This window comes from Falco biarmicus, chromosome 8 (assembly GCF_023638135.1).
Source record: "Falco biarmicus isolate bFalBia1 chromosome 8, bFalBia1.pri, whole genome shotgun sequence".
NCBI classification, from domain to species: Eukaryota; Metazoa; Chordata; class Aves; order Falconiformes; family Falconidae; genus Falco; species Falco biarmicus.
The window spans coordinates 45,691,130-45,934,216 of NC_079295.1; the positions used below are offsets into that span (position 1 = coordinate 45,691,130).

Sequence of the window (243,087 nt, forward strand, 5' to 3'; positions counted from 1 at the left end):
TGGAGATGGAGGCCATCTGGATCTTGAGACAGTGTGTTTTACTGAGATGCCCACAATGTCCTTGTGGTGTGTTGTCCTTGGCTGGATGCCAGGTGCCTCCTCGAACTACTGTGTCATTCCTATCTACAGTCAAACACAGGGAGAAAACGAGCTGAAAAAACCCCACTTGTGGTCCAAGATAAGGAGTCAGCAGTAAAGTATCTGCCTGACACTGTGTGTGTCTGATGCCTTCATATGTTCTTAATGTTGCTGTCATTGATGGGAAGGGTAAGCAAAAGTAAATTTGAGCCTTGAGGTGACAAAGGAAACTATTTCATGTCCCAGAAGTGAATGTGGCAGTGGCACTGAGTAGGGCCTGTCCTTTTCAATATCAAAAGTCGCACATGTGGAATCCAAGGAAAGCAAAAGGTGTTATTTTCTACCTCCAGTCAGCAGGGGATGTTCAGCCACTTCCCAGGAAGCAGGCCCTCATTCGGAGTAGTGGTTGCTCTGTAAGAGGAATATCATAACTAACTAATGCCCCACCATCGTCCTCCTTTCTGTTAGCTTTTATATCTGAGCAAGCATCATATGGTATGGAATATGCCTTTGGTCACTTTGGGTCACGTGCCCTGGATATGTCCCCTCACAAGATCTTTCCCACCTGTAGCCTTCTGGTGAGAGTGTGGGGAAAGGTTGGAGAGACAGCTTTGGTGCTGTGCAAGCACTGCTCAGCAGTAGTCAAAACAGTGGTGTTTTACCACTGCCTTTCTATCTACCAACAGAAGCACAGCATTATAAGGGCTGCTGTGAGGCTCAGCCAGACCCAATAGAGTTGTCTGAGGTTCTGAAGATGCCACACCATAGTGTCCCTGGTGCTGCTGCCTGCCTGACATAGGCAAAGTGTTGGTAAGAGGCGATGAAATGCAGACTGCTGAATGTTGTCTGATGAACGTTTTCACTGCTGTCTTGGGAAGGGTGTTGTGGGAGGTTAGTGCTTCAACCTGCTGTCCTTGTGTGCTGTTTGGCATCTATAGTAGCTTCCACAGCCGTTGATGCTGCCAGGATGGTTCCGCGGTCATCCTCAGTCAGGATTTGTAAGGGCACATGATGAGGTGGATGTAACCTTTGTGGTCTTGACTTCCCCTGCTTGTGCAGTTGCACGTTGGCTTTGGTAGGAACGTGTGTGTGTGGTATGCCATTGCACGCACAGCTCATTCTGATGTGTGCATGTTCAGAGAAAAGCCTGCAGAGCAGCCCAGCTCTGGTTTTAGGTGGCACAAATTCCCCCACCCGGTTGACATGGTGAGATTGCTTGCGCTTCAGCCTCTGGTGTGGTTCTGTCCAAGAATAAGATCTGTGTGGAGTGGGATCAGAGGTGTCAGAGCTCTGATCGCAGAATCCTTAAGAACTCCATTTCTATATGAAATTGCTGAAAAGGCACAAAGCATCCAGGCAGATTCCGTCTGCTGTCCTTGTGTAATAGTGGTCATCTACAGGAGTTTCCACAGCCATTGATGTTGCCGTGTTGGTTCCTCGATCCTCCTCAGGCAGGATTTTAACAGGGAGGTAAGGAGGTGTGTGTGACCTTTGGGTGCTCAACTTTCCCTACTCGTCTGGTCTCAGGAGAGATGGTGTGTCCTCTTGCCAGTGTTGACTCATTCTGATACGTGCACATAGACACGAAACCCTGCACAGCAGCACAGCTCTGGTGTTGTGTCGTGGAAATTCTCCCACCCAACTGATATTTTGGGTGTGCTTGCGTTTCAGCCTTTGGTGTGGTTCTCTCAAGGAATAAAATCCCTGCAGAGTGGGATCTGAGGTGTCCCAGCTGTAATCACAGACACTCTAAAAACGTGCAGCTCTGTGGTGTTTCCATTGGAGATTGCTGAGAAGGCAGAAGGCTTCCGGGTGCAGTTCATGTGTCTGGGAAGAGTCTGCCAGGCACTGTGTGGCTTTGCATTCCTCCGTAGTTTCTTTCTGCCAGTTGTGAGGGAAGGTGAGGATGTGCAAAGGCCTGGGTTGTGCTCAGAGTGGGGTTTAGAGCTGGGGCATGTTGTTGGGTTAGAGCAGTATCTGGGTCTTGCCGTTGTGATCCTGCTAGTGGCACCGAGTAGGGCCTGGTCATGTGTTAAGGGTGAGGGTGACTTTGAGCGGGGAAGAGGGTTGCCTGGGGGGAATGGAGATGCTGGGTTGAACACGGCCTGTGTCATTGTGGGAGGACTGGAGAATGTCTGCTCAGCCCTGGAGATGACATTTGCCATGGCACGGGACAGAGTATATTCCAGTAGAAATCCTTGAGAAGACTCCCAGCACACTCTGCTACTTTCCCACAACCTTCTTGGGACCTCCAGAAGTTCCACATATGGTAAGGCACTGGTGATCTTTGTGGTATTACTGATTTTTAAGTCTCATGATAGACATGCCTTTAGTTCCTTTCTTTTGACATGGAATGTTACTGCTCAAAAGGAAAATTTTGCACATTTTGGTCACAGAGCCACCCTTCACCGAATATCTCTGTGTTATCTTTCTGCTCTGAGTCTTGCTAAGCAGGGGAAGAAGTTCTCTCTCTATTCAAGATGTTGGCAGTCCTTGGGTTTCAGTACGGTGAAATGGGTCCCTTTGGTTTCCTTCTCTGCTCTTACCAAAACCTCCCACCCTTTTGTGTTTTTCTTCTCTCTCATTGGCAGTGTGTTGGTAATGGTTGGTGAGATGCAGCCTGCTGAGTTCTGCAGCTGTCAGTCAGGTTGCAGATATTTCAGTGGCTGGCCATCAGTGTAAGATGTTGCTTTTCCCACTCTCTGGAGCCGAGGTTGACATTCACAAAATGTCCTTGGCTTTCACGTCTCCCTCTTGCTTCCGCTGTGATAGCAGTACATAATGGAGCACTGCGCACTGTTGAGTGGTTTCAAAGCTTTTAGAGAACTATAGTAGTTTCTTTCTTGACAGAAATCACTGTTAATTTTAAGGTAAAATGTCTCTCAGAGCCAACTGGCCTGTCCTGAAAATGTTTCTTTTCCAGAAGAAGCAACCACGAATTCTACAGGTGAGTTTCTTGTACCTAAAGAGGCTGTATTTGAGATACTGTACTTCTGTTCCCGTTCAGTCGTGGTACCTTCATGTTGGGTCAACCAAATGTGTCCTGGATCGTAATGCCTATAGGTTTGGACAGCAAAGCACCGCCACCTGCTTTTGTTCCTGCTTCTGCTGCTTGCAGGAACAGCATGAGCTGATGGCAGAAGGACAGATGGGGAGGACCCCAGTGCGTTTCCGGGAGTGGATGTGTTTAGCATAGATGGGATTTCATATCCAAACCTCTGTGGTCTTCCCTTCGTGGCGTTTGTTTGGCTGAGTGACGCATGGCTCACATTAATGATGGAGTTCATGGGTACCAAGGTTCTTGGAGTGTTGTTCTGGCAGTGCGTGCCTGCCTGCAAGAAGAGGCAAGGGCTTGACACGTGGTGAGCAGCTGGAAAAAAAAAAAGCTCTTCATCGGGGTGCAGGGAGAGTGCTTGGGAGCTGTGGTTGTGCCATGCTTTTTCAGCCTTCTTGGAGGATTGTTTGCTGGGCTGGATTTCCCGAAGGGAAGACTGCCCTGGATTTCCTGAACTCTTTGGAGCCTGTTTCATGGAGGTCTGAGGACCTGGGCCTTGGGCTTTTGTCTCTGATGGCGGTGGATTGTGTTCTGATGTGGCAGAGCTGTTCTTTGCCATGTGATGGCCTTGCTGTGTTGTTCGCTGGATCCTTGAGAGGACTGTATGAAAGGAAGAAGCAAGCATGTAAGAGGGAAAGAAGAGAAAGAATGGAAAGAAGGAAGAGATGGTATGGGAGATGACCAGCATCACCGCCGTTATCTCTGCATGCCGAATGGAGGTGAGGAGCTCGGCATCCTGGGTGCTCCAAGGCGCTGTGCAAGGCTTGATGAAAGGTGGTGAGGAAGAGGAATGGGAGCTCATGCCTGAGAGGGCATGTCCGTGCTGCATGGGGTGAGGGTGATGTAGTCATCTAGAAAAGATGTTTGTGAAGGAGCCAAGGAAGAGACAAAGAGAGGACAGGGACGAGAAGGTGGAAGAAGAGCAGGGCGGAAGGAAAAATGTAGAGAAAGTGAAGGAAACGAGAACGAAGCAAGCAACAGAGAGAAAGAAGATAAAGGATGATAAGATGAATGAGTTTATTAGCATGCCGATCGCTCTGGATTCCTATACACAGAAAGGCGGGGAGGGAGATAAAGGGAGAGATAACGAAAGGAGGAAAGAGTGGAAGAGAGAAAGAGAGGAATTAATGAAGGAAGACGACAAAGACGAGAATGATGAGGTAACCATAAAGCAGATGACCAGGGCGCGCCGATGTTATATTGTATGAGTATAGTAGAAGGAAGGTGAAAGAGAAGGAAGGAAACTATGGGAGTAAAAGGCAAGGAAGAAGGGAAGGGCTGATGAGAAGATGTCCAGGACGGGACGACATCACCTGTAGACGCTGAACGGCTTCGGTCCCTAACAGCCTCCGCCTTGGTTAGTGTCCCTCTCTCCGGCACCGGTGGCCGGTAATTAGCGCTGATGGTCCGCAATTAGCGCTGATGGCCCCGGCATTGAGGGTCTCCAGCGGCGGTGAGGGGACTGGCGATGTGCCACGTGGGGTAAAGGAGGGGGCATGGTGGAAAAAGAAGGGAAAGGGGCGTAAAGGAAAGGGCACGGAAGGCAAGAACGAAAAGGATAAGGGAGAGAAGGAGGAGGCGGAACAGGCGGAAGGAGAAAAGAGCAGAAAGAGAAGAAAGGAACGAGGCAAGAGAAGGGAAGAAAAGGAATTGTGGGAAGAAAGAAGGGGACCGTACGAAATGAAACGTCAGAAAGAGGAGGAAGAGGAGGAAGGCAGGCATGCAAGCCAAAGGCAGGCAGTGAGGAGACGGACAGCAAGAGGAAGAGGCGGGAGGAGCAGCCGAGCGAGCGAGCGGGGAGGTGGCCGGCGCGGGTCCGCGGTCGCTGTCGGGGAGCGTGCGAGGCGGCGGAGCAGCACACGGTGTCGCTGCAGGCTCAGGAACGGCGGCGGAGCGGCGCGGCGGCTCCGCCCCGGTGCGGCGGAGAGCCCGGCTGTGAGCGCGGGGGGGGCGGCGCGGCGCGGTGCGGTCAGCAGAGCCGGCGCGTCCGGGCGGCGGCGGGGAGCCGTGCGGGGCCCGTGCGGGAAGGGCGGCGGGCGCGATGGGCGTGTGGTGGGCGCCCGCGGTGCGGGTGCTGGTGCTGCAGGCGGCCTGGGCGCTGGGCGGCGGGCAGGTGCGCTACTCGGTGCCGGAGGAAGCCAAGGCCGGGACGGTGGTGGGCCGCCTGGCGCAGGACCTGGGCCTGGAGGCGGGCGAGGCGGAGGCGCGGCGGCTGCGGCTGGTGGCGCAGGGCCGGCGGGCGAGCGTGGAGGTGAGCGGGGCGAGCGGGGCGCTGGTGGTGAGCTCGCGGCTGGACCGGGAGGAGCTGTGCGGGAAGAGCGCGCCGTGCGCCCTGCGCCTGGAGGTGCTGGTGGAGCGGCCGCTGCGCGTCTTCCACGTGGAGCTGGAGGTCACCGACATCAACGACAACGCCCCGCTCTTCCCCGCCGCCCGCAAAAACCTCAGTTTATCGGAGAACTCCCCTCCTGGGTCCCGGTTCCCGCTGGAGGGCGCGTCGGATGCAGATACCGGAGCCAACGCGCAGCTCTCCTATGCGCTCAGCCCCAACGAGCACTTCGCCTTGGATTTGCAAAAATCGAATGATCGAAATGTAGTACCCGATCTTCTTTTAACGAAACCGCTGGACCGCGAGTCGGTGGCTGTGCACCGTCTGGTGCTGACGGCGAGTGACGGGGGCCGGCCGCCGCTGACGGGCACGGTGGAGCTGGTGATTTCGGTGCTGGACACCAACGACAACGCGCCCCAGTTCAACCAGTCGGTGTATAAAGCGCAGCTGCCGGAGAGCGCTACCGAGGGGACGCTGGTGGCGCGGGTGAACGCCACGGATCCGGACGAGGGAGTTAACAGTGAGGTGACATATACTGTTACCAGTTTCATTCCCCCGAGTGGAAGAGATGTGATTACCGTGAATCCGATTACAGGGGAGATCCGTCTAACGGGCGCCTTGGATTTTGAAGACGTCAGTGTATTTGATTTTCGTATTGAAGCCAGAGACAAAGGCTGGCCGCCGCTGTCGGGTCACTGCAGCGTGGAGCTGGAGGTGCTGGACGTGAACGACAACGCGCCGGAGGTGTGGGTGACGTCGCTGTCGGTGCCGGTGCCGGAGGACGCGGCGGTGGGGACGGTGGTGGCGCTGCTGAGCGTGTCGGACCGGGACTCGGGGGCGAACGGTCGCGTGCGGTGCGCGGTGTGGCCGGCGTCGCCGTTCGGGCTGGTGGCGACGTTCGCGGGCTCGTACTCGCTGGTGCTGCGGGAGGCGCTGGACCGCGAGCGGGTGGCGGAGTACGAGGTGGAGGTGCGGGCGGAGGACGGCGGGGCGCCGCCGCTGCGCGCCAGCCGCGGGGTGCGCGTGCCGGTGTCGGACGTGAACGACAACGCGCCGGCGTTCGCGCAGGCCGTGTACACGGTGCTGGCGCGGGAGAACAACGCGGCGGGCGCGGAGCTGGCGCGGCTGTGGGCGCGGGACCCGGACGAGGCGGGCAACGGGCGCGTGAGCTACTCGGTGGCGGAGGGCGGCGGCGGCGCGGTGTCGGGCGGGGTGTGGCGGTCGGCGTCGAGCTACGTGTCGGTGGACGCGGAGAGCGGTCGGCTGTGGGCGCTGCAGCCGCTGGACTACGAGGAGCTGCAGGTGCTGCAGTTCGAGGTGCGGGCGGTGGACGCGGGGGAGCCGCCGCTGTGCGGCAACGCGACGGTGCAGCTCTTCGTGGTGGACGAGAACGACAACGCGCCGGCGCTGCTGCCTCCTGCCGGCGGCGGGCCGGGCCCCGGGGCCGCGGGCGAGGCGGCGTCGGGGCCGGGCTCGGGGGCGCTGTGGGCGTGGGCGGCGTGGGGGGCGCCGGCGGGGCAGGTGGTGGCGAAGATCCGCGCGGTGGACGCGGACTCGGGCTACAACGCGTGGCTGCGCTACGAGCTGTGGGAGCCGCGGGGGAAGGGCCCGTTCCGCGTGGGGCTGTACAGCGGCGAGGTGAGCACGGCGCGGGCGCTGGAGGAGGCGGACGGCCCGCGGCAGCGGCTGGTCATCGTGGTGCGGGACCACGGGGAGCCGGCGCGCTCGGTCACGGCCACGCTGAGCGTGTCGCTGGTGGAGGGCGCCGAGGCGGCGCTGGCGGCCGCGGGCTCGTCGGGGCCGGGGCCGGGGCTGCGTGCGGCGGCGGGCGCGGAGGGCGACGCGGCGGCGGCGGCGGCGGCGTCGACGAACGTGTGGCTGGTGGTGGCCATCTGCGCGGTGTCGAGCCTGTTCCTGCTGGCCGTGGTGCTGTACGGGGCGTCGCGGTGGGCGCCGCGGGCGGCCGTGCTGTCGGGGCCCGGGCCGGCGACGCTGGTGTGCGCCAGCGAGGTGGGGAGCTGGTCGTACTCGCAGCGCCAGAGCCGGAGCCTGTGCGTGACGGACGGCGCGGGCAAGAGCGACCTGATGGTTTTCAGCCCCAACTTCCCGCCGCCGCCCGGCCCGGCGGCGAAGGAGACGCAGCCGGAGCCGCCCGCTCTGCTGGACACGGTCAGTGCCCCCCCCTTCCCCGCCCCTTCCCGCGACGCCCCTGCCCCTCTGTCGCCCTTGTTGCCCGCCCCCCTGGCCGGCGGTGGCGGTGGCCATGCTCAGCCCCCGATGCCCGAGGGTGGTGGTCGCTGAGCAGGTGCTGGAGGCTCCTGACGGGACCGTTGCACCTGCCTTTGTGTCCTTGCCGGAGCCCCTTGACTCTTGGGGTACGGGAGGAATGAAGATCTGGCCGCACCCTGCAGCAGTTCTTGTCCACAGCTGAGGTTTGCTCATCAGCGTTTGGGTTTTTCTGTCAGAGGCTGGAATGAACGCCATTGCTGTTTAGAGCTGTTGCGACATGGCCTTTGGGAAGAGTATTGCTCCCAGGGCTGCCCCATTTCCATCTGAGCTGGCTGAGGCATTCCCGAGCATGAAGAGTCCGCAGTAGAGCATCTGCCCCATATTGTGTGTGTGATGCCTTTCTGTGTTCTTTATGTTGCTGTCATTGATGGGAAGGGTAAGCCAAAGTAGGTTTGAGACCTGAGGTGGGAAAGGAAATCATGTCACGTCCCAGAAGTGAATGTGGGACTGGCCTCAGTAGGGCCTGGACCATGTCGTGATGTGAAAGGTGACTTTAAGCTGTGGGAAGACTTGCCTGCAGGAACTAGAAATCCTTGGGAAGATCATAGGCCATGTCCTAAGATGGTAAGTATGGGAGATGATGCGTTTGTCTTGAGCATCTATGTGCCAGAGGAGAGGAATGTGGGGTGCCTAGAGGAAAGCATTAAGCGGGATGGCCATAAAGGATTCTTTTAAAGATGACTGTTTCCCAAGCTCCAAGGGCCTGGAGTTGGAGGCCATCTGGATCTTGAGACAGTGTGTGTTACTGAGATGCCCTCAATGTCCTTGTGGTGTGTTGTCCTTGGCTGGATGCCAGGTGCCTCCCCCCAGCCTGAGCTGCTGTATCATTTGTATCATTCCACTCTTTAGCCAAACACGGGGAAAAAGTAAGCTGAAAAAACCCCGCTTGTGATCCAAGATAAGGAGTCAGCGGTAAAGTATCTGCCTGACACTGGGAGTGTGATGATGTCATATGATCTTAATGTTACTGTCATTGATGGGAAGGGTAAGTAAAAGTAGGTTTGAGCCTTGAGGTGGGAAAGGAAACGGTGTCATGTCCCAGAAGTGAATGTGGCAGTGGCACTGAGTAGGGCCTGTCTCTGTCCGTGTCAGAAGTTGCACTCGTGGAATCTAAGGAAAGCAAAAGGAGTTATTCTCCTATCTCCAGTCAGCAGGTGATGTTCAGCCATTCCCAGGAAGCAGGCCCTCCAGTAGGGGTAGTGTTTGCTCTGTAAGACAATTGTTGTAAGGAACGAATGCCCCACCATCGTCCTCCTTTCTGTTAGCTTTTATATCTGAGCAAACATCATATGGTATGGAATATGCCTTTGGTCACTTCTGGTCAGCTGCCCTGGCTTTGTCCCCTCCTGAGATCTTGCTGACCTCTGGTGGTGATGGTTCCCCAGGCACTATTTAGTCCTTATTACTATTGTTGGCTACTGATCATGCTGGTAACAGCTGTGGTTTCTTGTGGAAAACTCTGTCCTCCTCCTCTTTGTTTCGCCTTTGCAAGAGAGGTGATGCCAGGTGTCATCTCCCAGGTATGTGGTTTCCATCTGTGAGGCTGAAGTATTACAAAACATGAAAGCTCAGTGGCCGAGTGTGCCTTGCACTGTGTGTATGATATCATTGCTATGGTTTTTATGGTGCTTCCATTGGTGGGAACGGTTGTGGATATGTGTTCCTGGCTGGAGAAGTGGCGTGGCATACACATCAACCTCCTCAACCAAATTCTCCTATGCAGTAGATACGATTTGCTTTATTGGTGAGCTCCTCAACAATGTGCGTTGGTCTCTCTCAGCATGAAATCAATGTCCTTTGCTATTAGAGCTGTCCCAACATGACCTCAACAAAGACTGTTGCTCTCAGGTGTGTAACATTTCCATCTGAAATTGCCAAAGCATTGCCAGTCCTGAAGGGCCTGCTGCAGAGAGTTTGCTGGACACAGTGTATGTGATACCATTTGTATGCCTTTTATGGTGCTGTCATTGATGGGAAGGGGAAGCAAAAGTTGGACTGAACCTTGGGGTGGGAAAGAAACAGTGGCATGTCACAGAGGTGCATGTGGCAGTGACACTGAGAAGGGCCTGGCTTTCTTATGAAACACTCTGTCCTCCTCCTCTTTCATTCTGCGTTGCAAGAGACATGATGCAGGGTGACAGCTGGGCCTTCCAGGTTTTCTCTCCCGGTGGTGTAATTTCTTGATTTTGTTTGGCTCTCCAGGGTAATTTTAAAAGTCAGAAAGGAAATAGGGACTTTTGCTATGGTTTTCTTCCAAGTATGTTGTTACTGTAGTTTGTGGTGCAAAGTGTTCAGGCAGAGGCGTGTGACCCAAGACAGGTGTTAGAAACGGGCATTTTCTCTTCCTGCTGCCCCTTTCTGCCAGGTTGTGGACTGCATTGCTGGCTGGTGAAATGTCGTGTCATACTGTGGCCCGTTTTGATGTTCTTTCAACGTTTGATCAGCAGTGGCAACCTTAAAGAACCCATGTAAAACCTTGTTTTCAACCAAAAAAACAAACATCCCCAGACTGTCCTACCCCCTTCGAGAACATCCATCACAGTGCTGTGCTTGTTCAGCATTTTGGTTGCTCTCTTACTGCATGAAGTCAATACCCACTGCCATTAGAGCTGTCCCGATATCATGGGTTTATGAAAGGCAGGTCCCGCTTGACTGACCTGATCTCCTTCTCTGACAACATGTCCTGCCTAGTGGGTGAGGCAAAGGCTGTGGGTGTTGTCTACCTGGGCTTTAGTAAAGCCTTTGATCTTGTTTCCCACAGCATTCTCCTGGAGAAACTGGCTGCTCGTGGCTTGGGTGGGTGTACTCTTTGCTGGGTAAAAGGCTGGCTGTCTGGCCAAGCCCAAAGAGGGGTGTTGAATGGATTTAAAACGAGTTTGGGGCTGGTCACAAGTGGTGTTCCCCAGGGTTCAGTACTGGGAGGGGGGCAGTTCTGTTTAACCTCTTTATCAGTGGTCTGTGTGACGGGATCAGGTTAAGTTTGCAGATGACAGCAAGCTGGGCAAAAGTGTGTATCTGGTTGAGGGTAGGAAGGCTCTGCAGAGGGATCCAGACAGGTTGGGCCAGTGGGCTGAGGCCCATTGTATGGGGTTCAACAAGGCTCAGTGCCAAGTCCTGCACTTGGGTCACAACAACCCTCGCAACACTGCAGGCTGTGGGAAGAGTGGCTGCAAAGCATCCCAGAGGAAAAGAACCTGGGAGCGTTGTTTGACGGCCGGCTGTATATGAACTGGCAGTGTGCCCAGGTGGCCCAGAAGGGCCCTAGCATCCTGGCTTGTATCAGAAATAGTGTGGCCATCAGGACAAGGGAAATGATTGCGCCCCTGTACTCGGCACTGATGAGGCTGCAGCTTGAATAACAGTGTTCAGTTTTGGGCCCCTCACTGTGAGAATGACATTGAGGTGCCAGAGTGAGTCCGAAGAAGAGCAATGAAGCTGGGGAAGGGTCAAGCCCAAGTCTTATGAGGAGCGGCTGAGGGAACTGGCATTGTTTGGTTTGGAGAAAAGGTGGCTTGGGAGACCTCTACAACTACCTGAGAGGAGGTTGTAGCAAGCTGAGTGTGGGTCTCTTTTTCTCAAGCAGCAAGTGATAGGATGAGAGTAAATGGCCTTAAGTAGTGCCAGAGGAGGTTTAGATTGCATATTAGGAAACAATTCTTCTCCTAAGAGTTGGTCAAGCATTGGAACAGGCTGCCCAGGGGAGTGGTTGTGTCACTGTCCCTGGAAGTATCTAAAAGATGTGGTGCTTAGAGACATGGTTTAGTGCTGGACTTGGCAGTGTTAGGTTAATGATTTGACTCGGTGGTGTCTAGGGTCTTTTGCAACACAAATGATTCTATGATCATCTTTGGAAATAGTATTGCTTGGCGGTGTGTAAGATTTCCATCTGAGACTGCTAAAGCATTGTGAAACACGAAGGGCAAGCTGCAGAGAGTCTGCTGGACACGGTGTATATGACACCGTCTGTATGCTTTTCCATGGTACTCTCACTTACAAAAAGGGTCTGCAAAGCTGGGCTGAAAGGAAACTGGCATGTTTGTGGCCATGACTGTGGCAGTGGTGCTGAGTGGGGCCTGGGCGTCTCCTGATGCGAAGGGTGATCTTGAGCAGTGGGAAGACTTGCCTGAGGGAACTGGAAGTTTGATGTTCTCCATGCTGTTCCTGACAGGTGAGAAGTCATCTGCCATATGCAGCTTTGGTCACTTGCTTTTAATGGGGAACGGTGTTGGTCAAGCAGAAGCTTTTTCAAATTTGATCAGATTTGGCCAGCCTTCTCTGAATCTCTCTTTGGTTACCTCTTGTGGGAGAAGAGAATGGAGAATGTCTGATCATTCCTGACGGGAGATGAGAGAGACGTATGAGAGGAGGATAGAGAATGTCTGAAGAGAGCTGTATGTGAGGAGGATGGAGAATGTCTGATCTGACAGGAGGTAAGAGAGCAACTGGGTCTTACAAAGGAAAGTAAGAAAGATAAACACGGCTATCTAGTCAAAAGGTGTTTAATGATTATGGCTTTTGTTGACTGCTGGTGATGCTGGTAGCAACTGTGGTTTGTTTTGGAAAACTTTGCCCTTTTCCTCTTTGTCTCTCCTTTGCAGGAGAGGTGATGCCAGTTGGTATCTCCCAGGTGTGTGATGCATCTGAGATGGGTGAAGCATTGCCAGACATGAAGGGTCACTTATAGAGAGTCGCCTGAACCCTGGGTATATGATACCATGTGTATGGGTTTTATGGTGCTTTCATTGATACGAATGGTTGTGGATGTGCATTCCTGGCTGATGAAGTGGAATGACATACACTGGCTTGTTAATTATGTTCTTTACATTTTTACATCAGCAGCCACATGTATACAGAAGCCCTGGAAACCTTCTTTTCAACAAGACCCCACAGCCAGCAGAGAAAGAAACAGAACCTCTAATAACAAACACCCAAACCGGAATTCTCCTATGGAAGCAATATGATCCGTTACAGGGGAGTGCTTGTCAGCGTGTGGTTGGTTGTATCAGTGTTATGAAATCTTACCGTTGCCATTTAGAGTGGTTCCAACATCACCTTTGGTAGGGCAGAGACTGCTGGACTTGGTGTCTCTGATAATATCTGTATGAGGTTTTTATGGTGCTCCCATTGCTGGGAAGGGTCTACAATATTAGGTATGAGCCCTGGAGTGGTAAAAAGAAACAGTGGCATGTTGCAGAGCGGAGTGTGGCAGTGGTCCAGTGTAGGGCCTGGTCATCCCTTGCTGTGAAGGCTGACCTTGAGAAATGGGAAGACATGTCTGAGGGAATTGGAAATCCTTGGGAATACCATGGGCCATGTCTTGCAGTGGTCCCCTAGTCACTATTTACTGCCCTATTAGCATTGCTGACTGCTGATCATGCTGGTGTCATGTGTGGTTTCTTATCAAAAACTCTGTCCTCTTCTTTGATTCTCTTCTGCAAGAGCTGTGATGCAAGATGACAACTGGGACGTCAGTGTTGTCTCTTTTGGTTGGCCCACCCACATCACTGTGAAAATAGGGAAGGTATTGGGGACTTTTACGATGTTCTTTATCCAAGTATGTTGTTACTCTGCCTGGTAGGATGAGGTGTTTAGGAAGAGGAATGTGATGAAGGAAGGTGTTTCCTTTTTCTTTTCCTGCCCTTCTGAACTGGATTGTGGGCTTGTGTTCTTGGCCAGGCAGGTAGTGTGACCATACACAGGCCTGCTTTGATCTTACTTTAATGTTTCCACCAGCAGCCATATCCTTACAAAACCCCTGGAAATCCTCTTTTTTTTAGAGAAAAACAAAAAACAAGCCAATCCATACTCAACACAAATTTTTCCAGTGCAGTAGATCTCATTGGTGACACTGATGTGTTCATCAGCATTTGGGTTGCTCTTTCACAGCACAAAATCAATGCCCTTGGCCTTTAGAGTTCTTCATAGATCACCTCTATAACTAGTATTGCTCCCAGGTACGTAATGCCTCTGCCTGTGATTGGTGAAGCCACAGGAGCGTGTGGCATGTGGTGGAGGTGAATGTGGCAGTGGCGCTGAGTAGGGCCTGGCCATGTCCTGATGTGTAGGGTAATCTTGAGCAGTGGGAAGACTTGCCTGAATTGGAAATCCTTGGGAAGACCATGGGCTATGTTGTAAGAGAGAGTGGGATGTGAAGTGCTTGTCTTGAGAACACGTGCCCCAGAGTGGGGAATGGAGGATGCCTAGAGGGTTAGAAAGTGAGCAGAGTGTTCTGGCCTGGGATCCTTTCCCAGGCTGTAAAGGTCTGAAGCGGGAGGCCTTCCTGATCATGAGGTAGTGTGTGGTATTGAAGTGTCCACAGGATCCTTTGAGTTGATAAGTATCTCCCAGCAGACAGTCCCTTGTGCTGCTGCCCGCCTGAGGTAGGCAATGTGTTGTTAAAGAGGGGGTGACATGCAGGCAGCTGAACACTTTCTGCTGAGCTTCTTGATTGCAGTTTTGGGGAATGAATTTTGAGAGGGTAACTCTTCAATCTGCTGTCATTGTGTAATGGTGGGCATCTACAGGACCTTCCACAGGCTTTGATGTTGCTGTAATGGTTCCTTTGTCCTCCTCGTGCAGGATTTGTAAAGGGCATGTGAGGATGTGGGTGTAATCTTTGTGCTCTCGACTTTGCCTACGTGTGCACTCACACACCTGACCTCGGTAGAGATCGTGTGTCCTGTTGTCACGCACGGCTCATTCTGATGTCTGGGACATGCACGCTAAACCCTGCAGAGCAGCCCAGCTCTGGTTTTCTATAGTACAAACTCTCCCCCAAGTTCACATTGTGAGTGCACTTGCACTACAGCGTTGTGTGTTGTTCTTTCAAAGAATGAAGTCCATGCAGACTGGGATGAGAGCTGTCACAACTCTAATGACAGAATCCGTAAGACTCAGTTATGTCCTGCTCTGTGCTGCCTCCATGTGAGATTGCTGAAAAGGCACTGAGCATTCAGGACGAAGCTTACGCAGCTGGGAAGAGTCTGCCAGCAGTGAGGGGCTTTGCATCACTTGGTTCTTTGTGGCAGTCGTGAGGGAAGGTGAGGATGTGCTAAGGCCTGCGTCATGCATATAGGAGGGTGTGTTGTATTGTGGCAGTGATTCTGTGAGTGGCACCAGGTAGGGGCTGGGCATGCATCAGTATGAGGGTGACCTTAGACAGGGAAGAGTTTTGCTTGAGGGAAATGGAGTCGCTGGGAGGACCATAAACTGTGCCATTGGGGAAAGTATTGAGAATGTTTGCTTAGGTGAAGAACCCATTTCCCAGGGCATGAGACAGAAGATGACAGTAGAAAACATCAATAAGATGCTTTGCAGTCAGTGCTAATTGCCTGGGATCCTCTCAGGGCCTCCAGATGTTCTGCATATCCTTGTGCCCTGTTGTTCTCCTCTTGTGTTTCAATACAACATAGAATGGGATTCTTTGGTTCTCTTCTCTGCTGTTATCAGGAACTTTCACCCTTTTGTTTTTCTGTCTCTCACATTGGCAGCGTATTGGTAACAGTGGAGATGAAATGCTGAATTCTAGCAGCTGTCAGATGGTGGCAGATACTTGGGTAATTTTCCATCAGTGCCGAGAATGGCTTTTTCAATCCCCTGAGCTGAGCTTGACGCTGGGAGAATGTCTGTAGCTTTCTGGTGTCCCTCCTACTTCCCCTGTGATCACAGTGCATAAGGGAGCACTGTGCACTGCCCAGTGATTTCAAGGCTTTTGCAGAATGTGGCTCGTTATGTCCCATCCACCTTCCAGAGAAATCTCTCATGATGTTAAGCCAAAGTGCCCCTTAGAACCAGTTCCTCTCCCCTAAACATGTTTCTTTTATGAAGAAGCAACCAGTGATGCTACAGGTAAGTCACTCGTGAGTTTGAGAGACAGCTGTACTTCTGTTCCTGTATAGGCATGGTATCTTCATGTTGGATGGACTGAATGTTGGATGGATTGGGAGCTGGACTCGGTGATTGCTTTGATTGGAGCAGCAAAGCAGCACTGCCTGCTGTCATTCCTTTCTTGCTGGTTCTGGGCACAGTGTGAGCAAGTGACAGAGAGTACAGATGGAGGAGCGACCTTAAAGCGTTTCTCGGAGTGGATGTGTTTGGCATCGAGGGGATGTTCTAATGAAAATGCCATGGTTCTAACTTTGTGGCTTTTGACAGGTGGGTCGTGCTAATGAGCGAGAGGTATTCCATGGGGACTAATGCCCCTGGGTGCCGAGGTTCTTGCTGTGTTGTGCTGGCAGAGCATGCCAGCCTGAAAGGAGAAGCAAGAGCTTGACTTTCAGCGTGGATGTGGAAAATGAGGCCAGAAGAACAGCTCTTCATCAAGGTGTATGAAGAATGCTTGGGAGCCGTGTTTGCCCCATGCTTTTTCAGCTTTCTTGGAGAATTAGTATACTGGGCTCTGATGGGTTTGAGTTGCCGAGAGAGAGTGTCCCCCGGGTTGTTTGGGCTCACTGGAGCCTTTCTGCAGAGATGTCGAAGTACCTGAGCGTTGAGCTTGTGCTTCAGATGGTGGTGGATTTTCTTCCATGAGAGGACAGGGGCTGTGGAGTGCGGCCTTCTTCCAGAACGGGAGGTGCAGGGGCAGTCTGTCTTCAGGAGACTGGAGGAAAGCAGGAAGGTTGTTCTGGTCTGGAGAGGTGGAAGTCGTCAGGGAAGAGGAGTGAGAGCTCATGCCAAAGGTCAAGTCCGTGCTCGATGTGGAGGGTGGTGTAATCATACAGGAAACTTGTTGGTTAAGGAGGCAAAGCAGAGTCAAAGAGAGAAGGAGAAGAGAAGGGAGGGAGGGTCAGGACAACAAAAAGAAGACAAACAGAAAAGAGTGGAAGGAAGGAAGGAACGGTGACAAGCAAGAAGAGCAAGCAATAGCCAAGCATGCAAAGGAAAGAAGAGGGGGAGTAAGGAGGAAAGGGTTAGTGAGTTTATTAAAATGTCACCAGGGCTATTGCTGTGCCCAGAAATGCGTTGAGCAGAGAACGGAGGAAAGGAAGAAGGAGTGAGAAGTGGAAACCAGAAAGAAATAAAGGAAGATGCTAGGAAGAAATGGAGCAAGGCAGTAATTGAGGAAGGAAGATGACAAGGAGGAGAAAGAAAGAGAACCGATAAAGTAGATGACTAGCACACACCGACCTTCCCTGTAGACTCCGACGGAGTTAGTCCCTAACAGCCTCCGCCTTGGTTAGTGTCCCTCTCTCCGGCACCGGTGGCCGGTAATTAGCGCTGATGGTCCGCAATTAGCGCGGACGGCCCCGGCATTGAGGGCCACCGCCGCGGCGGTGAGGGGACTGGCGATGTGCCAGCGTGGGGTAAAGGAGGGGGCATGGTGGAAAAAGAAGGGAAAGGGGCGTAAAGGAAAGGGCACGGAAGGCAAGAACGAAACGGATAAGGGAGAGAAGGAGGAAGCGGAAGAGGCGGAAGGAGAAAAGAGCAGAAAGAGAAGAAAGGAACGAGGCAAGAGAAGGGAAGAAAAGGAATTGTGGGAAGAAAGAAGGGGACCGTACGAAATGAAACGTCAGAAAGAGGAGGAAGAGGAGGAAGGCAGGCATGCAAGCCAAAGGCAGGCAGTGAGGAGACGGACAGCAAGAGGAAGAGGCGGGGGGAGCAGCCGAGCGAGCGGGGAGGTGGCCGGCGCGGGTCCGCGGTCGCTGTCGGGGAGCGTGCGAGGCGGCGGAGCAGCACACGGTGTCGCTGCAGGCTCAGGAACGGCGGCGGAGCGGCGCGTCGGCTCCGCCCCGGTGCGGCGGAGAGCCCGGCTGTGAGCGCGGGGGGGGCGGCGCGGCGCGGTGCGGTCAGCAGAGCGGGCGCGTCCGGGCGGCGGCGGGGAGCCGTGCGGGGCCCGTGCGGGAAGGGCGGCGGGTGCGATGGGCGTGTGGTGGGCGCCCGCGGTGCGGGTGCTGGTGCTGCAGGCGGCCTGGGCGCTGGGCGGCGGGCAGGTGCGCTACTCGGTGCCGGAGGAAGCCAAGGCCGGGACGGTGGTGGGCCGCCTGGCGCAGGACCTGGGCCTGGAGGCGGGCGAGGCGGAGGCGCGGCGGCTGCGGCTGGTGGCGCAGGGCCGGCGGGCGAGCGTGGAGGTGAGCGGGGCGAGCGGGGCGCTGGTGGTGAGCTCGCGGCTGGACCGGGAGGAGCTGTGCGGGAAGAGCGCGCCGTGCGCCCTGCGCCTGGAGGTGCTGGTGGAGCGGCCGCTGCGCGTCTTCCACGTGGAGCTGGAGGTCACCGACATCAACGACAACGCCCCGCTCTTCCCCGCCGCCCGCAAAAACCTCAGCATCGCGGAATTCACCACGCTGCCGGGGTCCCGGTTCCCGCTGGAGGGCGCGTCGGATGCAGATATCGGAGCCAACGCGCAGCTCTCCTATGCGCTCAGCCCCAACGAGCATTTCGCCCTGGATTTGCAAAAACCGAATGATCGAAATGTAGTACCCGATCTTCTTTTAACGAAACCGCTGGACCGCGAGTCGGTGGCTGTGCACCGTCTGGTGCTGACGGCGAGTGACGGGGGCCGGCCGCCCCTGACGGGCACGGTGGAGCTGGTGATTTCGGTGCTGGACGCCAACGACAACGCGCCCCAGTTCAACCAGTCGGTGTATAAAGCGCAGCTGCCGGAGAGCGCTGCCAAGGGGACGCTGGTGGCGTGGGTGAACGCCACGGATCCGGACGAGGGAGTTAACAGTGAAGTGACATATACTGCGACCAATTTCATTCCCCCGAGTGGAAGAGATGTGATTACCGTGAATCCGATAACAGGGGAGATCCGTCTAACGGGCGCCCTGGACTTTGAAGACGTCAGTGTATTTAATTTTCGTATTGAAGCCAGAGACAAAGGCTCCCCCCCGCTGTCGGGTCACTGCAAGGTGGTGGTGGAGGTGCTGGACATAAACGACAACGCGCCGGAGGTGTGGGTGACGTCGCTGTCGGTGCCGGTGCCGGAGGACGCGGCGGTGGGGACGGTGGTGGCGCTGCTGAGCGTGTCGGACCGGGACTCGGGGGCGAACGGTCGCGTGCGGTGCGCGGTGTGGCCGGCGTCGCCGTTCGGGCTGGTGGCGACGTTCGCGGGCTCGTACTCGCTGGTGCTGCGGGAGGCGCTGGACCGCGAGCGGGTGGCGGAGTACGAGGTGGAGGTGCGGGCGGAGGACGGCGGGGCGCCGCCGCTGCGCGCCAGCCGCGGGGTGCGCGTGCCGGTGTCGGACGTGAACGACAACGCGCCGGCGTTCGCGCAGGCCGTGTACACGGTGCTGGCGCGGGAGAACAACGCGGCGGGCGCGGAGCTGGCGCGGCTGTGGGCGCGGGACCCGGACGAGGCGGGCAACGGGCGCGTGAGCTACTCGGTGGCGGAGGGCGGCGGCGGCGCGGTGTCGGGCGGGGTGTGGCGGTCGGCGTCGAGCTACGTGTCGGTGGACGCGGAGAGCGGTCGGCTGTGGGCGCTGCAGCCGCTGGACTACGAGGAGCTGCAGGTGCTGCAGTTCGAGGTGCGGGCGGTGGACGCGGGGGAGCCGCCGCTGTGCGGCAACGCGACGGTGCAGCTCTTCGTGGTGGACGAGAACGACAACGCGCCGGCGCTGCTGCCTCCTGCCGGCGGCGGGCCGGGCCCCGGGGCCGCGGGCGAGGCGGCGTCGGGGCCGGGCTCGGGGGCGCTGTGGGCGTGGGCGGCGTGGGGGGCGCCGGCGGGGCAGGTGGTGGCGAAGATCCGCGCGGTGGACGCGGACTCGGGCTACAACGCGTGGCTGCGCTACGAGCTGTGGGAGCCGCGGGGGAAGGGCCCGTTCCGCGTGGGGCTGTACAGCGGCGAGGTGAGCACGGCGCGGGCGCTGGAGGAGGCGGACGGCCCGCGGCAGCGGCTGGTCATCGTGGTGCGGGACCACGGGGAGCCGGCGCGCTCGGTCACGGCCACGCTGAGCGTGTCGCTGGTGGAGGGCGCCGAGGCGGCGCTGGCGGCCGCGGGCTCGTCGGGGCCGGGGCCGGGGCTGCGTGCGGCGGCGGGCGCGGAGGGCGGCGCGGCGGCGGCGGCGGCGGCGTCGACGAACGTGTGGCTGGTGGTGGCCATCTGCGCGGTGTCGAGCCTGTTCCTGCTGGCCGTGGTGCTGTACGGGGCGTCGCGGTGGGCGCCGCGGGCGGCCGTGCTGTCGGGGCCCGGGCCGGCGACGCTGGTGTGCGCCAGCGAGGTGGGGAGCTGGTCGTACTCGCAGCGCCAGAGCCGGAGCCTGTGCGTGACGGACGGCGCGGGCAAGAGCGACCTGATGGTTTTCAGCCCCAACTTCCCGCCGCCGCCCGGCCCGGCGGCGAAGGAGACGCAGCCGGAGCCGCCCGCTCTGCTGGACACGGTCAGTGCCCCCCCCTTCCCCGCCCCTTCCCGCGACGCCCCTGCCCCTCTGTCGCCCTTGTCGCCCGCCCCCCTGGCCGGCGGTGGCGGTGGCCGTGCTCAGCCCCCGATGCCCGAGGGTGGTGGTCGCTGGGCAGGTGCTGGAGGCTCCTGACGGGACCGTTGCACCTGCCTTTGTGTCCTTGCCGGAGCCCCTTGACTCTTGGGGTACGGGAGGAATGAAGATCTGGCCGCACCCTGCAGCAGTTCTTGTCCACAGCTGAGGTTTGCCCATCAGCGTTTGGGTTTTTCTGTCAGAGGCTGGAATGAACGCCATTGCTGTTTAGAGCTGTTGCGACATGACCTTTAGGAAGAGTATTGCTCCCAGGGCTGCCCCATTTCCATCTGAGCTGGCTGAGGCATTGCCGAGCATGAAGAGTCCGCAGTAGAGCATCTGCCCCTTATTGTGTGTGTGATGCCTTTCTGTGTCCTTCATGGTGCTGTCATTGATGGGAAGGGTAAGCCAAAGTAGGTTTGAGCCCTGAGGTTGGAAATGAAACTGTGTCATGTCCCAGAGATGAATGTGGTAGTGGCATGAGTAGGGCCTGGACCATGTCCTGCCATGAAAGATGACCTTGTGCAGTGGGAAGACTTGCCTGCAGGAACTAGTAATCCTTGGGAAGACTGTAGGCTATGTTATAAGATGATAAGTATGGGAGATGATGTGTTTGTCTTGATAATGCATTTCCCAGAGTGGGGAATGTAGGATGCCTAGAGGAAAGCACGGGGCAGGATGGCCATAAAGGATTCTTTTAAAGATGATTGTTTCCCAGGCTCCAAGGGCCTGGAGATGGAGGCCATCTGGATCTTGAGACAGTGTGTGTTACTGAGATGCCCACAATATCCTTGTGGTGTGTTGTCCTTGGCTGGATGCCAGGTGCCTCCTCGAACTACTGTGTCATTCCTATCTACAGTCAAACACAGGGAGAAAACGAGCTGAAAAAACCCCACTTGTGGTCCAAGATAAGGAGTCATCAGTAAAGTATCTGCCTGACCCTGTGTGTGTGTGATGCCTTCATATGTTCTTAATGTTGCTGTCATTGATGGGAAGGGTAAGCAAAAGTAGGTTTGAGCCTTGAAGTGAAAAAGGAAACTCTTTCATGTCCCAGAAGTGAATGTGGCAGTGGCACTGAGTAGGGCCTGTCCTTTTCAATATCAAAAGTCGCACATGTGGAATCCAAGGAAAGCAAAAGGTGTTATTTTCTACCTCCAGTCAGCAGGGGATGTTCAGCCACTTCCCAGGAAGCAGGCCCTCATTCGGAGTAGTGGTTGCTCTGTAAGAGAAATATCATAAATAAGTAATGCCCCACCATCATCCTCCTTTCTGTTAGCTTTTATATCTGAGCAAGCATCATATGGTATGGAATATGCCATTGGTCACTTTGGGTCATGTGCCCTGGATATGTCCCCTCACAAGATCTTGCCCACCTGTAGCCTTCTGGTGAGAGTGTGGGGAAAGGTTGGAGAGACAGCTTTGGTGCTGTGCAAGCACTGCTCAGCAGTAGTCAAAACAGTGGTGTTTTACCACTGCCTTTCTATCTACCAACAGAAGCACAGCATTATAAGGGCTGCTGTGAGGCTCAGCCAGACCCAATAGAGTTGTCTGAGGTTCTGAAGATGCCACACCATAGTGTCCCTGGTGCTGCTGCCTGCCTGACATAGGCAAAGTGTTGGTAAGAGGCGATGAAATGCAGACTGCTGAATGTTGTCTGATGAACATTTTCACTGCTGTCTTGGGAAGGGTGTTGTGGGAGGTTAGTGCTTCAACCTGCTGTCCTTGTGTGCTGTTTTTCATCTATAAGTAGATTCCGCACCGCTGATGCTGCCATGGTGGTTCCGTGGTCATCCTCAGTTAGGATTTGTAAGGGCACGTGATGAGGTGGATGTAACCTTTGTGGTCTTGACTTCCCCTGCTTGTGCAGTTGCACATTGGCTTTGGTAGGAACGTGTGTGAGTGGAGTGCCATTGCACGCACGGCTCATTCTGGTGTGTGCATGTTCAGAGAAAAGCCTGCAGAGCAGCCCAGCTCTGGGTTTAGGTGGCACAAATTCCCCCACCCGGTTGACATGGTGAGATTGCTTGCGCTTCAGCATCTGGTGTTGTTCTGTCCAAGAATAAGATCTGTGCGGAGTGGGATCAGAGGTGTCAGAGTTCTAATCACAGAATCCTTAAGAACTCCATTTCTATATGAAATTGCTGAAAAAGCACAAAGCATCCAGGCAGATTCCGTCTGCTGTCCTTATGTAATAGTGGTCATCTACAGGAGTTTCCACAGCCATTGATGTTGCCGTGTTGGTTCCTCGATCCTCCTCAGGCAGGATTTTAACAGGGAGGTAAGGAGGTGTGTGTGGCTTTGGGTGCTCAACTTTCCCTGCTCGTCTGGTCTCAGCAGAGATGGTGTGTCCTCTTGCCAGTGTTGACTCATTCTGATACGTGCACGTAGACATGAAACCCTGTACAGCAGCACAGCAGCACAGCTCTGGTGTTGTGTCGTGGAAATTCTCCCACCCAACTGATATTTTGGGTGTGCTTGCGTTTCAGCCTTTGGTGTGGTTCTCTCAAGGAATAGAATCCCTGCAGAGTGGGATCTGAGGTGTCCCAGCTGTAATCACAGACACTCTAAAAACGTGCAGCTCTGTGGTGTTTCCATTGGAGATTGCTGAGAAGGCAGAAGGCTTCTGGGTGCAGTTCATGTGTCTGGGAAGAGTCTGCCAGGCACTGTGTGGCTTTGCATTCCTCCATAGTTTCTTTCTGCCAGTTGTGAGGGAAGGTGAGGATGTGCAAACGCCTGGGTTGTGCTCAGAGTGGGGTTTAGAGCTGGGGCGTGGTGTTGGGTTAGAGCAGTATCTGGGTCTTGTAGTTGTGATCCTGCTAGTGGCACCGAGCAGGGCCTGGTCATGTGTTAAGGGTGAGGGTGACTTTGAGCGGGGAGGAGGTTTGCCTGGGGGGAATGGAGATGCTGGGTTGAACACGGCCTGTGTCATTGTGGAAGGACTGGAGAATGTCTGCTCAGCCCTGGAGATGACATTTGCCATGGCACAGGACAGAGTATATTCCAGTAGAAATCCTTGAGAAGACTCCCAGCACACACTGCTACTTTCCCACAACCTTCTCAGGACCTCCAGAAGTTCCACATATGGTAAGGCACTGGTGATCTTTGTGGTATTACTGATTGTTAAGTCACATGATAGACATGCCTTTAGTTCCTTTCTTTTGACATGGAATGTTACTGCTCAAAAGGAAAATTTTGCACATTTTGGTCACGGAGCCACCCTTCACCGAATGTGTCTGTGTTATCTTTCTGCTCTGAGTCTTGCTAGGCAGGAGAAGAAGTTCTCTCTCTATTCAAGATGTGTGCAGTCCTTGGGTTTCAGTACAGTGAAATGGGTCCCTTTGGTTTCCTTCTCTGCTCTTACCAAAACCTCCCACCCTTTTGTGTTTTTCTTCTCTCTCATTGGCAGTGTGTTGGTAATGGTTGGTGAGATGCAGCCTGCTGAGTTCTGCAGCTGTCAGGTTGCAGATATTTGGGTGGTTGGCCATCAGTGTAAGATGTTTCTTTTCCCACTCTCTGGAGCGAGGGTTGACATTCACAGAATGTCCTTGGCTTTCACGTCTCCCTCTTGCTTCCGCTGTGATAGCAGTACATAATGGAGCACTGCGCACTGTTGAGCGGTTTCAAAGCTTTTAGAGAACCATAGTAGTTTCTTTCTTGACAGAAATCACTGTTAATTGTAAGGTAAAATGTCTCTCGGAGCCAAATGGCCTGTCCTGAAAATGTTTCTTTTCCAGAAGAAGCAACCACGAATTCTACAGGTGAGTTTCTTGTACCTAAAGAGGCTGTGTTTGAGATACTTTTGTTCCCGTTCAGCTGTGGTACCTTCATGTTGGGTCAACCAAATGTGTCCTGGATCGTAATGCCTATAAGTTTGGACAGCAAAGCACCGCCACCTGCTTTTGTTCCTGCTACTGCTGCTTGCAGGAACAGCATGAGCCCATGGCAGAAGGACAGATGGGGAGGACCCCAGTGCGTTTCTGGGAGTGGATGTGTTTAGCATAGATGGGATTTCATATCCAAACCTCTGTGGTCTTCCCTTCGTGGCGTTTGTTTGGCTGAGTGACGCATGGCTCACATTAATGATGGAGTTCATGGGTACCAAGGTTCTTGGAGTGTTGTTCTGGCAGTGCGTGCCTGCCTGCAAGAAGAGGCAAGGGCTTGACACATGGTGAGCAGCTGGAAAAAAAAAAACCAGCTCTTCATCGAGGTGCAGGGAGAGTGCTTGGGAGCTGGGGTTGCGCCATGCTTTTTCAGCCGTCTTGGAGGATTGTTTGCTGGGCTGGATTTCCCGAAGGGAAGACTGCCCTGGATTTCCTGAACTCTTTGGAGCCAGTTTCATGGAGGTCTGAGTACCTGGGCCTTGGGCCTTTGTCTCTGATGGCGGTGGATTGTGTTCTGATGTGGCAGAGCTGTTTTTGCCATGTGATGGCCTTGCTGTGTTGTTTGCTGGTTCCTTGAGAGGACTTGGGGCTGCAGAGTGTGTCCTCCTTCCTGAAGGTGAGAGATGGTGAAGGGGAAGCCCCCCTGTCTTGCGTAGACTGGAGGAAAGCAGGAATGACGTTCCCCACCCGGATGGCTGGCGAGCAGAAGGGAAGAGTCATGAGAGCTCTTGTGAAAAAGTATGTTCGTCCTTGATATCGAGCGTGGTGTAGGCATGTAGAAAACATTTTATTAAAGGCAAAAATGAAAAGAAGAAACAAATATGGAAGCAGCAATGTGGAAGCAAGGGTAGGGCAGGTCAGGTAAAAAAAAAGAAACAGGAGGGGATGGAAAAGCAGACGAAAAAGAAAAAAGATGAAGAGAGAGGAAGTGAGAAAGGAGGGAGAGAAAGGACTGTATGCAAGGAAGAAGCAAGCATGTAAAGAGAGAAAGAATGGAAAGAAGGAAGAGATGGTATGGGAGATGACCAGCATCACCGCCGTTATCTCTGCATGCCGAATGGAGGTGAGGAGCTCGGCATCCTGGGTGCTCCAAGGCGCTGTGCAAGGCTTGATGAAAGGTGGAGGAAGAGGAATGGGAGCTCATGCCTTAGGGCATGTCCGTGCTGCATGGGGTGAAGGTGATGTAGTCATCTAGAAAAGATACTGGTAAAGGAGCCAAGGAAGAGACAAAGAGAGGACAGGGACGAGAAGGAGGAAGAGCAGGAAGGAAGGAAAAATGTAGAGAAAGTGAAGGAAACCAGAACGAAGCAAGCAACAGAGAGAAAGAAGATAAAGGATGATAAGATGGATGAGTTTATTAGCATGCCCGATCGCTCTGGATTGCTGGACACAGAAAGGCGGGGAGGGAGATAAAGGGAGAGCTAACGAAAGGAGGAAAGAGAGGAAGAGAAGAAGTAAGGAAGGAAGGAAGAAAGATGACAAAGACGAGAATGACGAAGAAACCATTTAAGCAGATGACCAGGGCGCGCCGATGTTACCTTGCAGGAGTATCGCAGAAGGAAGGTGAAAGAGGAGGAAGGAGACTATGGGAGTAAAAAGCAAGGAAGAAGGGAAGGGCTGATGAGAAGATGTCCAGCACGGGACGACATCACCTGTAGACGCTGAACGGCTTCGGTCCCTAACAGCCTCCGCCTTGGTTAGTGTCCCTCTCTCCGGCACCGGTGGCCGGTAATTAGCGCTGATGGTCCGCAATTAGCGCTGATGGCCCCGGCATTGAGGGCCACCGCCGCGGCGGTGAGGGGACTGGCGATGTGCCAGCGTGGGGTAAAGGAGGGGGCATGGTGGAAAAAGAAGGGAAAGGGGCGTAAAGGAAAGGGCACGGAAGGCAAGAACGAAACGGATAAGGGAGAGAAGGAGGAGGCGGAACAGGCGGAAAGAGAAAAGAGCAGAAAGAGAAGAAAGGAACGAGGCAAGAGAAGGGAAGAAAAGGAATTGTGGGAAGAAAGAAGGGGACCGTACGAAATGAAACGTCAGAAAGAGGAGGAAGAGGAGGAAGGCAGGCATGCAAGCCAAAGGCAGGCAGTGAGGAGACGGACAGCAAGAGGAAGAGGCGGGAGGAGCAGCCGAGCGAGCGAGCGGGGAGGTGGCCGGCGCGGGTCCGCGGTCGCTGTCGGGGAGCGTGCGAGGCGGCGGAGCAGCACACGGTGTCGCTGCAGGCTCAGGAACGGCGGCGGAGCGGCGCGGCGGCTCCGCCCCGGTGCGGCGGAGAGCCCGGCTGTGAGCGCGGGGGGGGCGGCGCGGCGCGGTGCGGTCAGCAGAGCCGGCGCGTCCGGGCGGCGGCGGGGAGCCGTGCGGGGCCCGTGCGGGAAGGGCGGCGGGCGCGATGGGCGTGTGGTGGGCGCCCGCGGTGCGGGTGCTGGTGCTGCAGGCGGCCTGGGCGCTGGGCGGCGGGCAGGTGCGCTACTCGGTGCCGGAGGAAGCCAAGGCCGGGACGGTGGTGGGCCGCCTGGCGCAGGACCTGGGCCTGGAGGCGGGCGAGGCGGAGGCGCGGCGGCTGCGGCTGGTGGCGCAGGGCCGGCGGGCGAGCGTGGAGGTGAGCGGGGCGAGCGGGGCGCTGGTGGTGAGCTCGCGGCTGGACCGGGAGGAGCTGTGCGGGAAGAGCGCGCCGTGCGCCCTGCGCCTGGAGGTGCTGGTGGAGCGGCCGCTGCGCGTCTTCCACGTGGAGCTGGAGGTCACCGACATCAACGACAACGCCCCGCTCTTCCCCGCCGCCCGCAAAAACCTCAGCATCGCGGAATTCACCACGCTGCCGGGGTCCCGGTTCCCGCTGGAGGGCGCGTCGGATGCAGATATCGGAGCCAACGCGCAGCTCTCCTATGCGCTCAGCCCCAACGAGCATTTCGCCCTGGATTTGCAAAAAGCCGATGGGGACGGTGAGTCCCTGTTCCTGGTTCTTGCGAAACCGCTGGACCGCGAGTCGGTGGCTGTGCACCGTCTGGTGCTGACCGCGAGTGACGGGGGCCGGCCGCCGCTGACGGGCACGGTGGAGCTGGTGATCTCGGTGCTGGACGCCAACGACAACGCGCCCCAGTTCAACCAGTCGGTGTATAAAGTGCAGCTGCCGGAAAACACTGAAAGCGGAACTTCAGTGATCAAGCTGTACGCCGTCGATTTGGACGAGGGTACGAACAGGAACGTCTGGTATTATCTCCAGAATCTGTTCCCTCAAGATGGAAGAGAGGTTTTCGGGATCGACAGAAACAGCGGAGAGATCCATGTTAGAGGTGACTTAGACTTTGAGGATGTTGGTCTGTATCGCCTGCAAGTGGATGCGACAGATCAGGGCAACCCTCCGCTGTCGGGTCACTGCAAGGTGGTGGTGGAGGTGCTGGACGTGAACGACAACGCGCCGGAGGTGTGGGTGACGTCGCTGTCGGTGCCGGTGCCGGAGGACGCGGCGGTGGGGACGGTGGTGGCGCTGCTGAGCGTGTCGGACCGGGACTCGGGGGCGAACGGTCGCGTGCGGTGCGCGGTGTGGCCGGCGTCGCCGTTCGGGCTGGTGGCGACGTTCGCGGGCTCGTACTCGCTGGTGCTGCGGGAGGCGCTGGACCGCGAGCGGGTGGCGGAGTACGAGGTGGAGGTGCGGGCGGAGGACGGCGGGGCGCCGCCGCTGCGCGCCAGCCGCGGGGTGCGCGTGCCGGTGTCGGACGTGAACGACAACGCGCCGGCGTTCGCGCAGGCCGTGTACACGGTGCTGGCGCGGGAGAACAACGCGGCGGGCGCGGAGCTGGCGCGGCTGTGGGCGCGGGACCCGGACGAGGCGGGCAACGGGCGCGTGAGCTACTCGGTGGCGGAGGGCGGCGGCGGCGCGGTGTCGGGCGGGGTGTGGCGGTCGGCGTCGAGCTACGTGTCGGTGGACGCGGAGAGCGGTCGGCTGTGGGCGCTGCAGCCGCTGGACTACGAGGAGCTGCAGGTGCTGCAGTTCGAGGTGCGGGCGGTGGACGCGGGGGAGCCGCCGCTGTGCGGCAACGCGACGGTGCAGCTCTTCGTGGTGGACGAGAACGACAACGCGCCGGCGCTGCTGCCTCCTGCCGGCGGCGGGCCGGGCCCCGGGGCCGCGGGCGAGGCGGCGTCGGGGCCGGGCTCGGGGGCGCTGTGGGCGTGGGCGGCGTGGGGGGCGCCGGCGGGGCAGGTGGTGGCGAAGATCCGCGCGGTGGACGCGGACTCGGGCTACAACGCGTGGCTGCGCTACGAGCTGTGGGAGCCGCGGGGGAAGGGCCCGTTCCGCGTGGGGCTGTACAGCGGCGAGGTGAGCACGGCGCGGGCGCTGGAGGAGGCGGACGGCCCGCGGCAGCGGCTGGTCATCGTGGTGCGGGACCACGGGGAGCCGGCGCGCTCGGTCACGGCCACGCTGAGCGTGTCGCTGGTGGAGGGCGCCGAGGCGGCGCTGGCGGCCGCGGGCTCGTCGGGGCCGGGGCCGGGGCTGCGTGCGGCGGCGGGCGCGGAGGGCGACGCGGCGGCGGCGGCGGCGGCGTCGACGAACGTGTGGCTGGTGGTGGCCATCTGCGCGGTGTCGAGCCTGTTCCTGCTGGCCGTGGTGCTGTACGGGGCGTCGCGGTGGGCGCCGCGGGCGGCCGTGCTGTCGGGGCCCGGGCCGGCGACGCTGGTGTGCGCCAGCGAGGTGGGGAGCTGGTCGTACTCGCAGCGCCAGAGCCGGAGCCTGTGCGTGACGGACGGCGCGGGCAAGAGCGACCTGATGGTTTTCAGCCCCAACTTCCCGCCGCCGCCCGGCCCCGCGGCGAAGGAGACGCAGCCGGAGCCGCCCGCTCTGCTGGACACGGTCAGTGCCCCCCCCTTCCCCGCCCCTTCCGCGACGCCCCTGCCCCTCTGTCGCCCTTGTCGCCCGCCCCCCTGGCCGGCGGTGGCGGTGGCCGGGCTGAGCCCCCGGTGCCTTAGCGCAATCGGTACTAGGCGGTCTTTACTCTGTAACTTCGGACTGCAGTTTCACTGCTGTTTTCTTAGTTCTGTAATTTTTACACTACTACAGGTTTTTTTATGCCTCTTTTTGCTTTTCCTGAGGATCAGAACTGCTTGGATTCGTTCTGCACCCCTTTTCTATAGTGTCACGTCCTCAGTGCTAGTAGCTTCACATGAACATTTACTCTTTTATATGTGTCTGTGGTGTGACAGGGTAGGTTGCTCTTTTCGTTAGCACCTCGTATCTTTTTGTAGAGAAGCCTTACTTGAATAAGGAGATGAGAACAAAAGTTGTGGTTTAAAGGATGTGTGGAACTCTCCAGTCCAAACTCATCCTCACAAGTGGACATCTTGCTATTGGGTGGGTTTTCTTGCTGTGTTATCCCATCTAGTTTTTCATGTCTTTATTCCCTGTCATACTTCATAGTACTTCATAATACATTCTTCTGCTTTGAAGCTCTCTGTTGAATTCCCTTATAGTTTTATATTTTTTAACATGAAAAAATGCTCATCAAACAGAAGCTGTCCTAAATCTTTGTTTATCCTGCTGGCCACCTCTGAAACTCTTCCTTGTGTCCTGTCTTCTCACTGTCTTGAGAAGGGGAGGACCTACAATAAATATTCAACGTGTTGGTGAACCTTCTGTTTCCACTAAGCTCGATGAAATGAAGTTTTTTTCTGTGGTTTCACAGTCTTACCCTTTTGATTGGCACAAGAATGGAGCTGATACATTGATGTCACTGTCTTCCCTCTGCCAAATGCATCATTTCAGAGTCAGTCATTGTCTCTGTTGAAGCTGCATTTTTTCCTTCACTTGCTCAGTTTTGCAGTGTGCTGTATGGAAAGTCTTTTGCCATTTTCCCACCTAGTTCTTCGAGGTCATCAACTCTTTCTGCATTTAGTCCCACAGACCTCTATTTGAACTCTGCTAGGTAGGGTAATGTCTCCTGTAGCCTTTGTTACATCACTCTCCATTACTTTTTTTGTGATGTTTTAATGAGTTATTAAATGGTGTGGCTCCTGGCAAAGATCTCTGACCGACTGCAGTGTTGACCTTATGATGTTGCTGATATTATCAGGTTTAGTTTTCGTGCCATCTGTGTAGTTAATCACAACTCTAAGTGCCTCTTTCACCCTTTTTTCATTTTGTATCGACTGTCTTCAGTTTTGTGCGTTTTCCTATCTTGCACGAAGGACAGTTGTAGTGAATTCTTTGCTTTTGCCTGCTGTGAAGTGCTGGTTTCCATTCTTTCCTTAATCAGAAGTCTGTCCTTCTTTTTTATATTCCTTTGAAAGGGAGATCCTGCAAGGTCTCACAGTTGGTACTCCATGTTCTTCTCTCTTCACCTGGTGTGGTATATATTTTTTTTTTGTTTGTGAAGTTGTACAGAATTACTATGGACATGGAAAAGATAGTAGAAGCATTTCATGTTGCCTCGTTCTGAGTATGATGTAAATGTAGTTTCTAACACAAAGTACTTAACAGCAGAAGAGCATGAACCAAGGTAGGTGTGAAAATCGTGCAGCCATAGTGCTATATTAGGCAAGATGTGTTGCTAGAGGACTTCTTTTTAGTGGGCGAATATATTTGTAGAGGCACCTCACCTACAATTCCTGACTCTGCTACTTCTATGTACCTTGCAGTGGTAGGCTTTGCATTTCTTTCTTTTTCTCCACACCCCTCCCCCGCCCCTTCCTGAGAGTGCTTTTTAAAATAAACTGTTACTTTGTGTCTCATGTTGTATATGCTTTATGATGCTCATGTGACTATGAACTGGGATGACACCTGAAACTCCTGAGTCCCCTGTGGATAGCGTGGCTTAGCTTGCCTTTCTCAGGAGATATATCAGTAACTGTGAGCAAGTGTCATGCAACCAAATAGTGTTGACTATTTGATTTCAGACTTTTTTGGACCTTGCGATCACTGTGGTTCACCATCTTACAGTCACTTAAGATGAGGTTTACCTCGAGAGAATGCTGTGAGGTTTCAGGTGCAATTTCTGTTTCCATCTTCATAGAATTTGAAAGAGAAATGCTGGCAATACAGGAGGGAACTGAGAGGCTGGACAAAAACTATTTGTTTTTCCAGCCCTGCTTCCCTGACATGGTGAATAGTGATCCTTGAGCTTGGCCCTGACAACGGAGACCTGGAAATAAATCAAGACAACTGTTAAAATAGCATCATGTGTGATTAAAGATGACCTGTCAACAGACCTACCTAGATTTTTTTAGCATTTGGTATCTTAATTTTGTTTTGACATCCTGTTGCCTCATTGATGCTTCTGTGGTAGAACCAGCAACTCACTACTGTGTGAAATCATCTGGTTTGTGTTGCTGCCTGGCCTGCATGACAGGGTAACAGCAAGTGCCTGTAGTTGTGTAGAGAAGGGTCCCTGATCTGTTTATGTCAGTGGATGGAGGTGGAGCCTGGGAACATGTAAGACTGTACCTTGCCAGAGCAGTGGCGCAACACTTTTGTTTTGGCTTCAGTTATATCATGGGTGGATGACTGTACTGTACCCTGCAGTGACTCATCTCCATCAGTAGTGGGAACATTGTTTTGCTGTCCTGTGAGTGCCTACCTGCCCCAAAAGGTAAGAAAGAACATGTCATTCATTGTGCAGGTATGAATGAGGAATAAAACATACTAGAAATACTTTACCAAGACACAAAAAGACTACTAGAGTGTGCAGGTTCCCTGAGCTATTTCACCCTTCAGAGAGGATTTGTGCCATGTGAATTATGTTTAGACTGACACGTAGAGTTAGGGAGTCACTGATGAATTGAAAATCTTTGGAATTTGTATGCATTGATGGTTTCTCAGGTTGGACCTGTACTTCAAAAGGCAAAACCATTCTGGCCTCGCTCTATTATTTACTTTATCAAACCCAAGGAGAATGTGTGTGATTGCTCAGCAACATCACTGTGACAAAGTAATGAAAAAGTAGGAAATTTAGCAAATTGCTGCACTAGGCACAAGAAATTCCGTGTGAATCTATGTCTTCTGGAGACCCGAGTACTTTCCATGGATGGAAGATCAAATGATCTCTAGCGAATCTCAAGATCATCTCTAGTGAAAGCATCTGAACTCTCTTTGCAAAGAAAGAAATAAATTAAGAAACTGAGTTATTGCCTTCTCATCAACGTGTAAGGAAGAGGAAGTCAGAAGATCGGAAGTGGGGCAGGCTTTTTTTGGTGAAGACCTTGCCCAGGTGTGATTCCTGGATTAATGTAGGTATTTGGAAACGTTTTGGGAAATACATATTTACTAAAGTGCCTTTATGAGAGAGAAGGAAGAAGAGAAAAGTGAAGCGAAAGGAGAGAGAAGAGAGAGAAAAGCAAAGCAGAAGGGAGAGGAAAGAAAAGAAGGAGAGAGAGATAAGAGATATAAAAGCGAAATGAGAAGGGAAAGGAGAGAAGAGAGAAAAGGAAGAGGACACAGAAGACAGATAAGCAAAGCGAGATGGGAGAAAAGGGTGAAAAACGAAGCGAGGCACAGACAGGAGAGAAAAGAGAGAAGAGAGAGGAAAAAAACGGCGAGAGAAGAGAAGGGCCTACCACCGTTTCCGACGAAGGGGACTATTTTGAAGGGGAATGGCGGAGCCTGTCATTCGAGCGGGCGGAGCCACGGCCCGGCTTTCCAGCCGCGGAGCGCCGCTGCGGGCCGCGCTCGGACACCAGATGTCGCTGTTGGCTGCGAGTCGGCGGGAGGGCGGCAGCTCCGCCCCGAGCTGCTGTGACAGCTGCCGTTAGCGGGAGGCACGGTGCGGCAGGCTGCCCGGCCCGGTGCGGCGGCGGAGCGGCTGCAGCGCCCCGCGCCTGCCGGGGAGGCCTTAAGGCGTGCAGCCGGGCGGCGGCGGGCAGCAGCGGGGCTCGTGCGGGAAGGGCGGCGGGCGCGATGGGCGTGTGGTGGGCGCCCGCGGTGCGGGTGCTGGTGCTGCAGGCGGCCTGGGCGCTGGGCGGCGGGCAGGTGCGCTACTCGGTGCCGGAGGAAGCCAAGGCCGGGACGGTGGTGGGCCGCCTGGCGCAGGACCTGGGCCTGGAGGCGGGCGAGGCGGAGGCGCGGCGGCTGCGGCTGGTGGCGCAGGGCCGGCGGGCGAGCGTGGAGGTGAGCGGGGCGAGCGGGGCGCTGGTGGTGAGCTCGCGGCTGGACCGGGAGGAGCTGTGCGGGAAGAGCGCGCCGTGCGCCCTGCGCCTGGAGGTGCTGGTGGAGCGGCCGCTGCGCGTCTTCCACGTGGAGCTGGAGGTCACCGACATCAACGACAACGCCCCGCTCTTCCCTGTCAACGAAGAAGCCCTTAACATCGCGGAATCTTCGGTGCCGGGGTCCCGGTTCCCGCTGGAGGGCGCGTCGGATGCAGATATCGGAGCCAACGCGCAGCTCTCCTATGCGCTCAGCCCCACCGAGCACTTCTCTCTTGAACATCAGGGGAATAAGGACCAGAGCGCGTCTCTGGCTCTTGTTTTAACGAAACCGCTGGACCGCGAGTCGGTGGCTGTGCACCGTCTGGTGCTGACGGCGAGTGATGGGGGCCGGCCGCCGCTGACGGGCACGGTGGAGCTGGTGATTTCGGTGCTGGACGTGAACGACAACACGCCCCAGTTCAACCAGTCGGTATATAAAGTGGAAGTCTTAGAGGGTTCAGAACCTGGTTCTGTGTTACTCACACTCAGTGCCACGGATTTGGACGAAGGGTTCAATAGTAATATTATGTATTTATTTGGTAGGCACGTCACGACAAAAGTTAAAGAAATGCTCACTATCGACGAAAACAGAGGAGAAATCAGACTTCGAGGAAAATTAGACTACGAAGAAATGGATAGTTACGAGATAACGGTAGAAGCGAGAGACAAAGGCTCCCCCCCGCTGTCGGGTCACTGCAAGGTGGTGGTGGAGGTGCTGGACGTGAACGACAACGCGCCGGAGGTGTGGGTGACGTCGCTGTCGGTGCCGGTGCCGGAGGACGCGGCGGTGGGGACGGTGGTGGCGCTGCTGAGCGTGTCGGACCGGGACTCGGGGGCGAACGGTCGCGTGCGGTGCGCGGTGTGGCCGGCGTCGCCGTTCGGGCTGGTGGCGACGTTCGCGGGCTCGTACTCGCTGGTGCTGCGGGAGGCGCTGGACCGCGAGCGGGTGGCGGAGTACGAGGTGGAGGTGCGGGCGGAGGACGGCGGGGCGCCGCCGCTGCGCGCCAGCCGCGGGGTGCGCGTGCCGGTGTCGGACGTGAACGACAACGCGCCGGCGTTCGCGCAGGCCGTGTACACGGTGCTGGCGCGGGAGAACAACGCGGCGGGCGCGGAGCTGGCGCGGCTGTGGGCGCGGGACCCGGACGAGGCGGGCAACGGGCGCGTGAGCTACTCGGTGGCGGAGGGCGGCGGCGGCGCGGTGTCGGGCGGGGTGTGGCGGTCGGCGTCGAGCTACGTGTCGGTGGACGCGGAGAGCGGTCGGCTGTGGGCGCTGCAGCCGCTGGACTACGAGGAGCTGCAGGTGCTGCAGTTCGAGGTGCGGGCGGTGGACGCGGGGGAGCCGCCGCTGTGCGGCAACGCGACGGTGCAGCTCTTCGTGGTGGACGAGAACGACAACGCGCCGGCGCTGCTGCCTCCTGCCGGCGGCGGGCCAGGCCCCGGGGCCGCGGGCGAGGCGGCGTCGGGGCCGGGCTCGGGGGCGCTGTGGGCGTGGGCGGCGTGGGGGGCGCCGGCGGGGCAGGTGGTGGCGAAGATCCGCGCGGTGGACGCGGACTCGGGCTACAACGCGTGGCTGCGCTACGAGCTGTGGGAGCCGCGGGGGAAGGGCCCGTTCCGCGTGGGGCTGTACAGCGGCGAGGTGAGCACGGCGCGGGCGCTGGAGGAGGCGGACGGCCCGCGGCAGCGGCTGGTCATCGTGGTGCGGGACCACGGGGAGCCGGCGCGCTCGGTCACGGCCACGCTGAGCGTGTCGCTGGTGGAGGGCGCCGAGGCGGCGCTGGCGGCCGCGGGCTCGTCGGGGCCGGGGCCGGGGCTGCGTGCGGCCGCGGGCGCGGAGGGCGACGCGGCGGCGGCGGCGGCGGCGTCGACGAACGTGTGGCTGGTGGTGGCCATCTGCGCGGTGTCGAGCCTGTTCCTGCTGGCCGTGGTGCTGTACGGGGCGTCGCGGTGGGCGCCGCGGGCGGCCGTGCTGTCGGGGCCCGGGCCGGCGACGCTGGTGTGCGCCAGCGAGGTGGGGAGCTGGTCGTACTCGCAGCGCCAGAGCCGGAGCCTGTGCGTGACGGACGGCGCGGGCAAGAGCGACCTGATGGTTTTCAGCCCCAACTTCCCGCCGCCGCCCGGCCCCGCATCAGAAAGCGGTTGTGCCGGGAAGGAGCCGTCTGTCTCCCTATTTGCTTCTGGCATGGTAAGTGCATTCGGAAGTGTTTCCCCCCTCTCTCTTTGGTAGTTGTGTTTTCCTGATTCTTGTCACGGATCATCTATTTATTAATGCGCCTTTTTTTAATAATGTGGTTATGATTGTACAAGGAAGCCTTAGTCTTTTACCTCTGTTTGATCTAGCCATGTTAGACTCGTGTGTGCGCCCTAGGAATTTAATTGTTTGAATACCTGGATGCCTCACAAAATTTTCATATCTCCTTTTCTTTGTTCTTGCGTAGGACGTTATGGTTAAACTTATTCTTAGCGTTGTAAGATACTACCCTTGCACACACTTAGCCTCAAGTGGCATTAGTAGGTGTTGACGGATCTTTTATTTCCCTTTTTTTAGTGTCACAAAACTCGTGAAAACAGCCGGGGTGTATCCAGGAGTTTTGTAGCTCCCTCAGGATGACTGTAATTAGGGTACTACGTATCTCTGAAACGAGGTGTGGTTAAGTTTGTTTTGTTGACTACCGTGTTCATGTGCGCAAAATCTTGCTCGGGTTTTATTGATTGAGTAGCTCGCCTATTGGTGGGTGTCGCCAGTTATCAGAAACTGAAAGACGTGATGTGACAGTATGGGGTGTGGTGAGGAGAAACGTTAGCGGAGGTCAGGAATACTGTTCTGCCTCTGGAAGTCCGGTGAAAGTGTGGGGGAAAGTGGAGTGAGATACAGGATGCTTCATGGAAAAGTTTATAACTGTTTGAGGGAGGATCCCTCCTCGATGTCATTGTGCTTCTCTGTGACCCGGTCCCTCTCTCTTCGTAGTGTTGTCGCGTCCGTTCTACCCCATCCACCCCAGAAACGTGTTGTGGAAAGTCGGTGAGAGTCGAGAGAGGGAGGAAGAGGGTTTAAGGGAAAAATAGAAGGCAGAGCTTCTATATGAAGTATTGAATAGTCTAAATATGGTACGTTTAAAACTTTTGGTTCTCCCAACAGTAGAGTAGAAGGAGCAGGGAAACAGAAGTTCAGCTGGAAAGAGGATTTCGATACTGGTTTCCACACTGATTTCCCTATGTGGGGAGTGGTTGCTTACTTGCCCCGCTGTTTTAACAGCGTTATCGAAGGAACTGATCCTGTCCATGCACTGATGGCTTTGAGTCGACTTTCTTTTCACCGAGATCAGCTCCAGAGCACTCTTTGAGATGAGCTGTTAGGGTCACGTTTAGAGTTCCTTGTTTGATGTTAGAAACTGGATACAACTTTACAGGGAAAAGCGAAGATCTCTTATATCTGGTTTAATTTTCATTATAGCCTAAACCCGAAAACTGTAGGGATGCAGGAGTAGTAAGAACAAGCAGTACTTCTGTATTTTTTCTTTCTCATGCTATGTGTTCAATTCACCAAGGGCACCCTTTTGGATAACTACCATAGCTTTATGGCAAAGTGATATCTATAATGCAGTATATTTATTTTGATAACGTACGTTTTATTGGGTTTTGTACTAATAGAAGCGTTTTAAACGAAGGAAGAGGATTAAAAAAATAAAATCGCAGATCGTTGGCTCCGATTGACAAGAACGGTTCTTACAGGTGTACTGAAAACCATTAAAGAAAGTTGAAAACTCCGTGTGTGTTTTGAAACAATCCTAGTTGTGGTTTATCTCCCGCTGATCCACAGAACTAGGTGAGTCAGGGCTTGCAGCCGGGCGCGCTGCGGGGCGGCTCCGGGAGCGGCAGGGGCGGTGGAGCAGCGCCCGCAGCGCCGCGGTGGCCGGGAGCTGTTTTGCAGCCTCAGAACCGGGGATTTTACAGGCAGGGAAATGCCCGGCGTGGCAGCAGGAGCTGCGGGAGACGCCGTGTTCAGCTCGGAGCTGCTCTGCCGCACGAGCGGGACTGGTCCTCTGTACCTGCTGGTGTCCTGCCTCCGCATCTTGTCATGCCCGATGATCTCTGACCGGGGCTAAATAGACCAATCAATGCCCCCGCGTTCAAACGATGCGTTCGTGCCTGCGATATACTGAATAGCACGTTGTGAATCCGTATGTCTGTGGCTTGATGTGGGCAATGACGATTTTCTCGGGATTGGCTGAAATCTAGAAATCCTCTGTGGATGATATCGTTCTTCCGGGCTCCTTTTAGTCACCTCCGCTCTCGCTGTCCCCACATAGCAGCTGCGAGCTCTCGTGGCTTATTGAAGGGCATCTTGACAACACTGCCTGCTCTGTCAGCAGGCACAGCCTGCCTCTGCGGGGAGCGGCGGGGAGAGTGCGGGAACAGCGGATCAGCCTGGCCCCGCGGGCGACAGCAGAGCTGCTCTGCCCGCTCCTCTCGCTGGGGGAGACGTGGGGCTGAGGGTGAGCCCGCGGAGGGGGATCTCCCGGGGGGGCTCCACATGGGATAGCGCGGGCTGGCTGCCACGCCGGGTCCCCAGCGGGAAGAGCCCGGTGTTTCGGGTCACTGGGGGTGCCACCGTCCTTGCGCTCATTCCTGCCCGGAGGAGTCCATGTGCGAAAGGCGATCGCAAGGTCCCTGCACCTCCGTCGGCTGCTCCGTGCTGGCGATTTGGGCTCGTTCCGAGGAGGAGCTCTGGTCTTCCTCATTCCACTGTCCGGCTCCCGTCAGTGTACGAGCTTTCCACGGGCTCCCTGCAGCCGGAGATGAGGGCTGAGGCTGCCCATCGCTCCGGGGACAGCTGCCGCCGTGGAGAGCTCATCGGCTCCCCTCGGAGGAGAAACCGCAGGGCTGTCGCTCAGTCTGCTCCCCCGCAGGGATTCAGTCCCTTCTGCCGTCCCCCGCTGAAGCGCCGTGTCCTAACCGAGCACCAGTGGGCGTCCCCTCATGGTTGGTGGGCGCCCGTGGGGCTTTCCCAGCCTTCGTACGGGGCGGGACGTGTCCGCCGACCTCCGCGGCAGGCACCGCTCCGCGTCTGCGCTTGGCCTCGCCCGCGGGAGCGGCGCCTTAGAGTCATCGCTGACGTAGATGATGCTGTTCAAACACGAGCGGTCCTTCGTGTGGTGCAGCTGTGTGCTTCACAGCTCCGAAATAACGCCGTTTACTATTCACCTTTATTTTTTTGCCTTTGCTGGCTTAACAGTTTCTTCTGGCCACTACCAATGCTGCGACCACGACTGCATGGCTGGACTAATGCCGTCTTATTGCCAGATGATTGACTGAAAATATAAGACGGGGTGGCAGAAAGAGTACCTAAGGGATGCTCGGGGTTCTGAGGAGGTATAAATGCAGCACCGCAACGGCCTGTAGGGCAGAGGGATGTGGAGGAAGCTCTTTGTGAGCACATTGTGGAGAGAGGCATGCTGGAGAGGGGTTGTGTAACGGTGAGTGAGACCACAGAGGTCTTGGACCATGCCCTCTGGATTGCGAAAAGATGAATTCCTCAGCAACTCGGATCAAAACGGCTTTAAGAATGGGTGAAGCCAAGGGAAGGAACAGTCTGGTAAAGTGAAAGCAAATATGAGATCAAAGAGGTGGGGTTTTAAACAGCGGTTACCTTGTCTGCTGTGATACCAAGGGACGTGTCTGCATTAAAGGCATTTAATGTGACTGATGTGCAAATAACATAATTAGAGTAAGTGACTTCAGGTGGAGAGGAGACCTTTGAGATTGGAGACCCTGAAAAGAGGAGTTGGGTGGAGCACCAACCAAGCAAGACTGAAAGTGGAGAAACTGCATTGCAAGGTACCCTTGAGACTCCCAGGGGAGATGGATGTGGGAGGCAGAGCATGAACAGGTAGAGAGGAACAGGCCTGGGACTCTGCTGAGCAGAGCAGTGGCTTCACACAAAGGGCAAGACTGGATTCTTCCCCCGTGGCACAATGGTGTTACTGCCTTCACAGCAGGAGTGGCTGTGGTGTGACTGACCCTGGATATTTAATATTACTAAGCACTGGATTTTGGCTGTGCCCAGAGCTGTCTACCTGAGCAGTGTGTGGATCAGGCACTCATGCAGTGCAGTAGGAGGTGGGTGTTGAGATGATGCCAGCAACACACATGTTCTTGTGGGTGAAGCTGACTGCAGAGTGTGGAAAAGGACAATAGGACAAGGAATGCTAAAATACTGAAGCAGTGTTGTGGAAGGTTTAAAAGTGTTGATAAAAAGGAAGAGAATTGAAGGTAAGTTCCTTTAGAGCCATGTAAATAAACATTAGGCAATAGTAGAGAATTAAAGAGATGTAGCAGAAAGCTGAAGAAGTTATTTTGATGGTAAATGGGTAGTAAATGAGAGAATTAAAGACAACATCAGTGTAGGCTGCCAGATATTTCTGAAAATTGTTCACTAACGATTTTCTGCTAGCAGTGCTGGTATTTCAGGCACCTGTAGGCATATCCACAGATTGTTATTCTAATACTAAGATTTAAAGAAAATCTGCCTTTGGGTTGGTTTACCTGTTCAGAAGGAGGATCTTAGGCCCAAAATTCTTGAGTTTCTTCAATGCAAACCCAGTCCCAGATGGGTGAGTAGAATCTGTGTGTGCACCTGGGACACAACACCTAGCTGGCTGAACTTTCCCAGACAGATGGATTTATGTTTGCTGTAGGCCAACACTCGGGGAAATTTATCAGTCTTTGCTGTGACTTTAATAGGTGTCACTGCATTGTTCAGTGTGTTTAAAATGACTGTGCATCACTACAGAACAGTGTAAAACTAGGAACTTAATCATGTATTGTAGATGACATCATATCTTGGCAGGAGTCCAGGGCAAATTTGGAGTAGGGGGAGTCTGGATGACAATTTTATGCTGACTCAGGGGGAACTGGGGATTTCTGCAGTTAACAAGAAAGAAAAACAGCATACTATAAATACTTGTATTGCATACTGTGTGCAACGGTACAAATTTACGTAGTGTGTGAATTAAGGTAGGTGCACACCCCCTCTACAGTTCCTGCATTCAGCCCCCTGCCCCCTGCCCCCTGCCCCGCCCCCCCCCCCCCCCCATGGGTGTGGTAACGTCAATGCAGTAGAAATGAAATGCAACATTCAGGTACTGCCAGGGGCGCTTGGAGTTTAAAAAAATCATAATATCCATTGATATTGGTGCTAGGGCTGACCAAGGCTTGCTCTGGTGTGGGCAGGATACAAACCTCACTGGGAGCTTTTGCTGAGTTGTGAGGATAAAGACTGATGTATCAATTTTACAGGTAGGGAAATGTAAAACTTTTGGATGTGCTCCTGATTTTCTCCAATTTTAAAAGCCCTGATACTATGTATAATTGAAATGTTCTTTTTCACTTGCCTGGAAACTCTCAGCAGCATAAAGAAACACAATGAGCTCAAGAAGGGTTAAGATCTGTCCTTGTCACACATTTGTAGCCTATTGCTTTTGACTGATCAGGATCTCATGATAATAAACTCTCACAGAAGGAAACTGGAAACAGAGGAGACCGGAGGGGTTGTCAGGGCTTGAGGCCCATCTGTGTAAATTGCTGCCGAAGGTCATTTCAGGAAGGTTTTCCAGCAGGACATTTTGAAATGCTTTCTGCTCTCTCCCACCTGCTTAGAGGGTAGTTGCTAACTGTACCCTCAGTGCAGAAAGTCGGGGAAGCTGAGAGCTTTGATTTTGAATTTTGTTTTCTTTTTTTCACTTGTAATCTGCTGTCTCTGTGGTATCAGCTCATCTCTCCCCACAGTTCCTGGACATGTCCTAAATGCAAGACCTCTCTGGCACCTATATTTACTTCTCTATAAGGTAATTTGGCTAATGCAGCCTCTCACTTTCTCCCGCCCACCCGAGCCATCCCCATCCTGCTTTGGTGGGCTGGATGGGAGCTCATCTGTGGCTGCGGGTGAACTGATTGGGAGCTGTCAGAGGAGAGATCCTGCTCTCCAATAATTCGTGTTAATTTACCTTGTCCAGAAGGGGAAGCAGGAAAGAGACTGTTTCTTTTCCTTCCCTGCCCCCCCCCCCCGCCAACTTCTCGCTTCCTTTTTTTTTTTTCTTTCTGCCTCCTTTAATTGTGCTCTTAAAACCCCTCTGGGGAAACGTTATGCCCAGCCGGAGCATGCCTGGACTGTGCTGACCCATGTTTAGCCGATGCCTGTCACTTCTCATACGTGTTTCTCTTCCGCCGCGGTACACTGACAGCGTGCGGCAGCGCATCCTCTCCTGCAAGGAGTGGAGGGAGGGAGGGGGCTCAGCTCTGCATCTCCCCTTCGCGGGAGCGCATCCATGCTGCCAATTCGGCCACCCGGGGTCCCACCTCATCTCCGTCGGCGCGTTAAAAAAAAAAAATAAAAAAAAAAGCTGGCGGGAGCAGCCGCTGGCCGGCGGGGCGGCAGCGGCAGGGGGAGCGCAGCCCCTCCCCGGCGGCGTAGATGGCGGCCTCTGGGTGGCGCCGGGCAGCGCCAGGGCCAGCGCCGGGCAGCGCCAGCGCCGGGCACAGACCGGCCGCCTCTCCCCGCACTGCGCCGGCGGAACCGCCGGGCCGCCTCCCGCGCCGGCAGCGAACTTGTCACCTTGCCGCCGGCGCGCACCGGTGCTGCCCGTTCGCGTCGCGCTGGGAACTTCGGGTGTTTGCTGAAATTCTGGATTATGTTCCTGCTGAGCCGGTCTGCAGGGAGTTGAGCCAGGGGAGGAAGAATGCGGGTCTATTTAGTGGTCTTCTGCCTTATCTGCTGCACCGCGAACGGGAAAGTAGTGTATTCCATCGCCGAAGAAACAGAGCGTGGAGCGTCTGTTGGGAACATAGAGAAGGATTTAGGAATAAACGCAGCTACACTTTCAGCTCGGAAATTTCGCATGATCACCGGTTCAAGTAAGCAATATTTTAATATAAATGCAAGCACGGGGGCTTTGTCTGTTAGTGAGCGCATAGACAGAGAGCAGCTTTGTGAATTAAAGTCTGTCTGTCTTCTGAATTATGAACTCGTGTTAGAAAACCCTCTAGAGCTTTATAGGATGGAATTTAAAGTCTTGGACATAAATGACAACTCCCCCACCTTTCCCTTAAGTGAATATCATATAAATGTGCCTGAGTTCCTGTCACCGGGGGCACGGTTTACACTCCCCAGCGCCCAAGATCTTGACGAAGGGACGAACAGTGTCCAGAACTATACTCTGAGCCCTGATGAATATTTCCATTTGGAAATGCAGACACGTGGGGATGGGAGTAAATATCCTGAATTGGTGCTGAAGAAAGCCTTAGACAGGGAGCAGCAAGCTACTCACAGACTTGTCCTTACAGCCAAGGATGGTGGGGATCCTCTAAAGTCCAGTGATGTCCCAGTCATTGTGACTGTGCTGGATACCAATGACAATGCACCAAAATTTGAGCACTCTGTCTACAGGGCGAGTATTTTGGAAAACTCCCCCAGTGGCACTTTGGTAGTGCAAGTGCATGCCACGGACTTGGATGAAGGTCCAAATGGAGAGATCAGGTATTCACTTAGCAATGCTACTTCTGCTGATCTCCGGCAAATGTTCTTAATTCACCCGCACACTGGGGAGGTGACAGTCAATGGTGTTTTAGCTGTTCAGAGATCATTCCTTGAGATGCTTATTGAGGCAAGGGATAACGGGGCATTTGGCTTGTCCAGCACAGCTAAGTTGCTGGTGGAAATCACTGATGTGAACAATCATGGCCCAGAGATAACAATTACATCCCTTTCCAGTCCTGTTCCTGAGGATGCTGTGCCTGGCACAGTGATAGCTCTGCTGAGTATTTTGGATAAGGACCCTGGGGAGAATGGGAAAGTAACCTGCCAGATCCCTGATAACCTTCCCTTCCAGTTAAAGCCTTCCCTTGAAAATTACTACAGCCTGATCACCAGCGGGCTTCTGGACCGAGAGCTGATCAGTGGGTACAACATCACCATTACAGCCACAGACTTGGGCTCTCCACCCATCACCACTCAGAAGACCATTTGGGTACAGATTTCTGACGTGAATGATAACCCCCCTGTCTTCAGCGCTGACACATTTGATGTGTTCATGGAGGAGAACAATCCACTTGGTGCTTTCCTCTACCAGGTCTCAGCATCTGACCGTGATATGGGGGAGAATGGCCGCGTCTCCTACATGCTCAGGAATGCCACAGTTGCAGGCAGTGCCCTGGCCAGCTTTTTGTCTGTGAGCTTGGCCAATGGGAGCATCTATGCAAAACATGCCTTTGACTTTGAGCAGCTTAGGAGCTTCTGCTTTCAAGTGGAAGCCAAAGACAATGGGTCACCAGCTCTGAGTGCTGCCATAACTGTAAATGTTTACATCTTGGACCAGAATGACAATGCCCCAGCTATCCTGTACCCCATCAGCCAGAACGGCTCAGTAGCTGTGGAAGTTGTGCCCCGCCTGGCTGATGAGGACTACCTGGTAACCAAAGTGGTGGCAGATGATGAGGACAATGCGCAGAATGCCTGGCTTTCCTATCACCTTGCCCACTCCTCTGACTCCACTCTGTTCCACTTGGCACCGCACTCTGGTGAGCTACGCACCATGCGCTCCATGCGCTCCACTGACTTCCTCAAACACAAGGTGGTTGTGGTGGTGCGGGACCATGGGGATCCACCACTTTCCTCTACTGTGACAGTGGGCATCCTGCTGGCTGACACCCTGCCCCAGGCACTGCCAGACTTTGATGACAGCGGGGAGCCACCACCACTGCTCAACACTACAAACATCTACTTGATTGTTTCCCTTGGTTGTGTCTCTTGCATCTTTGCAGCGTTCCTCCTCTTTCTTGCCATTGTGCGGCTGTGCCATTGCCGGACTTGCTGCTGCAGCAGCTGCTGCTGCCCAGCTGATGAGTATGAAAAGTATTGCTATAGCGTGCACATGCTTCCTAGCTCCCACCTCCCACCGGACATGCTGGAGGTCACTGGCATGGGTAAACTGACTCATACCTACTTGTACAGGGCATCTGTAGGTCTTGGGCCTAGTAACAGCAGCATCCCAAATGGTGATGCTGGGAACGTTCCCAGTGGCTCAAGGTTACAAGTGCCAGGACCCTGCATCCAAGTGCAGCGGGTCCAAAGTGATCGGTTGAGTGCTGTCCTTGTGGTAAGTACATCTTCCTTTCACTTTTTTCCTCCCAGGCACATAGCCTTGTGTCTACACTGGGTTGCTGTCAGTGCAGAAGAGGGTACTTGCAGGAGAGCAGGCATCATTTCATGGCACCTGAAGGAAATTGCAGGTTCTTTTATATCTTTTTGAGTGAAATATAGTCATGGGATGACAAAATACTTTTTTCTCCATGAATATTTATGACCTTCAGACATAACTGAAGGTAAAGAAGATGTAAGTGAAAACTATCTTGCAAGCCATGCCATTGTCTTCAGATGGTGAAGTAGGGGCATGATGAGAGTCCATTTAAGTGTCTAATCCATGGGTGATTCTAATGTACACTGAATGGAGACTGTGATTTATTTTTTAAAATATCTTTTTATCCCCACCACCGCCTCATTACTGAGATCATTTCACTGAGTGGTGAGTAGTTTGCTGAGCTGAGATACAGGTTTACAGTGCCCAGGGTAAGCCTGTAGTGGAATAGCAGGAATTCAATATCCAGCACCTCTTTCAGAAATGTGATTTGTAGTGCTCATCTCTCTTTCCAGGCAATCCACAGGTCTTGTGAATATAAAATATTTCTCTTCTGAGCCTCCAACCAAGCTGGTTTCTTATCAGTAGTGAGATGGGTGACTTTGCAGGAGAGAATACCTTTTTTTGATCACAGTGCAGGGCTACAAGTGGGATACGTCTGCAGGTCTGATTTACCGGGTGTTGCTGTGTCACTTGTCCAAGATTCAGTTTTCTTATATGCAGAATAACACTGGTTGTATTTTAATATGTGCTGTGAGTCATCTTTATATTTTTATGAAGTTTTGAGATGTTTTGCCTGCAAACTGTCAAATTTCCTTAGTGTACATAACAGTAACTAACGACTGTTGGCTCTGTCCAGGCCAGTAGTCTGTAGGAAGAGCTACCTCGAATGCTTCTAAAGAAAATATGAGAGCCCATCTTAGACAGACATGGTGTAATCTGCTTCCTGCAGTTGTTTTTATCCTAATTTAAAATTGTTAGAGGTTGTCCTAAGTCTGTAACCATTATATTTATTTTCATTTTTGAAATCATTATTGTACCTTTAAATACATGTAAATGGCCAGCCTCTTTTTGAACCTTGATGTAAGGGTAGCTTCAGCAACTTCTTTGGATAATAAAATACATATTCAGCTATATAGCACTTCCTTTTATAACTGGAATTTCCAAGTAGTGATTTTTAGTAAGTTTTCCCTTGTTCTAGAAAAGATCCCTAATTTGCTCTTGACTATGCATTTAGTTTATCATGCCTTCTCTGATTTATCTGTTGGCAATGTGAAATGGGTTTGTGGGTTGTTCCCAGCCCCACCCCCACCCAGCCCCCACCCCCGCTTTGGTAAACACAAAGCTTCCATAACAACGGTGATTTAAAAAAAACCCTGGCACAACTAATTTCTGTGTTCCTGTTGAGCAATATCTTGAAACTCAGATTACCAACATATTAATGGACTGAATAATAATGAAAATGCACAAGTATCCCTAATCTCTGTAGTGAGAGCAACTAAAATGTATCTTGTTACATCTCACTGTATATCAGTCATTCAGGTGATTTTTTAAACTTGAAATATGAGACACCTTCTTAGGAGCTTTTGATAGTGGGCAAAATAAATCCAAGATGTCATCTTTGGCAATTTTATTTCTTTAGCTCCCAACATGCAGAGATGGGTAACCATAGATGTGACCTATGTGGAAAGTCCAAAGGCTATGCATTAATTAGGCTGAGTAGGGGAGCAGAGGCAGAGACTGTGAAAACTTGTCTACCCTTATAAAATGATGCCAGTTGTTATTAATCTAGTGCTGATGATTCCAGTGGCTAGTGTACTGGAGAATCAGCTACATATGTATCACACATACATGCATATATATACAATTTACATATTTCTTGCAAAATTTGTAAGTTACTAAAGTGGCATTCTTATTCAAATAATCAGGAGTGGGCAGAAGCTGCAGTTTCTGTACTTTCATGTATACATGCTTTAGATTCACCAAGATTTAAAATAAAGTATAATTATGTTAAAGAGATGCTTGGAAGATAGTTTCTAGTCATCTGAGCTGGGAAAGAGATCTGTCACTCATTCTTGAAAACTACTGCTTAAATCCAAATCCCTATGAACTTAGTGATTGTTACGCAGAAAGATCACAGTCACTATTAGTGAAGAATATTTTCATTCATTTTATATTAAAATGAGCGCATTATATTTTTTCAGTGTTTGCCAATAGAATTTTCAGTGAAACATAAAATTTAAGTTTGGGTGTTGACTAAATTTTGTCTTTGAGTGCTTTTTGACTGACACATTTGGAGTTAAAAATATAAACATGAGTGACCCTTTGAACTTTAGAGGAGGGATCATTGTATTGCTCCCTAAGAATATAAATGTAATGAAAAGAAAGCATCAAATATTTAAAAGGCACTGTGAGCAACTCCATAGTTATAATTCAAGGGACTGGATATTACTCCAAAATTACAATTTTAGCAGAACTTAAATATCCCTGATTTTTATTTACCTTTTTTAATTGAGGGGGAGATTGCAGGTTTTGGTACGTGAAAGACAGAAAAAGTCTACATGTATCAGAAGTTAATTGATATTCCAGAAATCAAATGTATTTTCAAAAAGGACATTCATTTCTTTGTTCTTGATTGTTTTTTGCTACTGAATTAAATGATAGGCTTGAATGATTTTTACATATGCAGATTAATGAGACAGTTTTGTGCTTTTACATCTTCTATTTAGGTTAGAGCTAAAAATAGAACTATGTATGGCCATAATAGGGATACAGTAAACTGTAATTGTATCTCTTTCAGTATTTTTCTGTCTTTCTGCAATGTAGCATAAGTGACAAGCATGTTACACAGCTATGCTACTGTGCTGATTAGAGACAAAGGTACTACTGGGGTTATTAAAGTAAGCAGCAGTACATTGAGTATTTCTGGGATTTGGATGTGGCCATGCATTGCTGCAGTTCTTTCATTTGCTTGTGTTGTCCATTGTGCTATGCAAAAGATCTGTAAGTTATTTCTACATTCAGAGTATAATGACCTCTCTGTGACTTGACATTCAATATTTAGGTTATATCCAAAAATAGACATGAACCTAGATATGGAGAACGTTTTTGCTGAACTGTAGTAAGAGTGGAATAATTTTACACAACATGGCATGCTTTTCCACTGACAAAAATGGATGCACTTACACTGAGACAGTGGCATGCAATTTAGGCTGAACTGCCTCAGGCTAAGCATCAGTAGCTTACTCGCAGAAGTAAAGACCAGCCATGTGAGTAAGCCCTCCCTGCATCTTGTTCTGATGGGGTCATGCCCCACCACATAGTCAAATATAAGGGTGAAACACCTTCCCGATTTCTTCTGTGTGTGCTGATAACAATGTGCCCAGAACCAGCAGTCTTATGCCCACATTGTAAGAATTCAGTTGTGTAGGCAGATTTCTTGGCTACAGAAGTTACTCCTGAGGTCAGGCCAAGAAACTCCTAGAAAGAGAGATGATAAAAAAAAAAAAAATTGCAAGGGAGACTGCTGTAGCTTTGCCTCTTTCTGGCCACTCCAAATAGAAAGATACAGCTCCAATGCATCCCAACAAATCTTAAAAAAAAAAACCCAACCCAACCTCAACAAAAGAACACTGTCCAGGAAAGGCTACAAATGCCTGACTGAAACTTTGCTTGTCTGATCTGCCCTGGGGTATTATTTTTAGAGGTAGTGGAAGGGACAGTGACAGAAGGAGTAGCTTGAGACAAAGGGTTTGAGGGTATGTGGAAAGTAATGTGACTGGTTTTGGAGATGCATAAGGCAAAGGCAATGATGGCCAGAGAAGGATGAGACGGGGTGGTGATCTGGGCTGAGGGAAAGTAGATGTGCATAGTAATTCTTGTATGAAAACATATGAATCAAGTCCAGTCCTTTCCTCTATCAGCCACCATTTAATCTTAAATCTTCAAATTCAAAGATTTAAATTTAAATTGTAAAAATACTAATTTAAATTGTAAAATTCATAAGGTTGTGCTGATTATTTCTATTGGAAATTTATTCCTCTAAGTCTTTGAAACCCCCTTCTGACATTCTGTCAACAGTTATTTGCTATGAATTTGTAGACATTTGTTCTTGTGCCAGCAATGTCCTTTTAGTCAAGTAGTTCTTTTCCCTCTTTGGGGCTTACTTTCTTCATAGTTTAGAGGGCAATCACATATTTTCTTAGCCTTTGTTTGATTCAGCTAAACAAGTCAGTCTCTTTCAGTCTTTTTTTTCTACGGTCACCTCTGCACTTGTCTGATCACGCTACTGTCCCTTCTTTACATCTGTTCTTCCTTTGTGGATATATATTTCTTGCAAATATGTGACCAAAATTATGTATAGTATTTCAAAGGGCCTTCTATACAGTGATAGGAATACTTTGTGATCCAGGAGATAGGGAATACATCACCTGATAATTCTTGGCATGGCAGTTGCCTTCTCCATCGTTGTAATATCTTGAATGATCAGTCACAGAAGTATTATTGCAGCACTTCTTTGGGGTAGAGGTGGATTTGGAAAGGTTCGTTCCCAGGATGGTGGTTTTTCTGCCTAACTTCATTCATCTAAATGCTTGATGTTTGAACCTCATATGTTAAAAAATCATAGCCACCTGCTGAGAGCAAGTCATCTTGTTCATCTTAGACATAATAGTCTACAAACAGTGCTGAGACTAGGTGCACAACTTTTAAATAACTGAAACTAGTTATTAGTAGTACCTTATGGGAGTCTGCACTTTGGGTTATTAGATGTTGGCCATTTCTGTGACAGGCATCAAGTTGTTCCTGCAGTGAATGATGCCATGTGCTTGTTTTCTGCGACTGTTATTAAATAGCCCAACTTATTGTGCCATTGTTAAACTTTTTGATGTAGAGCTGTACTGAATGTTTTACTGAAATCGGAATAGATTAGATGAATTTCAGTTTATGTTTTCATTGAAGAGAATTGAAAACCAGTCTAGCAAATAGTTGTCTTTGATGAATCTGAGAATTTTCTTCCTTTTCAGTGTACCTTCATTTCTCATCTATTCCTTCCACCAAATTTTTATCCAAACAGGCGGAGTAGTGGGTTTGTGGTCACATTGGCTGCATTTTACCATTCTAAATTACTGGCACTGCAGTTGCTTTTCTCCAATCTGATTATTCTACTCCAAGCTTGACAGGTTTATCTTAAAACAACACCACCAACCAACCAACAAAAACAACAACAAAAAAACCAACCCAAACCAAACCCTCCTCAATCTGCTTTTATTTGTTGGTTCTTTTAAAAATCTGTGATGGAAATCAGGTAGTGGGGATTTGAGGATGTGAACTCCCAACATTTTAATATCTGCCTTGGTGATAGCAGTTTCTGTTCCCTCAGAGTTATTTGTCACATAGTCAACATCACACTCAAGATACAGAAAATAGAGGAAAATAACGGATTCGCTGTCATGAGATGGGATGGTGTCTCAAGAGGCTGATTGCTCCACATGTGCCATATTTTCATACTATTGGCTTGTGAAACCTCGGTACCCTGTTGGAGAGAGGCTGCTGGATGTTTAATGTAGCCCAATGTAACTGTACTCATGCTATGTATTTTTTGGATTACAGTTACCTTGTTTTAATGTAAGGAAAGGAATTCTGTGAAGAGTGCAGCTTGCTGAGGACTGTTTAAAATCATGATTCATCAAAAGAGTAGCAACAAAATCCAACACCAGAACTGAAAAGGGAGGCAAGTAGATACATGGGGAATTAAGATAACTCAATTGAGATTTGTAAGGCAAAGAAAAGGGCAGTGCAACAGCTCAAAGATTTGGTTCTACTGGAGACATTTGAAGAATAAAAGCAAATTTGACAAATATAGCAAGTAGAAATTAATTATCAGAGAAAGAAGGTGCATTAAGAAATAAAGAAGAGGTCTGTAGTCTCTAGTCTTTGAGTACTCTCTCTAAGGAAAATGAGCACATTTTGATCTTTGGATTCTTTCTTCTCCAAAGGAATGATTTTTATATTTTGATCTATTAGTTCTTCCATCTCCCCCTGGGCTTGTCCCAGCCTGATTGGTCTTGACACCTCATTTAGTGGCTCTTAATTTCTTTCCTATGCTGCAAAAGCTGTCTTCCCAAAGTCAAACATCTTTGTACAATTGGTCTGCAAAATTTATGATGTTCTTTCATGAAACCTGAGGCTGTTGGTTCCAAAATTTCTGTGCTGTTTTTCCTTAACCTTTCCCAATTCCTTTGTAGTGGGCAGAAGCCAAGCAATGAAGTTTTATGTCTGAATGGGCTCTTCATCTTTTGAACTACATAGCTCTTTCCTATGTGTCTTGGGAATCTATTTTAGACAGCTTTTAGGTTTTTCTTTCTAGCCAGTAGTTATGAGGAGATTGGTGCAATATCTTTATGGTTACAGCACTTCTTATTGCATGCTATTAAATTCACAGGGTTGTGATCAGACATTTCAATGTAAGTCTGATTTCAGTCTAACTTTGTGACACTCTGTGAATCCCCGTACAAGAGAGATACAGAGCTACTGGAGACAGTCCAGCACAGGGCTGGTAAGATAACGAAGGGACTGGAGCTTGTCTCATATGAGGAGAGACTGAGAGAGCTGGGACTGTTTTGCCCAGAGAAAAGAAGGCTCAGTGTGGCGGGAAGGAAATCTCATTAATGTATGTAAATAACTGAAAGGAAGGTATAAAGAAGACAAAGCCAGGCTTTTTTCAGTGGTGCCCAGTGAGAGGAAAAAAGGAGATTCTAAGTAAGTGTAAGGAAACTGCTGGGGTTTTTTCTTACTGAAAGTATGCTGAACACTGGCACAGATTACCTAAGGGGTTGTGGAGTCTCCATCTTTGGAGGTATTCAAAAGCTGTCTGGACATGGTCTTGGACAACCTGCTTTAGTTGGGCCTGCTTAAATGGTGGGATTGGACAAAATGATCTCCAGAGGTCCCTTCCAGCCTTGACCAGTCTGTAATTCTGTGTTGTCCTTAATGGAGGAGTGTGCTGAGTGTGCCCTACCTTACTGAGCTCTGTGATGATGATGGAGTGCAGCTTGCAAATTATATCCTCTAGTAGATTTCCATGGGATAAATTAGTCACAGGCAGTTCCTGGGGGAGAGGGTGGTGCTGGGTTAAAAATGTGAGATAGATGTTGCTAAAGTAAATGCTTGAGGATTTCAGAGAGACATTGCAGAGATTTATATTTTTTTAAAAATATATTTAACAAGTTTAAGCTGTTGGTTTATCGTAATTGAGATGGTAATAACTAAATTAAGCCATTTAAAAGTTGCAGGATTTAGAAAACTATTCGATTTAACGTGTGTGCTTACAACATGGACCAGGTGTGCTGGTCTATAAAAAGCAATGTTCCTGGACATTTATTGCCCAGTCAAAATTAGTGCAGTGGAGATTGGGAGAAGTGGGGAGAACAGGTTAATGTAGTAAAGGTTTAGGCACCTAGGTATTCTGTGAGAGGATGACGTATCCATAGGATCTGTGGTGCCATGGAATTTCTGTGTGAAACATCACACTCCATAGATTTCAATGAGTCAATTTTTGTTTGTATTTACTTTGGAGAATCTTTTTTTTTTTTTTTTTGACAGAAAAGGGAAAAAGCCCCAACAAAACAACCCCAAACCTTCAATTACATATTTGCTTAGGAAGCCCTTTTCTGTGGATTTCATTTTCACTTGTCTTAAGATACCAAGGGCTCAAAACACCTGTTTAGTTGTAAAAGAACTGCAGAATTTGAGTTTTGTTAGTTGAAAATGCAGAATTTAGGAATATTGATAAATGCCAGTGGAAGCGCTACTCAGAGTAACTGCTGAGTTGAATGTTCAGTGACTAAATCTTGTGAAAGGGCATGGGTGCAAAGAGCACAAGAATGCTAAAGGTGCTGAAACAGGACTATGATCCCTGCAACAATGCAAGCTGAGGCATTTGGGATTTTTGTCTTGTGGTTTGGTGGTTGGTTGGTTTTTTTTAGGTTTTCAGGTTTGTAGGCAGAAGCTCATTTGCTTGCATTACCCATTCTCCCTTACCTGTCACACCTCCAGTCCCCAAAAAAGGAAGAAGAAAGTCTAGCCAAATTTATTCGAGTCATCTTAATTCCACTCTGTCAGCCTGCTATTTATCTCCAATAGGTTTACCTCATGAGAAAAATTTGGAATACTTCAGGAATCATTAAAATGTGATGCTGTAAATGTATTTCCTTCTGTTGTCTTGGTTTTCTTCTTTGTAGAATCCTAGTCTCATGGAGCATGGCCTGTATAAATTCTATTGTCTATATATGTTTCTTCAAGTGAATTCTTATTTGGAGTTGTGGGTATTTTTAGGGGTTTTTTTGTGGGGAAGGGTTGTTGAATGTGTGTTTTTATTAGGGAGGGGAGGTGTGCTGGTTTTTGGTTGGGCAATTATGAATACCCTAAAGATAATCAAACTCTAAAGCTGTTTTCAATATAATATCGGTGATTTCTTTCTTCCAGGCAGGTGAGTTATAACTGCCACCTTGTCTCACCTTTTTTTAGCCATTGAAGTAAAAACACCCTGGCAAATGAATTGTCTAATCTGAGTTGCCAGCTGGAATACCTTCAAAGGATTTTGGTTTGTTGGTTTAGGAATGATATTTGCACTTTCATCTTTGTTTTAATCTTATTATATATTTGTCTAGGGATTAGAATTAGAGAGTTCCTGTCTTCTCTATTACAACATCGTGCTCCTCTTACAATGCATTCAATCTATTTCATGCATCTCACCTTATTCAAAAAAATACAAGAAAAATTAACCCAAGCTAACACAGAACATGGAAAGATGCCATTTTGATCCTGGTCAGAACATAGGTGTAAAATAGAAATCTGTACTGAAGAATATTATCATTTCGTAGCTCTTAATGTGGCCCTTTACTATTGCAATGTTATGTTTCATGAAAAAGCTTTTCTTCGCTCAAGCTGCTCAAACATGACCCAGATGTTTTTGGATAAAATCTGAATTGAACCATTGAGGCCTGGAGCTATAGGTCATCATTGTATAAATTAGTAGTTCATCACCAGGTGGTTCTCTTTTTGTTTGCATTTTTTTGCATTAATTGTTTGCGTTATCACCTAGGATATGGGGCCAGTGTTCTTTAATGCAGGTAATTTAGCTTCTTAGAAAACATAATTTAGCTTCTAAGAAAACAGCCAATATTTAAGTTAACTTGGTTGGAAAAAACAAACAAAAAGCAACTGCCCCCCCCCCCCCCTTCCCTGCAAAAATCCACCACGAAAAAATCAAAAACCACCCCCCCAAAAAAATTGTGTGTGGAATTAACAGTAGTTTTCCACTACCTTAACGGGCATTGCACTGCTGGAAAGAGAGGAAATGGTTACAAGAGAAATTCTTGCTGGACATGAGGAGTGTCCTGAGAGTGTTGCAACCCAGGGACAGCACCCAGAGAGGTGTTGGGATCTCCATTCTTGGAAATATTCAAAGCTTGACTGGACAAAGGGCCTGAGGAACCCAGTTCTTATCTGAGATTATGCTATTGTAAGACTCACGGAGAAGTTTAACTTTTAACATTGGATCTAGTATTCAAGATTAGACAGATTGAAGATTTTCAGGACTACCATTGATGCCGTTCTGTCATTAGAGAAGGGAGATGATAATTTGTTTAATGAGACAGCACTTACTTCTGGCATCGGAGGACTCTGGGGAGTCCTGGATTCATCTCATGGTAGTCCAAAACATTGAAAAAGTCATAGATATCTCTAACTGTCCCTTTTCCCTCCTGATTCTGTAGAACAGAAGTAGCTGAAGAATGGAGTGACAATAGCTATGGCTTTGTTGTGGATTGTTTGTTTGTTTGTTTCCTGAAAACATTGCCATGGTTTTTTTCTCATTTGTAACAACAACAAAAAAATGGCTCTAAAGAAATCATAGTCTTGGCGTGTTTTTCATGTGTGCTCTGGAAAATCTCCATCACTTGTGGCCACTTAAAACACATTAAAAATCCTAAATGAATGTATAATACATTATCTCACAATATATTTCATCTCCCTGTACCAAGGGCTTCCAGCCATCTCGACGAATGTAGCAATATTATCCTTCTGGTGCCATGATGCTGTACAATTAGACTGTTCCAAGCATATATTTGGCTGCTGTTAATGCTCAAGCCTGGTTTGCTTCCAGTAAAGACTTTTATATATAAAAGTGTTCTGCCTGAAAGACACTTTTTAGTTACTATTATAAGTAGTGTTGAGTCACTTAATATCGTGCATTTTAAATTTAATATTAATTCTTCCAAAAAATTTTCACAGAGAGAAACTGGACAGTTGTAACTACTGTATATAGCAGCATCTTGTGTTCAAACTGAATTTGCTTCTAGTAGCAAACCTATATTGTTTACATGGGGGATGTTTTGCTTAAACGAAAGGATAGGTTGATGTGCCATCTGAAGAGAAGTGTGTCCCCTCAGTGACAGCTAGAAGGAAATTCAGCAGCATGAGCAATTTTCAAATTATTTTTTGCTAAATGAATGCAATCACGAATGATTGTCTTGGAGCTATGGGCTTCTATATTTCCAGGTCTGTCCATTATTGAATGAATGAAAACCTTTCAATGTTTCAGGCTGTGTTCATACCACTGTTTACTAGGTCTGATGCTATTCATTATAAAACCCCCTCTAGTCTCTCAGGGTGATGATAGGTGTGAACTGGGGATTGCCTGTTAGACAACTTCAACTGAACAGTTTTGTCATTCCTCAGATGGAGGGTAGTAAAAAATATTCTTTTTGCCTATAATGAAAATGTGTCTGATCTTTCCTTTAAAAGTCTTGCTGAAGTATATTTTGGAAAAAGGGCTTGATATTTTTATGAAGTAGTTTTTTGTGCCATGTTTGTTAGCCATTAAGATCTGCTAAGGCTGGCTGAATTACAAGCTTCTGAGAAATTCTTGCTTGCTGTACTTGATGGACACTTGTAAGAGCTGGAAAGCTCAGTTCCCTTTGAGTCCTGTCAGCATAGAGCCCTAGACCTGGCAGGACCTTCCTATGATTGCAGTTGTATGATTGTGGCCCAGACCAAAGCTGGGGCTGGGTTGGAGCTGAGAACAGGAAGACTGGGAGCAAAAAAACCCCATGACCCAACAATGCCCAGTTCAGGACTAGGGTGCAAGGAAGTGGAAGGTCCATATTTTCAGTTCAGAAGGTGTAGAATTGGATTGCGCAGGAGATGACAGAGTGATCCCATGAACAGAGCACTGAACTGGGTTGTGGGAGACAGACAGGATCTGGTCTTGGTTCTGCTGCACAGTCTTGACATGTCCTTCTACCACTGTCAGTCATTTTCCCTGTTGTAAACTTATGTCAGTCGTGCTGACTCCTTCCTTTGTGAAGTACTTTGAGATGTTCCAAAGTGAAGTACCAAACAGAAGCTAAGTGTTGGTGGATATTACATGTTTCAGGGAAGTCTGCTAAGAACTGGCAGGAGGAAGAGAGAAAGCTGGGAGATGACTTGGAGATGCTAACAAAGAAACTGCTGAAGGGAGGAAAGAACAATGTGGAACAGGAGGCAGAAAAAAAAAGAAAGAAAGAAGACACATGAGTATCCAAATCCAATAGCTAGTTATGTTAAAAGTTTCATTAAATCCAGAGTAGTATGTATACGTGGAGAGCTGTTATATTGTCTTCTTATGGAGTGGAAGAGGCTTTATGAAGATTTCATTGCCTGACTGCAGTAGTCAGTAGTAGTGGTGTGTAGAACTTTACAAAAAGAGCCATTTATGTGGACACTAGTGAACAACTTTATCAAGTGCTACATGGGAAACTATTAGAGAAGCTAGAGATGATGATGATGAACAGAGAAATAAACTGACTTTAAATTCCAGAGACTTATACTAGAGAGGAAATTGTCCAGAGGGATTTTTTTTCTAAAGTAGATCCTTATGAAAGTTCACAAGAGAAAAAGTAAAAAGTATGGTTTATCCAATACAGAAGTATAGAAGATGCTGTTTCTAGAGAGGAATGCTGGCACACAGGAAAGGAGTACACAGTCTGGAGGATTCAAGTGAAATGTGGAAGGAGAGCGCCTCGAAGGTATCTGGCCCAAGGACCCATAAACAAGAACCTACAGAGACAAACCTGACAGACAAATGATAAGGGAGGTACTGATAAGAACAAATCTGGTCAATCACTCTAATCGATAAGAATATGTGGAGTGTTTCCAGCAGGATTATGTGACTAAGGACCTTGCTATATTGGGATGATAAGGAAAGGGTGGGAGGCAAACACACGGAGATATAAAGCATGACCATTAAGCATAACAAAACCAGTAACAGAATCAAACCTCGTCAGTCCCATTAACTGATGTGCTATCAAGAAACTGCAGGCAAACTGGGACTTTGCAGCTGATAAGGGTGTAAACCTGAGGTAGGAAAAGCATCATACAAAGTGGTACCTGGTGTCTCAGGAGAAAGTGTCAAAAGGCCCAACCTCTCCCTCTAGTTACATTCCTATTGCATGTAGAAGAGAGTTGAGCTCATATGGAAAAAAAGAGTCCTCGATCTTAGGACTGTCCTGTTCTCCACCTTTGCAGAGTTTGGCATTAATTTCTAAGATTTGTTTCCTGTATTTTTTTCTAATGGGTTACTTTTATAAGGTATAAAAATATATTAAAAATATGTATTTGGGTCATGCCATGCTTGAGGTTTAGATCAATTGCTAACCAAAAACCTAATCCTTAGGAATATACAAATGGAGGACAGTAGTGTAACTAATACTTAATTAGATTAACTGAATACTTACTACACTGTTGTCCTCTGTGTCTTCCAATGACTGGATATGTGTTTTGGCTTGACAAGGACAATTATTTTTTAAATCTATCTTAGGAGGAAAAATTGGTTCAAAGAGGCTTGTAAGTATTGAGGGTCAGTTACCACACGGTGGGTATTCATCAGTAGAAAATGTGACCTTACTTCTTTAACAAGTAGGCCATATGAAGCTTCATGTGGGGGACTAGTTTCACAATATCACTAAAAACACAGTAAAGGAGTGTAAGAAACTAAGAGTAGAGAATTGAACACGTCAGAAGTATCAAAGATGAGAAGAAATAAACAGAGCCTGAATAAGTCATTGCGTGATGCAACAGTATTGTAATTAAACAGAAGTATCACAATGGAAGATAATAGATAAAATGTTTGATACCTCAGGAATCTAATAGCTTCTTTGTTTTAGTATTTTTTACCTGGATTGCAGATGCTTTGTTTCAGAGAGATTCTAGCAAGACTGCAAAGTGTAAAGGCTTTTGTATTACAGCAGTATAAACCCCAGAAAATAACTTAGCAGTACTAACATTTGGCAGAGTTCCTATTGTGGGTGATTTTATGTGCCAGAATTCTTGAACGAAGGACTAAAAAAGAACTAAAAGTTTTTGGTGAAAATACAATATCAAGATTGCTCCTGGTGTACATACAGCAGGAAGATAACTATGGTGTTCATGGTTGCAGGACCAAGTATCCAAAGGATAGGAAGACTGACTGGGTTGTGCCTTTCTGTCCTTCCAAACCTCTTTTTGACTCTGTGCTTTCATTTTGTCCTCCCCAGTGCTTGTCCTTCTTTCTTCACCTTCTTCTGAAATCTAGTTCCTACTTGCAGAAATGTTTTCAGACTGTTCTCTGATTTAAAATATATAACCCCCTGAGAGAGGGACCTGACCCAGTCTCCTGTTCCTACTGCGTTCTTTCCAGGACATAGAAACAGGCTACATTTTCTGATTTCATGAACCTTGACTTTGTTGGCTAAAGACTTTCCCTGTTTCTACAGGAATGCATCCCCTGACCACTGTGGTAATGGTTTGGGAGGATATGCCTGCCTTCACAGTGGACTGGACTTGAAGGCCTCTAAACTTTGTGCCCTCAGCCACTGTTCAGCATGGTAAAGAAACAGAGGAGGAACACTGGTGCTGCTGCTGGATATTATTTAAGTTTTTTCCTAACCATGTGGCCAGCAGTAGTTTTTATTCCAAATGCTTAATCCTGAAATCTGTCTCCAAACAGGACAGTTGAAAAAGAATATTAAATGAGAAGAATCACACTGAGATTTTGCTGGTCTATCTGGTTGTGGAGGACAATGTTTTGATTAGTACAAGGAGAGGGATTTATTTCAGTGGGTACATTTGATATCATCATCACTGCTTATCAGTCAGTCTCACATGTCCTGCTGTGGTTTCTCTGTTCAAGGATGGAAGAAATACACTGAGCTCAGCTGAGTTGTTAAAAGCTCCAAGTCCGGTGTCATTTGAAGTATATCAGGCCTGACAGGTGTACCCCTGTAAGGTTGGCAGATATGACCTGTGGGAGATCTGTGCCCTTCTGAAAGAGCAGCTGAGGACCAGCAGTATACCCTGCCCTCTGCATCACGGAGCCATTGCCAGCTACTGCAGCAGCAGGCACACACAATGTGGGTTTCCCTCAGTACTGAAGAATGAGTTTGCCATGTGTACGATCCATACAAAATACATAAAGTAAATCTGCATTAATACTATAGTACTAATGCTAAACACTGGATATAGTCTAGCTTTTAAAAGAATATTGTATTAGGTCAGTGACTCTGACCTATTTAATAAGAACTTTTTGCTCAAGGAAAGAAATATTAAACTCTTACTAAATTCAAACCATAGATATTTTGTGTTGCTGAGGTTTTAAGAATTCTGAAGAGAAGTTTGAAAGCAGATTTGCTTAATGTATACTTTAAAAAAGCCAAACTGATCTCTCCCTTCAGCATTCAAAACAAAATAAATTATGCATATGTATATGTTCCTTTTTCCTTGAAAATATCCAAGTATCATTTACAGTAGTGCTTTAAACCTTGCAGTGGCCGTTTGAGCCCAGATAATGCTGACATCTTAGCAACCAATGAAGATACTTGCCAAAAATCATGAAGCCCTTGATGTAACGTGAACAGAACCCAGTTCTGACTTCCTGATTTTATGACATGATCAACTGCTTCTGTCACCATCTTGCTTTTGTCTTGTCCCGTTTTTGAAAGCCCCAACTTAGCTCCAGGGAATTCTCGTCCCCTTCTTGTTACTGCATGAGAGCCATTTCTCCTTGGTCCTTTCTCTGGGCTTCTGGTCATAATCTGCCTCACCACATACATTGCATCTCCCATTTTCTTTGCTTCCCCTTTCAAGTACTGTCAGATGCTCTTATGTGCTGTAATTCAGAGATGAACTTGTTGCACTGGTGAATCTGAATAGAGCTATGTCAGATGGGCATACAGGCGCTGAACCAGACAGCTGTCATCAGTGGCTTTCTGTCATCTTCTTAATAACTTACCACTGTTTCCCCCAGATGTGTGCCTGTCAGCCTGCACGACACAGGGCTTTTTTCATGCTGTGCTGCCTAATCCTTTTTTAATACTGTGGGCATCGTTACAGTTCATATATTTATGAAGGTCTGTTCACTACTGCCTCATTCTCTGCTGTTGTCTCCATCCAGGTAGTGAGCTGAGAGATGCTGCTGACTTCTCTCCTCCTCACAGCCCCTTCAGCTGCCTGGAGTCAGTCCTGTTCTCCAGCAGCAATAGCAGCAGTGAGTGCTAGAGGCTGTGAGGAACTGTGAAGAAGAATGGAGGAGCTGGTGCTGATGTCTGTATGTAGGTGGGGAAGTGAACCTGGAACAGAAAGTTAATACAGCTCTGCCCTCAACTCTTTCTTAGTGTGTCTCTGAGTTGTAAAAGTTATTGTTGCTTTTTCTTCTCTGGGCTGGGCCCTTCACATAGTGTTGTCTGGTTTTGTTTTCTTTTGGTTCCTCACAGCATCTTCTGGCTATTGCTACGTCTCATCATTTCTGACTGAACCCTTACCCTGTCAGGATCTGAACTTGTGTACAAATACGAGTCTTGCACAGAAGAATCTGGGATCGTTGTGTAGGGAATTAGTATAGCAGAACGGAATGCAAGATCTTGTGGAAAAAAGTTATTCTGCCAAATCTCTAGTTTCCATTCCTGTTCTCACAGATTTTGCTCACTCACCCATGTACTCACATGCAGCACCTCATGTGCCTGATGGTCACTGGTGACCAGGATCACTTGTGTGCAGTGCAGAAGACAAGGGTCACTGGCTCACAGATTCTCATTCATTGGTGATAATAGACTGATCTAAGACTTGCCATGGTTTCCTTTTAGAATTGGTTGCTGTTCGGGGCCTTTTTTGTCATTATTTTGTCTCATTCCTCTTAGTCTTAGGTAAAATTCTTTAATTTCACAGTTCTCTTGTATTCCTTGGCTGAGCATTTTAAGGCTCCAGTTCACTTCTCCATCTTCTTGACACCTTATTTTAAGCCATTTTGTTGCTCTTCATTAAGTTCGATTAAATCCCCATATAGGGTGCTCTGTAGCAATTAATGCATACTTTTTCTGTTAATCCTTATTTTGTATTTCTTTGTGTGTTTCACATGTGCACACACTCTTATTTATACTTCCTTCATACTAGTTTTAAAGATATACTTCTTTGCAAATCTCTACATGTGAAAGGAAAGGTAACAAATGGGCACAGGTGAAATACCATGGATTACAGAAAGGAAGAATTCTAATTAGTTACGGGTAATGAACTCCAACTATTGATAAAGTATTTAACAAGCAGTGAGAGAACAAAATCATTGCTAGTTGTTTTGTTTCATGGAATTACTGGCAGACAATCTTTTGGCATGCTATCAGGTACTACTTGTAAGTGCACAGTTAGAATCCAAGTCTCTGTGCTGTTCTGATAACCTTTTTAAAGGGAAAATATGACTGAGATTGTGTAAGTACAGTAAAGGGCATTAAATGGCTGAAACGTAGATTACAAGTCAACAGAGAAAAAAGAGCAAGTTTTACATGTCTCTTTAGGAGAGAGTTGGGGGTCAAGGAGGATGCAGGATCCCACTGTGTGCCAGGACCCTGAAGAGAAACACAAATGTAAAACAAAATCATTGCCAGAGAGTCTTAAGTCAGGGTCAAATGCTGTTTCTGGTTCTGCTGAGTAAGAAAATCAATGGGACTTGCCCTGAGGTCAGATAATGTCAGCAGAATCTGCAGAATCAACATTTTGCCCGTCATATATGTGGTTATAGGTTAAAAATAGTCCAAGCACAGCACAGTGTGGGCAGATGGAATTTATTTTTTTTTGTAGTAGGGTTTGAGGTAAAAATCTTCTAAGAGCAGAAATGCTTTCTGAGAATTAGCAGACAAACTGAAATATTTTCCTGCCCTATTTTCCCTGCTCAGCCATTCCTGTGCAGATATATGAAATACAGAAAGCTGTGGAGCAGCATACTGGTCTCATAAAAAATCCTCACAGACTCATTATGGGTTTTGGGGCCTGTGCTCTAATACATTCCTGCCCCCTTTATAGCTCTCAGCTGCTATTTAAAACAGTTGAAGGGTTTTCATTTTCTGCCCGTATACTTGAGATCATGGCACCTGTATCAGAACTGTAGGCAAAGACCTGCAGCTGAAAGTGCAACGCATGGGCGGTGGGACTAGAGGTTGTTTGGTGTTTGGCTGTGTTGCTGCATAAAGTCTTTCCCATTTGTGCTAAAAGCTGGGTAGGTTCTGGGATGGAGACTTTCCTCAATCATTTGTTCTTGGTGTGAAGTTTCTTCCCACCATATAGAGAACTGCAAGTCTAAATAGTGACTAATCCTGAGAATGCTGTGAAAGGCTGGAACCAGATGTGCAGAGATTCACTCCACACCATATCTGGCTCTTCTGTCACGGCAGGTATGCTGAATATAACTTGTACCCAACCTGGCTTTGTTATGGTGAACAAAGGAATATTGGAATGCATTCCTGTACAGGAAATAAACACAAAACACTTAAGTTGCATTTAAGATGTCACACAGGACTGAAGTTGCATGTAGGTTTTCTTTGCTGAGAAAATGCACTTGGTATTAGCCACTCAGTGTGATAGGTTAATGCATGCTTCACCTGGTGGTGTGTATTTTTTGAAAATACCAGGAAGCAGAGTGACAGCAGGTGTGAGACAGGTGAGTCTGGGGTTTTTTTTCTTTCTTTTCTTTTATTTTTTTTCTTTAGTCAGCAGAAGGTCTGCAACATTTTAGTTAACTTGAAGATGTGTCAAGGATGGATTAGGCAGACTTGTAAAAGAAAGTTGCAGTGAAAGAATCTTTCAATAACAAAAGCACGAGTTAACCATTTAGTACAAGTGGTAATCCTGTTAGTATTGTAGCAGGGCAACTCTGCTGAGAAAAGATCTTCACAATGTCTTTTTGTGCAGTTTAGTGGCTCTGAATTGGACATGATCGCCCAGGTACAGGGCTCAATAAATTAAACATTGAAATTAAAGCTTAAGATAGGCTTTTGTGTCTTTAATTCATAATTTTCTAACTTGATGTGCTTTCATGAATTAAAAGAGTTCATGGAGATGCTATTAGGAAATGCAACAAACCTGGGATAGTCTTTAGGTGAACAGCAGAGCAAGAAAGAACAGTGCCAATGAAGGAGGAGAAAGCACAACCTTCCAAAAAGCAAAATCTGATATAGCACAAGATGTACAGGTTATAGTTAGGGCATTGACAGTCAATACTTCTAACACTCTCAAAGGCAAACATAGGTCATCATTAAAACAGTGTGATAACGAAGCTATGTGATCGCCAGCTCCTTTTCAGATCCAGACTAGGTGGTTTCAGGTTTAGGTGGTTAACTTCTAAGAGACACTTGGCAGGAAACAGGGAGCAGAAATTAAGTTAATAGATATAACTCAGTATATGCTTTCAAGAGAGTGAATGCACAGTACTTGGGTACTTGTATAGCTTTTATAATGCAGACGTGACCTCTTTTGCCTATTAAAGAGAGGCACTGACAGGCTCTAAGGAAAATGCTGTCAGTCTTTCTCAGCAGTGAAGAAGGTGACTGGTCCTCATATTAGTCCTTGCATGTACTTTGATTCTTGTTGTCTATTTTTATACCTAGGTATCTATTTCCATTGGTTCTGTGCCACTGTTTGGTGCTTAGCTTCCTACTTTATCTGAGTTGTGTAGACAAAAACGAAGGGAAAAGGAGACACCAGCATCCCTTATCAGCACCGTTTTGGGACACAGTAAATTTCTTGTATTCCAGAAGGACAAATGCAAAAGTCCTAGGACATTGAGGGGAAAGAAATATGGAAGATCAACATAAAGAGAGAAAGTGAGTGGATGACCCCAGGCAAGAGTGAAAAAGGTAGGAGGACTGACTGAAAATGGAGTAGAAAATAACTGAATGGACTAGAGGTGGAAGATGGAAAGGAAAGAAGAGAATATTCAGTAGAAGGAGGCAAGATAGAGAAATGTATAGAGAGCAAAATGAAAAAAGGGGAGGATAGTATAAATAAAAGATGGAAAGTTGAAGTTAAGCTGTGGCTAGTAATAGGAAAGAAAACCCCAACACGTATGGAATGAATATTTAAAAAAGAGAATATAAAAAGGAAAAGAAGAAAGGATGGATTTAAGAATCAGACTGTGAGCAAGTTGACAACACTGTCAGATTTAGAGCTGCCAGTCCAACTTGGATATCCATGTAGGAGAGCTCAGGAGCCATTAGTAGAGACTTGAACAGACAGGACCACGCAAGTTAGTAGAAGATGTTGTTTAACAGGATAAGCAAAGCAGTCTTTGCAGTAACCTTGTGCCAGAATGTACCTATTCCTCAGAAATATGACTTAATGGCAGATACCTGCATGACATTGGACAAGTTAGAAAATCTTCCAGAAGAAATGGTTTCAAGAGAAACAGGTGGAAAATAGACCCTTCAGATTTGAGATCTTCACATAGGAAGTGTAAAGTTAACAGAATACTAATATGCCTGAGATACATAAATACTAATATGAGACTAATATGTATGAAAAGCTTCATCTGCAGGTATGAATGAGGGTCCCCAAAAAACAGATCAAGGACCGTCTGACTAATAATTAAATTTTGTGGATAGGGTAGGAAAAAAGATGACATAAGTAAAACTAAATTACAACCATAGAACTCGACATTTATGTATGAAACAAAAGATTAAAAACATAGCAAAGAATAAAGGGTGCTATTGCACATGTAATGATACTGGTTATGCATTATCTATGACACTGTCATCGGGTTCTGATACAATGAGCCTGAAGTGGGAGGACTCAATGCTGCAAAGATAGTTTATCATCACTAACAAACCCAGATATGTGTGTATAAGAAGCAACAAAAGTTATAAAAGGCTGGAATTAGTTCTACTGTGAATTATATCATCCCAAGGTGTTTTAGTATAAAGTTAATAAAACTTCTTGAAGCACAAACAGGTTTCTACCATCTGTTCTTCCTTTCCAGTGAGTACCTCAGTATAGAATGCAGGATCGTGCTTCTTGTCTTGCTGTTCTCTTTGACCTAGCATGGCATAAGTTTTTGCCATGTTTCCATATGGAGGTGGAGGCCATCCTGTGGCATCTGATGAAGGCCCTTTCTAGGGAGGTGAGGAAAGAAGTTTGAACTTCTTAAAGCAGAAAATGAAACTGAGTCTTCAGTTTCTGTGCAACTGCTCTGACACATTCACAGTTTCAAGAGGGGGGCAGCTACCTTGTAACTTCATCCCAGTCCTCAAACTCGGGTGTGCAACACATGAATATAAGCATGGGGTAAGGCAGTAGGCCAGAGGTAGGGAAACAAATTCAGTTATAATTGTCTGGAAGAGATTTGTGTGACTAGAATGTGTCTCTCAACTAGTTCATTGAGCTGAAATTTAGTGGTAATTGCTTGAGCTGAAGAATCACAGCCCACATAGAAGGATGGCAAAGACTGCAGCTCTGAAGAGAGGCAATGGTGGTAAAGGAAAGCACAGCAACCAAAACCTTCAAGAAAGCTTTTGGCACTAGAAATAGCACTTACAGGCTTTGTGGTGAGTTTAGAAAGATGAAAGTTATTTTCTCAATATCCAAGTTGTTAATGTCCTTCCATTTAGAAAGGCACAGTATGTGACATTATGGTCAATAAATTACTGAAAGGATTTTTAAGTCATCATAAAAATATAGCCAAAGACAAACAGAATGAGTCAGAGACATATCCATCCCTAACTTGTAGGCTGGTAGTGAGAAGTAATTGAATGTACACTGGTGACCAGAAGAATAAGAAATGTATTTTCTATGTATCTTTGTTATATGTGGTTTATTTGAATTCAGATTTATAACACAGACCCTTCTCCATACCCCAACTCACCACCATTTTTTTCTTAACATACTATTTTCTAGAATAAGTAGTAGTATACTGCAAAGAAATTGTGACCTAAATACAAACAGGATTTTTTCTGGATGTTTAGCAGCTTTGGTTCCCATAACAGCAATGTTTTAAAGAGTCTGCCTTCAGAAGTTTGTGGTACAAAAAAAAAAAATAATTAAAAAATTCTTACCAGTTTAATTCATACCAATGTGAAAAACTGATTTAGGGAAAGATATGAAAGAATAGAGCCAATCAAACTGAGCAATTTGGTACCAGGCCTGTTTCAAACACTGGAGGAGGCAAGTTGCATATGAAAAGATGACTTGTCAACAAATAATTCAAATGTGGAAGGTGACTCGAACATAGGAGCAAAGCAGCTGTGTATAGAAACAGTAGGTTTTACATTATGCAGTTGGGCATTTTGCAGTATTTTTAGGAAGGAGGAGAATCCCATGTCCCCAGAAAATCCCACACAGAGAATGCAAACCATATACTGGAAGAGATCTGGTTCAGTTGCAGGGCCTTATTTAAGAGGTTGCTTGTTGGCTCTGTTCTGACTGCGAAACCTACTCCCATATTTTGGGATCTCTGAGCTCACATTGCTAAACTGAGACTGATGGAGGCTTGTCAGGCAGGGAGCTGCTGTAGAGTACGGATCCCTTTAACTTGTGCCTTTACATTGCCTTATCATCTCTAGGTAGCATCTTCTTGAGATAGTACTTGAGACATGGGAAATCACCAGAAACAACCTTGTACATATTCTCCTTCAGAGAAGAGCAGAGAGGGGGCATGACTGAAGTAAGCAGAGTTTGGAAGAATGCAGGAATCCCAAGAGACTGAAGTGAAAGATGGGTTGGACTGAAGAAGTGGTGTGAGCATCCCCTGAAATTATCATGATGGTTTTTCTGTAGATCTCATGAGTACCTGTGGGCTAGAAGATGGTGCTACAGTCCACCATCTCACTGGCAAAAACTGTATATAAGAAACTTCACAAATCTGAATCATTCCCTTACAGTTTGCGGGTATTGTTTTCCAATGTGGTTGATGTAACCTGGCCTGTGACTGATGGATGCTCCTTTCCTCTGGACTTGATTTCATTCTAAGTAAGGCAGACAAATTGTAGGCACACATGTAAGCAGGCACCACATCTAAGCAGGCACATAGAGGACTCTAGGTTTTTCTAGAGAATGACACTGCTTACCTGCTTGGGTTCTCTAGATTTGTCTCCATATTCTTTTGCACACTTTTATCAGTAGGCAGAAATTGTGTGTGCATTTATATAGTATGCCAGCAATCTTATTGTTGCTAAAAACCAACATGCTGACAAGACTACCTGCAAAATCTAGGACCTGGTCCTTGGAGCTGGTGACTTCTCACCAGTTCAGGAAGGAGCTACATCATGACACTGCGTCGTTGGATATTATGTTTAAGGGATGGGAGTTACTGTGGGTGAAATTATTTACAAAGAAGTGAAATGTCTTCTCAGATATTGAAATAGCTTAGAGTTCTTCAGTTAACATGTTGTATTTTCACATTCCTGTTTTCTAATATGTCTTTCTCTCTCCTTTTGTTTTGTGACACTCAAAAATAGCCAGAGGAAGGACTCTGCATAGTGTTATGCAATGAAGCAAATTGAACACAGATTTATTGCTGCTCAGGCAAACTTAGTGATTTTAGTTACAATGTTATATAAAAGCATTCCTTGTACAGGTGGTATTTGAAATGGATGAGCTTTTCAAGGCCCTAAATACCTACACAACTCTATCTGTGTATAATTGTATCGCTACCAAGAGAAATATCAGTACAGGAATATTTCTGTGACACTGTGTTACACTGCTACTAATTCAGGCATACCTATAGGTCAGACTGTTTCAAGGAGGGCTTACATAGGAATGTGAGGACTTTTCATACTAAAATAGTTGTATTACTACAACCTCTGGTATAGGTATGTATCGGTGTATTACTATTTTGATATATACTCAATTTTCTTCTGCAGGACTTGATAAAATCAGTGTATTCTTTGCTACACCCATACATTTATGCTCATGTTAAAGGACTCATACCATTTAATTTAACCAAGCTAATTAAAGTGGTGACAAATAAAATTTTTGTATGTCAGCAAAGCCCAATAGGCCTGTATATGTATAGATACTGCACACAGAGAGTATCCAGTCACGTCAGGGGTTACCAGATTTATCAGCAAATGGATATTTGGACCTGGTATGTTTTATCAACTGTTTTTGCTGCAGGGACAGATTCTTATTCTCTTGCTCACATGCACTAATCTGAACCCACTGGGTACATATTTATTTGGTGAGCCTTGAAGGTGTTTCAAAATCTGATGCTTACATGAAATTTCAAGAAACTACTGGAAAACAAACTCTGGGGAAAAGAGAACTAGAGTGCCCCTAAGCCTCAATTCAATTGAAACTAAAATTATGTTTTTCTATGTTTCAATTTTTTCCTTTCACTTAGAAAAATCAATATTACTACAGACCAGATCCTGAAATGTTTTCTCAATGGAAGTTTTTCCTGAATTGAAAATTGAGGCCTGCAGAACTGACTCAGCATTACCATTAAAGCTGATGGAAATAACTAAAATTATTGTGGCCATCAATGAATGTTTGTACAGTTTTAAAGGGACTTGGGGAACATTTAATCAGTTTCAGTATATCACTTATAAACTGCATAGCCAGAAAAACTGTATAAAGCTAACATTTTGAGAAAGGCTATTACATTTGTACAGTGGTACTGTAAATAAGCCAAGTTACAGTATTAGTCTGTAAAATGAAAATCAGAGTACCTATTTTATTGGTGCTATAAAACTTACAAAAATGCAAGGAGCCAGGAGTTATGATTCTGAAATTAGGAAAATTTTCTAAGAACCTGAGGCTTAGAAACATGTTTGATGGGAATGTAAATATTATGGAGTATGTTCTAGAATGGCTTGGTTAAGTGTGTGTATGATATCTCTGTTCAGTTTTACATTCTGTGGTGTTTTGCAAAACTTCTGATATACACAGTCTTAGCTGTCCACAGAGAGACAGGACGTGAGGAAAGATGGACCTAGGTAGCATGTAAATGCTGAAGTGGGCCAGGATTTGAGTGTTCATCAGCCCTTCCTTGCTGGGGGACCTGCTGGAATGCACTGGAGCAGAGCCTGAATGTCTATAACATATAACATGTAACACTCTTAACAGTAACTCACTGGGGTCTAGGAACAGTGTGAAAGATCCCTCGCTGGTATTAAAAGCCCCTGTATGTGGTTGGTGTGTTTCATTCACACACTGTGAATAAAATTAACTTGTGGCTAGAAAGGCATTGCCTACCGAGAGGATTCTTCTTCTTAGCACCCACCGCCTCTTAGAATGGGCATTTTCTGTTCCCAGGAGAGTTTCTACAAACGTGTTCCTTAAGGCAGGGCCTTAGATGTTGCCAGTGTTGCTGTGGCTTTTGGTCTTTTATTGGTGTGCTGTATGTTTGTTAGAGGACTTTCTGGCTGTACACATGGGAGGTATGAGGCAGAAATGATCCATGGACTGTGGATGAAACCACTGTTTGGTTGTCTGGAACACTGAGGGTGTGACCCTTCAGGCTTTTGCTTTACCTGATGACTGCAAGTTGTTTTGGCACACGGTCACATAATCCATGTATATTACTGCTGCTGTAGCTTTTTTATAGCTTTTAGCAGGGTGTAGGTTGGGGTTTTTTTTTGTTTTGGTTTGTTTTGGCTTTTATTTTTGTGAGACTGTCAAGGCATTTTGTTCTAAATCTGTGAATATTGTGATCTTAAAGGTGGGTGGCTAGCCAAAAATTTGAAGCTGATTTTTTTTTTTTTTAAAGTGTTTGGCTCCTGTTTAGACAACTGGATGAAATGGGCAATTTTCCAGATGTTCTAGGCACTTGGCATCTCTATCTGCCCTTCTTGGTCTGCACACAGACCTACATTTATCATACTTGGAAAGATAAACAGGGTTGGGGTTTTTTTATTCAAATACACAGCAGTATTTGCAGACACTGGGGTACTGGTCACATTAGAATAGATGTGAGGGCAAATATTTGGGCCACAAAAGTGAGCTGAGAAGTAAATGAACTCATCAGCCAAAACACGTGTCAGGTAATCCTGCTCTTAATATTGTCTCTTCTGATAATGGTGGCCACTGATAAAAGCTGGTAGATGGGCAATTGTTCTTAGCAGTGCTAAGGGTCAGAGTTAGGGCAATTGCTCTCTGGGGTTTGTGCATCAGGTATTATAGTAAAAACTTTCAGGATTTAGAGCGTATGGTTGTGCTCTCAAAAGTCATCCCACATGGTGAGGGGTGCCCAGGTCCACAAAAGGCAACAAAAGAGGTTTTAGCTGAATGTTGAGGTCGCCCTCTCCCTTGATAGACCAGCCCGATCCAGAGAGGATCCACTGGACATTCCAGAAGACTTTGTGGCATAAGCAAGGAAAAAAACAACAGGGAGAGAAATACTAGCAGGGAAGCAGTTTCTGCACTGGGTAGTAGATGTAACAGTTGCCTGCCTGGAGGACTATGTCCTGTGGTTTGTCTCATTGAATATGTCAGCTTAGTAATTTAGATGTTGTATGAATGAATGCTTAAGTCTGTCTTTGCTGAAGTTTGTGGCATTGGGGTACAACTCATAGCAGCTGCAACACTCTCACCCCCACTGCTGAGCTAGTTTAATTTCACAGCCCTGTCTTTTGTCAGTCCTCCATCACAAGGGTAGAGGAGGGAAAAACTGTAACTGGAGAACTGATTGCGTTCCATCTTCTCTCCAGCTCACTTGATCCTCTTGAGCCTGTGTATTGCATTGGATGAGAAACTGGAGCCCACCTTAAATGCTCATAACTCGTGGGTGTGACTTGCAGAATTCTGCCAGCCCAGCGGGAGGAGGGTGGAAGCGGGGCTGGGGGGCTCCGCGGAGGCTGGGCAAGGGACAGTGCTGCAGCAAGGATGAATCTCCGAGGGAGCAGGGGGGCAGGTCTCCAAGAAAGAGGTCGTCAAACACACTGCAGCAACACACAGACGGCACCAGACCTGGCTGGAGGCCCGTTTTTTTCCGGAGCCCTGCGCTGATTTAACCCTCCCAAGCGGATGTACTTCAGCACTGCAGCAGCAGGTCCGGGAGTGCGGGCTGTTTGCGGCCCTCCCCTCCCCGCGCCCACCCCCACCCCACCCCCTTTCCTCCCCGCGCCCCGAAGCTTCAGCAGTGAAGCTGGGGCGGCGGCGAGGGGCGGCGGCAGGGAGCTCACCCCGGCCGGCTCGGCGCACGGAGCCCGCGGCCGGCGGCAGCGGGGGTCCGGCCCGCGCAGGGGCCGCAGCACGTGGGTGAGGCCGGGGCGGGGGGCGGCTCCGCGGCCGCCGGGGCGCCGTTCCCGGCCCAGGTGCTGAGCCGGAGCCGGCCGCGGCTTAACGTCCTCCCCCGCCTCCTCCCGCGCGGCAGCTGGAGCAGCAGAAAGCCGATCCGGCGAGCCCCGGTCCCTCCTCCCTCCTTCTCCGCCTCCTCCTCGGAGCAGCCGGCGAGCATGGACCGGGCGGCGGCGGCGCTGGAGGCGGCGGGCGGCTGCTGCTCGCCGCTTGCATGAGGCGGCCGGGCGGCGGGGAGTGAGGCCGGGCCAGGGCCGGGCGAGGCGGCTCCGGGCTCCGGCAGCTCCCCCCCTGCCCCGGTCATGGCGGCGGCCGCCCGGCGGAGCCGCGGCGGGGCGGCGGTGCTGGGCCTGCCGCTGGGGCTGCTGCCGCTGGGGCTGCTGCCGCTGCTGGGGCTGCTGCCGCTGCTGGGGCTGTGCGCCGGGCGGGCGGCGGGCGGGCCGCTCCGCTACTCCGTGCCGGAGGAGCTGCCGCTCGGTGCGTTCGTGGGCAGCGTGGCGAGCGACCTGGGCGTGGATCCGCGGCGACTGGCGGCGCGGGGAGCGCGGCTGACCTCGGGCAGCGGCCGGCAGTACCTGGAGCTGGAGCTGGGCCGCGGCGCGCTGCTGGTGCGGGAGCGCATGGACCGCGAAGCGCTCTGCGAGCTGAGCCCCGCCTGCTTCCTCAGCCTGGAGCTGGTCATCGAGCAGCCCATTGAGGTGCACAACGTGGAGGTGGAGGTGCTGGACATCAATGACAACGCGCCGTGCTTCCCCCGCCAGGATTACCGGCTGGAGATCAGTGAGTCTGCCGTGCCCGGGGCCCGCTTCCACATCGAGAGCGCCCAGGACCCTGATGTGGGCACCAACTCTGTGCAGAGCTACCAGCTCAGCCCCAGCCGCCACTTTGCCCTGGACCTTAAAGGCTTCCAGAGTGGCAGCAAGCTCCTGGAGCTGGTGCTGCAGCAGCCGCTGGACCGGGAGCAGAGTGCCCTGCAGCAGCTGGTGCTCACTGCTGTGGATGGTGGGGACCCCCCCAAGTCCGGTACGGCCCAGATCTCTGTGCGAGTTGTGGATACCAATGACAACCCACCTGCCTTTGACCGTTCCACCTACACCGTGAGCCTTCTGGAGAACGCCCCACCTGGCACCCTAGTGGTCAAGCTCAATGCCTCAGACCCTGATGAGGGCTCCAACGGGGATGTGATCTACTCCTTTGGCAGCTACACCCCACGGAAGGTGAGGCAGCTCTTTAGTGTGGACCCACACTCAGGGGAGGTGCGTGTTAATGGTACCTTGGACTATGAAGAGGCATCCTCCTATGAGATCTATGTGCAAGCCACTGATCAGGGCCCTGTCTCTATGGCTGGGCACTGCAAGGTGCTGGTCAACATTGTGGATGCTAATGATAATGTTCCTGAGGTGGTCCTGACCTCCCTGTACAGCCCAGTGCCAGAGGATGCAAAAGCAGGAACTGTGGTGGCCCTGATGAGCGTCACTGACCAGGACTCAGGGCTGAACAAGCAAGTGAGTCTGCGTATTCCCCCTGGCCTCCCCTTCACGCTCAACTCTTTCAAGAACTCCTACACCTTGATCACCCAGGGCAAACTGGACCATGAGAAAGCAGCAGCGTACAACATCACAGTTACAGCTACCGACTCTGGAAGCCCCCCTCTCTCCTCCCAGAAGGTGATCCATGTCGAGATCTCTGACATCAATGATAATCCTCCACACTTTGAGGAACCTGTGTACTCGGTTTACATCCCTGAGAACAACCCCCTTGGAGCCTTGCTGTGCACTATCAAAGCTACCGACCCAGATGTCGCCGAAAATGCCCATGTGTCTTACTCTTTAATAGATGGGAAGATTGAAGGGCTACCTGTCGCCTCCTATGTCTCTATTAAATCCGATAGCGGCAACATGTATGCTGTCAGGTCCTTTGACTATGAGACATTAAGGGAGTTCCAGGTGATTGTCCAGGCACAGGATGCCGGGATCCCACCACTGAGCAGCACTGTCACTGTCCACATCTATGTGATGGACGAGAATGACCATGCTCCACAGATACTGTATCCTACCTCAACCAACACTTCAACAGCCCTGGAGATGATCCCACGCTCGGCATATGCTGGATATTTGGTCACCAAAATTATAGCCATTGATGGGGACTCAGGACAAAATGCCTGGTTGTTCTTCTACTTGGTGCAGACCTCAGATCCAGGTTTGTTCAGGGTGGAGCTACATACTGGGGAGATTAGGACTACTCGCAGACTGGGGGAGGACACCATGCCTACTTTCAACCTGACGGTGGAGGTGAGAGACAATGGAGAGCCACCGATGTCCTCATCAGTAGCCATCACTGTTGCTGTGGTGGACAGAGTTTCAAAAATCATCCCTGATACAAGAAGGCACTTTAGAAGTCCGAGCAATTACTCAGAGATCACTCTTTATCTCATTATCGCGTTGAGCGCTATCTCCTTCGTTTTCCTTTTCACGATCATTGGGCTTACTGTTATCAAGTGCTACAGATACAGTCTGTATGGGGACTCCTGCTGTGCAGGGTTCTGTGGGGTCAGAGAACGGTGCCCTGCTGAATTATACAAGCAGGCCAACAACAACATCGATGCTAGGTTGCCCCACGGTTTAAAAGTACAACCACATTTCATTGAAGTGAGGGGCAATGGGTCTCTCACTAAGACCTACTGCTATAAGGCATGCCTAACTGCAGGATCAGGAAGTGACACTTTTATGTTTTACAATACCTGTGGCCCAACAGGAACTACTGGCCCCTCTGCAGTGGTGACTGAGAGGCATCTGACAGGACAGAGTGGGCAGAGTGCACAAAACCTGATCATACTAAAAAATGACTCCATTACTCCTAACGAGGTGAGGCTACGTTGATAAATGGTCAGCACAGTGCTCTGAGTGAATCTGTACTTAAGCAGAGGTTCAAAGATTAAGCATATTCCCTTTTGGGCTCACTGACATACAGCTATGAAACATGGTTCTAATGAATCTAATCTGTGCGATGCGTTTTGTTTCTAGGTAAATATTTGGACTTTCAGGGTCTGCTTGGTAAGTTCAGTACATGCATTTGTTGTTTGGATTCACATCATTTTTGCAGTGTATGCTGTATAGAGTATTGTTTTTTCCCCTTTTCTCTTACAGATCTAAAATTGCCTCCTGCCACAGAGTGCTAGGGAATGACACATGTGGTCTTAAATTTTTAATGCTAAAACTAGTATTGCAGGAAAAAGTAATTTAAAAAAAAGTGATTATCCTGGAAATCGATAGCTAACTTTATGGCAGTTATAGATGTTTGCTACTTCATTGACTTTATACCTAGGCAAAGCTGTTGAATGTAGATCATTGCAATAATATGCTTTGCTTACTAATGTGGGCATGTTTTAGTTGTCTGAAAACTGCATTACCTCCTTTGATAATGTTTGTTCAACCCAATTCTGCATTTCATGCTTCCTGGACAGTGAAAATCCAGTGACGTCTTTGTAGAGAATTACAGCAAGTTACCATCATTATGTTACAATGTGATAACTTCTAACCTGCTGGGTTGCTACTGCAAATTGTTTAATACCTATGGTTTGATCAGCAGTGTATTAACCTTTTCAATATTTCCCACAGTGAAGAATTAATGGTTGCTTTATGGTAGCACACAGGCACTCTGCAGTTAGTGTGTGGTTTACACGCTCTGTAATTTCCTTTCTGCATATGTTGAAGCTAAACCCAGAAGCACACACAGGAGAGACTAATTCTCATTTACAAAAGGAAAATTTTGCCATTACTGTGTGTTGCTTGTATCCTATAGTTGTGACAGGCATAAGATCAGTTCATGCATTAATGTGTGCTATGCCTCAAGACATGGGAAAGCTGGAGGAGTAACTGTGGTGGGATAGAAAGGAGCCTGACTTGTGTGTTCTTGCCACAGAAATATAATTTATTTCCTTACACTTATTCACATATAAAGATGTTGGCATCTTTTGCAACTGTTGTTTTGTTGCACAAAGATGCACAAATCTTAAGGGCTAGCAAATCTTCCATTAAAATGCTTCTAGAGAGTAATTATCATCCGTTCAAAATTAAGCCATTTAAAATTAATGCAGTGAGGTTTTTGTAAGTCACAGTGGCAGGGTATGGGGGAAGTATTTTTTCTCTTTCTGCACAGTTTTTGTACGTTAAAATCTTTCTGAGTATAATAAAATGCCTGGAGTCTCTGATACAGGAGGGAACATGAGACATACTCTATAAGCATGTATGCTGAAGAATCAGAGTGAAATAAACACTTCACATCTGATTTTTGGGGGAGGGGGAAGAGAAGCAATAGCTGAAAATGGCTTTGCTTTGGAAGCAAGGACAGTAGTAAATTAGTGTAACAGACAGATTCCCATCACGTTTTGGGAATCAATCCATTGAATGCAATGAATTAGCAATTTTTGAACACCAGTGTATATTGGGCAGTGGCAGCAAAGCCAGCCCGAACTTGGGATATAAAAGTAAAGAGATGTATAGAACAGACTAATGAATGCCTGTCTGTGAGCAGCTATGATCCAAAAGAGGAATCAATTATTCAAATAGCTCTGTATGATTTAAACAGAAGTGAAATTCTGACAAGTTCTACTCATCACAAGTTCTTTTCTTGGGTCTCTGCTTCTTAAACTGTCCGTGGTAGTACATACTATGAAGATGTATCGATGCCAGGTATACATGAGAAAGTGGGTGAATGTAATGGCATTCACTAATTACTAGTTCCTAGCTAATTACATACTATAAAACCATGTCTTTCCCTTGTTTCAAGCTCAGCATATGCACTGGAGACGCCATCCATTGCTTAGCAACACTGAATTCTACTTTATAAGGGTAATGATCTTTGTATTCTTAGATCTTCAGAGAGCTCTTCCTCTTTTTAGTTAAAGGGAACTTCTAATCAGTCTTTAAAAGCCCATGCCTTCACCTGTGAAGCATAACAACAGGCATCGTTGTCCTTGCATTGGTTTACATAATCAATCTCTGATGTATATGTTACTTTTGGATCATATGAACTTTTTTTTTCAGTTTTTGGAAATTGATCTTCTAATAGCTGTTAAGTGGTAAGGACGGGGCCAGATGAATGGGCTTTCTATGCGTGCATATCGTACATAGGGTTTCACAAATGCTAATATTTTGCAAATACTTTTACAGTGAGAGGAAAAATATTTCAAAATTATTTGGGATAAATATCCCTAATTCTTGATGCAATAAGGTCCTTTTCATATTTCCGTGTAAGGTCAAAGATGTTAATTACTTTACACTAAGTGGTGACTGATTTCCTTGGGCAATTAGAACGATGCAATGGAAGGGAAAGCTCTGTGTATTAAGGTTAGGTAGGGAATTCTTTGTCTCTGTTGAAGTGCTGATACCTGTGTGACTGTTCTGACTTGTACTGCTAGTGTTCTGAGGGTGTCTCCAAGACAGCCTGTGCTTCTGCATTCACCTTGTTTGCCTATATGGTCCTTTATAGCAGGGGTCCTCAAACTACGACCCACGGTATTTACAGACACGCACACGCACACGCACACACACAGACAGACACGCACACGCACACGCACAGATGCACAGACAGACAGACGCACAGACAGACACACAGACACACAGACAGACACACACACCCACACCCACACACCCACACCCACCCACACCCACCCACACACCCACACACACCCCCACACCCACACACCCACACCCACACCCACACACTCTCGCGCCCCACCGGGGGTTGGGGGGGAAACCAAGCAGCCGCAGATGACTGCCTGCCACTTCATCCGCACGCCAGCCCCCTGGTTGAAAAGTTTGAGGACCCCTGCTTTATAGGTTCTTAAGAATATTTCAAACCAAGTGTGTTTTGTAAAAGAAGAAAGGTACCAATGCTTACAGCTGCACTGAAAACCTCAGAAACAGTTATTGCTGGCAGGAGCCTGGTAATAAGGATCCAAATGCGGGGTTAATGGGTATTGTTGTCTCATCGGCCAGGTGAGTGCTGCAGGGTGACCAGGCAGGCAGCACAGGCAGAATATAGGGACACCAAAATACTGTGGCTTCATTGCTGGTGCTGTGTGAGGTTACGGGCAGCCTGGATTCCTGCCTTCCGAAAAGAGGGTGCCCACAGCTGTGAAGGGGGTGTGTGGAGATGTGATTTAGTTACTGAGCACTGCTGTAGCGATGATCCATCATTTTCAGGAAAGGTTTCAGTGCTTTAGTCTGGAGTCCCCTTCCTTATAGGCCTGTGAAGATGCTGAGTAATGTCTGGGTTGTGTTTGGTCCTTTTCATCTCTGCCGTCTTGTTCTTACATTCTGTGTGGATAAGTTCATTCATTATGTCTTGCATCTCATGACAACTTTTTCCCTTCAATGCAGGGAATAACAATCAAACCAACATATGTTTTAACAGCAGATTTCTGCTCTAGAAGGCAGCCTGGCACATTCCTAATGATGAGTGGACAGTCTGGATACTTGAGAGAACTAGCTGAAAACTGTTCTTGTTGTGCATTGCCTTGTACCCCTTTTTGTGTGGTGACACATGGCTGACAAAATATGATGTTTCATGTGATGTTCAGAAAAAAATCTGAATGGTACTCTATGGACACTTTTCAGAAAGTGAAACAAAAGCTGCATATTAGTGATGGTAAAATGCAGGGTTTCACTGCAGTTTTATGGCTGTTTGCTTTGCTTCTGGCTCTTTCTCTGCATTTTGCACTTCAAAACCAGCTTGCTAACACACAGAAAAAAACCCAAACACTTGAGTTGAACACATCTTGATACTGCTTTAAAATGAAAGCATGTTTTGAAGTGTCTAAATCTAGTAAACCCGCAGCATTGTCTGGAGCGGTCTTTCCAAGAGATTTCTCAGGGCTTTAAAGGTATTAATATCTTACAATCTCATTTCAAGAACTTAAGCCTTTAAGAATTTCTCCATCCCACTGACATTTTAAAGGTTAACTATAAATGTTTGTTCTTTTGTTTAGTGGCAGTATCTGAACCTGTTCTGTTAAGCAGGGTCAGTGCTCTGTGCTTCCGTGCAGTCAGACTCTTGGTTCGATGCTTACTGCTGTGCCAGCAGAAATTTGCATTCAATATTAAGCAGAAGTGTTTTCCTTCTCTTGGAATTAATTAAATATACTTTACAGAAGCACTTGCCCGTTCCCTTCACCTTAGTTTTCTTAGAGTGAGGAATGCAAATGAACACTCCAGGAAGAAAATCTTTGGGCTTCTGAATTACACTCTTTTCCAGTTTCCATTCTGATTTCTTGTATGATAAACACATGTTCAGTCTATAAATAGTTTGTTCTCCACATAGAATTAATTCTAAACATTTACAGAAGAAAACCAGGAATAGAACCCTCTGTTTCACCACATCTGTCAGCATTGTCTCACTGGAAAATAAGCAGAGCTGTATGCGGTCAGGGGTTCTAAAATGCCTTTTATTATTGCTTCAAAGCGGATGTATTTGATAGTATACCTTGTCATTCTGTCGTGCGTTTGTATGGAAATAGGAATGGAGTGGGAAGTTTTTAGCAGTCTCATCACCTGGTAACTCTTTGTAAATGTTTGATTCGCACTTCTCTGCCTCAGGCAGGCCCTGTTCTAACAGTCACTGAAGTGAATGGTAGCCTTTGCACTGATTTTCATGAATACAGGATTAGGACAACATTAAAAATATTTGGAAATTCCTTCTATCCCAGGGAAACTTCCTGTGTTGAAGTATTAGCTAAAACAAAGGTAACTTAGCAAAATGTTCATAACAATGTATTTTCAACTGAATTTATTTTCCATGAACAGTGAAATTATTCTTAAATTAACCCATGCTGTGCAATTTAAAAACAACTGTGTGGAATTTTGCATGAGCTTTTTTGCTGCTAAGATGATTCCATTGTATATTATACATTCACTTTGCTTATCAGACTTTCCAATAGGGTTGGATGTTTTATGACTGGGAACATTAATGCTTGTGGTTATGTGATTGGTAGAATGCAACTCTGGTGCCTGGAAGAACCGGCAGGAGCAAACTGTTGCCATGAGGTGTTTACCTGATGCAATGACAACCACTTCTGTAGGCACCTGGATAGGTTTTGACTCATCGCACAACTATGATGATGTGCACTGTTACTAAATAAGAAAAAGCAGGTGATGGGAGAAACAGGGAATAGTTGGTTACTTCTGTGCCGTATTGTGTGACTTTTCTCACCTCCACTGATTGAGTGGTAAGGAGATACATGGCCTCCAAAAATCTCTGAGGGAAATGTGAGGCTAAGATTATGTTAAAGTTAGTAGAATGAGCTGGCCTGTGAGAAACGGGGTCTTGTAATATTGGGAGCTGGGGAGATAAAAGGAACAATATTATCTTTGTCAGCATTGTGTGATGTAGTGAGAGTAGGGGGATGTACAACCAGGAAGCAAATGGACCTCTTCAGAGTCTGTATTCCTCTTTGTGATTCCTCTCTGTACTCGTGCTTCCTGGCAGCTGTACCTTGTCCTGGTGGTGGTGATTTATGACACAGCTACACTTCTCACAGCAAAGTCTGTGATGGGGCTTTGCAGAGGAGCCCACTGAGAGCTGCTGTGCAGAATTCTGTCCCCTGGGACTGTGCTGAAGACACATCTCTCTTTGACGTGGGCCGTATTGTGTCATGGCACAGTGACTGCATGCTGTGTGACAGCACCTGTCAATGTGGCAGGTTTCAGTGGGTGGTCTGGTAAAGGTGGACTGTTGGTAACCAGAGATGTAAGCCAACCCAAGCATGCAGACACTGAGTGCCTGGTGGCTCTATAAGCAATGCTGCTGCATCTGATCTGGGGAAAGATGTTACTGAACAGGTTTCCTTCTGTTATGCGGTCACTTCTATTATTGGTCAAGCTTTTTTGCTTTTCTTGCTCCTCATTTCCCAATCTCATTTAAAGATATATTGAAACAACTTTTCTCTGGTGACCAGAGGATCTTAAGAATTTCAGTCTCTAGCAGGACAAAAGGAGAAGCCAGCCATGCTTACAGAATTGGAATTTCACCAATTTTGCCAGTTACAGGACATTGTCCTGTGATAACACAAGTGTGGGGCAAATGTGCTTCTCAGCTTTGCTGAGGTCTAAAAATTCCCAGTCAAGCAGTGTCCACATGGTAGAACTGGGTGAGAATAGGTCTGGACAAAGTCAAGCTGCTGCCCAACTGCCTGTTCTTCCTGTGAAGACATCAGAAAGTAGAGAAGTCCCAGACGCTGACTTTTTCACAGTTAAAAACTGAGCCCCTGAAAAAACCAGTCCCTGAAAGGTCTGAAGATCAACTGTGGCAGTAGATCTTTCCACCTCCAGAGTATATTTTCCCAATCTTGTCATCTTCCTTTTTCTGCTTCTGCAGGAGCAGCACTACAGCACTGCCTAAAGAGCAGTAGCAAACAGAGAACTGTTTGGGAGTAGCCATAAGATGCCACAGCTTCTGAGTAGTAACCTTTGAAAATACCACAATCTCCTAGTTGCAGCTGTTTGTTATATTGATGTGGTGAATGTTGGTCTGTGCATGTGAAGTGAATAAATGATGAATTTCTAACTGATAAGTTTCTGCTGCCATCATCACCCAGTTATGATCTGGTGCCTGAAAGTTCCCACTGCAACAGAACATAGATTTTTGTTTCTCAGCTGAGAGCTTTCCAGCTCTCGTCTAGAAAACAAAAATCTATATACTGCGAGTGGCTGTTTTCCCCTTTTCTCACTCCTACCCAACTTGTGTCAGACTTTTCCAGCTCTTTGATATAATTTCACTTCCTCTGTATTTTCCTGGGACTGCAGTAAGATTCCTCCTCCTCACACTGCCTATAAGCCTGTACAAATTGGGAACATGCACTTCTCCCATTGCAAAAAAGAGCAAAGAGGCTTTTCCCCCACCTTCAGTCCAGTAGTTCCCCTGCTATAAGAAAATCTCCAGCAGAGTAAAAGCCAAAACTTGGGGTGTTGGCACCCTTCATACATCAAGAAAGGCAAACTCGGAAGTGGGTCTCATCAGTGTGTATTACTTTCTACCTGCTTTCACTGACTGTTACTACATGGTTGACCTTAGAGTTGCTTTGACATCCCTGGGACTGGGGCCAAAATGGAATGAATCAGAAAATACTGGAACCATGTATAATGGGCCCCTTTTCACGCTGCATTCTGCTAAACTCAGCAGAACCTGAGCATGCCAGAGAACTAGGGGCTAAATGGGGAGGAAATTGCTAGCATAGATGTTTAATATGTGGTTGCAAATAGCAGCTTCTCCGCCCTTTTGTGTAACTCAGACCATAAAGACTACTAGGATGCACATCATCCAAGAGCATCTCACTCTTGAGTGATGCTGGACCCAGAATGGTGATAGAGAGCTAGTGTAAGTTGTAATTGTTCCTTTTTTTTTTTTTAATATAACGTATTGATCCAGGGAAAAGCATACCCCAACCTCAAGAGGAAAGACAGTTGGATTTAAATAATTCAGAGCATTCAACACTTTCTTTTTCTCTTCAAAACAATGGGGCCAAATTAATTTCTGATCTGCCTCCAATAGCTTGAAAAGAATTAAACCATTACTGTCATGTATTATTTGTATGCTTGGCACTGTACAAGACACACTAGGAATTAGTATAGTCCATTATGCTTCTGGACGCAAGTTATGTCTTTGAATTCCAGTGCTTGCAGTTAAGCACTGGCTGTGATACCACCTACAGAATGTCGTGAGAATAGTGAGAAGTAACCTTGATATGTGCTTAGGGCCTGATTTTAAAGAACCTGAACTTGCATTCGTTGGCTGTAGGTGAAAATCACTGTGATTGTCCCCTGACAATGCAAAATAGATTTTCTGGAGCAATTTTTGAGCAACAGAGAATTTCTTAATTATCTCCTTATTTAGCATGCCATTCTGCAGCACATCAGCATATATTGAGGTTTGTTGGTCAAAGGGTATTGCTAGCTGTTTTCCTATTCCACCTCTGATGCCCTCTCAGGAATATAGAGAACATAGCAGTTTGTATGAAAGAACATGTCTGCCTTTGGTAAAAGACTTGCTGCAGCCTGCAAATCTGCTTCAGTCTAGCTCAGTCCTCTACAGTTTGCTGAATGCCAGCAGAAACCTCACAGCAGACAGGCTACCCCACATGCCCCTTCCCCTTCGCAGGGGTCTGTATTTGACACGTCCTCAGGCAGATCCTCTTCCATGCAGGAGCTCGAGTCTCTCCTGGCCTTAACAGGTAAACAAACAGTATGTTTTATGGATTTATGATGCGGGTTTTTTCCTGTGCCCATAATGCTGGTGGATGTATGAAATAACTGTCCTTAGGTTTCCAGCATCAAATGTCGTTCCACAGAGGTCACCTCTAGCCAAAGGCCATACAAACGACTTTATTACAGACACTCTCTGTGTGTCCATTTGAAAATTTCTTTAGATTTGCAGAAAGATTTGGCGGTTCTGAATGCTCACAAAAATTGAGTAGCTCCATATAGACCCTTCTGACAAAATTAGCCAGATGTATATGCTTTTCAGCACGTTTAACATACATTAACATTACCCTGGGCTTTTGTTTCTACAGCCAAAACACCCCAATCCTGACTGGCGCTACTCTGCATCCCTAAGGGCAGGAATGCAAAGGTATGTATGTTGTTTCCCCACATGAAGGGGAATTCTGTCTTTGTCCTCTGTGAAAAGGACAAAGTTGTCTGGCTCCTCTGAAGACTGATGATATCTGTACCCTGAGATGGAAAGCACCTGAGTTCTGTTGCTGTCACTGCCTATCTCCTAGTGTTACAGATTCAGTCCAACTGCATCTTAATGCTATTACCGTACTACTGTACATCTGTGGGGGTTTTGTGTTTACCTACTGCCTTTGTATACATTGATTGTCAAGGCATAATTCCTACAATTGTTGAATTATTTAACTGTGATTACACACTTTTTGTTTGCTTTAAAGCTCCCTGTAATCATCAATGCTGATAGGTTTCAATAGACTGTCTGCAGCATTGATGTGTTTTCCATCTTGTTGTCTCTCATTACCATAAAAATATGCTGCTCCTGTAGTAGGTCTATTAACTACATGGTGCAATCAAGATGATTAATACAGTTTAAAGGATATTTTGAAGATATGAGATGGATTTTCAAAGAAGGAAAAATGAGGCTCTGTCCAAATCTCTATATACATCTTTGAAAGTCCTCTGCCTAAAATCGCAAGCAGTCTCTGCTATAATTTGCTATCAGTACACATGGAAAAAGAGATTTATACTAAATTTGTTTTTGTAGAGCCTAAACAAAACTACTTTTTTTTCTCTTCCTTCCTGAGCAGGTTAGAAATCTGGTTTTATTTTCAGGTATAATCTGATGTAAATCATAAGGCTACCTTACAGGTTTAGATGGAATTACAAGGCTGCAGTAGTTCCTAGTGGCACTACAAAAGTGCAGGATGGTATGGTTTTCCCACAGTTGTTGGTGCAAGGGAACTGTAGTCATCGTCATCGTCTTATCCATTATCCATAAGGCTAAGGAGTCTTCATTAGATTGAAGACCAAAACTCAGATTCACACTGTCTGTCCCTGAGACTGTGCTCCATGTGTGTGAAGGCAGTGTGCTGCTCCAGCTGGCTTTGGGCTGCTGTATAAAAACGAACTTAAACTTCAAGGCACCAGAAGGACAGAAAGAAAGAGCATGCTTGTTTCTGTGGCCTGTTAGGCAAACTGGTTTCTTTCTTTTATTTTCCTGCTGTTTTGTTGGTTATTTTGTAATCCCTGACTGCTTACTGCAAAATGGATAAACAGTCTGGGAGCAAAATCCTGAAGCAGGAATTCTCCTGCCTACCTGAGCTTCTTAAGTACTGGTCTACAGAGTCAGGCACACTCTTGTGTATTCCCAACTGGATCCTGTGGATCCACATTCCTTTTTATGCAGAGTTCAAGATGTTGCCTCAAGTTACTTGAACAATGAATGAGAAGTCAGAGCTCATTTAAAGCAATTAATCTCACAAGCAGGGGAGCTACTGAAGCCTTTGTGGGAAGTTGCATGTGTTCCTCTATTCTCTCGCATCAGGAGCCCCTATCCTTACTTGAAATCTTAGATTCTGAGCCTGTGTGACTTGCCCAGCTGATGATTTTCATCATAAAACTTGTAGAAATTTGGTATCCATAGGACCCTTGACATCTGCTACATTTGGTTGAACCTGCCCATTAAGTTTAACTGGGAGTGTAGAAGGGAGCTGAGTAGCAGGTGAACAGAGACAGGGACACAGCCACAGAATCCTGTTTCTGTAAGGAACTGCACACAAATATGTGCCTAGCTTTGCATTAAAAGTGGCAGATTTTTTTCTTTTCCTTCCACGTAAGGTGCTGGCTAATATCCAAATTGATGCTTTCAAGGCCAAGTGTGATGTGACACTGTAAAATCTGCTGTGTTAGTTTCTGCAGTTGAGAAAATGTATTTCTCTTTCTGAATTGTTCACGAGAAGTGTACTGTAACCCGGGAAGGTGGGAACTGTTAAAGTAGCATGACAGAAGCTCAGAACGAACTCCACCAACTTTTTCTCATTTGCTTTAATGCTAATACATCGTAACAGCAAAGGTGTGTAACTTCCTTGTTAGTGCCTTCCAATTAGTGAAAGGAAAATGTCCTGCACATGTGTTTGGTTTATCCATTATGCCACAACTGTGTTTTAGTAAATAAAGCTATTATTTTTTGCAAGTTAAGACAGCTAGTTATCCAATGCTCCAGCAGAAATTTGTGAGTATCATGCAATACTACAGTAATAGTTGCACAGCGACAAACAGGTGTGACCTTTGACGAGTAGCAAGAAAGGGAAATGTTATAAAGCCCAGGGCAGAGGGGAACTGTATAATCTAACTATGATATATACTTACTCAGTGCTGTGCATATGGAAGAGGCAGGAGTCCTACGTGGAGGACCAGGAGGGCCTGATCAGCAGTGGCCAACAGTCTCCAGTGCTACTCCAGGTAAGAGTGTGAAAATCCAGAATATATGTGAGGACCTAATGTTACCTGAAGTAGATCTCCTAATGCTTCCATCTTAGTTTTTCTTCTGTTTTGGGTCTCTGAGTGAAGTTCTTGTAAATTAATCTGTGGTATCTAAACAGAGTGGAATAATAAAGTATAAAATACATCTTTTTCTTTACTCAATTTCAGATGAGCACTGGAGATAAGGGTCCTTGGTCCCAGCTTTCACCATGCTTTTGGAGTTTATTGCTTTGCGTAATGAAATAATGGAATGGCTTCAGTTCTGATGCGTGTATTCAGATTCAAAATGCTTGAGTCCAGAGCTGATTTGCCCTGCATTTCAAAAGAACAGTATAACTAGGGTAGGAGCTTATCAGTTCTCCCTTTGTTATTTTTACAAACCCAGTAAGTCTCCTTGAATGTCTCTGCTCATTTGCTGTGGTGAAATCAGACCTATTTCTTTTTGCTAGTTATTTTTGTTCACTAGTACGCGATGATGGAAACTGAACATTTTGGAATGTAGCTTCATTTAGTCAGTCACTGACTGATGACTTCACATCAGTCAATAAGAATTGGCCAAAGGTTCTCAATGAGTTAATTAAAAAAAATAAAAATCACCTGTACCTTTTGCAGTGCAGGCAATAAAATGTTCTCACTTTTTATGTTGGAGCAGGAATAATTTAGAGATGCAGTGCAGCAGCCTTCAGTCACATCCAAACTAAACTGTCAACTTAGTGGATGCCCTGTGTAGGGTTGTGAGCCCTGCATGACAGCTCTGTGAACATTCTGAGTCCTCCAGAAATTCAAATGAGGAGTGATGCTCATATCACAGAGGCAGGGCAAAGGCTAAGAAGTGGGGTCTTCGAGGAGCAAAGATGTGAGAGCTGCTTTATTTAATACTTTTTTGGTGAAAAACTTTCCCTTGTCTTAAATGGGAATTTTACCTGAACATAGGGGCTGAGGAGCAACTTTAGGATTTGCAGTCACAGTTACAACATATCCATGAATTAGTGATGTTTAGCAAAACCTGCACTGGTGTTCCAGAAGGGGGGGTTTTTTGTTTGTTTGCAGAAACAGATTTGGAAATTAATATAATATATAATAGGTCCCTAGGCTATAATTACCTGGGGTTTGTGTGCTCTTTTCTGTTGAAAGCTTTGCAGGAAATCTTTACAGCCTGTGCATGTAATGAAGGGTGTGTAACTGTTGAGCTTACATTTGAAAATATCACCACAAGTACACTCTAACCTTTGCAAGGGATCCCCTCAGGCTTTCAGCTGCACTAATCATCCTTGACTGAACATTTAGTATATCACCTTATAGCAAGTTCAGTGTGGATGCAAATCTGCACCCAGATGTTTACTTACTGGTTGGTAATGTAGATTTCTAAGTACCTGAATGTAAATGTAAAGTTAGGATGGTCCTGTCTTCTGAGGATGTCCATTAGCATTTGTGTCCCAGAGCCCTGTTCTGCTAGCTGGACTCCTCCCTGCTATTCTTGTTGGGTCTTATCATTTTAATACTCGCTTTGGGAACATGAACATCCCTTTGTTTGAGAAGCAGCAGTAACCCTTGACTGTTACTGCTCTTTCCCTCTATGACCATGCAACGAGGTACTTGTACAATGAATGCATCCCTGTCACGCATGTCACTCTGTGTGTTGATGGCTATGTAGGGTAGAGAAAACGGTAGGGCATAGTGAGAGGAGCTGGCAGGGGGCCCTGTGGAGCTGGGCAGCTGGAGAGTCCAAGTACCAAGGCTTTATACTCTGGCCCTTGGACTGAGCATTGTAGATCACTTGTTTCTCTGTGGTTTTTGCTTCTAGGTAATGTATTCAAACAGGTTGTAAGAAATACCTTCAGCAACAGGAAATTTTTCTGCCATACAGAAAAATGTGACTAATTAAAATTGTATTATGGAATATCCACACTAGTTATAGCTACCTTTAAATTCAATCTTTGTGAATCAGGTTCCATGTAAATGAATATTTTTTCCTGCATAACAAAGACTAATTTGTTTTGTCTTTGTCCACTCCCAAGGGATTAGTGACTCTGATGTAACATTAATTAGACCTTTTTTTAGTGAGTTTCAGGTATTCTTCGCTCTTTGTAAGCAAAAGCTACAGATATCCCTGGTCCTTAATAGCAAACAAGCAATTCATAGAGAAATATCAAGGATTAATGATTGTGTTAATTTTCATAGCTTAAGAACATCACCATGCATCACATTTTCAGCAATTTACTACCATTATTTTAGAATCCTGTCTGCAGTTTCCCACAAATATCTATTTCAATGCTTATTTCTTTTTCTGGCTAAAGTTCAATACCTGTAATTTTTCATCAGGTTAACATGCACAACTGATGCTTTTCAGAAGAGATTCAACTCATTATGGTCAATTGCAGTCGATTGAATCAACAAATGCATTTGCCTCTAACATAACATTTGCATATGAATGGTATGCACGTGGGTCCGGATAAACTTCTAGATAAGCTATTTGTTCTCTCTGTTATCATCAGCAGACTGTGGCGGCTGCAGGTCTATGCTTCTGATTACTGGAAAACACTTCCAAGCCTGCTCTGTGCATACATTCCCCATACAGTTGTTTTAGTCAATTGATTAATCTCAATCAGTTTGTCACTAAACCATTCATTTAATTTAACAATCCACAAAAGCCACCGGTAAGATGCCTCACAAAGACAGATTCAGAGTGTTAATCAATGAGAGCATTCAAAGATGATGTCATAGGGACACTTTAGGAAGGATGAACAAGTCAAGTGTTAAGTCAGTAAATCCTTAATTCCTAATGCATAGCTGTACTTGAACACCAAATGATGCTTCAGCAAATACGTATTGCCCAAGCAAAACCTGGTCCTCATTTGTCTGACAGCACTCCTATTGACTGTACTGCATATTTCACCTATGCAGGGGACAGTGAATCTCGGCTCTGGCATTTTTTAATTGTCTTTGCATTTTCTTATGCACCAGTCCAATAATTTGTAGGTTTGTAGTCAGGATACTTCCAGCTGAGGTGGGATGAGAAGGCTCAAACTCCCTCTGGGTGGAGGACAGCATTGTGTTTAGCTCTTGGGGGCATCTCATTTGTCCTCCATATGCTATATAGTGAGTCCAGTAAATGCAGACAAATTTCTGGTTTCTGCTCTATGTCCAATTATATCAGGCTTTCTATAGGTGATCACTAATCTGAGTGAACTTTTTTGGATGCCTAGCTTTGAATAAATGGAGCTTGATTTGCAGAAATGGTGGGAGCTCGTAATAGAAACTAAGATAAAGAGAAGCTTTGCTCTAAACATAACAACACCTAAGATTTCTGAATAAATTAGATCTATGCATAATTCAGAGCTTAGAATTAGTGGGCATTAGACAAATCTATGTGTATTTCTCTGTGCTCCTGGTTCCATTCTACAAAATGGAATGAATAATGCAAGTGCTTCACAAAAACAGTCTAAAGATGCTTTCATAGCTTGTGTAAGACTCGGGAGAATGATGAGGTTTTGTGATGAATTACAGAATTTAAAATCCTGTATTAAATGTAGGCTTTATATGTGTACAGTAAATAAGGCACTGGGCCACACAACAAATATACAGAGGGGGGAAAAAAATACTTCCATTCAGACAGCTCTGTAAACAAAAGAGAAAAGGACCTGATGAAAAAATCTGCATCTGAAATTTGTAAGCCCATAGGTGAAGACTGTGGGTGAAATACTGGCATCTCTGAAGCCCATGGCCTTCTGCCTTCAAGAAGCTAGGATTTCAGTGTCTAGCCTTACAAATATGCACAAGGGACTGAATTAAGGTTGCACAGGCAAATGCCATCCTAAAATACGCTAATTTTACACTTCTGATTTTGCGGTGGTAAAATTCTTCTAAGTATATCTGTCTTTTGGGTTTGGGTTTTTTTTGCATTTTCACGGGTAATTATCTGGGGAAGAGAGGTGGTAGCTGTGTTTTTTTAAAGCACTCATGAAAAAGGCAATTATATTGTGTGAGAATGTACTGACCTCAACATGGGCAGTCGTCCATGCTTGACATTATTGGTGCATGTCTTTATCTCTTGAACTAGCCAAATAAACAGCAGTAGTAATATTGGCTGCTGTTCCTTTAGGGCTATAAGCAGGAGAGACAGGTTAGCTGTGGGTTTCATAGCTACTTAAAAAATCAGGGGAATATTTTAACCAAGAAACCCCAGAGATCAACTCTAGGTCTGAAGAGAACTGTATGTGCTATATATATATGTATGTATGTACGTATTATTTTTCATATATAGATAGGTTTGTATATACATAAAACCTTTATACAAAGATGCATAGCTCCTTGTGTCCTGTCACCCCAGTTCTGACCCTTACAATTTTTGTCCTCTGAAGATCATTTCTCACAGCTTTCCTCTCTTTATTCAGTTATTCGTGCTGTTTATTGCCTCCCACCTAACTCTGCGACCTTTTTACATATGCCCTGTGGGCTAGGAGTATGCCATGCCCATATACTCTCAGATTGTCCTGGATTTATGCTGGGAACTGCAGTTGTTCTGGAATAGATTTACATTGCTCTCAGAGGATGGTTCCTGCTGTGGTCAGCTGGAATGCCAAAGGGGTCCATTGATGGGGCATGGGCTGTAGAATAAGTGATGAATACTGAAAATTAAATGAGAAGCAACTATAAATGTGGCAAATAAACCAAGTTATCTGAAAGGTAAAGTCAGTCTTCCCAGTAGGTTTTGTGCTGCTGGTTTGGGATATAGTGTTGTGAGTGGAATGACTGTGGGAAACCTGTGAAGAAAGGAAAGGGGATGCTTGTGTGGATTTTAATAAAAATGTCTAAGAATCCTTGATAGGAGAAGAAATTATTATTATTATTATTGTTGTTATTACTGTTATTGTTATCGTCATTATCTAGTGTAAGTCCTGGTGTATACTTTGTTTCACAAACTTGTATGTCAAACAAGTAAATCCTACTTGAATAAGAACAGTCTGTCAGAAAGAGATACTTTCTTCCAGTGGAGCAGTGTGAGAAGGGCCCAGATGAGAGATAGGACATTAGTGTAAGCAGGAGAGAGCTGAGCAGAGAAATCTAAGAAGATGAGGGGGGACACCAGTAAAAATCTTGGAACAGGAGGGTGAGCACAGAGGATTTGGTAGAGGGAAACAATTGGAAAAGGGTGCTAGAAGGTCTACAGGAGGCAGATAGCATTGGGAATGGCACAGTGTAGGCTCTTAAATGACTACTGAGCATAGGTCACTGGAAAGAAGATTGGCACACTGAGACTGGGCAATAGACTGTGATGAAGGGGGACAGAAAGCCACACTGCAGTTAGTTGTTCTTTTCATGGAATAATCATTTGATCTATATGTGTCTTTGAGTCCATTTAACATCAGCACAGAAGGAATGAATGATTTTTTTTCCCCCAGGTTGGCTCTTTCACTGTTGCAACAGACACTGTTCTTGAAATTCAGCAGGCATAACACTCCAGTAAAATCTCAGAGAGGGTCACAGTACTGTCACAAGGCTCTTGGCCTCTGAAGTATTTTTCTACAAGTTCAGTTTAAAGAGAAAGAACCTAAGAAAATAACTCTGAGGGTTATGAGACCTGAGGTATAATGTATTTCATACAATGTAGCTTTACATTGTGGCTGTAAAGGGAGAACATTTTCTTCCTAAATGTCAGTGAGTTTCTACTCGCTTTCTTCAAATGACCTTTCTCATCTACAGAAAATCAGTCTAATTAAGACTCCTAAAGCAGTCATTGCAAAGAATGTGCAGGCGCTGGAAGGGCTGCTTCTTTGAGACTCTTAAAGGTTAATTTACAAATAACAGCAGAGAACACTGGTCTGGCTTAGCTTTAGCTGTTCATTGATTAAAGCTATAAAAGATAATTAATTAGCAACCCAGAATACAAAACTGGGATCTTGGTTTGTTGTAGAATGCTGCAGCTGTCTAAAATAGAAGGAGCTAGAAAATGCAGCTGTGCACATGTATATCCTCTCTTTATATTTTAATTAATAACCCATTTTCTATGGAATTTCATAACTCCAACTTTCAAAAACAGAATACTCTAAGTGGTCTAAGAAGCACAGTGATAATATGTGTAATATTTTAAAGGAGAAAATAGGGAAAATACAGAACAGTCAAGTTATTCATGCTTCTCACAAAAGCTAGTCTTTAAATCAGTGATTTAATAAATCCCCAACATGAAGGTCATAAGCAGGTTAACTAGTTCCTACACCTATGTGGTAAAGTATCATAGAGATTTGGTTCACAGCCTCTTGTAATCATGGAAAAAATCATCCCCATAAAGCACACTAAAATAATGATTTAAAGCTGCAGTGTCTCTACCAGCTCGTAGAGTCTGGAGCAGGAAATTCTGCCTGCTTTCTCATGCAGATGCAGAGCAATGTCACCATACAGAAATAGAAATAATCTGCAAGCAGCATGTAAGGCTAAATCCCTTTCTTTTATCTCACATTTTGACCTTGGTCATTGAATTTTCAATTCCATCTGGTTGTCAAAACTTTCAATGTGACGCATAGTCCTCAGTTTTGCCCCTATTCCCAGTGTTCTGTATTCCTAGGATACTCCTTATATACTTCCTGCTGTTTGCCTTTCCACTTCTGTTTCCTCCATTTTCACCCCTTTCCTGTTACCAATCCGATTTGCCAAGTATGCACCTCGCTTCCCTATTTCTTTTCGAAGCTTGTTTATTGCTTTCATCTAATGACTCAGGTCTCTTCCTGCTCATCTGTCCACTATGTCTCCCCTCCGCATAATTGTTCCAGGAATGCTCAAAGGTAGATCACCGGCTTGGCCACACGTCACCGTTTCAATATTTCACACGGGACTAAGAATTTTCTGTGATAAATGCTTTTCATTTCTGACAGCCTGGTGGAAACTGGAGAGAACTGAGAATTTCAGATGCTGCTTGGGCAGGAGAAAAGCATTTTGAAATCAGAAAGATTTTTCAAAAAACATGTCAAAACAAGAAATAAATTTTAGGCAGATGCAGTTTGACATACTGATTACTATTTTTTGGAAGCTGTTGACTGTCCTGACCAGGATCTTGTCAGCCTTACCGCATGCAAACTATAGCTGAGCCAGCAGTTTGGGCCTTCAGTATTTGCAGCCAGGACTAGGTAAATGAATAGGTTAGTTTTAGATTTCTGTTCAGCTGAGCAGGCAAAGAGAGGAGAGGAAGATACATTATATTATACAGGAATTGCAGTCATGACTTGGCTAATGTTAAATTTACTTTCTGTTATTTTATTATTTTCCTCTTAGCTGCAAAAAACCCCATGACTGACCTGAAAGAGCATTTGTGATCTTTATCACGGGGTCCATTATTTTTCAGTGGAGTGTACCAAGTAAATTAGATGATGTGGATGAGAGATTTAATAGTGTGTGATACCTTTGTCCTTGAAGACTTAGTGTAAGGGGGAAAAAAAAGACTCATCAGAATTTGAAAAAGGCTAGTGCTGGAAACTTCAAAGTTGTGTGGTCTGTTTGTCTTGATATATTTGAATGAGGCAGTTTCCCGCCCCATTCCCCCCCATTTTGATTATGCAAGAGAATGGTCTTGGAAGAGTTTATGTCTTCTTATACTGTGGAGAATAATTCTTGATTCCACCAGCTGCAAAGATTTGTGAGGAGGATCAACCTTTCTCATTAGCTCCAGGCAACACATTTGTGCATCTTGTCATTTAGTCACACCCCTGTGCATGTGCAGGCCTTCCATTTAGATTAGGGCCACATTTGTCCCTGACTGGAGCCAGTTGTTGAATTTGCTGAAGTGGAGGTGACCATGTCCAGCTTCTGACCTCTGCATGGAGTGACTGTTCCAATGCAGATTTCTTGAAGGTTCTTTTAAGACTGATAGCTCCAGCTGAGATACTAATAACAAAATTTCTAAAACCAGGAAAAAGTAAAGTAATGGGGGTGAAAGGCTAGTGGTTTTCTGTAACTGAATAATAAGAAGCAGGTCTTCCCAAACTGTGGACAAAAGCTGCTGCAGCTCGAGCCTTTGTCATTTTAAGGAATGATAAAGTAAGAGATATTACACAAGCAGCTTAGTTGGCTAGCTGGCTATGATTTCTATATTTAGGTGCTAGGAGAAAGTTTAATGACAATAACTCCTTATCTGCTTAACTCATCCTTTCCTATAATAATCTCTTTGTTCCTCAAAATGGAAGTTACAGCTGCACCTAAAAAAAGTTTCTCATTTGATAGCTGTTACTAAATCTACTTTTTGTTTTAAGAACAAAGTAACTTCTCTTGACAAGTACTTGATTCTGATTGTGGTTAATTTTGTTACATCTGTAACAGCCAATCATTTAACTCTTTTGAATCAAAGTCCAAAAACTCCAGCTAGTTTATCAGGTTTCCCACCCTGATTAACCTACCATCTCCGTAAGAGCAAAAAGTGGGGGAACATGACACAATGCTTCTTACAAAAAAATAGATCTGCCCAGTGATGTGATTAGTTCCTAGACATATGGTAGGAAATATTTTGTAAAAAAAAAAATCAGATTATCAAGCCTAAGCAACTTTTTGCTTGGCCATTGCTCTAGGCATGTTCTTCTTTGTGATCTTGGTAGTCCAGTGAGTTTGTCTTGCATGCCTGCTGGTGGTATTCTGTAGCTCTGCAGAAGACATGGATTTTGATTCCCATCGTTATTAATTTTCTCAGAGGTTTTAATAAATATATAGGAAAATCACTCATTTGCAGCTATACTACCTTGGGTTGTGGTCTTGTCAGAACTTGGCAGAATTTATAAGCTAAACAAGTGTTTATCTGGTCAGTACTTCAGGGAACTGATGGTAATCAAACTAATTCCACATAAGGTTACAGCTGCTTGATTTTCTCCCTGTTGTGCCTCCCTTTTGTGTGTGTGGTTTGGGTTTGCTTTTTTCTCTTTCTCTACTGCTGTGGTCTTAATTTTATTAATTTTAGACTTTTTGAAAAGAAAATACACTCATGTTAATATTGAAACAGCCTATGATATTCATGATTCTAAAGGATTTTCAACCCTGTTATCTCTTGCAATATACAATTCACTATCTGATAGAAAACAGCTGGATAAAATAAGGAAGGTTCTAAGCAATTCTAAGAAATCTTGATTTGAAATGTATTTATATTGCAAGCAGTAGAAGGAGACAAAGAGGTTGAGGGAGCGCAGACCACTCTGTGATATTACATCTTCCCCTAATGGATGTCTGCCTGTATGCAGCACTTTGCTGTGCACAGGGTCATGAATGTATTTTTCATGTATTTATTTTTGTAACCAGGCATTGCTTCAGCATCTGTCACCAGTGTTGCAGTGTGGCAGTGCCTCTCAGCTCAGACGGTGCTACACAAAACCTGTACAAATAGCAAAAGACAAGTTTTGCCTTAAGGAACTTAATGACTTATATGAGCAGGGCAGACGAAGTCTGGGAGCGCAAGGCAAAGATCATTAGCTTGTTTTAAAAAGGGAGAAAAAAGGTGCAGAAAAATTAAAATTATTCTTATCACTGAGTGCTCTGTGGTGGTGGTGAGGGTCATCTCTCCCTGCAGCTGGAGTGAGCAGAGAACAGGAGCTGGGAACCTGCTTTGGGCCACCCTTCTCTGCTCTTCTGCAGCCGGCTGGGTCAGGGCTTCCTGAGCACTCCGTGATCATTGTTTCAGCCTTCATGTCTCACTGCGGTGCTTACAGACCCTTTACCTGCTATGCCAGACCTTTAGCAGCTCACAAGCCCTGCTTTTAAAGAGGCAGGTAGGGGCTGCTTTACATTCCTTTTGGCCATTATGTTTCTCTCTCTCACACCTCTCTGATCTATTTGCTGTATTCTTGCTTCGGTGGGACTGCCAGGGAACTGGGCTGCACAAAGCAGAGACAACAGTACTCCAATACTGTGTATATTTTTCCAGCACACATTCTGAGTATTTATGTAACATTGACCTAGAGATACTGAATTTACTTTGAGAGCTAAACTCTGAACGCATTCGGTCATTACTTGTGTGCACTCACAGGGTGTAATGAGAGATGTAAAACAGTAATAGCAGCATGCAAAGGCATCCCCTTCATCATGGGGATTTAATTCACAGAAAATCAAGGCTCTGGCTGTAGAGGGAATGAATCTGGATGCAGCTTCTCTGCTCTTGTCATGTATAATTAGTGTCACCCATACTTAAAAGCATCCTCTCTTAGCATGCACACACAGCTAGCAAAATAAATGAGTTGATTAGGAAGAAAAAAAAATACCACAAACCCTTTGTGGTCTTGTGGAAATTGTTGCTATGTGTTTATGCTGAGAAAAATAGTGTGCTGCTTCTGCTTGCACAGGTAGGCAGGTTTAGAGAAGGCAGGGGAGACTTGGTGCAGCCTGCAGGACCTTGTGCAGAGCCTGCATGCCCCAGCTCTCAGCATGCAGTGCTGGCATCAGACACCAACAGGCAAACAGAGCAAAACAGTTAACATCAGCAGTTCATCCCATCCCACAAGAAACACCATCAAGGAGACTGGAGCTAGAACAGAATTCATTGGTATTGGTTTGAATGTGATGAAATTAAATTGCTTATATTTTGATTGAGTTGGTTACTAGGAGCAGAGCAAGTGCTTCATTTGCTGTCGTTAGTGGCCCAGTTCTGTTTTGTGCTGACATCCCATGGCTTGTTTTTTGACTGTTAGGAAAAAGAACTGTTGAAAAAACAAGTAATTTTTTGGCTGGCAAGTAAATCCTGTGCTGATGGATTCACAGGCTCTATAGGGGCTTGTGTGCTATCCTGTTGCATATGTGGGGTGGGATTTGAGGGGCTGCAAAGGGAGTTCAATCTCCACATAAAGGTCAGACCTCAGGCATATAATACTGAAGCACACACAAGACAGCCTGCTGCCCCAGCTGGGAGTGGCACTGATTAAATACCTAATTGTGCAGCTAATCTCCTTAGGCTCACTTAGACAATCAGTGGCAAGAGAGGTCCTCTGCCCTTCCTGCTCTGGATTTGTCCCTGTGGTTACTAGAGCTGGCTGAGGTATTTTGCCTTAGGTTATACCTACTTGGGTCACACCTCCTTGGCCTAGTGCCTCATCCTATGGATAGTTTATTCTAGCTAGGTTATTAAAACCTTGGAAAAGAAATACCTAGTTATTTCCAAGAGGCAAGCTCTGATCTTTGAGTAATTTCAGCAGATTTTCAAATTCAGATTTTTAATACACTGGAAAGCACTTGGAAACCAAGAAACCATCAACTGAACTTAAAAACAAACAGGGAAGTCCTGAACCGTCTTTAGTTCTCTTGATTCAATTTTCTGATATTTTTGTTGGACATAATCACTTGAATATAGCAGCTGGGCTTAAAGGGAGAACAGAATGTTGTAAGAGAATAAAATCTGAGGGGTTTTGAAACAAAAGCAATGAGTGAAAAATGGCAAAACCCAGTATTAAAAATATAATAATAATAATGAAAAATGCAGAATGAACAATTCCTTCCCCCATGTTTCCATCAAACTCTGCCTGCAGGCCTTACAACATTGCTTTTAAGACACAAAATCCAAACTGGATTTTTAGTACCAAGGAACATTACAAGTTAAACACATCTCAGGATCTGCAGTTGCAAGTTACATTCTCCTCCCTCCTGCTCTCAGTTTTTCACTATCATGTGCTATATTAGTTTTCCATGATCCTGCACGCTCCCAGGAGCAAGAGGCTGTCATTTTGGGGGTAAATCAACTTGCTTGCCTATAGTGGTGTTTAAGTGGTCATAATTAATAGCTACAGTAACTGAATACTTTGTCTTCCTTGTTCACTGTAACATTTTGAACTGCTCCTGTTGTCATCTCAGTATAAGCAGACAGACTGTAATGGTAAGCAGTGTCTTTTCCAAACGCCCGGAGTCAAATGTGTTCAGTCACATATAGAGGATAAGCTGACCCACAGACATAACCTGCAACTGCGGCATGCATAGACTATCAGCAGGAGTGTGCTAGCACCACATTACTCATTAGCTTTCCAAGGTATTTGTTCCCTCTAGTTACCATGTATAATGTCATCTCTTTGTGGCAAAAACTACCTGTTCTGGGTAGATTATTATTGTGCTGCAAATTTATGCTAAGTGGGTAGCAGAGTATCCCACATGTGTAGCTGGAAACAGAAGAATTAAAATAAATGAATAACATTAGTGTCAGATTATCTACCGCAGTTATTCCCAGGCTTTACTCCAGTTGGAGAAATAAAGCATCATGATGAACATCACCTTTTGCTTTTCATTGAGCTTATTTCCTGTGGGGCAAGAAAGGTTACAGAGTTTCACAAAGACCACACATGCTATGGCCCACTCTGGATCCCTGTCTTTACCACTCTGAGGAGTGCAGGTGCAGTTATATAGTGAACTATTTTCAACAGTGAAGTTTGGAGACAGAACAAAGTACAATTCTGGTGTTCCACACTGTAAAGCAGTATATTCATCTCAGTGTACAGGCTTTCAAACTGCAGCTAAACCTATCTAGAAGACCCATTATTAGGAAAGAGAACTACTTACTTCTGGGCTGACAGGCAAAATAGTTTGGTGATCCTAACCCAGTTCCCCACTGGCAATTTCCCACATCGGAGCAAACACTACCACAACTGAAACTAATTGGCAGCTCCAGCAGGGAGGCCAGTGGGTTGTGCAGACTAAATCCATGCAGGTCAGCTTCTCATCTTTTCTGAGGCATGTTGGCTAGACAGCATGATGGGAAGCTCAGAGCATTTCTGCCAGCTTTGTAGCTGTTCTCAGTGGAAAGTATAACCCCAGACATGACTACTGATGCTATAAGTGTTTATTTCTTGATGGATTTTTATGAATCTTTGAGTTGTATGACAAATATAATTTTTAAAGTGTAATCCTCATCAGGGTTTGCAATTAACCTCATTCTTGCCTGGTATTTATCTTTTTACCATTCCCAGATGGCAAGTGTTTGTAATAGACATTGTAGAAGCTGCATCTGGGTCCTTCATATCTTTGCTGTGAGGTCAGCCCTGGTTGGAGATCTTTGGTGGTAACTTTAATCTGCAGATTCTCCTTTCCATTTGTTCATTCCCCCTGATTAATTTGAAATAAATACTAGTTTAAGAGCTTTTCCCATTTCCTTCATGTGGAGTAAAAAATCATCAGAAGATGAAATGTAGGTCAAAGTAAAATGTAGGTGTTTCTTCCTGCTTTGTACTTGTCTTCCAGGCAGCCTTTGAGAGCACTCCACTTGTGCATTAAAGGACAGAAAGAGGCAGTTAAAAACTCTAAAGTGTCTCTTTGAGAAGGTCTGCAAGAACCCTATATTAACTAGCGGTCAGTACAAAACCACAGAGTTGCTGGGAAACCTAACTAAAAATCCAAACCCCAGATCCCTACTTTGTAAAGCACAGTAATATCATGAACTTGACAGACTTTTGCTGCTATGCCTCTTTTTTTGGTGGTGGTGGTTTTTTTGTTTTGGTGATGGTTAAGCAAGGTTGTGGAGGATGAAAGAAGAGAGGCTGCACAAAGCAGTCTGGAGGAAGCACTAGGAAGCTGATCTCTTCCTGATGTCTGGAGTACTACCTGTGTTACAGGCTTACTGCAAGTAATTTTGATTTTAAAAAAGAGTTACTTTTCAGCTTTAAGGCAATGGGACATTTCCCTGCTGTTCCCTAGGTTGTATTCCAAGAAACATGGGGGCAGCTGGCAGGGGAGATAGTGAGGCTTGTAGCAGGGAAGAGCTTGCCTGCATTTCAGGGAGCCTGTGTGGACTAAATAGATGGATGGGCTTTGTGTTGTTCCATGTCAACTCATACCAGTCTAAATCTGGCATTTTGGGGTTTGCTTTTTCTTCTAGTTCTTGCCATACTTTCCAGTCCTCTCTCAAATCAGCATTGTTTCATCTCTGACTATGGAACTAGCTGGTTCAGGGAGCTGATCTGCCTAAAAAGGCTTTCATAGACTTAATTTTCAACTCAGTTAGCTGCTAATGAAAACTAATGCTGGCACAAAAAGGGGCAGGGATACAACAGACTAAATGCTGGAACTGCATCTTCAGAACAAGGGCTGTTGTGCTTGTAGAGAATCAACCTTGTGAGAACATAGTGGCAGAAAGAGGCAACAAATGATCTTGTTGTAGAGTTGATTGTAACAGATAATGAAGAGAAAAGGAAGATAAGGACTTTCATTAACTGAGCAAGAACACAAACAATGAGAGATACTATGTCCAAGAATAATGAAGCATTTGATAAGAGGGTTGAGAACTATAGTAATCCCCTGACAGAATTAATTCTTCTAAATATGTTATTATTGAAGTAGAATATTGAATAGATATCTGCATGAAGAACATAGAACTCCAACACTGGAGATAGTGATTTCTGAAATTAGAGATGAGGGTTACAGCTACACTATAGCAACAGTTTAGGCTACACTCAGCATGAGTGACTCCTCCATATTGCAGTGAACTTGCAAAAATACTGAACAGTTCTCCCATTTGTGCTGCCTTGTTTGCTTATGCAGAGCCTCAGGTGTAGGTAACTATCGCATCAGTCAGTGAATCTGGCTTTGGGGCCACTCAAAAAAAACCCCAACCCAACCAACCAGATACAACATCAGAGAAATGCTGAGGTCTTTAGGAGACAAATCACCATTTGATTGCTCTGAACACAAGACAAATGTACCAGGTCAACATGTAAGAAACAGAATCAGGAAGAAAACCAGGATGGGGTTTTGTTTTAACTTTAGTGACCTGTGGTGTAAATGATCGCATCCCAATTGGTCATACAAACTTTTAGGCTCAAGCAAATTCTGGTGGAGAGAAATGACATGTTACATTTAGTTTGTCACTTTCTAGAGCAGGTAACTGAAACAGGTCAGCTGAATTATGTTCATCAAGTTCCTTTTTCACTATTATTTGAGTAGCCTATCATGACTACTGGAAATGCTGGCATCTGTTCTGTAGATACAGGCCAAAATACATGACTTCTGTGTTCTTAGATAAGACTATAACCTTTGCCCTGTGCTGGGAAAGACAGGCAATGACACTGTGTATGGAAAAAAATTGTTCTAAGTCTGGATACTGTATCCATCCAGCCTAAGAAAAACTAGGTACAAGAATCCACCTGGTAATGTGGAAATTTACGATGAAGAGGAGACCTATGGTATTATTGTAGCAGACCGACATTCTCCGTAGATAGCTAGTCAGAAAGACCTGCCAGGCATTCAGCTGCCATATGTGCAGCCAGTCTATTTGATCAATGACCAATTCCATTTCAGGTGGACTGTGCTGCCAGCTGCAATATAATCAGCAATACTGATAAGCAGCAGTATTGTATTAGAGAAGGTGACCAAATGCTTGTGTTGCATTAACAGAACTATTTGATGGCTAGTGGGCAATTGCAGGCTGTTGAGAAGAAACCCACTAACCATGAGACACTGTTGCTTGGAGTTCATCATAGCAGGCTGAGTAAGACTTGCATGTGGTTGCAGTGTTGCATAAGCATATGTATTCATAAGGGAGAACTGAAAACTCATTGTAAGTTCTTCCTGTCCTTCCCACACCCTCTAAGGATGTTTCTAAGAGCAAGCTGAAGTCAAAACAGAATCCACTGTGACATTCATGAAACTACTTGAAATGTAGATGTAGTATCTTCTATCAGATGTGGATGTACTGCAGCTATCAGATGTAGTAATACCTCTGTAGCAAGAACAGTCTGTGAAAAAAAGAAATTATTATAGCCACTAAAATTAGAAAAGCAGATCCACAGCCAAATAATTATTTACAAACTTGCAGGTAAAGTGAGAATCAGCATTAACAACTTATTGGAAAAAAATCAGCTATTTCTACCATTTGAGGACAAACTGATCTGCCCAAGGTGTTCTTTTCTGATTGTGGTGCAAGGACTGCGTTCTACCAGACAAAATGAGAGGACTGGTCAGAGTGGCTGACTGCCTTTGTCTCAGCTTCTGGTACACATTTCTGAGACTAAATGCTTAAGGGCATTAGGGGTTGAAAGATCTTTAGAATTGATATATGCAGACAATAAAGGAACTCCAAGACAAAGGAATGGCACCCATTTAAAGAAATTGCACTGAATTACCATTTTCACAAAAAAGAAATAAAGCCTAGAGAAAAATCCCCAAATCATACCCTAGATATGCCTCTAGAAATGAATGTAGGAAGGATATAGCCAACTATCTCCCTTTCATTGCAGACTCAGCTTTACAGTGTATCTAGGTGCTCCAAGACAGGAAGATTTGGCCAGGCAGACAAGCTGAAGATGAAAAAGGCAGAAGAAATCCTATACTGAATAATGCTAACATCTGAAAACTCCAGTAGTCCTCAGGAAACTGAGCCTCTGAGTAGACAAGCCCAGACCACAGGATAGAAGGATGTAACCCTTTATAGTGTCACCAACTGCCTTTCCAAATTCTGTACTTCCCTATCAGTATCCAGGAAGCCCTTCAGATTGTTGACTTGCAATAATGCAACATGACCAGATACTTGAAAGAGTAAAAACCCCATTGATGATTCAGAGTTCCTGCATGTAACCACTCTACTTCCTATGCTATTAACCCTTTTAGCTGTAGGTTTTCTGATCATTTGTCAGTATAGAGGAAATCCTTGTGTATTGATCCTTCACTTCTAGTGAATTCTTCATCTACATAGCCATGATTTTTTTTCTGTAATCCACATGTGTAGTATCTTACTCTAGTTTCCTCTTTCTTTCCTCTGTCCTGTTGAAGTGCCAGTGCTATTTACATGCACTTGTATCTCACTTTTAGGTAATCAACATTATTTTAATGATCTGAGCTATTCTTTTACCATCTATACCACTTCCTTGAAAGAGGGGGCAGAAGATCTGACAGGGGAACAGAAATCATGGTATTTAGATTTTGTTCTCTTTGAACCACAGCTTGTGCTGCTTGTCCTCCCCAAGCAAGAGCTGCCTTGTTGCCACTGGGGATTCCTTTCCAAGGACAGGAGCTTTCATTCCCCCTGGAGAGATGAATAGCTATGCTCACGGCTAGGAGTCTCAGCCCTGCATTGGCGCACTCTTCCTCATGGCGTCTTTGAACCATTGTGGTTCATGCACTGCATAGACTTACCACTGCATCTCATGCTCTAGGAGCAGTCCTAGACCAAAATGAGCGAGACCTGGACTTGTGAAATTCTGTGAAATTTCATTGGTTTCTGTTTGCACTGAAATTAACAGGTTATCTGGTTGTGGGAGAGCCCCAGGTTTTCCTCTGAATCCTGGAAATGAGTGAAAATCTTACATGCATATTTAGCCTGTGCCTTCTATGGGAAGTGAGGCTCTGTACTGCTCAAGCAAGTGGCTGTTCTCTTGCGTGGGCTGATCAGTTGTCTCCGTACCTCTACCTGCTCCCGTTGAAGAGCTAAAATGCTGGGGCTGTGGTGAGGAGATTCCTAACTAGAGACTTCTAATTATCTGTATATTTTTAATTTTTTTTTTAGCTCATTTATGATCTAAATTTTATTTCATATGAGCTCAGTTTTAATTGATACTTTCCCTTAAAGATTCACAGTGCCTGGAAGGCCAAACTATTTTAACCCAAACATTTCAACAGTCTTTAATACTGCTGCCTGGCATTTGGATAATATACTGATGGATTCTGGAAAAAGTGGACAAGATTGCATGTACTCATTGCACATCTACTTTTCAGGTACAGGCTGGGAATTGGAGAAAATAGTAATTAAATATTTACTGTTTCAGCTTCACAGCAATAACCTTTCCTTTGAGCAGTACAGAATGTTATACTGTAGAAGTTACTTGAAAGCTAATTATTACCAGTCCCACGTACAGAGCACAGCAATCAAACATCCAAAGATCACTGATTTTAAAAAATTTAACTTCTTGGGTTTTCTACATCATCAGTTATCATTCTTTTTTCTTTTCTTTTCACACACACACAGATCAGCTTTTCCTAAAGCCACAGGGATTATAGATTTGATTTTGTGTAATTCTGAGATTATACAGTGCTGGAGCAGCAGCATTTGAGCCTTCAAAAAGTCTAGCAGCCATCATGTAGCATGCATAAAATGAGAGGATTGTCCATTTTGCACTTTAAAATAATTACTGGTAAAAAGTGGAGCTGCATTAATGCCATGGTATTAATTTTTATGAATATACAAATACACTTTTCCACAAAGTTTTGGCACACTAGTCAAGACAATGTTCAACGTATAGTGTTGATGAGCTATAATTTTTAAATATCCTTGTTTCTGACTTTTGGATGCACAATTGCTCCCTTCCTATGTTGGGTTAGCAGTTAAGATAAGTGCAGATGCTGAAAGCATTACTCTTGGAACTGGTGAATAGAAATAGATATAGATATAGATAGATACAGCATAGAAAGGTAGAGCAGAGCTTGCTTTCTGCTCTGCCAGATACTGAGGTTTTGGCCTTTTGGGCTGTATACAAAGTCTTCTGCTTTCACAAGGTAACTGAAGAGACAAGAGAGGACTGTTTGTGTTTTGAATGGCCTTTATTCACTCTGAAGAGTGGCAAGTGTTACAGGGTCTTTTCATACAGAGCATGTGGTCTGAGACGGTGCAATGCTGATGGTAAATATGAAAAATATACAACATGGATTAAGGTAAGGGAAATATTTGGTTGTTGAGATAATTTTGTTATTGGTGAAAAAGGGCAAATTGTTGCACCTGGCAGTGAGGTCTCCCATTTACTGCAGAGGAGAGGTGCTGAGCAAAGATTTCTACCTCCTTTGCAGACCTGCTTGTGTTTCATTTTTGACCTGGAAGAATAAAAGCTAGTAGCTGCTGGCTGTTTCTTATTTATCATTCTTTTATTTCTTTGCTGAGGTTGGCAGTTAGGGAAAAAGGTGTTGTAACTGTTATTTGTGGTGTGGAGACTTGTCCCTCCCACCACTTGACAGAGACCCATCGCTTCATACACATAGGCTGGGAGGTGCAAGTTGCAGCACATACTGGAATCTGGGGGTGAAAGCTTCCAAATCATAGTATTCACTCAAGGTTCTGAGTACATCCTAGCAAACATTCAGCTGGGTTTTCAGAATACCTTGGGTACGCCTTTATGCTGAGACAACAGTTTGAATGTATAAACAGAATTTCCGGATGAGAATGTCACTGCCTAATTGGGAGAAACATATTCAGGTCAAGTGCCAGATACAGTTATGCAGGATAACAGTGTTTGGTCCACACAGCCTTTAGGGAAGCAGTGTAATATTGGAGCACTGAAAAAGAATCCAGAAACCAATGCACAGCTTTGAAGGAAGCCATCAGAAGATATTTTTCTGCCTTGCAGACCATCATTATTGATTACTCAGCTCTGTGATTCTCAGACACGAGCTCTTCATTGGCTGGAATTAGATTTATGAAGGCAGTTGCTTTCTCTGCGGCATGCAGGGCATGTTCTGTTTGTTGCAGATGCCTGGGTAAGGCAAAGCACCTGTTATTAAATGCATGCTGCTGTAGAGAACAGGATGGGTAAGCAGACCATGGCATTGCATTGGGTCAGTCCTATACTGCCAAACCCAAAACCTCAAAACTTAAGCCTCAAGTGGAGGTTGTTTTAAAAATTATGATTATTATTTTTAACAAAGAATGGGTTCCTTTCATTTGCTTTCTAGTGCATTAGCAGCCAAAGCAACTTCTTTTTTTCCCCGTGTGCAACCTGAGATTCTCACAAAATCACAGAACTACTGATACTAAAGTAAAGTGACAAATATTCTGGCAATTGCCAGGATGAATGGGCACGATATGATCCCACAGTGCAAAGATGAGAGACACAAAAATCCCACATGGGTAGAAAAAGCTACATGAGAAAATTCAGACTGTAGTTTATGCTCTTTCATTATTTAGTTGTGATTAAAATACAATAGCCCCAGGGGAACAAACTTGATTCCATTCGGTGTGTGTTAGACTGTGGCAGTGCCACCTGCTCAGCATTTTTCTTTCCTAATGCAGCTTTTGTACTGAGCCCAAAGCAGAATTACCTGAAGAAACAGCAGAAAAACTGAAGAAAGGCTTGTGATAGTTGAAGATTAGGAGGAAGGAAATGAGTGATTCACTCTGGTTTCTGAAGACAAGCACTAAATAAAAGCTGCAGGGAGAAGGAGGAAAGATATTTGGGAGGAGTATGAACTGATCCCTAAGTTATTTACAGAAGGGAAAAATAGTGGGTTTTGCCTTAAGAAAGCTCTGCAGGTTTGAGTGCAGTTGCAGACATAGTTGTCCAAACAGATGACTTTGGGTCCTAGTGTAGCCTTGGGTCAATGAGTTTATCTCAGCTTCTTCCGTAGGGGGAAAGTTATCCCACCTGGCTCTCTATAACTATCCAAAAGGAGGTTGTAGGGAGGTGCCTGTCAGTATTTTCTCCCAAGAAATGAGAGATAGGACAAGAGGAAATGGCCTCAAATTGCCCCAGGGGAGGTTTAGGTTGGATATTAGGAAAAAATTCTTCACCAAAAGGATGGTTAAGCATTGCAATGGGCTGTCCAGGGAAGTGGTTGTGTCTCCATCCCTGGTGGTATTTAAAAGATGTGTAGATGTGACACTTAGGAATGTAGTTTAGTGGTGGACTGGGCAGTTAACAGTTAGACTTGATGATCTTAAAGGTCTTTTCCAAGCTAAACAATTCTATGAATCTATGATTCTATGGTTTGGTATACTTTGGTGAATGACTGAGCCCTGAAGAGAGCAGCAGCTGAGCAATTAACAGTAATTTTCAGTATTTATACTGAAATTTATACTATTTATATAAAACAGTTGTTTTGTTGGTGTATTGCTGACTCCTCAATCACTTTTTTTTAATTCAAATTGTTTCTGTATCTCTAAATAATATTTATGTGCCAAAGGGAAAGCTCTGGCCCCTGCAAAAAAAGAGTAAATTCATCATAATTCATTTCTTCTATTTTTTTCTCTCAGATACTATAGGCAAGGCTCTACGGCTCACATCAGCATTTGCTATTGAGCCTAAATATTTGTCCTCTTTCCAGGTATTGTCCCCTCCTGAAGAATGACACATCAGCTCTAAGCAACTGGCAGATTTGCTCATCCACAGAGATACAAATCTGTTTGTTCACTGAGTTGTTTCACTAGTGACGCAAATTGGATAATTGCTGATGCAAAATTTGTCAATAGCTGCTTGTCGAAGATCTACATGTATTACTATACTGTTTTTACAGGAAGAGGTATTAAATGTTAGTGCTAGTTTCAGTAAATATGCACACACATTTTTGAATATAAAATACAGAATTGTGTGCGCCTCTGGTGAGTTGAATGAGCTAGATCAAGCACAGCATTTTGAAGCATCCTTTTGCTGCCTTTTCTCCGCAATACACAGTATATGTGCCTTGACTGCACTTCCTCCAGTCTCTAAGCCAGCACAGAAATTCCAGCTGCTAAGCAGCTGTATGTATGCTTGAATGAAGTGTGTGTTATTCCATGTGTCAGCAGGAAGAGATATAAATAGAGCTTTTTTTTCTCCTTGTCATGAACTGTGCTTCTACTGGCTACCCCAAGCTATTTCTTCAAGTCTGGTGCAAAGAGAATACATCCAAGTTCAGTTCAGTACATGGATGATAGAGAGAATATGAAGCAATTTAAGGACTGGAGCCATTTACACCTAGTGCTTACTGGGAGAAAGCATATAAAGATTAATGAATGGCTGCTCTTGCTGCTGTTCAGCTGTCCAGGCAACTGGCATGTTGCTGCAGAAGTTGCCTTCCCCCCACACACACACACACTTTCCAGTGAGGGAATACATTGCAATAGCTACAGAAATCCCACTTTATGGAACTGTCAGGTTTTCCAGTCTGAAGATGAAGCTCTTTTGGCTCCCCTGCTGACACATGCTGCTCTCACACCTTTGCAATGAAGAATTGCTACTGTTTGCCAACTCATACGCCAAATGCAGTCAGCAGAGAGATCTGGAGAGCTGGTGGGTCAGTGGGTTTGCCTGGCACCTGGCATCCCAACTGGGAGAACAGTGTTCCCTGGTATGGCAGCAATATGCATTTATGATTATATGATCTGACATATGTGAGCTGCTACACCACACATCAGCACTCGGTGAACTTCAGTGGTCTGCATGGATTAAAATGGACCAGGACATAATACCCATTAAGATACTATTCCAGAGACGGAGTGAGTAATATAACAAGCTCTTTCCTCCATGACCTGAATTGGTAGCACTGGGACTGAGGAAAGATTCTGGGAAAGCAGAATCTGAAATGGGGTGTTCTTTGAGGTGAGAGAGGGCTTGGCTTATCCTGGGAAGCACAAAGACTGGTTCAGGAGACCCTGGTTGCATATGGCGTTGATGGAATTGCAGATAATATGGTCTTACCTCATGTTTCCAACTCGATCTTTAAAGTGTTCCTGAGGTGTAAGCATCTGATTTGGCCTACAGTTTCTGAAAGAAACTTTGTCTTTACAGTATGCGTGTCCACCTCTGTGCAAGGGCTACTGCAGTTATTAGCAGGCTACAATTTATGCAAAGAACATAGCAATGCATGCACCTCTGTCACTGTTTTCCTTTCTGCTAAAAAAGTGCCTTGCACAGCCCCCGGCTGCTGCAGTTCAGAGAAGTGTCCGTGTTCGGGTTGGTGTCCATGCCACTTCCTGCTGCTGTCAGGAGTTGCCCTCAGCATCATTCTGAGTGCACTTACCCGTAAAGCATATCTGTAACAATTAAGAAGCCAGTCACCTCCTCAACAATCACAGAAATTAAAAACAAATGAGCCAATTGTATATTAACATATAGGTATATACACACACTTACAACAAGAAAACAAAAGTTTAAAGTTTAATTCAGTGTTAAAGTATTTTTTAAATATTCTACCTGTAAAACCCACCAGATAGTAACTCAAAATTCCTTTTGAAGTGAAGAATTCAAGAAGCAATAACATCACTTTTTAGCTTTCATAAACACTACGATCTTTTAAACGTCTGTATTCTTTGACAGCTTGTCCTAGTTACCTGGGCATATGACACATTTCCTGGAAGAAAAATGACTATGCTATCAATCCAGATACAGTCTGTCCTTGATTTTCTCCCTGCCTTTTCATTTAAAGGGATCACAGCTACAAGAAATGTGAATTTTCTAATACTTAAAGGATAGGATTTTTTTCCTAAGTCAGCCTCTATTAAGCAGTGATGTAGAAATGAAGTTAATTTTCATTACTTTGCTCTCAGACATCCATTTTATGTCCATTACACTTTATGTGTAATAATTCATTTCCTAGATTTGATCTTTCTGTTCATTTCAAGCCAGTTCTTCCATTTTTAACATTTCCTTCAGAGAAGTGAAGTGGCAGGCATATTATATAACTCACTTTCTGATATGTTACAACAACTGTTTGAGCAATGCCTTTCTTGAAAGAGAGTTCATTAGCAAATGAGCAGTTCCTGGGTATAATGTACAGCATTTTACGTGGAAGGACAAGTCTGAGCTGTTTCTCCAATTGTTCCATTGAGAGGACAGTTCTTGTCTGAAAGCATGACTGGGGCTATAAAATTAAAATAATTGAAATATAGAATAGGTCATCTACCAACTCTTAAACTGGGATTATGAGGACTCTATTGTGAAAAGGTTACAGTGATCAAAAATTAAGAGAGATGGCTCTACCCACTTTTTGCAGAAGTATTAAGCCTCCAAGACTTACTTTCTGATGAATATTTAAGAAAGTGTATTCCTACAGACAAAGCACAAAAGGCATCTGCAGCTTTGTTAAAATGGCTGTTGCAATGTGGTGCCATCCATTTCAAGCAACTGCCAACTTTGAGTTCATCTTTAGATAACCATACTTAATACTCCATAATTGTGTATTATCCCCCCTCAAGGAATCTCTTTATTAAACTTATTTTGATTTAGTGTTTTATGGCCTTTACAGTACATCACTTAGCAGTTTGTGATTTCAGTTTACACAAATAAATAGAATAAAGCACTGAGCAAGTTAGGAGGTTCATCAGCACATTTAAATTGGCTTTTAACAGCCAGCCAGTGCAGAACTGCATGCAGATCTATTAAATTCAGCAGAACTACACAGATACACATCTGTTGAAAACCTAATGTGAACTTTTCATCATACGGTTCAAGCAGGTACTGTCCTCTCAGTTTAGAGAGAACACCCTTAGCCACAGGGAAGGACAAACAGGTAGAAGGCTTGGTGCCATGGTGCAGTAGGTCCAGACTTCCAGGTCAGTCAGTCTGGTTCATCTCATTAGTACCAAAATAATCTGCTTTAAAAGGTTAAAGATCAAGATGACGCTAAATGATCATAATATCTGGATTTACCTACAACCTAAGAAAAGGTCCCCCAAGTGTGGACCTCACAACCACCCAAAAGAGCAAAGCAATTTCTGTAGCAGGAGAATGGATGTGGAGAGTCATTGCAAGGTCATCTCCATTTTCTCCTCAGAGGATGTTTGAAGGATTCTAAAAAATAGAGAAATTGTGTAGCGTGCTTATCCAGGGGGCTTATCATATTGTATTAGCAGTTACTCATCACATTTAATTAAAATTCCTTTTTAGCTGGTATGAAATATTATTGGGTCTATTCATCCCATATCAGTAAAAAGGAATAATAATGGCATGTGATCGTAACAGGAGATGTGAGGAAGCTGCTAATGTGACGTACATATTGTGGAAGGGAAAGAGTGCTGTGACTGACAGAGTCCAAATAGTTTGAGGCCTGCGTTGTCTTCAGTTTTACAGCCCCTTCCCAAGGAAGGTATTAAAGTAACATGCCTCTTTCAGGGCACGTTGCTGGCTAACAGCCATGTCAGTGAGGATCAAAATAGACATTGGTTAGTATTTAGTTAATTGGCTTTTGGAGGAGGGAGAAGTTTGCAGAGGTTCAGTCATAAACTAGTCAGAGTAGGTCAGCTAAAGGATTTTGTAGGTCTAAATTAATTTTATATAACTGTATGGTATAGTTTGCTTTTAAAATTAAGAAATCCCTTGAGAATAATAAAACCAAACTAAACTAAGGCAGTAATAGAACCCTTTCTTTCCCTTTGTGGGTCCAGATAGAGAAAAGGCCAGTTTCAGCTTTCATCCATAAAATACCAGTAAAATTATCCCTTTATTTGTGATCTGAGCCGGAGGGAGCCAGGGAACTGGTTCAAGCTCTGAGGTTCAGGGCATGGAGCCACCTTCAAACTCTGAGAGACAAGGCACTACATTTTCCACGCTGCAAAGCTTTGTGTGTTCATTGAAAGGAAGATCCAAGCAGGATGCCTCACACTGTGGTCCTCTGGCCTGGTGATTGCGATGGTTTGGGCTTCTAGGGTGGGAGCCATATACAAGAGGGATGGTTGAAGCCTGTAAGCTAAACGTAGATGAAGAAAGCAAAAAACATATTTTAAGACCATTCTTTAGTTGTCTGTGATCCATTACTATGCCATCATTTCTAAGTGGTGAAGCTCACACATCCATTCATGCTTAAAATAGATGCCTCTAAAAGCATGGAAATAAATGTGGCCCTTTTTCTTTCACTACCTCTTCAAGCATCCAATTAGTTGGTTAAAATTAGGTTCTGCTTCGAAAGATTAAAATTGATGCTCCAAGTTTCCATAGTTACTGTGTTTCTGTTGATTGTGCTCAGTTAAAATGAGGGGATTCTCTTTTGCCTACCAGTACTGGGTTTTGGCATTCAAGCTGGGCTCTTTCCTCTTTATGCACCAGCTGTAATATGGACTGTAGAGGCTGGTACTTGGTAACCAGTTTTGTTGAGGGTAAGCAGAAGGGACTGAATTTAACTGAATTTTCTTAGGAGTGTTCACTGTCCAAGGTGGACCCAAACGAAAACAAGCTAGTCCTGTCCAGGATATCCAGTGCTAGAAGAACATCAAATCCTGCTTCTGTCATCCCTTCAGGTGACCTGAAATCCCCGACCTAAATTTTTCCTGATTTGGGGAATCAGTCACAGCCAGCCATTGAGATGGGGGCTGAGGCAGAAGGTGGCTGCAGTGGCTGTGCATAGGAGTCCAAGCTGCTGGTCCTGTGATCACCCCACGGAAGCAGACTGTCCTCCAGTGGCAGGAGGGGACCAGACAGATAGTGCGTCTGCGCTCTTGGCCTCAGTTCAGTAGCTCATCTAGCAGAGAGCAAGGGGTGGGAGGGTTGGCTGTCTGCAGAGTGCTGTTATAGGCTGCAACAGCTGCCATGAAATGCTTCCTCCTTTTCATCTTCACAGCAGGATTTATGATGGTCTGTGAGCCTGTTGTCTTTCACATAGAAGTGCTTATATCTAAGAATTAAATATTTTTTTAACTTAGATTTAACAGAACACAGCAACCAGAATTGGCTTCCCATAATATAGACTAAGCAATGCACAGATCTGTTCCCATCCTCCTGACATTCAGAGCTTTGTCTTCTGCAATGGGTTTTGCTCTCTTTGCAATATTTCATGTCTTTATATAATAGAGGCAGCACCCACACACAGCACCGGTCAGCTGAAAGCAGTTAGAATGCCACCTCACTCTTGGTCACATCCAGAGGAAGATTTGAGCCACAAACCAGACATCCCAGTTTTTATATATTTGTCTCAAAGTCCACATTTTTGGGATGTGTCACCTGGCAACCCTAAAACCAGCCCTCAGCAGAGGCCTGGGTGGCTGTGTGCCACCTCCAGCCTGCTCAGTTTAGAGCACTAAAGGAGGCTGCATAGCACCTGGTTGGACATGAAGGCAAAGAAAAGCCTTTTCTTTGGTGGAGGTGGGGTGGGGGGCAGTGGGGCCAAACCACCGCGGGGGGGGGCCTCAGGGGAACATTGTCCCCAGCTGCTGCCACACCACCTCTCCTCTCTCCATTCCCAGGTACTGAGGGTCACTGCAGTCCCCAAGCAAGGGCAGAACAACTGCTGCTCTAGCTGCCCACACTATATTAACAATGCATTTATACGATGAAAATCATCTGGGGTTTGGGGGTTTTTTTTGGCTGTTTTCAAATATGAACTCTTGAGAATGGTCTCTGTGGGCCTGCAGACATGGTGAAATACCCAAATAAAAATCCATCTACCTTATATCGCAGGAGTAGTCTCTCCCTAACAAGCTCTGTGCAATGCAAACATTCATATGCTGCACCCCCCAGGTCCAGCATCTGATTAGAGCTGGAAAGATGATACAAAGCATCCTGGATGTGTGTGCTTGCTGTCTCAGTGATGCAGCAGATTAATCCTCAGTTCAGTGAAGAAAAGGTTAAAGCTTGTGCTGACCGAGTACTAGCAGGTGCTTTCCAAGACAAATTTTACTGGTGGGAGCAGGACTGGGCACAAGTACAGCACTGGAAGGATGTTACCTGAGAAAGTTCATGTTCTTGTGGGACGAAAAGCCTCTTTTAGTGAAAAGAGTGAGAGGAGCTGCCGCCACCATGCTCTGTTTGCTTCTTTAGCAACTGCGAGAAGCCATTTACCCTGTGTTGTGCTCTAGCCACAGCAGGTTGTGGTAGCAAGCAAATCAATTTTTGCTTTCATGTTTCTCAGAGTATGCTGACAGAGCTGAGACAATTGCTTTACTACAGAGCCATGTAAGATTGTTTTTCTTATAATGAGATAAATAATCTCTGTTTAAATTAAATTTTGATGTCAGCATGGACAGTAACCTGAGACTGAGCTGGAAGTGACCTCCATGCCTTTACCCTGCTTTGTGTCTGGATGTTGGAGCAGTGGGGGGTTACGGATCTCCCACAACATATGTGCTATAATTACCCCATTCAACATTACTGACTTTAAACCCCAGCAATGGATTAAAGCTACAGGCTTGCTGGTGGGGAGAAGTTTTCATTTTGGTCATTCTTCCTATCTCTGAATCATTACTGCGGAACAGGTTAAACAGATGGAAGGGCAAAGAGTGAGAATTATTTCTTTTCTCTTTAAGACTCCACATTAATATAGTCCTTAGAGATGGTTGGGATTGTTTGGCAAACTGGTAGTTAAAATGGTTCAGCTTTGTTCTAATGAATCATTTCTCTCTTTCAATTCAGTATCTGTCATTTTATCATGCTGATGATGGATTTTTATTTGCTTGCTTTGTTGTGTTATTGGCTGTGGTTTTGTTCTGGGGTGGGTTTTGGGTTTTTTTTGTTCTGATTTGTTTTTTAAAAAACGATTAAATGGGTGTTTTAATCTCAAAAAGGCTTAGGGATGATCAGTAAAGCCAGAATGTCTGCAGAGATCTTCCAGATGACACAGAGAGGTTTTTTCAGTGCATGCTCTTTGCATTTGATGTGCTGTTTCAGAATCAGTGCAGAATGTCAGGCTCTTTGTAACAGTGAATATTCATTAAGCCTGCCAGAGGCAGAAGCTGCAGTCAGTACAGCATCAGTGGAGGAGGAAGGGAAGAGAGAAATCAGGTTAATGACTAGCTTTCTCTGTGATTTGCCTCCTGCTTTTTGCATGATCTCAGTTTTAAATAAATTCATTTAATTAATGTGTTTTGCTACTCTGACCTGCGGACAGAAGGGTCTGTGACTAATGATGGGGTATTTCTAGTCTCACAGTGACTTCAGTCAGCATGTTCTGGTGTCTAGAAAAAAAAAACACTGAAAAATATTTCCTTTAAACTTAATAATAATAGTTTATTTAGTTGAAAGCTTTTAACTGAATGATATCCTGGGTCCTTGAGCCACCAAATTTTTAAAGACAGGGACAAAGCATTGAGTAGGGAGGGGTGAAGGGGAGGGAGAGAGTGAAAGCAAGCTGCTGTCTTGGCTGAGCATGTCACACAGTCAAAAATGTCTCTGCAGGGAAACAAAGCTGCACAGAAATGGTTTCCTCTTCTCCCCCTTGAGCAGGGACATATCTGTTCTAACACAAGTTAGCCTTCTTCTGACAAAGGATCTTTAAGAAAGCAGCAGAAGCATAGGAGGTAGAGACGATGTACATGACACATGAATATATGGCCAGCTCGCATTATGGGAAGTGATCACCACCTGTTCCTAGTAAACACCAGATTGGAGCTGTGGGGCTATACAGGGACAGGAAAGAAACACGTGGCCTCCCCAAAAGAGAGGAAAATATCAGTGAGGTAGAAACTGCAGTCTTAACCCAGAACTGATGGGCTATCAGTTTGTAGGCTGAGTGATGACATGTTCTGTGAGCAGGCATTTTGCCCCAAATTTAGAAGACATCTCAGTTTCAAACTTTTTGTACCCATCACTCAGTATTACATACCAGCTCTGATGGTTTTACAAGCTGATGAAAGCCAACCCATCGAGTGAATTCACAAATGCTGCATCTGAAAAGACAACTCTGTAAATCTCAGTGAGAGACCTGTGCTTTGGAGTTTTGCAGCAGAAGATCTCTCAAGACCTAAACTGTACTGGTGTCATTGCTGTCATAACTAAAATGTGGCCTTTTAAGGGGTGAAAATGGTGCAACTGTAACAACCTGACTGAACTTTCTCAGGTGTTTAACAGAAGATGCCCCCCATGAAGGGATTAAGGCTGAGAAAGTGTCCTCATCTTGCAAATAGTTGTACAGGATTTTTGTGGCTGTCACTGTTAAACATATTAATTTCAAACTTTTTATATTTTTTTAATACTCTGGCATGGTTATTGGTACAACATCCCCCAAGCCGTGATGCTGCTTAGCTTGCTCCTGAAGGCAGAATTCAACTCTTTTTGTACTAGTCCCCCAAAAGTTAGCTGTCTAGTTTAAACTGGCTGTCTGGGCTTTATCTGTAGTTAAAGAAGCAAAGGTAATACAGCTCCAGCAGAGAAAGGAGAGGAACAAAGAAAATTCAATGCATCTAAAACTAGACATTTAAGCTATGTGGGCTGAATTGCCTTCTGAGAGTCTCTATAGACTGTAGCAAGGACTAAATTAGACAGTTTAGATTGAATGCATACTTGTTTGGTGGCTGAATTCAGAAAAAGTGATATCTTACTCTGTGGATGACATCTAAGAAAGAAAAATTTAGGTGCCTACACCTACTATATTTTAAATTTAGTCACCTGTTCTTTGTAGTAGGTGCCTGGGCTCCCTGCACAGAACACAGCAGGAGTCAGGTACCTCTGCAAAGCCCCAGCGCTGAGATCAGGAGTGCCCGGAGCACGCAAGCGAGAAGCTTGGTGCATAGTGAGGTGACACAGCTCCCCTGCAATCTGCTTCCTTTCTGGGATCTTGGAGCCTATGATATCCACATGGCACTTTCTATCTGACAGTGTGTAGGAAATCGGGTGCTTTCAAAGCAATTATGACTTGCTGAACAAGTGCCTATTGACAGAGCTTTATATGGTTTTCAAGTCCTGTGGGAAGTAGAGGGCTACAGCATATGACATGTAAATGCCTCTGGAAGATAAAAAAGTAGCTGGGCACCATACCCTACTGCTTCCAGTTTCAGATAGGTGATTTTAGGATGTGGAGGGTTTTGTATGTAATTTTTATTGTATGTATGTATTTTCAGACAACAGTCACTGGATAGAAAAATAATTATTTTGAAAGACAACCTAGAGGTCCTTTCCTCCCAACCAAATATATGATGTACTTGAATGCAGAGTCTCTGTTGCTCTAGGTTCCATTTAAAGTCTACTGAGACACTTGTGTTTTGGTGAGAGTATGAGGAAATGGAAGGGGTGAAAAGTTCATTTCCCATTTTAGCACACAGACACACAAGCGAAGCAGCATCAGGAGCTGCAGGTGCAGCCTCGATTTTGGATGCATGCATGCATTTTAAAAAGAAATCATTTGGTCATTGAACATGAAGATCGCCATATTTATTGAGCGTAAAGCAAAGGGACAGTCTCCAAAGTAATCCTCTGAGTTACACCAGGAAATGGCCAGACTGCGCTTTTATGTAAGAACCCTGGCAAAAACCTCCTGTGTAGCTGTAGAAAGATGAGAAGTGTAATGCTTTAAATTGTTATGAATATAGCTTGTAGACTTGTTTTATTTAGATTTTCCTCTAAGTTTAATAAACAACTGTAAAGCATTCGATAAGACCCAGAAAATATGCAAGAGAAGTACAACTAATCCTGTTAAATGTAAAACAGCATCTAAGTGGAAAGTTTTTGTTGTTAAGTTCCTGCTGGTAAGAAACAGAAGAGTTGTTTAAGGAAGCTTTGGAAACTAGGCGATGACATTTATCCTTGATCTGAAATGCCTAAACATACAATATTGTTAGTACAGCTGAACTGTGACCTTCCAGCCTGCCAATACACATAAACACACATGATACCAGGTAAACCGCACAGAAGGGAAATTTTCTGAGGAGATTGTTGAAACCCCAGTCATAGGAAATGCTGGCTATTAACTCATTAAGTTCTGTCCATCTCTGTCTTTTTGTATGTGAGCTCTCCACACAGCTGTAAGGATAATTAGTGTCCTTTGGCTTAGTGAGTATTAACAAGTATTAAAATGCTTAGTTTGTGTGGACAACAAACATCATCAGGGGCTGGAAGAACATGCAGAAATGCAAGTAAACCCCCTAAGTCTTTAAGTTGGCAGAATCCTGATCCCAGGGTAGATTAGGATGGGTTTGTTGTGTTTGGATACATTGTGTCAGGTGGATTTGGGACAAATGTTACTGACATCATTGAGTGAGTATATTTGTTTAGGCAGAACTAGATTAAAGGGTCAAAATCCTGTTCTGAATTAGATTTCAATGATGTAGACATATATGTATACCCTGTTAGACTGGCAAGGAGTTTCCATGCAAGAGATCCTGTACCTCAAGGACACCCTCTATTCTTGCATGTTACCGTATTTGTGTGCTAAAATGGAAAATACAAAGTCACTGTCGTTGTGCTTGTATCAAAATGGCATGAACACACTGTGATGTTTCAGCTGTGCTGCGGTGGCACTGCACTCCAGACAGTGTTGTAACCCTGTACACTTCAGAGCAGGTTTTGGACTATTCACTGCTACAGAGCTCTCCCCAGTCAGAGCAAGGAATGTTCAAACATGGTTTGGGGTCACCTTCAGCTGTTTTTTTCCTGCCAAGAACAGGAAAAGAGCATTGCTTGTGGGCCAGTGGTGTTGGGAATGAATGTTGCATGGGCTTGTTGGGAAGGGGAAATAATTTATTTGTCAAATGGGGCTTAATTTATTATGTACAATATGAAAGCTCACATTTTTGTATTCCTGGAGGGAGACAATTCATTAATAATTTGGGAAAAGGCCAAGACACACAACATTCACCTTTGTAATTTGTCATCTCAAAGAAAGAAAAGCAATATAAAAGGTACCTGACCAAAATACTTTATTAAGCAGAACTTAAAGCTGGTTCATATTAATGAATTTAGTATGAAAGAGCTTGCTAGGACATTACTATTACCAGTGGCAGATGTGTGAAAAATCTGAAGCTGATGTTTAAGATGTTTAAGTAGAAAATTTACAGAAAAGCTACAACTGATAAAACAGAGGAAATTCCACTTTAATAACAACTTCAAAAAAGGTATTTGATGCAAGGGAAGTTAAGGTCACTAAAACAACTTCAGCAGATCCCTGCAAAGATCATAAACTCAAAGTCAAATCTTCATCATCATTAAATACAGTCTTGGGGGAAAAGAAGCATACAGGCTCTTCTTATTCTTGATTAAACATCACATTATAAAAGCAGTCATATCACCTCCTTTACAAAGTTTCCTGTGCAAAACCTATTACACAGATGGTCTCAGAGACAGTTCTGATGTGTCATATATACACATTTCTTTGGTTCTGTAACGTGGACATACTGCGTAAGTATGGAAAAGCTTAAAAAGGAATCATGCTTTCCAGTGGTGTTTATTTTGCTGCCAGGCAAGAGAAAGATTGTCAAGCAGCAGAATGTGTTCTTCAGCTTTTGAACCAGGAGAGCATTATGTCGATATGTGTGACATACATTTTATTAGAAAATTGTAAGAACAACATCACAGCAGATGAAGAGTCATAAAACAATAAGAAGTACAGGAGATGCTGTTAATTTCCTGAAATGGCTGCTAAAGTAAATGCAGTACTCTTCATTATCGCTACAGGGGTATGGAGCAGTCGTTAGCTGAGGTTTACTGAATAGCACCTTCTGGGCTGTCAAATTGTTGGCAGTCTCCTTCTAGGCTGTCTACTTTGTTTTCCTGCCCTCTTTCACCTGCAGGAGACCTAGGACTTCTCTGTTTCTTCTCCTTCTTTCTGTGACCTTGCCTCCTCTTCCAAGGGATATGGAGCTTGTTTTCCAACCCTTCCTTGTAGCAATGCAGGTCTCACCTCCTTCTTTACCCTGAACATCTTTACCTATTCAACTGGACAGCTCTGATGCAGAATACACAATGCTGAGACTTAATCACATCAGTGGTATTGGCATTGTTTTTGCAGTATTGCAAGAATTTGTGTGCGGCTAGGAGCATCACAAGTGTGACAGGTCCTATGTTTGTGATACAGCAGTTTTAGAATGTACATAAGAATGTTTCCATCAGATTTGAGGGCTTTAGCATCAATACATAAGCAGTGAGCTTTCCCTTGATCACAATCCTTTAAGTGCTTAAAATGATACACAAAATGGATATGCTATTACTATTCAGAATTGGGAGTTACATAAATTACAAAGAATTTTCAAAGTTTAAGAAAAAAGAAAACAGCCAGGTTTTAGGATTTTTTCTCATAGAAGAACCTAATCTGTGTTGCATCTGAGTATGCTCAAAAATTGTCCTTGTCAAGGCAACATACATAAACATGTCAATCTGATTAGCTCAATCCTGTCAAAATCATGGAAATAAAATCAAAACTTGCTTCATACTGCAAGCCTAAAGCTGGGACAGAACTTCACTTCATATGTGCCTGTTTAAAATATTATATTCTACCATTCTACCATATCAATTCACAGAACCAAGAGTTAGTCACCAGTCTGGTGTTTTCCAGCCTTTGTGTTGTGATACTACAATAAGAAAAAAGAAACATAATAGTGAGGACTTTCCCAGTGTGAGAACTCACTGCAATATTATTCACTTCTGAACAATTCTTGACAGCTTACCACAAATTTGGCACCAACTCTTTCTGATTTCCCATTGTGCTCATAAGTTCATAGTTTAGAAAAACTTTACAACTTTCTTACAAGAGTCATCCCATTTCCTGGAAAAAGGGAGCAGGTTGTTAGAGCCTCACCGTGAAGAAGACTATGAATATTGCTGAGACCAGATTCTGCACCCTGACTGATGGAGTCATGCAGTATCTCTACCCAGGCAATTCAGTTTGCCTCTGTTTTTATACTAGGTCTGTGTCTGCCACATTGCATACACGTGTACATACAAACCTACGTGCTGGTTGGCTCTCAGGTTCATCTCTGAGATGCACCACCTCATTGCCTGCACAAGGAATCCTGGACACAGCTGACAGGATGGATGTGCATGCTGCCAAGGCTGACTGCCCCTGCCCTGGACACTCCTCTAACCCTATCCCAAAAGACTTGACATGCTCAAACATGCCCTTGTGCCACACAATACACATGCTTGTGTTTCATGCTGTAAAACACTACAGTGGGCTGCATTACAGCAATCTCTTATTCCGTGCACTTCAAAAGAGAAATAGAGAACAACTGTATTTCAAGGCACAGCATGGGATCCAGAGCATATTGAGGCCACCAGTATGTGGAGTGAGTAAGTGCATACTGTTGTATGTGTTGAGCAGCCTAGACCATAACCAGTCCATAACTCCCAGATGAACAGCCAGGCAACTGAAAGTCAGTGCAGAGCCAGGCTAAAACCATAGTTTTCAAGTAAGAAGTTGTTACTGAGTGCTTGTAATTAATGGTGCTTTAAGCTTTTCTTGCTGTTTTGACTTTTTCAGAACCTGAGGCGGGAGAGGTGTCCCCCCCAGTGGGAGCTGGTGTGAACAGCAACAGCTGGACCTTTAAATTTGGACCGAGCAATCCCAAACAAGGTGGTCCTGGTGAGTTGCCAGACAAATTCATTATCCCAGGATCTCCTGCAATCATCTCCATCCGGCAGGAGCCACCAAACAGCCAAATTGACAAAAGTGACTTCATAACCTTTGGCAAGAAGGAAGAGACCAAGAAAAAGAAGAAAAAGAAGAAGGGAAACAAGACTCAGGAGAAAAAAGAAAAGGGCAACAGCACCACTGAGAACAGTGACCAGTGAGGGGTTTATACTGAAAGAAGCCACTTAGCCAGTTTTTGTAATAATGGCAGATTTCTCCTATGTAGCAACTCCCAACTTCTTCCTACTGTTAACAAATTTCCTGTATGTACAGACTTGACAAAATCTGCAGGAAATTCACAGTGTCTGTCTAAATTGCTTAACAGGTTTTGTCTTAAAAGCTTTATTAAGTCTGGTGTTAACTCTTTTTCTCCACTCTGGCTTGTTTTCAGAATCTAAAAAGCAGACACAAGTTTCCTTTCTCCTACGCCGAAAAGGAGAATCTTCACAGTACAGCCAGTGAGAGGTTGGACTCTGCACTGTGGTTCCTGTGCTCCTGTCTTGATGACACTTACAGGACAGGTTTAAAAGTTTTAATGTTGTGCACCCTCTATCTGATTGGAAATATTTGTGTGCAGGTGTCAGCTAGGTGGTACAAGATCAGATTATAAACTGCAAGAAGATCTGGTAAATACGCAACAGGAGAAACACCTAATGAATATAAATGTTCAGAGATGTTCAGGCTGGGGAGGAAATGTCTGAAAGGAGATGACCAGACTTTTCAAATCTTGAGAAGTCACTGCGTGGAAACATATGCCCTATATATGATGTGTTGTACACACTCCTGCAAATAAAACCTCACATTTACAGCTCTTTAAGATACCATAAATTTTATCTCTTACCAAGCAAGCCATTGGGAAAATTGTCCCTTAAAGCCCTGCATTACCCTGGCAAGGCTAGCCCTCAGAGTGTAAGAAGGGCTGGGCTGACATTCCAGGAATGTAACTGACTGTGATGCTCTGTGTCACTATTTCCACTCTAACATTATTTTGCACATTATATCTCTGAAAAGGTCAGAGTTTTTCCACGACACTTATGCAAAAGAGAGAAAAAAGAAACATTAACTATGCTATTTGTTATTTGAGATATTTATTTATAAAGAAATATAGCTGTAAATGTTAAAGAAATATGATGCCCTTTAACCCAAACAGAAGTCAATCTAGAGCCATTATAAATTACAATTGCTGCTATTAAAGTGCTTTAGAAAAATTGCCTGAAACATCTGTATTATATCGGCCACTTGCCAATAACAGCTTTATTCTGTCGGGTGACTTGGGGGCTGCCTCTTGCATGTATTAATAAGTACAAGAATATCTTCTCTTTTTTTTGCATTACTCTGCACTTTGGATACACCTTTGCAAACAAACTGTCCTAATATGAAGAAGCAGAAGCAAACTCCTCACAGAAATGGATTTACTAACCTGCTAGCTCTGTGCAGTACCTTGGTGTTACCTCCCACACCTTTTCTGATTTTAGTTTTACTTTTCTATGAGATTATGAATTTCTGACCCTACTAACACTAATTATGTAAAATTCAAGTACTGTATGTATGCTGTATGCTCTTATAAGAATCCTGAAATATTTATTCTGTGCTTGTGTATGTGAATGTCAATGCAGCTATTATTAGAGTGGACATTAAGCTTTACTGTTGAATGTAAATTCATTATTTCTTTTTTGTACACTTGTGAAAAAGTGGAGTAGTGTTAATTTTTTAAGCCACCGTTGATTATCAGTTTTTTGTGTATGAAACACAAGTAAAATATCTTTCTTAAACCAAGCCATGCATGCATTTTGGGATTTATTGGTAAGAATCTGTGAAGCTAAAGCTCTGTGAATTACTAAACCTAAGGGTATAAATGGAGTGCTGAATGTGGTTGAGGATGTTGATATGAAACCAATACATGTATTTTTAAATAGAGTATAGCTGATGAGGGAATTCCAAGGAGTTTTCTACATAATTGTACATTCACAGAATAAAGCTCAAGTGTTGGATTAATTGGAACTTTGTAAGAAACTACATAGCTCTAAAATTTCTAACAGTCCCTTTAATCTAGGATCAAAGAGAACAACTGGATTTCTTGAGACATGTCCTGGATGTTTTAAATTTCCAAACTGCTGACAGTTCAGAACAGGACAATTCCTATTCATTTTTAAGAACCTGCAGCAAGGCTTTAAACATCACAGAAGGTAGAACTCTAATAAAAGAATTCATATCTCAAAGCATGAACAACCAATGGCCTCATGTGGTCTATTCAGAGTTTTCTTTTTCTACCAGTCTTGTTTTACTGGCGGTTAAAAAGATGCTACTTGAGAAAGAGAATCCTTGATTCAGGTTTAAAGACTAGTCAAGAAGAAAAACTGTAAGATTTGGGGAGGGAGCTGTTCTTCTGCGCAGGTGTGCTATGCAAGTACATTTAGACTTACTTTTTTATTTGGTGAGTAATCCAGGTGTTCCTTAAATGTTCATAAACTGGTAACTTAAACAGGCTGATAATGTTCTTTTGTACTCATCATAAAGTAGTTCTCCTGAATGCTGCTGGCAAAAATTCATCACAAAGATTTAATTCTTACAGAAATCTTTAACATTTGGTTATTTTTAGATTTTAATTTAATTCTTTTTTCTTTTGAGTGCCTGCATTTCCTCTATACAGGCAAATCATATTAATTCATTTCTCATTAGTGGTCATACACAGCTGGTCTTCCAAGACAGCATGAACCAGGAGTTGCAGCATGTCTCTGACTGGCCTGTTTAAACACAAAGTTTTAAAGTGTTGCTGCAGGAGGACTGTATGCTTACATGACTTGGTAGACAGAAGCAGAATATCTGAGGATAAGCATTCCAGTATGGAGATCTGATAAAACAGAAAAAACTCTCAGAGCAGAAGAGATGCTCTTGCCGGAATTATTTAAATAGAGACTGGATTGCACTTATAGAATAGACATTATACAGACTCACTGTGTTTTCACTGCATCAGGCACCTCACCAGATTTTTGGAAGACTTTTCCTTATTTGAACCCTCTAGTACAGCTGGAATGCTGAGATGTCTTTAGTGAAATTTGGCTATTTCAAAGCTGGGGTACAACTTATACCATTGACATCTTTGATTTTGGATGTGGAGGAGGAGGAGAACCTCTTGGCATGAAGTATTTGTGGAGGACTGGGGGAGGGGGGTGCAGGGCAGGGGGCAGAGTTTGCACATTCTGCTACAGCTTTGGAGGTTACTGTTTAAATACCACACAAAAATGGAAATCAGAGGTGGCCAAAGCCAACAAGACTCAAAAAACCAGAAGTTTCTTTTATCATCTTGCTGACAGTGAAATGAGCAAGACAAAATACTCTGCAGAATTTGTTAACAAGGATTTACAATTTTGGGGCTTTTTACCAGTTGAACAATTTATTTCTCTCATAATCCATATATTTTCTGTGAGCATGTTGTCTTTGGAAGTCTGGTTTTTATACGTACAAGATCAGTGGCCAAAACTATTTGGCTTTTATAACAACTAAGCCAGAGTTATGTTGTATATTAATTGCATCCTGTCATTAAAAAGATATCTCATTTTACATTAGGCTTCTAAGACTTAGTCTTGTGCAGTTTCTTTCTGTTCAGTATTTGGGTCATTGCACATCACAGGAGGGGATTGAATTAAAGTTCTGCAATGATCTTACATAAGGAGAAGAACACAGAACCCAAAATGCATTTCCCAAATTTCATATATGAAAATCCATTCTGAAATTAATTGCAGCCAGCTTTGATATCTTTTAGGGTCATCTTTCATTTCCCCTTCTTCACTCATTTGATGTGCTTCCATTTTTTGAAAAAGCCATTACATGGTTAATTGACTTTCTCCCCAGGAGAAATGTGCATAAGCTACCTTTATAGAACAGTGCTTATTAGTACAATTTCTATAGCATATATTACTCATGTTGGCTGGTCAAGAACTTAGGTCTGCCCATTCTGGGGCAAAACAGTCTCAAGGGTCTAATAAACAGATTTCCTCCAGGAAATCTCATTTTATTAGCTCCCTAATCTATATGTAAAATATTTAGGTACAAAATGAGTCCATGATTCTTCCTGGATCATTCCACCACACACTTCAGTCAGAGTTTTCTGTGTTTCTAAAATGAGCTGTTGTCAGACTCTAATTATATTCTTAAAATGTAAAGCCAAATACAGCTTTCTTTTACACAATTGGCCTCACATTTTAATTCAAATTGTAGCCAAGCTTGTGTGTGAACAACTGAGTAAAATAAACCATGTGCAGTCTTCCTTCCTTATCCTAGTTGACCCTAGAAACAAGTTTTGTGGATCCCATTTAGGATCCATTCAGGAAGGAGCTGAGTCATTATCTTCATTTGAGTCCTAAAGAACAAGTAGGTTCCTCAATCTTGCTGTTATTTAATTGCTGGAAACTACTGGCTGTTCCTTGACACAGAAACTTTTTAAACACAGTGCCAAGGGTCCCACGTTCTGTTAAGGCTCCTGTAAATGTGCAGAAGTTTCACTTTGATCAGAAGTTTGGTTTTGATGAGTAAGTGAACACTGAAGTCCTTTGGTTTCTTCCTTCCTGTGTCTCTGAAGAGGAAATTAGTGGACAGCTGAACAACCTTTTGATATCATCACCTATAGTTTAACCTGCATGAAGCAAATATGTGCTCTGGGAAGTATAGGACATGCTAGGCTTGCTAGATTTTAAAATCAGGACCCTGACAAAGAGTTGGAGGTATTAAACTGACCTTCATACCAAGTAGAGCAATCATAAGTCTTATCACTCCCACCACTCAACTCACTTGTTCCTCAACATAATGAGCTCTTTTATGGGGGGTGGGGAGTGGGACATGTCATGAAGAGATAATGCCATGTACACTGTCAGGTGGGAAATGTTATCCTATAGGCTTACCATTGCAATAAGGCACATAAATGGGGTGTTGGGCACACCTGTGTGAAAGCCCATGTCATGAATGCAGCATTCCAGGAGTAATATCTGAATCTTCTACCAAATGTGAGGCCCCAAAGGGCTGCCCTATGGGATCAGCAGTGGGTGTTGCATCAGTGCTGGGGCATTACACATGATTACAGGCTTTAGCACTGACATGGGATAATATTAGAGATGCCCCTGGCAGCCCTGTTTCAGCTGCTTTGGTGGTACTTTATGGACACTTCAAGTGTCTTGGCACCATTTGAGCAGTACCAAGGAAAATTAGAAAGTCCTTGCCCATTAATTATGGGAATGGCACCATACAAGAAGCCTGACAAGACATAGTAATTGGTAAAACACATCAATCACAGCTACCCTAGACTTTTAATCCTGCAATAGTTTTCCTGTTAGATAAATCCTTCAACTTTTCTGAGACTTAAATTCCACTCAGTGCAGCCTCAGTAGAAAAATGCATGTAATTCTGAGGAAAACTGGACTGAAAACTAATCCCATGTCCTAAATAAGCCCCCACTATATCATAGCCCTCCTTTAGGAAGACATGAATCATCCTCTGCCTAGAAGAACTTACTTCCACCAGTCTTTAAAGAATCTTACCTGCAGTTTCTCTACCTGTGAAACGTTGTGCTAAGCAATTATGAACCAAATAAATTCTGTACCCCAGGGCCTGTGGCTTTTCAAACATCTCCACTGCCCACCCTCAGATATATACACTGTCAAAGCTATTACTGACTGCTGTCTCCCTTCCTCTTCATCACCTGTGGTGCAAACAGCCTTAGGCTCAGTGAGGACCCAAGATGTCACTCCTGGGGGCTGGCACAGGAGGCTCAGGCCCTGCCTAGATCCACTGTGCCAACCTGGCCCTTCCCAGATGCTGAACCCCAGCTGTGGGCAGCTTCAGCTGGCACCAGGGCTGCATGGGGACAGGATGAAGGGCCTTAACCTTGTTGAACTTGCTCTCAACTCCCTACCTTGCAGTGTGGAAATTACCAGGATGCATGTTAGATAAGGGACAAGCCTAAACCCATGACATTCTGTTTGTCTTAGATGCCTAAAGGGGGATTATGCAACATTTAGGTACTGACATTCAAGAAAGTGAACCACAAATCTGCTTATGGGTGTTTACCTGATAAAAAGGAGCTGCCTAACCCCAAAGGTATGTAAATTCCGTTAGACCAGCTACCTATACACTCAGAAAGTTCTTTGTAGGACTGAATTTAAGCTGCCACTAAGCATCACAAAGTGCAGCTGCAGTGTAATTGCAATCGTGAAGATGAGCTGCATCTTACCTGAAGGGTGACTGCACTGGGAACTGGAAGGCACAAGTACCTCCCTCTGCTCTCAGGGAGTAAATGGCACAAAAACGTGAAACCAGTTTTATCCTTAATCTCCTTTTGCACAGGAAGGTCTCAGCTGACCACCTAGGGTCAGATGCTGGCCAGCAGCACAAACAAGGAGACATTTATTAGCCAGAATTGGTAGGAGAAATCTTCCACATTAGAAGGTATCAGAGATTCAAAGTGTGACAAGTCAACCCAGGGCACTAAATGCACTCACTTGCAGTCAGAGGGAGGGACTATTCTGCCTACAGTTCTTGCTAATGGCTCGCTAGGTCAAGCAAGCTTTCACAAATGGACAGCCCGTATCATCTGCAAAGCTGCCAAATACGCTGTTTGGCTGACAGCAGGAACTGCTGACCTGTGAGTTATATTGCTCCCGTTGTTTGTACCTAAGAAAAAATAAAAAATCCTATCAATTATCTTTGCTTAAGCCCTTATTGTGTAGTGCTGGGCACCCCCTGTTAACCCATCAAGCTGCGTAGGTGCTGGCACACAGTATGCACACAGCTAATGGAAAGCAGCAGGATATTGCAGTGCTATAATGCCAAAGCCTTCACAGCCTGATCAATATTGATGGTGCAGTTAGTTCTTCATTGATTAACTTAAAAGTGAAACCCCTACAGCAAGTGAGTTTTGCGGTGAAGCGCTCACTGTCACAGTGTCGACCAGAATCATGTAGCTGTATAAGATAATAAATAGGTCACAGGCAAACTGCAGGTGTAAGCATGGGCTGCACACTCCACAGGTTAGACTCTGGAAAAGTTTTGTGTTATACTAAGTCTTGTCCCTCCTCAACACAGAGGTATGTACTAAAAACTTATAACCCCAGAGGCTCTTGTCCATGCTCCCTGACCTCAGTCTGCAAGGTCATGTATATGCTCCACCATAAATATCTATATTGTTGACTGTAGCTGACAATGGGCTTTGGGCCGCTGGTACATGCTCTGTCAAAGGTATAGGGCTGACTACCAAATCCATACAAGTCAATCAATGGTGGGATTATGGCAGCAAATGGGACAGATGCCCTGCTGCTCAATCACTCACATGGCAAAGAGTGCTTTTTTTTTTAACTGATTTTGAAAGCTCCCAAGGTCTCTTCATGTCTGTGCAGCTGGGTGAGGTCATTTCTCTCTGATAAATTAGCTCAACCACAAGTCCTATGTCCTTTTTTAAATGCAGGGCGGGGGAGGCTATTACACCTTCCTGTATTTTCTATGCACTGTCAAAACATGGTGAAAACCATGTACTGCCTTTTCCTGCCCTAGTCCAGCTCCCCTAGCCTCCTCCCAAAACTTGTCTTAAAATGCAAAACTGGGCAAGTTTGGCAAGACTGGATTTGTGCCCATGTCCAGACACATGTTCAAAATGAAGAGACTGTCCAAATGCTTCCTATCTAAGGCTATCATGTCTGCTTCTCTTCTGCTCGCCTACCCATCCACCTACCCCAAGCTTTGTTTCAGAAAACTGTTTAAAATGTTTTGAAAAGCCATCTACCTTCCTTTCTGGTAACTGATGGCTCACAGCTTTTAGCCATTTGTAAATTTGAGCTGCCAAGGGCTGACAGAGATCAAGGCAGCTAACATCCCCAACCTCCATCAACCAGTGTCCCAACCCTTCCCTGGCACACATGAGCAACTTTACATATCCAAGGACAATCCCAGCTGACACATTGAGCATAAGCTCTCAATGGAACTGGTTTGCTGACTAGTCCAAAGCCCTTTTTGATACACGGCTCTTATGTATACAGTTCCTTTAGTCAGACGTGACCTACATTCTTGATCATATAAAATAATGCCTTCTGATGTGATAAAGTATACATGTCTCATCTGCTCTCCACCTCCCAACCAGTTCAGGTTAGTCTGTATAACTGACCTGTCTCATTTTCTATTCCAATAGCACATGCCATCTGCATGTTTTTCCTTAAATAATTCTATGTCCTCTTCTACATTATTAATTTAGCAACATTTGGTGGAGAAGAAATCCCCTTGAGATGCACAGAAGATCCCAGAGAAAGAAACACTTGCTGCATTCTATCTGCTGTAACACATTTAGTAGCCAGTTTACAGATTTAATATATATGATCACTGTAAAACTAAGGCACATAAATTGATCTCTTTTTTTGTTAGCAGTTTTCTCTATAAATCAGGCCAATGATCTATTAAAAAATGATGTTGCATTTGTTTGACAAGACCCATTTTGCATAAAACCATAGTTTCAGTCTTTACTGTTTGCATACTGTACCAGTCTTTCCTTAAATTTTGCTGGCATAAATCTCAGGCCCTTTGCCCTATAATTTTCTAACTCTTGCCATTTGGCCTCATTCACTGGTCTCTCTCCAGAGCTCCAAGAGGTGTTAAAATAATCAGTCACTGAAGTCAGTTCTTGTAGTGTTCTTGAATGAAGAAGGCATCTATCTCATCTGCCATCAGCTCCAGGTTCACTTACACATGCAAAAATGTAATACATGTAAAGAGATGCTCACTTGTTGCACTTCATAGTTTTTTATTTGTTTTGGCTGTCATCTTATCATAGCAGAGGTTTATTTTATACTTAACATAGTAGAACAACAATCTCAGGTGAAGCTTCTGAGCCAATACTTCAATAAAATAGCAATTGCTAGTGAAAATCCATGCACATAAGAAACCTGTCCAGAAATGTTCTCATATCTTACAGTCATTTTTGGCAGATCCTTATCTAGCAATTTCTCATTGCCTTCAAGGCCCTGTAGAATGAAGCTCTCACAGCTTCTCAGGGCTTTTTTCTTATCTCATAAATAGTTACCCTTATATTGACGGTGGGGTGGACTGAAGCTAGGATTCTAATGAATTTTTTTACTTGGGTCACAGCGTGATATTCAATATAATGCCTCTGCCAAACGCAGTTTAGTGGAGGACAGGGAAATGTCACAAATCTGATTGTCAAGGCCAGCTATGTGCTGCTGCAAATTGAGTCCCAATTCCTACTTTCAAGTATCTCATTTCCCAGTCCCTGGTGCAAAAGACCAGAAATTTTGCAGTGTTTTCATTTACAATTGTTCACATAATCAGTACAGTTGTTCTGAGCTGTTTGCTTTAATATGAAATTACATACAAGACACAGTTTTCCTTTTTTCTCAAGAGCCCTGACTGTGCTATTCTCAGTAAACAGTCTCATAGAAAGCATCAAAAATTATTAGAGAAGAATCGAAGCTTTTGACACATGAAAAAATGTGAGAGGGAGTAGTAGATAAAGGAGCTTTTCTCTAAATATGAAGAGAAATGAAAGAGTTAAAGATGCTGATTTTTTAACTATGAATGTTTCATTTCACCATTTTCAGCTCTTTGAGATGTGGCAGTTCACATTTCTCTGACTGGTGACTGAGGACAATCCCTTCAACATTTAGATGTGCTGTCAAGATCATCTTCTGTATGACAAGGACAAGCATGAAATAACAGAAATAAAACAGGAATTTGATCATGCAGTGGGCAAACAACACACGGTCTCTCATCAGCCTCTAGCTTTTAATGTAACGAAATGTAACACAGCAGGATAAAAGCTGGGAGCAGGTTTACCTTTGCTGGCATGTTTTGAAAACAGTGCATTATTACATACACTGCTTTCCTCAGTCAGTACAAGACATTTTCTGTTACAGTTGCATATATGGGCTTCTTTCTCAAATACATCCAGCAAGGTCACTGTGATCACATCAGTGCTTTTTTTCCCCTAGTAACATAAGAGCGTCGTGACTCATTATGAATATGGCTAAGAAAAGGTACGTGTAGACCCGAGGCACCTTCCACCCGAACAACGTTAATAACAAAGCGTCTGTTCTTCCTATGTTCCTGCTGTGGGCAATGACCACACAGATCCTACAAAGAAATGAGCGCATAAGCTGCTGCACGGGCATACTACTGTTAAAGAAATGGTCCAGAACTGGCAATTTTAGGTAGTTGCCTGCTTAAGAAGTTCAGTACTGTTGGAAAATACCTGGTAGTCCCACTGAGCGTACACTCTCAAAGGTGGGAGATCCCACCCTGAACAATGAAACACATTTTTATACACATTTAATGATTTTTTTTGTTTTTGTCACACACACACACCAAAAAAAACCCCAAAACCAAAAAAACCCCACAACTGATCTGGAAATCAAATACCACTGAGAGCAAAAGAATTGCTCCGCTGAGCTTATTCTTTTGATTTTGATTCAGGTTAGAAATCTTACGTATTTTACTAACCTAGTTTCTTCTTTTTATGACTTCAAAATTCGATCCTTTAATGCTTTATCTAATGCACTTCTTAGCATGTAAATTTTTTAACAGATTACATTTTTTAACAGATAACATATTATTTTAAAAATTATTTTTGCCATTTATCAGACAGCTGATCTTCTTGTACAGCTTAATATATTTCAGACTAGGAAAGAAGGTTATTCCATGTCAAAACCCTAAGGACAGATAAAGTGTAAAAAATGCTTTTAACAAAAATGTAAAAGAATAATTCGGACAAAAAAAAAAAATAGAGAAAGAAGAAAACACCTACCAGATAGTGTTTGGAGGTTCCACATCTTAAGAACGTAGTAGCTCAAACTTTAATATTTATGTGTAGGATAGCAATATTTATGGCTATGAACTTGAAATTAGTTTGTTAGATTTTTGAATCCTGGGAGAACGATTTTTCAAACACATGAAGATCTACTTCTAACACTCAAAACCCGAAAGGTGAGTGAACAAATAAGATGTCCTCTAATGAGAGAGACTGTCCTGAGTCACAAGATACCTATTTGTAGTTCTCCTAATGGGAGGCTGAACTTCAGACACTGCTAGTCTCCAAACCAAACAAAGATAGCAGATTTGCTCACAGTGCTTTTACCTGTGCAATAGGAACTTCCTAATATTTGCGATCTGAAGCCTTTCCTGCATGGCCTTGCAGCCTCCGGGACAGTGCTTTGGCCTCTGCGCCTAAAGTCCTCTAACCCTCCAGATCTTGCACTAGGCACCATAAATACCTGTCAGGTCTGATAGCTTGGATTTGTGGTGGGATACTGAAGGGTTAATTTCTTTTCCCCCTCCTGCTTTGTAGCTTTTATCTGAAACTACTTAGGGACCGCATTGCTCAGCAGATAAGGATAGGAGTCATCCGTTATAACAAAAAACAAATAAACATTACTCAGTGATTGACAGCACAAAGCCTAATGGGCAATTAGGACTGCAACATCTGCACCTCATCAAAGCCTGCTTCAATCAACACCATTAGCCAAACAATGACAATGGAGAGACTGAGAGTGGCCTGCTGAAACCATGCTGTTACAGCTGGGAAAGTACTTGGGGTTTCCTTGTTGCATGGGAGATGCTCTTTCTGTGTCTAGGAGAGCTTTCCTTTTCTGTTCTTTCTGCCTTTTTTTTTTTTCCATTTCTTTTAATTCACTTTCACCCAGTGATGACTTTTTCTATTAGAGCTGACGTGTGCTGTCAGCTGTGGGTCTTTTGAGTAAATCTGTGTGCGTGTAAGCCTGCCTCCTCGTTTGCTGTGCTACAAGGATAAATTCCTAATTTTTTGTTAAGTGTTGGGATGGGTGGGTTGCTCTAATATTAAATATTAGGAAGATGCTTAAATATCTTCCTTCCTATTCCCCTCTTTTCCTGGTAAAGAAAGGAATCACATTAATTTGTTTGCTCCTTTTTTAGAAGACACAAGTGCTTGTAATCATTTAGGTTCTGCAGTCGCTGTTTGGAAGAGAGAGAAGGAAGAAAATAAAATTTATCCCGTGATAGCCATCTCCCTAGTTACCATTCCAGACTAGCAGTGCCAGAGAAAAAACATTTCAGGACGGGTGAATCGGTGAGCATCAGCCACTTACAGATCTTGCCTTGCGATCTCAGTCCTGAACAGGCTGTGCATTTCATGCTGCGAGGCAAGGAGAGCTGGAGCTGTACCTCCGCCTTTGCTCTTGCTTTTTGGCAAGAAGCAGCTCTTGACTGCAACAGGGGAGAACTGGTTTTGCATTTGAAGTCTGTATTTTGTCTAGGGGGAAAAAGAATTTAAAAGAAGAAGAAAGTACTTTCACCTAAACTTATAGAATCTTAGATTTGAAGAAAACGAGTCATTTATTTTTGCTTATTCTCCTTAAGTCTGGTAGCAATATTGCAGAGAAAACACATCACATCAAGGAGCAGGTGGCCTGGGAGGGCAGCTGCAAAGACGGTGGGATTAACAGCTGAGCAACATGTGCTCGGAACTGACACCAAGTAGTCACTATGTTTCTGTCAGGCTTGGAAACAGCATGTTGGATCCGGCCTGAGAAAGGTAAGAGTTGCTTGTTCCCGTCCCTGAATGACTTAATGGAATCTGAGGAAAGGAGAGAAACTTCCGTTTTAAGAATAATAAAGCCACCAAGCTGTCTGTAGTTTTCACGGGTAATGGCTCCTTCAAAAAAGAGGGTACAACTTTGCTTCTGTGTAATCTCAAAGTGTTGTTTCAAAATCTGCCGGTACTCCTGCCTCAAAAAGAAACCAGGCATTAGGTGGGCATGGTAAGCAATAAAAAAAGCCTGGTGGTTCCTATAATTAAAAATAATTATAGAAGTATGACTCTGTGAAAGCGTGGATTTCTTCTTTCTAATTGTAGGCATCTTAAAGTGGCATAGTTATTCAAAGCTGCTTTTATTGTTTATTTGAAGCCACTTGGCCGGGCTGCCTCTGCAGCGGTGGGGAAGAGCAGCGCTGCCGGTGGGCGGGTCCTGGCCTGGAGATGGTCTTTCTTCTCTTCTGAAAGTTCAAAGTCCTTTTTCTTTCCCTTTTCAGAAGGGAGGGTGCGTGTGGAGGATTACTTCAGATCAAGTAACCAACTGTCTCAGGGGGAAGCTTAATCCCCCTGACAGGAGGCTGCAAGAAGAGGGGGGGGGTGGTGTCCGTCCCTTCTCCCAGGTAACAAGAGACAGGGCAAAGGGAAATGGCCTCAAGCTGCACCAGGGGAGGCTTAGATTGGATATTAGGAAAAATTTCTTCACTGAAAAGGTGATCAGGCACTGGAACAGGGTGCCCAGGGAGGTGGGGGAATTGCCATCCCTGGAGGTGTTTAAAAATCGTGTAGATGTGGTGCTTGGGGACGTGTTTAGTGGTGGGCTTGGCAGTGCTGGGTTAATGGTTGGACTTGGTAATCGTAAAGGTCTTTTCCAACCAAAATGATTCTTGAAAAAGGGAAGAGACACAGGACAAAGCTTTTCCAGATAGCTTTTGATGTTTTAAAAAATTATACCCAGCTCCACGATGGTGATAATAGTTCTGAATTTAAGAAAATACATTTTAAAAGACCACATCAAAGAAGTGTGAGGAATTATGTGAAGTCACAAGACTAAGTAGATAATTCAGTGCATTAGAATCAGGAAATTGTTACCAACAATTGTTGTAACAAAAATTGTTACAACCAGCTCTGTACTACAGAAAAAAAGTTTCAAGTAGTATTTGGTGTTGATTATGGTCCTCATTATGCAGAAGTTATTTCATTCAAGAAATTAGTTGTTTTCTCTTGCTGTGAAAAATTTCAGAAGGGCATTTCTAAGCTGGGACCTTACATAGCTAGACATTAATTTAGAGTCTGAACACTGCTTTTTGAGTTCTTTTTTATGACCAGCACCAGGTAAGAAGTCTTCATTATTTTTGAATACTCATTCTAAAAGAAAGTACCTCCTTTCCAAATAAGTGAAATGTTATGCTTGCTTACTTAGTCCCCAGTGTTGCAAATTGCTCTAAACAATTTCACTTTAGATAATAAGTATGAAACTATGCTGTTGAAGACTGCTACATTCAGTTAGCTGTTTTCAGACTTCCCAGATTACTCTTTCTTCTTTTCTGTAACATTTTTTAAACCGCTGCTTAAGTTTTTTATGCCCTTAAAAAAAAAAAAGCAAACATAGACCTCTCACTGAAAAACCAATAGTGTCAACCATGAATTCAAACAGAGCAGCTTGAAGGATGAAGTCTTGTAAACTGGCAATAAAGCTACTGTTTCTTCATTGGTGTGATGAGTACTTGTATGTTTGGGTGAGGCACTTGAGACTGATAGCTCTTTCTAGAGAAGATGAGGCTTTCCAAAATTCTGGGTCTTGAAGGTGGCTGTAACCAAATCAGGGGCCTTTTACACTCTTGGAAGTAGGAGCTCCATAAGCAGGATATAATTAATATCAGCTTGCTTTGAATTCAGACACAAGCCCACTCATACTCTGTAACTACTGAACAGCCTATAAGCATTTTTGTACCTGGTGCCCTAGTAAAAGTAGTGTTGTCATTGCTAGAAACAGGTCTCGGGCTTCATACTGACTGTGTCAGACTCCAGTCCCTGTCTGTTAGGTTTGTTAGCAGCTACTTGCAAGAACTTTATGTGTGAACTTGAGCTTGAAGTATTCTCTTCAGCTATACAAACAATTTCAACATAGGATAGAAGGCCTCGAGAATATGGGCACCTGTTGAAACAGAGACCCCAGAACTATGAGTCAGCAATGAGTTGATCATTGGAGATCAGCCAGTGGTGATTACAAAGGCACACCCTGGAAAGCTGGAGAAAGACTGCTTTGGCTGTAAAGCAGGGGTGGGGGGGAGGAGGGTAGCAACAACAGCAGCTTGTCAAAAGGTTAAGAAAGAAAAACACACACACAAAATCCCAGCACAAAATGAAAACCAAGCAGCAGGCCAAGACACATGTAGCAGCCTGGGAAAGCAACACCACCAGCACACTGCAGTGCACAAATGAATAGCTAAGAACTGTCTAGAAACTGAAACAGTTATGAAAGGCAAAAAAAGAAAATCAGAAAAATTGAATTTAGGAGTTGTAAAGAAAGAATTTTCCTTTTGATTCCAGCTTCCCCTTTCTCAAAACTGGTCACCTTCATCTCATGGACTGAGATCATAGAGAACAGGAGCCCTTGGCCCTGACTACAGCAGCCTTTTGATGGTACTGTACACTCACAGCTAAACTAGAATAAGATTGTTACAACTTATTGAATACATGGTAATAGTTATTAATAAGTACCAACAAACATTAGCTATGTGTATTGTTAATATCACGGAGTCCAGTGGGGTTGACTTTAGAGTTTAAAGCTGCCCTTGTCTATCTGTCTTCTAAACGTGCCAATCTCTCTTTCCCTAATTAGTGCAGCTGTATTCAGTTACAGCATGGTAAGGGGTCTACTAAGTAGTTTTTTTCTCAGTAGTGAAGGAATAGAATATCTAATAGTAATATATATATATTGTATTTATATATTTCACATTGCATAGGACAAATAGGACATGTGGGAAAGATTTAGAAAACCTAGTGGGACTCATCTCACCTGATCTGAGAAGTCTGCAGCATAGATATCTGCATCTGATCTAATCTTTGTGTTTCCTTTCATATTCAATGGAGCAAAATAAAGTCTCCTGAAATTGTAGTCATTTGTCCTATCTTCGAGTGAGATGAGGTGACCCTTGAAAGGCCTATCTCTGTCTCTTTGTAAAGAAAGCCAGACAATGGGCTCCAAGGCGACAGTGTGCACCGAACGTCTCCATTTTGACAGGGGAATCTCGCCCTTTGGCTATTAGAGATGTCTGCTCCTGGAAGCTCCTCTAGCCGGAGTTCCTCTTCTGTCTCTTCACAGGGGAAGCTAATATAACCTCTTTTTAGACAGAGTGAGAAAGTCCAGCTGGATTACTCTTGTTTGCTATTCTTAACTTTCTCCAAGCAATCAATTTTTTGGGGTCAAGTACATTTCGATTAGTTATTAATAAGTCCAGAGTAGGTGTGTTATGCAATATTTTTTCCTTTATTTTCTTCTTTTTTTTCTGCTTAAATCGGTGCTCCCAGTTTCTGCTTCTCCTTAGGTCTCTCCCCTCCTCCCTGGTTTCACTCCCATCAGAGTATTGCTGGGAGTGTAGGAGGAATGCATGTTTCTATGTTGATGAAAAGGTTAATAGGTTATTATTCTGGGGAGCAAGGCATGATGGCAATGCATTTAACAATACTGGGTAAAAAGAGAGGATGACTAATGGAACGAAATTCAGGCTCTTCTAGAGGTCACTAGCTCATAATATAGGACAAATAGGCAAAGAAAGAGATAGTGCTTGAGAAGTGGCTGTGGGGGTAATTGGCTGCACTATAAGGGGAGGCAAGAAACTACAACGCATTTGGGGAGCAGTGAGAAGGCCAGAAATGAGGCAGTGTGACTCCCGAACCTAAGAGATTTCATTTTCTTGTGATTGAAAAGCGATTGCTGACTGAGAAGGTTGGAGCTCAAGAGATGCAGACATGCAAGACTGCAGTAGAGGAGACCTGTAATAGGTCCTTGTGCACAAGATTCCTAGCACAGGTCCTTGTGCTGCAAATTCCCCAGGGTCTGTAAGCCCAGTACCACCTTAACCTCTACCAAGCTGCTGTGACCAACACTTTATGCCACAGGGGGATGGTTCCAGAAGTAGTGGGGAAAAGGAACACTGCAACAGGCTATTGATTAACAAAAAATATATTAAAAAGCAAATCATCTGCCACTAGTTTCTAGCCTGTTGAAAGAAGACAATACACATATGTAGGATCATACCTGTCATGCTGGTTGCTCTTAGGAGACTTGCTCAGAGAACTTGTGCTTGCATTTGCACTAAAATAGCTTTCAGACAAAGGAAGAAATAAATTTAAAGTGACAGCTGGTAGAATTCAAGGACTAGGAAAGACTCTAGGGAAGTGTTCTTGAACAGAATGCAGAGTGGTTAAAGGCATGGAGTAAACACAGGTGGTTGCTGATTCAATGAAAAAAAGTTACACTCTTTTGCATATATTTCAGTTCCATCACTCTTTCCCTGACCTGTTGTACAACTTGGGAATGTGATGCAATATGCCTTCTTTGGCTTAAAATCTAAATTATGGTAAATATTACATTAAGATATAGCTAATGAGAGACTACAAATATTGTCAGAACATTTTCTGCCCCCTTTTCTTTCCCTCTCTGCCACCAGGCTAGTAGTGTGCCTTTGGATTCTCTGAACAATTCCAGCTTCTGAAGCCTAGAATCCCAGTGTGTCCTTTCCAGGGCTCATGAGGTAGATCCGTTGTGGCCTGTGCAGACCTTAGTGTGTGCTTCTGGTCCTACCATACAAATACAGTGGAACTCAGTCCTATTGTCATGCAAGAGAATCAAGAGCATGTCTCCCAACCTGTCCCATCGTTATTCCTGAGCTGCTGCTGGTTTTTCTCTGAATACCTTCAAATACTAGAGAATGCTGAAAACTTTTCGATTGGAACAGAGTGGTTGTTTTTTGATGTTATAAAGTGACTGGCAATTCAGCATTTAAAAGGAATCCTTTCCTATCTAGTCTCAGAGCAAAGCACAGATGCTCCTAAAACTGTTTAAAAACAGCTTATATTTGCTGGTGCTCTTTGCACTATCAGGTTTGGGGTTTTTTGCTACAGTTGATAGGGAGAAAGCACTTTGACTTACTTTCTGCTGCCAGGTACCTGAGGTCTTTGGGAGCACATGATGGGATAGACTTTTCACAAACTTAAAACAATGGAGTTCAATATATAAACTTCTAAGCTCCTCAGTCATTAATTACTGCAGGAATTGAGCTGGCTTCTGTTTAGGCCAGCCTGTTCTAGGATGTCTTGTGCACCTTCTGTTCAGACTGCTTTGCTTTGTAATTCTTGGGCTTTTTGGGGTGGCTTTTTGACAGATCTGTCTTAGGATAAGTAGTTATCTAATTAAATCTGGATGGACAATCTTTTATTGAATTTCTATCCTGTTGTAATATTTGGCAGACATTCTTTCTTGTCCATCATGTCCCAGCGTTTGTCTTGTGGTTGCAGGATCACATGTCAGTTGAAAGTACAGTTCTCTCACTTAGCTGTGTGCATCACTGGTTGCTTTTTAAAATAAGGGAACTGCAAGGCACAAAAGTGAGAACTGGGGTTTTGAAGGGAGCTGTTGAAGCAATTATTAATCCTTGGGAAAGAAAGCATGTAATCATTTTTTAAAATTCTAACAACTCTGCTTGCTACTGGCATAACAATAAAAATCCCACAAATAGGCAAGTGAAAGATTAGGAAAATTATAGATGACAAAGTCATTATCACAGCTCAGTATAAGCATTATTTATCTGTTTATTTACATTTAATTTACTCAATGCACTTGCCTTGGATCACTAGACACTGTTATAATTCTTTTTGAAACATAAAAATCCAGCAAACTTAGTGTCCTTAAAAAACTACCAAATTAATTATTCCTCTGCAAAGTTTAAAGCTCCTAAGTCCAGTGTACTAAAATCCACTAACCACATTACATGCTGAGAGACTAACACTGTGTCTTGTCATATCTAGGAAGGAGGCGAATTCAATGTGCAGGTCACAGAAAAACCCCAAACAACAAAACAATATCCAAAACAGTTTTCTCCCATTTGAAAAGGTTGTTACGTACAAAACCAGTTCATTTACAGTCACATGCAGAGAAAGAAGACTGCTAAGGTAGGCAAGGCAGAAATAATCGAGCTTTATAGATAAAAATCAATAGGTTGAAATTCACAATTGTAAAAACATTGCACTTCAAAATAGAAGTATGATGTACTCTCTGTGGGTATTATTTGACATATAAGAATTTTGGAATTTAGAGAAAGTCCAGTGTCAAAAATACTGTAGTAACCTGTAGACGAAGTCAGACAGCTCTAGTAGTGTCTGCCCTGTAATATATCATTTTCATGCTTTTTTCTGGTTTGTAATGGAACCCATCATCAATTAGTACTGCTAATGACCCTTGTCAGCATGTGATAGCCAATTATATCAAAGATGGCTGGAATATACTCAGTGATATCATTTACCAAAGCTTTAGCAAGCTTCTCACAAAATTCCTGCTAACTCTGCAGTCAAGATGCTCATCACTGTGAGGTCAATTGCACAGCCTGGTCCAGTATCATTATGTATAGAATATGTGTAAATGCAGCGGTAACATTACATCACAGATGCAAGAGATGACCAAATGGTCTTCTACCTCATTTGAAACACTAAATTCATGCAGCTCCTGTCCCTGGTACATCAGCCAAAATTGTTCTTAAAATTTGTTGTTGAAGGGACCCTACTACCTCTCCATTCAGCCTGTCCCAGAGCTTAACTACTCTTATAGTAGCAATTTTTTTCTAGTGTGTAACCTAAATCCTCTTAGCTGCAAATTAAACAGATTACTTGCTACCCTCCTCGGGAGGACACGGAGAACAATTGATGACTGTCTTAATTGTTATAACCTTTGACAAATTCGAAGACTTCTCACCCTGCCTCAACCTCCTTATTTCCCATATAAACAATTCTTCTTTAAAGACCATGGTTTTGGAAAAAACTTATTTTTCTCACTCTGTTGGATATTCCCTATGTCCATGCTTCTTTAAATGCATTGCCCAAAGCAGGAACCAAGCTCTCACTAGTAACAAGTAGAGCAGAATAATTACCTCCCTTGTCTTACATACAGCACTTCTGATAATATACCCCAGAATGAGATTTTCTGGTTTTTGAAAGTGTCATCTCATAATCTGTGAACCACTATAACCCTAGTTATTTTCTGCAGTACTGCTCACTCATTTAATTCCCCATTTTGCTCTATTTGTTCTGACCTTCCTGACTGTACCTTTTTGAATGTGTTATTATGAAATTTTATCTTATTTCAGATTGTGCTTCCCAAACTGACAAGGTTCTTTTGAATTCAAAAAAGCTTCCCTTTTCTCCATCCCCATTTGGCAGCAGCTAAGATTTTGTGTGCATTACAGTAACATGTAAGGTGCTAGTAAAACAGTTTTTGTAGAGTTGGATGCATGACAGACTCCTTTAGGAGTATACATGAAATGTCATTACAGACTGACAGTAAACTGTAGTTTAAACACTTAAATTTTTTCAGAGTCAATTACTTATAAACCTTACAGTGATTTAATCTAAACCATTTCTAGGGTGTAGCCAGGTTTCTTTTTGAAGTTTACCTGCAAACTCAAGCACGTAAAAGTTAAGTGTTAGGTTGAAGGTTAAAGAGGGGAGAAGGAAGAAGCCAGAGTAACAGGTCATTAAAACATGACTGTTGGTCTACATGGCATTGGGAACAGAAAACTTACTAGAGAGAAAGGTCATGAGACCAGGCATAAAGATTCACAAAAGTTTTCTGAAGGAAGAGGAACAGAGGAATATTAGCAGTTAACAAAGACATACTGTAGGCAAAAGACTTCTTGCAGAATTGCTAAACACCATGAGAAAAAGCGGCAGAAGTGTGTTTGGGAAATAGACCCCAACTCCTGCTTATGGAAAAACTCCCTTCGGGACAAAAGAGGAACAGAGAAAACAGGCCAGAAACCTCAGTACTATGACAAAGGAATTTGTAGTAGGAGATTGAAAATGTGGATGACAGAGGAACAACCAGATGATGGGAAAGAGCAGTAGGATACCTGTTTGCCTTCTCCAAAAAAGATGTCACTCGCCATAGCAAGCATGGCAGTTGAGATGGATTATGCACAGTGCAAGCTTTAAGTTGCATAGACATTTTCAAAGCTGATTTGCTAAACCAGAGAGAGATTTTAAGGACTTTAACCCTTGATGAAACTGTATTAGATTTCCCATTTTTGTCTACTAACTGTCAGTGTCAAAAGCCCAATCAGGATCACTGCCAATGGAAGGTATACTGGGAATTGTACTTCTGTGCAAAGGACAGAAAGCTTATTAGGTAGCCACTTTTCACATTTTAGGTCCCTCCTTTATGCACCATCTTTCTCTGTCAGAGCAGTCTGGGATTTACTGTCACTTAAGTTCCTTGTAATTAAGGGTGACAGCACAGTGGGGTAAGCCAAGCCCACTGGTGCCCAAGCAACTGGATGCTCCTGTGCACAATAAGCAGCTTTTACTTCACAGTTCACAATGTCTCTCGTGAATCATTCTGTTCTGCTCATGCTTCCTTCACTCTGCATTGTTTTGTTGCTCAAGGGCATTTTGTTCTTACTTAAAGCAGCCTACATCTTCCTTCTTTTTAATGCTTCACAGTAGTTGATTTACGTTTAAGGGTTGAATCTCAATTTCAAATCACTGAAGCCTACCTTTAGGTTGTCTTTATCTGCTTTCGGGGGCACCAGTCAGCATAAACTCAGTCTCCATGTATGATAAGTGACCAGGTGTAAGAAACGTCAATGCTCATCAGCCATATATGCAAAGGCACACAGACTTCTTTAAGTAAAGGAAAATAAGGAGGTGGCTTTATAAATGTTCTAGGTGTCCGCTGAGACATCAAGATATTTTGGACAAGTGGAAAGCTTTTCCTGCTATTACTCTGGGCATAGGCTGCAGTAGAGATCAGTATGAGGGGTATCAGGTAGATGAGATTTGAGGAAAAAGAGGGACTATTCCAGGGGAGATGGTCAGGCACCAAAATATGTTTTTCCACATTTGCATTTTGACTCCATGGCATACATCACAACACAGATGTCGTGAAGAGCAGTAAGGGGGGGAGCGCAGGAACAGTGAGGTTCTGAAAAGCTGTATATTTCTGAGTAGACAACCAATGGTACAACTTTGGGATGAGGTAATGCTAATGCTAACTCATTTGACACTCCTGAAGATAGCGTGAAGTAGGTCCCCAGGAGAGTCCTAGCCTGGCTTGGCAAAACTATTCCAGTGCTAACTGGGCTAAGTCCATGCTCCAGGAAGTTCTGAGAACAACATATGCTACAGTGAGACACTGAGTGGGGCAGCTTTTATAGTGCTTGGAGATACTGGGATAGCAGCAGTACTGAGAGGCAGTGCACTATCTAGATACGAGATGAAGTTTTCTTATAGGGATTAGGGCGGCAGGGGAATCCAGTTTGCTTTATGCTCACAGCCTATGTCCAATCTAGCCCCTTCCTGATCCTCAGTTCCTTTCAGAGCTCAGGACTCAGGTTTGATGAGCCAGTGCAACTAGAAAGCTTTGAATCACTGGTGCCCCAGATGGGTTGGGTGGTATGGTCCATGGTAGCCATAAAGGAAAACGTGTCTGGTTTGGCATCTTTGGCACCAGTCAGTTCTGGGATTTAGGTTTTGATCTTCACTCAGTTCTGCACAATCCCCTTTTCAGGTCTGTTCAGCAATAGCCATGCTTCCATACACATAGTCAAGCACTAATCATCTGGAGGCATTTGCAGTATAGAAGTGCACCACAACTCTGTGGCATGGAAGCATTCCTCCTCTGGCTTCCTCCCTCTATTCACACGTCACCCCAGAAAGGGGATTTATTTCTCTTCTTCCTTGAGGAAAAATACTGGCACAGGCTTGTACGATATAGCCATGTCATGCAATGCAGCTTTCACCCATGTATCCTACAAAGTATATAGTTAAATGCCATGCTAGCATGTGGGTTTTAAAATGTATTACAAAGTATTTGAAACTACAGAGCTAAACTTTTCAAGCATTACTTAATGTATGTACATTGTTACTACATTTTCCTAGTAAGGAACACACTATCTTCCTTTTCATCTATGAAATGACCACAGTGTCAGTCAGGCAGAGATTAATGTGTTGCTTCTTGCTGCCAGACTGAGAGCTCTGAAAGTCTGCAAACTGAACTCAAAATGTTATTACAGAGAATCAATATGTGTGGTCCCAGCTCTGATCTTCAGAACAGATAACGGTCAAAGCTTGCATTTAATTTCCTTCCAAATATTAGGCTATTTTGAAATGGTCTTTCTAACAGATTACATTGTTATAAACATTACTGTTGGTAAAAGAAATGAGTAATTCTTTAACATTCTTTGTTATTTGCTTGATATTATCTAGAGTGACTGCTTTCAACCTTAACAAACCTTTATCTGGAAACATTTTGGACTTGTGCAAATAAGTTCAGTGGTAACTAAAGTACAGTTTGGGGGCCAAAGTCACCAAACTTTGTTTCTTTTAAGTCAAGTAGGGACATGAGTTTTAGAGCTAAGGAGCATTCATTAAAGAAGTTTTTCAACAAGCAGTGACCTGGAGTTCCGCTAGAACTGCTTTCTGGGTAGTAGTTCTAGGACTAGTGATACAGTCCACCAGAGAGTTTTAAAGAGAAAATTACTGGTCTTTTAGGTTATAATTAAGTCCTTGCATTCAGCTGAACATAGGGTGTGCTCCCTCCTGTTAAGCCCTAGCATATTAACTACTCTAAAAAATAAAGAGAAGCTGCTGAGTAATTTCCTTTCTGTGCCATAGAAAGCACTGTGAAGATAAAGCAATAGAAAGGCTCTTTGTTGGCTGGGGGTTTCCTGAAGAATTAGTGCCTACTTAATTATCTGCTAGTTTATTCTCAGTATAGTTATGCACCATTGCATGTCCTTTCACTCCAGCTGGGACAGTTATCACACAACTACAGCATAAGGAACAATGGCCAGAAAAAGCTCACAGATTTTTCAGAGTCTTTATCCATCCTGATATTTGCTGAAAGGGCTATGGAGTGGGACACAAGCAAGCCAGGAAGTTTCTGGAGTGATAAATCCCTGATACAAGTGACTGAGGAATCAAGGAGAGGAAGTTTCTTGCTAGACCTGATACTTACAACCAAGCAAGGACTGGTCTGGGGTGTGAAGGTTGGGGCAGCCTTGGTTTTAGGGTCTACACAGTGGTGGAGTTAAGGATTCTGGGAGGAGGGAACTGGGCAGATAGCAGCCTCCACACCCTAGGTTTCAACAGAATAGGCTTTGGCCTGTTCAGGGACATGCTAGTAAGAATCCCATAGGAGATGGTCCTGGGCAGGCCTTCGGGACATTTCAAAGTGTTACCTTCTCCAAGATCCAGAATGGTCCACCTCAATGTGTAGTAAGTAAAACCAAGGTGGCAGAAAGCCTGCATGGATGATCGAGGGACTTGATGCCACCTTTGCCTTGGTCTTTACAAGTAAAGTCTGCATTCAGGATTCCCAGGTCTCTGAAAGCAGTTGGGAAGTTTGGAGCAATAAAGACTTACCCTTAGTGGCAGAGGGTGAGACTGGAGAACATTTAAACAAACTGAATATATGTAAGTCTATGGCAACTGATGGGATACAGCCACAAGTGCTAAGTGACCTGGCTGATGCTGCTGCAAGGCCACTCAGTCTTTGAAAAGTGTTTGAGGGAGGTTCCTGAAAACTGGAAGAAGGCAAATATCACTACTATCTTCAAGACTGGCAAGAAGGAGGATCTGCAGAACTACAGCCCATCAGATTCACCTCAGTCCCTGGGAAGATGGTGAGCAAAGAATCCTGGAAACCATTTTGAGACATGAAGGAAAAGAAGGTGATTGGGAGTAGTAAGCATAGATTTATGAAGGGGGAAGCGTGTTTGATCAACCTGATATCTTTCTACAATGAGATGACTAGACGACTGGATGAGAGAAGAGCAGTGGTTGTTGTTTATCTTGACTTTAACAAGGCTTTCAGTACTGTCTCCTGTAACATTCCCACAGACAAACTGATAAAGTATGGCCTAGATAAGTGGGCGTTGAAGTGAAAAACTGGCTAAACTGTCAGGCTCAAAGAACTGTAACTAGAGGTAGGACGTCCAGCTGGAGATCAGTCAGTATTATGAGGAAATGCTCGGAATGTTGGTAGGGCTCACCCTGCAAGAAAGAAGGATGGGGGGGGCGGGGGATGTTATCAATCAAATACCTGATGGGAGGGAGTAAAGCAGACCGAAGCAGACCATCTGAATGGAAATACATGAAACTCAGTTCTAAACAGAAGGAAAAATCTTTCATACTCTTAATGGTGGTTGACCACTGGAACAGGTCACCCAGAGGGTTTGTTGCATCTCCATTCCTGGAGGTATTAACCCCCCAGCTGGCCGAGATCCTGAGCAACCTGCTTTAGCTTACCCAGCTTTGGGGCAGGGGTTGCACTAGATGATCTCCACAGGGTAAATTCTAACTTCAGCTGTTCTGTGGCTCTGTGAATGATAGGAAAACTGATTCCTGATAAAGCAGCATGACAGTGAGCTCCCAGGAAGAGAAGACAAGTCCAGAATCAAAGAAAGAATTGGTCACACTTAGAAAATATACAATATATGCATGTTTAGGTAGAAGATGGGAAACCATGCTTTGCTGAAAATGGTGTATTATGCCTCTATAGTTAGTTGATCAAAAGATAGTAGAGGTAGGCAGATAGATTTAGTGTGATGAAGCTGAGTAAACTAAAATTGTCTACACTTTAGTTTTATTTCATATATCTCAATTCAAAGCCAGCTTTTTCCTTTTGCAAGCTTTCATGCTATATATACCCTAATCATTAACTTTCTGATGTAACAATATGCAGTACATCAAATCATTTTATGTCCACACTTTCCCTCTGTAATATTTGTTACCACTGTGAAATAGAATGTCAGATTTTATAGGAATAATCTCCCATGTGTGAATCCCAGTGAGTCAAACTCTCCTTAATTAAATTATAACAGTTCAGCTGGCCTGCTCCATCTTGGCTTAATGGTGTCCTCTGTTACCCTTCCTGCATTCTTTAATTCTTGAATTTTCCTTGGTATAAAAGACAGGTGTTACACTTGAATCTTTCTAAACTTCTCACTTCCAGAAGTGTATTGGATACATATGCTAATATTGGCCCAGTTCTTCTGGTACTTGCCTCAGGATTCAGTGAAGGAGGCTTTCTCATTTTGCACAGTTGCATAATCTTCAAATGCTCTATTTTTTTTCTTTTTCTTTTATCCTTTTTTTTTTCTCCTTTCTTTCTTGCTTTCTTTTTATGTACCAGATCTGGCAAAAATCCAGTTTTCTTCAGCAGGTTTTGTTTTTTAGAATAATAACATCTGTTCCTGGGGAAAGTGGCTTACTTTAATGGTTATATATTTTTCAGTAGTTTCCATGGGTGTTCTTGTTTCTCATGTGGCTGAAATGCTGTTGTCAGTTATGCTGATATCATGGTTCCTGAACAGTCAGGGCATGGGCTCTTTGTCAAAAATATATGCGGTGTGGTCAAAAATATTATATTTTTGCTGGTAATAAAAATAAGGTGGCAACACAAACTTCCCTTGCATCATGATGACCATTTAACAAGTGATACGTATAATACAAGGTGTAACTATAAGGCAGAGATAAAACATAACTTTTACTCATACCTTTCCTTATCTTTGTACAGCTGGTTAAATTTAAAGCTGAGGTTATACATGGAATTTTGATAATAGGAATGCTAATCTGTTTCAGTAACTACTTCCTCTTAAGTTTTAGATACTTCCCTATAAACCGAGTATTTTTCTCATACAATTTGCAGTTGGAGCAAAGGTATTAGAAGGCATATGATCAAGTAGGTCAGGGAAAGGGATTGTTCTTTTTCAGGCTCTCTCTTTCTCAGCTTTACTCCAGAATATTCACAAAAGATCTGCTATAATCAGTTTTAGGTTGTGCTTTTATATGGAGATTATGTTTGGACTTGCAGGGATCTATATGTAAATAAACTCAGTAGTTCCTTAGCATTCAGTTTACATCTTCCCCTAAGCCATTTTGTGCACATGCTTAGTTTTGTATCCCTGTGCCTCCATTATTTCTTGCTTCATTTTGACACACTTTTGATTTTTGTAGCCTTATATCTCACCTCCTCATCTATTTCTCCCTAAGCTATACGTTTTAAACTCTCTTTCCTCACATTTAATTTCCTTGAAACCTTTTATCAGTTGATAATATTTCTTTGGATTGGCTAAGTTTATGAACATGTTGCATTTGAGCTATCCTGTGCAATGTGGCCATCTGTTTATTATAAAACGGATATTATAGAAACAGAGAGAATATAAATCTGTCAGAATTACACATGGACCTAGGAACTGTAGTTAATTAAAAATATTGCAAAAGCTTCATGTCTGCTGTTTAGAAAATAGGAAGTTTAGTGGAAATCCATTGTACTAAACAAAGTACAGAGATGCAGAGGTATATTTGAACTGTCTATCTTTTTATAGTGGATAGTAGAAAGAAATATATGAAAAAAGTAGCAAGTGATGATGTAAGAATACACAGTTGACTTGCAGGGTACATTGCCTTTTACCTTAGATTACACCGGCTAAACCCAAGGTAACAGCCCAGATGACACACTAGTTTTCAGGATATTTCAGAAACGTTTTACACAATCAGCATTTGCAGAACGAGCATGATAAATAAAGATGTTGCCCAAACTAGAAATAACAATTATATGGATTCTATATTACAATGAAAAATGGTTTATAGATTTGCATTTCCTTTGGACTGGACAAACCAGTAAATATTAGCATAAATAACTATGTTATGGTAGAAGAATTTACCCAGAAAGCTTATTCTGGGGCTAAGGTCATACAGACCTAGGTTGGTACAAACAAAATATGACCAGCTGACCAATCAGCTGAAATTCCAAGTAGTAACTAACAACACTTGAAGTTTGTCTATCCTCACTGATATGTTTCCCTTAATTTGTGAGTTATCAAATCTCAAAGTGCCTTTCAGCATAATAAATGTGACTTCCAAAACTTTAGGCAAGGAAACATCTCCTGAGCATCAGCTGGTTTTGTCTCACATCCTCCTTGTGAACCACTCTATGGATTTCTCAAACAGGATTTCTGCCCAAGACATTCTTTTTTCCAGGTACGTGTCCAAAGGTCTGCTACCTTCATTGTGTGCTCTTTCACATCTTCTGGAACTTTTCATCTACAAATGCAATGAATTTACCTTATTAAATTCTGTCAGGCCACACTGGAACAATCACACTGTCACTGTGTCGAACTCCTGACTTTTTAGAAACAGAGGGACTTGCACAGCCTAGGGTTTGGAGGAGGCTGCTTTGGAGAGGTTTTCTTCTAGGCTGCCAAGTGTCACTCACAACACCTGGGACTGGTAGATGATACCTCCTGGTGTAAGCGAGCTATGCATGATATCTTGGAGCATGAAAGGTCCCTGAATATTAGAATGAAGCTCACTAGGAAATCAAATTTGAGCAAAAGAGCTGTCTTCCTAGAGATCCTTTCTACTTGTTTTATCAGTTCCTGGTGATTTTCATGATCTTTCCAGAAACCCTCTTTGGGGAGGTTAGAAGTAAATTAAATGTAGATTAAGTGTATGAAGTTCATAGCTCACTCTACTCCCCAGTGTCATCCAGCACAGTACATGACAGCTACATACTGTTCAGGCTTGGAGGAGAATATAATAAGCAAGGGACTCTGAGGAGCCTTTGGAGCACAGAGAGGTGACCGGGTTTGGTACGGACACACTTGATCAGTGGCTAGTATTTGGAGACAGTAGATTCTTCCTGAGGGAATAGACCAACTATTGTTAGAAGGGGAGAAAATGACATTGTAATAAAGGTAGAAAGCATCTGTGGAAATTGTTTGAATAGAGTCATCAAAACTAACAAGTGTTCATGGATTGTTGTTGCTCAGTTCCTCCTCAAGTAAAAAATGGACCTCCACCTCTCCTGCCCAGGTGTCCAAATGGTTCAATATTGTCTTGTGGTCAGTGGTATTAGTATAAAAAAAACAAACTAAGAACTCTCTTTGTCAATGGTCAGAAGATCATCAACAAGTGAAGATCATTTGACAAGTGAAAGATTCTAGTATGAAGTTACCTACAAGCAAAACTGACTCAGAGTTTGAAGGAGGGATTGGGAAAGGTCCTGCTTTACTGATCTGTGTTGAACTAAGAGGAACCACTGCTGTGGGGAAATCGCTGCAAAATATAAGGCTGATGTAAGCTTCCAGTTACTGCTAGTAGGGAATACTAAAAGTAGACCACTGCTGCACTCTGCCAGTCCCAAATTTATACTCGGGTCCCTTAAGAACTTCTACTAGCTGGCAGAAAACAAAAGATCTTTGAAACATTTCTGATTTGTTCTATAAAGTGAAATTGGTCTTCTCTTTATTTGACTAAGCTCAAATGCAAAAAGGAGTTACTCTGTGAAAGTGGGGAGATACTGCTCGAAAGGAATATAGGAACCTGACTTGGCTGTGCTGAGGTCAAATCAATGTGGCTGAAGCTGAGCTGGAGCGGGAACCACGGAGTGATATCATGGCAACAGGAAAGCTCCTAGTACTACTCTGACAGGAAAAAAGTGGCTAAGGAAAACAGGGGCCCACTGCTCAGTGGGGCAGGTGCTGTAGTGACAAAGGAGATGTCAAAGGCTTTCCTAGCCCAGCTAAGGCAAATTAAACTCATATTTTACTTTAAAAATCAATGATGTAAATGCAGGACTCAAGAATCCCATTTTTGCTGTCTGACTGAACACAGATCAAACATGTTCCTAATATGAGGAAGTACATTTTTTATTGCCAGGAAACACCATTTCTGGTTAGAGACAAACTGCACTGTCTGGTGGATAGGTGCAATAGGAAATAAAATATATAACACACATATTGATTTTTATCTTCTGAAGGATTTCAGAATATACAATGACAGACAGCAAAGTAACTGGGTACAGCCATTACTAAGGCCAGCATCTGGCTCTGCAGATGCATCTTCATTAACACTTCAGTTCATATTTACACTACTGAACAGGCAGAGCAGAACTAGCTCAACAGATCTCAAAGGGAAAAAAATTAAAAATAGCAGAACCAAATATAGCTAGGGAATCAGCAGGGTATCTACTCTTCAGAAGACAATTAGAATTCAAAATGAGCATTTCCAAAATGACAAAATAGTAAAAAACAAAGAAAACACACCAACTTATTCTACCTAATACACGTGTGCAGTCCCTGAGGAATAGCACAGAGATCAGTCTGTCTTTTGCAAGAATCCTATGGGAAACGGACTCACAGGAAGCAACATCTGATGCTCACATATGTCTTGACCAGAAGCAAAGGGACACAAGTCCCTTTGTGTGTGTTTCCAAAGGTATGAAGTTTGAAGTTTGTTTTACCTTTTTTTCAGTAACTTTTGTGAAGATCTCTAGTTCCCTTTATCTCTATTAGGGGCACAAAGCAAAGTAAAAGCTGGATTTTGTTCATTCTATTGTTTGAAAATGTAGTCCTGGGGAATTCCTTACTTACATTCCTGAGTGTTAATTAAAATATTAGATGATTTTGAAAGCTAAGTTACATGGTATTTGGGAATCAAATGTGGAGACACTAAACACAGAAGACTGATATATGACCTGGAGCATGTTAGATACCAATTAATATATTTCACAGATGCAAGATTATGTTTGTGATCATCTAATCTGCTCTGTGCAGGGCATACACCATTTATTCATATCCCCTGCTCCCTGCAACAAGATCACTGACTTGTGACAGAATTAAAAGCTCTCTTTAGAACCTGCCTATTGGCTTGAAGGTATCAAATGAGAGGTAATATACTGTATGCCTCGGACATGTCCTCTTGGTGTGATAGATTGTGCTTTATTCCATTTTCATTTCTTTTAACTTCCAGATCATAGCAGGGACATGTCAGATGTCCTTGCTAGGTTAGAGTCATCTAATAGGTATCTGTTCATCAGGGTCTGATCAAATCAGCTATAACTTCACAATGATAAGTTGGAGACTGGAGCTCTTTCAGTCTCCGTGTCCTAGACCAGTTATCACTCTCACTGTGCATGCAAGGAGGCTGTGTTACAATGGTTTCTATCAAAGAAACACTGTAATTCTAGTCAGTGTTCTTTTGTAATAATCAAAGTGTTACCCTTTCCAGTGGTGTTCAAGAGATTGCCTATAGAAATTTTCAGTCTGTCCAGAGCCAATGGTTTCTGGAGCACTGTCCAGAGGCAGGTCACTGCATATGATTCTTTGTTCCTGATGGAGTGACATTGTGGTTTATTGTTCTATAAAGCGTATTGGTGTACCATACCAAGCATTCCACAGCTCTGGGTACTGCTCATTGGCTTTCTAGTTTATCACCATCCCAATATTCAATTAACCTGAAAACTTTCCAAGAATAAATGTATGTTTACACTATCGTTATATCTCTGTATCACTGCAGAAGATTATAAGAGCACAAGAGAGTCTTTATAGGACACTACTAGTCTAATTGCAATTATTTGATGCATCCACATTCATTTCAGCATGACTATTAACTTGACAAATTTAATTTGATTCAGTATGTGCCATTCTGATTTTCCATGATGTTCTTGCTTTTACTTTATACCTGAATATTAGAGGCATAGAGACAGAAGTCTTAAAAAAAAGTCTAATTATATTATATCAGCAGTACAGTCTCCATTATCATTCATATTTGTAATCTTGTCAGAGAAAGGTATCAAATCTCTCTGACATAATCTGCTTTCCATTAAGCTGCACTCTCCTCATTAGATTTGTGATGAAAGCTTAAGCTGTTGCCGCACGATGAGAGAAGTATATAGAAGAAATAATAAATAAGGTATAATACAGTAGCAATTGGGCATTGACTTGTTCACTTCTTCTGCTTCCTGGTGGCTGAAAGCACTTCTTGCCCCTTGTTTCTGACTTTTGCTACGTGTTTACCCTTTTGTCCAAGTCCTGTAATTGTGTTTTAGAAAGAACAGGTCAGATTACCTGCTGCTTGGCAGCCAGTACCACATGCAATAGTAACTGGTATATCCACAGAGAACGGATCTTCCACTGGAAGATGAAATACTGCCTCTATAGGAGACGCATGTCCTTCTGGCACTGAAGAAAAAGTCAGGCATCCTATATACTATGTACATATATACTAGGTACAGTGATGTATTTTGTCTTGAATAGCACTAGGGGCCTCTATTTAAGCACTGAATGTCACTCAGCAAGCTCACTCTGTCCTGTAATTGTGCCCCAGCAGTATCTTCAAGATCTGAATCACTGTCTTAGTATGACTAAGCTGGCATGTTGAAGGTGCCATTTCAGAGGTGACTGGACCTCAGAGCTTCCACCAAGGGGTCCCATTCTGCGCTTTGGATGACCTGGTAGCATCCACATGGAATGGATGCTGACCCTCTGGAAAGGGTGGTAAGGGCCACACCATCTGAACCTCCTGACATGCTTTCTATTCAGGATCTCCTTTAGAAATCTGATTCTGATCATGCAATCCCATAATACCTGTAGTGGGAGGCCTCAGAGCCCTGCAAGAAAGGCTGGAGCAACGCAATGGTAAATTTGTTGCTGGATCTCTGCATAGGGATTACAGGGATCCATGACAAGAGCCAGGAAATCTCTAAGGCACTGGCAGGACAGGAGCAGTAGAGGCAAGGTCAGGGTGGTCCTCAGCATTGACACAGCCACCACCTAAGTATTTTAAGATTATTAGATAAGTACTTCATGAAGCTGCAAGTGAAGCCCACAATATGGCATGCTTTTGCTGTGAAATATGTCGTCTTTGCCAGCATGGCTATCTTTCTACTTTCATGCATATTTTTCCAAAAAATTATAATCATTTTTTGCTTAACTACCAAAATATCATGTTTAAACTGACATATACTTCCACAACATTTTTAAAATAATAGATCACATGATTATGGTCATTGAATGTCTGCAAAATTTGGCCTTTCATAATGTTCATCTACTTAATTACAAAGCTAAGAGCCAAGTTGTAATCTGTTACCTGTTTTGGTTAAATATTTGGCTAAATGTCTTGCCCCTCAACAGCCATTGTAACTTGTGAAGAACAGAAGACTCACAGTGGGATCATCTATTCTGGCAGAGGAGTGCCTTTAGAGGCCTTGTTCAGAATATCACTCACTTGAGCAAAATCTAAGAATTTCTATCTTACTTTTATTCTGGTGAAGGTATGTCTGTATGTAAGGTGTAATGAGCGACATGGGAATGTACAGTGGTTTCCCTTAATTTTCTTTCAGAGGTTTTCCTGTGTTCTGTCTTATCTTTTCCATTCGTTCAGATAACAAAACAAAGAAGAAAGAAACAAACAAACAGAGAAAAAGTAGATAAACGAAGTCCTAAGAAGCTAAAGGGTCCTAAGAATTTAGGAAATTACTGTTTCACTAAGAAATGCATTTCCAGTTTCCCTGAAAAGTTAAAAAAAAAAAGTCTTATGTGTACCTTTTCTGTTCTGGTTATATCATATCTAGATCAATATATTTAAGGAAGTTTACAGTGTTAATTCAGAAAGCTTCAGAATATTCTTAGGGTTTTGTTCCCATGGGTCAAGAAACCAGTACCTGCAGTCCTCTGAAATGTCCTCAGGGTCTTCCACTGTTTCATTAGCTGACAGAAGAATGGCTTTCCAAGCTTGATCTTATTCTTAACTATGTGTATTGTTGCACATATTTCCTTCAGAGGTAAGTGCAAATGTCTGTCTGATAGGAAGGGGTTTTGTGTCGTGTCCTGCCCCATCCGTGTGTGTCCCCCATGTCCCCCCCTGAATTTGATGTGAAAATTCAATTGATGTATGAAGAACTTTTATTAGAACAGTACTTTGGCTTTTTAAAGGAATTCATTTGTCCATTTGTATGAAGTCTGTAATTTGGATATTCAAGTGGATTGGTAATTATACCAGCTTGGGATTTTTTTTTTGTTTGAGGCTCTTTTTTTGGGGGAAAAAGGTTTTATGATTTCACCATTTGCTGTCAGCTCACAACAGTTTATTTCCAGGGGAAACTTTAGGGTTTTAACTGATTCAGCTATGATAACCCAGTTCTAAGAATCTCTTACACTTCCTTCTTACTTCTCTTGAGGACCCATTGATTGTTATCCCCCTGGCATTTATGAGTGTCTTCTCTTTGTTGGACAGCATTTCATTATACCTCATATAATCATCATCTTAGTACAAAACAAAGCTCTCTGTAAAGCTTTGGGAGCTTTAGAAATAACCTACAACACATGCAGAAAGATACATTATGTGATGCATCTTCCATTCAGGGATTATTTAAGTAGACTGTACTTACTGATCTTGACCTTTGTGATGGGGTCGTGATAGCTCATGTACCTCTGACTAAAATTAGTGCCCAGTGTCATGCTAACTGCTCCCATATGCTATATGCCATATGTTCATTGTGGTAACATAACAGCTGGATTTCAAACTATTAACAAACTTGACAACAGATGGATGGCTTCTATGTAACGGCAGAAAGCAGTAGCATGTTTCAGAATCTGATCTCTTTTTCCTGAAGTAGTTACCTGTTCTTATCTAAGAACACTGTAAGTTAGAAGTTGCCTAACAGATGCTGCCAGTATTAATAGACCTGTATGACAATTTTGTGTTCCTCAGAATTTCTTACTTTTCCCCTCAACTACAAACAAGCCTATTTTCTGTTGTTTTGAAAGATAATAAATTAGTTTTCCAGTCTTATCACATAAGATGCTGCTCTAATCCACTTTTTATTGTCAGTACTAGGCCTTGCTGGCTTTCTCCTTTGCAACACCCTGGAACATATCAGGTATTTCATTATGGAAGCTGTATTTTCAGCCATCTGAGTCTCACTGTGCTGAAGGTGGAGCGCATTTGAGCCATCAATGAGGTAAGGAGGAGAGCGAGCAAGTTAAAAATCTTAGATTCTTAGAGGCAACATCAATTGACTTGTCTGAATGCTACGTAAATTAAAAGGCTACTACCATATTTGTTTTCCCCCACCCCCCTACCCCCCACAGTTTGCCTTTAAACAACACTGCTTTGAGGAAAATTTTTGCTGTATCCTAGTGATGCTGGAACTCAATTGTCTGTGCAGTTCAACATCTATCTTGATTTTTCTGATGTTTTGCTCATGAGGCATGTGCATAATTAAGTAAAAGTTACGTACGAAGCAAGTATCACTGCACAGATTTCTTCTGTTCAGCTTAAAGGTTTTGCCGAATAGTTTCTCTGATGTTTTTTTAATGTACATTTAGTGGGAAGTATCAATAAGTAAAGGCACTGGGTAGCTAGGAGTCTCTTGGTTTAGTTTTTTTATGTAAAAGTAACTCATACTCCATCTACTGAACACCAATGTAATGAACATTTATCTGTTCCTGTTACTGGATCCAATACCTTGGTTTTACCCTCAGAATGGCAGATGATTGTGCACAGAGCTGGGTTTTTTCCATATGTTCAAAAGGATACACATTTAAACTTGGGATTAGGATTTTAAAATTCAGTTTAAGGGACAGACTTCTTATTCACAGCAGCAACTGGTATTAATTCTTAACCTTTCTCGGAGTCACCCATGACTTTGTACCAGGTTTGGGAGGGGTTTTTTTGAGCATTTCTTTCTTTAGCTACCTTGATTAATATAGCAAGAAATTGAATGAGGTAGATGAAGGGAAAAAATGAGGAAGTAAAGAGATACTGATCTACCACCTGCTAATGAATATAATGTATGTTTTGAGAGGAAGGCTAAAAATCACTCCAGTCCTATGCCAAAGTTCCTATCATCCAATATCCAGACATGAGTTTGAACCCTTTTAGCTAAAATTTAACTTTGAAACCTTAAAGATAGAATGGTATTAGAGAAAAAGGGGATCACACAATATTATGCTCCATTTTAGAGTTTTAAAAGAAAGCACTGTACTTTGCACAGAAGCACTGCATTTTGCATAGGCTCTGCACAAAATCTGTTCTTTCAATGCCAAATGAAGCAAATCCCTTCTGGAAGACAGACTTTGTACCACAAACTTCTGGACCCCACCAGGGCACTTAAAGAAACAACCAAGTTGCTTAGTAACGTCAGGACACATCTGCACATGCAGAAGCAGGATTTTGTGGGCTTACAGAACTCTACAGTTAAAGAGCTAATGCTCTTCAGCAATGTATCTCCAAATTCAGGACAGACAGAGCAGGGCTTTCAGGATTACACCTCAAGAAATTTGTACTTAATTTCCAGTTAAGACCTATTCTAAGTAGTCTCTCATCATCTGGGCCTTCAGGGCTAGTCCTAACCCCACAGATGATGATTGGTGAAGTCGAGTAAGATACACATTTTCTATACTTGTAATTTTCTTCAGTACTGGAAATATTATGAACCTGCCTAATTTGACATATATAAACTCATTTTCCTCTAACACAATACAGAACACACTACTTGTTAGGCAAAGATACTTGAAATTTAAACTAGACGTCCATTTGAAAGAGGCAAATTATTTTGCTTGTACCTAAAGGATCTAAATGGGAGACTTACCATACTGCACAATATGCTTATTTCTTGAAAATCAGATTTGCTTTCTGGGCCTGGGCTGAAACTTCTTGGTATTGAATACCTCCACATCACTAATTTGATTAATTTAAAATACTTTAAAGAAAATATACCTTAAAAAGTTTAAGCCAGTATTTTAAAATAAATCAGTCATGTACAAATCTGTGAATTTCACTATAAATTCACGTGTGTGATTAGTAATACTATATGTATTTCAATTCCTGACAACTGTCTCTCTAAATAGGTGTCTGTATCCCTTTTCTTTGTCTTCTGTAAAGATGAAAACAGAAGACAAGCATGTAGTAACAAATGTAAACACAATTATTTAAGCATATTTAAAATTGTAGAAATATTTTCTGCATTAGAGATACTCTGGCCTGACAGAGAAGTTAAGAGATTATTCAGCCCTGGTGTCTCCTACAACAATCCCTGATTCCCAGGGTTTTAGCCAGCTGCTGTCCTCACTTGCCCTGTAGTCCCAGTTCTGGGGGTAACCAACGCACTGCTCAATACTTACTGCAAATTCAGTTTTGATCTGTGGCAAGGGCAGAACATCAGCTTTAGGGACCCCAAGGGATAAAACGATCCCTATGTTTGCTCCATGACCTACATCCCCTCCCAAACCCAATTCAGTCCAGAGTGCCGGGTCCCCCCTCACAATCTCACCACCTCACTAATGATCTCATAGCTGTCCCTTTTCTCCAGCCTCCTGCTTTGAGTCTAAAATCCTCTCGGTCTGAGCTCATTTCCCTGCATCAGAGTGTGTGCTGCTTTCCCCAGTGCGCTGAGCAGCACAACAGGAGCCAGCACCGGTGCACAAGGATGCTAATGGGTGGATGGATAGATAGGTAGGTGATGGACAGATGGGTAGGTAGGTAACTAGACGGGTAGACAGACAGATAAAGGAATAGACATGGATGGATGCATAGATAGATTAGATAGATAGATAGATTAGATAGATAGATAGATTAGATAATAAAGAGACCTGCCTCTCTGCGGTGGACTCTCCCTTGCCCTAGCCGAAGCCGGGGGTTGCCGAGCTCGGCCGTTTCCTGCTCGCCGTGCCGTGCCGTGCCGTGCCGTGCCGTGCCGTGCCGTGCCGTGCCGTGCCGTGCCGTGCCGTGCCGTGCCGTGCCGTGCCGTGCCGTGCCGTGCCGTGGGGCCGGCCGCCCGGTTTTTCCCTGGTGGCGGCTGCCCTCTGCCGGCGCCCAGCAGGGACTGCAGCCGCCCGGTCCCCCCTACCGCTGCTGCCTCTGCTCCTGCTGGGCAGAGCTCGGGCCAGGGGCCGACTTGCTGAGGGACAAAAACCTGCTTTTAAGTGATCCCAAAGTGTGCCCAAGTCTCAGCGCTTTCTTGGATGGGCTTAAGCGAATAATGTTTCTACATGTGACAGTGCTCAGGAACTACAGGCCATTTTCCGTCAGCCCTCCCCATCATTGATGGAAACCAGTATCTTTAATACAGAAAGAGATTACTTTCTTTTTTCTTTTTTTTTTTTTCCTCAGATTTGAGCCCAGCAGTAGAAGAATCTTGACACCAGAGGTGTGCTGTACCTGTGCAGGTATAAACTCTTCGGAAAGTAAACTAGCTATCATACACCTTCAGCAGTACTTGGTAAATGTGCTGCTTTCATAGCTGTTTACTTGATAATTACTCACTAGAAACTCTGTGTGTGCATCTATCTTTAAGTTGCTATTCAGATTTTCATTGCCAGTGTGTCCATTCCATTAGTAAATGTGATACTGGTATGAGTCTATATCTGCTGCCTAAACATTTAATAAACCCTTTCTGGATTTCTCTCCACAGGATGGATGCTTCCTGTTCTATAAGTCTCCTTTCTTTTGGAGTATCTACATGTCGTTGCTCAGCAGTACTGAGTATGTCAAAGCATTGTCCGACAGAAAGATGGTTTTTCACAGTTCAGCTTTGACAAGATACAACAGGTATTAAAAAAGAAAATAGTCATGATGCAAGGGTGTGTTAGGATACTGAGAGTCTAAACTTCACTACTTTGTGTAAAAGATGTCCCAGGAAGTTCACTGGTCACACTGTATTTCTGGGAATAGTTTAATTGTATCAGAGTCACAAGGGCCATCCTTTGATCCCAGAAGGTGCCTGGTCTACAGTTGCTGCTGGAACTACAATGTGAGAGGAAAGGATCTGCAGCTGAGGGCAGGGGATGTTAAACAGAGGGCATAAGAAGCCCTTGTTTTCCCAAGTATCCTCCCAAAATAAGACATCTCTGCTGCTTTTGTAAAGCATAGGCCAGATTTATCTTCTGCTGGAGTTATATGGCCCTTACCATTTAGCTGGATTTGGTTTACAGTGCTGGCCACTTAGTTAACTGCTGGACTGGTCACTGTGGCTTGAGAAGCACTAGACATGCAGTGGGGGATAATCCCTTCATGTTGAGCCATCTCTCTGTTCACCTGTGACATGAGTAAACATAACAACTCCCTTGACCTCTGGCTACTTTGAAAGCCTCAGTTCAGAAGCTCTGTTTTCCTTCTAGGTTGTGACGGCATTGTCCCTGAAGTTGTGCTTGAACCACTTCTTCACTGACCTCCCCTTTAGGTAGCACTGGTCCACAGCACTGGAGACACCTTTTCAATGTGTTCAGGCCATCCAAGGGTTGCAGGATTGGGAACTTGGCTTGAAGATGAGCCAAGCCTGTGTCTTTATGCTGGAAAGATGGGCACTGATGCTTGCTTTCTCTGGGCGTTTAATCCTGTTAAACTGGCTGATACTAGGGTTCCCTTTGGTTTGCTACTACCTTGTGATCATTTTCTTGCTCCCCAAGTGGAGAGAGAGGTATTCTGAGGGAGAAAGATGGAGAAAAGGAAATCTAGGTCCTAAGCCAGACACTGAGAATGGGGAAAGGACAGGCACAAGCCTAAAGAACCATATCTCTGCCTTTCCTCCTGCCTAACTGTTCTGTTTCTTCCTTTTTTATTTCCGTTTTGGCTTCCTTCTTGTCCATACACCTGCTTTGACTTCAAAGTTCATCTACTGTCCTTCCTTTTTTCTCCAGAATTCCATGTACCCTTTTCACTCTGGTGATTGGACCTCACTTTCCCCTTATCAATGCCCATTGTGAGTCTTTTCTTAAAGGTGCTACACCAGGAAGCTCTTCCTAAGTTGCATTCAGGATGGATCCTACATGTGTTTCTCTGTCCTTACCCTCTTTGATCAGCCTTGTCAACTGAACAGGTTTGTGCTTGTCCTCTCTTGTCCCCTCTTGCATAGCATCTTTCCTTCCTCTAACCATTGCTATCCCTCCTTTTGCTCTCCCTTTCTCTTCTTCACTTCCAATCTGCTTCTCAGCTGAATCCCCATTTCTGTCCTCAGATGACCAGTTAGATTTTCAAAATTAGCCTGTCTAAGGCCAAACTCTCCTCATACCTTTTCCTTCCTGGCCTGCCTGTCAAAGAGAAAATGTATTATTTCTGTGCCCACAACAGCATACAGTCTAGCTATTTCTCACTTTCTTACTTTATTGCTGACTGTTTTCCTTCAATCACTTCTAGTCACTATCTCCAGGTAGCCAGCTGTGGAAACATTTCTCACAAGCTGGGAGTTTCTTGCCCTTGTTCATGAAATGCCTGTGTGGCACTTCTGTCCCTGAAGTCTCTTTTCTCACTGAAAAAATAATGTTGTTTTCTGTTGCTTCATGAAAAGCACACAGAAAGCCAAGAGTATTCACACTGTGGACTTAAATTGCCTGACAACCTTGTGCTACTTGACTGTTCATCATGTGACTTTCCATTTGAATCTCCCTCCTCCTAGTCAACAGAAACAGCTGCTGCAGTAAACTGTGGAAGGAGTCATACAGGAATTGGACACAAGAACTTGAAAAAAACCCTTAGTAGATTACATTTTCCCCCAGAATACATAGAGCTAGAAATAAAAATACTATTTGAGGCCTTTTTGAGACCTCAGGATGCAGGAAAACACACGTGTCTAGGGATTTATGGAGAAAATTGCTGCGTATTTGTCATGGTTTAACCCCGGCTGGCAACCAAGTACCATGCAGTAGCTTGCTCACTCCCCCTCACCTGGAGGGATAGAGAGGAGAATTAGAAAGGAGTGTAAAACTCAAGGCTTGAGATAAGAACAATTTAATAGGGAAAGCAAAAAGCCATGGGCGCAAGAAAAGCAAAGCAAGGAATTCATTCACCACTTCCCATCGGCAGGCAGGTGTTCAGCCACCCCAGGAAGGCAGGGCTCCATCACACGTAATGGTTACACGGGAAGACAAATGCCATAATGCCAAATGTCCCCCCCCTTCCTTCTTCTACCATCAGTTTATATATTCAGCATGATGTCATATGGCATGGAATACATCTTTGGCCAGCTTGGGTCACCAGTCCTGACTGTGTCCTCTCCCAATATCTGTGCCACTCCAGCCCTCTCGCTGGCAGGATCCAAGAAACCAAAAATTCCTCGACTTAGTATAAACATCACTCAGCAACAACTAAAAACATCAGTTTGCTATCAACATTGTTCTCACACCAAATCCAAAACACAGCACTGCACCAGCTACTAAGAAGAAAATTAACTCTATCCCAGCTGAAACCAGGACATAGGAGTAGGTTGAGGATGGAAAATTTGTACCCCATAAGCACAATGTTTGTGAAGATGAAAATAATTACTTGGCTTCAAAAGGCATTTGTAGTAGCAAAGTGTTGAAGCTCAGAGGATCTATTTTCTATCAAGAAGTGCTGAGATTATCATGGCTATAGAGAAGGGAGCAAGAATTCATTGCCTTCGAAGGATGTAGGATGGAAATGGTCTGGGTAAACGTCCAGCGTTATCTTTGGAGACTGGAGAGTGCAGAAGGTCTCTGAGAAGGTATATGAACTCAGACTTTTGAAGAAGAGAATTTCCCTTTATTCTTCAAAGCTGGTAGATATACAGGGGAGATTTTAGAACAGATAGCCTCACAAACTGATGTTAGTAGACAGGAAGGACTGCTGCCTAGGAAGATATGTGTCCCCCATTGTGTCTGAGGAGGATAAGTAACATTTCTGTTTCAATCAAAACACTGGAGTTCTGACAGTAAAGGTCACTGGATCAAGGAGCAATCTGAGATCTGTCTGCAGAGCGATACCTGCACTCTCTTCTGTAAGATATTCTTTGAAAATTCTTTGCAGCTGATCCACGGGGCGGTGGAGGTTCGTGCTGCTATTAATACTGAATTGGTTCCTAACTTCAGATTACTTCAGGAGACGACGTACAACAGTTGGAGCTCTCCTTCTGAAACAGAAAATACTCAAAACTCTGAGCCTTCCACAACCAGCCTCTGCTTGAAAGCGCCTCGATTGTCTCTGACTTCTGGAAGATGTGCACAACACGTGAGCGATACTTGCTGTGTTTGCCCATAGCTTGCATCTTTATTAAGCACATTTAACAGAAGGTTTGTATAGGATGCCTTCTAGACGTTTCATACTTCCCTGTGTTATTAGTGCTAAACCAAATGTCTCAATAAGTACTAAGAAAGTGAGTTTATTTGACAAAGACATCAGGTGGGAAATGTGTTTCATAATTTGCGGTAGCAATAGCCAGAACCTAACGGAGGAGATGTGTGCTGAGGCGTGGGGGTAGACGTCCATGTGCAGTTCTTGCATTGGACGCCCAGTGCCGCTGTTGGCCAGCGTGTACTGGTGCTGCTGGGCGGGCAGCTCCCAAGCAGGGAGAGCCCAGCGAGCACAAAGTCAGATGCTGCATGGCTGACATCAGCTGAGAGCCCAGCCGAAATGTCTCGGTTGCACTGAAATACGCTCAAATTCAAAGCCCTTCCAAGGAATGTGCTGGGAATTCCGCATGGAGAAACGCCTGGAAACTCCAAGAGCACAAAGCAGAACCGAGAAGGTGAAGGAGGGAGACGGTGTCCCATGTCCGCCCCTAGGGATGTGGGAGGATTTCGCCGCAGGTCTGGGGTGACTCAGGCAGAGCCCGTTGGTTGGTAAGCACCGACTTAATACCTCAAAAAAGGAATGCTTACATTTAACGGAGCGGTGGGGAAAGCGTTAACTGGACTGAATGCAGGCAGAAAGAGGAGGCCGGTATCTCTCTTGGAAGATGAACCACAAACAGGACGTGTACCAGTGATATTTACAGTATAACAGAGAGCTACAATGTTGGAACGATCTTCTCAGCCTCCCTCACGGTTGCAGCCAGCTGAGATCTCAGGGCAGAAGTTTCTTGGGAGAGCTGGGAATGCAGGTGCTGTCTCAGTGCTAGAGGTGAGAGAAGAAATCCGTCCTGGGAGCTGGCTGGGAATGAGAGGACAGGAACGTCAGTCCCTCTTTGCATTAGAGCATGGAAACCACAGTGACGGGGGAAGCATCTGTGCTTTTGATCTGCAGGCACCTGCTCCTTCCTTAGGGTGTGCTTGTTACCCTTAGGGTGTGCTGGAGTGGCGCCAGGGGTGGGGAAGAAGTCTATATCCAAGGGGGCAACAAAACCCGGCATGGGGCCTCTGAGGTTTCACTCGGTGGATCTGAATTCCTAGCTGGAAGACCAAGAAGGGAATTTTGGAAACTGAACTTGCTCAGGCTGCAGAAGTGCAGGCAGAATCTTCTTTTAGGAACACTATGTTCTGAAATATGGAGACATACCAGGAACTGAGCAGAATATGTTGCTTTATCTCTTTTCTAGTGTTAAGGTGTAAATTTCAGAGTAAAGAGGAGAACCGATTTTCAGCCGTTTTAACCTACCTTGTTAGGATAAAGATGTCATCACTAAACCAAAAAATGAGGAAGCCTGCGACATCACTACGCGCTCAAGCAGAAGCATGAATTCTCTGACACATTTATCTTATTGTGGCTATAGTTACTTAGCCTGTCCTAAAACGTAGTATGCCTTCATCTGGCAGTATACATATTCTTTTTTCTACTCGTACATATTCATTTTGTTATTTTGACCCAACAGCAAACACCAGCATTAGTTAGCTATCCGGTGGTGCACAGTAAGTGAGCCTCTTCATTTCGCGTTTCTCTAAAATCTGAAAGAAAACGAGCTTCAGTCTAAAAGCAGCTTCTTCTGATGTGCCAAGATACTATTACAGCCAAGAGCTCCGTTAAGGGTCACCGTTCCTCTTGCACCCTTCTACACATGAAGCTGAAGGACACTGTTTCCCTTCTGAGATGAGGGGAGTAACAATTACCGGGTTACTGCAGCCAGGGTGGGAAGTGTCTATAGAAGCATTTCTCAGCTTGTGTCTTTTCCCTGCTGCCTAGGGGTGCCAAAGATTAGGTTATGTAGAAGCAAACACACCTTCCTCTCTCGGAGATGCCGAGAGCTGAGCAGGAGCACTGGCAAAGGCACAAAGCAGATGGATTCCAGGTGTCACTGTTATTTTTGCATGGCACGGGTGAGGAAAGAAACCGTGTTCCCAGCGCATCAACTGGTTTACTCGGCCTATGGTTGGTTTTACATCAAACTTCTGCGTTGGTGATGATAACAGCAGATGGCCACATCCCTGGAAAGGGAGAAAGGAAGAAAGAGCTGACCTGCTCTTTGATGGAAGTTAGTCTTCTACATTCTGTCATGCTTCCAAGTCAAAGGACGAGAAGAAGAAATCACCAAAAATGGCTGCATCCACGCAAAGTCCTCTAGTAGCTACAATTCTGGGGAATCTTAAAGTCAATTCTGGTTGTTACTGTCTCCTACTGATACAGTCACGAAGCTTTTATTTTAAAACAAATCAAGGCATCAGCGAATTTGTAGGACTTCACCTGGTGAGTATTGTTTGATAGTCAGCTCCCTTAGCAAACAAAAATATGGAGAAAACGTCAAAGAAATTAAAGGAAAAGTGTCAAAATCAAGGAGGTTAGGAAACTTTATATATATATATATATATATAAAATACCGTGGTTCCTTTTAAAGTACAAGCTGAATTTAAATTGCTGGAACCAAAAATAAGTAGCACAAGCTGTATTTTGTTTTCTCCACTTTTTTTTTTGTTTGTTTGTTTGTTTCGTTTTGTTTTGTTCTGCAAGAGGAAGACTGCTCTTGGAAGCACCAGTATATCGCGTGCGCATCTGACGGTGCTCGCCGCTGCATCTGCAGTCGCAGTCGCGATCTAAATCAATCCCCAGGGCCGGCGGTGAGTGCCTGACCCTGGGGGTTTTGTCAGGTCTCCGGCACCCATCCTGGTTCGCACTACCACGGCCTTGCTTAGGACCCCTCGCTTTCCCGTCCCACCTCCATGTCCCCACGGTTGTTCCTCCCGAATCCACTCCTGACCTCTCCCTTTTACCGAGTTTGATTCTGCCTCTAATAATCCCGTAATGTGCTTTGCATATTCCTAGAACCCCCCTCAAACATCTCGTAAGCAGTTTGCTCTTCCCTGTTAGACCCTTTCTGATAATCCATAATAATACTTCCCTCCCCCCGCCCCCCTTCTTGTTTACGGAGTTTCTGGTTGTATCTCTTGGAGTTTACACTTCAGTGGTTGCTTTAATGGCCTATCGATCGGCGCCGTTAGATCCCTGGTCTTTCTATTGGCTTCATTAGCTCCGGCTCGTATCTGGGGTGTTAATTTACGAGCTCTCCTGCTTGTTTCCTTGCCTTCTGTATTAAATAGCTGTTGGCCATATATCCTTACACAGGTATAGGAGCTGAGGTTTGACCTCTGAGCACAGGAACTTCTAAAGTATTTCTAAGCCTGTGTGGTAACATTAGAGGAGGAAGGACAGTATACCTCCAAAATATGAAAACAGGTTGCAGCATTTTGACGTTTGTGTGTGGCTGGGGACATTTTTCAAGCATGTGTTATACAGTGATACATCTTCTTATGGGTACAAGGGTCACAGGCAGGAGGGGAGAATATTCCTGTCAAATAAGGAAAAATCCGCTTTTCACACAGAAAGGTGTTAAATCTGTGTGTCCTTTGGGTGGGGTGTGGTACACAATGTGAAGAAAACAGCATTAGAGTGATGTGTCCTAGAACAGCATTATCGTTCTAGGATGGTGGTGAGCTAGCATGATGGTGAAGCATTTACTTACGGGGCCTTTTCTCCTGTAAGCTCTCTGGCACCAGATCTCATATTCAACAGCGGTGCTTCTCTGACCCGCCCCACTTGCTAACTGCCCTGTGCTCAGTAACAAGTGGAGAAGAGAAGGCAAATCCTGCAGTGCATCCTCTGGAAGTGGCAGATCTTGCAATGCCCACACAACACAGAGGAAAACCAAAAGTTGTGTATAAAGAGCTCGCGGTTGCGAGCTGGGAAGAGACGCCCAGAGCAGCGCTCTAGATGGGGGAGGGAGCCCGCTTCCAAGCGAGAAGCGCATTTACACTGCGCCTTTTGCCTTCGGTTTGGCATGGAGAGTGCAGATTCAAACAGCAAACTCCGAATCCGCAGCAATGCGCCGAGTGCGGAGGGAACTATTCCCCCTTGCGACGCTGGGTGGGGATATTGGCCACGGACCGGCCGGTGGCTCTGCCCGCCGCGTCTGCAGGCGCAGGGAAACAAAAAACCCGTGTGAGCTGCTGGGGAGCGCGGCGGGCACGGGTCGGGGTGCTCGGAGGCTTCAGACCCCCTTACCTCCGGATTCCGGACAAGCACCGCTCTGCCTCGGACCCTGCTTAAAAATGCTGGGAGGCACGGAGGACGGTGGATGGCTTTTCTGGAGAGTAATGGCGTGTGTGGGATGGAGCCGAAACAGCAAGAGGCAAGTGATCTTCTTTATTCTGTGCGTTTGCGTGTGTCAGAGCGGGGCCGAAAGCCTCCGCTATTCTCTGGCGGAGGAAATGGAGAGGGACTCCTTTGTCGCCAATATTGCAAAGGACCTGGGGGTTTCTCCGAGCCAACTGGCGGCTCGCAAGGCCCGCGTTGTGTCCGAGGGGAACGAGCAGCTTTTCCGCCTCAATCAAAACACCGGAGCCCTGACGGCAAAGGAGTCGCTGGACCGAGAGGAAATCTGTCCGCAGAGCGATACGTGCACACTCTTTTTTAAGATATTCTTTGAAAATCCGTTTCAGCTGATCCGAGGGGAGGTGGAGGTTCTCGATGTGAACGACAACTCCCCCGTGTTCCCGGAGAAGGAGATGGTTTTAGAGATCCTGGAAACGGCATCTCCTGGGTCCCGTTTCCATCTGGAAAGTGCCCAGGACAAGGACGTGGGCAGTAACGGTTTACAGAACTACAGCCTCGAATCCAATTCGCATTTCTCCCTCGCTCTCGAAACAGGGAAAGATGGACTGAGATACGTGGAGCTCGTCCTACAGCGCCAGCTGGACCGTGAAGAGCAGCGAGAACTGAATTTACTTCTCACCGCCACCGATGGGGGCTCGCCACCCAGATCGGGCACAGCCCAGGTCCGGATCGTGGTGGTGGATGCCAATGACAACATCCCGGTCTTCCGTCAGGAGGTCTACGAGGTGCGCCTGCCCGAGAACAGCCCCCCGGAGCAGCTGGTAGTCAGAGTGGCGGCTGCGGATCCCGACGAAGGGTCCTACGGGAAAGTGCGGTACGCCTTCACGCAGACATTGGAGAGGTCCCGGCAGCTCTTCGAGCTGAACCCTGCCACTGGGGAGATACGGGTCGCGGGCAACTTGGATTTCGAGGAAGCGAAAATGCACAAGATGGTGGTGAAAGCCATGGACGGCGGGGGGCTGTCTGCGCATTGCAAAGTGCAGGTGGAGGTCCTGGACATGAATGACAACGCCCCGGAGATAGCGCTCACCTCCGTCACAGCCTCCGTTCCCGAGGACGCCCCGCCCCGCACCGTGGTGGCCCTGTTCAGTGTGCGGGACAAGGACTCCGGAGACAACGGCAGGACAGAGTGTTCGATCGATGGGGACCTGCCCTTTAGCCTCACCCCCACTTTCGATAATTACTACGAACTGAGAACAAATCAGGCGCTGGACAGGGAGAGGACGGCGTTGTATAACATCACCATCACAGCCACGGACTGGGGCACGACGCGGCTGAGCACTCAGGAAAGCATATTCGTGCAGATATCGGACGTGAACGATAATCCCCCAGAGTTCACCCAGGAGGTTTACACCATGTCGGTCGCGGAGAACAGCAGCCCCATGCTCCGGATCGGCAGGGTGAACGCGACGGACGCCGACGCAGGAAAAAACGCTCGCGTAAACTACACGCTGGTGCCACAGGAAGGCAAATTGCAGCCCGACGTGTCGGTCAACTCTGAAAACGGGGATGTTTATATCCTCCGCCCGCTGGACTACGAGGAGGTGCACGCCTTCGAGGTGACGGTGCGCGCAGCCGACGGCGGCTCGCCGCCGCTCAGCGCCCAGGCGGTGCTACGCGTGGTGGTGCGGGACGAGAACGACAACGCACCCGTCGTGCTGCACCCGCCCCCCGACAGCAGCGCGGCGGCGGGCGAGCTGGTACCGCGCTGGGCGCGGGCGGACTACCTGGTGGCCAAGGTGGTGGCGGTGGACGCGGACGCGGGGCAGAACGCGTGGCTGTCGTACGAGCTGGCCAAGGCGACGGAGCCGGGGCTGTTCCGCGTGGGGCTGCACAGCGGCGAGGTGCGCACGGCGCGGGCCGTGTCGGAGAGGGACGCGGTCCGGCAGAGGCTCGTCGTGCTAGTGCGAGACCGCGGGCAGCCGCCGCGCTCCGCCACCGCCACCCTCGGCATCGCCCTGGTGGACGGCTTCTCCGACGCCCATGTGCGGGTGAGTGAGGAGGCGCCGGCTGCCGAGCCCGACGGGCCACTGACCCTGTACCTCATCGCCTCCCTGGCCTGCGTCTCGGCGCTGTTCCTGGCGACCGCGGTGGCAGCCGTGGTGGTGAAGGTGCGGCGGGCCAGGCGGAGCCAGGCGGAGCCCTTGCCCACGTTCCCGAAGGCTGCCACGGAGAGCAACGCGGGCTCCCTGCCCCGCAACTACGTGTACGACGTCTGCTTCGCCGCCGGGACAGTCAACAGCGAATTTCGGTTCCTCAGGCCCCTCTTCCCCTGTTTCCCCGCTGGGCTGCCCCCCGGTCCGGGCGAGCAGCGGAGCTCGGTGTGCTCACAAGAGGCAGCCAGCCCCAGGGGAGAAGGTGACTGGGCTGCACAGGTGAGGGACGTGGCCGCGCCGGGGCGATGAGAGAAGCAAGGAGCGAGTAGTGCGGAGGTGGGGGTGGGGCGTCATCCCTGGCAGGAAGGACTATCGATGTTGCGGAGATCGTGGTGGAGGAGCTGCTGGGGAGGGAGGAGAGGGTAGAAGAGGGTCCCAGAGCCGCTGTCGGGGGCCTCCCAGGAGGATCCGGCACGACTCAGCTGCTCCCTAAGTTCTGACTAACCGCACCTCTCTGCATCCAGCTGTATGCTCTGAGTGTCCGCGTTAGATCAAGTCTTTGGCATCACCACAAAGAGGGGCAGCTGGACCATGAGAAGGTGAGAAGTAGAGGTGTAGATGTGTGATCCACACAGCGGGTCCTGTCCATGCATTGTGTGGAGCCCGTAGGGACCCAGAGCAGGAGCGACACCGCTCCTCCCGGGGGCTGCAGCACCGGGAATGTAGTGGGTTCTATTCAGCGTCAGCTGGGGCTGTGGGGACAATAGTGCAAAGCGCAGTCACATCACTCACGGTGTCCCCTGCACTGCTGTTAGGAGCCTGTGCCCGGCTCTGCCAGGTGCCGTTCATCAGGGTGGTTGCGGTGCTGAACTCAAGCTGCTTTACAAGTTCCTGGAGTCTATGGAGGCGGGGCTCTCTGCCATTAAATTCCCTTATATTTTTGTGGCTTGCATGGACAGTATCAGCCAGGAAAATGTGGTTATCTGACTTTACAATGCGCTTTCCTAGTCCTTTCCTGGCCCAGGTGGGCTCTCCCAGGCAGTACCAGCACCTTTCTTTTCAGTCCTGCTGTGAACTCAGAGTCATAGCTGAGGCGCCCCTCAACCTCCAGCTTCAAAGAGCATGGGAGAGGCAAAGGGTGATCAGTGAAACAGTTTCTTCTCCCCTCACTCTCTCACTGGGTCCAAGTGGGACTTCTAAAACACGGGGTTACCAGTTCTGGGGATCCATCTAGCACTTCACAGGAGTCTAGACGATGAACATATGAGGTTGAAGACCTACCCACACCTTCTTACCCCTTAAAGTTTTTGTATTTAATCGCCACTGATGACTTGGACTAACTTTACTGCGGGTTCTCAGAACCGCAGTCGCAGTGGCCTCAGCGTAGATAAGGACACATCTTGATATATCACATTTCCTGTTTGTGAGAAAGTGGTTTTATTTCGGGCTCTTACCGCCTTAAATTACTTCCTCAGATTCATAAAAGGTTTCATTAGTGCCTTTGTGATGTCCACAGTGGAGGATGGTTTCTGGCTTTCGATTTTCCCTGTTCAGGTCAGAGACCCACCACCTAGTCCAACCTTTTCTTTGGCTCTGGATAGGGAAGAGTCTGGTGGTCTGGTGTCACTCATGCAGTAGTGTAAGACGTGACCTCCAAGATTCTCGCTGATGCCTGTTTACCTTCAGCACCCAAATGACAACCTCCACTCTCTGTTCTTTGCAGGGCAGAGCTCCCCTCCCCGAAGACACGGGTCCCAGACCTGCGGAAGCAGCTTGCTCTGCAAACAAGGGGATGGAGCTAAATATCAATTCTGATCAAAACCCTTGGGTCAGCCATCAGTAAGTGAAGAGAAAAACAAGCATCTCTGTCCTCACTGGCTAACATGCTCACGGGGAAAAGTGAACGAAGAGACCAAACACCCACCAAAAAAAGTACCAGGGAGATACAAAGCTTCTCTGTGAGAGAGCAAAAACACTCTCCTCTTGAGCATACTTTATTCATGTAGGTATTTTGTAATTGTGATATGGATGGGACGAGGACTGTGTTGCATGTTGATTACACTTAGACCTGATGTGTGATTGTGAGAGTGCTACCGCTTCTAAATGTTAAGGGAAGTACCGAGAACTGGAAGCAGATGTTCAAGAGAACTTTTTTCTACATCACCTTTTCTGTGTTTTTTCTTATGCAGAGGGATCTGTAATAATGTCTTAATTTCCTGCAGCCTGTTCAATACCAAACAATATTAAGCAAAATTAAGTGGTGCTTGCAAAGAAATTTCTTAATAACAAGCAGAAGCTGATTACATTACAAACGGCCGACAGTGGCACACTTTGTGTATTTGATCAAGAGTTTACAGGTTCTCCACACTGCAGAGTGGGCTTTGAGCAATGTATTCTTTTTTTTTTTCCCTTCATAACGTGAAGTTGAAATTAACATTTCAGAATTTTGGGGTATACAGTAGTAGAGAATTAAAAATACTGTCTGTAGTTTTAAAGTAGGCTAAACCATTTACAATAAACTTAAGGTATAGTAGAATATAGGGCGTCAATAAGCTTTCAGTTTTTCTTTCATTAATCAGTATTGATCTATAAAGTAATGTGGTATTTCCCGTCGCTCACACATTTTTTAGAGCCAAATGCCTGAAGACAGAAAACAATAAAATCTACTTGAAAGTCCCTCAGGTGAGTGTGCGGTCTCGAAGGTCACTTCTCATAGTCATCGCTGAGGAAATAGCCACCCCAAAGAGCAGGATTTCGGGAATAAATCCCTGCATTTGGGATGGAATTTATGCAGGGGAAATCAGAGCGATCTGGAAAGTAGGCTGCTCTCAGAAGCCAGAGTAAGGTGGAGGGGCCTTTTCTGAGCCAAGCTGAGGTTTGAGAGATGCTGCCTCCGGCCTCTTTGCGAGGGCTCCCAGCCTTGAGAGGTCGTGAACTGGGGGAACAATCTCGGTCCCTTCCAGAAACCCACCGAGAATTACTACATGGCCATCGCTGCCATGCGTGGTTCATGGACCAGCTCACTCTGGATGCCGGACATCTATAGCCATACACAGCTTTTTTTCTTTAGCTAAACGGGCTAAAACTCATTTCTTCACTGTGTATAAACAGTCCAAACCGTTATAGGGGGGACACATAAAAAAAAAAAAGCTTTAAATAAATCTCCTTTACAAATAAAAGGTAAAGAGAAGCATTGCTCACTCAAGCGGAGGCCATACTTTGAACAGGGTTGTATGGACAGCTAAATCCTTATGCCTTTGACCTCGTAAGAGAGAAATCGAACGGTCTGGGTCCCTCCCGCAGGCTCCGCGCTGGGAGATCTCCGTGTCTTTCCGCAGGTTGGCCGCCTGGTGCCGCTGCCGACCGCGGAGGCTCCGCGCAGCTCCCGGCTCCACCGCGCCGGGGCTCGGGCGGGCGGGGCGGCACCGTCCGGGCTGCGCTGCTCAGAGCTCGGCAGGCTGGCTCGGCAGCTCCATCCAGCTCACAGGGGGAAGAAATCGGTTCGCTGAGAAGGAATGGAGCTGACGAAGAGGGAGGAACCGCTCCTACGGCCAGCAGCGGCTCTGGTCCTGCTCCTCTGCGTGTCAGGGATGAGGGCAGAAACCGCCCGGTACTCTGCGCCCGAGGAGGCGGAGAGAGGCTCCTTTGTGGCGAATATCGCTAAGGATTTGGGACTGACCGGTGAAGAATTATCGGCTCGACAAGTTCGGCTCGTTCCTGAAGGAGAAAAGCAGTATTTACAGCTGAACCAGCACAGCGGGGATTTGGTGGTGCGAGAGCGGATGGACCGGGAGGAGCTGTGCGGGCAGAACGAGCCCTGCCTGGTGCGTTTCGAGGTGCTGCTGGAGAGCCCCCTGCAGTCCTTCCGAGCTGAGGTAAGACTCACAGACATCAATGATCATTCTCCTGTGTTCTTAAATAAAGAGATAGTTTTAAAGATCCCGGAAAGTGCAGTGCCAGAGGCTCGATTTTTGTTGGAAAGCGCTCAGGATCCAGATGTGGGGAACAACAGTCTGCAGCATTACAGTATCAGCTCGAACGAGTATTTCCGTATCTACACCCGGAGGCGGAGTGACGGCAGGAGGTACGCCGAGCTGGTGTTGGACCGTGCCCTGGACCGGGAGCAGCAGGCTGAAATCGCGTTCACCATCACGGCTGTAGATGGCGGGTCTCCACCGCGCTCTGGTACAGCCTTAATCCGCGTGGTAGTCCTGGATGTAAATGACAACGCCCCGGTATTTAGCCGGAGTCTGTACAAAGTCCCGCTATTAGAAAATAGCTCCCAGGATACCTTTGTGGTGGCAGTGTCCGCTAGAGATTTAGACTCAGGAACGAACGGGGAAATAGCCTATTCCATAGTGCAAAATTCAGAGGAAAATCGCCACACGTTTAAAATAAATCCAGAGTCAGGGCAGATTCGACTCAAAAAGTCGGTGGATTATGAAGAAACAAAGACCTACGAGATAGACGTCCAGGCAACAGACGGAGGGGGGCTATCTGCGCACTGCAAGGTGCAGGTGCAGGTGCAGGACGTGAACGACAACGCCCCCGAGGTGATCATCACCTCCCTCACCAGCACCCTCTCGGAAGCCGCCCCGCCGAACACCGTGGTGGCCCTCTTCAACGTGCGGGACCGGGACTCAGGGGACAACGGCAGGGTGAGCTGCGAGCTGCCGGGTGAGCAGCCTTTCAGCATCACGCTGTTGCCGGCCGATGCTTACGCGCTGGTGACGTCGGAGGAGCTGGACCGGGAGGAGGTGGCAGAGTACAACGTGACTGTGCGGGCCCGCGACCAGGGCTCCCCCGCGCTCACGACGTCCAAAACGCTGCTCGTGAGGCTCATAGACGTGAACGACAACGCGCCAACCTTCGCCCAGGCCGTTTACACTATGATGCTTAGCGAAAATGAGCCGGCGGGGAAGAGCCTGGGTCGCCTGACCGCGACGGACGCCGACGCAGGAAAAAACGCCCGCGTGAGATACGCGCTGGACCCGCCCCCGCCGGGCGCAACCTCCGCAGCATCATTCGTGTCCGTGGACGCGGAGAGCGGAACCGTGCGGGCACTGCGCCCGCTGGACTACGAGGAGGTGCGCGCCTTCGAGGTGACGGTGCGCGCAGCCGACGGCGGCTCGCCGCCGCTCAGCGCCCAGGCGGTGCTACGCGTGGTGGTGCGGGACGAGAACGACAACGCACCCGTCGTGCTGCACCCGCCCCCCGACAGCAGCGCGGCGGCGGGCGAGCTGGTACCGCGCTGGGCGCGGGCGGACTACCTGGTGGCCAAGGTGGTGGCGGTGGACGCGGACGCGGGGCAGAACGCGTGGCTGTCGTACGAGCTGGCCAAGGCGACGGAGCCGGGGCTGTTCCGCGTGGGGCTGCACAGCGGCGAGGTGCGCACGGCGCGGGCCGTGTCGGAGAGGGACGCGGTCCGGCAGAGGCTCGTCGTGCTAGTGCGAGACCGCGGGCAGCCGCCGCGCTCCGCCACCGCCACCCTCGGCATCGCCCTGGTGGACGGCTTCTCCGACGCCTTCCTCCAGCTCTCCCATGGTCCTGCGGGGAGGCAGCAGCCGCAGGCGCCCGAGGAGGACCTGCTTACCACCTACCTCATCGCCTCCCTGGCCTGCGTCTCGTCGCTCTTCCTCCTCTCCGTCCTCACCTTTTCGGCGGCCAAGCTCTGCAAGGCCCGCCTCCGAGCACGCCTGTCGCCCCCTTCTGCCCCCAGCTACGGTGACGGCGACTTCGCCGCCGACGGCGTGGACGTGACCGGCACGGGGACACTGTCGCCGGCTTACCGCTACGAAGTGTGCCTGACCACCGGCTCGGGGAGGAGCGAATTCCAGTTCCTGAGGCCCGTCTTGCCCAGCCTGAAACGCAGCGCTGAAAGTGGAGGGGGCCAGGAGGGGGAAGGGCCGTGCTGCTCGCAGCTGGCTGGCGAGAGGGAAGGCGGCCCGGGGAGCGCGGCCCCTCCTGCCGTCCCGCCACCGGGCTGGCCGGCCGCCGGGCGCGTCCATGCCTGAGGCTCGCTGGGAGCCGCCTCCGCTCCCCGCGCTCAGCAGTGCCGTGCCGTGCCCGGCGCGCTGCCCCTGCGGAGGCTCTCGCCCGGCTCCTCCGGCCGGGGAAGGCGGCTCAGTCCCTGCGGCCTGAGCAACCGCCCCACGGCGCCGTGGGAAGCGCCCCGAGCTCGCCTCGCCGCCGCGCCTCTCGGAGTGCCCGGCCCGGCCTCCCGGCAGCCGAGCACGCCCGCCTGCCCGCGGGCCCCGGGAGGCGGCGGAAGGCGCGGGGCAGCTGCCGGCGCTGTCCGTGCGCTCGGGCTGAGGCGGCGGCCGCGCGGGGCTCCCGGCACGCCTTCCCGGCGCCTCCCTCCGCGGCGCGGCGTGCTGCCGCGGGGCCCCCACGCGGGCGAGCGGGGGCGGCGTGTGCGCACGGGGCAGTGTGCCGGGGCGAGCCGGCGGCGGGCGGCGGCCGCAGTCCCGGCGCGGGCCGCAGGGTGGTGCTCCCGGCCAAGGCGGCGCAGAGCGGCGGAGGGCGGGGAGGCGGCCAAGCACGGCCCTACCCAGCGCAACCGGGCAGCCGCGGCGAGCGGCGGCGAGTGGGGTCCGCGCAATCCGCTGCCGGGCCGCCAGCCGGACTCGGCGAGAGGGAGCGCGCCCGCCCGGCACCGGCGATCCGCGAGACGGAGGCTGCCCGCTGGCCCGACATGGCGATCGCCAGGCAAGTGCTTTGTCTCTCTGCTTTCCTCTCTCTGCCGCACGCGCGCTGCGAGCCCATCCGCTACTCCGTAGCCGAGGAGCGGGAGAGCGGCTCCGTGGTCGCCAACGTGGCGGAGGACGCGGGGCTGGCCCCGGCGCAGCTAGTGGCTCGCCGCGCCCGCCTGGCCTCGGAGGACGGCCGGCAGCGCTTTCGCCTAGACCGCGGCACCGGCCGCCTCGTAGTGGCAGAGAGACTGGACCGGGAGGAGCTGTGCGGGCATTCCGCTACCTGTACGCTGCCCTTCGAGCTCCTGCTGGCAAACCCCCTGCAGTTCCTCCGGGTCGAGGTGACCCTGGAGGACGTCAACGACCACGCGCCTGTTTTCCCGGAGGAATCACTCACTTTTAAGATCCTGGAAAAGAGCGACCCGGGCTCGCGATTCCCGCTGGAGGGGGCTCGGGACCTGGATGTGGGCAGTAACAGCGTCCAGGCTTACAGCATCACCCCCGAGAACGAGTACTTCAGTGTCTCCTTTGGGAGCCGGAGTGAGGGCAACAAATACGTGGAACTGGTCTTGGAAAAGCCGCTAGACAGAGAGGAGCAGGCAGAGGTGCATTTCAGTGTCATTGCTGTGGACGGAGGCTCTCCGCCCAGGAGTGGGACCACCCAAATCCACGTTGTCGTTCTAGATGTAAACGACAACGCTCCTGTCTTCACACAGGAGAGGTACGTTGTGAAGGTTTTGGAAAATGCGCCGGAGGGCTCTGTGGTTCTCAGTGTGGTGGCAACTGATCGGGATGTGGGAGTTAATGGGGCCATCTCCTATAAGTTCAGCCAAACAGTGGGCCAGCGTGACTCAGCATTTGCAATTGACCTGACGAGCGGAGAAATCAAACTCACAAAGCCTCTGGACTTTGAGGTGGCAAAGAACCATGAGCTCAGTGTGCGGGCCACAGATGGCGGGGGCCTCTCAGCAATCTGCAAGGTGTTGGTGGAGGTGCTAGATGTGAATGACAACGCACCGGAGCTGGTGGTCAGCTCCTTCAGCAGCCCCCTCCCGGAGAATGCATTACCTGGGACAGTGGTCGCCCTCTTCACTGTCAGGGACCGGGATGCTGGTGCCAACGGCAAGATCTCCTGTGCCCTTGAGGACCAGCTATCATTCTCCCTGCGGCCAGCCTATAAGAACTACTATGAGTTGGTAACTGTGAGCACATTGGATCGGGAGGAGATGGCTCGATACATCCTCACTGTCATAGCAGCAGACGCAGGGTCACCTCCTCTGACAACCACCCAGACCTTCACGGTGGACATCTCTGATGTCAACGACAACGCACCTGTCTTTAACCAGACATCGTATACCATGTATGTGCATGAGAACAATGTCCCCACAGTGCTCATTGGAGCTGTCAGTGCTGCTGATGCCGATGTGGGGCCCAATGCCAAGGTGACCTATTTCCTGGCACCGCACCACTCTGCAGAGCAGCCTCCCTGCTCCTGCATCTCTATGAACTCCGAGAATGGGCATGTATTTGTGCTGCGGCCTCTGGATTATGAGCAGGTGAGGCAGATCGAGGTGTTGGTGAGCGCCTCCGATGCAGGCTCTCCTCGCCTCAGTTCCAATGTCACTGTCCGCCTTGTAGTGGTGGATGAAAATGACAATGCACCGCTGGTGCTGTACCCCTCGCAGGACAGCAGCCCTCCATCTAATGAGCTGGTGCCCGTTTCGGCTGAGGTGGGGTACCTCATCACCAAAGTGGTGGCTGTCGATGCAGACTCGGGGCAGAACTCATGGCTCTCATACCACCTGCTGAGGGCCACCGACCCCGGGCTGTTTGTGGTGGGTGCCCAAAGCGGGGAGGTGCGACTGAGGAGGCCGGTGACAGAGCGAGACGCCATGAAGCAGAAGCTCGTTGTCCTGGTGCGAGACAATGGGCAGCCAGCACTGTCAGCCACAGCGACACTGAGCGCGCTCCTGCTCAGTGACTTCTCAGATGTGGGCCTACCACACAGCAGCCAGGCCACGGAGGATGAGGATGGCTCCCTGACAACATACTTAATCATTTCCTTGGTCTTCATCTCACTCCTCTTCCTTGTGTCCACAGCAGCCTTCATCACTCATAAGGTGTGCAAGAGAAAGGAGCTGAAGGATGGGCATGTGCTTTACGGCACTGGCAACTTGCAGAGTGACCTAGCTGATGCGGCCACTGCAGGGACCCTGCCCCATGCCTATTGCTATGAGATCAGCCTCACAACGGGCTCGGGCAACAGTGAGTTCAAATTCCTGAAGCCCATCCTCCCCAGCCTGCCTCTGCAGCACCATGCCCTGGGAGGGGGCACCCATGATGAACAAGATTTCTCCCGAGGCCCTGCCACTGCAGAGGAGGTGGTGCCAGGCAATCCTGGGATGCTCTCTGCCGAACAGCCCCGTAGTCTTTCCTCTAACTAGCATGGAGTCAGCACAGCCAGGGGCTTCATGCCTTGCAAAAGGAAGGGACCAGGGCTACAACATCTGCAATGCTTCCTCCAGAGTAAATCTGCCTTTGCAACAGGCATCACCAATTTCCTGCAAATTCTAAGTAAGAAAGATTGTCTCCCCCTCCAAAAGTAGAAATAAAAGGAACTAAAATCTCCCTCAGTCTGGTAATCATATGTTTCAGCCCTGTTACAGCCGTTAAATGCTTCAAGAGTGGGGTCCAGGGTCCTCAGCTAAGTTCTTGTCTAACCTGCTCTCAGGCATTACTGTGGGCCTCTAATCCTGTGCTGTAATGCATTGGCACGGCCAAGCACACAAATCAGGTGCTTGCTGAAATGCATGTAGCCCTCCTCCCGGGTCAGGGAGGCAAGGAGGTGGTGAGCACCACAGTGGTGCCAGCACTGGGCTCTTCTCTGCCTTCTGGATGTCTGCCTGTGAGACCTGTGCGCTCTGCCATGGTGTCTGTCTGGACAGCTGTTGTGTGTCTGCACATGCTGCACAAAGGCTGGCTGGTGAATCTTACCATCGCAATGTGCATCATTACAGTTCAGCAAGCAAGAACATTATTTTGATCCTTTGAGTTCAGAAGTCTCCTCTTCTCCAGGGCAGAGCAGCAAAAACACACCACAAGGACTTCCCTGGGCCCCTAAGAGGGAGGTGGGTGGGCTGTTTCCTTGGGATTGCAGCACAAATGGTGTTGGTATAGACTGTAACTGTACAGAGCTGGGAAAGCATGTTCATTGTTTTTGGGTGCATTGTAAGGAAACTCCTCCAGTTACATCAGAGGACTTTGATGGTAGAATCAAGATGAACAGGGAAAGGGGCCATAGAGTCTGGTCTCATCTTTGTTGTTCCTGAAATCAGAGGCTTCTTGGTGGGAGTGGACAGCCATCCCGATACGGTTTTTCTAGGTTTTTGTTAGAGCATTTGCATTCTCCTTTTTGCCCTTTCTCCTTCTACCCTGTGAACTGTGCTTGAGCGTTGTCCTGCCTGTTCCTCTTCAGAAATACCATTGTACAGTAACAGATTGTTTGAATGATGGCAATGTGGCACGGAATATTTGGAAACCCTCACGCTGTGTTGTGTTGCAGTTATTACACTGTTCTGTTGTAAACAGGGACACCCTTGTGTGTAATAGTGAAATAAAGAGAAAGCCTGAATGCCTTGTACGGAGACAGTCTTTGGGAGAGGTTCTTTCTGGAAAGCTCTGTCAAAGTTCTTCAAGAGGCTGGGAGTGGTGTTCTTGCTGTGTCCCTTGGCTGAGGCAGAGTTGAGTGGGGACACTTCCTCAGTCTGGGGATGCAGCTGATAAAGCATGCAGGGAAATTATTGGGAGCAGAAAAGTGCTGGCAGGCCTGTATGGGTCTTCTGAGCTTCTGTTTGTGACTTGGCTCAGTTAGTTCCAGGCCCAGGGAGACTGGCCCCTACCCTAAGCAATGAGGTGGGGAAAGTGACATTTCCCACTGTCCAAATGGCTCCAGCTGCTGATAGGAACTGTAAATCATTTGAGCACAAAGTATTTTGATTCTGAAGGTTTTGGAGGATGGATTTCACAAAGCATATGTGTTCCTCTGGAGAGGTGTTTGGGGTAGCAGCTTGAGGTGGTTAATTGGAGGGTGAAAACTACTTCCAGGGAGAGGATTCACTCTGGAAATGCAGAGAACTACAGCCATCCCTTCTGCAAAGATTCTGAGAAAAAGGTAAGTCCTGGGGACAGGCTGGTGTAATGATTCTAACTGAAAACCATTGTGCATCGAGGACTGAGTGATCCAGTATCCCATTAATCTAGGAAGAGACACACCTGTGCTGTGCTGTGCTGTGTTGTACTGCATAAATCCCTGGTCAGCAGTATAAACTCAGTCAGCTCATTGTAACCAAAGAACCTGCAGGCAGCTCCCAGTTGTTAGTGGTGAGAAAGGCACCTGTGAGCAAGAAGACTGCATGGGAACTTCTTTTACTGACACAGTAGAAATGATGAATAGAATTGCTTTGTTGCAGGAAAGTGCTGTAATGACTTGAATGACTGAAACAGGGGCACACTATTCTTTTCTATGACCACAGTCTGCATGGCATACTGTGAATGGCTGGGGTCATGTTTGAAGCTGCTCTTCTGAGGGTTCTCTGCATCTAAAGGGACATAGGATTATCTATGCTAATCTCTTCCAATAGGGTGAGCTATAATAAACAGGGTCGTGGATGACATCTGAGATAGTCGGCATGTGTCCCTTACTGAGATCACAAGGAACCAGCCCATCTGGGTGTAAAACTGGTGCTTCTCGGGTCGTTCCACCTTGAGCGTTTGTGTGTCTGATGCAGTTAACTAGATGGTTTATTAAGTTTTTTACCCTGTGAGAGGGGGAGGCTGTTTCCTGTATTGGAGGGCCTGAACACACTGCTGAGCTTTCCCAAGGGGCTTTTTGGAGATGCCCTTTAGTAAAGATAACTTCTCAGGCTAGGTAATCGACAGCCCTACTGGAGGGCATGTGTTTCTGGGCCCGTTGGTCACCAACGCAAGTGTGCTAATCAGAGGCTTCAGGCTTAGAGGCAGCCTGGGCTACAGTGATCATGCACTGGTGGAGTTGTCTGTCCTATGGGATATGGGCCAGGTAAAGTCAGGTCCCTGAATTTTAGGAAAGCAAACTTACAGTTGTTCAAGGGGTTGGTCAATGGGACCCTCTTGGAAACTGCCATCAGAGACAAAGGAGCAGAACAAAGCTGGTAGATCTCTAAAGACACTTCCCACAGAGCATGAGAGCTCTAGATCTCCACATGTAAGAAATCATGAAAGGAGCGCAAGAGACTGGCCTGGATGAGTAAAAGGAAATGCACAGGCAGCGGAAGCAAGGGCAGGTGTGCTGGGAAGAGTATGGGGACATTGCCTGGTTGTGCGGGGGTGGGATCAGGAAGGCCAAGGTGTTGCTGGAGCTGACCTTGGCAAGGGATGCAAAGAATAGTAAGAAAGGCTTCTATGGGTGTGTCAGCCAGAAAAGGAAGGTCAAAGAAAGAGTACCTCCACCAATGAACATGACTGGCAAACTGGTAACAACAGAGGAGAAGGTGGCTGATGTACACAACTTTTTTGCCTCAGTCTTCACTGGCAGTCTCTCTTCCCACACCTCTCAAGTGGATGGACCTGAAGGCAGGGACTGGGGGAGCAAAGTCCCTCTCACTGTAAGAGAAGATCAAGTTTGAGACCACCTGAGGAACCTGAACATACAGAAGTCTATGAGACCTGACGAGATGCATCTCAAGGTCCTGACGGAATTGGCTGATGTAGCTGCTAAGCCACTCTCCATATTTCCAAAGTCATGTCAGTCAGGTAAAGTCCCTGGTGACTGGAAAAAGGGGAAGATTGCACCCATTTATTAAAAGGGAAGAAAGGAGGACCTTGGGACTAGTGACCTGTCAGCCTCACCTCTGTGCCTGGAAAGATCATGGAACAGATCCTCCTAGAAGTTACGCTAAGGGACATGGAGGACACGGAGGTGTTTTGAGAGCCAGTGTGGCTTCACCAAGGGCAAGTCTTGTCTGACCAACCTAGTGGCCTTCTATGGTGGCATGACTACATCAGTGGACAAGGGAAGAACTACAGGTGTCATCTATTTGGACTTCTGTAAGGCCTTTGACATGATCTCCTCCCTAAATTGGAGACAGATGGATTTGATGGATGGACTATTTGGTGGGTATGTAATTGGCTGGGTGGTCGCATCCAGAAAGTGGTGGTCAATGGCTCGGTGTCTGGATGGAGACCAGTGATGAGTGCTGTCCCTCAGGGGTCTGTATGGGGACCAGTACTATTTAATATCTTACTCAGTGACATAGACAGTAGACATTTGCAGGTGACACCAAGCTGAGTGGTGCAGTTGACATGCTTGAGGGATGGGATGCCATTCAGAGGGACCTGGACAAGCTTAAAAAATGGGCACACAGAAACTTCATGAAGTTTAACAAGGCCACGTGTAAGGTCCTACACCACTGCCAGGGCAATACAGTTACTGAAAGCAGCCCTACGGAGAAGGACTTGGAGGTACTGATGGATGAAAAACTGGACATGAGTCAACAACGTGCACTCACAGCCAAGAAGGCCAAACATGCCCTGGGCTGCATCAAAACAAGTGTGGCCAGGAGGTTGAGGGAGGTGATTCTGCCCCTCTGCTCTTCTCTGGTGAGTCCCCACCTGGAGTACTGAATCTAGTTCTGGGGTCTTCAGCACAGGAAACACATGGACCTGTTAGAGTGGGTCCAGAGGAGGGCCACAAAAATGATCAGAGGGATGAAACGCTTCTCTTATGAGGAAAGGCTGAGAGAGTTGGGGTTGTTTAGCCCGGAGAAGACAAGGCTCTGAAGACACCTTTTTGTGGTCTTTCAGTACGTAAAAGAGGCTTCTAAGAAAGACAAGGGCAGACTTTTTAATAGGGACAATAGGACAAGGGGTAATAGTCTGAAACTAAAAGAGGGTAGGTTCAGAATAGACGGAAGAAATGTTTTACAATGAGGGTAGCGAAACACTGGAAGAGGTTGCCTAAGAAGCTGTAGGTGCCCCATCTCTGGAAACATTCAAGATCGGGCTAAAGGGTCCAGCGCAGGGGTACGAGGATGATGAGGGGACTGGAGCATCTCCCTTATGAGAAAAGGCTGAGAAGGCTGAGACTGTTTATCCTGGAGACTCGGAGGGGATCTAGTCAGTGTATACAAATATTTAAAGGGCGGGTGTCAAGAGGATGGCGACAGGCTCTTTTCAGTGGTGCCAAGTACAGGACAAGGGGCGATGGGCATGAACACAGGAAGTTCCATCTGAATATGAGGAAAACCATCTTTACTTTAAGGGTAACAGAGCACTGGAAGAGGCTACCCAGAGAGGTTGTGGAGTCTCTTCTGGAGACATTCAAACCCACCTGGTTGCAATTTTGTGACACCTGGCCTAGTTGAACCTGATTTACCAGGAGGCTGGACTAGATGATCTCCAGTTGTGCCTTCCAACCCCGAACAATCTGTGACTTTGTGGACGGGACTCTGGGTCACCTGATCTAGTTGAAGATATCCCTGCTCATTGCGGGGGTGTGTGGGATGGGGTGGGGTAGGCTATGTGATCTTTAAAGGTGCCTTCAAACACAGACTGTGATTCTCTGGTTCTATGAATCTACAAATCTATGATGCTATATTCTATCATTCTATTATTTTCTATCCTTCAATGATTCTGTGAAGCAATCCGGTGGAGAGGGCCTGTCAGAGAGACTCTCCTGAATGCGTGCATGTCCCGTGAATGTGTTCCCACTGCTATCAGGTATGCTCGCAAGCGCGGGGCTGCAGCAGGTGCTACGGGCTGAGCCGGAGCGAGAAGCCGAGAGGGCGGAGGGCGGCTCCTGCGCCAGAGCGCGGCAGTTTTTGCCTGCGACTGCGAGTGTCGCTGTCGGCTCGTGATGTGTCCGAAGATGGGCGGCAGCCGCAGCAGCAGCGAGCGAGCGGCAGGACTACACGGCCCCAGCCCATGCAGCGCGGGGAACGAGCCGAGCCGGACTGCTCGGAGGAAAGGCTCGGCGGGAGCAGCGCGGCGGCAGAGCTGAACCGCAGGCCGGCTCCGGAGTGCGGAGGGGCGAGCAGGCGGCTGCTGCCAGGATTTAGAATGGCGGAGGGGGAAGAGCGCTGGGGCCGGCGGGAGCGAGCCCTGCTCTGGTGCGTCCTGCTGGCGGCGTGGGAGGCGGCGTGGGGGCAGCTGCGCTACTCGGTGCCCGAGGAGATGCCGAAGGGCTCGTTCGTGGCCGACGTGGCCAAGGACCTGGCGCTGCAGCTGCCCGCGCTCCCCGACCGCGGCGTGCGCATCATAGACAGAGGCAGGGCGCAGTATTTCGCCCTGCACGGGAAGACGGGACACTTGGTGACGGCGGAGAGGATAGACAGAGAGCAGCTTTGCCGGCTGGTGGAGAAATGCGTGCTGCGCTGTGAGGTGATAGTGGACGGGGAAATGAAGGTTTACGGCATCGACGTGGAGATCACGGACATTAACGACAACGCGCCAAGCTTCCAAGACACAGAAACGGAGCTGAGAATGAGCGAGACGACAGCGCCGGGGTCGCGGTTTCCCCTGGCCGAGGCTCACGACCCGGACGCGGGAGCGAATTCGCTGCAGAGCTACGAGCTGAGCGGCGACGAGCACTTCTCGCTGGCCGTGCAGGCGGGCCCCGGCGGGGACCAGCGCCCCGAGCTGGTGCTGGCCAAGGCGCTGGACCGGGAGGAGGCGGCGTTCCACGAGCTGGTGCTGAGGGCGAGCGACGGCGGCGAGCCGGCACGGACGGGCACGGCGCGGATCCGCGTGGCCGTGCTGGACGCGAACGACAACGCGCCCCAGTTCAGCCAGGCCGAGTACACGGTGCGTGTGCCGGAGGACGTGCCCGTGGGCTCCGTCCTCATCACCGTCACGGCCACCGACGCCGACGAGGGGCTGAACGGGCACGTGAAATACTCATTGAAGAAAACGAAGGACCTGGCACCGCAGGTTTTTCACCTGGACGCTGAGACGGGATCGATCACGGTGCTGCGGAGCCTGGACTTCGAGGAAGCCGAGTCGTACGAACTGGAGGTGCAGGCGCATGATGGTGGGGCCCTTTTCGACACGGCCAAAGTCGCGATCAGCGTGACAGACGTGAACGACAACGCGCCCGAACTGACAGTATCGTCGGCGCTGAGCGCGATCTCCGAGGACGCGCCGTCGGGGACGGTGGTGGCCCTGCTGCACGTGCAGGACCGGGACTCGGGGGCGAACGGCGAGGTGCGGTGCAGCATCGGCGAGGGGCTGCCGTTCCGGCTGGAGAAGTCGTTTGAGGGCTACTACCGCGTGGTGACGGCGAGGGAGCTGGACCGGGAGAAGGTGGCGGAGTACAACGTGACGGTGCGGGCGGCGGACGGCGGGTCGCCGTCGCTGTGGAGCGGCGCGGTGCTGGCGCTGCGGGTGCTGGACGTGAACGACAACGCGCCGGTGTTCGCGGAGGCGCGCTACAGCGCCCGTGTGCCCGAGAACAACGCGGCGGGCGCGCTGGTGCTGACGGTGCGGGCGGCGGACGCGGACTGGGGTCAGAACGCGCGCGTGCGGTACCGGCTGTCGGAGGGGCGGGTGCGCGGCGCGCCGCTCTCGTCCTACGTGTCGGTGCAGGCGGAGACGGGCGCGCTGTACGCGCTGCGCTCCTTCGACTACGAGGAGGTGCGCGAGGTGGGGCTGTGGGTGCGGGCGGAGGACGGCGGCGCGCCGGCGCTGAGCAGCAACGTGTCGGTGCGGCTCGTGATCGTGGACGAGAACGACAACGCGCCGCAGGTGCTGTACCCGCCGGCGGCGCCGGGCGCGGGCTGGGCGGGCGTGGAGCTGGCGCCGCGCTCGGCGGAGCCCGGGGCGCTGGTGGCCAAGGTGGTGGCGGTGGACGCGGACGCGGGGCAGAACGCGTGGCTGTCGTACGAGCTGGCCAAGGCGACGGAGCCGGGGCTGTTCCGCGTGGGGCTGCACAGCGGCGAGGTGCGCACGGCGCGCTTCCCGCTGGCCCGCGACGCGGCGCGGCAGAGCCTGGTGGTGGTGGTGAAGGACCACGGGCGGCCGGCGCTGTCGGCCACGGCCACGCTGACCGTGGTGCTGGCCGAGAGCGTGGCCGAGCTGCTCTCGGAGCTGGGCAGCGCGGCGGCGGCGCCGGGCGAGCCGGCCGGCAGCCTGACGCGCTGGCTGGTGGTGGCCGTGGCGGCCGTGTCCTGCCTCTTCCTCGCCTTCCTGCTGCTGCTGCTGGCGCTGCGCCTGCGGCGCTGGCGCCGCTCGCAGCTGCTGGCGGCGGGCAGCGGCGCCGCGCGCGGCGTCCCGGCCTCGCACTTCGTGGGCATCGACGGCGTCCGCGCCTTCCTGCACTCCTACTCGCACGAGGTGTCGCTCACCGCCGACTCGCGCAAGAGCCAGCTCCGCTTGTCGGCCGGCAGCTGCTGCGACACCCTCCCGGCCCGGCCGCCGCCCGACGAGCCCGCGCCGCTGCTCGGCGACGACCCCGCCGCGCCCCCGGTGAGTGCCTCTGCCCGCGCTTGGCTGCCTTTCCTTCCTGCCGCTCTGGAGTTTCTCGCTGCCCCTTGCCTTCCCTCTGCGCACGCAGGCAAGGCCGCGGCAGCTGCGGGCACAGGGCCTCGGTGCGCTCCTGCCTCTCGTTCCCGCGGGGCCCGTGCCTGGCTGGCTCATCCGGCGCTCCGGCTGCGGTGGCAGGCAGGGGCGGTGAGGGTCCCTGGCGCTCTCTCGCGGGGCTGGCGAGGGGAGGAGGCGTAGGCACGACCGCAGCAGGACAGGCGCGGGGGTGTGTGGGGGTGCATGGCCTTGAGGGGGCGCTCGGGACTCCTGCTTTGCTCGGTATCCACCCCCAGGCTCTGCTGAGAGCCTTGCAGAGCATACGCCTCCCTTCTTGGAATGCTTCCAGGCCTGATAATGGTTTATGTCACAGAGAAGTGGCCTGGGGGACTGGCCCTTTGGTGAGAGGTGCTGGCACATTAGGAGGGTCCAAGAACACCAAGAGACTTGTGAGGGGCTGTTGACGAGCGTCCTGGGAGCTGTCCTTGAGGGGCTGCAGATGGGTATAAGACACATTGGTGGCCAAAGGAATGTTTTTCCATCTGCATTGCGAGCCCTGGGAGGTCCTTCCTGTGTGTTCACAGGTTTTCACGGTGTCTTTAACAAATGGCTTAATTATGTGCTTATGGCAAGGGCCATTACAAGTGATTTGGAAGGAGCCACCTGAGTGTTCATTCCCTACTAAATACCTGAATTAGTTCCTGACCCTAAGTGCCGTGCTCTAAGAAGAGAATGCCATGATCCCTTCAATTCAGCACGGGTTAACTTCTTGCCTTGCTCATTGTGATGATCTGGAGGTGGGTCATCATCTCTGATAATGTGTGCAAGATCAGATCTGCTACGTTTCTCTGACTCTCACGTACCTGGCTTTGATGGTCACTGCTGTAAAGAGGAAGACAATCATAGCTGTGTTTCCATAAAATGTTACTGGAGGAAATGCTTTTGGTTGTCACAAACAAGACACATGTTTTGTTAGTTCCCAGGCTTCTCTGCATTCATCAATTTATTCTTCCTGTTTGAGTGATGTGTGCTGTACATGGCAGTTATTGAGCATTGACGTGCACTTTATGTCGTGGTTTGGGACTCATCTATCTTCCAAGCTGCCCCTGTGCTGTAGTAGGACTGTTGTATCTTTGAGGTGATCCTTGGATGACTGGGTCTCTATCGGAGCTGCATATCGCTTATGCACTTGAGAAATTTCTCAGAAGCAGTGTGATGAGCGGAGAAATCCCTTTGCATGCATCTGTGTTGTGATCCTTGTTCTTCAGTAAGGAGAAGTTGGTGTGCAACTTTTCTTTCAGTGGTGTCTGTCTGCAGAGGTAGCCTTCCCGTTGTGTAATGTTTGGGCAGGGTGAAAAGTTCTGCCTGTCCAGAGACCGGGCAGGTGAAAAAGGTTACTGTGCTATAATCTGAAATGTCTGAAACATATAACTGCTGTAAAAGTTCAGTTTGTCCTGGTTGTTACAGGGAGCCCACAGCTGTGGTTCCATGCATTTTCCCTCTTCTACTCTGCAAAGACATTCCATTGAGGAAATGTGGCTGTGGTCTTTGGTGTGAGCCACTCACGTGCTTATTACCAACTAGATACTCTTCTTGCATAGCTTCTGCAGTTGGCAGGGGCTGAACTGTGAAGCTGTGATTCGTTCTCTGCAGCAGATGTCTCGTTCTTTCCTTGTTGGTTGTCCAGGCCTAAAGCTGGGTCTCATTGCGCCTGGTGACCCTTACAACATTTAAAGGTCTCTTCTAGTTGTTGGGCTGGCAAAGCACTTCCCATCCATACCATGAAGGTGTACAGGTGCCAAGGCAAAGACTTTGATGCCCTTCTGTTTCCCTAAGGTGCCACCAAATGACATACTTTTTAGCCTGTGGCTGACACGTGGCCAAAACACTGGTTACTGTCCATGGTGCAGCTGTAGGCTGTGAGCGCAGAGCCAGGAGGGTGGGAGGGAGGCTTGGAGCCAGGGAAACAGGTGGGTCAGCGTGGTCCTGTCTGAGCAACGGTCTGATTTTGTGCCTTTTGCCAAGGCCTGTGCCATTCAGGCAGTGGTCCTGGTTGCCCTGTCCTGAAAGGGAATGTCTGTCCTCTAGCAGTTTGCGCAGGAACTGTTTGTGTTGGACAATGATGCACGGGAAGAACGGCTTCAATTCCTCTGTGAAACTGCATTACCCATCTGTCTGCCCCTGTAACATTGTGATGTGGAGTTTCTTCATAGTTGTAATGACACTGTCTTTCAGGCCTTTGTGTCCTGGAAGGTCGTGGTTCATTTCCCCCCTTTCTGCAGAGTGCTTTTGCATTTGAAACTGTGCGTGGCATTTTGCAGCAAATACTTCCTTCAGTCACCAAAGACAGACTTTTGCCTGTGAGGAAAAGCAAGCAGAAGCTAAAAGAGAGTCTGCTGTAGTAGCCCAGGAGAATGAGCATGAGAAAGAGACCGATGACAAGGTGTTTACACTTATTGCTTCATATTTGTGGGAGATGAACAGGCCACACAGTAGAAAAAAAGGTTTCTGGGAGCTGATGACTATTTCTTAAAATGACCCCCCTAGTACTATGCAGTCCAGGGTGAGACTTCAGGGCCACACTGGCAGACTGAGATCTGTGTGACTTCCAGGTGCTGTCAGGGAGGAATTTCAATGCCTGCAGTGAAGACCAAGAAGACTTCCAGGTGAGTTTCTCTGACAACACTTCGTCTCCTGATGCTTCCTTGCCTTGCTTTGTTGATTTATGGGGTTTTTTTTCTTGGTTTCCTGTGCATGTAGGTTTCCTTGTCATTATCAGCAGAGCTTTGTTTAGCAATGTGTCATGTGTTAGTGCCTGTTGTCCATGCTACAGCGAGTGTGAAAGGCAGGAGATGTCAGAGTATCTTTGTGTTCTGTTATTGTTGGGAGGAATCTCTTTAAACATGACCTTAGAGGAAGCCACGTTTCTGTGGAAGAGCACGTGTGTTAATAGAGGGGAGGAGATTCTACCTCAGCAGACAGTGTGATGACCCTGACTCTGTTGGAAGGATGTTTCTCTTTTATTTTGTCCTTTTTTCAGTGGTGTGCTTTACAATCCTTCTGTTTGTTCTCAGACTTGGGGCAAGGAAACATAACTGCCCTCTTGGTGTGATTGTAGTGCATTGTATTAGCATGGTGTGTCTTTTCCAACTCTGAGAAGGCCAGTAGCAAATCAACCAGTTGTGTACCATTGGAGAGAAGAGAGGGGAGCTGTGTGTGTGAGATTGTAGAAGAACAGATAGTCATTTTCTTTCCTTGTTATAGTTAACACAACTGTGTGCCTGACGGTGTACCATGTGTGCAACTGGGGTTCCTGCTTCTCAGACATTGTGGCCTAAGAAATGCTATTCCCTGTTATGCTTTCATTCCTGCATGTTTCTGACTCTTTCCTTGCTTGTTGTCACGAGCTAGAGTTTGACCTCAGTGTGCCTGATGACATAGGGAAGGTCAGGTCCCTTGCAATTCCCAGAGTGCAGGCTCAGATCGCATACACCCCTTTGATGTTGAGAACTGTAAAGAGGAAGACTTTCCTAGGCATACGTGTGCTCCCAGAGGCGCACTTGTCTGTAGTGAGAAAGAGGAAAACCATCCCTACTGCAGTCCTCAAAGTGCAGAGTGGTAATCCTTCCGAAGCAAGGTTTGAACACCCAGTGATAATAGGAGATGGTGTGCAGGGTATCCTCTATACAGTCCCCCAAAATACATTGCCTGCTAAGCTGGAGAAATATGGGACTGTTAGATCACTGGCTGAATGGCCATGTCCAAAGAGTTCAAGTCAATGGCTCAATGTCCAAGTGGAAGCCAGTAACATGTGGTGTCCCTCAACAGTCTGTACCTGGATGAGTACTATTTTATAAAGTTCATAGTGCAATTTGGATCAATGACAGCATATTGGAGATGACTTGAAGGTGAGCTGACTTACTCAAACTGAAGAGACATAACCTGAGGACACCTTTACAGGCTAGGAGTTCAGCAAAGCCAAGTGCAACGTGCTGCAACTGAGTCTGGGCAATCCCCAGTTTCAATACAGACTGAGGGATGGGAGGATTGAGAACAACACTGGGGTACTGGTGGGTGACAAATGGGACATGAGCTGGCAATGTGGGCTTTGTGCCCAGAAAGCCAATCACACATCCTGGGCTGCATAAGAAGTAGCGTGGCCAGCAGGCTGAGGGAGGTGGTTCTCCCCCTCTACTCTGCTTTCATGAGACCCCAGGTGCAGGACTGCGCTCAACTCTGGGGCCCACAGTCACAACAGATATGGGCCAGTTACATAGAGTCCAGAGAAAGTCAAATGAATGGTCAAAGGGCTAGAACATGTGATGACCCAGGCTCTGTAAGATGACCGTGCCTCTTTGCCTCTTTTCTTTTGGCCATTTATCTCTGCTGTCGAGGAAGGGCTAAAGGAGTTAGAGATTCTGCAGCCTATAGAAAAGAAGGCTCTTGGGAGACCTTACTGTACCTTTTCAATGTATAAATGGGGCTTATAATATAGATGGAGAGAGACTTTTTACGAGGGGCTGTTGTGAAAGGGCAAAAGGCAATGGTTTTGTACTGAAAGACGGATGTTTCTGATTAGACAGAAAGAAGAAACGTTCTATAAATAGGGTGGTGAGACACTGGAACAGGTTTTCAAAATATGTTGTAGATGTGCCATGCTTGGAAGGGTTTACAGACAGGTTAGATGGGATTTTGAGCAACCTGACCTAGTGAAGGAGGTCCCTGTCCATGGCACAGGACTGGGCTAGGTGAACTTGAAAGGTACCTTCCATCCCAAAACATTCTTTGGATCCATGAAAGATTCGGTGTGGCTTTGCACTTCCCTGGTCAGCCCCTCAAGTATGGAGATGCTTGAGCAGGAACTTCTGTGAATCAAAATGTAACTAGTAAGGGATATTCTGCTCTCTTAGCACAGAGCTATACACGTGGCATTTCTGCTGTTTCCCAGAATAAATTTTCTTCCCCCTAATGGAAGAATTTACAACAGATAAAGAATTAACAAGAGAACAAAAGATTCCCCATGCAGTACTGGCATGAGAGGACTGCAGAGGATTTTGCTTCATTCGGTTTCTGATGTCTCATTGAATACACCAACACGAGTTTGTCCTTGATGGTACTCGTCCCAGGCAAGGAAAGCAGAACGGAGAATGAAGTCTTCTGCAGCTATCAAACCGTGTGTTGCTCTTCTCGTTGCCGCCGATTTCACCAAGAGCGGCTGAGTTCCTTTGTGTTCTGCTCTGCCGCGCGTATCGGGTGCTGAGCACTCTCTGCGATGGGGGAGGTGACCGAAAGCCCCTGGCAGTGTACCTGAGCGTTGAACGCCCCCGGGGCCGGCGCAGCCTCCGCGCCCCGCGGAGCGCGGCCATCAGCCGGCTGCGGTGGCGTCGTGGCGCCTCCGGGTGCCGCTGTTGGCCGACGCGGAGCGGCACTGGAGCCACAGCCGCAGCCGGAGCCGCCGCAGCGTCCTGCCCCCACGGGCTGCTGGCTCGCACGGCGCCGGCCAGAGCGGCAGCGGCACGGGCAGCAGCGGCGAGAGGCGGCGCGGGGAGCAGCGGCGTCCGAGCAGGCGCCGAGATCGCTGCCCTCCGGCGGCCCCCGCGCTCGTGGCGGAGCGGGGCTGCAAGGGAGGGAGGGCAGCGGCAGGAGGGAGGAGCGCGGCGAGCGCTGGCGAGAATGGCGGGCAGGCCGGGGCCGAGCCGGCGGCCAGCGGCCGGGCGAGCGCTGCTGCCCGCCGTGCTGCTGTGCTTGTGCTGCCGGGCGGCGCCGGAGCGGATCCGCTACGCCATCCCCGAGGAGCTGGGCAGAGGCTCGCTGGTGGGGCCGCTGGCGCGGGACCTGGGGCTGAGCCCGGCCGAGCTGCCGGCACGCAAGCTGCGGGTGGCGTCTGCCGCTAAGAGGCAGCTGAGATACTTCAGCGTGAGCGAGGAGAACGGGAACTTGTACGTGAGCGAGAGGCTGGACCGGGAGCAGATGTGCGGCGAGTCGCCGTCCTGCGCCGTCAGCTTCGAGGCGCTGGTGCAGAACCCGCTCAACGTCTTCCACGTCGACGTCGCCATCCACGACGTCAACGACAACGCGCCGGCCTTCAGCAAGGCTGCTCTCCACCTCGACATCGTAGAGCTGACGCTTCCCGGCGCTCGTTTTCCGCTGGAGATGGCCCGAGACGCGGACGTGGGCAGCAACTCGCAGCTGACTTACCAGCTCAGCAGCAACCCGTCCTTCAGCCTGGCCGTCAAGGAGAGCCCGGATGGAAGCGAGCAGCCGGAGTTAGTCCTGGAGCGCGGGTTGGACCGTGAGAAGCAGAGCTCCTTCGAGCTGGTGCTGACGGCGGTGGATGGCGGAGACCCCGCCAGGTCCGGGACCGTGCAGGTTCGCGTCAACGTGACGGACGCCAACGACAACCCGCCCGTGTTCAGTAAAAGCGTCTACGAGGCGCGAGTGCGGGAGAATCTGCCACCGGGGTCGCCGGTGCTGCGGGTGCGGGCCACGGATGCGGACGCGGGCTCCAACGCGCGGGTCTCCTACTCCTTCGGCAACGTCCCCGACGGCGTCCGCGCGTTGTTCAGCGTGGACAGCGAGAGCGGCGAGGTCAGGACGGCGGGTCCCCTCGATTTCGAGGAGAGGAGTAAATACAGCTTCGGCCTGGAGGCGAGGGACGGCGGCGGGCTGACGGCGCACTGCAGGGTGCAGCTAGAGGTCACCGATGAGAACGACAACGCGCCCGAAATCACGGTGCTGTCGGTGTCGAGCCCGGTGCCCGAGGACGCGCCGGCCGGCACGGTGGTGGCCCTGCTGAACGTGAACGACGCGGACTCCGGGGAGAACGGTCAGGTGTCGTGCGAGCTGTCGGGCGAGGCGCCGCTGTCGATCGTGGCGTCGTCGGGCGGCTCGTACAAGGTGGTGACGGCGAGCGCGCTGGACCGGGAGCAGGCGGCCGAGCACCGGGTGACGGTGGTGGCCAGGGACGGCGGCAGCCCGGCGCTGTCCAGCCGCACGGCGCTGGTGCTGGAGGTGTCGGACGTGAACGACAACGCGCCGGTGTTCGAGGAGGCCGCCTACAGCGCCTACGTGGCGGAGAACAACGCGGCGGGCGCGCCGGTGCTGCGCGTGCGCGCGCGGGACGCGGACGCGGGCGCCAACGGGCGCGTGAGCTACTGGCTGGCGGGCGGCAGCGCGGGCGCGGCGCCGTACGTGTCGGTGGAGGCGCGGAGCGGCGCGGTGTACGCGCAGCGCTCCTTCGACTACGAGCAGTGCCGCGAGTTCGCGGTGGCGGTGCGGGCGCAGGACGGCGGGGCGCCGGCGCGGAGCTCCACGGCGACGGTGCGCGTCTTCGTGCTGGACCGCAACGACAACGCGCCGCGCGTGCTGTGGCCGGCGGCGGGCGCGGGGGCGGGGGCGGCGGCGGGCGCGGGGCCGTTCGAGGTGGTGCCGCGCTCGGCCGAGGCCGGGTACCTGGTGGCCAAGGTGGTGGCGGTGGACGCGGACGCGGGGCGCAACGCGTGGCTGTCGTACGAGCTGGTGCAGGCGCCGGAGCCGGCGCTGTTCCGCGTGGGGCTGCACAGCGGCGAGGTGCGCACGGCGCGGGCCGTGTCGGAGAGGGACGCGGCCAAGCAGCGGCTGGTGGCCGTGGTGAAGGACCACGGGCAGCCGGCGCTGTCGGCCACGGCCACGCTGCACGTGGTGCTGGCCGAGAGCTTGCAGGAGGCGCTGCCGGAGCTGAGCGAGCGGGCGGCGGGCGCCGACGCGCCGGCGGAGCTGCAGTTCTACCTGGTGCTGGCGCTGGCGCTGCTGTCCGCGCTGTTCCTGCTGAGCGTGGCGCTGGCCGTGGTGGCGCGGGTGCGCGGCGCCGGGCCGCCCGCCGTCCTGCGCTGCCTGGGCGCGCAGCGCTTCTCCGTGGCCGGCGCCGCCTTCCCGGCCGACTTCTGCGAGGGCACCTTGCCCTACTCCTACAACCTGTGCGTGGCGCCGGGCCGCGCCGTCGCCGAGGGCGCTTGGCTGCCGCCGCCGCTGCCCAGCCTGCCCGCGGAGGAGCTGCTCGGCGGGGAGCCCTGCGGGAAGCCGAGCCCGAGCAGCAGCGCCGGCGCGGGAGAGCCGCCCGCGGACGCCGACGCACCGCAGGTCGGTAAGCCCGCGCGCTCGCGCTCCTCCCCTCGAGCCTTTCCGAGCCGCCGACCGCTCTTCCCCGGGGCTTCCCGCGGGGGCGGTGCAGGGGCAGCGCTGAGCCGTGTCCCCGCCAGGGAACGGAGGCACGCACGGGCTCTCCGCCTGCCCCTTGATGCTCTTTCCCACAGGAAGGTGCGCGTGGCGCCGTGACCGGGGCAGTTACTCCGGCGCTTGTTCCCCGCCAGTGAGCGGTTCCCTCCTTCCGCCAGGTGCCCTCCCATCTTCTGGAGAAGGCTGCAGGAACGGCTGCATTCGGGGGGCAGATAAATTTCATCAGGGCGTGATTTTCCCGAGTTCTGTGCGCTATTATTTCTCCTCTCTTTTTCCTGGGTGGTAGTTCCCTCTTCCTTACTGGCCCTGTTCTGTCTCTCTGTCTGAGACAAGTGCAGGGGTAGAACGGCAAAAAAAAAGGGAGGGGAAAAAGTCGCCTCTTGTGTTTCAGAGCCTGTCTTCCCATCCTGAGAACATACCTAAGACTACAATGAGGTACGCAAAACGACAGCGCTTGGGCAGTCGAACGAAGTGCATTTGCACACTTGCACTTCGTCCGCGTGGCTTGGGGTTTACAGCCGTCCTTGTCTTCTGCCGCTTCCTACAGCATTCGGTGGGAAAGTTGTGTCCCACGGCCGGGAAGATTCACGAACTAGACAAGTGTTTTCCTGCCACGCATCAAGCTCTTACAGCGTGATTTTTGAGAAGATGAAAGCCGCTGCGCGGTCGTTGGAACCGATTATAGAATTATCAGTATCAAATTATCGAATGTTTTGGATAAATGTGAATGTACATAAGCTATCCTGCGTCTTGCGGGGAGAAATCCCAGAGCCCGTGCATGTCCCCGAGCAACGCCCCTCGTCAGGGGCTGGCTGGGCGGGGGTGGGGCACTGAGGTTCTGTGTTGCTGGCCGCCACCCCCTTTAGCCTTTAACCGCCTAATGACCGTCAGCGGTGGCGGAGCGTTTAATCTGGGGCGTGTTCCTGGCGGCTGGGTGCATGAGCCTGATCCCTCTGGCTCCCGGGGGACGCTCTGGACGTCGTGTTTTGTGTTGCAGAGCCTGTTTGCTTTTGCTGTCCTTGTACCGGTCGTTCCAGCGTGACGGCTACAGAAACCAGTGGTGGGGGTTTGTGGATTTGAACTAATGGTCTGAGCGTCGTATTTGGAGAAAAATGTACGTTCCTTTGCATTCTTGGCCCTTACGCGGTCATCATTGCCGTGCGGAAGCAGCACGCGAGCCGCGGGAGGCGCGCTCTGTCTCCCTGGCCGGGATGGTCTCGGGGAGCCAGGCAGGGGCGGGCGGGAGAGAAGGCGACGGCGGAGATCCCCGCTGGACGGGACCCGCTGCCTCCGCGGCGAGTGCCGCGTCCCGGCGAGCTGCCCGTGGGGAGGCCGGGCGGGCCGCGCTCGGCAGCGCTCGGTGCCTGCAGTGCCGGGAGGAGGCTGCGGGCGCCGCTGTTGACCGAGGAGGAGCGAGAGGAAGGCCGGAGCGCTGCCGGCAGCCCCGCCCGCTGCCGCCCGGCTCGCTCTCTCGCTCGCTGGCTGGCTCGGCGGCCGGGCGGTCTGCGAGCGTCCCCGCGGTGCGGAACCGCGCTGCAGCGAGGCGGAGGGGCCCGGAGCGGCGAGCCGTGCCCGTGCCCGTGTCGGTGTGAGGCGGCGGGGATCTGCCGGCGGTGCCGCAGCAGGGATGTGCGCGGCGGGGAGGCGCTGGGGCCGGCGGGAGCGAGCCCTGCTCTGGTGCGTCCTGCTGGCGGCGTGGGAGGCGGCGTGGGGGCAGCTGCGCTACTCGGTTCCCGAGGAGATGCCGAAGGGCTCGTTCGTGGGCGACGTGGCCAAGGACGTGGCTCTGCCGCTTCCCGCGCTCCCCGACCGCGGCGTGCGCCTTGTCTGCGAAGGTAAGGCGCAGTATTTCGCCCTGCACGGGAAGACGGGACATTTGGTGACGGCGGAGAGGATAGACAGAGAGCAGCTCTGCCGGCTGGTGGAGAAATGCGTGCTGCGCTGTGAGGTGATAGTGGACGGAGAAATGAAGGTTTACGGCGTCGACGTGGAGATCACAGACATTAACGACAACGCGCCCCGCTTCCGAGAGGCAGAAAAAGAACTGCGAATGAGTGAGACGACAGCGCCGGGGTCGCGGTTTCCCCTGGCCGAGGCTCACGACCCGGACGCGGGAGCGAATTCGCTGCAGAGCTACGAGCTGAGCGGCGACGAGCACTTCTCGCTGGCCGTGCAGGCGGGCCCCGGCGGGGACCAGCGCCCCGAGCTGGTGCTGGCCAAGGCGCTGGACCGGGAGGAGGCGGCGTTCCACGAGCTGGTGCTGAGGGCGAGCGACGGCGGCGAGCCGGCACGGACGGGCACGGCGCGGATCCGCGTGGCCGTGCTGGACGCGAACGACAACGCGCCCCAGTTCAGCCAGGCCGAGTACACGGTGCGTGTGCCGGAGGACGTGCCCGTGGGCTCCGTCCTCCTCACCGTCACGGCCGCCGACGCCGACGAGGGGCTGAACGGGCACGTGAAATACAGTTTTAAAAGAATTTCAGACAGAGCGTCAGAACTTTTTTACCTAGACACTGAGACAGGGGAAATATCCGTTAAGGACCATTTGGACTTCGAGGACGTGTACTCACATGAAATGGAGGTTCAAGCACATGATGGTGGGGCCCTTTTCGACACTGCCAAAGTCGCGATCAGCGTGACAGACGTAAACGACAACGCGCCCGAGATTTCTGTGCGGTCGGCGCTGAGCGCGATCTCCGAGGACGCGCCGTCGGGGACGGTGGTGGCCCTGCTGCACGTGCAGGACCGGGACTCGGGGGCGAACGGCGAGGTGCGGTGCAGCATCGGCGAGGGGCTGCCGTTCCGGCTGGAGAAGTCGTTTGAGGGCTACTACCGCGTGGTGACGGCGAGGGAGCTGGACCGGGAGGAGGTGGCGGAGTACAACGTGACGGTGCGGGCGGCGGACGGCGGGTCGCCGTCGCTGTGGAGCGGCGCGGTGCTGGCGCTGCGGGTGCTGGACGTGAACGACAACGCGCCGGTGTTCGCGGAGGCGCGCTACAGCGCCCGTGTGCCCGAGAACAACGCGGCGGGCGCGCTGGTGCTGACGGTGCGGGCGGCGGACGCGGACTGGGGTCAGAACGCGCGCGTGCGGTACCGGCTGTCGGAGGGTCGGGTGCGCGGCGCGCCGCTCTCGTCCTACGTGTCGGTGCAGGCGGAGACGGGCGCGCTGTACGCGCTGCGCTCCTTCGACTACGAGGAGGTGCGCGAGGTGGGGCTGTGGGTGCGGGCGGAGGACGGCGGCGCGCCGGCGCTGAGCAGCAACGTGTCGGTGCGGCTCGTGATCGTGGACGAGAACGACAACGCGCCGCAGGTGCTGTACCCGCCGGCGGCGCCGGGCGCGGGCTGGGCGGGCGTGGAGCTGGCGCCGCGCTCGGCGGAGCCCGGGGCGCTGGTGGCCAAGGTGGTGGCGGTGGACGCGGACGCGGGGCAGAACGCGTGGCTGTCGTACGAGCTGGCCAAGGCGACGGAGCCGGGGCTGTTCCGCGTGGGGCTGCACAGCGGCGAGGTGCGCACGGCGCGCTTCCCGCTGGCCCGCGACGCGGCGCGGCAGAGCCTGGTGGTGGTGGTGAAGGACCACGGGCGGCCGGCGCTGTCGGCCACGGCCACGCTGACCGTGGTGCTGGCCGAGAGCGTGGCCGAGCTGCTCTCGGAGCTGGGCAGCGCGGCGGCGGCGCCGGGCGAGCCGGCCGGCAGCCTGACGCGCTGGCTGGTGGTGGCCGTGGCGGCCGTGTCCTGCCTCTTCCTCGCCTTCCTGCTGCTGCTGCTGGCGCTGCGCCTGCGGCGCTGGCGCCGCTCGCAGCTGCTGGCGGCGGGCAGCGGCGCCGCGCGCGGCGTCCCGGCCTCGCACTTCGTGGGCATCGACGGCGTCCGCGCCTTCCTGCACTCCTACTCGCACGAGGTGTCGCTCACCGCCGACTCGCGCAAGAGCCAGCTCCGCTTGTCGGCCGGCAGCTGCTGCGACACCCTCCCGGCCCGGCCGCCGCCCGACGAGCCCGCGCCGCTGCTCGGCGACGACCCCGCCGCGCCCCCGGTGAGTGCCTCTGCCCGCGCTTGGCTGCCTTTCCTTCCTGCCGCTCTGGAGTTTCTCGCTGCCCCTTGCCTTCCCTCTGCGCACGCAGGCAAGGCCGCGGCAGCTGCGGGCACAGGGCCTCGGTGCGCTCCTGCCTCTCGTTCCCGCGGGTCCGTGCCTGGCTGGCTCATCCGGCGCTCCGGCTGCGGTGGCAGGCAGGGGCGGTGAGGGTCCCTGGCGCTCCCTTGCGGGGCTGGCGAGGGGAGGAGGCGTAGGCACGACCGCAGCAGGACAGGCGCGGGGGTGTGTGGGAGTGCATGGCCTTGAGGGAGCGCTCGGGACTCCTGCTTTGCTCGGCTTCCACCCCGAGGCTCCTCTAGAGAACCTTGCAGAGAAGGCGCCTCCCTTCTTGGAATGCTTCCAGGCCTGGTAATGGTTTATGTCACAGAGAAATGGCCTGGGGGACTGGCCCTTTGGTGAGAGGTGCTGGTACATTAGGTGGGTCCAAGAACACCACGCGACTTGTGAGGGGCTGTTGACGAGCGTCCTGGGAGCTATCCTTGAGGGGCTGTAGAAGGGCACAAGACATGTTGGTGGCCAAAGGAATGTTTTTCCATCTGCATTGCGAGCCCTGGGAGGTCCTTCCTGTGTGTTCACAGGTTTTCACGGTGTCTTTAACAAATGGCTTAATTATGTGCTTATGGCAAGGGCCATTACAAGTGATTTGGAAGGAGCCACCTGAGTGTTCATTCCCTACTAAATACCTGAATTAGTTCCTGACCCTAAGTGCCGTGCTCTAAGAAGAGAATGCCATGATCCCTTCAATTCAGCACGGGTTAACTTCTTGCCTTGCTCATTGTGATGATCTGGAGGTGGGTCATCATCTCTGATAATGTGTGCAAGATCAGATCTGCTACGTTTCTCTGACTCTCACGTACCTGGCTTTGATGGTCACTGCTGTAAAGAGGAAGACAATCATAGCTGTGTTTCCATAAAATGTTACTGGAGGAAATGCTTTTGGTTGTCACAAACAAGACACATGTTTTGTTAGTTCCCAGGCTTCTCTGCATTCATCAATTTATTCTTCCTGTTTGAGTGATGTGTGCTGTACATGGCAGTTATTGAGCATTGACGTGCACTTTATGTCGTGGTTTGGGACTCATCTATCTTCCAAGCTGCCCCTGTGCTGTAGTAGGACTGTTGTATCTTTGAGGTGATCCTTGGATGACTGGGTCTCTATCGGAGCTGCATATCGCTTATGCACTTGAGAAATTTCTCAGAAGCAGTGTGATGAGCGGAGAAATCCCTTTGCATGCATCTGTGTTGTGATCCTTGTTCTTCAGTAAGGAGAAGTTGGTGTGCAACTTTTCTTTCAGTGGTGTCTGTCTGCAGAGGTAGCCTTCCCGTTGTGTAATGTTTGGGCAGGGTGAAAAGTTCTGCCTGTCCAGAGACCGGGCAGGTGAAAAAGGTTACTGTGCTATAATCTGAAATGTCTGAAACATATAACTGCTGTAAAAGTTCAGTTTGTCCTAGTTGTTACAGGGAGCCCACAGCTGTGGTTCCATGCATTTTCCCTCTTCTACTCTGCAAAGACATTCCATTGAGGAAATGTGGCTGTGGTCTTTGGTGTGAGCCACTCACGTGCTTATTACCAACTAGATACTCTTCTTGCATAGCTTCTGCAGTTGGCAGGGGCTGAACTGTGAAGCTGTGATTCGTTCTCTGCAGCAGATGTCTCGTTCTTTCCTTGTTGGTTGTCCAGGCCTAAAGCTGGGTCTCATTGCGCCTGGTGACCCTTACAACATTTAAAGGTCTCTTCTAGTTGTTGGGCTGGCAAAGCACTTCCCATCCATACCATGAAGGTGTACAGGTGCCAAGGCAAAGACTTTGATGCCCTTCTGTTTCCCTAAGGTGCCACCAAATGACATACTTTTTAGCCTGTGGCTGACACGTGGCCAAAACACTGGTTACTGTCCATGGTGCAGCTGTAGGCTGTGAGCGCAGAGCCAGGAGGGTGGGAGGGAGGCTTGGAGCCAGGGAAACAGGTGGGTCAGCGTGGTCCTGTCTGAGCAACGGTCTGATTTTGTGCCTTTTGCCAAGGCCTGTGCCATTCAGGCAGTGGTCCTGGTTGCCCTGTCCTGAAAGGGAATGTCTGTCCTCTAGCAGTTTGCGCAGGAACTGTTTGTGTTGGACAATGATGCACGGGAAGAACGGCTTCAATTCCTCTGTGAAACTGCATTACCCATCTGTCTGCCCCTGTAACATTGTGATGTGGAGTTTCTTCATAGTTGTAATGACACTGTCTTTCAGGCCTTTGTGTCCTGGAAGGTCGTGGTTCATTTCCCCCCTTTCTGCAGAGTGCTTTTGCATTTGAAACTGTGCGTGGCATTTTGCAGCAAATACTTCCTTCAGTCACCAAAGACAGACTTTTGCCTGTGAGGAAAAGCAAGCAGAAGCTAAAAGAGAGTCTGCTGTAGTAGCCCAGGAGAATGAGCATGAGAAAGAGACCGATGACAAGGTGTTTACACTTATTGCTTCATATTTGTGGGAGATGAACAGGCCACACAGTAGAAAAAAAGGTTTCTGGGAGCTGATGACTATTTCTTAAAATGACCCCCCTAGTACTATGCAGTCCAGGGTGAGACTTCAGGGCCACACTGGCAGACTGAGATCTGTGTGACTTCCAGGTGCTGTCAGGGAGGAATTTCAATGCCTGCAGTGAAGACCAAGAAGATTTCCAGGTGAGTTTCTCTGACAACACTTCGTCTTCTGATGCTTCCTTGCCTTGCTTTGTTGATTTATGGGGTTTTTTTTCTTGGTTTCCTGTGCATGTAGGTTTACTTGTCATTATCAGCAGAGCTTGGTTTAGCAATGTGTCATGTGTTAGTGCCTGTTGTCCATGCTACAGCGAGTGTGAAAGGCAGGAGATGTCAGAGTATCTTTGTGTTCTGTTATTGTTGGGAGGAATCTCTTTAAACATGACCTTAGAGGAAGCCACATCTCTATGGAAGAGCGTGTGTGCTAAAAGAGGGGAGGAGATTCCACCTCAGCAGACAGCGTGATGACCCTGACTCTGTTGGAGGGATGTTCCTCTTTTATTTTGTCCTTTTTTCAGTGGTGTGCTTTACAATCCTTCTGTTTGTTCTCAGACTTGGGGCGAGGAAACATAACTGCCCTCTTGGTGTGATTGTAGTGCATTGTATTAGCATGGTGTGTCTTTTCCAACTCTGAGAAGGCCAGAAGCAAATCAACCAGTTGTGTACCGTTGGAGAGAAGAGAGGGGAGCTGTGTGTGTGAGATTGTAGAAGAACAGATAGTCATTTTCTTTCCTTGTTATAGTTAACACAACTGTGTGCCTGACGGTGTACCATGTGTGCAACTGGGGTTCCTGCTTCTCAGACAGTGTGGCCTAAGAAATACTATTCCCTGTGATGCTTTCATTCCTGCATGATTCTGACTCTTGCTTCGCTTGTTGTCACGAGCTAGAATTTGACCTCCGTGTGCCTGATGACATAGGGAAGGTCAGGTCCCTTGCAATTCCCAGAGTGCAGGCTCAGATCGCATACACCCCTTTGATGTTGAGAGCTGCAAAGAGGAAGGCTTTCCTAGGCATACGTGTGCTCCCAGAGGCACACTTGTCTGTAGTGAGAAAGAGGAAGACCATCCCTACTGCAGTCCTCAAAGTGCAGAGTGGTAATCCAGCCGAAGCAAGGTTTGAACACCCAGTGATAATAGGAGATGATGTGCAGGGTATCCTCCATACAGTCCCCCAAAATACGGTGCCTGCTAAACTGGAGAAATATGGGACTGTTAGATCACTGGCTGAATGGCCATGTCTCAAGAGTTCAAGTCAATGGCTCAATGTCCAAGTGGAAGCCAGTAACATGTGGTGTCCCTCAACAGTCTGTACCTGGATGAGTACTATTTTATAAAGTTCATAGTGCAATTTGGATCAGTGACAGCATATTTGGAGACGACTTGAAGGTGAGTTGACTTACTCAAGGGAAGGGATGGAATCCGGAGACAGCTTTGCAGACTAGAAGTTCAGCAAAGCCAAGTGCAACGTGCTGCAACTGAGTCTGGGCAATCCCCAGTTTCAATACAGACTGAGGGATGGGAGGATTGAGAACAACACTGGGGTACTGGTGGGTGACAAATGGGACATGAGCTGGCAATGTGGGCTTTGTGCCCAGAAAGCCAATCACACATCCTGGGCTGCATAAGAAGTAGCGTGGCCAGCAGGCTGAGGGAGGTGGTTCTCCCCCTCTGCTCTGCTTTCATGAGACCCCAGGTGCAGGACTGCGCTCAACTCTGGGGCCCACAGTCACAACAGATATGGGCCAGTTACATAGAGTCCAGAGAAAGTCAAATGAATGGTCTAAGGGCTAGAACATGTGATGACCCAGGCTCTGTAAGATGACCGTGCCTCTTTTGGCCATTTATCTCTGCTGTTGAGGAAGGGCTAAAGGAGTTAGAGATTCTGCAGCCTATAGAAAAGAAGGCTCTTGGGAGACCTTACTGTACCTTTTCAATGTATAAATGGGGCTTATAATATAGATGGAGAGAGACTTTTTACGAGGGGCTGTTGTGAAAGGGCAAAAGGCAATGGTTTTGTACTGAAAGACGGATGTTTCTGATTAGACAGAAAGAAGAAACGTTCTATAAATAGGGTGGTGAGACACTGGAACAGGTTTTCAAAATATGTTGTAGATGTGCCATGCTTGGAAGGGTTTACAGACAGGTTAGACGGGATTTTGAGCAACCTGACCTAGTGAAGGAGGTCCCTGTCCATGGCACAGGACTGGGCTAGGTGAACTTGAAAGGTCCCTTCCATCCCAAACCATTCTTTGGATGCATGAAAGACTCGGTGTGGCTTTGCACTTCCCTGGTCAGCCCCTCAAGTATGGAGATGCTTGAGCAGGAACTTCTGTGAATCAAAATGAAATTAGTAAGGGTTATTCTGCTCTCTTAGCACAGAGCTATACACGTGGCCTTTGGGGTGATACGTTTCCCGGAATAAATTTTCTTCCCCCAATGGAAGAATTTACAACAGATAAAGAATTAACAAGAGAACAAAAGATTCCCCATGCAGTACTGGCATGAGAGGACTGCAGAGGATTTTGCTTCATTCGGTTTCTGATGCCTCACTGAGTACTCCAACACCAATTTTTCCTTGATGGTACTCGTCCCAGGCAAGGAAAGCAGAACGGAGAATGAAGTCTTCTGCAGCTATCAAACCGTGTGTTGCTCTTCTCGTTGCCGCCGATTTCACCAAGAGCGGCTGAGTTCCTTTGTGTTCTGCTCTGCCGCGCGTATCGGGTGCTGAGCACTCTCTGCGATGGGGGAGGTGACCGAAAGCCCCTGGCAGTGTACCTGAGCGTTGAACGCCCCCGGGGCCGGCGCAGCCCCCGCGCCCCGAGGAGCGCGGCCATCAGCCGGCTGCGGTGGCGTCGTGGCGCCTCCGGGTGCCGCTGTTGGCCGACGCGGAGCGGCGCTGGAGCCACAGCCGCAGCCGCAGCCGCCGCAGCGTCCTGCCCCCACGGGCTGCTGGCTCGCACGGCGCCGGCCAGAGCGGCAGCGGCACGGGCAGCAGCGGCGAGAGGCGGCGCGGGGAGCAGCGGCGTCCGAGCCGGCGCCGAGATCGCTGTCCTCCGGCGGCCCCCGCGCTCGTGGCGGAGCGGGGCTGCAAGGGAGGGAGGGCAGCGGCAGGAGGGAGGAGCGCGGCGAGCGCTGGCGAGAATGGCGGGCAGGCCGGGGCCGAGCCGGCGGCCAGCGGCCGGGCGAGCGCTGCTGCCCGCCGTGCTGCTGTGCTTGTGCTGCCGGGCGGCGCCGGAGCGGATCCGCTACGCCATCCCCGAGGAGCTGGGCAGAGGCTCGCTGGTGGGGCCGCTGGCGCGGGACCTGGGGCTGAGCCCGGCCGAGCTGCCGGCACGCAAGCTGCGGGTGGCGTCTGCCGCTAAGAGGCAGCTGAGATACTTCAGCGTGAGCGAGGAGAACGGGAACTTGTACGTGAGCGAGAGGCTGGACCGGGAGCAGATGTGCGGCGAGTCGCCGTCCTGCGCCGTCAGCTTCGAGGCGCTGGTGCAGAACCCGCTCAACGTCTTCCACGTCGACGTCGCCATCCACGACGTCAACGACAACGCGCCGAACTTCAGCAAGGCTGCTCTCCACCTCGACATCGGTGAATGGACGCTTCCAGGAGCTCGTTTTCCGCTGGAGATGGCCCGAGACGCGGACGTGGGCAGCAACTCGCAGCTGACTTACCAGCTCAGCAGCAACCCGTCCTTCAGCCTGGCCGCCAAGGAGATCCCGGGTGGAAAGACGCAGCCAGAATTAGTGCTGGAACGCGCGTTGGACCGGGAGAAGCAGAGCTCCTTCGAGCTGGTGCTGACGGCGGTGGATGGCGGGGACCCCGCCAAGTCCGGGACCGTGCAGGTTCGCGTCAACGTGACGGACGCCAACGACAACCTGCCCGTGTTCAGTAAAAGCGTCTACGAGGCACGAGTGCGGGAGAATCTGCCGCCGGGGTCGCCGGTGCTGCGGGTGCGGGCCACGGATGCGGACGCGGGCTCCAACGCGCGGGTCTCCTACTCCTTCGGCAACGTCCCCGACGGCGTCCGCGCGTTGTTCAGCGTGGACAGCGAGAGCGGCGAGGTCAGGACTGCGGGGCCACTCGATTTCGAGGAGAGGAGTAAATACAGCTTCGGCCTGGAGGCGAGGGACGGCGGCGGGCTGACGGCGCACTGCGAGGTGCAGCTAGAGGTCACCGATGAGAACGACAACGCGCCCGAAATCACGGTGCTGTCGGTGTCGAGCCCGGTGCCCGAGGACGCGCCGGCCGGCACGGTGGTGGCCCTGCTGAACGTGAACGACGCGGACTCCGGGGAGAACGGTCAGGTGTCGTGCGAGCTGTCGGGCGAGGCGCCGCTGTCGATCGTGGCGTCGTCGGGCGGCTCATACAAGGTGGTGACGGCGAGCGTGCTGGACCGGGAGCAGGCGGCCGAGCACCGGGTGACGGTGGTGGCCAGGGACGGCGGCAGCCCGACGCTGTCCAGCCACACGGCGCTGGTGCTGGAGGTGTCGGACGTGAACGACAACGCGCCGGTGTTCGAGGAGGCCGCCTACAGCGCCTATGTGGCGGAGAACAACGCGGCGGGCGCGCCGGTGCTGCGCGTGCGCGCGCGGGACGCGGACGCGGGCGCCAACGGGCGCGTGAGCTACTGGCTGGCGGGCGGCAGCGCGGGCGCGGCGCCGTACGTGTCGGTGGAGGCGCGGAGCGGCGCGGTGTACGCGCAGCGCTCCTTCGACTACGAGCAGTGCCGCGAGTTCGCGGTGGCGGTGCGGGCGCAGGACGGCGGGGCGCCGGCGCGGAGCTCCACGGCGACGGTGCGCGTCTTCGTGCTGGACCGCAACGACAACGCGCCGCGCGTGCTGTGGCCGGCGGCGGGCGCGGGGGCGGCGGCGGGCGCGGGGCCGTTCGAGGTGGTGCCGCGCTCGGCCGAAGCCGGGTACCTGGTGGCCAAGGTGGTGGCGGTGGACGCGGACGCGGGGCGCAACGCGTGGCTGTCGTACGAGCTGGTGCAGGCGCCGGAGCCGGCGCTGTTCCGCGTGGGGCTGCACAGCGGCGAGGTGCGCACGGCGCGGGCCGTGTCGGAGAGGGACGCGGCCAAGCAGCGGCTGGTGGCCGTGGTGAAGGACCACGGGCAGCCGGCGCTGTCGGCCACGGCCACGCTGCACGTGGTGCTGGCCGAGAGCTTGCAGGAGGCGCTGCCGGAGCTGAGCGAGCGGGCGGCGGGCGCCGACGCGCCGGCGGAGCTGCAGTTCTACCTGGTGCTGGCGCTGGCGCTGCTGTCCGCGCTGTTCCTGCTGAGCGTGGCGCTGGCCGTGGTGGCGCGGGTGCGCGGCGCCGGGCCGCCCGCCGTCCTGCGCTGCCTGGGCGCGCAGCGCTTCTCCGTGGCCGGCGCCGCCTTCCCGGCCGACTTCTGCGAGGGCACCTTGCCCTACTCCTACAACCTGTGCGTGGCGCCGGGCCGCGCCGTCGCCGAGGGCGCTTGGCTGCCGCCGCCGCTGCCCAGCCTGCCCGCGGAGGAGCTGCTCGGCGGGGAGCCCTGCGGGAAGCCGAGCCCGAGCAGCAGCGCCGGCGCGGGAGAGCCGCCCGCGGACGCCGACGCACCGCAGGTCGGTAAGCCCGCGCGCTCGCGCTCCTCCCCTCGAGCCTTTCCGAGCCGCCGACCGCTCTTCCCCGGGGCTTCCCGCGGGGGCGGTGCAGGGGCAGCGCTGAGCCGTGTCCCCGCCAGGGAACGGAGGCACGCACGGGCTCTCCGCCTGCCCCTTGATGCTCTTTCCCACAGGAAGGTGCGCGTGGCGCCGTGACCGGGGCAGTTACCCCTGCGCTTGTTCCCCGCCAGTGAGCAGTTTCCTCCTTCCACCAGGTGCCCTCCCATCTTCTGGAGAAGTCTGCAGGAACGGCTGCATTCGGGGGGCAGATAAATTTCATCAGGGCGTGATTTTCCCGAGTTCTGTGCGCTATTATTTCTCCTTTTTCCTGGGTGGTAGTTCCCTCTTCCTTACTGGCCCTGTTCTGTCTCTCTGTCTGAGACAAGTGCAGGGGTAGAACGGCAAAAAAAAAGGGAGGGGAAAAAGTCGCCTCTTGTGTTTCAGAGCCTGTCTTCCCATCCTGAGAACATACCTAAGACTACAATGAGGTACGCAAAACGACAGCGCTTGGGCAGTCGAACGAAGTGCATTTGCACACTTGCACTTCGTCCGCGTGGCTTAGGGTTTGCAGCCGTCCTTGTCTTCTGCCGCTTCCTACAGCATTCGGTGGGAAAGCTGTGTCCCACGGCCGGGAAGATTCACGAACTAGACGAGTGTTTTCCTGCCACGCGTCAAGCTCTTACAGCGTGATTTTTGAGAAGATGAAAGCCGCTGCGCGGTCGTTGAAACCGATTATAGAATTATCAGTATCGAATTATCGAATGTCTTGGATAAATGTGAATGTACATAAGCTATCCTGCGTCTTGCGGGGAGAAATCCCAGAGCCCGTGCAGGTGCCCGAGCAACGCCCCTCGTCAGGGGCTGGCTGGGCGGGGGTGGGGCGCTGAGGTTCTGTGTTGCTGGCCGCCACCCCCTTTAGCCTTTAACCGCCTAATGACCGTCAGCGGTGGCGGAGCGTTTAATCTGGGGCGTGTTCCTGGCGGCTGGGTGAATGAGCCTGATCCCTCTGTCTCCCGGGGGACGCTCTGGACGTCGTGTTTTGTGTTGCAGAGCCTGTTTGCTTTTGCTGTCCTTGTACCGGTCGTTCCAGCGTGACGGCTGCAGAAGCCAGTGGTGGTGGTGGGCAGGGGTTTGTGGTTTTGGACTACTGGTCTGAGCGTCGTATTACGAGAAAAATTACTTTTTGCTGCAACGATCCGCTGCATCCATGGCGGTTAGGCAGTCATCATTGCCGTGCGGAAGCATCAGGCGAGCCGCGGGAGGCGCGCTCTGTCTCCCTGGCCGGGATGGTCTCGGGGAGCCAGGCAGGGGCGGGCGGGAGAGAAGGCGACGGCGGAGATCCCCGCTGGACGGGACCCGCTGCCTCCGCGGCGAGTGCCGCGTCCCGGCGAGCTGCCCGTGGGGAGGCCGGGCGGGCCGCGCTCGGCAGCGCTCGGTGCCTGCAGTGCCGGGAGGAGGCTGCGGGCGCCGCTGTTGACCGAGGAGGAGCGAGAGGAAGGCCGGAGCGCTGCAGGCAGCCCCGCCCGCTGCGGCCCGGCTCGCTCGCTCTCTCGCTCGCTGGCTGGCTCGGCGGCCGGGCGGTCTGCGAGCGTCCCCGCGGTGCGGAGCCGCGCTGCAGCCAGGCGGAGGGGATCGGAGCGGCGAGTCGTGCCCGTGCCCGTGTCGGTGTGAGGCGGCGGGGATCTCCCGGCGGTGCCGCAGCAGGGATGTACGCGGCGGGGAGGCGCTGGGGCCGGCGGGAGCGAGCCCTGCTCTGGTGCGTCCTGCTGGCGGCGTGGGAGGCGGCGTGGGGGCAGCTGCGCTACTCGGTGCCCGAGGAGATGCCGAAGGGCTCGTTCGTGGGCGACGTGGCCAAGGACCTGGCGCTGCAGCTGCCCGCGCTCCCCGAACTCGGTGTGAGCCTTGTCTGCGAAGGTAAGGCGCAGTATTTCGCCCTGCACGGGAAGACGGGACATTTGGTGACGGCAGAGAGGATAGACAGAGAGCAGCTCTGCGAGGGTCTGCAGCAATGCGTGCTGCGCTGTGAGGTGATAGTGGACGGGGAAATGAAGGTTTACGGCGTCGACGTGGAGATCACAGACATTAACGACAACGCGCCCCGCTTCCGAGAGGCAGAAAAAGAACTTCGAATGAGCGAGATGACAGCGCCGGGGTCGCGGTTTCCCCTGGCCAGGGCTCACGACCCGGACGCGGGAGCGAATTCGCTGCAGAGCTACGAGCTGAGCGGCGACGAGCACTTCTCGCTGGCCGTGCAGGCGGGCCCCGGTGGGGACCAGCGCCCCGAGCTGGTGCTGGCCAAGGCGCTGGACCGGGAGGAGGCGGAGTTCCACGAGCTGGTGCTGAGGGCGAGCGACGGCGGCGAGCCGGCACGGACGGGCACGGCGCGGATCCGCGTGGCCGTGCTGGACGCGAACGACAACGCGCCCCAGTTCAGCCAGGCCGAGTACACGGTGCGTGTGCCGGAGGACGTGCCCGTGGGCTCCGTCCTCCTCACCGTCACGGCCGCCGACGCCGACGAGGGGTTGAACGGGCACGTAAAATACTCGTTGACGAAAACGAGGGAGTTGGCATCGGAGATTTTCCACCTGGACGCTGAGACGGGATCGCTAAAGCTTGTGCGTAGCCTGGACTTCGAGGAAGCCGAATCGTACGATCTTGAGGTGCAAGCACATGATGGTGGGTCCCTTTTCGACACTGCCAAAGTCGCGATCAGCGTGACAGACGTGAACGACAACGCGCCCGAGATTTCTGTGCGGTCGGCGCTGAGCGCGATCTCCGAGGACGCGCCGTCGGGGACGGTGGTGGCCCTGCTGCACGTGCAGGACCGGGACTCGGGGGCGAACGGCGAGGTGCGGTGCAGCATCGGCGAGGGGCTGCCGTTCCGGCTGGAGAAGTCGTTTGAGGGCTACTACCGCGTGGTGACGGCGAGGGAGCTGGACCGGGAGAAGGTGGCGGAGTACAACGTGACGGTGCGGGCGGCGGACGGCGGGTCGCCGTCGCTGTGGAGCGGCGCGGTGCTGGCGCTGCGGGTGCTGGACGTGAACGACAACGCGCCGGTGTTCGCGGAGGCGCGCTACAGCGCCCGTGTGCCCGAGAACAACGCGGCGGGCGCGCTGGTGCTGACGGTGCGGGCGGCGGACGCGGACTGGGGTCAGAACGCGCGCGTGCGGTACCGGCTGTCGGAGGGTCGGGTGCGCGGCGCGCCGCTCTCGTCCTACGTGTCGGTGCAGGCGGAGACGGGCGCGCTGTACGCGCTGCGCTCCTTCGACTACGAGGAGGTGCGCGAGGTGGGGCTGTGGGTGCGGGCGGAGGACGGCGGCGCGCCGGCGCTGAGCAGCAACGTGTCGGTGCGGCTCGTGATCGTGGACGAGAACGACAACGCGCCGCAGGTGCTGTACCCGCCGGCGGCGCCGGGCGCGGGCTGGGCGGGCGTGGAGCTGGCGCCGCGCTCGGCGGAGCCCGGGGCGCTGGTGGCCAAGGTGGTGGCGGTGGACGCGGACGCGGGGCAGAACGCGTGGCTGTCGTACGAGCTGGCCAAGGCGACGGAGCCGGGGCTGTTCCGCGTGGGGCTGCACAGCGGCGAGGTGCGCACGGCGCGCTTCCCGCTGGCCCGCGACGCGGCGCGGCAGAGCCTGGTGGTGGTGGTGAAGGACCACGGGCGGCCGGCGCTGTCGGCCACGGCCACGCTGACCGTGGTGCTGGCCGAGAGCGTGGCCGAGCTGCTCTCGGAGCTGGGCAGCGCGGCGGCGGCGCCGGGCGAGCCGGCCGGCAGCCTGACGCGCTGGCTGGTGGTGGCCGTGGCGGCCGTGTCCTGCCTCTTCCTCGCCTTCCTGCTGCTGCTGCTGGCGCTGCGCCTGCGGCGCTGGCGCCGCTCGCAGCTGCTGGCGGCGGGCAGCGGCGCCGCGCGCGGCGTCCCGGCCTCGCACTTCGTGGGCATCGACGGCGTCCGCGCCTTCCTGCACTCCTACTCGCACGAGGTGTCGCTCACCGCCGGCTCGCGCAAGAGCCAGCTCCGCTTGTCGGCCGGCAGCTGCTGCGACACCCTCCCGGCCCGGCCGCCGCCCGACGAGCCCGCGCCGCTGCTCGGCGACGACCCCGCCGCGCCCCCGGTGAGTGCCTCTGCCCGCGCTTGGCTGCCTTTCCTTCCTGCCGCTCTGGAGTTTCTCGCTGCCCCTTGCCTTCCCTCTGCGCACGCAGGCAAGGCCGCGGCAGCTGCGGGCACAGGGCCTCGGTGCGCTCCTGCCTCTCGTTCCCGCGGGGCCCGTGCCTGGCTGGCTCATCCGGCGCTCCGGCTGCGGTGGCAGGCAGGGGCGGTGAGGGTCCCTGGCGCTCTCTCGCGGGGCTGGCGGGGGGAGGAGGCGTAGGCACGACCGCAGCAGGACAGGCGCGGGGGTGTGTGGGAGTGCATGGCCTTGAGGGAGCGCTCGGGACTCCTGCTTTGCTCGGCTTCCACCCCGAGGCTCCTCTAGAGAACCTTGCAGAGAAGGCGCCTCCCTTCTTGGAATGCTTCCAGGCCTGATAATGGTTTATGTCACAGAGAAGTGGCCTGGGGGACTGGCCCTTTGGTGAGAGGTGCTGGCACATTAGGTGGGTCCAAGAACACCACGCGACTTGTGAGGGGCTGTTGACGAGCGTCCTGGGAGCTGTCTGTGAGCAGCTGTAGAAGGGCACAAGACATGTCGTTTGGCCAAAGGAATGTTATTCCAGCTGCATTGCGAGCCCTGGGAGTTCCTTCCTGTGTGTTCACAGGTTTTCACGGTGTCTTTAACAAATGGCTTAATTATGTGCTTATTGCAAGGGCCACAAAGACAGCTTTGGGAGGAGCCAACTGAGTATGATTTACCTGCTAAATAACTGAATTAGTTCCTGAGCCTAAGTGCAGTGCTTGAGAAGAGAATGCTATGATCCCTTCAGTTCAGCAGGGATTGATTTCTTGCCTTGTTCGGTGTGATGATCTGGATGTGAGTCGGTATCGCTAGATAATGTGTGCAAGATCAGATCTGCTAAATTACTCTGACTGTCACATACCTGGCTTTGGTGGTCACTGCTGTAAAAAGGAAGACAATCATAGCTGTGTTTCCATAAAATGTTACTGGAGTAACAAGCAACACAAGTGTTTTGTTAGTTCCCAGGCTTCACTGCATTCATCAATTTATTCTTCCTGTTGAGTGATATGTGCTGTACATGGCAATTAGTGAGCATTGACGTGCACTTTATGTCGTGGTTTGGGAACCATCTATCTTCCAAGCTGCCCATGTGCTGTAGTAGGACTGTGTATCTTTGAGGTGATCCTTGGATGACTGGGTCTTTATCGGAGCTGCGTATCGCTTATGCACTTGAGAACGCTGTGTATTTCCCTGAAGTAGTGTGATGTGCAGAGAAATCCCTTTGCATGCATCTGTGTTGTGATCCTTGTTCTCAGTAAGGAGAAGTGTGTGTGCAACCATTCTTTCAGTGGTGTCTGTCTGCAGAAGTAGCCTTCCCGTTATGTAATGTTTGGGCAGGGTGAAAAGTTCTGCCTGTCCAGAGACCGGGCAGGTGAAAAAGGTTACTGTGCCTGACATCTGAAATGTCTGGAAGATGTAATGGTGCTGTAAAATTTCAGTTTGTCCTAGTTGTTACAGGGAGCCCGCAGCTGTGGTTCCATGCATTTTCCCTCTTCTACTCTGCAAAGACATTCCATTGAGGAAATGTGGCTGTGGTCTTTGGTGTGAGCCACTCACGTGCTTATTACCAACTAGATACTCTTCTTGCATAGCTTCTGCAGTTGGCAGGGGCTGAACTGTGAAGCTGTGATTCGTTCTCTGCAGCAGATGTCTCGTTCTTTCCTTGTTGGTTGTCCAGGCCTAAAGCTGGGCCTCATTGCGCCTGGTGACCCTTACAACATTTGAAGGTCTCTTCTAGTTGTTGGGCTGGCAAAGCACTTCCCATCCATACCATGAGGTTGTACAGCTGCCAAGGCAAAGACTTTGATGCCCTTCTGTTTCCCTAAGGTGCCACCAAATGACATGCTCTTTTGCCTGTGGCTGACACGTGGCCAAAACACTGGTTACTGTCCGTGGTGCAACTGAAGGCTATGGGCGCAGAGCCAGGAGGGTGAGAGGGAGACTTGGAGCCAAGGAAACAGGTGGGTCAGCATGGTTCTGGCTGAGCAACGGTCTGGTTTTGTGCCTTTTGCCAAGGCCTGTGCCATTCAGGCAGTGGTCCTGGTTGTCCTGTCCTGAAAGCCAAAGTCTGTCCTCTAGCAATTTGCGCAGGAACTGTTTGTGTTGGACCATGATGCACGGGAAGAACGGCTTCAATTCCTCTGTGAAACTGCATTGCCCATCTGTCTGCCCCTGTAACATTGTGATGTGGAGTTCTTCATAGTTGTAATGACACTGTCTTTCAGGCCTTTGTGTTCTGGAAGGTCGTGGTTCATTTCCCCGCTTTCTGCAGAGTGCTTTTGCATTTGAAACTGTGCGTGGAATTTTGCAGCAAATACTTCCTTCAGCCACCAAAGACAGACTTTTGCCTGTGAGGAAAAGCAAGCAGAAGCTAAGAGAGAGTCTTCTGTAGTAGCCCAGGAGAATGAGCATGAGAAAGAGACCGATGACAAGGTGTTTACACATATTGCTTCATATTTGTGGGAGATGAACGGGCCACACAGCAGAAAAAAAGGTTTCTGGGAGCTGATGACTATTTCTTAAAATGACGCCCCGTACTACTATGCAGTCCAGGGTGAGACTTCAGGGCCACACTGGCAGATTGAGATCTGTGTGACTTCCAGGTGCTGTCAGGGAGGAATTTCAATGCCTGCAGTGAAGACCAAAAAGACTTCCCAGTGAGTTTCTCTGACAACACTTCGTCTTCTGATGCTTCCTTTTCATGTTTGTCCATTTATGGTTTGTTTTTTCTTTTCTTGTTTTCCTGTGCATGTAGGTTTACTTGCCATTATCAGCAGAGCTTTGTTTAGCAATGTGTCACGTGTTAGTGCCTCTTGTCCATGCTACAGTGCGTGTGAAAGGCAGGAGATGTCAGAGTATCTTTGTGTTCTGTTATTGTTGGGAGGAATCTCTTTAAACATGACCCTAGTGGAAGTCACATCTCTATGGAAGAGTGTGTGTGCTAAAAGAAGGGGAGAGTTTCCTCCTCAGCAGACAGTGTGATCACCTTGACTCTGTTGGGTGGCTTCTCCTCTTTTGTTTTGGCCTTTTATCAATGGTGGGCTTGGAGACAATCCTTCTGTTTGTTCTCAGACTTGTGGTGAAGAAATGTAACTCCCCCCTTGGTGAGATTGTAGTGCATTGTATTAGCACGGTGTGTCTTTTCCAGCTCTGAGAAGGCCAGTAGCAAATCAACCAGTTGTGTACCGTTGGAGAGAAGAGAGGGGAGCTGTGTGCGTGAGACTGTAGAAGAACAGATGGTCATTTCCTTGCTTGTCATAGTTAACACAACTGTGTGCCTGATGGTATAATGCGCGTGCAACTGGGGTTCCAGCTTCTCAGACATTGTGGCCAAGAAATGCTATTCCCTGTGATGCTTTCATTCCTGCATGTTTCTGACTCTTTCCTTGCTTGTTGTCACAAGCTAGAGTTTGACCTCAGTGTGCCTGATGACATAGGGAAGGTCAGGTCCCTTGCAATTCCCTGAGTGCAGGCTCAGATCGCATACACCCCTTTGATGTTGAGAGCTGTAAAGAGGAAGGCTTTCCTAGGCATACGTGTGCTCCCAGAGGCGCACTTGTCTGTAGTGAGAAAGAGGAAAACCATCCCTACTGCAGTCCTCAAAGTGCAGAGTTCCAACCCAGCCCAAGCAAATTTCCCTGAGCACACCTGGGGCCTGTGGGAGAATATGTGCATCGTTGGAAGACTGTGCAGGGTATCCTCCATACAGCCGCCCAAAATACATTGGCTGCTAAACTGGAGAAATATGGGACTGTTAGATCACTGGCTGAATGGCCATGTCCCAAGAGTTCAAGTCAGTGGCTCAGTGTTCAAGTAGATATCAGTAACATGTGGTGTCCTACAATGGTCTGTACTTGGATCAGTACTATTTTCTGTGTTCATAGTCAGTGCGATTGGGTGCAGCTACAGCATGTTTGGATATGACTCCAAGCTGAGTTGACTCACTCAAGGGAAGGGATGCAATCCAGAGACACCTTGGCAGGCTAGAAGTTGAGTAAGGCAAAGTGCAAGGTGCTGCAACTGGGTCTGGGCAATTCCCAGTTTCAATACAGACTGGGGGATGGGTGGATTGAGAACAAGTTTTGGGTACTGGTGGGTGACTGTTGCGGGTTTATCCCAGCTGGTAACCATACAGTTGTTTTCTCGCTGCCCCCCACCCAGAGGGGTGGGGAGGAGAATCTGAAAGAAATGGAAACCTCGAGGTTGAGATAAGAACAGTTTAATAATTTACACAGAATTTTAAAAAGTTAACAACAATAATAATAGTAATGATAATATTATAGCAGAAGTCATTAGGAGTAAATTTGGAAAAGGATAAAATCCAAAGGAAAAGGGAGAAAGGAAAGCAAGTGATGCACAGTACAACTGCTCAACACCCGCTGACCGATGCCCAGCCAGTCCCTGAGCAATGATTCCCCCCGCACCTCCCCCTCCAAGTTTATATACCAAGCATGACGTCACATGGGATGGAATACCTCTTTGGCTGGTTCAGGTCAGCCGACATGGCTGTGTCCCTTCCCAGCCTCTTGTGCCCCTCCAGCACTCTGGCTGACAAGGCCCAAGAAACTGAAAAATTCTTGACGTAGAATAAATATTACCCAGCAATAACTGAAAACATCAGTGCATTATCAACATAGTTCTCACATCACAGCCAGAACACAGCACTGTACTAGCTACTAAGAAGAAAGTTAACTCCATCCCAGCTGAAACCAGGACAGTGACAAATGGGACATAAGCTGGCAATGTGGGCTTGGTGCCAAAAAGCCACTCACATCCTGGGCTGCAGAAGAAGTAGCGTGGCCAGCAGGCCGAGGGAGGTGTTTCTCTCCTTCGGCTCTGCTTTCATGAGACCCCAGCTGCAGGACTGCACTCAGCTCTGGGGCCCACAGTCACAACAGACATGGGCCAGTTACATTAGGTCCAGAGAAGGACCACCTAAATGGTCAAAGGTCTGGAACATCTGATGACCCAGGCCCTGTAAGATGACTGCACCTCTTTTCTTTTGGTCATTTATCTTTTCTTTGAGGAAGGGCTGAAGCAGTTGAGCTTCTGCAGCCTGGAGAAGAGAAGGAGACCATATTGTGCCTTTTCAATGTATAAATGGGGCTTATAATAAAGACGGAGAGAGACTTTTTACCAGGGGCTGCTGTGACAGGGCAAGAGACAATGGTTTTGCACTGAAAGAGGGTTGGTTTTAATGAGAGAGAAAGAAGAAATGTTTTACGATGAGGGTGGTTCTTGATCAGGTTAGACGGGGCTTTGAGCAACCTGACCTAGTGAAGGAGGTCCTTGTCCATGGCACAGGGCTGGGCTAGGTGAACTTGAAAGGTCCCTTCCAACCCAAACCATTCTTTGGATCCATGAAAGACTCGGTGTGGCTTTGCACTTTCCCCTGCTCAGCCCCTCAAGTACGGAGATGCAAGAGCAGGAACTTCTGTGAATCAAAATGAAATTAGTAAGGGTTATTCTGCTCTCTTAGACCAGAGCTATACACGTGGCCTTTAGGGTGATATGTTTCTCGGGGTAATTGTTCTTCTTCCTAAGAGAAGAATTAACAATAAAACAAAGGAGACCCCTTGCAGGTCTACCATGACAGGACTGCAGAGGATTTTGCTTCATTCTGTTTCTGATGTCTCATTGAGTACTCCAACACGAGTTTGTCCTTGATGGTACTCGTCCCAGGTAAGGAAAGCAGAACGGAGAATGAAGTCTTCTGCAGCTATCAAACCGTGTGTTGCTCTTCTCGTTGCCGCCGATTTCACCAAGAGCGGCTGAGTTCCTTTGTGTTCTGCTCTGCCGCGCGTATCGGGTGCTGAGCACTCTCTGCGATGGGGGAGGTGACCCGAAAGCCCCTGGCAGCGTGCCTGAGCGTTGAATGACCCCGGGGCCGGCGCAGCCCCCGCACCCCGAGGAGCGCGGCCATCAGCCGGCTGCGGTGGCATCGCGGCGCCTCCGGGTGCCGCTGTTGGCCGACGCGGAGCGGCGCTGGAGCCGGAGCCACAGCCGCAGCCGGAGCCGCCGCAGCGTCCTGCCCCCACCGGCTGCTGGCTCGCACGGAGCCGGCCAGAGCGGCAGCGGCACGGGCAGCAGCGGCGAGAGGCGGCGCGGGGAGCAGCGGCGTCCGAGCCGGCGCCGAGATCGCTGCCCTCCGGCGGCCCCCGCGCTCGTGGAGGAGCGGGGCTGCAAGGGAGGGAGGGCAGCGGCAGGAGGGAGGAGCGCGGCGAGCGCTGGCGAGAATGGCGGGCAGGCGGGGGCCGAGCCGGCGGCCAGCGGCCGGGCGAGCGCTGCTGCCCGCCGTGCTGCTGTGCTTGTGCTGCCGGGCGGCGCCGGAGCGGATCCGCTACGCCATCCCCGAGGAGCTGGGCAGAGGCTCGCTGGTGGGGCCGCTGGCGCGGGACCTGGGGCTGAGCCCGGCAGAGCTGCCGGCACGCAAGCTGCGGGTGGCGTCTGCCGCTAAGAGGCAGCTGAGATACTTCAGCGTGAGCGGGGAGAACGGGAACCTGTACGTGAGCGAGAGGCTGGACCGGGAGCAGATGTGCGGCGAGTCGCCGTCCTGCGCCGTCAGCTTCGAGGCGCTGGTGCAGAACCCGCTCAACGTCTTCCACGTCGACGTCGCCATCCACGACGTCAACGACAACGCGCCGCGCTTCTTGCAAGATAGTTTCCAGCTGGAGATCAACGAGCTCACTCCCCCCGGCGCTCGCTTTGCCGTGGGCATGGCCGAGGACGCGGATGTGGGCAGCAACTCGCTGCAGGGCTACGAGCTGGAGGCCAACGAGTACTTCGCGGTGGAGGTGAAGGAGAGCAAGGACGGCAGAAAGTTCGCGGAGCTGGTGCTGCGCAGCGCACTGGACCGAGAGCGTGAGCAGAGCCTGCAGCTCGTGCTGACAGCGCTGGACGGCGGAGAACCGCCCCGGAGCGGCACCGCCCAGCTCTACGTCAACGTCACCGACGCCAACGACAACCCCCCCGTGTTCACGCACGACCGGTACCACGCGAGTCTGCGCGAGGACGCGTCGCTTGGGTCGATGGTGCTGAACGTCTCCGCCTCGGACACCGACGCCGGAACCAATGCCCAAATCTCCTACAGATTCGGGCAGCTGCCGGCCAAGGTGCTTGAGAAGTTCTTGTTAAACGCGGAGAGCGGGCAGCTCGTGCTGCAGGAGCCGCTGGACTTCGAGGACACGCGAAGCTATGCGCTGCTGGTGGAGGCGAGGGACGGTGGGGGGCTGGTAGCGCACTGCGAAGTGGAGGTGGAGGTGCTAGATGTGAACGACAACGCACCCGAAATCACGGTGCTGTCGGTGTCGAGCCCGGTGCCCGAGGACGCGCCGGCCGGCACGGTGGTGGCCCTGCTGAACGTGAACGACGCGGACTCCGGGGAGAACGGTCAGGTGTCGTGCGAGCTGTCGGGCGAGGCGCCGCTGTCGATCGTGGCGTCGTCGGGCGGCTCGTACAAGGTGGTGACGGCGAGCGCGCTGGACCGGGAGCAGGCGGCCGAGCACCGGGTGACGGTGGTGGCCAGGGACGGCGGCAGCCCGGCGCTGTCCAGCCGCACGGCGCTGGTGCTGGAGGTGTCGGACGTGAACGACAACGCGCCGGTGTTCGAGGAGGCCGCCTACAGCGCCTACGTGGCGGAGAACAACGCGGCGGGCGCGCCGGTGCTGCGCGTGCGCGCGCGGGACGCGGACGCGGGCGCCAACGGGCGCGTGAGCTACTGGCTGGCGGGCGGCAGCGCGGGCGCGGCGCCGTACGTGTCGGTGGAGGCGCGGAGCGGCGCGGTGTACGCGCAGCGCTCCTTCGACTACGAGCAGTGCCGCGAGTTCGCGGTGGCGGTGCGGGCGCAGGACGGCGGGGCGCCGGCGCGGAGCTCCACGGCGACGGTGCGCGTCTTCGTGCTGGACCGCAACGACAACGCGCCGCGCGTGCTGTGGCCGGCGGCGGCGGCGGCGGGCGCGGGGGCGGAGGCGGGGGCGGGGCCGTTCGAGGTGGTGCCGCGCTCGGCCGAAGCCGGGTACCTGGTGGCCAAGGTGGTGGCGGTGGACGCGGACGCGGGGCGCAACGCGTGGCTGTCGTACGAGCTGGTGCAGGCGCCGGAGCCGGCGCTGTTCCGCGTGGGGCTGCACAGCGGCGAGGTGCGCACGGCGCGGGCCGTGTCGGAGAGGGACGCGGCCAAGCAGCGGCTGGTGGCCGTGGTGAAGGACCACGGGCAGCCGGCGCTGTCGGCCACGGCCACGCTGCACGTGGTGCTGGCCGAGAGCTTGCAGGAGGCGCTGCCGGAGCTGAGCGAGCGGGCGGCGGGCGCCGACGCGCCGGCGGAGCTGCAGTTCTACCTGGTGCTGGCGCTGGCGCTGCTGTCCGCGCTGTTCCTGCTGAGCGTGGCGCTGGCCGTGGTGGCGCGGGTGCGCGGCGCCGGGCCGCCCGCCGTCCTGCGCTGCCTGGGCGCGCAGCGCTTCTCCGTGGCCGGCGCCGCCTTCCCGGCCGACTTCTGCGAGGGCACCTTGCCCTACTCCTACAACCTGTGCGTGGCGCCGGGCCGCGCCGTCGCCGAGGGCGCTTGGCTGCCGCCGCCGCTGCCCAGCCTGCCCGCGGAGGAGCTGCTCGGCGGGGAGCCCTGCGGGAAGCCGAGCCCGAGCAGCAGCGCCGGCGCGGGAGAGCCGCCCGCGGACGCCGACGCACCGCAGGTCGGTAAGCCCGCGCGCTCGCGCCCCTCCCCTCGAGCCTTTCCGAGCCGCCGACCGCTCTTCCCCGGGGCTTCCCGCGGGGGCGGTGCAGGGGCAGCGCTGGGCCGTGTCCCCGCCAGGGAACGGAGGCACGCACGGGCTCTCCGCCTGCCCCTTGATGCTCTTTCCCACAGGAAGGTGCGCGTGGCGCCGTGACCGGGGCAGTTACCCCGGCGCTTGTTCCCCGCCAGTGAGCAGTTTCCTCCTTCTGCCAGGTGCCCTCCCATCTTCTGGAGAAGTCTGCAGGAACGGCTGCATTCGGGGGGCAGATAAATTTCATCAGGGCGTGATTTTCCCGAGTTCTGTGCGCTATTATTTCTTCTCTCTTTTTCCTGGGTGGTAGTTCCCTCCTCCTTACTGGCCCTCTTCTGTCTGTCTGTCTGAGACAAGTGCAGGTGTAGAACGGCAAAAAAGAAAGCGAAAAAAGTCGCCTCTTGTTGTGTTTCAGAGCCTGTCTTCCCATCCTGAGAACATACCTAAGACTACAATGAGGTACGCAAAACGACACCACTTGGGCCCTCGAATAAAGTGCATTTGCACACTTGCGCATCGTCCACGTGGCTTAGGGTTTGCAGCCGTCCTCGTCTTCTGCCGCTTCCTACAGCATTTAGTGGGAAAGGTGTGTCCCACGGCCGGGAATATTCACGAACTAGACGAGTGTTTTCCTGCCACGCATTAGCTCTTACAGCGTCATTTTTGAGAAGATGAAAGCCGCTGCGCGGTCGTTGAAACCGATTATAGAATTATCAGTATCGAATTATCGAATGTCTTGGATAAATGTGAAAGTGCATAAGCTATCCTGTGTCTGCGGGGAGAAATCCCAGAGCGCGTGCAAGTGCCCGAGTAGCCCCCCTCGTCAGGGTCTGGCTGGGCGGGGGTGGGGCGCTGAGGTTCTGTGTTGATGGCCGCCACCCCCTTTAGCCTTTAACCGCCTAATGACCGTCAGCGGTGGCGGAGCGTTTAATCTGGGGCGTGTTCCTGGCGGCTGGGTGAATGAGCCTGATCCCTCTGTCTCCCGGGGGACGCTCTGGACATCGCGTTTTGTGTTGCAGAGCCTGTTTGCTTTTGCTGTCCTTGTAGCGGTCGTTCCAGCGTGACGGCTACAGAAACCAGTGGTGGGGGTTTGTGCTTTTGAACTAATGGTCTGAGCATCGTATTTCGAGAAAAATGTACGTTCCTGTGCATCCATGGCCGTTAAGCAGTTATCACAGCCGTGCAGTAGCGTCAGGCGAGCCGCGGGAGGCGCGCTCTGTCTCCCTGGCCGGGATGGTCTCGGGGAGCCAGGCAGGGGCGGGCGGGAGAGAAGGCGACGGCGGAGATCCCCGCTGGACGGGACCCGCTGCCTCCGCGGCGAGTGCCGCGTCCCGGCGAGCTGCCCGTGGGGAGGCCGGGCGGGCCGCGCTCGGCAGCGCTCGGTGCCTGCAGTGCCGGGAGGAGGCTGCGGGCGCCGCTGTTGACCGAGGAGGAGCGAGAGGAAGGCCGGAGCGCTGCCGGCAGCCCCGCCCGCTGCCGCCCGGCTCGCTCTCTCGCTCGCTGGCTGGCTCGGCGGCCGGGCGGTCTGCGAGCGTCCCCGCGGTGCGGAACCGCGCTGCAGCGAGGCGGAGGGGCCCGGAGCGGCGAGCCGTGCCCGTGCCCGTGTCGGTGTGAGGCGGCGGGGATCTGCCGGCGGTGCCGCAGCAGGGATGTGCGCGGCGGGGAGGCGCTGGGGCCGGCGGGAGCGAGCCCTGCTCTGGTGCGTCCTGCTGGCGGCGTGGGAGGCGGCGTGGGGGCAGCTGCGCTACTCGGTGCCCGAGGAGATGCCGAAGGGCTCGTTCGTGGCCGACGTGGCCAAGGACCTGGCGCTGCAGCTGCCCGTGCTCCCCGACGGCAGTGTGCGCATCATAGACAGAGGCAGGGCGCAGTATTTCGCCCTGCACGGGAAGACGGGACATTTGGTGACGGCGGAGAGGATAGACAGAGAGCAGCTCTGCCGGCTGGTGGAGAAATGCGTGCTGCGGTGTGAGGTGATAGTGGACGGGGAAATGAAGGTTTACGGCATCGACGTGGAGATCACGGACATTAACGACAACGCGCCCAGCTTCCGAGAGGCAGAAAAAGAACTTCGAATGAGCGAGATGACAGCGCCGGGGTCGCGGTTTCCTTTGGCCGAGGCTCACGACCCGGACGCGGGAGCGAATTCCCTGCAGAGCTACGAGCTAAGCGGCGACGAGCACTTCTCGCTGGCCGTGCAGGCGGGCCCCGGCGGGGACCAGCGCCCCGAGCTGGTGCTGGCCAAGGCGCTGGACCGGGAGGAGGCGGCGTTCCACGAGCTGGTGCTGAGGGCGAGCGACGGCGGCGAGCCGGCACGGACGGGCACGGCGCGGATCCGCGTGGCCGTGCTGGACGCGAACGACAACGCGCCCCAGTTCAGCCAGGCCGAGTACACGGTGCGTGTGCCGGAGGACGTGCCCGTGGGCTCCGTCCTCCTCACCGTCACGGCCGCCGACGCCGACGAGGGGCTGAACGGGCACGTGAAATACAGTTTTAAAAGAATTTCAGACAGAGCGTCAGAACTTTTTTACCTAGACACTGAGACAGGGGAAATATCCGTTAAGGACCATTTGGACTTCGAGGACACGTCCTCACATCAAATGGAGCTTCAGGCATATGACGGCGGAGGTCTCTCCGACACGGCCAAAGTCGCGATCAGCGTGACAGACGTGAACGACAACGCGCCCGAACTGACAGTATCGTCGGCGCTGAGCGCGATCTCCGAGGACGCGCCGTCGGGGACGGTGGTGGCCCTGCTGCACGTGCAGGACCGGGACTCGGGGGCGAACGGCGAGGTGCGGTGCAGCATCGGCGAGGGGCTGCCGTTCCGGCTGGAGAAGTCGTTTGAGGGCTACTACCGCGTGGTGACGGCGAGGGAGCTGGACCGGGAGGAGGTGGCGGAGTACAACGTGACGGTGCGGGCGGCGGACGGCGGGTCGCCGTCGCTGTGGAGCGGCGCGGTGCTGGCGCTGCGGGTGCTGGACGTGAACGACAACGCGCCGGTGTTCGCGGAGGCGCGCTACAGCGCCCGGCTGCCCGAGAACAACGCGGCGGGCGCGCTGGTGCTGACGGTGCGGGCGGCGGACGCGGACTGGGGTCAGAACGCGCGCGTGCGGTACCGGCTGTCGGAGGGTCGGGTGCGCGGCGCGCCGCTCTCGTCCTACGTGTCGGTGCAGGCGGAGACGGGCGCGCTGTACGCGCTGCGCTCCTTCGACTACGAGGAGGTGCGCGAGGTGGGGCTGTGGGTGCGGGCGGAGGACGGCGGCGCGCCGGCGCTGAGCAGCAACGTGTCGGTGCGGCTCGTGATCGTGGACGAGAACGACAACGCGCCGCAGGTGCTGTACCCGCCGGCGGCGCCGGGCGCGGGCTGGGCGGGCGTGGAGCTGGCGCCGCGCTCGGCGGAGCCCGGGGCGCTGGTGGCCAAGGTGGTGGCGGTGGACGCGGACGCGGGGCAGAACGCGTGGCTGTCGTACGAGCTGGCCAAGGCGACGGAGCCGGGGCTGTTCCGCGTGGGGCTGCACAGCGGCGAGGTGCGCACGGCGCGCTTCCCGCTGGCCCGCGACGCGGCGCGGCAGAGCCTGGTGGTGGTGGTGAAGGACCACGGGCGGCCGGCGCTGTCGGCCACGGCCACGCTGACCGTGGTGCTGGCCGAGAGCGTGGCCGAGCTGCTCTCGGAGCTGGGCAGCGCGGCGGCGGCGCCGGGCGAGCCGGCCGGCAGCCTGACGCGCTGGCTGGTGGTGGCCGTGGCGGCCGTGTCCTGCCTCTTCCTCGCCTTCCTGCTGCTGCTGCTGGCGCTGCGCCTGCGGCGCTGGCGCCGCTCGCAGCTGCTGGCGGCGGGCAGCGGCGCCGCGCGCGGCGTCCCGGCCTCGCACTTCGTGGGCATCGACGGCGTCCGCGCCTTCCTGCACTCCTACTCGCACGAGGTGTCGCTCACCGCCGGCTCGCGCAAGAGCCAGCTCCGCTTGTCGGCCGGCAGCTGCTGCGACACCCTCCCGGCCCGGCCGCCGCCCGACGAGCCCGCGCCGCTGCTCGGCGACGACCCCGCCGCGCCCCCGGTGAGTGCCTCTGCCCGCGCTTGGCTGCCTTTCCTTCCTGCCGCTCTGGAGTTTCTCGCTGCCCCTTGCCTTCCCTCTGCGCACGCAGGCAAGGCCGCGGCAGCTGCGGGGTGCGCTCCTGCCTCTCGTTCCCGCGGGGCCCGTGCCTGGCTGGCTCATCCGGCGCTCCGGCTGCGGTGGCAGGCAGGGGCGCTGAGGGCCCCTGGCGCTCTCTCGCGGGGCTGGCGGGGGAAGGAGGCGTAGGCACGACCGCAGCAGGACAGGCGCGGGGGTGCGTGGGGGTGCATGGTCTGGAGGGAGCGCTCGGGACTCCTGCTTTGCTCGGTATCCACCCCCAGGCTCTGCTGAGAGCCTTGCAGAGAATACGCCTCCCTTCTTGGAATGCTCCCAGGCGTGATAATGGCGCATGTCACAGAGAAGTGGCCTGGGAGACTGGCCCTTTGGTGAGAGGTGCTGGCACATTAGGAGGGTCCAAGAACACCACGCGACTTGTGAGGGGCTGTTGACGAGCATCCTGGGAGCTGTCCTTGAGCGGCTGCAGATGGGTATAAGACACGTCGTTTAGCCATAGGAATGTTATTCCAACTGCACTGCGAGCCCTGGGAGGTCCTTCCTGTGTGTTCGCCCATTGTCACAGTGTTTTTAACAAATGGCTTAATTATGTGCTTATGGCAAGGGCCATTACAAGAGATTTGGGAGGAGCCAACTGAATATTCATTCCCTGCTAAATACCTGAATTAGTTCCTGAGCCTAAGTGCCTTGCTCCAAGAAGAGAATGCCATGATCCCTTCAATTCAGCACGGGTTAATTTCTTGCCTTGCTCGGTGTGATGATCTGGAAGTGGGTTGTCATTTCTGATAACATGTGCAAGATCAGATCTGCTACATTTCTCTGTCTGTCACGTACCTGGCTTTGATGGTCACTGCTGTAAAGAGGAAGACAATCATAGCTCTGTTTCCTTAAAATGTTACTGGAGGAAATGCTTTTGGTTGTCACAAACCACAGAAGTGTTATGTTACTTCACAGGCTTCACTGCATTCATCAATTATTCTTCCTGTTGAGTGATGTGTGCTGTACATGGCAATCAGTGAGCACTGATGTGCACTTTATGTCGTGGTTTGGGAATCGTCTATCTTCCAAGGTGCCTCTGTGCTGTAGTAGGACTGTGTATCTTTGAAGTGATCCTTGGATGACTGGTTCTCTATCAGAGCTGCGTATCACTTATGGACTTGAGAATGCTGTGTATTTCCCTGAAGTAGTGTGATGTGCGGAGAAATCCCTTTGCATGCATCTGTGTTGTGATCCTTGGTCTTCAGTAAGGAGAAGCTGGTCTGCAGCTTCTTTTTCAGTGGTGTCTGTCTGAAGAGGTAGCCTTCCCGTTGTGTAATGTTTGGGCAGGGTGAAAAGTTCTGCCTGTCCAGGGACCGGGCAGGTGAAAAAGGTTACTGTGCTATGATCTGAAATGTCTGAAACATAACTGCTGTAAAATTTCAGTTTGTCCTGGTTGTTACAGGGAGCCCGCAGCTGTGGTTCCATGCATTTTCCCTCTTCTACTCTGCAAAGACATTCCATTGAGGAAATGTGGCTGTGGTCTTTGGTGTGAGCCACTCATGTGCTTATTACCAACTAGGTACCGTTCTTGCATCGCTTCTGCAGTTGGCAGGGGCTGAACTGTGAAGCTGTGATTCGTTCTCTGCAGCAGATGTCTCGTTCTTTCCTTGTTGGTTGCCCAGGCCTAAAGCTGGGCCTCATTGCGCCTGGTGACCCTTACAACATTTAAAGGTCTCTTCTAGTTGTTGGTCTGGCAAAGCACTTCCCATCCATACCGTGAAGGTGTACAGCTGCCAAGGCAAAGACTTTGATGCCCTTCTGTTTCCCTAAGGTGCCACCAAATGACATGCTCTTTAGCCTGTGGCTGACACGTGGCCAAAACACTGGTTACTGTCCATGGTGCAACTGAAGGCTGTGAGCGCAGAGCCAGGAGGTTGGGAGGGAGGCTTGGAGCCACGGAAACCGGTGGGTCAGCGTGGTCCTGTCTGAGCAACGGTCTGATTTTGTGCCTTTTGCCAAGGCCTGTGCCATTCAGGCAGTGGTCCTGGTTGCGCTGTCCTGAAAGGGAATGTCAGTCCTCTAGCAGTTTGCCCAGGAACTGTTTGTGTTGGACAATGATGCACGGGAAGAACGGCTTCAATTCCTCTGTGAAACTGCATTACCCTTCTGTCTGCCCCTGTAACACTGCGATGTGGAGTTTCTTCATAGTTGTAATGACACTGTCTTTCAGGCCTTTGTGTCCTGGAAGGTCGTGGTTCGTTTCCCCCCTTTCTGCAGAATGCTTTTGCATTTGAAACCGTGCGTGGCATTTTGCAGCAAATACTTCCTTCAGCCACCAAAGACAGACTTTTGCCTGTGAGGAAAAGCAAGCAGAAGCTAAAAGAGAGTCTGCTGTAGTAGCCCAGGAGAATGAGCATGAGAAAGAGACTGATGATAAGGTGTTTACACTTATTGCTTCATATTTGTGGGAGATGAACGGGTCACACAGTAGAAAAAAAGGTTTCTGGGAGCTGATGACTATTTCTTAAAATGACCCCCCCTACTACTATGCAGTTCAGGGTGAGACTTCAGGGCCACACTGGCAGATTGAGATCTGTGTGACTTCCAGGTGCTCTCAGGGAGGAATTTCAATGCCTGCAGTGAAGACCAAGAAGACTTCCAGGTGAGTTTCTCTGACAACACTTCGTCTTCTGATGCTTCCTTGCCTTGCTTTGTTGATTTATGGGGGTTTTTTTCTTGGTTTCCTGTGCATGTAGGTTTCCTTGTCATTATCAGCAGAGCTTTGTTTAGCAATGTGTCACATGTTAGTGCCTCTTGTCCATGCTACAGCGAGTGTGAAAGGCAGGAGATGTCAGAGTATCTTTGTGTTCTGTTATTGTTGGGAGGAATCTCTTTAAACATGACCTTAGTGGAAGTCACATCTCTATGGAAGAGCGCCTGTGTTAAAAGAAGGGGAGAGTTTCCTCCTCAGCGAACAGTGTGATCACCTTGACTCTGTTGGGTGGCTTCTCCTCTTTTGTTTTGGCCTTTTATCAATGGTGGGCTTGGAGACAATCCTTCTGTTTGTTCTCAGACTTGTGAGGAAATGTAACTCCCCCCTTGGTGAGATTGTAGTGCATTGTATTAGCACGGTATGTCTTTTCCAACTCTGAGAAGGCCAGTAGCAAATCATCCAGTTGTGTATGGTGGTAGAGAAGAGAGGGGAGCTGTGTGTGTGAGGCTGTAGAAGAACAGATGGTCATTTCCTTGCCTTGTCATAGTTAACACAACTGTGTGCCTGATGGTGTACCATGTGTGCAGCTGGGGTTCCTGCTTCTCAGACAGTGTGGCCTAAGAAATGCTATTCCCTGTGATGCTTTCATTCCTGCATGTTTCTGACTCCTGCCTTGCTTGTTGTCACGAGCTAGAGTTTGACCTCAGTGTGCCTGATGACATAGGGAAGGTCAGGTCCCTTGCAATTCCCTGAGTGCAGGCTCAGATCACATACACCCCTTTGATGTTGAGAGCTGTAAAGAGGAAGGCTTTCCTAGGCAAAGTGCAAGGTGCTGCAGCTGGGTCTGGGCAATTCCCAGTTTCAATGCAGACTGGGGGATGGGTGGATTAAGAACATGTTTTGGGTACTGGTGGGTGACTGTTGCGGGTTTATCCCAGCTGGTAACCATACAGTTGTTTTCTCGCTGCCCCCCACCCAGAGGGGTGGGGAGGAGAATCTGAAAGAAATGGAAACCTCGAGGTTGAGATAAGAACAGTTTAATAATTTACACAGAATTTTAAAAAGTTAACAACAATAATAATAGTAATGATAATATTATAGCAGAAGTCATCATGAGAAGGTTGGGAAAAGGAAAAAATCCAAAGGAAAAGGGAGAAAGGAAAGCAAGTGATGCACAGTACAACTGCTCAACACCCGCTGACCGATGCCCAGCCAGTCCCTGAGCAATGATTCCCCCCGCACCTCCCCCTCCAAGTTTATATACCAAGCATGATGTCCCATGGAATGGAATACCTCTTTGGCTGGTTCAGGTCATCTGACCTGGCTGTGTCCCTTGCCACTCTCTTGTGCCCACTCCTCCAGCACTCTGGCTGGCAAGGCCCAAGAAACTGAAAAATTCTTCAACGTAGCATAAACATTACCCAGCAACAACTGAAAACATCAGTGCATTATCAACATAGTTCTCACATCACAGCCAGAACACAGCACTATACTAGCTGCTAAGAAGAAAGTTAACTCCATCCCAGCTGAAACCAGGACAGTGACAAATGGGACATGAGCTGGCAATGTGGGCTTGGTGCCCAGAAAGCCACTCACACATCCTGGGCTGCAGAAGAAGTAGCGTGGCCAGCAGGGCGAGGGAGGTGGTTCTCCCCTTCTACTCTGCTTTCATGAGACCCCAGCTGCAGGACTGCGCTCAGCTCTGGGGCCCACAGTCACCACAGACATGGGCCAGTTACATTAGGTCCAGAGAAGAACCACCTAAATGGTCAAAGAACTGGAACATCTGATGACCCAGGCTCTGTAAGATGACTGCACCTCTTTTCTTTTGGCCATTTATCTCTTCTTTGAGGAAGGGCTGAAGCAGTTGAGGTTCTGCAGCCTAGAGAAGAGAAGGAGACCTTATTGTTCCCTTTTAATGTATAAATGGGGCTTATAATAAAGACGGAGAGAGACTTACAAAGGGCTGCTGTGACAGGGCAAGAGGCAATGGTTTTGTACTGAAAGAGGGTTGGTTTTAAAGAGAGAGAAAAACGAAATGTTTTACGATGAGGGTGGTTCTTGGTCAGGTTAGACGGGGCTTTGAGCAGCCTGACCTAGTGAAGGAGGTCCCTGTCCATGGCACAGGGCTGGGCTAGGTGAACTTGAAAGGTCCCTTCCAACCCAAACCATTCGTTGGTTCCATGAAAGACTCGGTATGGCTTTGCACTTTCCCCTGGTCAGCCGCTCAAGTACGGAGATGCAAGACCAGGAACTTCTGTGAATGAAAATGTGACTAGTAACGGTTATTCTGTTCCCTTAGCATAAAGCTATACACGTGGCCTTTCGGGTGATATGTTTCTCGGGGTAATTGTTCTTCTTCCTAAGAGAAGAATTTACAAAAAAACAAAGGAGACCCCTTACAGGTCTACCATGACAGGACTGCAGAGGATTTTGCTTCATTCTGTTTCTGATGCCTCATGAGTACTCCAACACGAGTTTGTCCTTGATGGTACTCGTCCCAGGTAAGGAAAGCAAAACGGAGAATGAACTCTTCCGCAGCTATCAAACCGTGTGTTGCTCTTCTCGTTGCCGCCGACTTCACCAAGAGCGGCTGAGTTCCTTTGTGTTCTGCTCTGCCGCGCGTATCGGGTGCTGAGCACTCCCTGCGATGGGGGAGGTGACCGAAAGTCCCTGGAAGTGTACCTGAGCGTTGAACGCCCCCGGGGCCGGTGCAGCCCCCGCGCCCCGCGGAGCGCCCCCAGCCGGCTGCGGTGGCGTCGTGGCGCCTCCGGGTGCCGCTGTTGGCCGACGCGAAGCGGCGATGGAGCCGCAGCCGCAGCCACAGCCGCCGCAGAGTCCTGCCCCCACGGGCTGCTGGCTCGCACGGCGCCGGCCAGAGCGGCAGCAGCACGGGCAGCAGCCGCGAGAGGCGGCGCAGGGAGCTGCGGCGAGAGGCGGCGCGGGGAGCAGCGGCGTCCGAGCCGGCACCGAGATCGCTGCCCTCCGGCGGCCCCCGCGCTCGTGACGGAGCGGGGCTGCAAGGGAGGGAGGGCAGCGGCAGGAGGGAGGAGCGCGGCGAGCGCTGGCGAGAATGGCGGGCAGGCCGGGGCCGAGCCGGCGGCGAGCGGCCGGGCGAGCGCTGCTGCCCGCCGTGCTGCTGTGCTTGTGCTGCCGGGCGGCGCCGCAGCGGATCCGCTACGCCATCCCCGAGGAGCTGGGCAGAGGCTCGCTGGTGGGGCCGCTGGCGCGGGACCTGGGGCTGAGCCCGGCAGAGCTGCCGGCACGCAAGCTGCGGGTGGCGTCTGCCGCTAAGAAGCAGCTGAAATACTTCACCGTGAGCGGGGAGAACGGGAACTTGTACGTGAGCGAGAGGCTGGACCGGGAGCAGATGTGCGGCGAGTCGCTGTCCTGCGCCATCACCTTCGAGGCGCTGGTGCAGAACCCGCTCAACGTCTTCCACGTCGACGTCGCCATCCACGACGTCAACGACAACGCGCCGGCCTTCAGCAAGGTTGCTCTCCACCTCGATATCGGTGAATGGACGCTTCCCGGCGCTCGTTTTCCGCTGGAGATGGCCCGAGACGCGGACGTGGGCAGCAACTCGCAGCTGACTTACCAGCTCAGCAGCAACCCGTCCTTCAGCCTGGCCGTCAAGGAGAGCCCGGATGGAAGCAAGCAGCCGGAGTTAGTGCTGGAGCGCGCGTTGGACCGTGAGAAGCAGAGCTCCTTCGAGCTGCTGCTGACGGCGGTGGATGGCGGGGACCCCGCCAGGTCCGGGACCGTGCAGGTTCGCGTCAACGTGACGGACGCCAACGACAACCCCCCCGTGTTCAGTAAAAGCGTCTATGAGGCGCGAGTGCGGGAGAATCTGCCGCCGGGTTCGCCGGTGCTGCGGGTGCGGGCCACGGATGCGGACGCGGGCTCCAACGCGCGGGTCTCCTACTCCTTCGGCAACGTCCCCGACGGCGTCCGCGCGTTGTTCAGTGTGGACAGCGAGAGCGGCGAGGTCAGGACGGCGGGGCCCCTCGATTTCGAGGAGAGGAGTAAATACAGCTTCGGCCTGGAGGCGAGGGACGGCGGCGGGCTGACGGCGCACTGCAGGGTGCAGCTAGAGATCACCGACGAGAACGACAACGCGCCCGAAATCACGGTGCTGTCGGTGTCGAGCCCGGTGCCCGAGGACGCGCCGGCCGGCACGGTGGTGGCCCTGCTGAACGTGAACGACGCGGACTCCGGGGAGAACGGTCAGGTGTCGTGCGAGCTGTCGGGCGAGGCGCCGCTGTCGATCGTGGCGTCGTCGGGCGGCTCGTACAAGGTGGTGACGGCGAGCGCGCTGGACCGGGAGCAGGCGGCCGAGCACCGGGTGACGGTGGTGGCCAGGGACGGCGGCAGCCCGGCGCTGTCCAGCCGCACGGCGCTGGTGCTGGAGGTGTCGGACGTGAACGACAACGCGCCGGTGTTCGAGGAGGCCGCCTACAGCGCCTACGTGGCGGAGAACAACGCGGCGGGCGCGCCGGTGCTGCGCGTGCGCGCGCGGGACGCGGACGCGGGCGCCAACGGGCGCGTGAGCTACTGGCTGGCGGGCGGCAGCGCGGGCGCGGCGCCGTACGTGTCGGTGGAGGCGCGGAGCGGCGCGGTGTACGCGCAGCGCTCCTTCGACTACGAGCAGTGCCGCGAGTTCGCGGTGGCGGTGCGGGCGCAGGACGGCGGGGCGCCGGCGCGGAGCTCCACGGCGACGGTGCGCGTCTTCGTGCTGGACCGCAACGACAACGCGCCGCGCGTGCTGTGGCCGGCGGCGGCGGCGGGCGCGGGGGCGGAGGCGGCGGCGGGCGCGGGGCCGTTCGAGGTGGTGCCGCGCTCGGCCGAGGCCGGGTACCTGGTGGCCAAGGTGGTGGCGGTGGACGCGGACGCGGGGCGCAACGCGTGGCTGTCGTACGAGCTGGTGCAGGCGCCGGAGCCGGCGCTGTTCCGCGTGGGGCTGCACAGCGGCGAGGTGCGCACGGCGCGGGCCGTGTCGGAGAGGGACGCGGCCAAGCAGCGGCTGGTGGCCGTGGTGAAGGACCACGGGCAGCCGGCGCTGTCGGCCACGGCCACGCTGCACGTGGTGCTGGCCGAGAGCTTGCAGGAGGCGCTGCCGGAGCTGAGCGAGCGGGCGGCGGGCGCCGACGCGCCGGCGGAGCTGCAGTTCTACCTGGTGCTGGCGCTGGCGCTGCTGTCCGCGCTGTTCCTGCTGAGCGTGGCGCTGGCCGTGGTGGCGCGGGTGCGCGGCGCCGGGCCGCCCGCCGTCCTGCGCTGCCTGGGCGCGCAGCGCTTCTCCGTGGCCGGCGCCGCTTTCCCGGCCGACTTCTGCGAGGGCACCTTGCCCTACTCCTACAACCTGTGCGTGGCGCCGGGCCGCGCCGTCGCCGAGGGCGCTTGGCTGCCGCCGCCGCTGCCCAGCCTGCCCGCGGAGGAGCTGCTCGGCGGGGAGCCCTGCGGGAAGCCGAGCCCGAGCAGCAGCGCCGGCGCGGGAGAGCCGCCCGCGGACGCCGACGCACCGCAGGTCGGTAAGCCCGCGCGCTCGCGCCCCTCCCCTCGAGCCTTTCCGAGCCGCCGACCGCTCTTCCCCGGGGCTTCCCGCGGGGGCGGTGCAGGGGCAGCGCTGGGCCGTGTCCCCGCCAGGGAACGGAGGCACGCACGGGCTCTCCGCCTGCCCCTTGATGCTCTTTCCCACAGGAAGGTGCGCGTGGCGCCGTGACCGGGGCAGTTACCCCGGCGCTTGTTCCCCGCCAGTGAGCAGTTTCCTCCTTCTGCCAGGTGCCCTCCCATCTTCTGGAGAAGTCTGCAGGAACGGCTGCATTCGGGGGGCAGATAAATTTCATCAGGGCGTGATTTTCCCGAGTTCTGTGCGCTATTATTTCTTCTCTCTTTTTCCTGGGTGGTAGTTCCCTCCTCCTTACTGGCCCTCTTCTGTCTGTCTGTCTGAGACAAGTGCAGGTGTAGAACGGCAAAAAAGAAAGCGAAAAAAGTCGCCTCTTGTTGTGTTTCAGAGCCTGTCTTCCCATCCTGAGAACATACCTAAGACTACAATGAGGTACGCAAAACGACACCACTTGGGCCCTCGAATAAAGTGCATTTGCACACTTGCGCATCGTCCACGTGGCTTAGGGTTTGCAGCCGTCCTCGTCTTCTGCCGCTTCCTACAGCATTTAGTGGGAAAGGTGTGTCCCACGGCCGGGAATATTCACGAACTAGACGAGTGTTTTCCTGCCACGCATTAGCTCTTACAGCGTCATTTTTGAGAAGATGAAAGCCGCTGCGCGGTCGTTGAAACCGATTATAGAATTATCAGTATCGAATTATCGAATGTCTTGGATAAATGTGAAAGTGCATAAGCTATCCTGTGTCTGCGGGGAGAAATCCCAGAGCGCGTGCAAGTGCCCGAGTAGCCCCCCTCGTCAGGGTCTGGCTGGGCGGGGGTGGGGCGCTGAGGTTCTGTGTTGATGGCCGCCACCCCCTTTAGCCTTTAACCGCCTAATGACCGTCAGCGGTGGCGGAGCGTTTAATCTGGGGCGTGTTCCTGGCGGCTGGGTGAATGAGCCTGATCCCTCTGTCTCCCGGGGGACGCTCTGGACATCGCGTTTTGTGTTGCAGAGCCTGTTTGCTTTTGCTGTCCTTGTAGCGGTCGTTCCAGCGTGACGGCTACAGAAACCAGTGGTGGGGGTTTGTGCTTTTGAACTAATGGTCTGAGCATCGTATTTCGAGAAAAATGTACGTTCCTGTGCATCCATGGCCGTTAAGCAGTTATCACAGCCGTGCAGTAGCGTCAGGCGAGCCGCGGGAGGCGCGCTCTGTCTCCCTGGCCGGGATGGTCTCGGGGAGCCAGGCAGGGGCGGGCGGGAGAGAAGGCGACGGCGGAGATCCCCGCTGGACGGGACCCGCTGCCTCCGCGGCGAGTGCCGCGTCCCGGCGAGCTGCCCGTGGGGAGGCCGGGCGGGCCGCGCTCGGCAGCGCTCGGTGCCTGCAGTGCCGGGAGGAGGCTGCGGGCGCCGCTGTTGACCGAGGAGGAGCGAGAGGAAGGCCGGAGCGCTGCCCGCAGCCCCGCCCGCTGCCGCCCGGCTCGCTCGCTCTCTCGCTCGCTGGCTGGCTCGGCGGCCGGGCGGTCTGCGAGCGTCCCCGCGGTGCGGAACCGCGCTGCAGCGAGGCGGAGGGGCCCGGAGCGGCGAGCCGTGCCCGTGCCCGTGTCGGTGTGAGGCGGCGGGGATCTGCCGGCGGTGCCGCAGCAGGGATGTGCGCGGCGGGGAGGCGCTGGGGCCGGCGGGAGCGAGCCCTGCTCTGGTGCGTCCTGCTGGCGGCGTGGGAGGCGGCGTGGGGGCAGCTGCGCTACTCGGTGCCCGAGGAGATGCCGAAGGGCTCGTTCGTGGCCGACGTGGCCAAGGACCTGGCGCTGCAGCTGCCCGTGCTCCCCGACGGCAGTGTGCGCATCATAGACAGAGGCAGGGCGCAGTATTTCGCCCTGCACGGGAAGACGGGACATTTGGTGACGGCGGAGAGGATAGACAGAGAGCAGCTCTGCCGGCTGGTGGAGAAATGCGTGCTGCGATGTGAGGTGATAGTGGACGGGGAAATGAAGGTTTACGGCATCGACGTGGAGATCACGGACATTAACGACAACGCGCCAAGCTTCCAAGACACAGAAACGGAGCTGAGAATGAGCGAGACGACAGCGCCGGGGTCGCGGTTTACCCTCGCCAGGGCTCGCGACCCGGACGCGGGAGCGAATTCCCTGCAGAGCTACGAGCTGAGCGGCGACGAGCACTTCTCGCTGGCCGTGCAGGCGGGCCCCGGCGGGGACCAGCGCCCCGAGCTGGTGCTGGCCAAGGCGCTGGACCGGGAGGAGGCGGCGTTCCACGAGCTGGTGCTGAGGGCGAGCGACGGCGGCGAGCCGGCACGGACGGGCACGGCGCGGATCCGCGTGGCAGTGCTGGACGCGAACGACAACGCGCCCCAGTTCAGCCAGGCCGAGTACACGGTGCGTGTGCCGGAGGACGTGCCCGTGGGCTCCGTCCTCCTCACCGTCACGGCCGCCGACGCCGACGAGGGGTTGAACGGGCACGTGAAATACTCGTTAACGAAAGCGACTGATCTGGCATCGGAGGTTTTCCGTCTGGACACTGAGACGGGATCGATCACGGTGGTGCGGAGCCTGGACTTCGAGTAAGCCGAGTCGTACGAACTGGAGGTGCAGGCACGGGACGGCGGAGGTCTCTCCGACACTGCCAAAATCGCGATCAGCGTGACAGACGTGAACGACAACGCGCCCGAACTGACAGTATCGTCGGCGCTGAGCGCGATCTCCGAAGACGCGCCGTCGGGGACGGTGGTGGCCCTGCTGCACGTGCAGGACCGGGACTCGGGCGCGAACGGCGAGGTGCGGTGCAGCATCGGCGAGGGGCTGCCGTTCCGGCTGGAGAAGTCGTTTGAGGGCTACTACCGCGTGGTGACGGCGAGGGAGCTGGACCGGGAGGAGGTGGCGGAGTACAACGTGACGGTGCGGGCGGCGGACGGCGGGTCGCCGTCGCTGTGGAGCGGCGCGGTGCTGGCGCTGCGGGTGCTGGACGTGAACGACAACGCGCCGGTGTTCGCGGAGGCGCGCTACAGCGCCCGGCTGCCCGAGAACAACGCGGCGGGCGCGCTGGTGCTGACGGTGCGGGCGGCGGACGCGGACTGGGGTCAGAACGCGCGCGTGCGGTACCGGCTGTCGGAGGGTCGGGTGCGCGGCGCGCCGCTCTCGTCCTACGTGTCGGTGCAGGCGGAGACGGGCGCGCTGTACGCGCTGCGCTCCTTCGACTACGAGGAGGTGCGCGAGGTGGGGCTGTGGGTGCGGGCGGAGGACGGCGGCGCGCCGGCGCTGAGCAGCAACGTGTCGGTGCGGCTCGTGATCGTGGACGAGAACGACAACGCGCCGCAGGTGCTGTACCCGCCGGCGGCGCCGGGCGCGGGCTGGGCGGGCGTGGAGCTGGCGCCGCGCTCGGCGGAGCCCGGGGCGCTGGTGGCCAAGGTGGTGGCGGTGGACGCGGACGCGGGGCAGAACGCGTGGCTGTCGTACGAGCTGGCCAAGGCGACGGAGCCGGGGCTGTTCCGCGTGGGGCTGCACAGCGGCGAGGTGCGCACGGCGCGCTTCCCGCTGGCCCGCGACGCGGCGCGGCAGAGCCTGGTGGTGGTGGTGAAGGACCACGGGCGGCCGGCGCTGTCGGCCACGGCCACGCTGACCGTGGTGCTGGCCGAGAGCGTGGCCGAGCTGCTCTCGGAGCTGGGCAGCGCGGCGGCGGCGCCGGGCGAGCCGGCCGGCAGCCTGACGCGCTGGCTGGTGGTGGCCGTGGCGGCCGTGTCCTGCCTCTTCCTCGCCTTCCTGCTGCTGCTGCTGGCGCTGCGCCTGCGGCGCTGGCGCCGCTCGCAGCTGCTGGCGGCGGGCAGCGGCGCCGCGCGCGGCGTCCCGGCCTCGCACTTCGTGGGCATCGACGGCGTCCGCGCCTTCCTGCACTCCTACTCGCACGAGGTGTCGCTCACCGCCGACTCGCGCAAGAGCCAGCTCCGCTTGTCGGCCGGCAGCTGCTGCGACACCCTCCCGGCCCGGCCGCCGCCCGACGAGCCCGCGCCGCTGCTCGGCGACGACCCCGCCGCGCCCCCGGTGAGTGCCTCTGCCCGCGCTTGGCTGCCTTTCCTTCCTGCCGCTCTGGAGTTTCTCGCTGCCCCTTGCCTTCCCTCTGCGCACGCAGGCAAGGCCGGCGCAGCTGCGGGGTGCGCTCCTGCCTCTCGTTCCCGCGGGGCCCGTGCCTGGCTGGCTCATCCGGCGCTCCGGCTGCGGTGGCAGGCAGGGGCGCTGAGGGCCCCTGGCGCTCTCTCGCGGGGCTGGCGGGGGAAGGAGGCGTAGGCACGACCGCAGCAGGACAGGCGCGGGGGTGCGTGGGGGTGCATGGTCTGGAGGGAGCGCTCGGACTCCTGCTTTGCTTGGGTGAACTTTGCAGGGAAGGTGCTTCCCTTCTTGGAATGCTTCCAGGCCTGATAATGGTGTATGTCACAGAGAAGTGGCCTGGGAGACTGGCCCTTTGGTGAGAGGTGCTGGAAAATTAGGAGGGTCCAAGAACACCACGCGACTTGTGAGGGGCTGTTGACGGGCATCCTGGGAGCTGTCCTTGAGCGGCTGCAGATGGGTATAAGACACGTCGTTTAGCCATAGGAATGTTATTCCAACTGCACTGCGAGCCCTGGGAGGTCCTTCCTGTGTGTTCGCCCATTGTCACAGTGTTTTTAACAAATGGCTTAATTATGTGCTTATGGCAAGGGCCATTACAAGAGATTTGGGAGGAGCCAACTGAATATTCATTCCCTGCTAAATACCTGAATTAGTTCCTGAGCCTAAGTGCCTTGCTCCAAGAAGAGAATGCCGTGATCCCTTCAATTCAGCACGGGTTAATTTCTTGCCTTGCTCGGTGTGATGATCTGGAAGTGGGTTGTCATTTCTGATAACATGTGCAAGATCAGATCTGCTACATTTCTCTGACTGTCACGTACCTGGCTTTGATGGTCACTGCTGTAAAGAGGAAGACAATCATAGCTCTGTTTCCTTAAAATGTTACTGGAGGAAATGCTTTTGGTTGCCACAAACAAGACACATGTTTTGTTTGTTCCCAGGCTTCACTGCATTCATCAATTTATTCTTCCTGTTGAGTGATGTGTGCTGTACATGGCAATCAGTGAGCATTGATGTGCACTTTATGTCGTGGTTTGGGAATCGTCTATCTTCCAAGGTGCCTCTGTGCTGTAGTAGGACTGTGTATCTTTGAAGTGATCCTTGGATGACTGGATCTCTATCGGAGCTGCATATCGCTTATAAACTTGAGAAATTTCTCAGAAGCAGTGTGATGAGCGGAGAAATCCCTTTGCATGCATCTGTGTTGTGATCCTTGGTCTTCAGTAAGGAGAAGTTCATGTACAACTTTTCTTTCAGTGGTGTCTGTCTGCAGAGGTAGCCTTCCTGTTGTGTAAAGTTTGGGCAGGGTGAAAAGTTCTGCCTGTCCAGGGACCGGGCAGGTGAAAAAGGTTACTGTGCTATGATCTGAAATGTCTGAAACATAACTGCTGTAAAATTTCAGTTTGTCCTGGTTGTTACAGGGAGCCCGCAGCTGTGGTTCCATGCATTTTCCCTCTTCTACTCTGCAAAGACATTCCATTGAGGAAATGTGGCTGTGGTCTTTGGTGTGAGCCACTCATGTGCTTATTACCAACTAGGTACCGTTCTTGCATCGCTTCTGCAGTTGGCAGGGGCTGAACTGTGAAGCTGTGATTCGTTCTCTGCAGCAGATGTCTCGTTCTTTCCTTGTTGGTTGCCCAGGCCTAAAGCTGGGCCTCATTGCGCCTGGTGACCCTTACAACATTTAAAGGTCTCTTCTAGTTGTTGGTCTGGCAAAGCACTTCCCATCCATACCATGAAGGTGTACAGCTGCCAAGGCAAAGACTTTGATGCCCTTCTGTTTCCCTAAGGTGCCACCAAATGACATGCTCTTTAGCCTGTGGCTGACACGTGGCCAAAACACTGGTTACTGTCCATGGTGCAACTGAAGGCTGTGAGCGCAGAGCCAGGAGGTTGGGAGGGAGGCTTGGAGCCACGGAAACCGGTGGGTCAGCGTGGTCCTGTCTGAGCAACGGTCTGATTTTGTGCCTTTTGCCAAGGCCTGTGCCATTCAGGCAGTGGTCCTGGTTGCGCTGTCCTGAAAGGGAATGTCAGTCCTCTAGCAGTTTGCCCAGGAACTGTTTGTGTTGGACAATGATGCACGGGAAGAACGGCTTCAATTCCTCTGTGAAACTGCATTACCCTTCTGTCTGCCCCTGTAACACTGCGATGTGGAGTTTCTTCATAGTTGTGATGACACTGTCTTTCAGGCCTTTGTGTCCTGGAAGGTCGTGGTTCATTTCCCCGCTTTTGCATTTGAAACCGTGCATGGCATTTTGCAGCAAATACTTCCTTCAGCCACCTAAGACAGACTTTTGCCTGTGAGGAAAAGCAAGCAGAAGCTAAAAGAGAGTCTGTTGTAGTAGCCCAGGAGAATGAGCATGAGAAAGAGACCGATGATAAGGTGTTTACACTTATTGCTTCATATTTGTGGGAGATGAACGGGCCACACAGTAGAAAAAAAGGTTTCTGGGAGCTGATGACTATTTCTTAAAATGACCCCCCTAGTACTATGCAGTTCAGGGTGAGACTTCAGGGCCACGCTGGCAGACTGAGATCTGTGTGACTTCCAGGTGCTCTCAGGGAGGAATTTCAATGCCTGCAGTGAAGACCAAGAAGACTTCCTGGTGAGTTTCTCTGGCAACACTTTGTCCTGTGATGCTTCCTTGCCTTGCTCTGTTGATTTATGGGGTTTTTTTCCTTGTTTTCCTGTGTGTGTAGGTTTACTTGTCATTATCAGCAGAGCTTTGTTTAGCAATGTTTCACGTTTTAGTGCCTCTTGTCCATGCTACAGTGCGTGTGAAAGGCAGGAGATGTCAGAGTATCTTTGTGTTCTGTTATTGTTGGGAGGAATCTCTTTAAACATGACCCTAGTGGAAGTCACATCTCTATGGAAGAGCGTGTGTGCTAAAAGGAGGGGAGAGTTTCCTCCTCAGCGAACAGTGTGAACACCTTGATTCTGTTGGGTGGTTTCTCCTCTTTTGTTTTGGCCTTGGTGGGCTTGGAGACAATCCTTCTGTTTGTTCTCAGACTTGTGGCGAGGAAACGTAACTCCCCCCTTGGTGAGATCGTAGTGCAATTATTAGCACGGTGTGTCTTTTCCAACTCAACAAAAGCAACAGAGCCTGTTTGCTTTTGCTCTTCTTGTACCGGTCGTTCCAGGGTGACAGCTACAGAAATTGCTGGTGGGGGCGTTGTGCTTTTGGGTTAACGGCCTGAGTGTCGTAATAGTCTGAGCATCGTATTTCGAGAAAAATGTACATTCCTCTGCATCCATGACCCTTAGGCAGTCATCATTGCCGTGCGGTAGCATCAGGCGAGCCGCGGGAGGCGCGCTCTGTCTCCCTGGCCGGGATGGTCTCGGGGAGCCAGGCAGGGGCGGGCGGGAGAGAAGGCGACGGCGGAGATCCCCGCTGGACGGGACCCGCTGCCTCCGCGGCGAGTGCCGCGTCCCGGCGAGCTGCCCGTGGGGAGGCCGGGCGGGCCGCGCTCGGCAGCGCTCGGTGCCTGCAGTGCCGGGAGGAGGCTGCGGGCGCCGCTGTTGACCGAGGAGGAGCGAGAGGAAGGCCGGAGCGCTGCCGGCAGCCCCGCCCGCTGCCGCCCGGCTCGCTCGCTCGCTCGCTCGCTGGCTGGCTCGGCGGCCGGGCGGTCTGCGAGCGTCCCCGCGGTGCGGAGCCGCGCTGCAGCGAGGCGGAGGGGCCCGGAGCGGCGAGCCGTGCCCGTGCCCCTTTCGGCGTGCGGCGGCGGGGAGCTGCCGGTGGTGCCGCGGCGATGTGCGCGGCGGGGAGGCGCTGGGGCCGGCGGGAGCGAGCCCTGCTCTGGTGCGTCCTGCTGGCGGCGTGGGAGGCGGTGTTGGGGCAGCTGCGCTACTCGGTTCCCGAGGAGATGCCGAAGGGCTCGTTCGTGGGCGACGTGGCCAAGGACCTGGCGCTGCAGCTGCCCGCGCTCCCCGACCGCGGCGTGCGCATCATAGACAGAGGCAGGGCGCAGTATTTCGCCCTGCACGGGAAGACGGGACATTTGGTGACGGCGGAGAGGATAGACAGAGAGCATCTCTGCGAGAGTCTGCAGCAATGCGTGCTGCGGTGTGAGGTGATAGTGGACGGGGAAATGAAGGTTTACGGCATCGACGTGGAGATCACGGACATTAACGACAACGCGCCCAGCTTCAAGGAAATTGAGGTGGAGGAGAGTATAAGCGAGGCAACAGCGCCGGGGTCGCGGTTTCCCCTGGCCGAAGCTCACGATCCGGACGCAGGAGCGAATTCCCTGCAGAGCTACGAGCTGAGCGGCGACGAGCACTTCTCGCTGGCCGTGCAGGCGGGCCCCGGCGGGGACCAGCGCCCCGAGCTGGTGCTGGCCAAGGCGCTGGACCGGGAGGAGGCGGCGTTCCACGAGCTGGTGCTGAGGGCGAGCGACGGCGGCGAGCCGGCACGGACGGGCACGGCGCGGATCCGCGTGGCCGTGCTGGACGCGAACGACAACGCGCCCCAGTTCAGCCAGGCCGAGTACATGGTGCGTGTGCCGGAGGACGTGCCCGTGGGCTCCGTCCTCCTCACCGTCACGGCCGCCGACGCCGACGAGGGGTTGAACGGGCACGTGAAATACTCAGTGAAGAAAATCTCGGAGAAAGCGTCAAAGATTTTCCAAATGGACGCTAAGATGGGAGTTGTAACGCTGGTGCGGAGCCTGGACTTCGAGGAAGCCGAGTCGTACGAACTGGAGGTGCAGGCACGGGACGGCGGAGGTCTCTCCGACACTGCCAAAATCGCGATCAGCGTGACAGACGTGAACGACAACGCGCCCGAACTGACAGTATCGTCGGCGCTGAGCGCGATCTCCGAAGACGCGCCGTCGGGGACGGTGGTGGCCCTGCTGCACGTGCAGGACCGGGACTCGGGGGCGAACGGCGAGGTGCGGTGCAGCATCGGCGAGGGGCTGCCGTTCCGGCTGGAGAAGTCGTTTGAGGGCTACTACCGCGTGGTGACGGCGAGGGAGCTGGACCGGGAGGAGGTGGCGGAGTACAACGTGACGGTGCGGGCGGCGGACGGCGGGTCGCCGTCGCTGTGGAGCGGCGCGGTGCTGGCGCTGCGGGTGCTGGACGTGAACGACAACGCGCCGGTGTTCGCGGAGGCGCGCTACAGCGCCCGTGTGCCCGAGAACAACGCGGCGGGCGCGCTGGTGCTGACGGTGCGGGCGGCGGACGCGGACTGGGGTCAGAACGCGCGCGTGCGGTACCGGCTGTCGGAGGGTCGGGTGCGCGGCGCGCCGCTCTCGTCCTACGTGTCGGTGCAGGCGGAGACGGGCGCGCTGTACGCGCTGCGCTCCTTCGACTACGAGGAGGTGCGCGAGGTGGGGCTGTGGGTGCGGGCGGAGGACGGCGGCGCGCCGGCGCTGAGCAGCAACGTGTCGGTGCGGCTCGTGATCGTGGACGAGAACGACAACGCGCCGCAGGTGCTGTACCCGCCGGCGGCGCCGGGCGCGGGCTGGGCGGGCGTGGAGCTGGCGCCGCGCTCGGCGGAGCCCGGGGCGCTGGTGGCCAAGGTGGTGGCGGTGGACGCGGACGCGGGGCAGAACGCGTGGCTGTCGTACGAGCTGGCCAAGGCGACGGAGCCGGGGCTGTTCCGCGTGGGGCTGCACAGCGGCGAGGTGCGCACGGCGCGCTTCCCGCTGGCCCGCGACGCGGCGCGGCAGAGCCTGGTGGTGGTGGTGAAGGACCACGGGCGGCCGGCGCTGTCGGCCACGGCCACGCTGACCGTGGTGCTGGCCGAGAGCGTGGCCGAGCTGCTCTCGGAGCTGGGCAGCGCGGCGGCGGCGCCGGGCGAGCCGGCCGGCAGCCTGACGCGCTGGCTGGTGGTGGCCGTGGCGGCCGTGTCCTGCCTCTTCCTCGCCTTCCTGCTGCTGCTGCTGGCGCTGCGCCTGCGGCGCTGGCGCCGCTCGCAGCTGCTGGCGGCGGGCAGCGGCGCCGCGCGCGGCGTCCCGGCCTCGCACTTCGTGGGCATCGACGGCGTCCGCGCCTTCCTGCACTCCTACTCGCACGAGGTGTCGCTCACCGCCGACTCGCGCAAGAGCCAGCTCCGCTTGTCGGCCGGCAGCTGCTGCGACACCCTCCCGGCCCGGCCGCCGCCCGACGAGCCCGCGCCGCTGCTCGGCGACGACCCCGCCGCGCCCCCGGTGAGTGCCTCTGCCCGCGCTTGGCTGCCTTTCCTTCCTGCCGCTCTGGAGTTTCTCGCTGCCCCTTGCCTTCCCTCTGCGCACGCAGGCAAGGCCGGCGCAGCTGCGGGCGCAGGGCCTCGGCGCGCTCCTGCCTCTCGTTCCCGCGGGGCCCGTGCCTGGCTGGCTCATCCGGCGCTCCGGCTGCGGTGGCAGGCAGGGGCGCTGAGGGCCCCTGGCGCTCTCTCGCGGGGCTGGCGGGGGGAGGAGGCGTAGGCACGACCGCAGCAGGACAGGCGCGGGGGTGCGTGGGGGTGCATGGTCTGGAGGGAGCGCTCGGGACTCCTGCTTTGCTCGGTATCCACCCCCAGGCTCTGCTGAGAGCCTTGCAGAGAATACGCCTCCCTTCTTGGAATGCTCCCAGGCGTGATAATGGCGCATGTCACAGAGAAGTGGCCTAGGGGACTGGCCCTTTGGTGAGAGGTGCTGGCACATTAGGAGGGTCCAAGAACACCACGCGACTTGTGAGGGGCTGTTGACGAGCATCCTGGGAGCTGTCCTAGAGCGGCTGCAGATGGGTATAAGACACGTCGTTTAGCCATAGGAATGTTATTCCAACTGCACTGCGAGCCCTGGGAGGTCCTTCCTGTGTGTTCGCCCATTGTCACAGTGTTTTTAACAAATGGCTTAATTATGTGCTTATGGCAAGGGCCATTACAAGAGATTTGGGAGGAGCCAACTGAATATTCATTCCCTGCTAAATACCTGAATTAGTTCCTGAGCCTAAGTGCCGTGCTCTAAGAAGAGACTACCATGATCCCTTCAATTCAGCACGGGTTAATTTCTTGCCATGCTCATTGTGATGATCTGGAGGTGGGTCATCATCTCTGATAACATGTGCAAGATCAGATCTGCTACATTTCTCTGACTGTCACGTACCTGGCTTTGATGGTCACTGCTGTAAAGAGGAAGACAATCATAGCTCTGTTTCCTTAAAATGTTACTGGAGGAAATGCTTTTGGTTGTCACAAACAACAGAAGTGTTATGTTACTTCACAGGCTTCACTGCATTCATCAATTATTCTTCCTGTTGAGTGATGTGTGCTGTACATGGCAATCAGTGAGCATTGATGTGCACTTTATGTCGTGGTTTGGGAATCGTCTATCTTCCAAGGTGCCTCTGTGCTGTAGTAGGACTGTGTATCTTTGAGGTGATCCTTGGATGACTGGATCTCTATTGGAGCTGCGTATCACTTATGGACTTGAGAACGCTGTGTATTTCCTTGAAGCAGTGTGATGTGCGGAGAAATACCTTTTCATACATCTGTGTTGTGATCCTTGGTCTTCACTAAGGAGAGGCTGGTGTGCAACTTTTCAGTCTGTCTGAAGAGGTAGCCTTCCCATTGTGTAATGTTTGGGCAGGGTGAAAAGTTCTGCCTGTCCAGAGACCGGGCAGGTGAAAAAGGTTACTGTGCCTGACATCTGAAATGTCTGGAAGATGTAATGGTGCTGTAAAATTTCAGTTTGTCCTAGTTGTTACAGGGAGCCCGCAGCTGTGGTTCCATGCATTTTCCCTCTTCTACTCTGCAAAGACATTCCATTGAGGAAATGTGGCTGTGGTCTTTGGTGTGAGCCACTCATGTGCTTATTACCAACTAGGTACCGTTCTTGTATCGCTTCTGCAGTTGGCAGGGGCTGAACTGTGAAGTTGTGATTCCTTCTCTGCAGCAGATGTCTCGTTCTTTTCTTGCTGGTTGTCCAGGCCTAAAGCTGGGCCTCATTGCGCCTGGTGACCCTTACGACATTTAAAGGTCTCTTCTAGTTGTTAGTCTGGCAAAGCACTTCCCATCCATACCGTGAAGGTGTACATCTGCCAAGGCAAAGACTTTGATGCCCTTCTGTTTCCCTAAGGTGCCACCAAATGACATGCTCTTTAGCCTGTGGCTGACACGTGGCCAAAAAACTGGATACTGTCCGTGGTGCAACTGAAGGCTGTGAGCGCAGAGCCAGGAGGTTGGGAGGGAGGCTTGG

The 243,087-nt window shown here is 49.6% G+C and overlaps 15 protein-coding genes across 27 annotated transcripts; all 15 read left to right on the forward strand.

Moving 5' to 3' along the window:
• Window positions 1-5,018: 5,018 nt before the first annotated feature.
• On the forward strand, window positions 5,019-9,234 carry LOC130153613 (protocadherin alpha-13-like). Its single transcript, XM_056348692.1, has one exon. It carries the CDS (start codon window positions 5,175-5,177, stop codon window positions 7,758-7,760), a length of 2,586 nt encoding a protein of 861 aa, XP_056204667.1. The 5' UTR covers window positions 5,019-5,174; the 3' UTR covers window positions 7,761-9,234.
• A 6,412-nt stretch (window positions 9,235-15,646) lies between these two features.
• LOC130153611 (protocadherin alpha-2-like) lies at window positions 15,647-20,334 on the forward strand. The gene has a single exon (XM_056348690.1). It carries the CDS (start codon window positions 17,606-17,608, stop codon window positions 20,213-20,215), a length of 2,610 nt encoding a protein of 869 aa, XP_056204665.1. The 5' UTR covers window positions 15,647-17,605; the 3' UTR covers window positions 20,216-20,334.
• Window positions 20,335-24,562: 4,228 nt separating this feature from the next.
• Window positions 24,563-121,585, forward strand: LOC130153605 (protocadherin alpha-C2-like). Of its 13 annotated transcripts, none has more exons than XM_056348672.1 (5): window positions 28,907-35,380; window positions 82,519-82,577; window positions 84,831-84,919; window positions 119,660-119,761; window positions 120,201-121,585. In XM_056348672.1, exons 1-5 carry the CDS (start codon window positions 32,477-32,479, stop codon window positions 120,269-120,271), a joined length of 3,225 nt encoding a protein of 1,074 aa, XP_056204647.1. In that variant the 5' UTR covers window positions 28,907-32,476; the 3' UTR covers window positions 120,272-121,585. The 13 variants fall into 13 exon arrangements, with proteins under 13 accessions (XP_056204655.1, XP_056204657.1, XP_056204652.1 ...); XM_056348673.1 differs by lacking the exon at window positions 28,907-35,380 and adding exons at window positions 69,739-73,816; window positions 73,976-74,005 and having other exon boundaries at window positions 119,660-121,585; XM_056348683.1 differs by lacking the exon at window positions 28,907-35,380 and adding exons at window positions 69,741-73,243; window positions 73,976-74,005 and having other exon boundaries at window positions 119,660-121,585.
• A 43,693-nt stretch (window positions 121,586-165,278) lies between these two features.
• On the forward strand, window positions 165,279-170,820 carry LOC130153422 (protocadherin beta-16-like). Its single transcript, XM_056348148.1, has 2 exons — window positions 165,279-168,067; window positions 169,512-170,820. The coding sequence occupies exons 1-2, from the start codon at window positions 165,401-165,403 to the stop codon at window positions 169,629-169,631; spliced, it is 2,787 nt and encodes a 928-aa protein (XP_056204123.1). The 5' UTR covers window positions 165,279-165,400; the 3' UTR covers window positions 169,632-170,820.
• Window positions 170,821-170,910: 90 nt separating this feature from the next.
• Window positions 170,911-173,922, forward strand: LOC130153428 (protocadherin beta-16-like). Its single transcript, XM_056348155.1, has one exon. It carries the CDS (start codon window positions 171,304-171,306, stop codon window positions 173,800-173,802), a length of 2,499 nt encoding a protein of 832 aa, XP_056204130.1. The 5' UTR covers window positions 170,911-171,303; the 3' UTR covers window positions 173,803-173,922.
• LOC130153426 (protocadherin beta-15-like) lies at window positions 173,922-178,112 on the forward strand. Its single transcript, XM_056348152.1, has one exon. The coding sequence runs from the start codon at window positions 174,483-174,485 to the stop codon at window positions 176,922-176,924; it is 2,442 nt and encodes an 813-aa protein (XP_056204127.1). The 5' UTR covers window positions 173,922-174,482; the 3' UTR covers window positions 176,925-178,112.
• Window positions 178,113-182,416: 4,304 nt separating this feature from the next.
• Window positions 182,417-186,403, forward strand: LOC130153421 (protocadherin gamma-A10-like). Its single transcript, XM_056348147.1, has one exon. The coding sequence runs from the start codon at window positions 182,440-182,442 to the stop codon at window positions 185,230-185,232; it is 2,793 nt and encodes a 930-aa protein (XP_056204122.1). The 5' UTR covers window positions 182,417-182,439; the 3' UTR covers window positions 185,233-186,403.
• Window positions 186,404-190,482: 4,079 nt separating this feature from the next.
• LOC130153425 (protocadherin gamma-B5-like) lies at window positions 190,483-193,458 on the forward strand. Its single transcript, XM_056348151.1, has one exon. It carries the CDS (start codon window positions 190,705-190,707, stop codon window positions 193,342-193,344), a length of 2,640 nt encoding a protein of 879 aa, XP_056204126.1. The 5' UTR covers window positions 190,483-190,704; the 3' UTR covers window positions 193,345-193,458.
• A 943-nt stretch (window positions 193,459-194,401) lies between these two features.
• LOC130153817 (protocadherin gamma-A10-like) lies at window positions 194,402-197,482 on the forward strand. The gene is given in 2 exon segments (XM_056349174.1): window positions 194,402-194,808; window positions 194,811-197,482. Coding segments are annotated over 2 exon segments (3,024 nt in total). The 5' UTR covers window positions 194,402-194,456.
• Window positions 197,483-202,432: 4,950 nt separating this feature from the next.
• Window positions 202,433-205,649, forward strand: LOC130153427 (protocadherin gamma-B2-like). The gene has a single exon (XM_056348154.1). The coding sequence runs from the start codon at window positions 202,994-202,996 to the stop codon at window positions 205,625-205,627; it is 2,634 nt and encodes an 877-aa protein (XP_056204129.1). The 5' UTR covers window positions 202,433-202,993; the 3' UTR covers window positions 205,628-205,649.
• A 1,505-nt stretch (window positions 205,650-207,154) lies between these two features.
• Window positions 207,155-210,343, forward strand: LOC130153423 (protocadherin gamma-A2-like). The gene has a single exon (XM_056348149.1). The coding sequence runs from the start codon at window positions 207,178-207,180 to the stop codon at window positions 209,833-209,835; it is 2,658 nt and encodes an 885-aa protein (XP_056204124.1). The 5' UTR covers window positions 207,155-207,177; the 3' UTR covers window positions 209,836-210,343.
• A 5,351-nt stretch (window positions 210,344-215,694) lies between these two features.
• Window positions 215,695-219,572, forward strand: LOC130153424 (protocadherin gamma-B5-like). Its single transcript, XM_056348150.1, has one exon. It carries the CDS (start codon window positions 215,874-215,876, stop codon window positions 218,514-218,516), a length of 2,643 nt encoding a protein of 880 aa, XP_056204125.1. The 5' UTR covers window positions 215,695-215,873; the 3' UTR covers window positions 218,517-219,572.
• Window positions 219,573-219,922: 350 nt separating this feature from the next.
• Window positions 219,923-231,301, forward strand: LOC130153818 (uncharacterized). Its single transcript, XM_056349176.1, has 5 exons — window positions 219,923-222,533; window positions 224,813-224,934; window positions 225,105-225,158; window positions 227,927-228,138; window positions 228,222-231,301. The coding sequence occupies exons 1-5, from the start codon at window positions 220,043-220,045 to the stop codon at window positions 230,926-230,928; spliced, it is 5,586 nt and encodes a 1,861-aa protein (XP_056205151.1). The 5' UTR covers window positions 219,923-220,042; the 3' UTR covers window positions 230,929-231,301.
• A 168-nt stretch (window positions 231,302-231,469) lies between these two features.
• LOC130153820 (protocadherin gamma-A10-like) lies at window positions 231,470-236,612 on the forward strand. The gene is given in 4 exon segments (XM_056349178.1): window positions 231,470-232,299; window positions 232,301-232,394; window positions 232,397-234,861; window positions 236,463-236,612. Coding segments are annotated over 4 exon segments (3,069 nt in total). The 5' UTR covers window positions 231,470-231,939.
• Window positions 236,613-238,134: 1,522 nt separating this feature from the next.
• LOC130153419 (protocadherin gamma-A10-like) lies at window positions 238,135-241,569 on the forward strand. The gene is given in 3 exon segments (XM_056348136.1): window positions 238,135-238,509; window positions 238,511-238,613; window positions 238,616-241,569. Coding segments are annotated over 3 exon segments (3,072 nt in total). The 5' UTR covers window positions 238,135-238,257; the 3' UTR covers window positions 241,333-241,569.
• Window positions 241,570-243,087: the final 1,518 nt, after the last annotated feature.

Excerpts from the sequence above, each read along its gene's own strand:
- LOC130153613 (XM_056348692.1), top strand. The coding sequence starts at position 5,175 with ATGGGCGTGTGGTGGGCGCCCGCGGTGCGGGTGCTGGTGCTGCAGGCG.
- LOC130153611 (XM_056348690.1), top strand. The coding sequence starts at position 17,606 with ATGGGCGTGTGGTGGGCGCCCGCGGTGCGGGTGCTGGTGCTGCAGGCG.
- LOC130153605 (XM_056348671.1), top strand. The coding sequence starts at position 32,477 with ATGGGAGAAAAGGGTGAAAAACGAAGCGAGGCACAGACAGGAGAGAAA. Across the intron at positions 35,381-82,518 it reads CCCTATTTGCTTCTGGCATG|CCAAAACACCCCAATCCTGA; the intron begins GTAAGTGCATTC and ends TTGTTTCTACAG. Across the intron at positions 84,920-119,659 it reads AGTCTCCAGTGCTACTCCAG|AACCTGAGGCGGGAGAGGTG; the intron begins GTAAGAGTGTGA and ends TGACTTTTTCAG.
- LOC130153422 (XM_056348148.1), top strand. The coding sequence starts at position 165,401 with ATGCGCCGAGTGCGGAGGGAACTATTCCCCCTTGCGACGCTGGGTGGG. Across the intron at positions 168,068-169,511 it reads AAGGTGACTGGGCTGCACAG|GGCAGAGCTCCCCTCCCCGA; the intron begins GTGAGGGACGTG and ends TGTTCTTTGCAG.
- LOC130153428 (XM_056348155.1), top strand. The coding sequence starts at position 171,304 with ATGGAGCTGACGAAGAGGGAGGAACCGCTCCTACGGCCAGCAGCGGCT.
- LOC130153426 (XM_056348152.1), top strand. The coding sequence starts at position 174,483 with ATGGCGATCGCCAGGCAAGTGCTTTGTCTCTCTGCTTTCCTCTCTCTG.
- LOC130153421 (XM_056348147.1), top strand. The coding sequence starts at position 182,440 with ATGCAGCGCGGGGAACGAGCCGAGCCGGACTGCTCGGAGGAAAGGCTC.
- LOC130153425 (XM_056348151.1), top strand. The coding sequence starts at position 190,705 with ATGGCGGGCAGGCCGGGGCCGAGCCGGCGGCCAGCGGCCGGGCGAGCG.
- LOC130153427 (XM_056348154.1), top strand. The coding sequence starts at position 202,994 with ATGGCGGGCAGGCCGGGGCCGAGCCGGCGGCCAGCGGCCGGGCGAGCG.
- LOC130153423 (XM_056348149.1), top strand. The coding sequence starts at position 207,178 with ATGTACGCGGCGGGGAGGCGCTGGGGCCGGCGGGAGCGAGCCCTGCTC.
- LOC130153424 (XM_056348150.1), top strand. The coding sequence starts at position 215,874 with ATGGCGGGCAGGCGGGGGCCGAGCCGGCGGCCAGCGGCCGGGCGAGCG.
- LOC130153818 (XM_056349176.1), top strand. The coding sequence starts at position 220,043 with ATGTGCGCGGCGGGGAGGCGCTGGGGCCGGCGGGAGCGAGCCCTGCTC. Across the intron at positions 224,935-225,104 it reads AGAAAGAGACTGATGATAAG|GTGCTCTCAGGGAGGAATTT; the intron begins GTGTTTACACTT and ends TGTGACTTCCAG. Across the intron at positions 225,159-227,926 it reads AAGACCAAGAAGACTTCCAG|CCCCCGCGCCCCGCGGAGCG; the intron begins GTGAGTTTCTCT and ends GGGCCGGTGCAG.